Here is a 288,358-nt window from a genome sequence, read left to right as displayed (position 1 = left end):
ATAGCCGCGCTGGCCCCTGGGAGCTGTGCTATTAATTACAATGGGATTAGGAGTCTGTTAGCCATTAGCATGAGCAGGTAGCACAGCTGCTCGTTGGAGGACACTTGATCATCGTATGCCAGGATACATTATATTAGGTTTGTGTAACATGTTGTATGTTGAGTTCAAAAAGATGAACTCTCAACACAATGATGAGGATTACATTTCTGAATTCCAAATGGTCGACATCCTGAAAAATATAGCTCATGGTACCTGTAGGCGAATAATGCAGTAGTTTTATTTTAAATGAAAAAAACAAACAGTCGGTGCTGGTAAGATTCTTCTTCTGTGGAAACGGCTGCCCAGGGGAAAACAGAAGAGTGGCTGCTGCCAATCTGTGCCGACAGCCCTTCTGGTTTCCACCATCTCCACAGCCGCTCTGACACATGGTGGTTGAGCGGCTGCATCGTCCCTTGCCACAAGCAGATCCTGGGTTCTTTGGGCATTGTTGTGTGGAGGTTGCGTGCTTGCTGCAAACGTGACCAAAAGATAAGTAGATTTGTCGTATTTGCCCTCGGGTAGGCATTGGCACTAAAAGAGAGTCAAATCTACCCAGAACCCAGAATTTCTCCAATTAAAGTCAAATGTTTTTAAATCTCGAATTTCGCCTCTCATCCAAAAGGCTTCGTCAGCAACACTAAAGTTTAAGCTCAGCTCTCAGACTACTTATGTTACCGTTTATTTGTTTAATTTTTTTTTATTTGACCAGTATTTAACCTGGAAAGTCCCTCTGAGATCTCTTTTTCAGGGGAGTCCTGGCCCCAGAGGGAAACCTACTGTACATATTTTTTAGCGGTGGGGAAACTGGAGTATTGGAGGAAACCAACGTAGACACGGGGAGAACACGGAGGGCCAGATCTTGTGGATCCAAACGCAGGCTGTATCCGAGGCGAACGCGCAGACGAGTTGCGCTGTGTGAAATCTTCTGCACAGACATGGCGCAAAATGTGGGTTGGGTGTGGGCCGTACGTGGGTTGTGGCAATGCCTCGATTGGCTAAGTAATAAAACAATCTGAGAAAGGCATCTGTCTACAAAAATGGAGTCCACTCTGACTCAAATGACGCAAGATGTTACCAGGAAGGAGCAGAAACACACGTTTCTCCGAGCAGGAGACCATGGTGCTGGTCACAGAGGTGACCTGGAGAAAATCCAATATACATGGACAGCCAAAACAATGCCCAAAGCCCTCTGAGGTAATGCGCATAGCTTCCAATGTAAGTTTCTAAGGCCACTGAAAATTCCACCTCTTGGGTTTAAATTGAGACCATTAGGCCTGATAATAATAATAATAATAATAATAATAATAATAATAATAATAATAATAATAATAATAATAATAATAATAATAATAATAATAATAATAATAATAATAATAATAATTTTATACAAATAATTTTGATTCGTAGGTAAAGCAGGCGTGGGAGGAGGTAGCGACCGCTGTGTCCTCGTCTTCGGGCAGAAGTCTAACACCACTGCAATGCCGAAAAAGATACAATGATGTCCGAAGACGGGGAAAACAAAAGGTCGCTGCCTCCCGAAAAGAGCTCAGGGCCACGGGAGGAGGACCAAGTCCAGCCCAGGATCCTCTGACCCCAGCGGAGGACATAGCCGCCTCCACTCTCTGCCCAGACAGCGTGGTGGGGTTCTGAGGGTTGGAGGTTGGACATGAAGGTTTGGAACAATATTTCATGCGAGTATTGATAATTAGCCTAATTCTCTAAAAAGTCAAAACTGTTTCAGCTCCGCTGGAAGATCCTGTGGCTGGACCAAGCACGCAGAGGCCGGAGACCCGACAGAGCAGTGATGGGCAGCAGCGGCATCGCCCAACACCGCAACAGGCCGCGGCAGGTGGGGAGGACCAGTTCCTGCTGCAGCAGAAAAGGGGCTTCGACATGCTGCAGCGGGAACTGCGGGCAATCAGGCGCTGTAATGCCCAGCTCCTGGAGCCTTTAAATCGCTTAGCCGCAGCAGTGGAGCGCCTCGCCGAGCAGAGCTCCCCGCCGCCACCAGCAACTCCATCCACACTGCCTGCTGCTGCCCCGATCCCCAGTCCATCGTGGTCACCACCTGCGAGTCGGACTTGGAGCTCGCTGGCCTCTGCTACCCCACGCCTGCGGACCCGAGGAGGGCGAAAATTGTAATAAACAAAATCTTCACTGATTTGCCTTCGTGTGGTGATGAGTAGCCCACTGATTGGATTTGAGTCTGGTATAATTTATAGCCTATTGAGGCAAAAAATACTGCAAAACTATGCCTAAATACGAAATAATTTCTGGTTCCAAGTGAAATGTTTTCCACACTCAATACCGTGCTATGCCCTTACATTTTATTTGTGTGTGGTTAAATGTGTTTAATGCCACGAGTTTGTGTAAAAGCGTTTTTGTTGTTTTAAATCATCCAAGGACACAGTGCAGTGGAAAAATGTAACAACAATTCATGGGAGGCCGTTGCGGTTTCCAACCGTTTAGCCACAGGGATACGCGATCCAATGATGAGGCTTGGTAGGTTATTATTAGCAATAGTCCACAAAATAAAAACAGAGGACCAAACATGAATGAATGAACGGGTGCAAGCCTTTACGCATACACTTCTGCACGTGCACACGCCCACACCGCATGTGCCGCCTCAGCATCACAAACACTTGAGCGCACACTCAGTGCACCATATTTCCAACAGTTGTCTCTTCTGGTTAATGCATAATATAGCAAATGCACAAAATGATTTTTGTCATACTTGTATAGGCTATGTGTAACAAATTTGACCATAAACATTGGACATTTTGTTATAGAAGCACCTAAAAAGGAGATCATCATCTGGACAAAGTAAACCAGGCTTATTTCGTTTGAAATAATTTATTAAAAAATAAAGTCCATAACATATAAACGAAATAAAATAAATACAGATCAATAAGCTGAAGTGCCAAGTGAGAGCCAAGTGAGAAATAAAATGTCCATGGAGGACATTCTCCTGGATCTCAAGTTCTGAAAACAAAACAAAATAATGTTTAAATGATAAATTGATTAATACAAGAACAATTAAATATTACAAAACATACCTGGCTAGCGGCGGCCGAATTCCTGGACCAACTCCTCCCTCCTCGCCCGTGCTGCCTGTGGTGCATTTGGGTGAATGGGCATCAGCACATGCAGTTCTGCATCATGTCGCACATAGTCCTGCACTCTCTCCTCGTTTATGTCGGGCAGACACCCATGGCGAATGGCCATGTTATGCAGAACACAACACGCCACAAAGAACGCTGCGACTTTTTGAGGACTATATAGCAATGTCCCACCAGACTTATCATTTTTAGCAACCCAAATGTTCTCTCGATCACACTACGCGTATGCGAGTGTTTTCGATTATAGGCCAACTCACTCCGAGTTCCCGGCGTGATGAATTCTGGGTTTCTACGGGTTTCTACGGGGATGAAAACTCATTGTGCCCAAATTCAGGCCTTGAAAGTCATTTAAAAGGATTGAATTAAACTAAACTAAACAAAACATTTTGGGGGGGAAATAATGGCATTGCTCTGTTTGCATAAGTTTGTTGAAAATCCCTCATTCCTCTGTTTGATGGGAGGTATGCAAATCTTAAGTTATGAAATATGCACAGATTTCTCTTTTTTTATGATTGTGGCATTCAAATATAGTATTTGGGCATTAAACAGCATCACATTTGACTTGCTGCTGCCTGTAGAAACCCAGTTATTTCCAGTCATTTGAACTCCTCCAGATATCACATTATGCAGCGTTGTCCCCATTGTCTGTCTGAGTTTCCTCTGACAGTTCAACCTAAAATATGCACAGTTGCTAATCCTCCCCGCCTTCTGTCCCGCCGGTGTGAAAGCAGTGTGTGAGTGTCTGGTAGGGCCGGAGCAGCCGAGTGCAAAGATGATTTTTTATCTATTTATCAAGTCGCATTCATCCTCGCCTATTGTACATGGTTTTAGTGGTAGTAGAAATCCGAGTCCCTGGAAGAAACCTAATCATGCATCCAGCCCGGGGAGTGAACCTGGAAACCTGGATAGTGTCCAGTATATCACCACCGAGTATGGAGTGAATGAAAGTGGAAACTTGTCAACAGTCTAATAAAGCAGAAGTTCCCAAAAAAAATTTGCCTCGCGGACCCCTTTAGTCTGTATTTTTGTTATATATTTTCAATATTTTCACAATGTGGTCAATTAATCGAGAATTTAGACGAGGTTTGTTTTCAAAATGAACCCCTCAACCCCCACTTTAACCGAGCACGTTTTCCCCAAAGGGTTTCCAGCCTATAGGCCAGAGAAATGCGTCATTTCAAAGCTAATACCTGCAAAACTCATGTAAGTCTTCCTTGTTTATTGCTTTTGTGTCACGTTTTTGCCACATTATTGTCTCGTTTTCGTTGCTTTTTTGCAGCGTCTTGGCCACATTTGTTTATTTTGGTGTGTAATGTAACTGTAATCAAGCCATAATTAAATTACACTGGCCTGTAGTCTGTAAGCTCCAGTTGAGAAGCTTTTAGATTTACCGTATTTTCCCGACTACAAGTCACTTTTTTTTTCATAGTTTAGCAGGTCTTATACTGTGGAGCAACTAATAATTTCACATGCCAAGTGAGCGAGAAGCGGAGGTTATCGAGAGTTTGGTACGTCCTTTATGCTATAGTTATCTGAACTGTTTATGTGACATTAAGATACCACAAACTTATTTAGTTCGTTGTTTATGCTTCATGTAGCTAGCCAACAATGTGCTACGTTAGCATACCGTACACCTAGAGGAAGCCACTACCGCACACACCACTGAACATCCAGGGGGAGGACATTGAGGAGGTGGACAGTTTCAAGTACCTGGGTGTTCACCTCAACAATAGACTGGACTGGTCCCACAACACCAACGCCCTGTACAAGAAGAGCCAAAGTCGCCTCCACCTTCTGAGGAGACTGAGGTCCTTCAGAGTGAGCAGGCCTCTGCTCAGGGCTCTTTATGACTCTGTGGTCGCCTCTGCTCTCCACTACGCTGCCGTGTGCTGGAGCGAGACAAGAACAGACTGAACAAGCGGGTCAGGAGGGCCAGCTACGTCCTGGGTTGCCCCCTGGACTCTGGACAACACCTCCCACCCACTGCACTGTAGAGGAGCTGAGCAGCTCTCTCAGTGACAGACTGAGACACCCTCAGTGCAAGAAGGAGCAGGTCCTTCATCCCCACTGCTGTCAGACTGTACAATAAGACTGTAAAGAAACATGTGCAATAACCCCCCTTGCAAAACCATGTGCAATAATCTCTGTATCAGCTGCACTTTATTCTCTGCACTAGCATCACTTATTGACAACCTGGACTAGGACTGTAACTTTACACCCCGATATTCTACTTATATAACCTGTCCTAATTTTTATCCCATTTTTATTTATTATTTCCTTATTCTGCCCCCTTAGTTTTTGCTTTGCTTATTGTACATAAGATACCTTGTTTTCTACTATATAACTGTGTGCACATTTCCTGTCTGTTTTTGCGCACTCAGAGTGATCTTATTGAATGCCGATTGTAACAAGTGAATTTCTCCAATGTGAGATCAATAAAGGGTTAGGCATGTTTTGGCTAGGGTGTCTATAGTCTGGAAAAAAAACGAACTGGAGAAAATGCACTAGCTTAAGGTTACATTTATTTCAAAATTTGACTCTGTTTTACCATATTTTTTTAGAAATCATTTCAAGTACCCCGTGCTAAGTGCTCATGCACCCCCAGGGCGCCCCTGTACCCCTGGCTGGGAAAGCACAATACGAGTGAAAGCGGGTGGGTGACTCTGACTTCCACCCGAAGAATCCTCACGACATGTCGGTCATGCGACACCTCAAACCTATGGGAGCATACCAGACCAAACAGAGTTCCGGACCGCTGTAAAGTATATCCCTCGGTTTACAGTTCTGCGGCTATTATTGAACCTACAATCAATTCGCTACGAGGACTGTAGAGCCAAGCATCTCCGGCTTCTCCCCCGAGTCTTTACTAAAGCATCTGGGCCAATATATACAGTCCTTCGATGGATTATTAAGAAATGAAACTCAAGCAAAACACTCGGGCGATCAATGGGCATAATGGTCCTCGGGAAGAGTGTATCTGTTGTCGCAGATGAAGGTTTTACAGTTGTTTGAATGAGGAGCGAGAGAGTGCAGTTTGTGTGGGCGATTTGGAGGGAAAAAATGGTAAGAAATAACAATGAACATCTCCAAACGAGTTATGTCCTGTTCTCAAGAAGCTTAGGTCGGAGGAGAGGTCACTCGGTCTACAGCGCAGAAATATTAGAAGGTATGGCTCCAGAAAACAAAGAATTATGGCTTTTACAAATATGTTTCATGAGATAGCTGAGCGAAAGTGACCTCGGCTCACAATTCCAATTCAGAACCCTTTCACACAATATACTTTCCATTTTGTGCCGTCCTTTTTCGCCACGCTGCAACAAAATGCGTTTCAGCCGCAAGTGCTAAAAGTTTGGGATCAAATGTAATAAATTGATTGTTACCGTGGAAATCCATCATTCGGTGAGAACCCGTAAAAAACGATCCCTTATCTGCCTGGTTACTACAGTGGAAATGCTTTTATGTGAACAATAACCTTTTTACATTTTAACATCTCCATCGGTTCACTCATATGGAAATGCACCTTTACACCTATACGTAATGGTTTTGACGACACAATCCTGAGCTTTTCACGACTTTAGATACAGGAGACGGTGAAAACATCTGCTAAAACAGAACTTGAGAGCGGGGATCTTTTCAAAGACCTTGCTGTCACCCATGCATTATTCATCTCAGGCCCGTTTTTAGAGCCTGTCCGTCATTGTCGGCTGGTCCTTGGCTCAATTTAGGCGGCAGACATCAGCTGTTAGCTCTGAGCGGAGCACCTGATCATCTGCGAACATAAACGAGACCCGAGGCCAGTGGAATAATTATCAAGACAAGAATCTCATCGACCCTCATGCGGATGAGCTGATGCCTCTTACAAGGGGGAGAATTACCTTTTTGACATTGTTGTATCCATCATAAAGCCTCATAAACATACAATACCTAATAGCAGGGGCTGTGTTCTGCAGCGCTTTAGTGCTATTTGTTTGGGAACAATGACAAAGCCTTGTGTTTGTTTAAGTTCACCCATCTTCACCAGACTCGTTCATTTCAGTAAATTTCTATCTAGGCCATCATTTTAATATTTATCTCATTAAACTATTGGGGGGTCGCCAAACGAGAAGCAAAAAGTGGATCAGTAACAGCGCACGATTTTTTTCCACTCGCAGTGTTTTTCCACATCCAAGATTTGGGGCTCTAATAGTGGATAGTAGGGCTACTCAACAATAGAAAATATAATGATCACGATTGCTTTAGTAATAATTGAAATCAGGATTATGCAAACGATTGCCTCTAAAAAAAAAAAATCTTTTATTTATTCATTTTTGCAAAACATTTCTTTGGACAATAATAATAAAAATATATATATATATGCTAATCCGCTATTATAGATACCTGCCCCCTGCTGGCCAGCCCTCACACCTGTCCAAGCAAACAGAGCCGAGCGGCCTGATGCTAATGTTTCTATGTCAGACCAAAGGGTGAGCCTTTAGCATCACAGCAGCATGAAAGAACAAGAGTTTGCTTTAAGCTCCTTTGAGATCTTCTCATGAAGAAGAGTTTTAACCCTCATTTATACCAAGTACATTACGTCCACGGCCCGTTTTACGTACGTCTGCCATAACAATAGGAATAAAATAAACTTAATTTTTTTAATTGAGATGAGCATTTTAAAGGGGCTATATCATGCTATTTTAGCCATTCCAAAGTTAAGTATAGGCATTTATATGATATATTATACCTCTACCATGATGGAGCACTCCTTTTTGTGATAAATATAAGTGTTTTCTGGAGGTATTTTTCAAACCCGGAAGACACAACGCTTCGATTCAGTTAACTCCGCCCCCGCTCTCTCCGCACATTCAACTTTACCGTAATATAAATAAACAGCAATAAGTGAAGTCACTTCACGATGCAGTTATACGGAGTTGACATCTGCAACACAGCTTCAGAAATGGCTAACACACATGCTAATATGCTAACACACAAGCTAATATGCTAACCCGCGTTTGGATTGACTCACCACTCTGGTCCATCGCTGTTTACATTATGGGACTCGCGTTGGTTATAAAAGTTAATCCACTTTGGTTCTGGCGAAGGTTCACCAAACATCCATCAGTGACAATCACAGAAAAACACCATTTTGGCTGATAGTCGCTGAATCCCGGAGAAAAAAACAGCTGAGTGGCCTCTTCCTGAAAAGGGTTGAATATAAACTCCTCGTCCTCGTAGCCAAACGCGCTTCTTTTTCTCCGTCCGTGACATTATCGTTAGTTAAGAATAAAAAAACAGGTGTGTCCAGAGTAGGTAACGAGCTCCATCTTCACAGCTGCAGCGCAAACATGACTGATCTGTTCAGACGCTCAGGGGATGTGTTTGTTTTGGCCTCAGCTGACCTGGAAGCACCTCGGGCACATCCTTTTTTTTATTTTATTTTTTTATTTCATTTTTTACTCTTTGTTTCTCTCTTACGACAGAAATAATGAAAAAGCTGTTTTACAAATTAAAATCAGGCTGTAAGCATAGAATTAAGACATTACATTACAGACGTCGAGCACTTCCGTTCCGCTGTGACGACACAACTGAACACTCAGTCGTTCACCAGGAGAGGGAGGAGCAGCTGCTCAGAGAGCAGGATTCAGGAGGATTGTGGAGAGCTGCGTGAATGAAGCCACAAACCACTCTGGAGGTGTTTTTGATAAGGAAATAGCATAACAACATGGCTAAAAGCTCCAAAAAGTCGATTTTGCATGATATAGGACCTTTAAGCAATAATTAATATACAAGGGTACAGCTTTTTTTTAGTACAAACTAATGTATTAGTGGGAAATCCTGATGCTTTTTAATTGAACATGCTTAGAGTAAAAAGATAGAGAGAGATAGTAGAGTAAAAAATAATAATATATATATTTTTTAACTATATTTTTAGAATTTGCCGCAAGCCAATTAAAACGCGGGCCGTACCTTGGACACCCCTGCCTTAGACGGTTCTACTATACACAAGCAGTGCCCGGACAAAGGATATTGAGCCTTCTAGACAGCTGTTCTCCTTTCAGCACTTAACAGTGGCGTTATCTCAAGAGCGAGGTACAAAAAATATAAGATGATGATTATTATTAGCATTATGATTATGAACAGTTCTGTCGCGCTGCGCTGGTATTTACGCTGATCAGTCGCGCTCACACAAACCGCACAGGACGAACTTTTTGCGCTTTGGATGCAAGCAGGAGGACATCCTGAATGATCGTTTTAGCTCGATCATGCTATTTTTGTGATCGTGTAGTGTAATAATCAAAATCGTAATTGAATTCTTATTAATTGCACAGCCCTAATGGAGAGCGTGTAACTTCAAATGGTAAATCAGGTGCAACACGACCTCAAAGTCACAACATTTCATACCGCCTTTGCGATGCCCAATCCCGTCAGACCTTGGAAGCTAAGCAGGGAAGGGCCTGGTCGGTACTTGGATGGGAGACCGTTTAGTAACACCAGGAAGCCTAGCGAATGTAGCGTGTGAGTGAGTGGTTGGTGGTGGTCGGAGGGGCCGATGGCGCAGACTGGTTGCCTCGCCTCCGTCAGTCTACCCCAGGGCAGCTGTGGCTACAATAGTAGCTTACCACCACCGGGTATGGAGTGAACGAATAATGCAATGTAAAGCGTCTTTGAGTGTCCAGAAAAGCGCTATATAAAACCAATGCATTATTATTATTTATTTTTTCATTTTATTTTAATATTTAGCACAATTTTTTATGTTTATATTCATATTTTATATTTAGCACCTGTCTTGCTCATGGCCAGCCCTGGGTTTTGCCAAACCAGGTGGCTTCCGAGGTGCCCATCTGCTGGGGAAATAAAACGTTTTATAGGCTCGTGCGATCTACAACATCACTGAAACGGAAAGTCAGTCTTTTTTGGCTGGATCAGTGTAACATTTCAGTGAAAATTTGAACATATTCACGTATGAAGTGGACGCTCCGTGCTCGAATAAACTGTTTTTCACACCTTTCATAACTGTAATTCAACTCATTCAACAACTCATTATAATAAAATGAAACTAGAAGGTTCCATAGCCAAGTGGTGGAATAGTGAATAACAGCCCACAGCAAAACAGAAAAATAATGAATGGCCATTTGTGTCAGAAAAAACAGAAACACGAAGAACAAATGCTGCCAGTGCTACAGATGACTGGTCAGATACAAAATTGATTAAAAGGACAATTATATGATTGACTGACTTTGAATTAAATCCCAAACTCTCCTTATAGGCACCAAAGTGGTTTGATCCGGCCGTGGTCTTGATAAATGATCCCCTCAGTAGCTTCAGACAGTCTTAAAGAACAAACTAAAACTGTCCTCTTCTGAGAGTTTGCCGTTTGGGTTGACAGTCCATTGGGGAATCACAAAATTAAAATCACTCATTATCTTTTTATTTGAAATAGACAGTGCACATTAAGCAACAGGTCAGCAGAAAGCCCCAATGCAAATGTACCAGAATTAGCATAATAAATTGCATCCGTTGTCCTAAGGCAGGTGAAGAAACATTAACCTCTTACCTCCCGCCTGAACCGAGTGCATTGCACCGAGAGCTATTTGAAAGCTAAGATCTATATTTATATCCATTTCCCAAATTTATTGCATGTGCTACTAGATGTTTTAGTGTATATATGTACATATGTATATTTTTTACTGTTTAATTGATTATAACCTGGCTTTGTTTTTTGTGTTTGGATGTATGTTGTTTACAAATGCTGCCTACGTTTTGCCATTGGCCGTTGTGACAGCATCCTGTGATGCAGCAGGCCACACCCTATGTAAGGATGGCTTCTCATTCATAAAAAGGGGCTGAATGAAAGTTCGCCATTTTATACTCACTACTGCCACCCCAGGCCATATTTGTAACTGCAGCTTCTATATTAAGCTCGTACATGACGGCACTTCGGACCCGAAGTAACAACTTTTTGAGTGACAGTGCAGGATTTTAGAGGCAGTTGTGGTGAACAGGTCTGAGCTCATTCTACACATTAGGACAAGGCTGGAACATGTAGGTGGAGGAAAATACTTAATTCTAACATTTTTAAACTCCCTGTAGTCCCTTTAAATAAAGGAAAACTGGTGTTGCAAGTATACAGCGTGCGAGAGATTTTTCCTGTTCTAAAGACCTACAAAAGTGATCCTAACTTTGTTGTCACTGCGTTTTTAGTCACATTTTTGAAGCATTTTTGTCACTTTTTTGTCATGTTTTTGTCAGTTCTTTGTTCTTTTTTTCGTAGCTTTTTTTGTCATGTTTTCGTCACTTTTTTTGTCACTTTTTTGTCACTTTTTGGATGCTTTTCCGGCACATTTTTGTCATGTTTTTTTTAAAAGGTTTTTTGTTGAATTTTCATCCTCGTTTTCAACGCTATTTTGATGCTTTTTATTGTTGTTGAAGCTTTTTAGATTTGGGCAAAACTGAACTGGAGAAAATACACTTGGTTAAGAGGTTAAACGACAGATGAGAAATGCAGACATAGGACAAGAGGACATAGACAAGAGGCTACATGGATAAATCTACCTGTGAGGGCACGATTGTTTTTTAGGACCTTTTTAAAGGTGTGGTAATTGTTACATTACCTGACATGTACAGGGAAGATTATTGATGTACAGGCTGAACAGGATTGGTCCCAATATTGAACCTTGTGGGACACCAGCGGAACAATTAAGAAACTGAACATTATCTATTTGTCCTTGGGGGTGACAATTCAATACAACCTTATGGATGCGACGACAAATCTCAAGGTGTGGTGTGGCTGCAAATGAATTCCTTTAACCATTTCACACAATACACCAAATAGCAATTCTGAGATGTGTGAAAATATTCTAAAAAGCCTGACTGACGCACAAGAAACTCACAAATGGATGACAAAACACCCAATATGTCCCTGCGCATCTTTTGTTTTCTACACTTTCCTCAATCTCACAAAAGCAAAATCACAGAAAGAAACTCTGCACAACCACAATAAACAATAACCATACTTGTTTGTGACAAGCCCCGTAGCCACAATACGGGATTATCCGCTTTCCTTATTACAAATAAAACTTTGTTATTCTCCTTTATGCAATAACAGGCTTCAAACTTGAAACCTTTCTACCACAGTAACATCTTGCGTAAGTCTTAATGCGCATATCCTTTTGTTTGTTGCTTCCTGCTCGCAAACAAACAAACGTCTGTTCGGCGGCGTACCAAAAAAACTGGGTCGTGTGAGATTTAAGTCAAATTTAATGATCTTTTATGCTTAGCCCCGTGGTCCAAGCGCAGCCAGAGGAAATTTCTCCTTGAGTAAACTCAAGCAGGGAGAGGAAGAGATGCAGGAAGGAAATAGTGGGGGACACAGGGATGCATTGTTATAGGGATTGGAGTGTTAGTTAATGTTTTGTTGTATAATATGGTGATCCTCTTAATAATGGGCAGGATCACGGGACGGGGTCGCGCGCAAAACCTGCTCAGAGGAAGCTTTCTTTTGTATGTGGGCAATTCGGGACACACGGGGGGAGGATTGCGGTGCTGTAACAAAAAACATGACATAGAAATCAACATGAAGACGATACATATTTTTGAATGCGTGATAAAATAGGCAATTGGTAAAGAGGAGAGGTGGATCAGTCTAAATATATACAACAGATACAGTGGTTAAATGAGCTTTTCCTAAATTATCCAGTTTCCCTAAATTTTCACATTGAAATGTTCCAACTTCAATGTTTTTTCTTTACACACAGCTATATTCATGAGGATGTGAGACAAGCCTCCACTCTGACAATGTTCAAATCCAGGCTGAAAACAGTTCTTTTTACCCGTGAGTATGACATTATTTTATTTGCACTCTGCACTCACTTTGCTTTTTACTTTAATAAATACATTTTCATGTTGATGTATCCTGGATTGATTTGATCTGTGAAGCACTTTGAATTGCCTTGCGTATGAATTGTGCTCTACAAATAAACTTGTCTTGCCTGTATTATATTGTCCGCCTCTCAGGGTGATGCACCTTCAGTATATCTTACTCTAACCAAGGAGTCTATAAAAACTGCTCGTCGGGGCCGTTAAACACATATGTGATCATGAAAGACAAAGCTTAATGTTAGGTCGATGGGACATCATAAATTTGAGGTTATGGGGTGCTGTGGAGCTCAGAGCACACAAACAAATCTTTTGGAACCGAGGCGATTTTGTGCTGATCACAAATTATTCAGCCACGTGTTATTGGATGGGGCAAGCCACACTCGAATCATCAAAATCCATGCAAATGTCCTCAAATTTCATGCAAACCGAGACCAAACTACCACGAACCGCTACCAATTCATTCTCGTCCACTTGTGGTGGGGTAAATGCGGCAGTACATGTTCAGGATTAGGTTTTGATTTGGCTGCAGTAAATGGGTTTGTCACTCGCTGTTGTTAAAGGAACAGGCCACCGTTTTTCCATACTGAGATATGTTCTTACCTGAGCTTAGACAATGTATTCCTATGGCTCCAATTGGGGGTGAAGTTGGAAGTTACCACGTTCTTCCACTGGCACAAAGACCAGACAGGTACGTATCAACTCGTCTAATCTCAGGTAAGAACATATCTCAGTATTGAAAAACGGTGGCCTTTAAGATTAGTTGATAGTAATTTCACACTGCTGTTGCTGATGTTTAGGACTATAAATCATATATGAGAGAAACCTTTTAAGAGTTTAAGGGAATGTTGTGGTAGTAAATGGAGTCAATATATTTAGGTTCGGGAGCAGGACTACGCCTCAACCTATCACACTTTGCACACCAACCACTCTCGCTTTCACCAAACCACGCCTCTAATTACTCACAAGCCATTATACACCAAGCCAAGCCTCGTCATCTCAGTTTGTTTGAAGCTGTCCACCCCACCCTCCCTTCGTGTCTCTTCCAGTTCAGCAATGATTCTACTGATTAGAGGGGGGGGTCCCAAAGAGCTGGGTTCAACCTCCACCCACAGTCTCGCCCAGTTTCACTCCACATTATAGGACAGTTTAAACTGTGAAACATTGGTGGCACTTGGGCTTCTTCTCGTGGTTTTAACATTTTAGATTTCATTCATTTAAAGTGACAGTCTGTAAGTTTGCAAAGTGAGGAAACATGGAGTGAAATTTGAAAGTTACCAATCAAATTCCTCCCCTCTTTAACCAGAAAGCCCTTCTTTGTTTGTAAATGAGGAAAGCAGGAGCAGAATTTTCAAATGTAAAGCTCCGCCCCCACCTCTCCTGATTGGACGTGAACCAGCCAGATCACAGGAAGAGCTCGTTTCATTGGTCAACGTGGGAGGATGACTCTGATTAGTTGCTGAGGTCAGGGAAGGAGGGACTTTACAAAAAATAGCATATATATATATATTATTACTTACTTAACATCAAAAAGCAAGTCCAGGTGATCAATTTTGCACATTTTAAACAATTTGTAATACATTTAGGGCCCAATCTTGTGCATCAAAACGGAGACGATAGCGTGACATTTTGCGCTCAGTCGGAGCGCACTTTGTGATCTTGCCACTCCAGACTTAGCGCATTTAAGTGGGTGGAGACGCACACACTTTCCTCCAACCAGATCGACTCCGCGTCCAGTAGAGTGGTTGTGTGGGAGTGGGGGGTGAACATGTGCTTTTGTTTTGCTTCGCGTTCACGCCAAGCGCGGGCCGATCCGTGCCACAGCGGACGCTGTAGCTCTTTTTCTCTCGAGACGTGAACATCGTTTAGCTCACGGTGGGTTAAATAAAGTTTTTAGTTTGACCTGTGAGAGCCTAAGGCTTAAGAAAGAACGCAAGACAGCGCAATGTAAACGAGGAAGTGAATGTCAGCCGTGTTTCCATCAGTGCAGTCACCTCCTCTTGTGACGCCCCCTCACAGGTGGCGGAGGCAAATGGCACATATAGCGCCGCCACTCGGAAAATAATTTGCCAAGAGCCTGCGCCGCCCCGTGCGCCGCCACAAGATCTGGCCCTTAGACTTCCAGACAATCACTTTAAATTGAGATATACAGTGGGGCAAAAAAGTATTTAGTCAGCCACCAATTGTGCAAGTTCTCCCACTTAAAATAAGGACAGAGGTCTGTAATTTTCATCATAGGTACACTTCAACTGTGAGAGACAGAATGTGAAAAAAAAATCCAGGAATTCACATTGTAGGATTTTTAAAGAATTTATTTGTAAATTATGGTGGAAAATAAGTATTTGGTCATAAACAAAAATTCAACTCAATACTTTGTAATATAACCTTTGTTGGCAATAACAGTGGTCAAACGATTACTATAGGTCTTTACCAAGTTTGCACACACAGTAGCTGGTATTTTGGCCCATTCCTCCATGCAGATCGTCTCGAGAGCAGTGATGTTTTGGGGCTGTCGCCGAGCAACACGGACTTTCAACTACCTCCACAGATTTTCTTTCCTTCGTTGCCCAGGCGGTGTGTTTGGGATCATTGTCATGCTAGAAGACCCAGCCACGTTTCATCTTCAAAGCTCTCACTGATGGAAGGAGGTTTTGGCTCAAAATCTCACGATACATGGCCCCATTCATTCTTTCCTTAACACGGATCAGTCGTCCTGCCCCCTTAGCAGATAAACAGCCCCAAAGCATGATGTTTCCACCCCCATGCTTCACAGTAGGTATGGTGTTCTTGGGATGCAACTCAGTATTCTTCTTCCTCCAAACACGACGAGTTGAGTTTATACCAAAAAGTTCTACTTTGGTTTCATCTGACCACATGACATTCTCACAAACCTCTGCTGTATCATCCATGTGCTCTCTGGCAAACTTCAGACAGGCCTGGACATGCACTGGCTTAAGCAGGGGGACACGTCTGGCACTGCAGGATTTGATTCCCTGTCGTTGTAGTGTGTTACTGATGGTACCCTTTGTTACTTTGGTCCCAGCTCTCTGCAGGTCATTCACCAGGTCCCCCTGTGTGGTTCTGGGATTGTTGCTCACCGTTCTCATGATCATTTTGACCCCACGGGATGAGATCTTGCGTGGAGCCCCAGATCGAGGGAGATTATCAGTGGTCTTGTATGTCTTTCATTTTCTGATAATTGCTCCCACAGTTGATTTTTTCACACCAAGCTGCTTGCCTATTGTAGATTCACTCTTCCCAGTCTGGTGCAGGTCTACAATTCTTTTCCTGGTGTCCTTCGACAGCTCTTTGGTCTTGGCCATAGTGGAGTTTGGAGTCTGACTGTTTGAGGCTGTGGACAGGTGTCATGATGAAAATTACAGACCTCTGACATTATTTTAAGTGGGAGAACTTGCACAATTGGTGGCTGACTAAATACTTTTTTGCCCCACTGTATTTTCATTTATGCTTTAATCGTGTATTTACTGTATGTTTTCACCCAGTTTAGACAAAATTCAAAAGAGATTGTAAGTAATGATAGCAGTGAGTGCATATTTGAGTGATTTTGTGTCAAGGGAGCAGAGACCTTTGGCGCCTTAGGGTCAAATCTGTAAAAACAGTAGACACAAACGTATGTCTGTTCCTGCTGCTGTGTGACGAATATGAACCAAAAATGAGTGAGCGTGGTTGGACCGTCCACTGGGAGCCGTGAATGGGGGCCTTATTGACACAGAGAAATCCCCATGAGGAGCGGGGCGCAGAGGAGTTCAAAGTGATGCAGGAGACAGGCGTGACGGATGAGGACGCATTAGCGAAGGCATTCAGAGGATTCGGGAAAGTGGAGGTGATAAATCCTATAGTGAAAACACTCCTAGAAACAGCAGAGAAACCTTATTTTCTTCTGAGGTTTCAGCAATAATAATAATAATACTGTTGTTCTGTACCTGGAGATGTATTTTGTCACATTCATGCAGTATATCTAAAAATGATCGCCTCCCACCTGCTGATGCCACCAGGTGGGGCTCCTCTTCAAGTCAACACATCTTCGAACAACGCAATCTGATCATTTCAGAGCTTAAAGGTACACTGCGTAACATTTTGAACTATACTGTGTGAACTATGCTCCTAATGACCAGCTCAACACAGAAAACGCTGTTGCTGCAGTGTGTTATAAAAGAATGGATTTGGATGAGAAACTAACCTGTTAGATCTAATATTCTGCTGCCTTTCGTCACATCTCCATGGAGACGAGCTGGAGACGTACCCACTCCCGGTTAAGTTTGCAGTCAAATCTTAGGAGGGGTGAGTCTCATAAATGTTTGTTTGTACATTTATGAGGTGTTTTTCAATGATGAAAATATCTGTCATAAAATAAATGCATGTATTTCAATTTATTTATTGGGTAAAATTCTACGCAGTGTGGCTTTAAATATCCCCCAATAAAATTATTTGTCACTTTCAGTGTTAATTTCGTCGACTAAAATATTTAGTCTAAATTTTAGTCAAAGTGTTATTTTTGACGACTAAAATTGGACTAAAACTAAATTAAAAGTTGTTCATGAGACTAAAACTATGACTAAAATGTCCAGATATTTTAGTCGACTAAAATAAGACTAAATAAAAATGACTGAATGAGACTAAAATCATCCAAACTTCTATTGACAGTCTGAAAGAGCCTCAGATCATTTACAATTACTGCTAAAGGAGCAGCTCTGAGCTCCTTGAAGCAGAGGAACAAGATTAAATATGATTATAATGAACTAAATCGACTAAATTTACTTGCAATTTTAGTCGACTAAAACTCGACTAAAATTTAAATGATTTTTTTGACTAAATCTCGACTAAAATTAATTTACATTATAGTCAAAACACTAAGACTAAAACTAAATGAAAATATGTTGTCAAAATTAACACTGGTCGCTTTTACCAGAACATCAGAAAAAAGTTGAATATAGGTCGGTGGTTTCCAAACTTTTTAAACAGTGGGTTTCATAAAGTGTGCACAGGGCGGAGGGCCACAGACGGTGGTGGTCAGTGCAGGGAAAAAATCAACAGTGCATTTGTTTAGCTGGTTTTGCCCGTGCGTCCGCCTTTATTTTGGCTTAGAACCATAATGCCGGCGATGTCTCATACATCATCCTCTCTGGCATCATGTGCGCCAAGTCAAGCCTGAGAGCAAACAAAATGGGTACGAGGGCCGCCTTTGGCTCCCAGATCACATTTTGAAAATCCCTGATAAATGGTAAATGAGCCTTTAAGGGCCTTTCAAACAATACAACCAAAAACGTGTGTGCCAGAGACAGAATAACAGGACTTTGTCTTTTCTTATACAGGCACTGTTTGATTATAGCCAAAAGCTTTGAGCCATTGAGAACTAGTGAGAAAATCTTTGGGAACGAACACATAAAATGAGCCCTGTTTACTTGACAGAGCTGGAACAGAGAGAGAGGAAGCTACACTGGCATCACAAGACCAGCTCTCGTCACTCGGTCTCCTGATGAACAGCGAGCATCATACACAAATTCCTCCAAAACTCATGTCTTTCTCCTAGCCGTGTCCTACTTTCACTCAAAGAGCAAAGTCTTTGAGCGAATGAGTCTGTCTTCTTTGAATGTTGTGGTCTCTACCACAAAACTACAAACATCTACTGTAGGTGAAACAAGATTTTCAAGTCAAATTTAAATGTATTTTCTTATTGTGCAGCAAATGATTAAGGTATGAACACACTTAAAGGGACTGTACTGAATCTAAAAATGTTAAAATTAAGTATTTTCCTCCCCCTACATGTTCCAACAATGTCCTAATGTGTAGAGTCCAGACCTATTCCCCACAACTGCCTCTAAAATCCTCCACTGTCACTAGAAACGGTGTTACTTCGGGTCCGAATTGCCGCCATGCATGAGCTTGATATAGAAGGTGCAGTTACACATATGACCTGAGGTGGCAGTAGCGAGTGTAAAATGGCTAACTTGCATCTAGCCTCTTTAACTCAAATTCTGAATATATTTAGATCCCGCCTTGATTCATCAAACGCTCACATAATACACAATACGACTTCAGGTAAGTTTTGGATGATTATTACATGTGTCAATGCTGAAGTAAATAAATAATACGATTAGACGATTACGCGATTCCCATCTCTTGCCCAAAGCTTTGTAAATCCCCTTTGAGCGCGTAACCTCCCACCACGCTCTCTGTCTGACCTCTCCTAATTCTCTGCAGCTTCGGATGCCACTGACCTACTGGAGCTTTATCCCTCCATTTCTGGCCATTTCTCGGCTAAAACCTCGGCTTGCGCATGTCACGGCGGTTTGCGCTCGCAGCCGCTAAGCCCGATGTACAACGCATCAAACAAGTTTACCAGGAGCTTATACGTCATGTGGAGAGGAAGTTGAATGACTCGTGGATACAAAACCAGCTGCCGTCTATGGAAGAAACTTGTCCATCTTGGAGGGGACAAGCTTGAGATCGATTTTAGTTTGAGTAATCATGTCTACTGAGGCTGCTTCTTCTTCATCAGCAGAAAGTCTTCGCTGAGTTGGACTGCATTTTATGTGTAATAGAATAGAGTAGAGAATAGAATGGCCTGAGTTGGGTTGATAAGGGTTCTCTTGTTTCCCCCATTGACCAATGTCTTATAATAATATAATACTCCACAGATTTACTGTAAGTACATTGCTGCTGGTTTGCTCTGCCGCTACAGTCTCTACTTGACCTAAAACAAGAAGAATGAACATATTTCTGCTTTTTGTCAATTCATAAACGGAGCGGTCAACAAAGCAGAGGACATTCTCTCTCTTTTATCACCCAGGAGAATACCGTGTAAGCTCAATTTAATAGCTCTAATTCAAAAGAAGTGCCCAATTATGTCAACCTCCAACTACCCTATTACCCATGAACATGATACATTTCCAAACATTAGCAACCACTCTTAATAATTGGACAAACATCGTGCAATTTTGGGAAACCTGAATGATGAGTGCCCTTTGTCAAACCCGTAGCTAAGGCAATGGCTCATGGAACAGGCGGCCTTTGGCTTCATAATCAAATGCTCTCCCAGCCAAGCTATGTGTCCTCAGCAGCAAATGTATCCACGGTTTCTTAAAAGACAAAACAAAAAAGCGTGTGTATAGCTGTCTGTCAGCGAAACTGACACTGTGCAAGAGCCACCTCAGACCCAAATCTGCTGGGACAGGCTCCACTGACCTCACACAAGAGTAAGTGACCAGTTTATGTTTACTCTTCCTAAATTTTGATTCCACAATATCCATTCAACCACAAAATCTACATATCATACAGGACCAATTTTTCTTTCAGCCACGTTACAACGGTTTATCCTCATCCAAACTTTACCTGGAGTGTTGAACTGTTAAATATGAGCATGTTTCAGCATCCCTGCATATTTAGTTTGCCTCCCACACGAAAGCCCACACTCTGATATTTGTTGCACGGCGGTTTCATTGAACAGAGCCGTTGAAAGCGAAAATGGTTTAATTGTTTCGCTCATTACCCAGATCTCATGACCATAGGGGTGAGGGTAGGAACATAGAGCGACCCATCGAGAGCCTTAGCTCCTAAGCTCCCCTTCACTCCCTCTTCACCACCAATAAAAGTCTCTCAATCTCACACCCCACCCGTCCCCCACTCGTAAACAAGAACCTCCTCCACTTGAGGCAAGGACTCTTCACCGACTTGGAGAGGGCAAGAAGAAAAGGACAAGATTGCGGATATAGGCGGAGCTTCCTTCGCATGGTTAGATATGGTTAAGGGCTCAGTCACCCAGGAGGAGCTCAGAGTAGAGCCTCTGCTCCTTCACATCGAGAGGAGCCAGCTGAGGTGGCTCGGGTGTCTGCTTCGGATGCCTCCTGGTCGCTTCCCTCGGGAAGTGTTCAGGGCATGTCCTGTTGGGACACACTGGAGGGACCGTCTCTGTCGCCCCGGGGTCCCCTCTGAACAGCTGGAGGAGGCGTGTGTGAATAGGGATGTCTGGGCATCTCTGCTCTGACTGCTGCCTCCGCGACAGGAATAAGCTCAAGAAAATGGATGGGTTTAATTGTTTGTGCCCCCAGAACCCATGTTTCTGAGCTCCGCCCCTGCTGCCGAACCATGCTCCAGCTCAGACAGTGGCACAGATGGTAGAGCGGGTTTGTCTCATGAGGTCAGGGGTTCCAATCCCGGCTCCTGCAGGTACAGACTGTTGTTGTGTCCTGCCTTTGTGTGAATGGTTGGTGGTGGTCAGAGGGACCGTTGGCGCAGATGTGAGCAGTCTCGCTTCTGTCAGTCTACCCCAGGGGCAGCACCATCAGCATGGAGTGAATAAACCCCCCTCCCTTTCATGTGTGAAGCGCTTTGGGTGTGACTTGTGTAAGCGTTATACAAATAATATTCCCTTCCCTTCCTCTTTCCCTTCGTTTGGATTTGACGCCCTTTTTGGTCAACTGCATCAATGGCACAATGCTTGAAAGTCCCCTGAGTTTGACACACCTTCACCAAACTTGTTTTGATCCTGTCCGAGGTCAAACTGTCTTCCACACGTTCCTTTTTTGTGAATTTAGTTTTGCACTTCTTTCCTGGTCAAGAGGGAAATTGCATCATCTGCTGGCCTTTAGTGTAACTCTCAGTATCCTCGCACCAGGCAGTATTTTCAAGGCACATTATGAAGTCAAAAAGTCAAAAAGTTTGTTGTAAAAGCCTGAAAAAAAAAAAAAAGTGATATACCGTCAACAAACAGCATTAAATCTGAACTGAAAGCCGAGCAGCACCACAGGGGGGTTATGATGTCATCTGAAAGCGCAGCAGTTGTTTCCTCTCTCTACCTCGGACATATGAATCGACACAGTTTCACCCCACTGACACACTGTGCAGCCTCCGGTCACCGATTGGCCCGGGAGGTGAGGAGTGGGCGGGGGCTCGGCGTGGAGGGAAGGAAGGAGGAAGGGTGGGGGGGGCTGGTGGAGGGAGAGAAAGTAAGAGCGTTCCCGTGCACCGGCTCAGAGCTTAGTGGGACATTGACAGAGGAGCAGTGAACATGAATGGACCCTGGGACTAAACTCACAGACCGCTTCGGTGCATCTTTGTTAGGTTGAATTGAGATTTAGGAGGAAAGAGAGAGAGAGAGAGAGAGAGAGAGAGGACCATGGATTCCAGGCTGCTCATCGGACCCGGGATCCCCACCACGAGGACACCCCCGTGGGTCAACATCAGCCTCTTGGACCCCCACCGCCTCCAGGATTTAGCCCCGATCTCGACAACTGTACGTTACATTTCATCCATCCAATTATGCCATTTGACGGAGTTTTCAAAAATATAGACATAGCATGATGGCAACAGGTGTCATAGGGATGTATAGATTTTATTTTGCAATCATTTTAAGAGTCCACATTTGTTGCTTTTTCTTTAAAATATTGGAGACAGGGTTGATTTTGTATTGTAATGGCTCTATTTTTGCCAATATAATCAATGTAATTTCCTTCTTATCCATTCATTTGTACCTGTGAGTAACTTATATATATCTTTATATCTCTCCAATCCTGCACATGATTTCGATTGCATACGTGTGGTTGAACAAAATGAATACGCTTTTTTTATTCATGAGGGAAGATTATACATGTTTGCGAACTTGACAGCACCTTGATGGCTCCACTTCTCTGACATATAGTATTGCTTTTCTTGTCTTACCTATTCATTTTCTGCAGTCCTTATCTGTTGCTTTTCATTGAGTTGTGATTTTCTGCTCACATAGGAGCATCATAAAGAAGGCACTTTGGAGAAATCCCTCGGCATTGTCACGGCTGTGGCTTTACTGATTGCTTTTCCATTCATTTTAAACAGAGCTGCCTTTTCGAAACCTCTTTGCAAATGCACAAGAGTTCCCAGTCACGCTAAATGCTTTTGTTAAATATTCATAAACGTGTTGTATTGTAGGAATGTAATGCATAAACTTGGGAGATTGAGAAGGCTCCTTCATTCTTGCACATTCATGAGACAAAAAGGGAAAGTTCTGTCGTTCTGCATCTTGAACTGTGCCTTTGGTTGGCGTTCGCTGAAGTTGTAGAAAATTGCGAAATGTTGGCGGTTTCCTAATGAAGCTGTCCAATTACGAAGACAGCAGGGAACTGGTTTGGAGATAAGAAGGAGAAGAAAATGGCCACGATGTTGTGAGAAAAAAATCCTATGCTTGAGTGACACTGTAAAGGGGCGAAGAGTTTGGCGCGACAGACGGCGAAACACAAAAGGTAATGTGTCGAGAGGGACGGTTTGGCGAGTGAGCGAGGAGGGATCGAAGGAAGTGAGCGAGGAGGGAGTGGCCAGTCTGCAAAAAAAGGGTCCGTCGGAATGTCCTGAAAATGCTGCAAGGACTAGGTAGTAAATTGGGATAGACGGTAGAGTAAAAGAGAAGGGAAAGGTAAGCTAGAGAGTGGAGTACAGTATAATGAATGCAAGGGAGCAAGTATAATAAGAGGATAGGACAGTGGGTCTCAGATGCTGTGAGGAAATTTCATTTATGCTTTAGCTCCGCTTCTAAATTGGGGTTTAGACATGGTTCACACCCAGTTCGGACTTCATTTAGTCCAGGTTAGGTCTTTCATGAACTCTTTTAAGCCCCAGTTTACTCCCGGAGTCGATCTCGAAGGCGCAAATATTTTATGAGGCATACTTGAGGGATCTTTGAAATATGTTGGGATGAAAGGGTGTTGGGATGATGGAAAAAAAACGAAACAAAGAAAAGCTATAGCGTGGAAGGAAGGTATTGAGAATGGAGAGGGCCAGTTAAGGGTTAATAAAGCTTTAAGTATGATATGAAGCAGAGCAGATCAGGGTTCAATCGATACGAATAGTTAGGGAGGCAGGAGAGGGGTCCAGGAACTAAGTGGGAACGGTGAGGAAATGAAAAAATCAATGCGGCGAACGGGTGGGGAAGAAAGCGGAGACGAGAGAGCGCGATGGGAAAGCAGGAGGAAGGACACGAGGCTGAAGAGATCAAGACAGCTCAAAGTGAGGCACAGTGGAGAGATATTGGTAAAAGTGGAGGGGTAAAGAAGGAAGGGTTGAGGAGGAATTTAAGGAGGCTGCAGTCTGGAAAAAAGTCATAGTTTAACACAAAGAGTTAAGACGCGAGGATGAAGTGCATCGACGAGTGGGCGTTTAGATGATTGCGAGGATTGTGTGGGGAGGAGAAAGGGCAAGGCAGGCAGGAGCTGGAGGAACCGATGTGAATGCAGACACCTGGGGTCCCCCAACAAAGATGCAATTACGAAAGTGAAGGGGAAAGTTACTAAGGGAACAAGGAGTCCAGGAGGCATGGAAAGACAGATGCTGTTACAAATTAGCGGACGAAAAAAGTGGTTACGAGCGAGACGAGGGAAAGTCAGATGATGGAAACAATTTAAGACTAATAAGGATGTTGCAAAGTGGAACAAAGTAACAACAAGGAGAAGGCAATGAAGTAGTGGCGTTATGATGGTCTCTCTGCACGCCATCAGGCACAGAAATAGACGTTTACCACAAATGGACTTCAGCAGAGAGGGAGGTGAAAAGCTGCAACAATTAGTGGATACAGTAAAGCGAGAAATCCAGTTTGAAGTCTCAAAGAAAGAAAGAGAGAGAGAGACATATGAAGAAAAGGTGGCAAGGAGGGAGCGACGAGTGGCTTGGGAGCAATAAAGGAAGGAAAAAGTAGAAGGAGAAAATAGAAAATAGACTGCTGTAGTCTCAATGCGGACAGATTGTGGCTTTATCGACCTTCTTTTTGGGCACCTCAGCGTTGATTTAAAGCAAAACTAAGTGACTCATGCCCCTAGAAGCCATAAGCACCACAGCAGGTGTTGCATTTTTTCCCCCCTCATTAATTGTCCGTTTGAGTAAATACTCTGACAGAAAAGACAAAGGGAGAGATATTCTACATTGTGCCACCACTCAATGACACAATGGATATATTTTTTTTTTTCACTCAAACTTGGCTGTAAACACTGCTAAAGTGGCGCTGATTCTATTAGTGTGTATTGCGCCTCCGACCCGGAGGCAGCGAAGTTGCCAGGGTGGTTTTCTGGGCAGAGACCCCCCGATCATCCCATTAACACTTGTATTACCCCCAGAGGAACCACAAAAAGGATTTATTAAGGTAAACAAGTTACTTTGTTAAAAATAATCTGCGTGAAAGGAAAAGACACTTGATGGGTAAAGGTTACTCCTCTAAGCATCTTGTGTGTTGCGCCCTCTGCTGGCATCAAGGGGAATTAACCGCGGCACAACATTATGCCAACAAATAAATGGTCCTGTGATAAATGAGGTTTGAGCTGTTTTGAAAATGTAGACTCTGCCCTTTTCGACATGGATTGGAGTGCTTTCTGCAGTAGCAATGATCGAAGTCAAGAGGATTACTCAAACCCTTGTGTACAGCCCTGGGACCCATTAGCAAGAAGACGGAAGTGCCAATGCTCTCCCTCATAGGAACGTACTCCCAAATGGGGTTGCGACTTTAAATGGACGGATAAAAAAGAGGCAGCGAGTAGTTCTGACTAGGATGTAAGGACATATGAGTATAGCCAGGAAAACATAATTAAAGAAGAAATAATAAGAACTGGGAAGGAAAGAAGGGACAGTCAGATCAGGAAAGAGCTATTGGCAAAACACAAGGACGAGGGGAACAGCGTGCGCTTGAAGCAGGCAGTGGTAGACAAGGAAACAAGTGGTTAGGAGGCAAGGGAGGAAGGACAGGAAGTAAGGATGCTTTAGCCTGTGAGGTGTGCGTCTCCCGCCGCGCTCAGGGTGTTTCTCATTCACTCGCGGTTCGCTGTAGGAAATGCCAGGGAGCGCACGTGTATGTGGCTGTGGCTCTCAGGCGTCAAACGGACAGACAGACGAGAGAGAGAGGGAGGGAGAGAGAGAGAGGAAATGAAAGAGAAGCTCCTGCTCACTATGAGAGATTCTGAATGCGTCATTCAGTTAAAAGCATGAATGAGCATAAGGATTTTTAATCTAAAGGAGTGATTGATACGGTATATTGCGGAGGGGAAATTGTAAATCAGTGCGACAAAAATGTCCAGTGACAGGTCGAAAGAGCCTCGTGTCACCAGACTTCACTGTCAAAAGAGCAGGTCTGTGCTTTGTTCATGTCGGTGAAGCTGCATAAGGCTGTTAATTAATATCAATGCAAATGAGAGGTTTTCGTTGACTGAAACAGAAAAGAATAGCTTGACTAAATCTTCAAATGAAATTACATTTTTTGTCAGATCACATACTGTAGTTTCAAAGACTTGAGCGGCGATAAAGCAAAGTCAATATAGCATCAAAGTGTTGCTTTGACACTTTATCGCCAGTAGTGGGCAGTGAGTGGCACATTGTCCTTACTACTAATGCTTTGGATGCATGGATGATCACATAGTACAAGATAACAATAACTGCAGCACGTTTCGAACATGTTTAAGTCTTTCTTACCTTCTCCACGTTGACTTGCAGTTAGTAGCTGGAAGATAATAATGAAAACGTTCGTGCTCCTGTAGGTCACAAAATAAGACTTGACATTTCCTCGGGTTACCCTTTTACTGTTTTCAATAAACTAAGAAAAACACTGTCGAGATTTTGGCACAAGTTCTATTGAAACTACGGAGGGTTTTCAGATTTTTACGACATGTTTAAGGCCACTGATGTCAGGCTAAATACTTTCCCAAGCGCAGCGCAACTCGTTTAGAAATTCCCCAGACATGTTCAAAAGACAAAACATGTGGATATGCGGCGCCCCCGTCCTTCAAATAAAGAATAGTATGACTTTCATGGCTCTTAAAAATTGGCTGAATCTTTTGGATTAGATCATTTCAAAAGGCTGTTTTTTCATTTTTTTTTGAGAAGCAAACTCGATGGAATATGAAATTTAAGGACGAGATGCACGTTTCTATACCACAATCATTTAAACTTATAGCAAGACGAGAGGACAAATGGTGAAAGATTTACTACTTTACTTCAGAATGTGTTGTCATTTTTTTAAATTTAAAATCTGAACAAACTTAAAGAGACTATACAGAGTTTAAAAATGTAAAAAAATATCTATTTTCCTCCCTCTACATGTTATGTTCAAACAATGTCCTAATGTGTAGAATGAGCTCAGACCTGTTCACCACAACTGCCTCTAAAACCCTGCGCTGTCACTCAAAAAGGTGTTACTTTGGGTCCGAAGTGCCGTCATGCACGAGCTTAATATAGAAGGTGCAGTTACGCGTAAGACCTGAAGTGGCAGTAGTGAGTACATACAAATGACCAACTTGCATCTTGTCCCTTTAATTCAAAATCTGATAATTATATGGCAAATATGTATTATGATTTTAGAGCTTTCTTGACACCTTTTTTCAAATTTGTTATAAAAAAATTACTAGTATTGTTAGACAAACAAATAAAGAAAAATTATATGCATACACTGTCCACTGTGACCAGATTTTGTAGAACAGACAAAAGTTTCTTTTTTGAGTAACGTTGATCAACTCTTCGATAGTTGAAGGGTCCAACTGAATGTGTCTTTATGCAAAGTATCATAGTTAGGTAAAGGTATGTTTGGTCACAGTTGTTCCATCCCAAAGCAGGACAATACTAGATGTTTAGTCTTTAGTGCAATGGTTTTCACATACGCTGCTTGACTCGTGATTCGTTCCGTTACATAAATGCGTAAAGTTGCCGTTGAGTTGCCGTAAAGTTGAGTGTTTGGACTTCAGAAGCCCAGTGGACCTGCAGGCTTTGAGCTGTGGACTGGGCTTTATGAAGGGAAACTGATACTCAGCCTAAGCCTAAGGGGGGCTCAGAGACGTGGGTCTGCTGGGACTGGTGCACATTAGGAAGTCATCTCGGGAGTTATTCACTTCTGCCCACTTGTTTATTTGTCTTTCCAGCCGGGCTGCACAATATATCGCCAACTTATCGTTACTGAGATATTTATTTATTTACTTTTGGGTATGTGTATAGGTGCATGTAAGTGTACATGTATATGTATATTTTTGGGTTCTTCTATGTAGTTAGGTGAATGTATAGGTTTACCATTGTTTTGCTATAGGTGTGTATAGGCAAAACGTTTCTTTATTTTTCCTGCAAACAAAAAATGCAGTGTGAAGAAATGTATCCTTGGAATCACTATGAAGAGTGATGCAATAAAGACTGCAATAAAGTAAAGTTCAGTTTTAGTCATTTTCCAAGTTTAGTTCCATTTTAACCTTGTTTTGGCCCTGAATTATCATTATTTAGACACGTTGACATTATTTGATAAAGAAAAGAATAACATATTGACAAAAAAACGAAGAAAAATGACTTTAATAATAATGACTTACACTTCAATTGCGCCTGTGTTACCATGTTTCTCATTATTACTCACTCCATTCTTGGTGGTGAAAAGCTACTATAGTTGCTACAGCTGCCCTGGGGTAGACTGACAGAAGCGAGGCTACCAGTCTGCGCCATCGGCCCCTTCGACCACCACCAACCACTCACATACGCACTAAATTACAGTCTTTCTGGCCTATGTTTTTAGTGGTAGGGGAAACCGGAGTACCCGGAGGAAAACTACACAGGGAGAACTTCCAAACTCCACACAGAAAGGCCCCGCCCAGGTGGGAATCGAACCTGGGACCATCTAGCTGTGAAGCACGAGCGCTAACTGCTGTGCCACCGTGCTGCCCTATGTACTTCACGGTTGTTTCCTCTTCTGCGGCTGAAGCGTGTCACAGAGGAAACTGTCCTTCACGTTTTTTCGAACCCATAAGTCATCACTGAACCTGTTCTGAGCCATTCTGCTGTTAGCAGATAGTGAAAGCTTGTTTTCACTGTCTTATAATGTGTCATTCCCATGGCTGCTGCAGAGGGCGCTCAAGGCCAATTAAAATCATGACCAGCCCTGTCTCTCACTCCTTACTGTCTTTTCTTTACATTTCAAAATGCTTCAAAATGTTTCAAAACTCAAAGAAGAGAACCGTTTTGTCTCTTTACCAACGCCGATAGAAGCTGATATATAATTGTATAATAGACAGACATATTTGCTGCATATCCATCTGAAAATAACTTAAAAGCACTTTCCAATAAAAATTTGATACCATTTGGCTCACCGCTGGATTGGCCATAAACCTGAGCAATAATAAAATGCGGAGTGAGCCACTAATAAAAAACAGCACTTTATTCAATAGCCCTCTTCCCTTCAAACACACCAATAGTCATATCAGTCATATGAGGTGGACATTTTAACAACATACCTGGTTTCGACTCAGCAGTAATCTCCAAAACTGCAGAGTTGTGCAGTAATAAAGTAATTCTCAAAGCTTTAATAGACTTGGATTACGGCGCTATTTTGGCTTTTTACGATCTCTTGCTTCTTTACTCAGTCAGTTTCAATTTAAACACTTTATGTCTTTTTGTTCAGTTGTAAAAAGTTGGTCGATCTACAATGGATTTACGATATTTGAATATTTTCTTTTCTGCTTGTTGATTTTCTTATTTCTTATTTATTTCAAGGATAGCCCCGTTGAGATGAACCATCTCTTTTTCAAGGGGGTCCTGAACACAAAATAAACAAAACATAGCAAGTATTGTCACATACATACAACAGTCACATACACATAACAACAGTCACATACACATAACAACAGTCACATACACATAACAACAGTTACATACACATAACAACAGTCACATACACATAACAACAGTCACATACACGTAACAACAGTCACATACACGTAACAGTCACATACACATAACAGTCACATACACATAACAGTCACATACACATAACAGTCACATACACATAACAGTCACATACACATAACAGTCTCATAACAGTCACATAACATAACATAACATCACAAGGTCTCATGTCTTGCTCCCCATCCCCGCCCACCCCACCAACATCCCCCACTTTCAATACAAAACAATATTAACAATAGGTATAAAGAGGAAATAAAATAAAATCACATAAGAAGAGAGAAAATAGTAAAAAAAGAAAAAAGGAATAATAATAATAAAAGGTTACAACATTGTTGGACATTAGGAAAAATGCTAGTAACATTGACATTGACATTGACATTTTAGATTATTGTACAAGGATGTTTTGAATATATGTAAAGATGCCGTTGATCTAAGTTCTATTGATAAATTATTCCAGTCATATGGGGCTTTATAACGAAAGGCTTTCCTGCCTACCTCCTTTTTTTATTTTTTATGTGGGTTATCCATCAGAATTCACAGCCTAAGTTCACCCCTTAGAATTGTATTACATAAATTCACCATTTCCTTCCATCGTCTCTATTGAAGCCCTGTCACTGCATCTTTCAAACTTAAAAAATTTAATTAACCCGCAAAATCGTCCGAAGGCTAATTGGCTGTGCCTTGACAAATTTGCATAGAGCGATTACTTCTGTAAATGGAGCGCTGAAGCTTGATTTTGTCCATGATGCCGTTATCTGTGTGTTTTGACTTGTCCTGAAAGAGCATCGAAGTGTGCGAGCGCGAGTGCAGGCATGCATACACAAAAAGCCTGTCCGACCAAATCCAAGTTCGAATTTATCCATATTAGGCGCTCGGAGATAAAGGATGCCGTTTGGGGATGGGCTCTAAAGGCCGAAAGATAAAGGGGATATTAAATTCAACCGCTGGATATGAAATGTTCCAGTCGATTATCAGTTCTCAAGGATATCTTTGTTTATCTAATTATGGCTTGATTGCATGTATTAGGACAAACATCTCCAATGATACGGTTTGGCAGCTGCGCAGCTCTTGAGCCCTGCTGCAGTAGGGTACTCATTTAGGTCCAATTTACTGCTGGTTTAGTAATGATTTAGTCCTGGCTCTCACCGGTTGCAATCACTTAGCTGTGATGCCGCTTATAGCTTGTGAGAATATGTTTGTGAGTGGTTGTCTACCTCTTTATAATGCCATAGTCTGTTAGAAACATGTGTCCATTAATTTACACACTGTTCCTGAGAGCACTTGGGCAATACCCTTCACATCCCTCGCCTGTGCTTGATGGTTGGATGGTTGCCAGATCAGCCAGAGACAAGTTGCCACAAAAAAAGGTGACACTAATATTTCATTGGACCTCCTTTAGCTTTGATCACAACACGCCTTCGATGTTCATATTTCGCCAAGATCACATGTTGATGATGGGAGCGTGACCACTTCGCAAAGCGTTCTCCAGCACATCCCAACGCTTCTCAATGGGGATTTTTCAGGATTTTTGACATAGGGCCTCATTTCCTAGTCATCCAGAGTGTTGTTGATTTTGAAGATTTTTTTGTTTTTTTAATTCATGCAGTTCTTATATTTGAAGAGTTTCGTGGCGCTAGGCTTGTGCGAGGCTAGCGCATTTCTATGGTGTCAGCTAGCCTGCATTAAAAACAGTCTGACCCGCTCCACAGTGCACCTGAGGCAAATCACTTATAACGCCAGACTAACCGTATAAATGTCTGTGTTGATAGAATAATTTTTGGAATATAACTGACCTTGCATCACATGAATGATCGCATTTTGAGGGACTATTTTCTAGCAGATCACTCCGCCGCTGCGTAGCTTATACATCCACGAAGCTGATGCTGCTCAGATATAAGTTATTTTAAATGCAAAATGGTTAAAATTATTGTATCGACACTTATATGGTTATTCTGGTGTTATAAGTGATTTGCCTCAGGTGCACTGTGGAGCGTGTCAGACTATTTTTACTGCAGGCTAGCTGATATCGTATAAATGCGCTAGCCTTGCACTAGCCGAGCACCACGTAACTCTTCAAATATAAGAACAGCATGAATTACAAAAAATATATATCTCCAGAAATCAGCAACACTCTGGATAGCTAGGAAATGTGGCCCTATGTCAAAAATCCTGAAAAATCCCTTTAATATCTGGAGTCTGTGGCCACTGATTCATGTGTGAAAACAAGGTCTTGCGCTTCCTGAAACGCTCTTTCACAATGTGAGCCCTGATCAATCCTGGCATTGTCATCTTGAAGTATGCCTGTACCATCAGAGAAGAAGAAATCCATTGAACTTGGTCATTCAGGATGTTCCTGCACCAACCCCAGATCAGAACAGTTCGGCGGTGAACCATAGTGTGACTGAGGGGTGGCAGAATTGTGCGTCAAATTGCAAACCAACTTTCACAGATTTAACACTGAACCCAGTGACTCTGCTATAGAGTTACGAGTCAAGCTCTCTATCTGAAGGCTAAACTAGGAATGTTTGTCTTCTATCAACGAATGGGACACTTGAAACGATGCAATAACAATGTTGATGCAGCCTGGAAGTCACCGAGCCTATTGCACAACTCTCACAAGACTCGGAGTCTGAGAACGAGGACTTGAGGAGGTCAGAATGACTCCTTTCTCTTGAATAGAAATGAAATTACTTCTGCTGCGCTTCCGAGTGTATTGTCATAGTTGGAAGAGGTCATGGTCACTGCTACATCACCAAAATTGTTGTCCATGTTATTTGGAATATCAATAAAACATGGAAATAGTATCATGGTAGCTTGTGTTTTTGCTTAGAGTCTTGAAACTTCATTATTGCTAACAGCTATTTCCATGTAGCTAACACCACTCCCCCTAACCTCTTTATGTTCATTACTCCTGGTTTACATTCCACTGAAAAAACCCCATAGGCTTTTTTTCCCCCTCCCCGTTCCCTTCTGACCTTGCAGTGAGTTACGTAAGACTCCATCAGGTCTCAGCGTTGTGCACCACTGCCCCGCTTCTGGTGAACGGAGCTTGTGACTGACTGACTGACTGCGGGGAAAGTAGGTCTTTGGCCAAACAGATGTGAGGAGGAGGAAACCCGTGGAATCGCAGTTACTCAGGAAAGGCGGGATTATCCGTGTGCGCTGTCTGGTTTGGAGCGGAGAGGGTCTGCCGAGTGGAAAAAGACAAGTCCATCTGGCAACAAGGGCGACGGTGTGAAAGAGCAGCAGTTACAAAGACATGGGTGAAGAACAAGGAGAGACGCTCGGCAAACTGTCGGAGCTGGGAATCAATCTTACTCTGGCTCTAAAGCAAGTACTGAGCCTATAGGAGCAAAGTAGCCAAATCTTTACTCCTTATTTTACATTAGAGCAACGTAAGCAGAAGTAAAAAGTAGTGACCCATATAACTACTTTAAAGCAGAATTAAGTAACTCATGCCCCTAGAAGTCGTAAGTGTCGTAGCACGTTGCGTTTTTTTACTCATTAATTGTCCGTGAGACTAAATACTGCGCTGACAGAAAAGACAAAGGAAGAGAAGGATATTGTACATCCAATTACACAATGGAGATATTCCTTTTCACTTAAACTTGGCTGTAAATATTGTTAAAGTGGCGCTAGCCCGCAGTTAGCTTTGCCCGTTAGCCTGTTTGCTTCTTCTTCGTGATTCCATTAGTGTGTATTGGTGGCCCTGACCCGGAGGCAGGAGAGTTGCAATTGTGGTTTTCTGGCCAGAGACACCTTAACCGAGCACATTTTCTCCAGTTCGGCTTTACCCAAATCTGAAAAAGTATCAACTGGAGCTCACAGCCTTTTGGTCAGTGAAACACCTCATTTGAAGGCTAAGACCTACAAAACTGATTTGAGAAAATATGCTTGGTTAAGGCGGGGGTTAAGAGGTAAAACAAAAAAAAAACGACTTGATGGAGTACGGAGTAGCTGATTGAGCATAAAAGCCTGAGTTATATTTTAGCAGTGTCACACATTATGAGAAACAAAACATGAAATGATGTAAAAATCTGAATATTTAACAATCATGTATGTATAAAACTGCTCTAAGTACAGTCACTTTTCCATCCTGCAGGTGATTTTTAAGCAACGGTTTTCACTCCCTTAAGATGTAGATGCTCTGTTGAGTTGAAACGGTCCAGATGATGCGACACAGCCATTAAAGTCTATTCGATTACCCAATCTAGCTAATGATCTCCCTTGTTGACTTTTAGCTGTCGGTTGTAAAAGAACTGCATCCAAATGAAAGAGTGCACAGCAAACAGCACAGAAAACGCAGTTGTTTGCTCAGATTTTGTACAATGAAACCTCAAGTGTGCCCAGAAGCAGCGAGGTGCGGCAAACCACAACTATCAGAGTCCAGCAGAGCCAGAGTTAAGTGAAAAGGAACCGTCGTAAACGAAATTCACACTTGGTTACGTTCGACTCCGAAAAGCAAAGAACAACAGTAAAGGCAATGACTACAAATGAGATCATGAAGTACCTCAACGCGGCCAAAGAAAACCACTGATATCACTAAGAATTATCACATGAGTCTGGCCTGTAGGTGTAATAAGCAGGTCACACCACAAAAAATGTCAACGTAATAGTTTCTCAAGGTTGGAAGAGTTGAAACAAAGCACAAGGTAACTCTCTAGAAACTCTGGAGTTGGTAATAATGACATTGCAGACAATCCATCCATCCATTTTCTTCCACTTGTCCGTTTCCGGGTCGTGGGGGCAGCTGTTGGTTCTGCCCAAATCACATTGCACCAGCCCCTTATGGCTCCTCCTGCAGGTGGTGGGTCCACAGAAGGACGGCCTCATGATTCTAACCAGGCCTGTTGGTCTCTCATAAGGGGCTTATTCTGAACCGCTCTTTGTCTGACCCGTCACCTATAGGACCTGTTTGCCCTGGGAGACCCTTCCAAGGGCATGAAGCCCCTGACAACAGAGCTCTCAGGATCATTCGGGCGCTCAAACCCCTCCACCATGTTAAGGTGGCGGTTCCAGGAGGGGACATTGCAGACAAGCTACACTTTGCGGTAATGTCCCCATAGAGATCTGGTTTCTATGGCTTCCTCTGCACTTCTGTCTCATACAAAAACGTGTTATGTCTTATTATCTAATGTTACATAACTCACGTATGCGCCTAAGTGGCCTGTGACCGGAGTGCGCCTGGATGTTGTTAAAGCTGCCACTTCAGACGCAGCTTCAAACAACACAGTAATTGAGCAAATTGACAAGATACAGCTCCTCGACGTTCACATTGTGTAGCTTCAAGAGCTACTGGGCCGCTGCATACTGGGCCTAGAAAAACTGTTTCATGTTGTGTCCACTCGCACTCTCAAACTCGCACTCTTGTGTCATGGCGATGCGTAAACAAGCAGCAACATCCCTCTCTCTCGGTACAGCTGCGAACTGCATTTGTGGTTTCTGAAGATGGTGAAAGACTGTTGTGGTTCGGAGCGAGCTGCGCAGGAGGAAGAGGAAGGAGGAGGTTGAGGAGCTGACCAGTGTGGGACACCACTCTCTGAAACAGGGACAGACCCATGGGGCGGTGCACCGTTTCAGAGGTGTACTGAAGGCAGGAAGCCAGGTTTCCTCTGGGTACTATACGGTTTCCACAACCTCCAAAAATATGCTTGTCACGTTGGCCCACAATGGTGGCGCGGCTCAGTTGCAGCGGCCCAGGATTAACACCTGAACACAATTTTTTTGTACGGTTGTACAATGACAAATAAAGCACTAACTTACCCGTTTTTAGTGATAGAGGAAACCAGAGTACTTGGAGGAAACCTATAAAAGGGATAGAGAACAGGCAAAGTCCACACAGAAAAGCCCCGTCCTGTGATCGAACCCAAAATTCCATCATATCTTAGAAAAATAACTTGATTTGTACTTGAAATAAGACTTTTAATGCTGATTTTGACTAGGTTTCGACTCATCTTGAAATAAAATTGCCAATGGAACAAGCATTCATTTGCTTAAAATAAGACAAAAAAAAACCTTGAAATGAGACAAAATGGTCAAAGACAAGAAATATCTGTCTAGTTCCATATCAAAAGCAGCATTAAAAGTCTTATTTCAAGCACTTTTAAGTCATTTTTGTCTAAGATAAGATTTAATTTTTTCCAGTCTAGCTGAAGCCCGAGTGCTAACCGCACACACATAAAACTATAGTGTATAGTATACTTTGTGGGCGCTGTTCCCGGTTAGAATGCTTGAATTAGGCGTCTGTCGTTTTTGCTAGCTCCTTTATGCTAGCAATAACGGGGTGCGTACCTATGTTCCCCAGGTGCAAATTTGTTTTGTCTTAGGCGAGTTGGTACATCAACCGAACAGAAGTCATGAGAGTGAAATGTCAGCCGCTAACCTAAAGGATAGTGGGCTGGTGCCTAATCTTAATATCACTTTATATCACCTTATCACTTTATATACCTACACATCTTTATATACATACAATCCCGCTGTTGTTCTATGTCAATTGTTGTGGTCTTACCATATTTTACCTCTTATTTATTTAATATTCTTATGCATGACTCCTATAGCATTATAGTTATACTTTAATAGCTTATTTTGATCTAAGATTTGGTGTTATATGTTTTATGTGGCAAAAACAGCACCGAGAAAAAAATCCCAGTTTGTGAACCTGTTCTCAAATCATGGCAATACAAACTACTCTGATTCTGATGTTCCCCCACTTGTATTGATGGGGGAACATAGGTACGCTGGGTTTTGGAGCCAGAATAGTGCGGCGAAAACAAGGAAAGGGCAATGCTGTGTGTGTAAAGACAAAGTCGAGGAGGTCAGAACGACAAGCCTGGCTGGTTCAATAAAGTTTCAAATAAGTTTTAATAAGTCCATTACCCAAACTTCCGGAGCGTTTCCTATTCCATTTCCTATTAGGCTTCCCACAGTTAATAGCGAGACTACTTCCATATTTTTGTGGTCTATGTTAAGAAAGTAGTATTTGCAAGTAGAATTGGTTGCTTCTCGAATCCGAAAGGTTTCAGAGACATGTTTTGATGAACTGAAAACATGTCCTAAAATACTAAAAGCTTGTTTTTCCACAGCCCATGAGTTTTGGTGCACTTTTAAGAACGTTCCCTTATAAACTCTGCAACTGTGAGCCGTCTGAAGAAAGTGTTATCAGTCTCCTTTTAGGTAAGCTATCAGTGCGAAGATTGAATTGAGCTGTGAAAGTCGGAATAAAATGTCCCCACAATTCATGTCATTCTTGCGAAATAGCTGTACGCAGGAAAGTGACTAAACTGCTGCACAAGTGAGATGCTATTTTATTGAAAAATGCATAGAGGCAGCCGAAAACTCTGGGACATTTCTCTCTCGAAACCACTAAACCCAAATATGTTCAATGTCAACAATTCTTGATATATTAAGATTACAGTGTTGAAACCAAAGGGAGATTATGTCCATAACAGTATAACAAGTAGTTACTATAAAGGAAAGAACAGGCCCTGAAGCGTATATGGTTTGGTATAGAGAACATTAGGCTCAGAGCAATGTGTGAAAACAAGTGATTCCCAAACTATGGTGTGGCTCCCATTGGTGGTACACTTTTCCAGTAGTAATTAGGAGTATTTTGCAGTTTATTTTGATTTGTTTTTAGTTTAGACTGGTTTAATTCTGGTTACAGTTTTTGTTCAGTCCTAGTTTTTGGCTATATCGCCTTGAGAATGCCCGATTTTGTCAGGTCTTGTAGATGCTAAAGCACAATGGGAGACAGTGTGGGGATGCATGTTACAGAATTTTCCATACTATTAGTCGCTCCAGAGTATAAGTCGAACCAGCCAAAAAATGCATAATGAAGAAGAAAAAACATACAGTTTATAAATTGCTCTGGAGTATAAGTCGCACCAGCCAAAAAATGCAAAATGAAGGAGAAAAAAACATAGAGGTCGCTCTGGAGTATAAGTCGCACCAGCCAAAAAATGCATGTTGAAGAAGAAAAAACATACAGTATATAAGTTGCTCAGGAGTATAAGTTGCACCAGCCACCCCGGTGCTCCATTGACAAGCCTCTCCTGGCAGCACGTCATTCAAGCACTTATTTGCGAAATCGATCCTCTAGCTGTGGTCATCTATCTTTTAGCCCGCAATTATAGTAACCTCCGCTTTCGCCAGTCCCTCACAAGTTTCTCACGCACTCCAAGCTTTCTTTCTACTGCTCAATGACCGTTTCGGCTGCCCAGTTCACTACTTGCAGAATATGACTTTTTATTTGGGAGCATTTGTGTTTGGTCTTTGGAGATACTGGAACACAAGCCTAAAGTGCATTTGGCTGTCAGTGTGAAAATAAAGAAAATGTGAAATGATATATTTTGATATATAAGTCACACCTGAGTATAAGTCACACCCCCAGCCAAACTATGAAAAAATTGTGACTTATAGTCCGGAAAATATGGTAACCTATAGTGGATTGTTACATGAGTGGGTCTATCAACATGCACTGTCCTGCCCCGATAACAAAACCCTAAAAGCAGATAGTATTCCGTTTTCAATCCTGCCCTAAAATCCACTTCACCAATGTTTAATCATTGCTTGGATACGTTCAGGTTAAGCCGAGTTTGACCCAGGTTTATTCCTGGTTTAACCCTGGTTCAGTAAAGTTATTTTCCAGTCGGATCTCGGAAGCTAACACAAGGTTGCTTCTTGTGTGTGTCCGTCCACCTCAAGGCAACTGCTGTTACATAGAGAGTTTACCCCCACCAAGCAAAATCGCCCCATGGGAAGCACTTGTTTCATGTGAAAAGCACTGATGCCCTTCCGTATTTTGATTCAGATATGATTGATGTCTTAATTTAGTTTTGGCTCTGTCCTTGTTTAGCTAAGAAGTCATTCAGGTCTTCTATTCACTCATTCAGCTTGAGTTATTATTTGATTTTGGTCACAGCCAGGTTTCTCCATTAAGTAACTGTTATTTTTGGCCACAGAATATGTCATTTTTGAAAATATAACATTTTCTAAAGTGTTGCTTGATGTCAAGAATATCAACTTAAATTTCACATTGAGCCGCCCAAACAAAAACACTGGTTGTTTTAGGTTTAAATGTCACAGTGGTGTGCCAACACAATCTAACAAAAAAAGTCCACTTTTCCCCAAACAGTTATCTTGACCTAATCTTTTCCATTTCCAATTGAAGCAGGAACTCAAGCGATGACAAAATCCATCACCAGCAGATTTCTGATATGAAATAAGTCAGAAACAACCTTTTATAGGCACAGTACGGCCAGAGAGCTATTTCTTTGGACACATTTAGCGAGAGTTGAAAGACACTCCTAAGTGTCTGTCAGTATAATGGTCCAGACATATTCAGACTAAAACTCAGACTCTGAATTACTTCTTTATTTCTACTTGGGTGAAAAAATAATCTTTGGTCTTGGGGACAAAATGTTAAAAAAGGGACAATAATGAATGAACATGTAATTCCATATTGACGGCTAAACTGATTTGCCTCATTTTGCAGGTGTCCCCAGTTCCCAGGCACCCCTTCCCCACGGCCAACGTCCCGGACCACGCCCATTACATCATCGGGGTCGTCATTCTCTTTGTGGGCATTACGGGCGTGCTGGGAAACTTCCTGGTCATATACGTATACTGCAGGTACAATTTCAACTTTTTCTGTGTAGTACATTCTTCTTCTTCTGAGTAAGACATGCTTTAGTCCTATTTCAGTATACAGTACGTATGTGAGACCCTATTTATGCCTCATTTCTTCCTGATCTCAGCCTGGGGACACATGGAAGGTCAAATATTGTATGACATGGCTTTGTGAAAACTTTGAGAATCTCTGAACCACTGACTCAGGTCACTCCGTGGAGCGGATTAAACTTGATAACCCTGTTGAGACCTCTACATACCTGTTCTGAAATACATGTGACTCTTGCACCAGTTTCGCAGTCCACATTTTAGTGTTCTCTTAAATGTTAATGTGCCTGGACGTGCAATAAAAATGACACTAATAAAAAACATAATAAAAAACATATTTTGTAATAAAGGCTCAAAATGTAATACAATGTCCACTTGTGCAATAAAACCATATATTGTAATAAACTTACATTTTCTACTAAATTTAAAGCCATTTGTTGCATTAATAAGTACTTTTTTCACATTTACAAGTATTTACATCCACTGTTTACCATTCATAAGCAAACAGATCCCATAGTCTGCACCATCTGTGTGTGTCTCAGTGAGATTTTACGTTAGGAAAAGGGTTCGGAGATTGTTTTATAGGTTCTGAACATATTCGTGGTCTGAGCAATAAAGGTACTTATAAAGGATTAACAAATACTGGAAGGTTTTCCCCTGAAAAACAGATTCTTGATCTCAGTGGGACTTTCCTGGTTAGATCTTGGTTTTATCGCTTTATTATTACAAAAGGCAGCACATTATTGCAAAATGCTGTTTTATATGGCACAAAGAGGAGTACAGACCTACCCATAATCCCCGCGATCACCCCTCTGTTCATCTCAATGTACAAATAAGCATAAAAAGTTCCTCTGCTTTCCTCACTTCAAATCCTACACCTATCTTATATTCTTTGTTCTGATTCCGTGTTATAAAAATGAATCCATTGTCTCTCTCTCTAGGAGCCGAAGTTTGCGAACTCCTTCCAACATTTTCATCATCAACCTGGCCATCGCTGACCTCCTCATGTGTCTCACGCAGACGCCCACTTTCTTTGTCAACAGCATGCACCGGCGCTGGATCTTTGGAAGGAAAGGTGAGACGTGGATTAAAATTGTCATTGTGGACCAATTATATCTGAAGACAATGAATAAAAATGAATGCAGCAGCTGATTGTAGCAAGGAATCTAAAAAGAAATATGTGGAAAAACCTGGATGTCAGTGATGCAATAAAGGGAGAGTACAATGAGAGCATTATTTGTTCAGATGCTGGTGTTGAAAAAGAGGAAGTGTTTGAGAAGACTGGTGGTTTTGCTGCTGCGGTGGAGATGAGGCAGAGGGAGGCTTGTGCCACAGAGCTGATAGAGCAGAATCATGGAGAGGAGAGAAAGTATCTTCAAAGCTTGTGAAGTTACTGGTTGAGGAGCGAATGTGCAAAGCTGTGATTGGCCCAAAGTGGCAGACAGGTGTTGGGTGAAATAACAAGACATCAAAAGTATATAATATTTACTTGAATTTACTTTAACACTAAGGGTTTTGCTTTTATTGGCTTTCAAGGACAACATGAGCCTCTGCTTTGTTGAATCAGATGAATCATCAACCCATGAACCACTTCAAAAAGTTATGAAACAACTTATGGCCAAAAAAGCATAAATTATCCAAGGCAAATGCAACACCAGTGAATCTGGAGGATATTGCACTGGTAATGCACCAAAAAGTGTCACTGAAAGGGACTATACAGAGTTTAAAAATGCCAAAATTATGTATTTTCCTCCCCCTACATGTTCCAGCCATGTCTTAATGTTCACCACAACTGCCTCTAAAATCCTGCCCTGTCGCTCAAAAAGGTGTTAATTCAACACGTATGACTTGAGGTGGCAGTAGCGAGTATAAAATGGCAAACTCGCATCTAGCCCCTTTAAGGCTACCTCAGCGTCAAACTCTTGCTGAGTAACAGTAACTAAGGGGACGCGGCTTTTGCGAAAGGAAAATTACATGGACGCTACTAGAAAATCTCAAATGGGATGCAATTTACCTCAGTGGTTCTCAATCATTTTCCATCTAAGATAAAAGTTGGCGCTGAGAGAACTCCCAGAACTAAACGAGGTCTACACCAGGACAAAACAAGTACTAAAATGGGATTAAAGTAGATCTAAAGAAGGATTGATGGAACCAAGGACAAAAAGGAGAGCAAAATAGTCTCTAAATGTAATGTATAGGTTATAACTGATCTGAAGTAGCCCAAACACCTTGCAATATCTTGAATTTAGTATGCCAGCAAACCCACACAACATCTGGACATTCTCTCCGTCTCCTGGGCCTCCTTAGTGCCGTCATCTCCACACACTCCCTTCTCCCCTGCTATGTCCCATTGATACAAAACACCGTGGCCTTTAATTAATATTCCCCGCAACGTGCTAACCCCTCCGCGCTCTATCACGACTTAAAACTAGCCTACACAGCTCTGTACGACATGTATTGATCTAAACTGAGGGAACAAGGCAAGCGTAGGTGAAATGAGGTGCGCCGCGATACATAATAAACGCGGAGGCACAGCGCCCGTGGGGAGCAGAGATAGCGTGACGCCGTGTAAAGAAGATGCCTCACTCGGTTGATCAAACGCGGATAATAGGGGCAGCGCCGGGGAGTTGCCTCTTGTTGTGACCTTGATGGAGACAGCTATAGGCTTTTGTTAGATCCATGGCGCTCTATAGGCTCGGTGGCGTGGCTTTTTATTCAATTCCTTCACACGCGCTATGAGCCGACTGAGTCCAGTGTGGCGGCGCCTGGAGGGAAGCTTCAAAGAGAGGAGTGGGGTGGCGGAGGAGGTCAAGATGAGTGTTTTGCTATCGCTTATCGGTGTGTGAGATGTTATAGCAGATGGTTTATGAAGTGGTGAGGCAGAGTCACGTTGGTATATTTAGTGATGGGATTCATGGGACTGATATTTACGCTTTGAAAAACGTGTTTGTGGATAAAATCTTGCACCGCAACTAATAAAAAGAGGCCGCAACTGTCTGACAAATCATTTTTTAGTGCGTTTAGCTTTGACTTGTGTTGCCTACGCCATTGTTGGGCTGATTCTTGTGTTCGTTCAGGGGAGATCCGGCTGTTTTTCACAATTGAGATCCGGTTTTAGCCGTTCGAAAGAGCCGGTTGGTCATGAATGTCAAATGACTACAAGCAATGCATTTGTGATATCCAGGAGCATAACCTTTTGAGAAACAACAGAAATATGAACTGCTAAACCAATGCAAGAATCACACAACATCTTTTGTAGAGTCATATTAGAGAACAGACTTTTAGGGCCTGATCTTGTGTTCCTAAACGCAGACTGTAAACTAGACGTTCACACTGACGAGCAGGGGCGCAGCACCAAAATCTGGGCCCTTGGTACAAACACACCCCTTCCCAGTCAATTCACATTTCATATTCATCTCAACATATTCTGGGGTTTAGTTTGACAGTGTAGTTAATTTCTTCACACAAAACCTATATATTTAGTGTGTGGTTTGTCTGTTTAAACCTTAAGATTATTATTATTATTATTATTATATTAAGATGATTAGTTTTACATGCAAACAGGGGGCTGCACTGGGGACACAGAATTTTTTAGTTAATAGGCATTGAAATAGGCATTAATAATACGTTAAAATGCTAGTTTATGTATGTATACAATTCATTAAGTTGTTCTGAAAAAGCTTGAATAGTCTGGCCCGAGACGTCCCACACATTTTACTAGAACCAAGTCAAAGGAGTCTCTAAAGGTGCGCATTTAAAATCAACGGGGGGGCAATGGCACGTGCTGGTGTTCTGATCAGCACCACAGCGAGACCGCCGATATATTCTCTCTCTTTTGGGCAGTGTTTAACTCACAGTGGGTTAAATATAATGCATAGCTTGTCCTGTGAGAGCTGAAAAGGGTTGGAGCCTAAATGCTGAAGGAAGTGCATAAGGCAGCAAGGGGAAAGCAGCAAACCACGCCTCAGTCTTATTTTTTACTTCACAAGGCACAGCAGTTGCGCACATGCAAGATGACAGTTTCATTTGGACCAACACTGTTCTAGCGCCAGGCAAAAAATGCGGGCCCTTAGTGCCATGCATTTGCACGGGACATAGTAACACTTTGTAAATGCTTGTCCTGCACCTCTTTTCTCTTCGTGAGCACTTGTTCCACCACAACATGGTGGGTATAGCTATGCAAACATAGAAATCAATATACAATATAAGAGCCTGAACTCTACAAAAGAAAACAACACAAACTTGTTGTTGGTTGGTCAAAATATTTGTTCATTTTCAGATATCATTATCTCATAAGACAGGTTTACGTTTGGGGGCAGAACATAGGAACTGGATAAGGATATTTGTTTTTGTTCTGCGTTGAAAACGGGACTAATTAAGTATTAGTGTTAAATATTCCAGGTTCACAGGAGAGGCCTTGATCTATAAAAGCAAATCAAACAAATGCAAATCCATGTAAATTAACATAATTGCCTATATAACCTGAGGCACTTTCCTTGTTCCCGACATTCTTGTGCGTGCACTTTTTGTCTTTGGCTGCAAAGTACAAGCTGTGCAGCGAAACATTTCACTCAAAGATTTATTTTTGCTTTTATTTCTTGTCCAACATCCTCACTGTAGTTTTAGGCTTAATTAGTTCATTTCATTTTGTTAATATTCCTAGTTGACAAGCCTTTTAGACCAGGGGTTCCCTGTAGGGGGAGGAAAATACATACTTTTTAAACTCTGTTTAGTCCCTTTAAAATCAAGTTAATGTTTATTTATGTAAAAAAAAGGTAATGGATTTCATAAATTACAGGCTGTTTTACTGCCTGAGGACTTGAATGTTTCTCCTCCCTCAAACACACGTAACTCCCTGCTTTAGTCTGGACCTTGTTAGCCTCCTTGACCTAAATATGGGCCATCGTTCAAACATTATAGACATCGACAGGCGTTATTATAAATATATAATGATGTGTTACGAGCTTGTTCAAATAAACTATCCATATTGTGATGACAGCTGAGTGATTCAGCCTTGGTTTAGCGGGTTAGTGGTTAGCGCTCTCGAGAGCCCGAGGGGAAAAGGGAAAAACTCCACAATTAATACAATGTGTTTTCCGACGCATAATACCTGGAAGTATATGGTCCATCTCATACATTATTGATATATGACATAATAGTATAGCATAAGACAAATCGATGCATGATGGGAGAATGAGTTTCTTGGTTCAACACATGCAAACAGTCCGTGAGGAGCGTGCAAACAATGGAATAAATGGATGATTACGAGGTCAATGATGTTGCATGTTTGTCATGGGAATTGCAATTATGCCTCGCCTAACAATGCTATTGTGTTATGCATAGATCCAGGACCTCTTAATATCAGTAATGGACTTCATATCTACACCTAAAAGGGAAGTGATTATATATATGTTTTAATTCTCCAAGGCAGTATTTCCCGATTAATAACAAGGTGAACTTCAGTGCTATCCGAACATAATGTAATTGTGAAAGGAAAAACTATTCAAATAACATTCAGCAATAAAGTGTATGAATTAGAGACTATTTTAGCTTTGAACACTAAACCTTGCCCTGCACCAATAAATAGTAGTTTTAGTTGTCTATTTTATGAATAATCATCACCACCTTGAGGTAGGGGGTACACGGAGAACGAATAGAAGGTCCAAGGGGTACACAAGACAAAAAGCTTGGGAAACACTGCTCTAGGAGACCAGAGGATATGCTACAGGAAATGTATCACGCCCAAGTTGTGGAGTACTTTAACACTGCTGCACCAGCGACTGAGCCTGGTGACCGTGGCATCAACTGGATTTCCACAGCAGTAGATACGCAAGGAAACATGGGGCGGGGGAAACCAATCAGTGAAGGCCGGGGTCTGCCGTTGATGCGGTGTTATTAGCGGTTCTGCGTAAATATTAGCACAGGATTATGAATCGTGGGTCCCAGACTGATATCTAGGACCCATGATCCCTCTGTATGAAAAATATAGAGGGGGCTCATTCTGGTCTCCCCAGGCTAGATCAGGGTAGGGCTAGGTTGAGGGTCCGGGTTATCATTAGCTTTCACACTGGCATATGGGCTGTACACTCTCAACACACTTTGAGATTTGGATACGCATGATTGCTTACCCTCATTCTAACCTTACCCGAAGCTGGCAGACAACAGGTTAACTTCATCAGTCAGAGAGATGCGAGAGCCCCGGCTGCTCCGTCATTGCGCTGCCTCATCGTGGCCATACCACCGCGTGAAAGCTGCTTCCGTCAGGTCGAGCAGGTCTTTGCAGCCCAAGCTTGTTAATGTTTGATAATATAATAATAATGATCAATATTGACAAAGTTGAATTAGCCTTGAAACTAAGTTAAAGCCCTTCGAGACTCTCCAGTGTTAAGCAGAAAATGACGATCTCGAAAGCCTTCGTGCGGTTTTGTTTTTCAAAGAACAAATTTGCAAATGACCTCCAAAGTGTTTCCTACAGCAAGTGGCGGGATTTAGCAAACACCATGAAAGCAAAAACATTTACAAGATGGCATTAAGGCTGCAAGGTTGTTTGCTGACGCGCTAGTCACCGTAATAGACCAAAGACGTGTTTTAGTTCATTTTCCTTCAGAAAAGCTATTCAGTGTTAATTGGACAATTTGTAAAAGCCAAACCAACCAACGCAAAATATATGGACTTGGATAACGTGAATGTATTTGAGGAGATATAAGCATCTCAAATGAAGGAAGGGAGGAGCTCGCAGTAGCCGTGCTGCTCCTCCATGTAAGTAAGTAAGTAAGTAAGTAAGTAAGTAAGTAAGTAAGTAAGTAAGTAAGTAAGTAAGTAAGTAAGTAAATAAGTAAGTGAGTAAACTTCATTTGTATAGCGCCTTTCACAGACACAGAGTCACAAAGCGCTTCACAGTGTTAAAAACATAATTATAAAACAGCATATTCATTGCAATAATTCAAGATTCAAAATTCAGCATTCATTATACAAGTGGTGTCAGTATTGCATCAGCCGGACTCTAAGGCTTTCTCAAACAGATGGGTTTTTAGGTGCTTTTTAAAGGTAGCTGCTGATTCCAATGAAGTCAAGAGGAGGAAGTTTATTCCAAAGTCGGGGCGCTACGGCTTTGAAGGAGCGGTCTTCCCGAGTTTTAAAGTGCGTTCGTGGAACCATCAACAGGTTATGCCCAGAGGACCTCAGGTTCCGAGACGTGTTGTAGGGTTTAAGTAGATCAGCAATGTAAGTGGGAGCCTGACCGTGTAGAGCTCGAAAGGTTTAGCACCAAGATTTTAAACTGAACCCGATGTTCAATAGGGAGCCAGTGCAAGGACTTCAACACAGGTGTGATGTGGGCTCTCCTGTTTGTCCTGGTCAGAAGTCTTGCAGCTGAATTTTGAACTGACTGCAGACGAGCAAGCTCTTTCTCGCTCAGGCACGTAAAGGGACTGTTGCAGTAATCCAATCGCGAGGACACAAACGCATGGATGATCATTTCCAGTTCTTCTCTGGACACCATGGGTCTGAGTCTGGCAATGTTACGAAGGTGGAAGTTGCAGTTTTTGACCAACTGCCTGACATGATGTTCAAGAGACATATTTTTATCAAGGATGACACCAAGATCTCTCAGATTTGTCTAATGTCAAGCAAATCCAACTGAAGCGTGTGGAAGTCTAGTCTCACACTTCCGTTTCAAATTTGAATGTTTTGGATGCACTTTTTGTCTCAGACAGGTGCGTCTTACATGGAATCAGCTGCTGTGCCTGCTCTGTTCATGAGTGAAATTACTGGAGCGGGAGGGAGGGATTTCATTTTCAAACCGGGCATGATTGTAATCGCCCAATTTGTCTCTTCTGATTGAACTTCTGGGACTCGTCGTCGTGCACATGAGGGCAACCTAATCTGAACTCAAGCAACCGTCAAGCTAAAGACAAGACATGAAAGATGAGCTTATAAGACACCTATCTGCCAGACAGTAAAAAGTTTAATTTAAAGGTTCCGTCGATGAAGGCTTCATCACATACTTACCAATGTACCAGTAAACAGCTTTGTGCAGGGCAACTTTTCTTTTTGACAACTAGGTCATATTATGAGCTGATATTTATTGTGCAGCAGCGTCTCTACTCTCCTCTCCTCTCCTCTCTCCTGTGCACTCTCACTCTCGGAGACAAAATAATCTAACGTGAATCGACTACTCTAAATAAAGGGTTTGAGAAGAAGTGATAAATCAAAGAAAACTAACTAAAGGCCCACAGAAGCCTCTTAACGGTGTGCTCTTGGGCGCAAACTCCATCTTTTATTTGGCGTTAATCACCCTCGTATTAGTGAAGAGGTGTTCATTAAAATCCCTGTGCTGTATCAGCGATGTCGCTCCCTCTCATAATAAGCCGGATGCCCATCTCGGGTCGCCTGTTGCAATATCGATAGCTAGCGTAAAGCAACGAAGAAAGCTCTGATTTGGACCGTTTTAACTGCTGGAAAGTTGATGATTTAAAGCCTTTTTGTCGTCGCCGTGGAGCTTGTTACGATATTAGCACAAAGTCTATTTTTACAATCAGGGCTGCGCACGGAGATAGACAGAAACGGAAAGAAGTGAATGACCGTTCATATGTAGAGATGCTTCAAAAGTGTCCAGGGTCTGAAAATGTGGCCTCATGTCGCCGACATTCAGAACATTTAAACTGAATGAGAAATAAAAACATAGAATCCTTGTTTTGTTTTGTCAGTACCGAGGTGGACAGTAAACAAAATCTTAGTTTTAATTGTGACAGAGGTACACATATAGGCTTTGCCAAATTTACTTTATTTGTATATTATTTTACGAGTGATCTGATGGTACAACATGGCTAATCGATCGCTAATTTGACAGACGGAAATGTACTCACGATATTGAACATCAACACCGTTTTGAAACTTTCCCCTGTGATTTCAAGACAAATTTAAATGATTTAAAAAGTGTCGGGCTGATCCCAGGTCCTGTCCACTATGGTCCCCTCCTGCCTACGGAGCCGCCGTCCTGACTTTTCTCTCGCTTTCAAGATATTGACAACACAAATATTTGCAAGAAATGTCACTTGAGACTTATAGGGCCAGATCTTGTGACTGGCGCAGTCCGTGCGCAACTCTAAACGCAACATAATACACGCGCGATCTTGCATGTGGCGCAGGTTTTGCTGCGTCACTAGGGAGAGGGCGTTTTTTAAGAAAAAGAGGCTCGCTCCAAGAATCCTGCAGCTGGAGCGCAAATGTTCCAATAGGCTATAGTTTTCTTGCAACTGCTGCATGACTCTGCAACTCCGCAGCCAATGTGACAGTTTCTGATCAATTAAATCCTGTACATTTCGTAACTTTGCGCATTCGAACGGTGTCCAGCGCGAGGCTGCTGCCTCTCTGTCCCGCCCGCTCATCTTGGATCTGCAGCGAGTGGCTGCAGCAGCGGAGGGACAGTTTTATTTCTTTAATCTTTACTAAACATTGCGCGCTGCATCGCGCATGTTACGCGTTTACGAGAGAACCCCTCCCTGCAAACCACCGCCTTCCTCAGGTCTGGGGAAAGCATGGGGAGGGGGCGGCACCACAACATCATAATGCGAGTCTGTCCCCCCCTCCTGTCCTGCCCACTTTTTACGCCAGGTATGACACTGAAGATTGCAAGGAGCGCCACCCGTCTGCGTACTCGTCTTCTCTACAGCCTGCGCTATGAACCACAAGATCTGGCACACAGTCTTCAAAACAAATGCCCATAAGCCTTATGGGTCACGGTTATGGCTCAATACACTTCAGTGTTCACGCTCCGCTACCTGGACTCGCTCACACATTTCAATGGTGAGGTGGTTTGTTTGGGCCGAAATTAGGAGCCTGATTGACCCACACATGCACAGTCGAGATGGGCATTCAGCTTATAGATGCATTATAAAAACATCCCGTTCAAACATCCTGATCAAAGTTTGTCGTAGTTGTAGCGTTGAGAAACTGCCCACACAGACTGAGGGCTTGTGGACAAACATTGGAGCAGAGCCAGGTACAAATCTATGCTCAGCGAGACTGTTAAATAATGAAATTCCCTTGCTGAAAGCTGAGTAGAAGATGGTCATGTGGGAGTACAATCCACCAGAATGCAGCGAATGCTTGAGTACTTATGCAACAAAGATACTTGTGTAACTATGCGACATCCTTGAGAGTCAGTAAACAAGATAATTCAACAAAATTGAAGGAAATTAGTTGAGTTTGCTCTTTATATTTACTATATTTACCGAAATGATTGAGGATTGTGTTGACATGTTCAGAACAGAAAGCTCTTGAGGAACATTGGGGTGACTGAAACATTCGCCACCATATGGAAAAACGGACCTTCTCACAGTTTCTCTCCTCTCCCTCTGCAGCGTGTGAGTTGTACGCCTTCTGTGGAGCCTTGTTTGGGATCTGCAGTATGATGACGCTGATGGTGATCGCCGTGGACCGGTACGTGGTGATCACCCGACCCCTGGCCTCTCTGGGGGTCATGTCCCGGAAGAAGGCCCTCATCGTCTGCGCTGTGGCCTGGGTTTACTCCATGGGCTGGAGCCTGCCCCCTTTCTTCGGATGGAGTGAGTATGGAGATAAGTGGCTTGTTTATTGGGTCCAATTCCCAGACCTTGTTAAAGTTTGTATATTCTTTCTGGGTTTAGGCAAGTTTCCGTCGAATATTCCAGTTTTCCCACGATGCAAATATGTTAATCATTCAGCTACTGACCAAAGTACATTGGTTGGTCTAAAATACCAGCTCAAAATCTGGATGGGTCATATCCAGGGGACTAGGGCTGGGTACTGTTAAACGTATTGGATTTTTTAAATATAACCACTGGTAATCAAAAAATAAAAGTACTGAAAAAATATATATCTTTAGAGACCAAGTTTTGATGCCTGTTGGCTCCAGGGACAGCATTAAAGGAAGTTACTTGGTTTTTCACCTTAAAGCTGCCCTAAGTCATCATTTCATTCATTTCGTCAGTAGGTGGAGTAGTGAACTCTGCTCTGCTCCACCACCAACTCCCTCCTGCACATTTATCCATATAAACAAGATATCTAGCAAAGTAAACATTTTGAGCTGCAACCTTCATGAAAGTCTCTTTTATGCCATTTAGACCATAATACTTCTATTTAATAATAATAATGCATCGGTTTTATATAGCGCTTTTCTGGACACTCAAAGACGCTTTACATTGCATTATTCATTCACTCCATACTCGGTGGTGGTAAGCTACTATTGTAGCCACAGCTGCCCTGGGGTAGAGACTATATTTAACAACTCAACACTGTTTTGAAACGTTCCCCTGTGATTTCATGATTTCACTCATGTAATCATGAGGAGAAGAAAGACCTGACAGCTCCCTGTAGATATTGGATTATTAAACAAGTGGATATTTTATAAGGATTTCATCAGAGCAGGTTTATCAGTTCACAATCTTTTTGTAAACTTCTATGATAATGCTAAACTGCTGACTACACATGTTTGTGTTTACATGGTGTGTGGGGCATGTGGGGGTGAGCACCCCCCGGTGCTGCGAGGTGAGTCTGGTCTCATTCTGCGGCACAAAATCCACTGCTGCTTGTGCGTGTGGCGCAAATTTAAAACAAATATTCTTTTATGGACATAATTGTTTTGTTTTATGGTATATAGGTCAAATATTTTAGTATAGGTATCGGAAAAAGTGTCGTTCAGGTATCGATCAAAAACCAAATATCGTTCTGGGATTGAGAAAAATGTAATGGTGTACCCAGCCCTACAGAGACACGTGTATAAATACAAGGACACATGCATCTTTATCTGCTTACTTAACGCTTTTATGCAGCTTCAGGGTTGTCGTCCAAAATACACAATTTCCAGACTTCCATGTAAAAAGTTGGAGATGTTGCTCAGACCTTCACCCTACATTTTCAGACTCTGGTGCGGGTCTTCCTTCGAGGCAAAGCAGTTTTTGACAGTTCCCTTGGGTGTTTTAAAGTCTGACTGCAACAACAACTTCAGCACAACAAGTGATAAAACTAACTTACAGCTTCCTTCCTCCTCGTCTGCAAAGCGGAAAGATGCACTGGTGGAAAAGTTTCCTGGGCACCGACTTCACGAAGTTGGAAATCCTTAAATGTATGATGTTTGTTCTTGCAAATGGCTTTGGCGGAAAGTGCTGCACAAAGCCTTCTATTATAAAAGTCAATAGCGCAGTGTCAATAGGGACTTAGCATCCCGCACAGCAGTTTAGGAAATGTGTGTTTGTCTAGACATCAGAGACTGACATGACAATACAATCCTGGAGTTTTTGTTAAAATGATCTTATCTTATCTTATCTTAAGAAAAAAGGGGAATATGTGCATTTGCAAGTGTTTTACAGGCATTTTGTTTTAAAAAGCAGGATGTGCATGTGTGGTTGACACCGAGAGATGACTTTGCACACTGCAGTGGTGAAAGAATGATTAAAATTACTAAAGTAACCATATCAGAAAATGTTAAATGTTTGTTACATTAATGAAGAATTGCTGAATGTGCTACTGTCTTTTTAATGTGGACTTTATTCTACCGAAGCTTCTAAACGGAATGGCTTTACAGCTGCTTTAGCTAAATTTTGTCTACAAGAGGTCAACAATATTCAAAATACTTTTAGATGTAATCCAGTAAAAAACAAAAAAGGTTACTTTCCACCATTAGCATATCACAAACTTTACAATAACTACACCTTATTGATGAGCAAATAACCCTTCATTCATGAATAAGTCATCAGTTAAGTGTGATTAACACTTAATAATGACTTAACTACTACAGTTAATGCTTAACTAATAATGAATAGTTCTTCACTTATTCATTGTTAAAGGGACTATACAGAGTTTAAAAATGTTAAAATGAAGTATTTTCCTCCCCCTACATGTTTCAACAATGTCCTAATGTGTTGAATGAGCCCAGACCTGTTCACCACAACTGCCTCTAAAATCTTGCACTGTCTCTCAAAAAGGTGTTACTTCGGGTCAGAAGTGCCGTCATGCACGAGCTTAACATTGAAGGTGCAGTTACACGTATGACCAGAGGGGGCAGTAGTGAGTATAAAATGGCTAACTTACATCTAGTCTCTTTAAGTAGTTAAGTGTTGGTCACACTTAACTCGTGAATTTTCCATGATGAATTAAACGTTAACTCATAATTTATTAAGGCTAAATGAGGTGTAGCACAGTGGTTAGCGCTTGTGCTACAAGGTCCCAGGTTCGATTCCCACCAGGACGGGGCCTTTCTGTGTGGAGTTTGCATGTTCTCCCCGTGTCTGCGTAGGGTTTCCTCCGGGTACTCCGGTTTCCCCTACCACTAAAAACATGTACAATAGGCCAGGATGAATGAGAGTGTGTTTGAGAGGGTGACTGCAGATGCATATTCGCCCGAGGCTACAATCCGGTGTGGCGTGTTTACATGCACGAGTCCCATGTGTGTTCATTAACATGCACTGTCCCCACTAAATAACAAAATAAATAAAGTGTTACCGATGGTTCTTTTTACCGCTCTAGACATGTTCTTGGACAATTTTTCAATTACATTCGGGGATAAATGTAAATAAAAGGCAAAATAAATAAAAGAGGATGATTTGCAGCTGTAGAAACTTCACAAGAGCTGTTTTTGTGTCCTTGGGCAAGGCACTTAACTGATCTGAACTGAATGATAGAGTGTGTCACAGAATGGCAGTCACATCTCTGTCATTTTAAGCACACATGGAATCCTAACCCTTTTATATAGATGGACTTATTTTTTTCTGAAGCACTTTGAACGTGCCAAGAAACAGTCCTCAAATAATTTCAGAAAAGACCAAAATATTACAGAAATTGTTTGTAGAGCTACTATAAATTAGGGTTAGTCTGTTTTGTAGACCATAAGAACCCAGTGTGATCATTTGCTTTCACACGATCAGAGCAACAGTAACTACTGTTTTCTAGTTACGCCTCAAACACACTTTCCTGGCAGAAAGCAAACAGACAGACACCAGTGGTTACAGAGTGCGTCTTGTTCTCTCCGCAGGCGCGTACGTCCCGGAGGGGCTGATGACGTCCTGTTCATGGGACTACATGACGTTCACCCCCTCGGTGCGCTCCTACACCATGCTCCTGTTCACCTTCGTCTTCTTCATCCCACTGGGCATCATCATCTTCTGCTACTTCTGCATCTTCAGGGCCATACGCCACACCACCAGGTCAGTGTGTATGTCAGGTAGACGAGGTGGACGTAGATAACACTGTCCAGTATCAAAGCAATGAATACTATAATATGCATCAGCCTGAATGGCAAAAATATAAGTAAGTTGTATCAAAACAAGACAAAGTTATCCACATCATAGGAACTGTATGTGCGCCATAAGGGGAACATATAACATAGTGACAGTGAAGCGTGAACTGACAGAATGGAAGCTGCTGTCCTTTTGATAAATGGTATGTCTGGGTTTCCATTGATTTTCACTCATGTCTGGCACAAAGTGGACACTAAAAGAGACTTTGTGGGTGACATGCTGAAGACTAAAGAGACAGCAAAGTTTGCCATCTTGCTCTCCATCCAGTGCATCCGGAAAGTATTCGCAGCCCTTCACATACTTATTAAAAAATAAAACTAAAATGTAAGTATTCACACTCTTTATTCAGTACTTTGTTGAGGCACCTTTGGCAGTGATCTGGGCATGATGCTACAAACTTGGCAAACGCGGTATTTTCCCCATTCTTGTCTGCCGATGATGAATCTGAGTTCAGTCTTGAGTGTGTGATTACTTATGTATGTGAAGGGGATTGTGTGGAAAAAGTGAAGGCGGCTGAAAAGAGGAGACCGGGGCTATTTGTCACATTTTTCTTTCTAGAGTTCGCTGCTCATCAACTGAAAATCCCATGAGAGTCAGACCTGCCTTAAATGAAAGCTCAAACCCTTGACTTGAAGAAGACCTCGCTCTCTTTTTTCTATCATATTGCAATAAATAGTCATTAACCGTCAAACACAACAACATTGACACTGACAATGTGCCCCATGTGCGGGGCAAGTTGTCACAATGTGTGGGGTTGTCTGTCAATATTGTGTTATTATTTATTTTTTTTCAAACTTGAAATTTGATCAACTTTTTTGCTTTTCAAGATAAAAGGACATTTGAATTGACTGATTTTTTGTGTGTGCAAAATGCTGAGGTGTTAAATGTACAAATTCACTAAAATGCCCCATACATAAGGCTTCTAAAGGTCATGTTAAAATAAAGTGATCAGAAAAACATATTAAACACAAAAGAAAACAAAAAAAGTCCCACCATGTTATACCCCATGTGACAAATAACCCCTCAGTTTTTGTGACAAATAGCCCCGAGTGTCCACTTTACCAACAATGTAAGCTAGCAAACAATCGGCTTTAACATGTTAGCTTTAAAACGGCTCAAATCGAAGCTAGCACCTCTGTCTTTCAGGTCAGTGTCTTTTGTTTAAGGCACTAAATAAAGGAAAGCTCTCATTACAGAAATAACCCAAATAATAAAGTTTGGGAAAAGGCATAAAAACAATTCAAATGTGTCCTGTCCTCATGTCTTCAGTCCAAATGGGAAAATTATTATTGGAAGAGAAGACATGTTATATATCAGTACCAGCGTACAGCGCCCTCTAGTGTGGCTATAAAAAGCAATGTGACAAATAACCCCGAGTGTCCACTTTACCAACAATGTAAGCTAGCTAACAAACGGCTTTAGCATGTTAGCTTCAAAACGGCTCAAATCGAAGCTAGCACCCCTGTCTTTCAGATCAGTGTCTTTTGTTTAAGGCACTAAATAAAGGAAAGCTCTCATTACAGAAAGTTTGGGAAAAGGCATCAAAACAATTCCAATGTGTCCTGTCCTCATGTCTTCAGTCCAAATGGGAAAATGATTATTGGAAGAGAAGAGGAATACCAATACACATATTATATATCAGTACCAGCGTACAGTGCCCTCTAGTGCGGCTATAAAAAGCAATATGACAAATTACCCCGCTTGATAAATAGCCCCAGTCTCCCTATATCTTGAGTGAACTTGTGTTTATCTCATTTTTATCATCCAAATGACAGAAATAGCACGTGAACACGCATGTGGATGGCCAATGCTTCCATAATACAGTACCTCACCCTCACAGATTACAGAAAAGTACTAATTTTGCCTCTTGCCTCTTTTAGATCATTGTAATGAAAAAAATCTTTCATTACTTTCCAATCATGCAGACCAGCAAAGGTGTTCAACAACTGTATTAGATACATTCATGAAAACGCAATAGGCCGAGTGTAATGTAAATAAAATTGAGGAAACTTCTCAACGGTGATTGGAGTCTGTTCCCCGAGTTAAAAATAAGTTCCAACGGACAAACTCTCGCCTCTGTGAAGATCATTTATCACAGACGTGTCAGCGGTCAAAGATAAATCACCCAATGCCCTTTTTCTAACTCTAATTAAGAGACCCGAGTCAGGTTTAGCCCAAGCTTTGCTCCAAATGAAGATAATTCATGAGCACATTCGAAGCTATTAACAAGCTGCATTCACATTATACGATTTGGGATTCCATAATGTCAGACGGATTTTAGTTGACATGGTTTCTGCTGAATTGTGACAAAATCAAGGCCTTAAATGTCCTTGGATTCAAAACTGGCATTGAATCTAAATTTCTTGGAAAGTTAAGACATTGCTCAACCATAACATTAATTAAACTGAAACATTTGTTGCTGTTTTGACTGAAATTGACTGCTTTTTTTTTGCTCAAAAGTTGCTCATTTTGCCAAACTTCCTTTCCTCTGCTTGATGAAATTCTTTTCTGCATTTGTGGCCTTTAAGTAAGGATTAAACAACGAGGAGCCGTGCATTCGACGGTTATAATGCACGACGCGGAGTCAAGAACACCACGACGCGCAGCGGAGTGGTGTTACTCCGCGAAGTGCATTATAACCGTCGAATGCACGGCTCCGAGTTGTTTAATCCGCTTATACCATGGTCCCACAAACGTAACATTTATAATAAATATTTGTTTCATTTACTAAACTCACTAAATATGCCAGACCACCGGGACTATTTTATGTTGGTTATTAGCCGGTCACCGAAGGCTCGTCTCAGGGCGAGTCATTCTCCGCAGCTACGAGGATCTCAGTCAGGCGCAACCAAACAACATAAGCACACGCTGCATCGCCAGAATCACAACACAACAGGACTAACCCGGCACTTTTCCGTGGAAGTAAACACCGATGTGCGGCACTCGTGGGCAGGAGTTGTTTCACTTTTACGCTGTTTAATAGATCCATGTGTTTAACCTGAAGCTAGCTAGCTAGTTCAACGAGCTCAACTGTTTATGGAAACAGCTGCGGTGGAGTCCGCTTACACCTGGCCCCCACGAACTGAAACTTTTATGATTGACTTTACTAATCCAGACAAATATGTTTAAATGCAGGATCATTTTATGTACGCCTGAAAATCATGAATAGTGCCTTAACCGTTTTCAATAGAAATGTAAAGCTCATATGTTATTAACAGTAGCTAACCTAGCTGCTCACTCTCCTCTACTTCCCATTTATCAAACATTTTGTTTTGGCCCAAAACGTTGAAATTAAACAAAATCCATCTTATACGTTCCTGTCAGTCACTAATTACGTGTTTATCTGATTCAGCTGTGTCATGCGTTGCTATGGCGACGCCCACAGCGGAGTGATATCCCAGTGATTTAACTACCGGACTACGTGTGCGGTTATACGAAAATAATGCACGCTTGTTAGCACCCACCAGCCAATCAGAATCGAGTATTCACCCAGACCATGGTATAAAATGGCATTAAATTCTGCCTGTATGAACCCTGGTAGTTCTAGTCATTCAACCTCATAACAAGCGTCTTTATTCAATTTTCGTCAAAACAAATCACAGAACTGGGAATCCAATCTAATTTTACCAGGAAACAGGACAATTACATGTTCACAAATACTCTACATACATGTAAATTAGCCTGTTATCTCTTGTGTAAGAGCGAGCTGTGTGTCTGTCTACCCGCAGGGCCATAACCAAGATAAACTGCCAAGGAAGCCGAGACTCAGCCAAGAGGTTCCACAAAATGAGGAGTGAGTGGAAGATGGCCAAGATCGCGCTGATAGTCATTCTGCTGTTCGTCATCTCCTGGGCTCCGTACTCCTGCACGGCGCTCACTGCTTTTGCTGGGTATGGCTTTTTTATGACGGGGGGATATAAACATCAATTTGACAAGGACTTACTGTGCATTGAGACAAATTAGCTTATTAAAGTTTGTCAATATTGTGTCCTTAAGTACATTAGTTGCAACGATATAGACACCAACCCATATTATCTTTGGCGTATAGGATTTTCTTTTTTCATCAATAAGACATCCTTTCAAGTGGTTGAATTTAAGCCGTTTATACTCACTAAACCAGTCATTTTCAATAGTTGTGGCATCGAGAACATAACGACGACAAACCACGACCCAAAAATACTGAAATCATGATCTCGACCAGTGGTTCCCAACCCAGAGCTTAGCCTGGTCAGAGGGTCAGGTCATAAATGATATTATTTGAGCAAAATAAATGGTCTAAAATCATCAAATATGCCTGAGTAAGGACTACCGGTATATGAAACACTCCAATTTCAGTTTATTTGTTTTAAAGCAGTACTAAGCAACTCATGCCCCTAGAGGCCATGAGCGCAACTGCAGATGTCGTAGCATGTTGCGTTTTTTCACTTATTAATTGTCCGTGAGAGTAAATACTACGGTGACAGAAAACACAAAGGGAGAGAGGGTTATTCTACATCCAATTACACAATGGAAATATTTTTTTTCACTCAAACTTGGCTGTAAATACTGTTTAAAGTGGCGCTAGCACGCAGCTAGCTTTACCCATTAGCCTGTTAGCTTCTTCTTCGTGATTCCATTAGTGTGTATGGGTGAGTTGCAAGCATGTTTTTTTGGCCAGAGACACCAGGGGGAGATGAGAGACCCTCCAATCCTCCCATAAACACACACGAAAAGGATTTATTAAGGTAAACAAGTTACTTAGTATTGCTTTAAATAAACACTTATTAGCAATTACTTTCACGTTTTGATACATTTGTGGGGGCTTCAAGGGAAAAAGGTTGGGAATCACTGATCTAGACCAGTGTTTCACAACCAGGGGTACGGGTGAGAGTATTTGAGCTTCATTTTGAGCATAACCTAATCTATGTATTGTTGCTCACTCTGTTAATATTTTGGCAGATCCTCGAGTTAGGGGGTACTCGGAGCATAAATGAATACCTCAAGGGGTACGTGGGACAAAAAAGGTTGGGACCCACTGATCTATACAAATAATCATCAGCCACTTTATCACACTCAGGGGTTTCTCCTAATTTTTAGTAAATAAATATTGAAAGAAAATGTTCCGGAAAATTAAAGCCCACTTTTGATCCGCCAGTTGAGAATCACTGCTCTAAGGTACAGCATTTTTAAAGGAACAGGCCACTGTTTTTGGATACTGAGATATGTTCTTACCTGAGCTTAGAAAAGTTGATGCGCACCTGTCTAGTCTTTACGCGTGTGCTCAGTCACGCAAAAACACTGAACATGTTGTTAGCAATAAGCCCCTCCTCCTCTCCTCCTGGAACCAAACAGGGGTAAAGTTAGAAGCAACCAAGCTCTTCCACATTCTCCCTATTTATATACAGTTACATGAGTAGTTACACGATCCAAGTATAGTTACACACATTAAACATGTCGATTTTCTAAGCGTATAAAAAAGGGTACTAGCATGAACTCGTCTAAGCTAAGGTAAGAACATATCTCAGTATGCAAAAACAGTGGCCTTTAAAATAAAACATTGAGCCGATGGCAAGATCAACCCCTCCAAACATGAACAGTCTGTCTGCTGCAAGAGATAATTACTGTTGCTCACAAAGTCTCTTGCAGTGTTCTATAAAAGTAAACAGACAAAGTATGTTTTAATGCCTCATAATTATGTGTTCAGTGGTTCCAAATTCTTTAGTCACCTATGTCATCTGAACAGCTAGGGGAAGTAAAAAGTCTAAAATCGTAAACAACATGACTTCACCAAAACCTGTTTCAAATGCGACCTGCTGTGCGGACTAAACATCACCTAAATGGAAGTCAAGTTACATCTTTTTTTCTTCCTGTCTCGGCACGAAAACGTTCTGGTGGGACGTGAGGGACACCTCACTGTGAAGGTATTCAGGGCATGTCCCCCCCGGAGCACACCCGGGGCAGAACCAAGGGCACAAAGGGGGAGGGCTGGGCTTGTGTGGAACGGGAGCACCTTTGGATTCCACCCAGAGAAACAGCAGCTGGAAGTCTGGGCTGCTTTGTTTGTTTGGATTTTTCTTTCTTTTTATATTGACTTTTACTGAATAGATTTTAAGAGCTCATTTCCATATCAAATAAGAACCATCTTATCTGATTTGCAGTGTTTTCTGTTTTCTCTTATTTAGCATTTTCACATTTTTTTGAGCCAGAAAACGACATCATTGACAGTTACGTGAAGCTTCCCTCCTCATTGCGCCTGTGGTTCCAGGGATCCTTGTCAGATATTCTGGGAGGAGATAATCTTGTCTCGTGAATGTGTCTAATTTCCTGTGCTCATTTTTCTCCCCTCACTGATGTCTTCCTCTCTGTCCTGTCACAGGTATGCGGACCTGCTTTCCCCTTATATGAACTCAGTACCTGCTGTCATCGCCAAAGCCTCAGCCATCCACAACCCCATCATATACGCCATAACACACCCCAAATACAGGTAGGAAAACAACCATTTTTAATTCATTTACAGATAATTGCATACAAAGAAAATTTAGCAGATTTTTCCAGAAAGTACTAGTACATTTGTCAGATCTCTTGAGGTTTCCCTGAGGGGGCTGTTCCTGTTCTCACTGGGTAACTTTAGTGTATCCCTGGCAGGTGGATCCAGCAGCCAGTGGCGTCCTGGCCTGTTTGGCGCACTGGCCAAATAATTTATCTGGCACTTCTCACTTGATGTAAAATTATGGCAATTTGAAAAGGATGAGACTCCACCCACCCACACATTTTCTTACACTTTATCTAGGTCATGGAGGCAGCAGCCTGAGCAGAAATGCCCAGACTTCCCTATCCAAATATGAGACTCATCAGATTGGTTTTACCTCATCACTGTCCGCGGATTATATCTCCGTTTGAAAGATTAAAATGAGTTTGAAGTGCCTGTTTCCGAGTTAAAGCATTCCACAATAAACTCTTGGGTCAGTTTCCCCTGGGGGAGACTGACAGAAGCGCTGTCATGACTGCACACATCTGCCACAACGGTCCCTCTGATGACTACCATGCATTCACACACACACATCATTCATCCTGACCTATTGTACATGTGCTTAGTGGTAGGGGGAACCGGAGTACCCGGAGGAAACCTACGGGGAGAACATACAAACTCCACACAGAAAAGCCCCGTCGAACCGGGAATCGAACCCGGACCTTCTAGCTGTGAAGCACGAGTAGCCGTAACCGTAACTTTCCAGTACTTCTGGTCCTTGTACAAGATGAAGGAGTGGCACCTTCAAAACAAAACTATTACTCAAGTAAAAACTCTTGAACTTAAATGGAGTACTTCAGTAAATCTTCTTTCTTGTCCCTGTGCCCTGCTGTCATCCACTCCTCCTGACAGGTTTGAAGAATGGGTCCAAAAACAGGAGGAATTTCAAGCTAAACCAACCACAGCCTGAACTGGCTAAACTTTGACTTGAAAAACCCACATGACAGTACTTCCTGTAATCTCCATCAGGTCTGCGATCAGCCGCTACGTGCCATACCTCGGCGTCTTGTTGTGCATCGCCTCCAGAGACCGCTTCAGCAGCAGCAGCTTCCGGTCGACGCGCCGCTCCACTCTGGCCAGCCAATCAGAGAACTCGCACCCCAGCAAGGCCCAGTCCTCCCAGTCTGAGAGCGAATCAGTGAGTGCCCTTCATATCTAATAGGGTATGTCTCCATCTCGATGCCTCCTGTGAGAAAAAGCGCTCCCGCTGTAGACGTTAACGCCGTTTCCTGGCCGCTATTTCCAGGCGCAGTTCTCGGATACAGAAGACTTATCCGCCCCCGCCCTCAACACCCGACAGGGATCCGGGGAGGTCAGGCAGGTGCGCCATTCCTGCCGGAGGTCGAAGTTGAAAGTTCATGGAGCTGCAGACAAACAACAGAGCTACAACCTCTCGGACCAGAGCATGTGTCAACTCTCACAGATTTCGGTGAGTACAAAGGCTGGTTTAGAAGGAAACAAAACTAATTTGCTTTTTCAGTTTTACAGGCTTAAAGGGACTATACAGAGTTTGAAAATTTCAAAACAAAGTATTTTCCTCCCCCTACATTTTCCAGCCATGTCCAAATGTGTAGAATGAGCTCAGACCTGTTCACCACAACTGCCTCTAAAGTCCTGCCACTCAAAAAGGTTTTAATTCGGGTCCGAAGTGCCGTCACGCACAAGCTAAATATAGAACTGCAGTTAAGCATAAGACCTGAGGTGGCAGTAGTGAGCATAAAATGACCAACTCGCATCTAGCCCCTTTAAGGCCAGAATGTAAACTTTCACTGGGACGAAATAAACCAATCTGCACAAAAACATATTATTATTTTACAGGTAAAGATCTTTTACATATTCGTAAGGAAACTTTGCTCAATTAGCATCTTTCTTACTGTCTGCTTAAAGTACCACACATAGTCACCAACATTTCCAATCTTTTAAATGTTTTCAAGAATAATTTATGTATCAAATTCGTAACCTGTTTGCTTGGAACAATCCAGAGTTACCTCTGTATTAATATACTGTACATTTCCAGAGCGGAACATACACAAGCAAACAGGAAGCGGAGTAAACCAAACAGAAAAGGGCGAGTATGTTTTGGCGATGCGGGGTTATTAGTGTTTTTTGGGTGTAATACAAGTGTTAATGGGGTGATTGGGGGGGTCTTTCATCTCGCCCTGGTGTCTCTGGACAGAAAACCATGCTTCCAAATTTCCTGCATCCGGGTCGGAGTCACCAATACACAATAATGGAATCACGAAGAAGAAGCTAAAAGGCTAACAGGCAAAGGTAACTGCGAGCTAGCGCCACTTAAACAGTATTTACAGCCAAGTTCTCCATTGTGTAATTGGATGTTCAATATCCCTGTCCCGCTATCTTTTCTGTCAGTGTAGTATTTACTCTCACAGACAGAGTAAAAAAACGCAACATGCTACATCTGCAGTGGCGCTAATGGCCTCACGGGGCATTAGTTACATAGTTCTGCTTTAAATTAACTAAATATATTAAGAAAGAACAGTAGCTCCAGTGCCAAATTTGACATCCACTAATCTAAATCATAGCTTCTTCATGTGAAAATGCATAAACTTAAAATTCCACTTTACTTAGTTAAGTTCAGCTTTAAAAAAAAAAGTTAGTCTGTCAGGTCATGTTGAACTCCATAAGCTTTCCCTGAGTTAGAAGCAGATTTCAAACCCCTATTAAGGAAACCAGGTCAGTGTGTTTTGGTTCTTGTAAATAACTTTAGGTGAATGTGATCCCACTATTTCCACATCATTGATGCGTTAGGTAAGAGCTTTAATGCCTGTGGATTTCACTAGGCTACAAAATGTCTTTACGCATAATGACAGCTTTCACTGGGAAAAAATCACATGGCCATAAATGAATTTGCATGGGATCAATGTGTTTAATGTGTCTGGTACAAGGCTACTTTGATTATGGTTCAATAAGCGGATATGAGCAGTGATATAATGGGGTCAAAGCTGGGACTATATTCAAAAGTTACACAATTTAGCCTAAATAGCTGTGGCTTGACAGACGTAGCAAGAGTCAGTCAGTTATGATGGCTGTGCAAACCGTGGAAATAAAAAGGGAAGGGAATCTTATTTGCATCGTTATTTTAACAGACCCAAGTCACCCAAAGCGCTTCACGATGGCCAATTTATATTCAATTCATTCTTGGTGGTGGAAAGCTGCATCAACGTAGCCACAGATTGACAGAAGCACGGCTGGACACCACCGACCACTCAGACACCAATTTAACCAAAATGACGCAATTTTAGAAACAGGAGAAAAGGAACAGTTGATTATTCTGCTTTTGCTGGGAAACGAAAACTTCAACTTTGGAAGCAACTTTGGAATCACAGATTTCATCAAAATAGCTGTGATTAAAAGTCATAGACATAATAAATAATAGACTCTGTCTCCTCACTCCTCCGCGTTTGCCATAATAACCACGTTCGAGAGGGAATCTATGTCGGATTTACAGACTCTTCCGACCCGGCTCTGATGGAGCATGTTCCTAAAAAGCCCTAAAGTGACGTGTAGTTCAGTCCTAACCGCGCTAATGCCATTAGCTCTCATGCTAATGGCCAGTCATGCAAAGTCCGGCCCTCATTAAAGTAGCCTGGAATGTTTTACCTTTTTTTTTTAAATGTGCAAAATCGACCACCTGGTTTTGCATTTAGATGTTAGGTAAGTACAAATATACCTAAATATATATTTTTTAAAGTCCCTCCTTCCCAGATTTCTACAGCTAATCTGAGTCTAGTATCCTCCCGCGTTGACCAATGAGACGAGCTTTTCTTGTGAACCAGCCTGCCATGTCCAATCAGGAGGGGAGAGGGAGGAGCTTGATCGTTTAATTCTGTTCCTGCTCTCCTCATTTTGCAAACTAAGAAGGGCTTTCTGGTCCAAGAGGGGAGGAGTTTACTTTCACATTTCAACCTCATCTCTCCTCACTTTGCAAACTTACAGACTATCACTTTAATACACAAGCTTTCTAAAACGTACCTTAGGAAAACCAGCCTGGTTTCTTTAATTGTAACTAACCCAGCTGTAGAAAGTTCCAAAAGATTAGAAACCAGGCTTTACAGTTGCTTAAAACGTGTGTAAAGTGCAATGCTTTCTGCTGGAAAACTAGCTTTAGCTGCTGCCCCTAGATGGGGGCAATGGTGAACAATGGCAACCAGCGTCGTGGTCGTAAAGTAGTGCAACCAGCGGCCATTGTTACAAGTTTTATTTTCACTTACTGAGCAGAGGTGTTTTTTAATGGGGAAGCTAACTGGGGTGACACCGCTCCACTCCTTACACCAGGGATCTCCAGTATCTCCAGATCTTTCCAAGTAGCTCCTCAAAGACTTTCTACATGTCTGCATATGTTTTATGAGGCATGTTTAAGATGTGTTCTGAACATGTTGTGTGAATACAGTAAAGTATAATGAGAAAACTCAAGTCCTTTTCCTTAATTTGAAGAAATATCAACTTGGTAACAAACTGTCCAGGTGCACTCAAATCGTCTTCCAAGCATAAGTAGCTCTGTGCCATCTTCGTTTTGTTTTGTTTGTTTGTTTAAGCAGCTTTCAAGGTAGGTAGGTGCTACAGAGAACATATAAAAGTGACTCCTTTTGAATTAAGTACTGCTTTTAATTGAGTACATTTCTGTTTGCCTCTGGTCCAGTAATGAAGACGCTCCTGTTCCTTGCACTTCCTTAAAACAGTCAAATGTTTTGTACTGTTCCATTTTTCTACATTTTCAACATGTTTTAGTGCTAGAACAGCAAAAGCGAGTCTGTAGAGTAGACCCAGTGCAGATGGCAGTCACAGCCCGGTCCGATTAGGACAGAGAATGGGTGGATTTAAAGGATTAGGTTCAGCTTTGTGTAATGGAATCCTCAAAGAGCCTGACCTCTATATGTTAATGCCAACGACTGGGCTGTGAGTCACTTTCTCTGTTTAAGATGATTATTTAGAGACGGAAGTGTCCCATTATATACTGCATCAATTTACATACATCAATATTGGAAGATCAAATAAATGGAAATTATGCTCTTTGAATTATATAAAGTATAATATATATAAACTACATTATAGCACTATAGTCATATACACTCACGTATGGATGTAAATGTCAACAGGCCATTAATCAGATCCTGAACCAAATCATATCTGACAAAACTGAAAGCTACCGATGCCAAAACCTGTATGAACAATTTAGCTACATCAAAATGCAAGTCATCTTTACTGATGTTCTTTGTCGTTCAGACTCTGACGGACACTGAGGACATCTCTATGTCAGACATGAGCCTCCAGCCGACCAGTCTCCTCCCTGTAGCGGTAAGATAAGAAAAGCTGTATCATATTAAAGCAGCCGTAGGTTTAAACTTGTACCACCAAACAACCACAATCACAGACATTTGAATACTGATGTCCTATAATAAAGTACAAACACCAATTTAGTCTACCGATTCAACCGTTTTTTAAAGCATGCTCAAATATTATGGATACATGAAATCAGGATTGGATATACTGTCAGTAATCAGCTCTGTGCACGTCTAAGCCAATGTCGTTTAAGCTCATTTGCTTAAGTGTTTCAAGGACAAAAAATGATTTTCTTTATTTAAATGGTACTGCAGAGATAAACACATTAGTTTGTTGTTTTAGCTGTGGTTTAATGTTGTTCATAATTGTATTAGAAACAGTGTTAAGAATGGGTGCTGACATATAGATTCAGAAATCATGCCACTATGGATGTTTCCCTCTTTACATAATGCAGGGGTGTCCAAAGTGCTGCCCGGGGGCCAAATGCGGCCCTCAGACCAATTTTTGGACACAACACCAGAGAGGGTCCTTTTTATTTGAATAATTATACACAATTGTAACCTAACAACTAACATCTTATTGTGAGACAGAGCTGGCATGAAGGTTTTAGGCATAAATAAAGGAATGGGGAAGAATTTAAACCTCTGCTAGTCGAAGGTTTCGAGGCCACCGATCTATTGCCCTTCACGCTGAGTATGCTTCAATATGCACCCCCCCCCCTTTGAATAAAGTGGACACCCCTGACATAATGTGTTATAGTTGAAGCTACCACTTGCAGAAAAGTGTTTCAAATAGAAATCCGAGTTCACCTGACAGCATTAGTAAACCTCACTGATCAATTACTCCAGTATTTGTGCCTCATTGATCTGAGTCAGTGGAGGAGTTCATTAACCTACATTATGTCAGTGTCTTCTGGACATGTTCAGTGGCGTTATACAAGCCTACCCTTTAACTAAGAAACTGGCCTTTCAATAATGTAGTAGAATGTTGTATAGTGATATAGTAGAAGTATAGTATTGTAGAACAGGGGTGTCAAAAATGTTTCAATCTGGAGTCGTATATCGAAGTGTATACAGCGTGCAGGGCCACAGATGGAGTTCAGTGCAGTGAGACATTTCATTTAGAGGATGTTCAAACTTCCTCACACCTCCTTTATTTAGGCTGGAACTTTATTGTCACCTTGATCTCACAATTAAAAGTTTGAGTTTGAGTTTGTAGTTGTGTTGCAGTACCATCGGTAGAAAGTGAGAATGTACTGATTATTTTCTGCAGTGATAAAAAAAAAACCATTGCGACTTGACAATAACAACTGTCATCTGTCCTTGAGAAATCCTGCCTTGACATTTGCGGACTTACTTTGTTTTCTTTTCCTCGCAGTCAATCGCAACAACCGAGTTAATGCAGAGGCCAATTCCCAACAAGACGTCTGTCATGGTGACTTCCATCTCCAGCCCGTCCATCTTGGATAGCCCCCCCGGTTTCCACGGCAACTTCAAAATGACCAAAACGTGCAGCGGCATCGCCAAGGACCCTCTGGACATCGCGCGGTTAGAAGCTACGGTGATACCGTAACACTGTAGGAAAGGAAGGAAAAAATGTGCAATTTGAAGGAGTGAATGTGTTTAAAGGTCCTATATATATCAATCAAGCTTTTTCAAACACTTTTGGACAACTTTGCTGAGTTACGGCTATTTTTTTTTTTTTGCTTGTATTGTACTGTGGATTGGGCACACTGTGAATGTGGCCAACCCCAAAGCTGAGAACGGAAATTCATAGATTGAGCCTGGCCGAATCGTTTGGACCAGCACTTCCTGGATTATCACCTGATGACATCACAAGGTGGAACTAGTAGCAGAGCAGATTAGTCCAAAAAAAAGTGTGATACAAGCTTTATGTTCCCCAGGTCCAACTCTTTCATAAAAGCCTGTCAACAAGTTCAATATAACAAAATATGACATTTGCATATATATTTTAAAGCAAAACTAAGTAACGCGTTTACCTTAATTAATCCTTTCCGTGGTCCCTCTGGGGGTAGTGTTAATAGGATGATTGGGGGGGTCTTTCATCTCCCCCTGGTGTCTCTGTCACCAAAACACAATAATAGAATCACAAAGAAGAAGCTAACAGGCTAACGGGCTGAGCTAACTGCGGGCTAGCGCCACTTAAACAGTATTTACAGCCAAGTTTGAGTGAAAAAAATCATCTCCATTGTGAAATTGGATGTACATTATCCCCCCCTAACATGCTACGACCCTTGCAGTGGCGCTTATGGCCTTTAGGGGCATGAGTTAATTAGTTCTGCTTTAATACATGTCTATTGTTTCGCTATGTAGGTTTTTTTGGAGGGCTTGGGAGTCAGCAGTGATGCGGTCGCTGTATCGGTCTGTCGTGGTGAAGAGGGAGCTGAGTCTGGGGCAAAGCTCTCGATTTACCGATCGATATATGTTCCCACCCTCACCTATGGTCATGAGATTTGGGTCATGACCGAAAGGACAAGATCGCAAATACAATCGGCCGGAATGAGTTTCCTTCGCAGGGTGGCTGGGTGCACCCTTTGAGATCGGGTGAGGAGCTCAGTTACCCGAGAGGAGCTCGGAGTAGAGTCGCTGCTCCTTCACGTCGAAAGGAGCCAGCTGAGGTGGCTCGGGCATCTGTTTCGGATGCCTCCTGGTCGCCTCCCGCGGGAGGTGTTCCAGGCATGTCCTAGTGGGACAAGGCCTCGTGGAAGGCCCAGGACACGGTGGTGGGACTATGTCTCCGAGCTGGCCTGGTGTCGCCTCGGAGTCCCCCCAGAACAGCTGGTGGAGGTGTGTGTGGATCGGGAAGTTCAGGCATCTCTGCTGAGACTGCTGCCCCCGCGACCCGGCCCCGGATAAAGCCGAAGAAAATGGATGGATGGATGGGACCAAACAAGGCCGAGTCAAGGCTAAAGAGTAAAAACAGTGGAAAAATGAAACAAAAATATTCTTATTAGGGGGGCCTATGTGGGAAACACTCTTGGAAAATGACAGGCATGTTGTTTTTTCACAAAATCCTAGGCATCTTAATCTGCTCTGCTATAAGCCTTTCGAGCTCCTAAGAAGTAAGAAGAATACCTCACTAATGAATGAACTAAAACAACTGCAGGGATATTTTTGATGAGCACTCTGGTTAAAAGCTCGAAACAGGCAGTTTGGTTTACAACGGGACCATTAAGAGTATTTTATTTGGTAACACAAGCCGAAGCATGCTTTCCGTGAGGACGCGAGCGAGGGTGGTCAAACATTTCTGACATATCACAAATCACAACGGTTGAAGCTAAAACCACAGTTGTCTCTATAGCCTTAAAAAAAACAACGCAATGTGAAAAGTTTATGTGGAGTTATTATCGTTTTAATGTTTACGCTTGGTTTGATTGACCCAACGATTACATGTGTTTAACAGTAATTGCAAAAAGTAAGAAAGAACATTTGAGTTATTTATATCTACTTTTATACATGGCAGTACAGGTTTCTGCAATGGGCGCATGAGTGAAGATTTTTGCCATTTCCAGTTATTTCTTAAAAGATATTATCCGTTTTTTTGGTAAAGTTTATGAAGAACACTGGTTCAAAAACAATTTACAAGTAAAATTATTATTATTAATTATATCAACTGTGATTTTAACGTAATATTTGGGCTTAAAAAGAAAGATGTGTTTCGTAATTTGAGTTCTTAAGCATGTCGATCCTGTTTTCACTAGTGTTCAAATATTTTACCAGATTTTGTAAAGTTTACAAGTACATTACAATGACATAAACTATGTATACTACATTCAATTCAAACCCATGATTCCTGATGTTAATGAGGCCGGGGAATTTGCAATATGAAAGAAAATTATATTTGATGAAGGTCTTGAATCTTGCATACTGAACCATATCGACGCGAAAATGTGTAAGTAATTTGTATTTTTTGTCGTATTGTGTCAAAACAAGACCTTGAAAATACTAAATCAGGACTTAAACAAGGCTAATATGGAACTGAAGTAAACGTTTTTTACTCAGGCAGCGTGAGAAAAAAATGTTAATCTCTGTCAGATGGAAACCTCAGCGACTTTCCAATATATTGTAGCTTCTTGCAATATGGATATTTTATTACCCGATGAGACTTTCCCGCTTAAAATACTGTGTTCAATCCAGGCTTTTGCCAACTTTTATACTATAATGTTGAAGGTTGCAGATAACGGTGCTCCTATACAGAGGAGAGTGTCCCAGGACAGTGGCAGCGCGTTCACTAAACACCAAATCAGGGCTTTTGTTTTCACACATCAGACTACTTTAAATTGCTCGATGAAAAACACTTCTGTACACTGAAAGCTCCAGAGTAAATGAGTGTTGTTTTTTGTTCATGTACAGAATATAGGCTACAGAGATGTTATTTGTTGTCACTTTGACCCGGTTTCAAGTCCCTTCTTTCGGGTGTTTTTGAGACTGCTGCACTGTTGACTATGATTGTATCTACTTTCTGCAAATGAAAAAGAAAATAAATGTTGTTTTGTATAGGTTATAGACATGGGCAGTAGAAGAAAAGACCCAATTTAGTGTCATTTCAAATGACACAATGTAATAATTATGAGTTTCCCTTTAGAGTTCTGGTGGACTATTATACATTCACTATTACCATGGAAACCCACCGTGTTTCTGATGCACGACAACATTGTCTATAGGCAAACTTTGGCTGAAAACAGTATTAATATTCGAAAAACATCTGCTGCAACATCTCTGAAAGATCACACCTCTAACGCATTCTTCTTCTTCTTCTTCTTCTTCTTCTTCTTCTTCTTCTTCTTCTTCTTCTTCTTCTTCTTCTTCTTCTTCTTCTTCTTCTTCTTCTTCTTCTTCTTCTTCTTCTTCTTCTTCTTCTTCTTCTTCTTCTTCTTCTTCTTCTTCTTCTTCTTCTTCTTCTTCTTCTTCTTCTTCACGGATGCGGACTAACTTAGTGCAACACCGCCACCTCCAGATAAATTGTGCCTGATCATCATTAGGGCTGCAACTAACTATCATTTGGTAATCGATTAACCTACTGATTATTTTCACGATTAATCGACTGGCTGTGAATGGTGTGTGAAAACTGTATTAAAAAAAAAAAAAATTATCACATAAAGCTGCTTGAGGACATGTCGATGGAGTAAGGAGCTAATGCTGCTTCTGATCAGATGAGACACAGATGGGTATTCATGAAATTTTCAATGTACAAAACTACAGACCCTAACTTTAAAAACAAAGTAGGTTTTCATAAAAAAATACCACAATTTTCATTTAGTAATTCTTGCTCTATTTGAGTCTGTGTTTGCTAGAAAACGATAAATCGATTACTAAAATTCGACTATTTCAATAATCGATTAGTTGTCGATGAATTGATGAGTTGTTTCAGCCCTAATCATCATTATGGCTTACATCTTTAGGGATAATGTAGTCGCCCCTATACTGTACGCGATACTCTATCAGTGCTTTAAAAATTCAAACATATATTTTATTCCTCTATGATCCGAAGCCATAGATAAAATACTGTATCTCTAAAGATAAAACTTTCCCCACTGCCCTCTATTTTCCTTTTAATTAAAATCCTTTCTCTATTAAATTTCCCACACATCCTTTCTGGCACATTACACATCTCACACTTTCCTGAGTTATGTTTTCCCATTAGATGTAATGTTTTGTTTAGTCCGGTGTGTCCTGTTCTCATTGTGGTAAAAAATTGCCTCTAACACATCGTGTCGTCCAAAGGCTAATAGTAACGCTCGTATTACGCATTTTCCATTTTCCATTTTCCATATAGAGACTTTAAAATGTAAAGCATTTGAGTTATTTTTCACATTATAGGCCGTATACCTTTTTTATTGCAAACAATGAAAGAGGAAGCCACTAAATTGAAATGTTAGTTGTGTTTATAACTCATTCTTAACTTTCCTGACATTTTTGTAGCATCCTTATTCTTACACATTTCACAACTTAACTTTCACAGAAATGCTCGAAAACTTTAATGCAAGGTCATGAAATTGATACAAATGCTTTAGAAGTACACACACAAGAACAGTGCGTTACAAGCATTTACCCACAGAACAAAGTGCTCCTTTCTCCACTTTTTATACTGTTTTTAGCTGATGTTAGTTCATGGACAATGCTGGAAACATGGTAACATTGAATTTATATGATCAAAATCAATGCGTCAATACATTTTTGATTATGAGGCAAACTAATATGACAATAATGAACATAATAAGTTGATTTATTCAAGTTTCTTTTGTTCGTCTGCGTTCACTAGATGATATTGAACACTAGGGCCTTGGTTCAATGGTCGGCTCTTCTTCTTCTATTGTTTCTTGTTCAAAAACATATTGGTTACATCGGTGTTTTGAAAAGTCCATTCTTTTGGCATCACTGTATATCAGATCTCTGAAAATGTAAATTATAAATGTAAATCTGAACAGTTCCTTTGATGAAGTGAGTTTTCTCCGGTGATTGTTTACGCTTGATTTGTTTGTATAAAATGTTTTGTGTTGTTTTTATTTATTTTTATAAATAAAGATGTTTATTCTGCTCAGGTCTGGTTATTTTTAGCGCATTGTGTTTGATTTGTGACGGTTCTGTTCATCCCTCGGAGCGGAGCAGAGGTCCATTTGGAGCGGGCGCAGAGCAGCCTGGACGTCCAGCTGTCATGAAGAAACAACCCCAGGGATGGGATAGTTATAACCCGCTGATGTGGTGGACTGTGGGCCGCTGAGAGTGACGCCCAGAGGAGCAAGCTGGTACTGCGGTTAGAGTGGCACTTATGAGACTGAATAAGTACATTACGCTTTTGTTTGGATTTGATGATTTACATAAGGATGAGGAATGTTGAGCAAACTTTTTCAAGTTTACAAATCATTACAAATCAGTGTATTTGAGGCCGATACTTGTATTTCCTTAACAGTGTTGGGGTAACGCATTAAAGTAGTTAGTAACAAGTAAAGTAACAAGACTATATTCCTTTTTTTCAGTAACAAAGGAATATAACATATTACTTACACAAAATACGTGAATATATTAGTCATTACATTTCAAGTAACTCGAGTTACAAGAGTATTTAATGTCCATCGAATCATTCAATTTCTTCCGCTTTATCCGGGGCCGGGTCGTGGAGAGAGCATGGACTTCCCGATCCACACACACCTCCTCCAGCTGTTCTGGAGGGACCCCGAGGCCACACCAGGCCAGCTCAGAGACATAGTCCCACCAGCGTGTCCTGGGCCTTTCACAAGGCCTTGTCCCGATTAACCACGGGACAAGGACAGACCTGGGCAAAATACGGCCGATATATTTTGGACCCAGGGAAATGTACTTGGAGACCTGCTATAGAGCATTGCTTCATTTCCAACAAACTCCGTTTGAAGGAAGTACAGAGGTGCTGTCAGTGCGATGGTTGAAGTTAACAAGTATAAAAAGTTGAATAACCTAAGTAATGATGCTCACTTATGCGCGTCCTTGGCTTGACAAGGCTAAATATTTACAGAAAATAATGGTCCTACTAAATAACGGTAAGTGTCAGCTATTCAAAATACACAAAATTGAGCAGAATAAGTTTGAGTTATTGTTGGTGCGGCTCTGAATCAATTCAGGCTTCTCATGTGGCCCCTCATGAAAATGAATTGCCCACCCCTGCAATAGGACATGCCTGGAACACCTCCCGCGGGAGGCGACCAGGAAGCATCCGAAACAGATGCCCGAGCCGCCTCAGCTGCTCCTTTCGACGTGAAGGTCTACTCCGAGCTCCTCCTGGGTAACTGAGCTCCTCATCCGAGTGCCCAGCCAATCTGCGAAGGAAGCTCATTTCGGCCACTTGTATGATAATGTATGAATACAAAAATGCTGGACTCCCCCCAAATAAAATGCAGCACCAAATCAAGTTTGAAGTTGGTGTAAAAGATCTGCAGTTGTGTGGAGCGAACGCCGTCAAAACAAAACACGAGAGAATGGGGAAAGAAAAGGAAATCTTCGACTGCACTTTTTGCTGGGTGGCATTATTACTGAAAAACAGGTTATATTTTGCAAAAAGTAACTCAAAAGTAACTCAAAGTAGTGTAACTCAGCAACATTTTTGAAACAGTAACATCTAATACAAACATATTACATTTTTAAAGCTGTAACCTGAAAGGCTGCAAGATTCATCTGAAGAGTTTAAATTTGTTAATCACAAAGTCTGTGACAGCACTGGCAAGTTTGTGTCCCAGTCGGGTTTTGAGGTTTCATTATAAACTCTGTTAGACCGGTGATTCGTAAGTAGACATCGGTTAGACATTAACAAGCACGTTTTGAAATGTATCTCTTATAAACATACATTGTAAATCTAATGAATTATTCAGCCACACATTAACACACACACAGGCACTATGGTTCCACAAGACTGTATTGAAATGAGCTTTATGCCACTCACTCACCCTCCTCTCCATCTCTGCCTGTGTCCAGCAGCCGACAGAGGACTTATTTAGTAAAAGCTGCCGGCGATCCTTCAGCCACTTGTCGATGTGCCATGTGTGTGATTGTGCATAAGTGTGCAGATAAGAGCGAAGGGCAGCGGTGACATTTCCCCATTTAATCAGACCTCACACCCGCCACGGCAGTTTCACAGGTGTCCTTGGATACACAGGCCTCGACTTCATACATGACTCGGTTATTTCAGCCAAATATTGATCGGCAAAGATGTTTTGAGGTTGTGGCAGCTTGATATAAAGGATATAAGATGGTCAAAGCAACACCTGCTATGACAACTAGACCTTTGTGTTAGAAAAGGGTAGAATTCACTACTACAAAGTTCAAAAAGCAAAATTTCAACAACTATTCAGAGGTAGCAAAGGTTTTCAAAGCCATCTGGGTGTCTTCAACTCTAAAAACCCAAATTGAAAGAAAGTATTAGTCTGAGATAAAAAGGAGAATCTTCAGATAATGTAAGAAATGACTAAGAAACAATGGGAATAATTTACTGCAGGATTAATGGAGGAGAGATCTTCATTTGTCAAAGTGAAATGTAGCAAAAACATGATACATATTTCAATTTGCACAATTGAATAGATTAGATAATTTACCTTTGGTTTCAAACTGAAGACGCCTTTGAAGTTCAGGGTAAATGTTGTAGCAGATCCATGGGTAAAGAATAACCCATTGCATAAGCGTAGCAAATATAGTATGTCAACATACCATTATAGGATGATGTTAAATGTTGTGGAGAGCTATTATATAGGGACAGTTTTGAATTAGACTGAATTATCACATTAGACATGCCCAGCTACTCAGTCCTCCAAATAGAAAGCAAAACTAACTATAGATACAGATTGAATTGTGTATATTTATACTACAAATGACCTCATGTTTATCTAGTAGCATATTTTAGGACCAGACTTCTGGAGAAGTACTGCTTCCATAACTGTATAGTTGTGAATTATGAATTGAAAAAGAATTATGAATGTAAACTGCTCAAATAAAGTACCGTAAACTAAAACCATATCATGTGGGGGCAGATGATGCCTTTCAGTGTGGAGTTGTATGTTATCCCTGTGCCTTTGTAGGTTTTCTCTGGGTGCTACTGTTTTTCTCTGCTACTAAAACATGTACAATAGGGTTCATTTTCCACAAAATCATCACGCAAATAATCCAGGACCGACACTGTTAACAAATAATTGGCCTGGACAAGCTGTAAAACATTTAAAATCTACTTGAATAAGGTGTTGTTGTTGTTTTTGTTTTGTTTTGTTTTTACCTGGATTTTTAATATAGTATGTTTTAAATTAATCAATGCAAACATTTAAGTGTAGTGTAGTGTCTTTTTTGTACCTTAATATTTTACTGGGACCCCTAAGTCAATGCCTAATGCCTATGGATTGTATATATATATATATATATATTTTTTTTTTAAAGATATGTATCTAATTTTATACATATTTGTACTTTTAATATATTTTTTTATGATTTGTTTTATTGTGTTTTTATTGCGTTTGTGTGTTTTCGTTGTTGTGCCTTGTGCATGAAATGTGCTGTATAACTAAATATGCCTTGCCGTGTGACCCCCTGAGGCCTCCCGACCCTACTTTGAGAACCGCTATAGGCAGAGGACTTGAAAATGCACTCGAGCCCTCTGAGCTGGGGCTCAGAGCTCTGAGCTGGGGAAAACAAGTGGGTAACTCGGGTTTAAACCGCCTTTCCGACTTCTGCACCTGATGCTGATAATAATTCTGATTTTGCTGAATTGTTCATGTATCGTCTAATATGAGCCTTCTGGTTAAAAGCTGCTCTTAGGTTTACTTTGAGCTAAAAGCATAGCTGCAAGAGAAGCTTATATCAATAAGAAAACGTGTTATTTTATGAAATCAACAAACCAAAGTGAAAAAAAAAGAGAAAAAAAAAGTGAAATTGTTAGCTCTATCAAACTCTAATATAAAAAGCACATGAATACAAACCAACAGGGAGGAAGGACATCACATCTCGGGACAACAGCATATGAATCTCAGAGGGGCATTCATTTGTGGTTACATAGAAGTAAAAAAAAAATCAATAAAAACATCATAAAAACAAATAACAGCTATTGAAATTCCAAACTTTCCTCAAGGACTAAACCCAGCTTAAAGCACATTAACCACGTCCAGACATTTACAGTAACTCTTTCTCGAGTCCCTCAGGTGTTAATTCCGGTCGATGTCCCTCTATAGTGACATAATGCAGTCTCTAGTCTCTATGATAACAGGATGAAGTTTTTAGTATTGGCCACTGTTGTGAGTGAGAGAGCAGAGTGAGGGAGAATGTGTCGCAGTCAGAGTGGTCTATATTGGCAAAGTGAATCGGGCCCTCAAGCATTTTGGAGCCTCAAGTTACAAGCCTTATAAGGACCAGGGGCCTATGTGTCTATGCGCCCACTGCTATTCTTAGTGCCTGTCGGTGCCTAACCTTCGACCAAACTGCAGGCAAGACTCCCTTTCAACCAAATCGCAAAAATTACGTAAATGTACTTTGGCCGATAGCGCTTGACATTTTTCGATTGCTTGAACCTTTCGATGTTTTTTTCTGTGCGGCTTTCATTTGTTTGTTTTTGTGTCTTGTCTCTTGCAGTGGCACAGCCGGTCCATCGCTACCCCCACCCACACCCAGGCAAACCCACCACCACCACCACCACCCAACACCACCGCCGCCCCCCGAAACCCGAGGCTCGTTTGACCTGAGCAGACGGGACGGAGAGACTATCCCAGGGAGAAGGAGAAGGCTGCACACACGGGGATAAGGCGGTAAAAAAAAAAGAGACAAGGCGGCCGATTCGAAAGCCGGGAACGTCCGAAAGGCAGGGTATACCCATCCCCGAGAGAACGAGGAGGCAGAAGAGTGGATTTTTGTTGGAAAGCGAAATGAGCTCAACGTACACGGTCGCCCTCAATGGCCCTGCTCCTTGGGGCTTCAGACTACAAGGAGGCAAGGACTTCAACATGCCACTCACAATCTCCAGGGTAAGAACACGAAACCCTTACAGCAGGTCGCATTTGTGTTCCCTTTGTGTGAAAGTACTGAAAAGATATCCCTGACATCAATCATTTCAGCGGATGACAATGGAAACCTGTAGGCGCAAAACAACAACAAGGCTTTGCATGGATGCAGTTTCCATTTTTTGCTTTCATGACTTTTATAGAAATGTAATGACACTAAAAGAGTTATAGAGTGATGCAAGTCAAGCCATCAAACCTTCCAATCAGATATGACAAGTTCTGGACATGGAAAAGCACCTTTTATGATTCCTTTAGATAGTCTGCCAACAGGAAACAACATCTTCATTTCTTTTAGAGTTTTTTCAAGGTACAAGCAATCACTGTATTGAAATAAAAAAAATGGTTTTGTGGGTCACATGAGGAAAACCAATTTTAAAACTATCTCCAGTTTTTCCTCAACACATAAGTCATTCTACAGGGTCCATCCATACATGTCCAAAATGGCATTGGTCCCAACTGTATGTGGATTACAGACTGGAGGAGGCAGGTGCCATTTAAAAGGCTGTGCGGGGAAGCAGAGGTTATGTAATATTGCTGTATGCGATGATGACATGGGGCTCACATGAAATCTCCACTGAGAACTCCAGAATAGACCCGCACTGATGGGCATAGTTTGGAGACGGGAGGAGAAGTTCATGCACTCTCAATTGTGTTCCTTTTGGATAGAAATTTCGTTCATTTCCAGACCAGATGCAAGATTAGCACAAAACTGACTTCGGCTTGTAAAGAAATCCTTCAAGTTCTAACATAAAACATGCCGTGTTTCCATTTGATCTGTGGCTACAAATAAGAAAAACATGCAAAACTTTACATGGTGTCTTATATTGACAATTTCTCTTAAAAGTCATTAAAGACTTAAAAGTTCATCAAGGCTAACTCGACACCAAACTCATTACAGTATAGTATAGTTGTAATACTTGGTAACTATATTCACTTGGCTCCTGTTCACTGAAAGTGGAAGCAAAAGTCTGTCACTTTTCTGAGATTCGACTTGTGAAGCGAACTTGGTTTAGTCTGGCAGAGCTGTCGGAGTATTTACAGCAATCCCCTTAAATAGCTTCAGAGGAGCTGGGGATGACTGTGTGGGGTGGAAGAAAGCTTGTGTTACCTTGAGTAAGCTGTATACTTACGGCTTAAGGTGGCTTTTGGGGTTGGTTGGATGAAATAAAGCGCAAATATTATGACCTTTAGTCTGAGCCATTCACATAGCTGCTATACAACCCCATTTGTGCAACTTTATGATAGTTCGATCCTGGTCTTACAAGTTCAAGGATAACTCCACTTGTTTTAACGTCTGTGGATTTGTGTGAGGCTTTAAGGTCTGAAGCTCTGTAGACCGGCTTCAACATAAAACACAGGGATTTGACATGACCAGTGAGTCTGCTGTTACACTTTGACGTAACAGGCGTGGTTTGGATTTCAGCCGACTTTTGCCAAGAACTAAGAAAAGACAGAGGAATGAAGACAGAGAATTCCTTGAATGTTGTGAGCCCAAAGATCCATCCGTCTCTATGCCTTTAACTTCAGGAAAACAAGCCAAGATATTAAATGAAAATCTGTTGAAGAAAGTTTTGATGTTATGAACTGTATTCTACCCATTGGATTGTATGTTTGATCTTTTCTCTCCAGAAGTCCATAAATATCGCTAAAATTAAATTTGTCCCCTGCATTTGAGCCATCCTTAGCTGCCGCAAGGGAGCAGTCGGGGCATGCAGTGGGACACGCAGAGTCCAGAGCCATCTCCAGCCTGGCTTATGTTCAGAGTCACTGGACTAGAGGATTAACCTATTGTGCCCGAATGGTCCGTGATTTGGACCCGCGACCCTCTTGCTGTGAGGCAGGAGCGGCAACAACACAACCACCGTGCGGCCATTCATGGCAACAACCAATACCACAGTTCACCTGATCAGAGCTTTATGTTTATAGGAGGTGGAATCAGTTTATTCCCCTGTGGGCTGTGGCCGTCGGGAGATAGCACTGCAGTCCACAGCCTGATATGGGCGTCTTTATGATATTTGAGCGATGGAAAACTCTGTCGATTGGCTCAATGTGGTAAATCCACCACTGTTTATAAGAGAATAATATGATGATGTTGATGTCCCCAGTTTTCTAACTGGTTGCAGATCATTTATGTTTATGTTTCACGGCAGTTGAATCAATTCAATACACAGAAGCAAAAACAGTTAGTTTTTCTGCAGTTTATATGCTACACGACTTAACAGGCTTTTCATTCTTTACATTGAACTGTGGCCTGTTTTGCGTCATTGTAGCAGCAATATTTGTTAACAATGTTTATGTCTGTGGAAAAGTGTTTCAATCAAAGTTCGGTCCCCTTTTGTCAAAATGCATGTGAAAGCACTCAGAGTGCTTCTACAACGCATTCAGCACAGGCGTACACAGACTGAGGCCAGGCAGGTCAAGTGCCTTGTTTTCCAAATACACAACAACAGTAAGCCCTGGAACCACAGGTTAGTGAGCAAACTCTACCAACTCAGCTACTGCCTCTCTGTTGTTGATGGCCACCGTTTATATCTCAAATGACGGACAAAAAAACTGTTTTCTGAAGCTGCCAAAATGGAGCAGTGTCCATTGGAATAGAAAGTGGTGAAGACACAGGAGGTACCTGGTGGTATCATGCTGAGTGTCAGCAGCAGGTTTGGTCCTGTGTACTTGTACTTCTGTATGTACTGTGTGTTAGCGGAGCTGGAGAGGGGAGCGCACGGGGGTCAATAAGAGTGAAGCCCCAGGCATCAACAGAGAGGCTTATTTTTAACTGTTTAACGAGTCGACTGTAAGGTTACACCTTACTTCTGTGTAATTTTACTTAGATAGCAGATTGGAGAATACAGAAAGAGTGCATTTCCCCCAAGCTATAGGACAAGCATCATCTACCACACTGTGTGTAATAGTACTGTATGTCCTGTCTGTCAGACTTAATAATATGGGCCTCTACTTCAGCTTATAAATCCTGATTACCCACATGTTTTATGTTTAGGTACATCTAGAACAGAGTGCATTGCCCGTATTAAAGGTGAATCTAACGCAGTGCATATCAGCCTTAATATTATTACAATAATTCAATTTGGAAAGACTTGAATTGCACAGGAGCCAATGCTGACGTAAAAAAATAAATAATAATTTGAGTAATCTATCGGATATGCTTGTTTCATATAAATGATCAATGTTCACTCACTGTAAAACTTCTCTCAGTGCTGAGAAAGTGAATGTTTTTGAGTGTCCTGTGTTGTTGAAACTGTACCCATGTCCTGGTGAATGCATGCCAGTGGCCCAGAGCTGACCTGTCCCATTGACCTGTCCATAGATAACTCCGGGGAGCAAGGCGGCGGGAGGAAGCCTAGCTCAGGGTGACATCATCCAATCCATCGACGGAGCCAGCACTGACGGCATGACCCACCTGGAGGCACAGAACAAGATCAAGGCTGCAATTCACAAACTCACGCTCACAATGGTCAAGTACGTCCCGGCAGAACCCAGGCTCACAGAGAAGTCACACCACACGTACAGTAGATCCAGAACAACCAGCAACTATAGATTCAATGACAGTCTGACCAGATACAAATATAAAGAGTCCAAAATGCTGTTAATCTAAAAACAACAGGCATTTCTATCCTTCCACGCACAGATAAAAAGGCATTTCCTAAAAAACAAAAGCTGGTGATTGGTGCCATCTGCTGGAACAACATGCATTGTGCAATTTTGAGACACAATGTATCTGACAATAATAACATTTATTACATTTTTAAATGTTTTGTAGGGCTGTCACAATAACTAAATTTGAAGTTTGAGTTGTTGAGGGAGGAAAACATCTCGATCTAGAACCATTTTATGCCGACAAAACAGTAAATCTAAAGCAATGACAATAAGCTTTAGTTTTAAATGTTCATATCCTAGCCACATGTTGAAACCAACTTTTCTATACAATCTACTTCAGTGAAAATTACAGTATTGCAAAAAAAATCACTGCTGCACTTTCATCTACTGAACGATAAGTTGATATAGTAATTATCGTGACAGGCCTACTTTGTTTTTTGCTCAGATCACGGCGCTCTGCACCACTTTCCACAGCGATATCCCGAATGGACTCTCCCATGCCCGTCATCCCCCACCAGAAGGTAACATTTTAGTTGGAATATTGCTCCTCTATTATTGTTCTACATGTGTGTTTATGTAAACTGGTTACGGCGACTATGCAACGGTCAGTTTTGTCATAATGACTGTATTATTCATCCCTTTAAGGAGTATCCATCTGGGAAAGTAAATGCCGTCCAATGTAAGAGAGAATTAGAACCGGAATCTGCAGTGTCCCCTTCTGGCCAGCAGGGGGTGTACAATTCCCCGATCGGTCTGTACTCTCCAGAAACTCTGGCAGAGATGAAGCTGATGCAGGGCAGGGTGGGCGGAGTTTCAGCTCTGGGGTATGTCGAAAAGCACCCGTTAAACTAAGATAAAAGGACACTTTAAAGGAGAAATAAGTTTTAAAAAGAACACGCTTTTTTATGTATGTCTAAAGACTGGGAGAGATGGACAGAATCCACTGTAAGAAGTCAAATTTACCAGGGGACACCAAGTACAGCTTTTCATCTTGCCAAGTCTTTTTCGTCCTGCACAAAATCCTTACCGCCCATTTTCACCCCAGAGGCCCTTACCTTCCAAATTCCTCTATTCCTCTAGTGTTGGTATATTCACAAAGTGTAAGGAAAAAGATTCAATCATGTTAAACGTAACTTATTTCTCCTTTAAATCAGTGTTTCTCCTCAAGTGAAAAGCACTTCACTTGTTCCTATTTAACCTTCACTTGATATTAATGAACGCTGTGATAAACTGGGAACATTCTGATGCTGTCCCGGGACGTGTGATGCACGTGGGGATATTTGCGGGAACATACCCGGCAGCGAAAGACTGATCTGTGCAGGTAACACAAGAGGGACAGATCACGTTTGGGCATAAAAGGGGAGACTAAAGGTCAACATTAAGGCAAAACTAGGATAAGTTAGTGCTTGTCTGACAGCAGAGGAGCCAGAACTGAACCACCAAACACCCTGGTTGCTGGGCGAAGTTGCCGAATACCCTGGTCTAAGCCCACTGCACGTTGGCCCGGGGCGATGCGAGGAAGCAAATCTGAAATAGTGACTGGAGGTTAATTGAGGCTGGAATCTGAGGCCTCTGACACACAGCTCCTGTATCTAATGCCTTCACCCTCTGGAGCAGCTACACTCACTCACACCACGGTAAGTCAGGTGTCCCCAAACGTGCTCCGGGACCACCCCCTCACTACCCTCTCCTGCACCCCTGAGCCTCCCTCACACTCCCCACTCACTCGGGACACAGCTGCTCTCTGCTCTGGTTACACCTCCCTCGCATACCGCCCAAACCGGACCGGGACCTCCTGTCTCTGCGCTGTCCCGTGTGGATCAGGGCAGGCACGTTTCACTCTCCGCACCACTTAACCTTAAACTGAAGTCCAATGGCAAAAGTTCATTTCTCACTCTTACGACGTAGGCATTAACTACAGGGAAATGTATAATAATAATTTAGGGCCATTGTAGGATAATTGAAGGTAATATGTTGCTACGTCATGAGCATAGCACTTCCAAGTACACACGTCTTATGTGGCTTATAAGATTTAGATTAATCATATAGTGTAATATGATTGAAACTCACAATAAAAAAATCAATCCACAAAAAACTTCACTCAAAATCAACCAAACATGCCGGCAATACTGAACATGTTACTATTGCTCTCTAATACCTATTTAAACCCAATAGGTACAAAATAGGTACAGAGATGCTACTATGACTTAAAATAATGCAGCTTTGACACATGTAATTGAGTATTTAGACACATTATGAGAAAGTGTATTCTCTGACATGACGGCATATTACAATATGACATCAAATCGCTAAATTTAAGGCGTCTGTGTAAATGCCCACCCAGGCATCAGGTGATCCACAGCTATTACTGTCCCCACTGGTCACGTGATCACCTCTGCCGTTGTCAGTCACTCCACGCTGCTCCAAGCTAATGAGAGTGTCGATCGAAAATACACCCGGATGACGACGAACGGCAGCTATTCCGCCCCGGTCCCGCGGATTACTGTCCCGCATTGTACTTGGATAGTTTCCTACAAACACGGCGCTATTGTTGTGTCCAAAATACCCCGGTGATTTAGCGGCGCTTGTCTGTCTTCTGGTGTGTTCCAGGTCATCGCAAACACAGCCGCAAAGTCAGTACCCGCAGTGCACTGGTGCTTGATCTGCATGACCTCTGTGCAGTGTGGAAAGCATTTATGAATGGCGTGTCTATGGAGGGGGTATTTTAAAGTTTATGAATGGGGTGTGGAATTGTTGTAGTGGATGGTTTAAAGCTAAGATCAACTGCTTTGTTTGTAGGGGATAACAGAGATAGAAAGAAAGCTTCATTCTGTGTTAATAATCTCGCAGAACCTCTTTTAAAATATCAATATCCCAAGTGTCTGTGTCTTTTGTGTTTTACTAAGTGCATTCATTCCGCTAAAGGACATGAATGAGCAGCAGTGCATGAGGGAATGCTCTGTCATTCTTCTGTCTTGTCCTTATTTGATGTCTTGTGTTGCTATGGTTGAAATGTGTCAGCCATAACTTTATACTGTAAGTGTGATATTGTTTGATCTGGTTTGACAGCAGCGCATCCTGATGATTTGCCTGGGCTGCAGTGGCCTGGCCATGTAGTCTTAAATCATATTGAGGCGTTTTTGTGAGTTGAATGGATTTGCCAAAGCAAGTAAAGAAATTGCATGCTCATAAATGTTACGTATGTGTAGAGATGTTGTCCTGTTATTTTTGCCGAAGCTACAAAGGTTTCTCTCTCTAACATTCAACTCTCTACCCTCACCTACCGCCCTTTATTCAACCAACTTCTTCACTCCTGTCTGACGTCTCTCCCCTGCCACACCTTCACTGGTCCTCTGCTGCCCCCTGTCTGCCACAGTGTGGAGTACACCCCCAGCTTCAACCCCATCGCCCTGAAAGACTCGGCCCTGTCCACCCACAAGCCCATCGAGGTGCGGGGTCCCGGGGGTAAAGCCACCATCGTTCACGCTCAGTACAACACGCCCATCAGCATGTACTCACAGGACGCCATCATGGACGCCATCGCCGGACAGTCACAGGCCAAAGGACACGAAGGGTGAGAACCTTTTATATAGACTTGGCCACAGATAAGTTGAACGGATTGTGACTCCACACCTTAAAAGCGATGCCTCATGGGGCAATAACATTATTTTCCATATTGCAAATCCGTGGCATCCATGGCACTATTTTGCCTGGCTAAGTCACATTTTTTACAGAACCACTTTTGGGAAGTGGCCGGTTATTTGAGAACCAAACGTATTCATAAGAAATTCATTACCATAATTTCTCACGTAGATTTAAACAACATACAAATATAGACATTTTGATCATATTCCAGCATTTTAAGTCCATTTTAAAAGCAGCAGCAGATATATCATAACTCTCACAGTGACACGGTGTTATTCACAAATTGTATTATTTGCCTAACTCTCATCACACAGCAGAAGCACATGGCTACTTAATATGGATAAACAAAAGGACATTGTTTAGCTCCTGACTAGTTAGTTCTGACTCTATTCTAAAGGCTAAACGAACGCACTGCCAAGGAATTTTCTGTACTAACTGTGCCTTAAGTGGGGCAGAGCCTCCTTAGTGAGAGTACACGCTGCTGTATTTGGGGGGGTGTCACATAAAGTCTAATATTATTTACTCATTGAATAGGTTGGCTACATTGTTTTCAAAAACGATCCTATACAAACATCAATATCAATTTGTTTTGTTCACGATAGGCTTGTCACAATAAGTAAGTATCGTGATAAACGATATTATTGACTCTAACGACACCGTCTCTCAGGCATAAAAATGACTGTAAACCTTTGTTCTAAAAGTGCATAATCACACCCTAAAACACCACACAAGCTGCAATAAACTTGAAATATGATGCAACCCGATTTGCTTCAGTTAGAAATCAAAGTTTTCCAAGAAAAAAACAGGGTAGGAATAAATGTACAGACGATAAACATCGAGCCCAAAAATGTATCTTTCATCTGTTATTTATTGAACTATAAGTCGATATTGTATTAATCGTGGCAGCCCTTGGAAACCACCAACATGTCAGCAGACCTCAGCGTCTACAGTGATCATAATCTTACAAACCCTTTATCATTCAGTTCTCGGCTTAAAGGGACTTTACAGAGTTTAAAAATGTTAAAATTAAGTATTTTCCTCCCCTACATGTTTCAACAATGTCCTAAGGTGTAGAATGAGCCCAGACCTGTTCACCACAACTGTCTCTAAAATCCTGCACTGTCACTCAAAAAGGTGTTAATTCGGGTCCGAAGTGCCGTCATGCACGAGCTTAATATAGAAGGTGCAGTTACACATATGGCCTGAGGTGGCAGTAATGAGTATAAAATGGCCAACTTGCATCTAGCCCTTTCAGAGTTCTGGTTAAATCCTCAGCTGTGTAGCGTAGGCGCCGGGCTTTTCCTTGTCGTCTCTGTCTGTGCCTCCTCTTTGTGCCTTTCACCCACTCTCCCTTTGCTCATTTCATTCACAACAAACCAACCACCACCACCACCCGACCACTGCTGCCCCACCTTCCCCCTACCCCAACCAACCCCTCCTGGGTGTGACTGCAGAGAGGAGGTTGGCTCCCCATTGGCGTAAGTACCACCACCCTGTACCGCCCCGACTCTCCTAAACATCTGCCCATTTTGTCTTCTCACTCTCCTAACAGCTTGTGCATCGCGACGGATCTCTCGTACTAAAAATGTGTCTAAAAATGATTCATGTACATTGATGATGATGATGATGATGTATTGTTCAGGTTTGGAGTTTGTGGACAAACGCAATAATCATGAAGTTGGTTCTGCGTTTGGAAGTACTTTGAAGTACTTAGAGAGAGTGTGAATTGTTGTGTCATTAATTATCGGGGCAGGTTGACCAGGGGACAAGCATGGGAATGTTCTCGAATACAGTTTATTTAAAGCCATTGGAAGATCAACACTGACTTTGCTAACTTTTACTGAGGAATGCTACACCTACTACACAATACATCACAATGGAAACTCCATAGACAGCAGAAGCAATGGGCTAAGCTCAGTGGAAAAACTATTGCAGTGAAGAACATGGCTGCTTTAGTTCTCACCACTTCATTCGGTTTCTGATTCATAGCAATTCAATCTTACAATAGTCATCATGATTGAACAAGATTGTCTTTTAGGAGAGAGTCAGAGTCAATAAGTGTTTGTCAATCATTCAGCACTTTAGTCCATTAATTTCTACTGTCTATGGTAAATCATAATCCTATTAGAAGAATCACACAGTTTATTTTTATAGGAAAGACTTACACAAAATATAACATATTGACCATAATGCAATGATTTTTCATCTTTGGGAGAGCAATGTTGCAGTAGTATCTTACACAGTATAGTAATAGTCATAGTCCAAGTTTAGGATCTTCTGTCTAGTACATATCCAAAGATGGCACAATGATTGCACTATGATCAGAGTTAACTGTTTTTTTCCCAGTTCACCCTCATAAAACTGTTCTTACCTCTTCCGCGGCGCAGTAGTGCGTTGCCCATCAAAGACCCGGTGGTGGACTGTGCCTCTCCGGTGTACCAGGCAGTGATCCGACCGGAAGAGGCCCTTATGGACATGAGCGAATGGGCCCGCCGCTCCGCCAACCTGCAGAGCAAGAGCTTCAGAATCCTGGCACACATCACCGGCACCGAATACCGTTAGTACAAAGGAGGATTACTGTATTTTCTGGACTATAAGTCGCACTTTTTTCATAGTTTGGCTGGGTGTGCGATTTATAATCAGGTGCGACTTATATATCAATTATCAAATTTCACATGTTCGTTATTTCCACGCCACGAGAGGGCACTCTAGGCTTGTGTACCAGTATCTGCTACTCTGAACCCAAATGCCCCCCAAAAGAAAATCATATTCTGCAGATTACAAGGTGCAACTAGTGAAATATGCAGCTAAAAATCGAGCAGTGAGCGAGAAAATTGTGAGGGTCTGGCGAAAAGCAGAGGTTACTATTACTGCAATGACGAAAACAAAAAAAAGTTAATCGCAGGCTAAAAGCTAGATGGCCTAGAGCAGACCTGGGCAAAATACGGCTCGTAAGATGATTCAGTCCGGCCCACAACTTGTAGGGCATGAATTTAATAGGTATGTCAAAAAAAAAGTAAGTCTCTAGCCCATTCCTGTGTGGAGTTATGATTTTTTTTTTTATTACCAGAATGCTCACTCCAGCCACTAGGGGTTAGATTAAACAAGGATAAAAGGAAAGAATTCCACAGGTGTCCAGCAGAGGCCACTGATGAGGATACAAACAACACATTGTAGTCAAGTGGGAAATGGACAGTCTGCCCCTGGGCGGCTGTGGCTCAATGTATTTTCCCAATCAAAATATTTTTTTATTTTGGAGCTTTTGTTTATGGACCCCGGCGATACACTCCCGATATATTATACTTATATCCCGATATAAGTTTGAGTTTTTGTTGGTGCGGCCCTCCGACTCAATTCAGGCTTCTCATGTGGCCCCTTATGACAATGAATTGCCCACTCCTGGCCTAGAGGAACGAGTTCGCCAATTGGTGCTTGAACAACGTGCTGCCGGGAGAGGCTTGTCAATAGTGCACCAGGGTGGCTGGTGCGAACTCCGGAGTGACTTGGATATGTTTTTCTTCCTCATTATACATTTTTTGGCTGCTGCGACTTATACTTTGGAGCGACTTATAGTCCAGAAAATACGGTACAAGTTTTTACCAGTGACAATAGATTTTAACCTCATTGGTTTCTTTGTTACAGTGCAAGATCCAGATGAGGAAGCTCTTGCGAAGTCGAGGTAAGAAATAAGAAATCTGCTGAATTATTTCCACCAAGTATCCATGAAAAGGGTCTAATGTAAAGCAAATTAACTTTAAACTTGATTCAGGTGATTTGGGAAAGACATTTTAGACAGTTTGTTGGTTAAATAATAACTCAAATATTGTATTTTGCATTGAGTTTAGAGCTGTTGGCTTCTTTGAGACTACTATAGAAAAATTGATAGAGAAATAGTTACAGCTATGAACAGGATATTGTATTTTTTTCGGAAAGCCACCTTACCTTTACTGGTACTACTGATATCTTAAAAAAAAATACCCACTCAGCCCTATCCATGAGGCACGGCAATACAACTGCACCTCTTTATTCATGAATTACTTACACATTTCTGACTTGTTTCGACAGAGAGAGGTTTGAGTCCGAAGTGAAGGGGCCACGCTTTGCCAAACTGAAGAACTGGCACCAGGGTCTGTCATCACAGATCCTCAATGTCACGGAGTAGAACCCGCAAGCACCAACACCCACAATATCACCAACAAAATTACATAATCACACGAGATACAAGAAGCAGAAGACAAAATGGCCGCCATGTTGATGAAGGACATGGACAAAACCGGAGTTAAATGTTTAAAAACATTTAAATTATGGAGAAAAAGGAGAAGGAGGAAGACTTGTGAATGTGAGGTAGTTTGCAGTTTAGTAGGATGTGAGGTTTTAGCCGTTAGCGTGAGAATGCTAAGTGTTCATAAGCTCCATATTAATTGTACTGTCTGCTGCTAAAAATCATTTTGCATTTGGGTTTTATTCTGTTGTTTGTTTGTTTGTTTGTTTGTTTGTTTGTTAGTGTCCATCTCTCTCGAATAGAAGAGAACTTGTACAAAAAATAATTATTCAAGTGAAAATAAAGTGGCAATAAGTGGTTCTTTTATGCCCCCAGTAACTGAAACATAATAACTGTATGTAAACTGCTGGCATGCTTTGACAAGGCACAAAAGGACAAACATGTAAAAAGGCACACAGAATGTACTAATATCAATGTGAATAAATGTAAATTATTAAAAACTTTAAAAATGGATACGTGCGATGTGAATTCATTGCAATGATATGAGCAAGAAGCACAAGAGCCGCCATCACGGTGTAAAAATAAAACTAACTTGAACATGTAGTAGGCTAAGAGATTTAAATAAGAACTAAGTCACTTGTTTAGCTTAATAAATCCTTTCCGTAGTCCCTCTGGGAGTAATACAAGTGTTAATGGGATGATTGTCTCTGGCCAGAAAACCACAATTGCAACTTTCCGTGCCACCGAAGCGGAATACACACAAATGGTAGCACGAAGAAGAAGCTAACAGGCTCACGGGGGAAAGCTACCTGCGGGCTAGCACCACTTAAACAATACTTACAGCCAAGTTTGAGTGAAAAAAATGATCTCCATTGTGTAATTGGATGTACAATATCCCTCTCTCCCTTTGACTTTTCTGTCAGCGTAGTATTTACTCTCACGGACAATTAATGAGTAAAAAAACATGCTACCTGCAGTGGTGCTTATGGTCTAGGCAGGGCCATGACTTGCTTAGTTCTGCTTTATGTACAAAAATAGGAATGTAGGGATTTTTACTTTTCTCAAAATTGTAACATTTTACTGCAAGCCTGTATTTAGGTATAGATAACGCAATTAAAAGGTCTATTTTTAATTTATTTATTTAGATATATTCTCAAAATGATCTGGCATGACAGCTGTGTTTTACCATCATGGGTTAGCTTAATTCTAGCTAGGCATCCAGTGACATTTCCTAAAATACAAGTAAAACTATAGAAACCAATACTTAAATCCTATATCAAACAATGAGTCAGAAAATGCAAATGCAACCTTGTCAGAATCTTCAGCTGTAGATCAAAGCTGCTGCTGCAACTTTCAATGAAGAGTTTTCCAAGTTCCACATCCACATGTCTGGTCCAGTACTGCCCCCTGCTGGCATGGTGGCAGATAGCCTCTGGGCAGGTGTGTCCAAACATGTTCTCATCAAGTGAAGCACTCGTATTGTGGAAGGCCACAGCTCAGTTGTAAATGAAGTGAAAACGAACTGGGTGACTTTTTCCGTTTCCTGTTGCCCAAAGTTAGGCTTGGAACAATAATGGTAGCTCTTTCTGGCATATTTTCAGGTTATAATCATGTAAAATGGTGAAACTCTTTGCGAGTATTGTGGTATTAGCATCCTTAATCAGATAGGTAAATGAGAGAATGCTCAGTGAGTAAATTTGCATAAGCTACTCGTTTTACACATGAGCAAATACTTGGTAAATGACTCAGAAATCTGGTACACAAAACACAACTAAGCTTCTGTAGTCAATGGGCTTCAGCCTTTACGTCCTATATAATCATAATCGCAGACTTATATAACACCTCCATAACTGAATAAAATCAACATGTCAGTCATAGGTTTGCTTGTTTGTTTTTATACTAATACAACATTTTTTTCCAAAATAATGACAGACATTTGAAATATTGTAACAAAAAACGAAAAGAAAAAACATACAATAAACATTGTACGCAAATGTGTTCACCTTTAACAAAAGACAGAACAATCATTCATTCATTTGATGGCATTTGTAAATGAAAATGGAAAAGTCAATACCAAAAGCTGTAATGGTATTCAATTAAATAAGACAAAGCGTAGTGCATTATTTAAGATAGAAAGAAAAAAAAACATATTACATTGAGTAACTGAACTGTAGACCATTTTAGCAGATAGGGGAAGCAACACAGAAACTGTAAAAAAAAAGGCCCATTGGATTCAGAACGCTGTATATACGGTGTTTTATTGACCTGGCCCAACAAGGAACCTCATTGTTCACGTTTTTAGTGATGGGAGCAGTTCATTTAGTTGTAAAAACCTGTTGATATGTGTGTCACGTTTGCCGATAACACATTTGTCTATAAACTGAAATGTCAAGTGAATCCGTCCATGGTGGATTGGATAATTAGCTTCCCATTTTAGCCCCAAACCATTTTGCTTTCCTTGCCTGGCGTCAGACGTAAAACCGCCTTGATCGTTTCACGTTGAGCCACAGCATTCTGCAATTCCATCAAAACACCCCTGACCTTTAGTTCAGTCAGATTCCTCAGTCTCTACGCAATAATTCCACCAGAGATCGTCCGCAACGCTGGTTATGAGAGCAGGAAATCAGTGATATTTGGAACTCTGCGATTACATTTTTAATATGAGCAGAAATACAACTCACACTCGAGCTGCTCCGAACAAACAAGAACCAATTGTAGTCGGTAACATTTGTGATCAATTCCTGATCATCAGACTATAGTTCAGACTCCCACCAGCTCTTTACAAGCGGCTCTCCGAAGACTTCCTTCATTTCAGCACAAGCTCGATGAGTCGGAATCAGCCGCTGTCCTGGAGGAACAACTCAACAGGTCACATGTTTAGATCGCTTTATGTTTGTGCAGCCAATTATTTTGTTTTTATTTCCTAGTTATCCAGAGTGTTGCTGATTTCTGGATTTCTTCCTGGTAATTCATGCAGTTCTTGTCTTTGAAGAGTTTCGTGGCGCTAGGCTAGTGCAAGGCTAGTGCATGTCTATGGTATCAGCTAGCCTGCATTAAAAACAGTCTGATCCGCTCCACAGAGCACCTCAGGCAAATCACTTATAACACCAGACTAACCTTATAAATGTCTGTGTCGATAGAGTGATTTTAACCATTTTGCATTTGAAATACCTTATATTTGAGCAGCATCAGCTTCGTGGTTGTATAAGCTACGCAGCGCCGGAGTGATCTGCTAGCAAATAGTCCCTCAAAATGCGATCATTCATGTGATGCAAGGTCAGTTATATTCCAAAAATTATTCTATCGACACAGACATTTATATGCTCTGTGGAGCGGGTCAGACTGTTTTAATGCAGGCTAGCTGATACCATAGGAATGCGCTAGCCTTGCATTAGCCTAGCACCATGAAACTCTTCAAATATAAGAACTGCATGAATTACAAAAAAAAAACATCTCCATAAATCAGCAACACTCTGGATAACTAGGAAATGAGGCCCTATGTCAAAAATCCTGAAATATCCCTTTAACACAATCTGCAAACACTTTGGTTGATAAATTATTTTCAGAGGGAATCTTGTGTGTTGGGGTGTCTCCCATGAGCAGAGGTGGGTAGAGTCCAAAATATTTTCTCTGTTTGAAACTGAAGTAAAAAGTTGTGAGCCAAATAAATACTCAAGCAAAAGTGAAGTAGACTAGTACTACTAGTTCTACATTCTACTAGTAGTAGAAAAAAAATGTCAAGACAGCAACAAAAATGCAACAAAAAAAGTGATGAAAAATTTGACTAAAAAGTAACAAAAGAGCAACAAAAAACGGACAAAAAACTCTGAAAATGTGGCAAAATTGTGATGAAAACCCTAAAAAAAGCAAAGGTAAAAAAAAAAAATCAATTTAGATGAGTATTGTAGGTCTTTCAAATAGGCTGTGACCTCATGGATTTGGGTAAAGCTGAACTGGACAAAATGCACTCAATTAATGTTTCAGTTGTGACACAAATTATGAGAAATAAAAGATGCAATAAAGTGAAAATCCTAACATTTTTATTTCAAATATACTGTGTATTCCTGAGGAAAAGGGGAACGAAATAAAAACTACATATATTTTTGACGAGAAGCTTTTCTTACTTAAAAATTCACACTTCCTTTGTAAATACTAAGAGTAAATACTTCATTCCAATGTTATATATATCACTCAAGTAGACGTAGTGAGTACGGTAGTACAGCGGTTGGTGCTCGTGCCTCACAACTTGAAGGTCTGGGTTTGATTCCCACCAGGGACGGGGCCTTTCTGTGTGGAGTTTGCATGTTCTCCCCGTGTCTGCATAGGTTTCCTCCGGGTACTCCGGTTTCCCGTACCACTAAAAACATGTAAAATAGGTGAATCCTCCAGCCAGGTGTCTCTGACCACCAGCCTGGCTGCACATCATGGAGATGGGTCCCTGAGCGCCGGCCCATGCTGGCAGCTCACTGCTCCTACAGGTCGCCCCAGCGGCATTGAGGATGGGTCGAATGAAGAGAATGAATTTCCCTACGGGGATTAATAAAGTATAACTTAACCTTAACCTTACTCTTATAAGTGCAGTTTGCTCTCAGGGTTCTTCTGAAAGTGCCAGTCTGCTGTTTGTGCAGAATAATGTGACCACATTAAATGCTATAATAAGAAATGTGGTTTATACATTTATAATAAGGCTCATGGACTCACATAATGAAACTATAATTGTTCTTATACGGACTGACCACAGCAGAATCAGGTACAGCTCGGAGCTTTGGAGGCACTGGAGAAAGTGCTTACTGTAAATTCTCTAATACTGGCCTGTATTCTCTTACCGGCCGGGTCTCTAACAGTGGCCGGGTTTGCAGCTGGCGGAGACAAATAAAAGCCGGTCTCTAAAAGTCCGCGGTGAAAACGAAAGTAGAGAAATCTGACATTGATGTGAAAATTCCGCTAATAGCAGCGAAACGCTTCCTGTTGTCCCTACAAAATAAAATGTGTCAATGTTCCAGCCGCTGGGAGAGTGTTTGAAATGGTAATTAATAAATGAACCTAATATTATAGCTTCAAATGGACACAAATCTCGTTTTTCTTTTTTTTCCTGATAGTCCGTTTTGCGCAAATAGAAATAAAGGCCTGTCTCTAATTTTGGCCTGGTTCCAATAAAGGCCTGGTCCTCGATGCGCTTGAGTAAATAAAGGCCTATATTAGAGCATTTACGGTATATGGACTGTAACAGTGATATTCTCTGTTATGCCTGTCTGTCTCTTATACATGTTTTTATGGAGCTTTGTGAGTCTGAAATAAAGATTGATTGATATTCAAGAAGTTACAAGTAGATGTAACCGAGTACTACCCGCCTCTGCCCGTGGGCAAGACACTTCACCCAAGTTACCCACTCATGTGACTTGTGGTTGTCGGAGGCACAGTTTGGCAGCCTCATTTCCTGCAGATTCGGGGCAGGTGTGGCTCCCGAAGCAGCTTTCCATCCCTCAAGTGTTCAGTTTAAACCTTTGAACCTTTCACTTCTTTCTCTCGTTCATTCACTATTCACTCTCTTTCGCGTTAATCCAGCCGTTTCCTCTCCCGGATTGGGCGGCGTTGAAAACACACTGCAAAACATACTGTATTATGAGTGGCGCTGCACGCTGGAACTCAACACATCTATCTGGTTACAGGCTTTCAGGTAAAGGGATCCCTTCATACAAAAAGCACAATTTCACAGATTTCCTTATAAAAAAAACACACACTAAAAAGACGAAATAGTGATCGTTTGCTGCTACGGCGCATGTCAAAAGTGTCTGGCACAGTGCACTGCGTGGTAATAAATAGTGACATTATAAATAAAGTACCTGAGCTCAGACTTGTAGCACCGTTCAGAGACAAAAAAAATAAAATAAGAGCACCAAAAACGAAGCACAATGCGGCCCCACAGTCCGAAGGAGACCAAAGAAGGGTTTTTTTTAGTTTTCTTTTTTTAGAGTTTGATAGTTTTTAGTGCAAAAAGAGGGTCTCTGTAAAACAACATTGTCCCTTTAGTCCAGTTTTTACGCAGTGGCTCAGGTCTCAGCTGTACTTAATGTTGACCAGACAAGGCTTTGGTAAAGTGGGGGGGTGTTTCGGGCTCTGCCTAAAAGAGAGAAAGAAAAAAAAAGGTATCACATTATTGAACTGGTTATCGCACAAAGAGATCAATCACACTGAGAGGGCTCGCCTGTTCGGGTGCGGCGAGGGTCTGGTGGGCCTGGGTGCTTCGGTTTTGGCCCCAAAGACGGCAGAGTGGCCCGGGACTGAGACGGACGTGTTCACCGCGGGGCCCCGGACCAGGCGCACACCTCTGGGGTCAGCAGGGAGCGGCTTCTGTGGAGGACTGGGCTTCTCCAACTCCTACAGTCACACACAGGGAGGGGAAAAAAGTAGTAACATCAGAACACCACCAGGGGGCAGTATACACCAGTGAATAGCAGTTCTTATGGCGTTAACCTCTTAATCCCTGCCTCAACCGAGCATATTTTCTTTAGTTTGGTTATACTAAAATCTAGAGGCTTCTTGACAGGAGTTTACAGCCTCATTTGAAAGCTAAGAACAACAAAATCTAAAAAAAATCCAGATTTTTTCCCTAGCATTGTTCCGGTGTTGTCTTTTCATCTGATTTTTACACGTTCCTTTTTGCTCTTTTGTCACTTTTTTGTGGCGTTCTTGTCACATTTTGTTGTCACTTGCTCTTTAGTGGCTTTTTGTTGTGCTTCCATCGCCTTTTTGGGGAGCATTTATTGTTACTTTTCTTTGCTCATTTTCTTCTTGTTTTTGTTGCTTTTTCCAAGAAGCTTTTAGATGTGGATAAAGCCAAACTGGAGAAAATGTGCTCGGTTAAGGCGGGGGTTAAGAGGTTAAGCTTCAAGTACTACTTAAAACTACCACTTGACATTTCAGTGGGTTGCACATGATTTATTGATAGAAATTGTTCTTTTTTTTATTTTCTTGCGCAAATCTGATATATATCTGATGTATATCAATGAGTTTGTGCTGTGGCCTTTTAGCGTTAATGAGAATTTCAATTGCTCCTGCTTTTTGTGGTGTTTAAGCCCACACTGTCCCAGTAAGTAGTGCCTTGAATAGCAGGGGGGGGGGCCCAGAGCTTTGGACAGAGGGTCAGATCATGAGTGTCATCAAATGTGACTGACAGGGAAGTACAGGTGCAGAACAAACTCCAATTTCAGTTCATTGGTTTGAAATAATGTGAAATAAATGCTTATTAACCAGCATTTTTACATTTATGGGAGCCACAGTTTTGGACTGGACTGCAGGGGGGGCTTCAAGGACAAACCGTTGGGAACCGCTGTAGAAGAGTAAAATAAAGTACGTAGTCATAGCTGAAAGGGGAACAGTATTTTACCCCTCTTTCCCACCGTCTTCACGTATAACTGCTTTTCAGTCATGTGACTTTTGTAGTTATAGCGGCCATTCTGAATACCGAAGTAGAATTATGCAGTACTACATGCAACAATATCTCTACTCAGGATGAAAATGAAAGACAATTGATTGGCAGAAATATTTTTATGTACTCGTAATCATTGCTCAAGGAGATTAAAAACACGGCCCCAGAGAGCGCACGTTTATGTGAAGAAACCAGTGAGTCAGTGTTTAAGCTGCTCAAAATGTTAGCATGTTAGCTAGCCTCAGCTCTGACCACTCCAAGAGAAAGCCCTGAACCACACTCCAAACATCTAGCCTTGGATACAACATGCTGTTACTGTAGTATTTCCTCAGTGTTCATAGATGTGAGCTACACGTGTGTATATCGTGTTGAAGCCATTGACAGTTGATTGATGATAGTTGCTAACCGGTAGCATGCTAACGTCTTGAGCAGCTTAAACACAGAGAAAGGTTTTCTGTTTCCTCTTTGGTGAGTTAATTTAGTCTGAGGAGTGAAGCATATCTTTAGTAAATCCTGCTGTAGCTGTAGCTGGTTGCTGGTTATATGTATGTTATATTGTCATCACCCCCACTCAGACAGTTTATTCACACTGGAACAATAGAACTCAGGAGAACCAGAGCAGCAGCAAGAGGCGACTGCATCATCCCTCTGAGAAAAAGCCTCTTTGGTCAAACCACCTTTTCTGTCCGAGCTGCCCATGAATGGAACCTCACCCCCACAACAATTAGAAATATCAATATATATAACTCATTTAAAATATAGTTTAAAAAAATTGAGAATCAGAGCTGTCAGCACTGACAGGATCATCTCTCGCTGCCCCCTGCTGGCCTCTTGTCCTCATCCGTTGTCTCTGTCTGTAATTATTGAGTTTGTAACAGGCTTGTTGTAATGTCTGTCATGATTGGTTTGCGATATTGAGAGTGCTGCTTTCTTTTTAAATATTTTATTGTATTGCATTTTAATGTGTATAATTGTACTTTTATTCCCTTTAGGGAATAGCAACTGTCCATGGACTACAGATGAAAAATAGCCCTTTGGCTAATTCTGGCATATTTACATGTATAATGTATATTAATATGCACTGTCCCTATAATAAACAAATAAATGAAAAATATCACATATATGTGCGTATCTTCTTGAGCAATGATTGCCACTGCCACTGTCAATCAGTTGTCTTTCATTTTCATCCTGAGTAGAGATATTGTTGCATGTTGTAGTACTGCATAATTCTACTTCGATATTCAAAATGCCCGCCAGAACTACATGTGACGTCATTGGAAACGCATGTATTAGTATTATCCTCTGCCTCTCCTAACTGAACTCTGCCACTTACGTGTATCACTTTTTACATGGTTACTGGCTTTTTGTTTGGCCATGAAACTTCCATATTTTACCCCATCTTGGAGCTTAGTTGTGATGATGGGACAGCTCACAATAATGACATAGAATGCATGAGTATGAAGAATCAGTAGCTCAGTTCTGCAAAAAGAAATGACAAATCACCTTATGCAGATCTTGGAAAACTATGAGTTTGAAGTGAACGAACAACTGTCCCATGTAAAGTGCTTTGGGTGACTTGTGCCATGTTAAAAGCGGTGCGTAAATAAGATTATCTTTCCGTCATGGTTCGGAAACACATCACACATATTCGGTTATATTAGGTTATTAGAAATCAAATCACCCCAAGGCCGAAACATACACAATAAAACTCGGACTTTCCTCATGAGATAGAAATGCATTGCTTCATACATAAATCAACGGTCTCAGATTGAGTCCAAAACGATCTGTCATATTGTTTTAAGGTTTCTCGCTGAGCGCGCGTCACGCACAGATACAACAAAGTCATGTGTTTTTAATCTGCGCGAGGGGTCATCTCCTGAGATCCTCCTCCTCCTTCCATCTGGACCTTATTGACCGGAATGAACTCATCCCGAAGCCTCACACAAAGAAGTCGCACGGATGAAACACAGGGACAGGTCAAAACGCATTGGGCCCATTAAAGAGCTGCCCGTTTATTGACTTAAGACACTGAGGCTCTGTCTGGAGTCATGTTATGGATCTAAGGGTTCAATGAAGACAAATGACCAATCCATAGTCTGTGAATCACGTGTGTGTATCAATGCAGAAAGGAAGTAGCTGCACAAAAGTTTCCTCAGTTTACGTGAGTAAGGACTGCCCTATTGTGTTTATTCTTTGAGTTGATGTGGGAAACATAAAAAAAAAATTCAAACTCAAACACAGAGATCCAACCCGGGACTTTCACATTTGTGTCACCACCACACTTACATTACTATTACTGCCACCACTTTATCTCTAGCGTCATATTTTCCACTAAGGTTTTACTCATTATGCTTAGAACGGGAGGAAAAGTAAATAAGGTCTATGCTCGGTCGATAAGACACAAAATGCCATTGACTGGACCAAGCCACTGACTGACTCAGCTCGTTTCTCACTAAACATGGCTCTTGAGCAGAAAATCTCGAACAGATTTGATGGTTTGCACACAGTTCCCAAAACACTTCTCTTTCTTCATGTCAGCACAAATGTTCACTGTTTTGACCACATTGGGAGGCCGGTCGCGATAACAAAACTTGCAGTCAATTGAGGCAAAAAAATATTATTGAGGACCACTTGATGAGGGAAAAAGGGAAATCTCAGTATTCTCTTGTTCTAAAAGTCCTTCCCGACATATCTTTAATAAGAGACGAGTTGCAATAAACATGAAACTGAACATTTATAGAACGATAAGTCGATATAGTCAATTTTGGGTTAGGCCTACGCATAGTTATTATAACAGATGTGTTATTTTAATTTGCAATTGCAGTTTTATGGAAGAACACAAGGATGGAACAGTGTTTAGTGCTTTGCAGTGGTGCATTTATCTCATCTGTATCAAAATTAACATTAATGCTTTGTGAATTGGGTCTTATCAAAGAAAATGTGTGTGGTATGTAGGGCTGGGTACCGTTAAACAATACCAGTATAGTATCTGGAATAAGATTTAGGTTATACTGGTACCTAACTACATTTAGTACAATGTAATGTGCTCTGTAACAATGTGTAATAAGTTGTATCTATGGGTTACATACACAATGGAATAATATGTATTTGTAGTTTTTAGGTACATAATGTAATAAGACATAATTCTAACCCCAACCTTAAGCCCTAACCCTAAGGGTCTCATGTCCTGTCATGTACTTACAAAGTACTAATACAAGTTATTCTATTGTGTACAAGTTATTTCACATTGTTACAGAGCACATTACATTATAGTAAATTTAGTCAGGTACAATGTATCAAGGTAGTGTAAAATAAAGTGATACCCTAAGGGTAGATGCTGTTGGTCCAGGGACAGCATTGAAGGAAGTGACTTGGTTGGTTGAGCTCAAATAAATATGTTCTATTTCCCATTTTTCCCACCCATTTTTTTTTTCTTATCTTTGTCCCAATTTTTTCTTATTTGTTTACATTATTTTCTTTATTATAATTTTTTTTATTACTAATAATATTTTCCCTATTTCCCCCATTTTTCACACATTTATTCCCTTTTTTTTTAAATTTTTAAATTTTTATTTTTTTACATAATTTCCTTATTTTTGCTAAAAAAAATTCCCCCATTTTTCCCCAGATTATCCAGACTTGTGTCTTGCCCAAAGACAGAATGACAGTGTGCACCTTCAGGAGGCGGGATTCAAACCCCGGGTCTTATGAACATGAGACGACCCGCTCTACCATATTCTAAGCATTATTGTTCTGTTTTCTGGTTCTACATGACAAATATTTCAGTATTGGTAAAAAGTATTGCTCAGGCTTTGGTATGGGAAAACCAAGTATGGTTAAAGTACTGGTATGGGGTAGTGGCATGTGTCAGGAGCAGCGTCTAATCAATTGAGAAAAGCAGCAAACGTTCCAGCACACATTCTTAATTCTGTATCAATATGTTCCACATCTGCTTTGTGTCCAGTAAAACCTGGCGACCAGTATTTAAAAAAAAAAACATTAAACTAATCCAGGTGCAAATTATTAGGGCACTTTGAAGTATTTTATATCTCCATGACACAATTTTCCCATTTGCTAATGTCTGACCTTGTTCCCTCGCTTCACAAATTGCTGTGGTAATCTTCCTGTCATCTTCCCACTCCTAAAAACCATTGTGACATTGTGGTTAGGAACACCAGACCAGAGTTTCCAAAGTGTCCCAAAACACTGGAGATCATCGGGGGAAAACCTCACATGTGCTCACGGAGCACTGGTTGTGGGGAGAATTAGTCAAAATGTCCTGGAGCAAAAACAACCAGCTGTTCCGGGCAGAGACATTAACCATTAAACCAAACCCATATTGGTAAACAGAGGCAGTAAAAGGGCCGGCTCGCCTGGTCTGCAAGAGGGAAATTGCAACTAAGGTACTTCTTGAATACTTCTCACATTAGCTTATTACTTTAGTGAACAGATGTTGTCATTACTGTTACATTAGGAGAAAGGAGGTGTAGGATTTGAGAAGCCTAAACGGAAAAAAAATAAATAATTGCTCAACAAATGACCTAAATTTGTTGAGCTTTTGTGAATAAAAAATAAACTTTTTGGAAAGTGCAATCATAGAGCTCCAAAGATGTTCTTTGAAACTTGCAAACCTCTGAACCCCCCTCTTTAACCAAGTGCATTTTCTCCAGTTCAGCTTTACCCAAATCTAAAGGCCAGTGTAAGACCCCATTTGAAAGCCGAGACCTACAAAACTCATTTAAACTGATCTTTTTCATTGCTTTTTTGTCTCTTTGTTGCCACTTTTCTGTTGCGCTTTTGTCATGTTTTTGTCCCTTTTTCATCGCTGTTATTCTGTTTAATGTTATTCTTTCGTTGCTTTTTTCCACACGTTTTTGTCTCATTTTTGTCGTTATCATATTTTTGAGCTTTTTCAAGAAACTTTCTAGATTTGGGTAATTCCAAACTGGAGAAAATGTGCTCTGTTCAGGTGGGGGTCAAGAGTTTAATACTCCACAATAATCATAAAAACCCACATTTAGAATGAAAAGTTCAATCAATTCTACAATGGCACTGACTTTGAGTTAGGCTGTGTTATTTTAGGACCCTGTGCTTATAATTGTCTTAAAGGGACTATACAGAGTTTAAAAATGTTAAAACTAAGCATCTTCATCCCCCTACATGTTCCAGCCATGTTCTAATGTGTAAAATCCTGCACTGTCACTCAAAAAGGTGTTACTCCGGGTCCGAAGTGCCGTCATGCACGAGCTTAATATAGAAGCTGCAGCTACGTATAAGACCTGAGGTGGCAGTAGTGAGCATAAAATGACTAACTTGTATCTAGCCCCTTTAAAGAAGCACATTTGTTGCTGTTCTGCATTACTCAAATCTAAAAGCTTCTCGGCCGGAGAGCTTACAGCCTATAGGCCAGTGTAATGCCTCATTTGAAAGCTAAGTCCTACAAAACTGATCTAAACCTTTTTGTTGCACTGTCGCTGCAGTTATGCCATATCTTTGTCACATACAGTATTTTCGTCGCTTATTTGTTTTCATTGCTTTTTTCCCCACCCTGTTTTGTCTCTTTTTGTCATTTTTTTCATCACTTTTCCGTTGCTTTTTTGTCTCTTTTCTCATCACGTTTTTGTTTCCAGCCTGTTCACTGCCAGTGCAATGCCTTATTTGAAAGCTAGGACCTTGAAGTTTCTGAAAATACGTGTAAGATCTGTGTGGTGGATGGCAGGCAACTGGTTAAACACTGCACTTGAAGTTGCAATTGGACCAAATGGTTTCATCAATGCAATAGTGCTATATTTAATCTGCATAAGAGGTGATAATAAAGAAAAAGTAAATAGAATTGCTACTTTAAAATAATATAGGCCCTCACACGCTCCTGCATTTGAAAATAACCTAAAGGTTGCAACCAAAAACCTCAGACTCAGTGGAAAAAGTATTCAAGCATCGACCAATAAACCTCTCAATGAAAAGGGTGCGTTAAACTCACTCACCATGACCATCCTGCAGGAGTTAAGGCGGGGCGCGCTCCTGACCGGCCCCCCTCGGTACGGCACGTGGAGATGTGGGGGTGGGGCTCGGTGGGGCGGGGGCAGAGGCGGCCTGGGCTGGACCGGAGCAGGGGACAGGGCGAGGGTGAGGGACAGCGGGACAGGGGGGCGGCTGAGGTGCACAGGGGGCCACTGGGGAAGTCTCCGTAAACTGTGGGACGGGTACGGAGCAGGTGGGGGCAATGCTTCAGGCTGAAAAGAGACGGAAAGAGAGAGGCGATTTCGTTTATCATATTAGGACAGCTTCAGTTAAAGTGTTGGTACAGAAAGAAGTGGCAAAATTAAGACAACAAGTGGTACAATAATGAGATTGCTATTGTCTTAGGTGAGCATTTCCTACATTCACACACACAAGTTCCTCGGATGTATATATTTCAATGAATAGCTGCATGGTAAAGAAAGTAAAAGTACTGTGTTTTCCAGACTTTAGATCACACTTTTTTTCATAGTTTGGCTTGAGGTGCGACTTATACTCAGGTGTGACTTATATATCAACATATGTAATCCCACTATGTTTGTTATTTTCACACTGACAGCCACTAGAGGGCGTGCTAGGCTTGTGTACCAGTATCTGCTACTCCTGTAGCACTGAAGATCCTAAAAAACGGTAATCAGCAGCAGCAAAAAGAATGTTAGGCGTGAGTGAGACACTTGTGAAGGACTGGCGAAAAGCGGAGGTTACTTTTACTGCGATGAAGAAAACAAAAAACGCCAATCGCGAGTTAAAAGCTATAGAAGGCAAAAGCTAGAGGAATGAATTCGCAAATGGGTGCTTGCACAACGTGCTGTCGGGAGAGGCTTGTCAATGAGGCAGTTACGCCTCCATGCCCAGGAAGTTGCCAAGGCTGGTGCGACTTATATTATACTCCGGAGAGACATATATGTTTATTTCTTCTTCATTTTGCCTTTTTTGGCTGGTGCGACTTATACTCCAGAGTGACTTATATATGCTTATATCTTCTTCATTTTTTGGCTGGTGCGACTTATACTCCGGAGCGACTTATATATGTTTATTTCTTCTTCATTTTGCCTTTTTTGGCTGGTGCGACTTATATATGTTTATTTGTTCTTCATTTTGCTTTTTTTTTTTGCTGCTGCGACTTATACTCCAGAGCAACTTAAACATGTTTATTTCTTCTTCATTTTGCCTTTTTTGGCTGGTGCGACTTATATATGTTTATTTGTTCTTCATTTTGCTTTTTTTTTTTGCTGCTGCGACTTATACTCCAGAGCAACTTAAATATGTTTATTTCTTCTTCATTTCGCATTTTCTGGCTGGTGCGACTTATGCTCCGGAGCGACTTAAAGTCTGTAAAATAATTAATAATATATATAATATAATTAATTGTCCCCATAGACAAACGGTCCCCATTTTCCTCATCCACGGTGGAAACCTGCTGTGTGAGTCAGGGGACCTACTTGACCACCTAGCTAAACGATAACCTTATTGTGCATGTTTTAGGTCGATAGGGGAAGCCAGAGCTCACCCAGACACAGGGAGAACATGCAAAGACAAACATTCCCCGAAATATCGATCAATTGAGCCCAGAACCTGCTTGCTTTGGGGTGAGAGTGACGCCAAGCCAGTGTCACCATATATTTTAAAGAACTTTGAATAGTGAGGTTTTAAAAGCACTTGATATTTTTTGAGTTCATAATCAGTATCCTATGATTTTGATAGTGTTTTTTTTTAATGGCTTTTTAATAACAAAACAAGCCTTCACTATGTGGTATAGGATGTCCATTTTGCAAACCTAATCTTGATAGTCGAGCATTTTCACTTGTATAATTTACTTTTAGTCAATCACTCTTAACACAAGCCTCCATAGCGTCAACATACCGGCTGCAGAAGAAGAAAAGCGTTCTTCGAAGACACAAAGTTGTAAAGGCTAAATATAACTGTTCAGAATACACCTTTTTTCCCTTTAACAGCACCCACGAGAGCCAGACGAGACTGACTGAAGTTCTCGCTGTCTGTTCAGTATCAGTAACATGTCAGTCTGCTCGTCTTCCCTCTGTTCTCCTCCTGAGGTCGTCGTAGGTGCATAAATCAAGCGCCCTCCGAACCCCCTTTGGTGACCTTTAAAGTGAGAACGATTGGGTGCCCTGGGCTCCTGTCTGCTCTGCGTCAAAGCTGGACAGATAAAGACCCCCCACGCCACCGCACATAAACCATCTGAGGGCCAAACACATTTATAATAACAAAAGAGACCGGCTTTGTTTATGCTGACGGCTTCTCATTCAATTTCAGGAACAAAATGAAGCAATGTTTGGTCTTTCTGTTTCTCCGGTGGTTATAATAATACAGCCTCGCTCCCAGTAACGAACTTTCTGAAGGAAAACACAACCTTATAAATGACTACAGCTATTCCATTTGTGGAATTTATGGAAGTTAAATTGCTGCAAGGTCTCCTGTAAGCAACACATTGTCACCTTATTAAAATAATAGCTTTATTTATTACAAAAATTCTTCTTTAGGTGACATTGGCTCTGTCCTTGGTCTTGCCTGTTTCAAAACATCTAGGTTGATCTATTTTCACACAGACCTTAACGCCTGAACCCCCATCTTAACTGAGGACTATTTCTACAGTTTGGCATTACCCAAATCTAAAAGTTTCTGAAAGCGTCAAAACATGGAACAAAAATGAGAAGGAAAATACAACAAAAAAGTAAAAAAAAAAGCAAGGAAAAAATCTACGAGGACAAAGAAAACTAAGAAAACCAGACAAGAGAGAGACGAAAATACAACAAACACTTTAAAAATATGACATAATAGTCACGATCAGTTTTGTAGGTCTTAGCTTTCAAATGAGACGTTCCTCTAGCCCATAGAGACTGTAAGCTACAGTCGAGAAGCTTTGAGATTTGGGTCATACTGGAGAGAATGAGTGAAGGCGGGGGTTAAGAGGTTAAAACATAACAAGCCAATGAGAAATTGTATATGCCTCTAAAAAAAAAGGTTTGTATATTAATGCCATAAGCCACATGTTAGCAACAAAAACATGACAAAATAATGATGAATAAGTTGCAAAAAAGTGACCAAAAAAAAGACACAAATACGCAACAAAAAGTGACGAAAAGCGATGAAAATATTGCGAAAAAGTGAGGAAAACCCAACAAAAAAGCGATGGTAAAAAAAGCTTTTAAAAAGTGATGACAACGCGGCAACAACACGAGGAAAAAGATCCCTCTAGATGAATTATGTGGGCCTTAGCTTTCAAATGAGGCGCAACACTAGCCTCTAGGCTGTGGTGACTTTTTGGGTAAAGCTGAACTGGAGAAAAATGCACCTGGTTAAAGGGATATTTCAGGATTTTTGACATAGGGCCTTCATTTCCTAGTTATCCAGAGTGTTGCTGATTTCTGGAGATATGGTGGTTGTATAAGCTACGCGGCGGTGGAGTGATCTGCTAGAAAATAGTCCCTCAAAATGCGATCATTCATGTGATGCAAGGTCAGTTATATTCTAAAAATTACTCTCTCGACACAGACATTTTTATGGTTAGTCTGGCGTTATAAGTGATTTGCAGCAGGTGCACTGTGGAGCGGGTCAGACTGTTTTTAATGCAGGCTAGCTGATACCATAGACATGCGCTAGCCTAGCACTAGCTTGGCGCCACAAAACTCTTCAAATATAAGAACTGCATGAATTACAAAAAAAAACATCTCCAGAAATCAGCAACACTCTGGATAACAAGGAAATGAGGCCCTATGCCAAAAATCCTGAAATATCCCATTAAGGCGGGGGGTTAAGAGGTTAAAGAACACCTTCGAGGTCGGGGGTACGCGGAGAAAAATTAAAGGTGCAAGGTGTACACAAGACAGAAAAAGCTGGGAACGGCTGCTCTAGATTCCACAAATCAAACCAGGGACCTTTTTTGAGGGGAGAATGCTTTTACCCACATATAGTAATGTTGAAGGCTTCTCAAATTTGCATTTCGTTATTAAATTTACAGTGGGGTTTTGCCTGAGTTATGCACTACTGGCATATACAACGTACTCACTTTTTTCCCTGTATCTGGGGTTTCCTATGCGCGCTCTTATTCCTCCCCTCAGCCTAAACCTAAAAAAAAAAAGCATGTGCCACGGCAAATCCTTCATCTCGGTATTCCTGACCTGGATCCTGGCTCAAGATCTAGAGAGGGCTAATCCAGTCTGCCCTTATTCCTCCACCAGGCCCGCGTTGCAGCATGAGGTGATGCGCGGCGCGTTGAGCCAAAAGTCTGCTTGGCATTTAGACCGATCCAGATGTGCTCCCCCCCCCCCGCCTCCATTACAACCCCACATTCGCTCATATACCATAGCGCAACTCCCTACAGCTGTACAATGACCTCACCTGCCCCCCCCCCCCCCCCCCCTTTCATCAGCCTTCCTCAAGCTTCCCGACAAATTAAAACCACATGCCCCGCAGAAGTGGAAATCGTTGCTAGCTCGACCCGATCCGCACACCGTGCCCGCCACCCTCCTCGAAAACGTCAAGCTCAAGACACTGTCCCGTGTTGGGCCGATCCATCATGGGTCACCTCCCATTATACGAAGCGCGTCAGGGAGGTAATGGACTAGTTAGGATGCAGCGTAGGGCTTGTTACAGCGGAATTTACGACGCACGCATTTAAGCACTCTTCATTCTGAAATTAGACTTCGCGTGTGGTGGATAAATCAATTTCTGTTCCTGACTGGCAGCGGCACAATGATGAAAAGCTTATTGGAGTGCCGAGGACACGCCGGAGACCACAGTGGAGCGCGTTATCGGGACACATATGGATGAGTTAATTGGATCGGGAAGGGGGCTGACATTTTGCGTGCAAGTGAACGCGTCAGTTCGGCTGAGGAGGATTTGGACGTTGAAAACAGCTGGGACCTCACTCATGAGTCGAGGTGTGTCCAAGAACCACTCCTCTGCTCCTAACCCCTCGATCTCTGTGCAGGGTTGCATAATATACTGTACTGGACACAGATACAGCTTTGAAATATGTGCATTTTATTGAAGGGCCATAAAAGGGGAAAACTAATAATCAGTTCAGTTCAGACAATTGAACTCAATATAGAATTTCTTTTTTTTACATATACAGTTGCCATATGTCCATTCTGGAAGAGCACAGAAGGGCCACTGGCTCTAGGGCCACAGGTTTGGCCTCTCAATTTTCTCCTTAACCTCTTACCCCCCGCCTTGACCAAGCTTTAACTAAATCTAAAAGTTCAAAAGAAAAGCATCGAAACGGCGTCAAAAACGAGGATGAAAACGGGGACAAAAAATGTGCTGGAGCAATAAAAAAATCAACAAAAAAGCCGCAAAAACGTAACAAAAACACGACGACAAAGCCACAAAAGTAATGAAAAACTAAACAAGAACATGACAAAAAGTTACAATCACTTTTGTAGGAGGCGTTACAGTGTTGATCTCCAGTCGAGGAGCTTTTAGATTTGGATAAAGCCGAACGAGAGAAAATACGCTTAGGGTAGTAAGAGGTTAAAGGAACAGGCCACTGTTTTTACATACTGAGATATGTTCTTACCTGAGCTTAGACGAGTTGATGCGTACCTGTCTGGTTTTTGTGTGTGCCCTCAGTCACGCAAAGCGACCAAAGATGTTGTTAGTATTTGGCCTCTCCTAATATATTCCTTTGGCTCCAAACGCGGTTGGAAGCTATCAAGCTCTTCCACGGGCACAAAGACCAGACAGGTACGTATCAACTTGTCTAAGCTCAGGTAAAAACATATCTGAGTATGTAAAAATGGTGGCCTGTTCCTTTAACATATGTCTTTGTGGAAGTGAGCATTAAGCTAATTTGGGCCAGACTGGTCAGAGTCCAGGGCCATTTTTAAGTCCCAGTCCGCCCCTGTACAGTTGTCCTTCACTATAACGCGGCCTCACAGTTTCGCGGAAATAATTTTTAGTACAATATTGCATGCATTTTTACAGCGTGTGAATGCCATACGCGCATTGTGTTCTGCGTCCTGATTGGCTAGTCGCAGAGTGAGCCTCTTTTCACTGCTGAGAGGATCTCTGTGTGTGCTGTCAACGTATCAGCACACACGCTGTAGGCCTACACCGCAGACAGTCACAGCAACCCAGGCTGGGCATGAGCGGGTCCGACTCCACATTTGAGGACTTTCTCTGCCCTTTTCAGCGAAAATAAACACCGCTAGCATGTGGCGCTCGCCTCCGCTAAACACTCGCCTTCTGAAGTCTGAAACCGCTACGATAAAACTTTGGCCGTAGCTACGATTGTCTCTTAGTTTGAATAATCCCAACGTTGTGCAATGTGACATCGAAAAAATCTTATGAGACAAAAAAAAAATCGCACAGTGACAACAGGCATAAGGGGGAAGCCGTGTGGACTAGTGAGAAAAGTGTATAAAGTGTGTGGTGAGGGGTTTTACTGCCTTAAAACAAATATAATAATGAGGTTTGTTAGATCCCCTCCTGGAACCGCCACCTTAACGTGGTGGAGGGGTTTGAGCGCCCGAATGATCCTGGGGGTTCTGTTGTCGGGGGCTTCGTGCCCCTGGTAGGGTCTCCCATGGCAAACAGGTCCTAGGTGATGGGCCAGACAAAGAGCGGTTCAGAAGCCCCTTATGAGAGACCAACAGGCCCGGTCAGAACCATGAGGCCATCCTTCCGTGGGCCCACTAGGAGGAGCCATAAGGGGCTGGTGCTATGTGATTTGGGCAGCTCCAACAGCTGCCCCCACGACCCGGCAACAGACAAGTGGAAGAAAATGGATGGATGGTCTGTTAGATGCATAGAACTGTCTGTGCTGTGGTATACTGTATGCATCCATTTTTTGTATGTAATGTTGTCTAATTCAGCAAGCAGCTGTGAGCCCAAGACAAATTTCCCACAAGGGACAATGAAGTTCAATCTAATCTAATCGTAAAAAATAAAGCTGACAACGTTGCGGATTTCGCCTATTGCGGGTTATTTTCACTACATAAAGCCTGCGATAAACGAGGGACCACTGTGCAGTATGTAGAGGCCGAACTATAAGCTGCAGGTGTCCACGATGTTACAAATCGCAGCTAAATGTGCCATCAGCCCACTGGAAATACAGGACTTTTCTCTCTATGTGCATATTTACTTTTATAAAAGCGAAATTAAATGTTGATAAAGTTGATTATCTTATTCTTTAAACCCGTGTGGCTCCTCTTGCGAGTGCAGCCGCATCTAGACCCGCCCTCCTCCGCATATCTGCGCAGACTGACCCGGGAGTTTCCTGGTGTTTGAAGAATGTGGTGAATTGACTTTTGATTAATTCATCCTGCTCTTCACTTTGTCCCTACATAATATTTCAGCCGTGAGATATTGTGGAGGGATATATTTTGCGCCCAAAGTGTGTTAAAAAGTAGCGGCTTATAGTCCGGAAATTGCGATAGAGTGAATTCCTGTTTATTTCCATTAAACGAATACAGGAGCCATTCCTATTTTATTTGGCAGAACTTAATACTTATGCGTGATGTAAATTACCTTAAAGATGGCGGCGGTCTGGGTCTGAGGCTGAGGTGGGGCAGATCGTGAGGGGGACGCTGGGGCCGGAGGAGGAGGAGGGTTAGGGGCCGAGGAGCCACCGCTCACAGACCTGCCATAGAAAAAACAGAAATGCATCAATGATCAGAAATAAAATAACATAATTTGAACCCTTTTCAGGAAAAAATGGAGCTCACTTATATTAAAATTACTACAAGATCAAATATAAACTTATTTTATTAAAGTGACAGTCTGTAAGTTAGCAAAGTGAGGAGAGGTAGATACAAATTTGAAAGGAAACAATCGGATTCCTCCCCTCTTTAACCAGAAAGCCCTTCTTAGTTTGCAAAATGAGGAGAGCAGGAACAGAATATTAAAAAGTAAAGGATCAGCTCCTCCCCCTCCTCCTGATTGGACCTGACAGGCTGATTCACAGGGAAAGCTCCTCTCATTGGTCGACGCGGGAGGACACTGGATCCGGGAAGTTGGGACTTTATAAAAAAATATATTTATATATTATAACAGTCAAAATTCTGGACCTGGTCAATATTGCACAATTCATAACATTTGTAAAACGTTTAGACTTCCAGACTATCACTTTAAAGGAACTAGTGACAAGGACAAGTGACTCTGCAACTGGTGAAATGTGCCTATAAAATTGTGAAGATTACAGATGCAGCAAATCTGTTGGGAAATCTAGGAATGAGTTTAGACCACAACTAACATTTTATAGTGGGTAATGCCTCTTTCATAGTTTGAAATGAAAACATCAGGCCTTTAATTGCTGTGGAATCAAACTCACTGTTTGACTGGATGCAATTATTAAGCACCAAAGGCTACAATTATTCCTGTAAAGTCATCTGCAAACAATATCTTGTCTCCATGGGGTCTCATTACGTGTAATAAACCTCTGCACGTCCTGAAGTGCATTAGCAAAGCTGTATGTCCAAGGTTAAAACACTTATAGACGTAAAATGTGCCCGGTGATCTGAATTTGGATTCGCAACAAATTGCAATTAGGCATTTTCCCCAGTCGGTCAACAGTTCAGGATTTCACCTATAGATTAATGCAACGTGGATAAAATGCCGTGCCCAAGGACAATACGAGTCCCGAACGGTTGGTGAGTAAATACAATTTTTAAAAGGTTGTGCCGAGCTAAAAACCTTGAAGCATAAACACAATATGAAAGCTGCGATGTGGGACTTTTCAGAGTTTGTTTTCCAGCTAAAGCCATCCCTCTCCCACCAAGGCTCCCCCACATAAATGTAAATCTGTATTTCGTTGCAATGGGAATATAAATTAATGCCGCTCATTGGTCGGCGAAGATAAATATAACTGTAATTACACTCGTTCATTACGGCACTTAAGACTGTAATGCGTATTCTAATAGAGAAATGACAGCGATTACAGTGAGTAAAAGGAGCCGAGCGCGTGACCGAGTGAGTAAATGAACCCACTCAGCACCTGCCAGCTCCACATGATGCATTCATACAGTAAACACCTGCGCTTCCACGGAGGGATCTCAGGGATTGGAGAATGTCAGGCCCGTGAGAGAATGTGCTGAGCTAAATGTCCTGTCATGGTGAGAGAAATAAAAAGAAATGTCACGCTGTGCTTCCGCCATACCGGTTTATGACAATATCTCATGAAGAACTGACAGAGGGGATTGTAAACTCGTCTCTCCTCGTCCTGTATGTTACATTGTCTACTTGTGATTCAAATTTTTCTATCATGGAGAAAAACGTGGTTAAAGAAGTGGATAAAGCTGTAGAACTTGTAGTACAGTCACAGTTTAGGCCTCGCTGTCATGAAATCTCCGACAATTTGCTGAATATCTCCTCTCTCTTCATTCCTTGTCACACTTTACAGACAATAAAACAAGAAAATGTCTTCGAAATGGCTGTTGGAGTTCTTATAAAAGTGCACAAGATGTATTTACAGGTATACAGTGGAAAAAAATGCCATTTTGTCTGAGATAAAAATGACTCAAAAGTGCTTGAAATATTGGGATTTGTGCTGATTTTGAGCGCTCTTATTGCCAATGGAAAAAGCATGTTTTTATTGTTTTTGTCTTATTAAAAGTGTACAATTTGTTCCATTGGCGATCTTATGAGCATAAATTGTCTTAAAGCAGAACTAAGTAACTTGTTTACCTTAATAAATCCTTTCCGTAGTCCCTCAGCGGATTGCAACTTCGCTGCCTACGGGTCGGAGGCCCCAATACACATTAATGGAATCACGAAGAAGAAGCTAACAGGCTAACGGGCAAAGCAAACTGCGGGCTAGCGCCACTTAAACAGTATTTACAGCCAAGTTAGAGTGAGAAAGATTATCTCCATTGTGTAATTGGATGTACAATATCCTTCTCTCCCTTTGTCTTTTCTGTCAGTGTCGTATTTACTCTCACGGACAATTAGTAAGTAAAAAAACGCAACATGCTACGACACCTGCAGTGGCGCTTATGGCCTCTAGGGGCATGAGTTACTTAGTTCTGCTTTAATCCAAGACGTTATAAAGCAATTCCTCTAAGATAAGATTGTTTTCATTCACAGACATAAATACATTTCCTTTCCTTTCTTCTCAGGCAAGCGCTATTACTTTTTCTCCACAACTCGTCATTCAAATGTGATAAAATACAGTGGAATATTTCAATTTGTAGCAGTGCCATGTTTGATTAAATTACATAAAGGGGTTTGTCTCCACAGTGATTAATGCACGGTGATTACTTTCCATCACGGTGGTCTCGACGATGCTCCAGGATCAATTGTTTTTAAGAAGCAGGTGTTCAGCAGGCAAGGTTAGCGATAGTAGCCTAGCTTAGCAATAGCATGAAGTCCGGGAATTTGCAGTTCTGGATCTGCAGCGGCTCCAGTCTGCAGGTTTACGACTGTGCCTTGATAAACCTCGAAGCACTGCGGTGCGGTAAACCTGCAGATCCAGGACTGCAGATTCACGGACGTCTTTTGTATTGGACCCGATCCAGTCATTAAATCCAATCCGGATCGGCACATCCCTACTAGAGACCACCGTGATGGAAAGTAAAGGCGCCATGCTAGCTTTGCTTAACCTCTTAACCCCGACCATAACCAAGCACATTTTCTCCTGTTCGGCTTAACCCAAATCTAAACGCTTTAGGCCAGTGTAAAGCTAAGACCTACAAAACTGATCTAAACTTTGTTGCTGCATTGTTATTGCTTTATTATTGTGTCATTTTGTCACTTTTTTGTTACGTGTTGCCCTTTTGTCCCTATATTGTAGTGTTTTCATCGCCTTTTTGCTGTGTATTTATCCCTCTATTAATCATGTTTTTGTTGAGTTTTTGTTTTACAGCTTACAGGCCAGTGCAATGCCTCATTTGATAGCTAAGACCTTGTAGTTCCTAAAAACTGACAAAAACACTTGAAGCCACTGCACCTGAGCTTCTCCAGAGGGCTCTTGTTGCGGGTGAACATCAGCCCCAGCAGAGACTTCCTCTTCAGGCAGAACAGCACACCGGCGCCCAGGACGGAGAGCAGGGCGACCAGCATCCCCGCCATCACACTGCTGTGGTCTGGAACACAAACAAAGGGAGATGACGCACTGATGCAGATTGCTACTTAACACTTGAGGAGGCGGGTTTTCCTTTTGCCGTAAATTCAGCCCGTAAGACACATCACCTGCTGCTAAACACTTCCCAACGTCTGCCCACTAGGGAAAACCTACGTAAACAAGAGATACCTAAATAAGACAATCTGTAACGTAGACATCATAAAAATTAAAAAGAACAGTAGTAGCGTCTGCTTTGCTGCTGCTCCGTGACACTGTTTTTAGCACGGCTCATTTTTGTTCATGATTTATGCATAAGCTGCGTTAAGTGGAAGTGAGGTACGGTGTAATTGACTGCGTGGGCGCTCTGTGCGGGAATTAACTCACGTAATGTTTTACTACAAAATAAAGGGCCTACGCTTTTTCACATCTGACTGAAAGCTTTGGAGAAAAATGCAACTTCTTTGACATTACTCTCGAAGGAAAAGACCCGAGCAGAGCTGAAAATGCAAATGTTCTGTTTGGAGGGATTCCTAACACGTCTGAGGAGCAGCTTGTGTGAGATGTTCTGGAGATAAAGGTGTCATGTTAAGATGATTTAGACACGCTGAGGGAAGAGCAGGTGCTTTTCATGTTCATGACAAAGACATGTCGTTTGGGATCAGGCGGGATTTCTTTCAAATACAATGTGATTGACAAGTGCATTAATCCATCAGAGAAGAAAAGTGACAAAAGTGGGATATTAACGCAACAAAAACGCAACCAAAAAGTGACAATAATGCAAAAAAAAAGTCTGGATTTTTTTTTTTTTTTAAATGCAAAAAAAAGTGACAAAAATGTGACAAAAATGTGACAAAAAAGCAACAAAAAACATGATGAAAAAGTGACAAAAATATGATGAAAACATGACAAAAAAGGCAACAAAAACTGACAATAAAAAGTGACAATAATGCAAAAGAAACGTGACAAAAATCCAGATTTTTTTTTTACAAAAAATGCGAAAAAAGTGACAAAAAAGCAAAAAAAAGTGACACAAGTGCGACAAAAAAGTGACATAAAAGTGACAAAAACGCAACAAAAAACGTGATGAAAAAGTGATAAAAATATGACGAAAACATGACAAAAAAGGCAACAAAAACTGACAATAAAAAGTGACAACGCAAAAAAAACGTGAAAAAAATCCAGAAAAAATGCCCCCCAAAAATGCAAAAAAAAAAACGGACAAAAATGCGACAAAAAAGTGATAAAAAAGTAACAAAAATGCAACAAAAAAGCGACAAAAATGCAACAAAATCGCTGAAAAAAAACTCAATGAAAAAGTGACAACAACATGACGAAAAGGTCATGTTTTCGTCATGACCTTTTCGTCATCGAGTTGCCTTGTGTACGAAATGGTATAAATAAAGTTGCCTTTTTGCCACAAAAACATGAGGATAAAAGGAGTCATTAGCAGCTCAACACAAATCAACACAAATACTGTTTCAATATACTTTCAATAAATGGCAACAAGACGAAGCATCAACATCTACTTTACACCGGCACATTCTTTTTAAGTACATTACAAGAAATTATTGGTTGATTAAGTCTTCCCGTCTGTGATTGGATCGACCAAACTTTTAGAGACTTGATTGGATATTAGCTAAGTTCCAGACGGTCCTGCTTCTGAACAGATACAAAAAGCAGGAGTGGATCAAAATTAGAGCTATCAGGAAACAGGAGGCCTGAAGGAAGAACAAGGAGGAGTTTTATGGGAGTTGTTAAACGTTGAGTGTGAGATTAGCGGATGTGGAAGGTACACACTGTAGCTGCAGTCGTATTAGCACTGTTTTGTTACCTGCCAGTCTGATGGGGCCGCTGTCCACACTGCCTCCAAATCCAGACTTGTCACAGAACGGAGGAGACCAGTGGGCTTCGCAGTGGCAGTTCTTGTTGTTGTTGCACACCTTAAAAGAAAAATCACCACAACAATATTAACTACTACTATTATTACGAACGGAATCTGAAATGCAGGCACAATACAAGAACTCGCACTAGCTTAAAGTATCCCACGATTGCCTGTAGTAGCCAGAATAAACATCAACACTCTTAATAGCGTCTCTTTATTCAGTCAACAGCCCCAGACATGTTCATAATCACTCGAGCCTGGCAAATACGGCCGAATGGGAAGCTGGGGCTAACAAATGAGCTTGCACTTTGGCTTAATAAATGCATAGGAAAACAATTGATGACCAAATTGCTGAGCTAATTTTCTTGCCGCATTAAGTCAACAGACCAAGCCGCTACCAGATGTTGCACTTTAGGAAGCAATCCACCAGAGAGCAACGCCACATGGCGGGGAAGCATTGTTCGAATTACAAAGCACTGTGCGAGGTCCTTGCGCTCGGAGCCATTTTGAAACTTTTTATTGTCTTCATGTCTTGCCGAGAAGAGGAAGAATGAAATAAGAGGATATTCCTGTAGTGTAATAAGATACAGGTGAGGGACTATTTGGAAAGCAAGCATCTGGGGCTGATTGTTGTGCAAAGGGGTTACCTGTTGGAGAAAAGCTTTAAAGGAAGCTTGTGCGTGATTAGCAGCAACACGGCAGCCCCGTTAACAAGACAGATAAGGCTGGAGCTTATCGGTCTGGGTGGACCGGCAAACGTGGACCCGGGGCTGTTATGATACTACCTACTCCTGAGAGGATTGGTCAGGACTGCCATAACCACATCTCCTTCTACTTTACGTTAAACAGATTCACTAATTTCAAAAGTATTTGCTCTGGACCAGATGAAAATGTATTCAGACCAGCACTGTTTGGTCCACTTTAAACGGACAAGGGTTCGTTTTGAACCCTGGTCCGGATTTTTTATTCAGGTGTGAACACAACAAACAAATCCTGTTGCTGATCAAAGAACCAGACCGAGACCCACTTTTTCAGGTGGTCTCGGTCCAGCTTCCAATTGGACTCTGGTCCGGTTCGCTCCAGGTGTGAATATAAACCACTGTTGATCCGAAACAACTGCGGGATACATGCGCCTCTTTGGGCTTAACAAGCCACCGTAGCAAGGCACCGTGAGAAAAGTTATCCCTTCGCGGCTGCTAACGCTAATACAGGATGGAAGCTACAAACAATGAGCCGTGGACAGACCCGGAGCCTCCTGGATGTTTGGGCAGATGCACGAACACAACTGCTAGAAAAGACACACAAAAATGCGTTCGTGTTTAGCGAGAAAATGAAGGAGACGGGCTTCGAGCGTCTCCTGAACAGCCACAGCGTTAAAGTGGAAAAAACGTCGCCAAACTTAATGAAAGTACGAGACGCATTAAAGAAGAGGAGGATCAAAACCAACAGTTTGTCCCATGGACATTATAGAAACAAACAGCTCAGCAGACGACCCTTCATCCGCACAAAACACCTCTTACTCCAGCTGCTCCGGTGAAGCTGAGGTTAAAGGTCAGTGGTTTAGCCTCTCACGTTTCTTTTATTATCATAGTAAGCGTCAAATTTTGAATGGGAGCCTCGACCGTCACCCACGTGTATGTGTTTACAAAATATACTTCTCTTGCAAAAAGTGCAGTCTGAATACGAACTGCACCAAACGGAAAAAAAAGTCTGCTTCTGATCCGGAACAAACAAGTGGAGCAAAGGACTTTTCTGGTCTGACTACACGGTCCCATTTGATTTAACAAAGCCCTGCTGCTCCTGTCATCTGAGGGGCCTACCATCATTCTGTAACAAAAACAGCCTTTACTCCTTTCTCAGACCGTCTTTTCTCCATATGGACCTCCATGTTGTCAAAGGTATAGGTTAGTGGCTTTAAGATGGAGATGTACTGCTGACTGTGGGTCACTGCTGCTCTCCCTGCAGTGCTGATATAACCTCTTGTGATGCGGCTATGTTCCCCCGATATTTAAATCCCTACAACAATAAAATGGTAAGAGACTAAACCAGGTGCTGCAATGTAGGAGGAGATCCAATATCAACTGTAGATTTGAGAAGATGACGATAATTCCTCTATGGATTCATGGAAAAGGCGTGTGATTCATGTCCCGCCTGCCTCAGACTTTTGACGCGTGACATTTAAGAGAAAATGCAATCTTCCACTTCAGCACTCAAAGTCAAACGCGGCGCCCTGCGCATCCCCGCTCGTCTCTGTCGCGGCCTTTAGATCTCCAGCGCTGGATTTGGGGACAAGGACGAGAGCTGTAGAGTATGATGAATGGTGTTTAAGGCGGGACACAAATGAAGCCATTACAGCTAATTGATTGAGGCCTTCAGAGTCCAGGATGATGGATTACACGCAGGACCCGATGGCATCTTACCAGGCGTATGTGCGTTTGGACATATTACCACGAAATACGGGCCTTGTGGTGGTAGAAATGTGAGGATTTCGATCATAGGTAAACAATAATAGATCTTTCTGCTAGACTCGGAAATGTTTTACCACTGTTTTGGCTTGAAATGTTGTCACTTCCATGTTCCGTACAAGAAAAAGAACTGCTGAATCTAAAAGTACCTCGGTGGAACAGAACTCACCCCTCGTCCGCTGCACTTGGACGCGCACTCATGAACGCCGAACACACTCACGTTCTGGCACTGCCGGTTCAAGCACATCTATGGGAAAAAACAAAAGAAAAGCTTACAGGGTTTTCATATCAATACAATAAAACTTTATCATGAAAATGTCTGCTGCAAGATCACTCTTCTAAAGCTTTTTTAACCTCCTAACCCCCACCTTAACCAAGTGCATTTTCTCCAGTTCAGCATTACCTAAATCTAACAGCTTTCTGACTGGAGCTTACAGACTATGGCTCTCATTTGAAAGCTAAGACCTGCAAAGCTGATGTAAATGGATCTTCTTCTTTGCGTTGTTGCTGTGTTGTCGTCACTTTTTTGACACTCTTTTTCATCACATTTTTTCACTTTTTGTTGCTCTTTTATGGCTTTTCTGTTGCATTTTAATCACAATTTAGATTCTTTTTTGTGCCATTTTTGTCCCTTTTTCATCACATTTTTGTCTCTTTTTCATCACATTTTTGTCTCTTTTTCGTGACATTTTTTGTCCCTTTTTTGTGCCATTTTTGTCTTTTTCCCCCCACATTTTTGTCTCTTTTTCGTCCGATTTTTGTCTCTTTTTTGTCACATTTTTGACGTTTTTTTTTCATCACATTTTTGTCTTCTTTTGTCAAATTTCTTTCTCTTTTTCATGACATTTTTGTCTCTTTTTTTATCACATTTTTGTCTCATTTTCATCACATTTCTGGCTCTTTTTCATCACATTTTCATTGCGTTTTTTGTTGTGTTTTCATCCTCATTTTCTTCTTGATTTGTCGCTACTTTTATGCTTTTTTCCAAGATGCTTTTAGATTTAAGTTATGCCAAACTGCAGAAAATGTGCTCAGTGGGTTAACCCATTAAAAATGATATCATGCAGAAAACGATGTATGACTAGAAAACTCCTTGGATGTGGGTTCACACCAGCTACTCTGCAAATTGAACGATAGAGACTTGACCATGAACAGGATCAGAACAAGTTTGGTGAAGGTAAATTAGTCTCAAATTCATGCATGTCTATTTCAGAATATGTGGGATTTTCTCTTAGTCTGGAGGCACGCTTTGAAATATATGTAATTAATACAAAAAAACATACAATTAACGTGACTGATTGCCTTACACGGCCACTACAACATGTCAGACAGACTAAAAAAAGGCATTTTCAGCTCAGATTGTGAGAGAAAGATTATGATGAAATAATAGCAGGATACACCCAAAAAAACTGTGCTTCCAAAAGTGTCAAGACTCATCACGTTCTCCATTTATCTTCAGCATCTGTGGCTGTTTATTTTATCCTCGCATGGTTTAAACTGTTTTACTGAAGTGAGGAGCTGTTTGCAGAGAAACACAAACAGTCCAATAAATCTTAGGCATTTCGCGTGGAGACAGGAAGTGGAAAACCAGGACAGTTTTATGCAAGATATTCAGATGTATTCGCAAAGACTCGGGACCCATCAATCACTGTGGAGCGAAGATGCGAGAAATATTGTAGGCAAAATGGCAGCGATGTGAACAGTACCTTCTGTGCGCCAGTCAACTAAGAACTAATGATGATGTAGTTTCAAACATAGCTCTCACCAGGCCATTTCCACACTTGGTTCCCGTCAGGACCAGACCCGGATCGGGCATGTCGTCTCCCAGATAAACGTGCGTCCCTCTGCACAAAATCCTGCCCCCTTCCTTAAGAGGGATGTTGGTTTCTATGGAGACAGCATTCGTGCCGATGACGGGACGGTTCGCACCGCCCTGACACTGGATCTTACCACATTTGGCGTCACTGTGAACAAAAAAAACATGGAATAAATTCATATTTACTAAGGGGTGAAGTCAGTATCAACAATCCCAGTGCCTGTGAGTAAAATGTGGACTCTGAGTGGGTGTTAAATATATTCAGGCCAGGATGTATCATTCACATAGCAACAAATGCATTTTCATGAAAATTACCAACATGACATAGAAGTTATGTAAATCTCTAGAGACTGGCGCCTGTCAATATCGCTGTGCAAAGCTTTATACACAATTCATTATTTGTGAAAGTCAGCTTGGTCCACTTCCTTGTTTCTGTCCAACATTGACATACTGCCCCCTTTGGCTCGTGATGTTACTACGCCCTGTGAACACAAACCAGACTGAGGTGGATTAACCAAGTGGACAGATTGAATTTTCAACCCCCAAACTTTGTAGTTCTTTTAAATGGACTATACAAAGTTTAAAAATGTTAAAATTATGTATTTTCCTCCCCCTACATGTTCCAACAATATCCTAAGATGTAGAATGAGCCCAGACCTGTTCACCACAACTGCCTCTAAAATCCTGCACTGTCACTCAAAAAGGTGTTAATTCGGGTCCGAAGTGCCGTCGTGCACGAGCTTAACCCCTTAACTCCCACCTGAACCGAGCACATTTTCTCCAGTTTGGCTTTACCCCAGTCCAAAAGCTTCTGGTAAAAAGCTGTGAAAATAGCAACCAAACTGAGACAAAAACAAGGATGGAAATGTGACAAAAAAGTGAGAAAACATTGACAAAAAAGGGATGAAAAATGGATGAAAAAGTGGCAAAAATGTCACAAAAATGCCACAAGAAATTGATGAAAAATTGATGAAAAACTGACAAGAATGTGACAAAAAAATTACAAAAATGTGACCAAAAAAATGAGAAAAATGTGACAAAAAAATGACAAAAATTTGATTTAAAAAATGACAAAAAAAATAGAAAAATGTGACAAAAAATGACAAAATGTGACAAAAATGTGATAAAAAATTGACAAAAAGTGAAAAAAATGTGAAAAAAATTGACGAAAAAAATGACAAAAAAATGATTAAAAATTTCACAAAAAAATGACAAAAATGTGAAAAAAAATGACAAAAAAGTTACAAAAATGAGTTGAATACCCAACAAAAAAATGATGGAAAAAAAAAAATCTGATGACGTGAGGAAAAAGATCCTCTCGGTTCAGGCGGGAGTTAAGAGGTTAATATAGAAGGTGTAGTTACACGCATGACCTGAGGTGGCAGTACTGAGTATAAAATGGCTAACTTGCATCTAGCCCCTTTAAGTACTGTAGTGGTATCAATTTATTTCTTGTAGTAGAGCTAGGAATGTGTTTGGGCAGCAGCTCGGAGATTCTTCTCAACTACCTCTGACTTTCACGGCTTAAAAACGGGATAATTCAGGCATTGCACCTTTAAGTGACATGGATTCCTGTCAGTGAATCCAAGTCTCCCCCCCTCCAAGTCTTGTTTTTCTTTGTGCTCTTACCGCGGCTCACATTTGGCGAACAGCCCCTTGTTGTCTTTGCCACAGTTGCCGTAAGGGTCTCCTGCAGAGTTGACCCGCTCAAAGCAGATCCCCGGTGCTGGCTTGGCTCCTGTTATAAAGATTCGGAGCACAACTTAACAAAGGATTATTATAACTAACCTAAACGCTACAGTATTCATCTTAGTCCTAGTAAACGTTGTGTTTTGTTGGTTTCAATCCTGACCTTGTCCCCACAGAGTGATGCACTGCTGCTCGTGCGTCTGGCAGATGCCGTTGTAGCAGTACCCGTCCACACTGAGGCAGGCGTGGCCATCGTGGAGGTAAACGTTGGCGGGACAGTGAGGGCTCGTTCCGGTGCAAAACTCAGGCAGGTCACACGAGTTACTGGACTCACGGCACGGCGTCCCGGCAGGCTTCAACTGTCAAGAAAAGGGTTATCAACTCAACAACCAATACGTGATAGGGAGGACATTGCACACTTCACATAGAAAAGTTACACATGGTCCAGGAATTCAAACATTTTGCACATCAAGCATTAGTTCTGGCAATAATCAGCACAAACATTGTACCTGACAGTCGTGGCAGCACTGTCCATGTGCGCACACGGCCTCTCCCTTCAGAGTGCAGGTGGTGGCATTACAACATGGATTCATACACTCCTGAAACACAGGGAAGAGAGAGTAAATAAAACATTTGCGAGGGAGACAGCAGGGGGAGGTAACGACAAATACACTCAATGCCGAGGGGAAAAAAAGGCACGTTATCGCACAGAAAACAGGGCTGCACTCAATATGAACAGACAACATGAGGAGCAAACATTGTAGAGTGTATATAGGCCTGGAGCAGAAGACATACGATTCAATATTAGATGATCAATGTTACAAAAAAATGGAATATGGAATCCCGTTATGTGCGAGATTGGTGCAGATGGTTCAGGGTGTCATCTTATAAGCAGAAGGTTGTGGTTTGAATCTTGACTACCGCAGGGCAGACTGTCTTTGTGACACTTCACCCATCGTTCCTGTATGAATGTGTTGGTGGTGTTTGGGAAGGCAGATGGTGCAGATTGGCAGCCTCATTTCTGTCAGTCTACCTCAGGGATGCCAAAAGTGCGGCCCGGGGACAAATCTGGCCCTCAGTTACATGGACTTCTTATTGAATTGGCACGCGTCGCCAGGGATTTTACATTTTTTTGTTGTACTGAAAGTTTGATCATTGTACACTAATGGTAAAGGATAAATAGACTGAACTTATATAGCGCTTCCCCTCCTGGAAAGCGGTGGAGGGGTTTGAGCGCCCGAATGATTCTGGGGGCTCTGTTGTCAGGGGTTTCGTGCCCCTGGTAGGGTTTCTCATGACAAACAGGTCCTAGGTGATGGGTCAGACAAAGAGCGGTTCAGAAGCCCCTAATGAGAGACCAACAGGCCCGGTGAGAACCATGAGGCCGTCCTTCTGTGGACCCGCCACCTGCAGGAGGAGCCATAATGGGCTGGTGCAATATGATTTGGGCAGCTCCAACAGTTGCCCCCACGACCCAAGAACGGACAAGTGGAAGATGGATGGATGGATGGATGGATGGATGGATGGATATATAGCGCTTTTCTGTCTTTATCAAGCCCAAAGCGCTTTACAGTAAGGAACCAGTCACCCATTCACGCTCTCATTCATACACAAATGTACGCAGACACTGGAGGCAAGTAGGATGAAGTGTCTTACCCATGGACACAACGACAGTGTGCATTTGCGGGAGCTGGGATTCGAACCCACGACCTTCCGATCACGAGACGACTCGTTCTACCTTAGTAAGAGCCTAATGCAGGTATGGGGCACTGTATTCCACACTGTATACACGTAAACCTCAAGGCACCTGTGACTTCAATTCACGAACAAGGATCCCCTTTGGAGCATTAAAAGATATAAAAGACATATAGCGAAGCGAGGAATGGATCGACAGTTTGAGACAAACACTGTTGAATGGGCATGGCTGGTACAAATAGTGCATCAGGGTAATTAGAGGCGTGGTTAGGCAGAGGCAGGAGAGGTTGGTTGTGAGAAAAATGGGTTGGTTGATGGGTTGTCCTACTCCTGAACCTACAGTATGCATCCATCCATCCATCCATCCATCCCTCCATCCATCCCTCCATCCATCCCTCCATCCATCCATCCATCCATCCATCCATCCATCCATCCATCCATCCATCCGTATTGGGTAACTTATACCTGTGTAAAAATTGACTACAAAGATTGTCTGACGGGTTATTTCATCAGGCCACAACCATGCAGTGACGGAAGATGGCTAACAACTGCTGCAGAGATTACCTGACCATTTTCCATGTCCTTCCACCGAGTAAACCCAGTTGGCTACATCCACCTACATATATTGTCTTAGCCATGATCTCCTATAAAGTCAGTGGCTCGAAGCTTCCCTCGAGGTCCCCTCCCACTGTTATAGCTCCATTATTTCAGACCACACCGGAGCAGATGGACGGAGCAAAAGAAGGTACAGGCCCGACACCATTAGGAGGACGTTTCCCATGATCCCGCGGGGAAAGAGAAGACGTCCGAGCACTGAGGCGACAGAGCTAAGAGGCGTAACCGGTGACTTTGATAGGGAACAGTTTTTAATGAGGGTGCAGCGGTGCCTGTGTGACTTGGCAGTGTTTTGTATAAGGCTTTGTAGTCGGTGCTGGCTCTTCCCTGTGTGGATTACTACAGTATTGTGTGGGAAAAACAAGGGCAGCTTCAGTCCCGTCTCTGGCTCAAACTTCAGTACAAAATACAGACGAGCATGCTTTTACTTTATTTGAAATGAAATGAGGTTTGCCTGGACTCTGACTATTGCGTGGCAAGATAATCGATCCTAAATGTACGTTTTAATGGTAGCAACAGTGTAAGAAGTAAGAAGAAATAGTAAGAAATAGTAATCAGAATCGGTGCAAACGTACGTAGCAGTAAAACCTTTACCACCAATTGCAAAGGGAATTGTCAAAAAAAGAACAGCCTGAAAAATTCCTTCATGAAACACTCTGCCCTGGAGCTACTTACCCCTTTGATTACCCTCTCTTGGCATATTGATTGAGCTCCAGTGAGTTTTTTTAAACTTGTGGGGCCACTACAAAAACTCATGTTGTGCAGTAAAATGCAATATTGATCTAAAACAGGAGAAACAAACTATCCAGTAGTTTCACTTCCTGACTTTCGCCGCAAGCCCCTCCCCTCTGGCCACCGTTTGCTGAGCAGCTGCTTCAATAAAAGGGGGAAAAAATGTGCGGCTCGGGTGGCTGTAGTGAAGTTTTGGCGAGTGATTTTACCTTGCGATGAGTGGACTGAACTTAGCAAGAGATCGAGAGGTGTGGAAAGCATTCAAAGATTACTCAAAGCTGTGCGAGTGGGTCTAAACACAACTCCAGGTATGTTTTGGATGAGAGAACATTGTAACATGGCAAAAATCTCTAAAAAAAAAAAGTAGGCATAATAGCCATTCTTTAAGGGTCAATTAAGTATTATAACTCTAAAATGTGTAATTGGAAATACTGTACAACTTTGGAAAACCAACGCTTACAAAAACACACCTCGACTATAGGATTGTCGCACATTTTCTCACATACTGCCTTTGCATAATTTAACTTCAAACTCTCCCATAAAGCAATGTTTTCATATTTCATGGCCATGTGTTGTCCCTAAGCTGTTTCTCCTTCCACCGTCGGCTGTGACTAACCAGTCTGAAAGCGATGAGCGCAGATGCAGGTTGATTTGAATAATTCACCGGTCGACATTGTGAAACTGTCAGCTGTGGGAGAACTGCATTACACAGAGCACAATGCCAAGAATATATTTACATTTACTCCTATCGCTAAGCTCGTTTTTGCGGAAGAAAGGAAAAGCGTTTGGATTATGGGAACATGGTGGTCTAAGCTTTCCAATGAGAGACGAAGCGCTTGTGTTTACGGAGGGCTCTGTTTGCTTGCGCTCCTGTCAGGAAATGAACAAGAGACAAGCAACTCGGTGAAACTGTGAAACAAATGCATCCATCTGACCTCCTCCTCTGCAAACTCATCTTCTCTGACACTAACTTTGCATCTTCCTTCCCGAATAAATCTACTCTTTGGTCTAACTCTGCTCAGAGTACTAGAGGATATTTTTGAGGATCTGTAGTATTTGCGTTGAGAACGTTTCTAAAAAGGTTCCATGGGAAAAATTAAATGTGGCTGTCAAATGCCACTGACGGATAATGAAAAAGAAGCTTTGTCCCTGGTTTGTTACCGTACATGGGGTGAATTCGGGCACAATTTTCGTCTTTTAGAAGTTGCTTTCCCAATCTCAATAAACTGATTTATATGGTTTTCTCGAGCCAATACTTCAGTCATCCACTTAAAGGGATATTTCAGGATTTTTGACATAGGGCCTCATTTCCTAGTTATCCAGAGTGTTGTTGATTTGTGGAGATTTTTTTCTTTTTTAAATTCTTGCAGTCCTTATATTTGAACAGTTTAGTGGGGCTAGGCTAGTACTAGGCTAGTACTAGGCTAGCGCATGTCTATGGTAACTAGTAGCCTGCATTAATAACCTCTTCAAATATATCGGGGAGTCCTCCAAACGTTACCATATCTGATTTGTAGTAACGCCGGCCACAGGTAAACAAACTACTGTAGATCCGGTAACCTAGCAGATCACTCCGCCGCTGCGTAGCTTACAACCAGGAAGCTGAAGGTCTTTAAAATGCAAAATGAATATATTTCAATAATTATTCAGTCAACACAGACATTTATATGGTTAGTCTGGTGTTATAAGTGATTTGCCTCAGGTGCACTGTGCTTGGGTCAGACTGTTTTTAATGCAGGCTACTAGTTACCATAGACATGCACTAGCCTAGCACTAGCCTAGCACCACTAAACTCTTCAAATATAAAAACTGCATGAATTTAAAAAAAAAAAAAAAATATATATATATATATATATATATATATATATATATATATATCTCCAGAAATCAATAACACTCTGGATAACTAGGAAATGAGACCCTATGTCAAAAATTCTGAAATATCCCTTTAAGGTACAATATGGCACTTTTTATGTGAAAAGAAAAGGTCTTGATATGAATGAAATCAGGTACTTTGACCACCACTGCCAGTGCCTAAAGTTTACAGTACTTAAAGGAATAGGCCACCGTTTTTGCATACTGAGATATGTTGCGAGATATGTCTTACCTTAGCTTTGACGAGTTCTAGGACTTGTCTGGTCTTCACCCGTGCCTTCAATCACGTAAACACATGAGCGCAGTCGGCGTTAGCATTTAGCCTCTCCCCCTCTCCACTATAGCTCCAAAACAGGTCAAGATAGAAGCTTCCAAGCTCTTCTTCGAACTACTCCTGGTATTATTACGCCTTACAATATAGTTCCCCCTTTTTTCCGCTTAGAAAATCCACATTGTTTAATTTTGTGTAATTATACTTTGTAGTGTAACACTTCACGTAACCATATTTAAATAGGGAAAGAGCTTGGTAGCTTCTATCTTGACCAGTTTTGGAGCTATACTGGAGAGCAGGAGAGGCTAAATGCTAACGCCGTCTGTGCTGTGTTTACGTGATTGAAGGCACGGGGGAAGATCAGACAGGTCCTAAAAAACTCGTCAAAGCTAAGGTAAGAACATATCTCAGTATGTAAAAACGGCGGCCTATTCCTTTAAGCAGTACACCAAAGCTGAGCCATGGAATTGTAAGTTTTATCTAAAGTTTTATGCCCGTCATTTTTAACCAGTTGTGAGAGACTTTTCCAGGATATGTATTCTTTCCCAAACCCTTTCATTTGATTCTACGATTGCTTCCTGCTTAACTACAACACAAAAAAGCTGAAAGTACTGCATGCTACTGTAATGCACAGTCAGATGTAGGGACACCGGCAGACTGGCCCCCATGCCCTCAATCTCCCTTGGTTAACCCTGCATATTGCTTCACACTGCAGCCGCACAGGTTGGGCTCACGTGAATTTGATGATGTCAAGATCGCAGATGGGGAGCAGGGGCCGGAATTACGCTTTATGGAAGTGGGACTATCTTTTTCTAATAAGCAACCAAACAGAAAGTACCTCATCAATTTTGTCAGTGATTTTCATGTACAAATATTGTAATTGAATTGCGTGCTGAACTCTGACCTCTGGCTCTCCGCAGTCGCACTCCTCGCCCTCCTCCACGTAGCCGTTGCCGCATTTCTGCCCGCCGTAAAGCACCTTGATTTCGGGCATGTTGAACAGACACATGCCCACGCCCTTCTCAAAACTGGCCGACAAGTCCTTCTTGCTGCAGCTGCTGAAGACGGTGGGGAACGGGTACCTGCCAAAAATGTACACAGACATCCAGTTAGTCAAGACACAGTGGTACTTGTAGCCGCACAGAAAAGACTGACACAATATACAGTATTATATGCCAATAAAGATACTAAAGAGGGAGTATCATGCTTTTTGCAGGTATTTGGTAAAAAACACAAATGCATCCTTATCACTATCTTAGACTTCGTTGGTGATCAGAAACAGATAAAACAAAATATACATCGGTTTCACTTCCCGATCCTCCAAGTGAGGTTCCATAAGCCCCTCCCACCCCCCTCCTCATGCTCCCCTTCACTGTGCAGCTTCAATAAAGAGAGAAAAAAGAAGAAATATACAGTGGGGGAAAAAAAGTATTTGGTCAGTTCCCCATAGACTTTCTATTGGATTTCAGCTAAATACTTTACGCTGTGGCTCATGTGGCTATAGTGAAGTTATGATGAATGTTTTTACTTCGCAATGAGATGATTGGGAAGATTAGGTTAAAGGAACAGGCCACCATTTTTACATAATGAGGTATGTTCTTACCTGAGCTTAGACGAGATGATACGTACCTGTCTGGTCTTTCTGAGTGCCCTCAGTCACGCAAAACGACCAAACATGTTATATTCCTGTAGCTCCAAATGGGGTGACGTTAGAAGCGACCATGCTCTTCCACGCGCACAAAGACCAGACAGGTACGCATCAACTCGTCTAAGCTCAGGTAAGAACATATCTCAGCATGGAAAAACGGTGGCCTATTCCTTTAAGGTATAGATTAAGGTATACTTTATTGATCCCCGGAGGGAAATTCCTTCTCTGCATTTGACCCGTCCTTTCACTGGAACAACCTGTAAGGAGCGGCGGGCAGCTGCATTAGGTGGGCATATGGGGACCCGGCTCCAGATGTGGAGCCAACAAGAGATCAAGAGGTGAAGAAAGCCTATCCTGGATAATTAAGACCTCAGGAGGAGCTTTGTGTAGCCACTGGGGAATATGCAAAGATTTCTCAAAGATGACCTAAAGATTAATCAAAGATGAGGGAGTGGCTCGAAACACAGCTGGTACATTTTTGATGACATCTATAAAGTTGAATTAAATATGAATATAGTCTTTTTGTTATCTTCTTTTTTGTTTTAACTTGAGACCCCAGGATAATCAATCAGACAATCAAACAAACAAACATATAGGGTTTGCAGGTGAAACGTCTCGCCCAAGGAAAAAACTACATAGAATGTATTGCTCAACGATGGCTATCATCTATATCAGGGGTGTCCAAACTTTTTTCATGGGGGGCCGCATACTGAAGCGTACACAGGGTGAAGGGCCATAGATCGATGGTTAGTGCCACAAAACTTTTGACTAGCAGAGGTTTAAATTGCACCTCACGCCTTTATTTATGCTCAAAACCTTCATGCCAGCTCTGTCTCACAGTAAAAGGTTAGTTGTTTGGTTAGAATTGTGTAGAATTATTACATTTCAAATAAAAAGGACTATCTCTGATGATGTGTCCCGATTCAGCAAGAAGGTTGAGGGCCACCAAAAATTGGTCTGAGGGCCGCATTTGGCCCCCGGGCCGCATTTTGGACAACCCTGATCTATATCAACAGGTTGTACAACCCAGAACAAAGTCACATGTTCAATTCCTGGGCATTTACTAGAGTAGTTTGCATATTCTCCCTGCATTTGGGTGGATTTCCTCCTGGAACTCCGGTTTCCTCCATCAACCCAAAACATGCTCAATATGATACCCTTTCAGACCAAATGTAGCTCAAAAACTGTAGATGGGCCGCTGAAGCCTACAGAGTCCAAAAAGGAGACAACTCAATGGTCCCTCTATCCAGGCCCCAACATAAAAGACGTAGGAGATGAGCACGAACACAACCGCGCCGGCGTCACGTCCCCTCTTCTCTGCGATGCAATCAGCCCTAATTGCCGCTAATCACAAAGGCAATTAACCGCGAGAGCTCAGCGACCTCTTCAAACGCGCCCCATCAGCTTCACGGCTGTCACACAACCCCTCTGACTCCCCCTAAGAGGAGAAACACAACTGATAACAGGCATTTCATGGTACAGACTCCAGCTGAGAGAAAATGTGTCTCAAAACGAGCATAAATGTTGATAGATGGTTGTTTTGTTTGGTGTTTTTGTACAGTGGAGAGGTCGGCACAGCTGGGGGGGGCGACCCGGGGCGCTCTGCAGTCTAGACCTCATGTGGCTTTAAATGGATTTATTGCAGCGTTTTGTGATAACTGTTGTGCTCAGAAATCGCCAGTGGCCAATCGTGTCGGGCACTATTTTGAAGAGCGATGAAACCACACTTTAAAACAGCAATGGTTTCGTATTTCTTCAGTATTTTGTCGTAAAATGTATTAGTGGGATTTATGAGTTATGAGCAAAGATAGCACAGCAACACAACAGAAAACAAGAAATCCTTGTTCATTTTAGTTACTGTACATATTCTATTTTATTTGATGTCTTAGTCTTTAGCTTTAGTCACAACTCTTTCTATTTTTGTCAGCAAAAATTTAATGTAAATTTTGTTAACGTAATCTTTAAGAGGAACTAAGTAACTTGTTTACCTTAATAAATCCTTTTTGTAGTCCCTCTGGGGATAATATAAGTGTTAGTGGGATGATTGGGGGTCTTTTATCTCCCCCTTGTGTCTCGAAAACCACAATTGCAACTGTCCTGCCTCGGGGTCGAAGCCACCAATACACACTAATGGAATCACGAAGAAGAAGCTAATAGGCTAACGGGCAAAGCTAACTGCGGGCTAGCGCCGCTTAAACAGTATTTACAGCCAAGTTTGAGAGAAAAAAATGATCTCCATTGTGTAAGTGGATGTACAATATCTCTCTTTCCCTTTGTCTTTTCTGTCAGAGTAGTATTTACTCTCACGGACAATTAATGAGTAAAAAATGCAACATGCTACGACATCGGCAGTGACCTCTAGGGGCATGAGTTACATAGTTCTGCTTTAAACTTCCCAACCAAAAAATGTCACCACTTTCACCATGGTGTTGTTTCAATAAGCTTCTGCAATGTCAAGTTCTTGTATTGATGATGGGAGAGTGTGAGCACTGCGAAAAGCCTTCTCCAGCACATCCCAAAGATCTGGACTCATCAGTGGCCAATCCATGTGTGAAAATGATCCCAGAACAACTCTTTCACAATGTGAGCCCGATGAATCGTGGCATTGCCATCTTGGGATATGCCTGTGCCATTTGGAGAGAAGAAAATGGAATAACCTGGTCATTCAGGATGTTCAGGTCGTCAACTGATCTCATTCTCTGGACACATCGTTGCACAGATCACAGTGCATCTATTCAATACTGTTTCACAAACATAAACAAAGCACATTAGATTTGAATAATATGAGGCTCTTTCAAACTGTCCCTGAAAGTTCGGATAATTTCGTCCATTGTTGCATTTTTTAAATAAGATTTAAAAAAAAATCTGGATATTTTAGTCATGGTTTCAGTCTAATTAAGTGTAGTTAGTGTCATTTAGTAGAAATATATAGACAAAATTAACACTGTATCTTGCAATTGTACAGAGCCCATGTCAGGCACTGAAAATAAACCATATCTTCTAAAGAATATTGTAGCTTTAGGGCCTTGGAGCTGTTCCATACAAGCCACGGTGTCCCATTCAACGCACAAGTTTGGAGTTTATATTTTTGGGAACTAATAGACCTCTAAATGAATAGCAGTTTCAGCTCTCACATACTACAGCGTGTGTCGTGTGACCTAATTTTCTTCTTTCATTAATTTCCTTCGCATGTCACTGCCAACCCCCAAACTCCCTATGTACGCAGGGGTTGTGCGAGGTGACAGCTGTGGAGATCAGAGTGAAATCATACTGAAATGAAACAGAGAAAGAAACGTAGGAAAGTGGGAAAAGCCGTAATGCATCTTATAATTGCTCTCTCCAGTTTCGCCTTGTGCAGCCCCAGAGGGATAAGGGGTTGCTACACAGGCGGGCCACATACTTAGCTCGCACTGTTGTAAATGTCCTCGTCGCCCTCGAAGCCCTGAGCTGAAATTGACTAACCTGCTTGTTTTTGCCACATCCATTATTCTGCCACGAAGTCCCAAACTGCTGACATACTGTACATGACACACTCCCGGAGGTGGAAGTAATCAGCTACATGCTACAAATGCTAACTCCTCATTTTACCATTATTTTGTTATTCTTTTCGGTAAACTGCTGTGGTCTTCTTTGTGCTGTTGTAAAGTGCTATATAAACAAAAACTGACTGACTGTTGATTGATGCATGAACCGAACTTTAAAGGAATTGCTCCAGGGTGTGTGATGTGGTTAAAGTTTTCCCACAATGCCATTCTGAGCTCCTAAAGCGCACTATACATTTTCTTTCAAAATACAATATTTACCCAATGCATTAAACTGTTCCGAACAAACTCAGAACAGACATATTTTTATAGATAATTTGACACCTCCACTGTAACTGCAAACATCGCTCTTCAACGTGACTCGGTGAAGTGTTTTAAAATGGACATATTATGCATAATTGTGGCTTACAGACTTATTTTGGAGAGCCTCAGCATTGATTTTTCACATTTTCAAACTTGAATCAATGTCTGTGCATGGAAATGAAGACACTTTATAACTATTTACAAGTGTATACAAGCAGTACTGTATTTTCCGGACAATAAGTGGCTCCGGCACCAGCCAAACAATGCTTAACGAAGAAGAAAAAAACATATATAAGTCACTCCGAAGTCGCACCAGCCTTGGCAACTATTTGGGCATGGGGGCGTAACTGCACCACTGACAAGCCTCTCCTGGCAGCACGTTGTTCAAACACCCATTTGCGAACTCATTCCTCTTCACCCTCGCAAGTTGTTACGTTTTTGTCTGCTGCTTGATTATTTATTTTTGGGTGGTACAGGAGCAGCAGATACTGGTACACAAGCCTAGAGCGCCCTCTAGTGGCTATCAGTATAAAAAATAACAAACATGTGAAATAATATATTTTGATATATAAGTCGCACCTGAGTATAAGTCACACCCCAAGCCAAACTATGAAAAAACGTGCGAATTATAGTCCGGATAATACGGTAATTCTTTTTGGTGAAGGCATACAACAACATGCAGGAAATATAAATATATGATGCACAGGAAGCATCTAAAGTAAATAGGGCGACCTGCCTGCAACCAATATTCGATATACTGTATGATCCAGTGTATTTCAGAGCAAAACCACTATTGCTTCATCTCTATCCTAAAACAGAGAAGGCTCCACAGAAGAGCACATCTTACAGGATCAGTACAGGATTCTACAGTATAGTCCTCACCTCAATGTTCTATTCTTTTCTCGACACCGTCACGGCTCTGTCTCCAGCTGTTTCTCATGAGATCTGAGCAGAAATAATGAGTCTCCCGTGCAAAAGCGCGTGGGTCTGGAGGAGCGGGAACGCTGATGGCGGGGCGAGGGTGAAGTACAGCGGATGGCATTCGGCAGCTGAGGTCCCCGCGGCGACGGCATCTGCGCCAGCCAGGCCCGCTTTTGGTTTAGGCTGGGGGGGGGGTTACTAATAGGAACATCTGGGTCTGATCGGGACGTCCCATCCAGACAAGTGCTGACCTCATGGGAGTCTAACCCGCAACCACAACACAAGACCGAGGGTGACTTTCTGACCTCTGAGTTCAGGCTCATTTACTGGTTTTGCGGGGTATTAACTGCGAATGGAGAGACACAGATGCATTTTTTTCAAAAAACGCTTTCATGTGGTCCTTACCATGGGTGCTGGTTTACGAAAAGGGTTCTGTCTGTCTGTCTGTCTGTCTGTCTGTCTGTATCTCTCTATCTCTCTCTCTCTCTCTCTCTCTCTATCTATCTGTCTAGCAATCTGTCTAGCAATCTATCTGTCTAACACTCTATCTATCTATCTATCTATCTATCTATCTATCTATCTATCTATCTATCTATATATATATATATATATATATATATATATATATATATATATATATATATCTCTGTCAAGCAATCTATCTATCAATCTATCTATCTGTCTCTCTATCTGTCTATCTATCTATCTATCTATCATCTATCTCTATCTCTCTATCTCTCTCTGTCTAGCAATCTATCTATCTATCTATCTATCTATCTATCTATCTATCTATCTATCTATCTATCTATCTATCTATCTATCTCTCTCTGTCTAGCAATCTATCTGTCTATCTGTCTATCTATCTATCTATCTATCTATCTATCTATCTATCTATCTATCTATCTATCTATCTATCTATCTATCTATCTATCTCTCTCTGTCTAGCAATCTATCTGTCTATCTGTCTATCTATCTATCTATCTATCTATCTATCTATCTATCTATCTATCTATCTATCTATCTATCTATCTATCTATCTATCTATCTATCTATCTATCTATCTATCTGTCTCTCTATCTATCTATCTATCTGTCTCTCTATCTATCTATCTATCTATCTATCTATCTATCTATCTATCTATCTATCTATCTATCTATCTGTCTCTCTGTCTCTCTATCTATCTCTCTGTCTCTCTATCAATCTATCTATCTATCCATCCATCTCTCGACAGTGCTACAGGAAGACTACAATGCGTTGAAAGTTGACTGCAGCGCTGAATAAAGTGCGCGTGTGGAGGTCAGTGGGAGGTCTCCTGATAAAAGCCGAGTCTCCAGTCTATTACAGTGGTCTGTGATCTGCACTAACACAATGATAAGGCTCTGAAATCCGGCGGTCTTTGAACTTCACACGGGGCCCCACTGCACTGACAGGCAACAGGCAGAAGGGAGCAGCGGGAGGGGAGCGTACAGAGGTTGAAACAAACCAATCTAAATATGGATACATTATTAATTGGTTACTGTACAACATCAGATGTATTAAATTGGTTTTATTTCAGTGCTTACTGGTTAAGAGGACTCAGAGCGCTTCAGGAAGGACATTGAGCAAACGGTACAGAACCAGCAACATCAAAGGTTCCATAGTGTATCAGTAGTATAAAAGTAGTAGCTAATAATAGTATTTCAAAGGTTTCTGCATTAAACTGAAAAATCTAGACCACACAAAACAAGGCATTCAAATACAATTAATCTTGCCGCCATTTTTTCCAGCATTACTTTAAAACTAATATGCTTTATAGAGGCTTTTACAACAACTTTAATCACCTTCGCATTGGCATTTTTTGTAATACAGTACAACTTACCCCCCGCCTTAAACGAGGGCATTTTCTCCAGTTCGGCTTTACCCAAATCTAAAAAGTTCTTGACTGGAGGTGACAGTCTATAGGTCAGGGTAACACCTCACTTGAAAGCTAAGACCTACAAAACTCATTTAAGTCACTTTTCTTACATTACTATTCATGACTTTGTTGCCACTTTTCTTTTGGGGCATTTTTGTCACTTTCTTTTTAATTACTTTTCCATCACATTTTTGTCAATTTTGTCAATTTTTTGTAAATTTTTTGTCACGTTTTTGTCAAATTTTCGTCAATTTTTTTTATTTTTTTTGGTCACATTTTCGTCACATTTTCATCATATTTGTGCGATATTTTCATCACATTTTCATCAATTTTTCCGCGTTTCCATCCTCGTTCCCGTCTCATTTTTGTCGCAAGCCTTTTCAAGAAGCTTTTAGATTTGGGTAAAGCCAAACTGGAGAAAATGTGCTCGGTTCAGGGGGGGCTAAGAAGTTAGGCTTCTTAACTATAGGCCAGAGTAACTCCACATTTGAAAGCTGAAGACCTACAAAACTGATCGTGACTTTTTTGTCGTGTTTTCGTAGTTTTTTTCATTGCATTTTTGTCACCTCTTTGTCGCCCTTTTGCTGTGTTTTGTCACACTTTATCAGGTTTTTGTTGACATCTTTTCTAATCGCTTTTTTGTGGTGTTTTTATTGGTTTTTGTGCTGCTTTTTTATAGCTTTTCTGATGTGTTTTCGGCACTTTTTCACCTCCTTTTTGCCACTTTATGTTGCGTTTTCATCTCTCTATAGTCATGTTTTTGTCGCTTTTTCATTGAGTTATTGTTCCTTTTGCAGCACGTTTTTGTCGCTCATTTGACTCTTTCTTGCTTTTTTTTTAGATTTGGGTAAAGCTAAACTGGAGAAAAGGAGGGTTAAGAGTGTGTGTTAATGTATGTGTCCAGAAAATACCCCTAGGTTCTTGGACGTTATAAAATGCAATTATGCAACAGTGTTTTGTCTTTAGCTACATTTTCAACAAAACACTCCACTCAATACTGATTAATCCATGTTTAGTTGATCACTTTGTTATTGTTGTTATTGATTTGCTTTCTTGTAATTCCATGCAACTGTGAACCACACTGAATCGCCTTGTGTATGAATCGCGCTCTACAAATAAACTTACCTCGCCTTGCCTCTAATAATCAACTCCAGATTAACTCGGTTTTCCCATTGCGGTCCGACTGTCTGGCCTTGTGTTTCTGATCAGAGAGAGCTGAATGGAGCGGATCCAAAACATCCTGCACTGAACGTTTATGTCAAATAATTTCAGCCATAAAACCATGAATCAGGGCAGGCTTTCCTTTCCAATGACGCATCTGCCAAAACATTTTCTCCTCAAAAGTTACCAAGAAACACTTTGTACATGTGCGGGAACTTATTGGTTTCTGTTGGAAGAGGGACGAAGACTCAAAAAAGAAATTGGTTCAAGTATCTGACGTTTTTATCTGCGACACAATTTTATTATAGGGGGCAGTAATTCACATTTTATTAACAGTTTTATAGGGAGGATGATATGAGTTGATATATGGTCAATCTTTGGGTAATTGTTGAGAAAGGAGTAAAAGGCTTTTGTTTCATGAGGATACTTTGGGCTCGGATTCTGAAATAAGTAGCAGCAGTTGTATAGTCAGTTAATGATGAATATATTTAAGTTTTTAGGTGAACAAACTGGTCCAAACCACTTGACAATGACGATTATTTTAAATTAAGCTGAGATTCGTGAGCTGCGACTGTGCAGTGGAGCTGAAAGACACTGTTGGTGACTTGAAAACATGATGAAATCCAAACAACGCCATGTTTTTGACAAAAATCGGATGTTATCGGCAAAACATTATGCATGGTTCGTTGTTAGCGCATTGTCAAAGTTGTTGCATCATCTCCGGTTAGCAAAATATTGTACATGCACTGCAGTTTTTCAAGGCGACACCCTGGATGACCTCGTGGGCAGAAATGAGGCTTGAAAACTTTCCTTTTTGCCACCTCATCATTGATATTTCACGTTTTAAAGTGGATATATGTAAAACTGACTTTAAATCATTGACAATTTAGAAGCTTCTTCTTCTATAGTCTTCATTCTGTACCTCCTGATTACAATTACATCATTGTACAAACCCAAAAACCGTCCTCCACATTTTTAAAGCTCATAATTCAACATTATCGCTGCTGGAGCTACTAACCACACCAGATGCAACCTAGAAGCTATTGTTTTAGTAAGTTCACTATTTGCCATTGTACAACCGTGCAAAACAATAGTGTTCAGGTGTTAGTCCTGAGCCGCTACGACTGAGCCGCGCCGCCTCTGTGGGCCAACATGTTTTTGGAGGCAGAGGACGTAGCACCTGGAGGAAACCTGGCAGGCTGCCTTCAATGCTCTTCTGAACCTCTGAAACGTTGCACCGCCTCCTGGGTTTGTCCCTGTTTCAGAGCGTGGTGTCCTGCACTGGTCAGCTCCTCTACCTCATCCTTCCTCTTCCTCCTGCGCAGCTCCCTCCGCTCCACAACAGTCTTTCATCATCTTCTGGGAAGAAGAGAGTAGGCTTTCATCTGTTGTATTCTCCAGTGAACGTCCATTAGCCAGAACAATAGAAGGCATGTGTGGCTATGCTGCGAGTCTTGCCCGGATACCTCCTCGTTTGTCCCTGTTTTTGCTTCCTGTAGCGCCTCTTGTGCCGCCTCCACAGTGCTGCAGGTGTGGGGGCTCTTGGTGCCTCTTTAGTGTTTGAGAAGAAGACATTTGTAGGTCTAAAATGTCTTTAGCTCATACGCTACAAGCTTCTTTCTTCTAGGCCATTATGGAAAATAAAAGAATTCAACACACCCCACAAAAGCTCGACAAAGACAAACAAAAGCATCCAGTAAAACAATGTGGAACACAGAAACCAGAAAGGCAAAAAACACAGCTGTACCAAGAGAGATGGAGGTTGCTGCTTTTTTACTTGCAGCCAGGACTTTCTATATTTTAAGAAAATTATTCCTATATATAGGAATAATTTTAGCTTCCAGCAGGAGGAGCCCCAGTCAAGATTTTCACCAGCTCTTTTGACTGCATTTCATTGACAATCATTGACACAAAATAAGGTCAATTTCTAGATTCCATAGGCATGACATGTCCACTAGTTTTGAAATAATGTCTATGTAAAGAAAAGACAGTACGGAGTGAGGAAAGGATTTCAAATTAGGCCTGGACTCCAATCCCACAAGGGTCAACTGTACCTAACAACTCCCACTGCTTACACTTGCACTACCATCACCATATCTCACTGCTAAGTTGGACCTGGATCACCTGTCTCCGAGCTAAGCGATATAGCCATCTCCTATTTCAGTTCCTAGAAGGCATTTTCCAAGCGCACACCATTTGAACACTTAGATCTGTTTCCTTTTTTCTCTCGAGATACAATCTTGAAAGATGAGAGACTGCAGCCTGTTCTCGTTTAGTTGAATTGTGAGGAGGGAGGGGCGAGCAGTGTGTGTGTGTGTGTGTGTGTGTGTGTGTGTGTGTGTGACGATTGTCCGTGACCGATTTGAGCAGGAAGCCATAGTTTCCTCTGCACACATGTGAGCAGCTGGCAACAGGACGCGGCGCAATCTTTACCTTGGGCCCCCCACCACGAATCTGTAATCATCCACTGGTTTTCATTATCTTTGAGTGTGTGTTCCTGAAGTGAGCGAGGTCAACAGTGCTCGAAGAGGAAGAGCTATAGATTGTATGGGGTAGCAATCTGGATGATTACTTTTACCAAAAGAAAAAAAAACACATGTTTCAGGAAATGTTACATTAAAAAAGTGTTGTTTGCTGTTCTCTAAACGTGGTTCTCAACAGGACCCACATTCACCCTGGGACCCATGTTTGTTTACATCCCGGTTTGTTCTATGAAACCAACTCATTATGGTACAAGATATAGATACATAGGAAACATTGGAAATCAGTTTACATAGTCTTCTGCTGTTTAGAATCAAAGTTTACAAGAATGGTGTCTTGTATATTCTTAAAGGAATAGGCCACCGTTTTTACATACTGAGATATGCTCTTACCTAAAGGTTACTTTTACTCCTAAAGGTTATTGACGGAAGTGAGCGGGGGAAGTCTTTAGGAGTTACTGCGCGGACGTTTTACTCCTCGTATCATTACGCCTCACAATATAGTCCCCCTTTTTATTTGCTTATAAAATCGACATGCTACATTTCTGTGTAAATATACTTTGCATGAAAACACTTCACGTAACTTTATTTAAATAGGGAACACGTGGAAGAGCTTGGTAGCTTCTATCGTGAGCTTTTTTGGAGCTATATGACATGTGGGAGAGGCTGCGTATGTGCTCCGTTTGCCTGGCAGAGCGCATGGACAAAGACCAGACGGGGATATATTAACTCGGCTAAAGTGAGGTAAGAGCATATCTCAGTATGTAAAAACGGTGGCCTATTCCTTTAAGCATCCAATAGTATTAGGTTATCTAGGTTATAGGCCATCTGATACTGCCTCATATAGTACTATCATTACCATATTTATATATGCATATACAGTGGTCCCTCGCTATAACGCGGTTCACCTTTCGCGGCTTCGCTGTTTCATGGATTTATTTTTAGTACAATTTTGCAGCTTTTTTACAGCGTATGAACACCATACACACATTGTGTTCTGCGTCCTGATTGGCTAGTCGTTGAGTGAGCCTCTTCTCGTGCAGAGAGGATCTTTGTCAGTGTCCCATCAACACATCAGTGCACACACTATGTCGCAGACAGAGTCATACAGGCCGGGCATGAGCGGGTCTGACTCCGGAGAATACAGGGGGGTTTTACAGCCTTAAAACATTTATAATAATTGTAAAAGATACAGCAGACTACTTGGCGGATTTCGTTTATTGGGGGATTATTTTTAGAACGTAACCCCTGCTATAAACGAGGGACCACTGTACACGGACGGACAGTATATGTATATAAAAACATTTGTGAGTACATTTCAATGTGTCACATGTGTAATATAACGTAAACCATTTTCCTCAAAGATTGTTGTTGAATACACATTTAATAAGACAACAAACCTGAAATCATGATAAAAACGGAATCAAGTAGTGATTCTATACTTTTTTTTACACATAAATATTAAAAGAAATGCTCTAGACCCCCCTTGGGTCCCGACCCATCAGTTGAGAACCACTGCTCTATTTTTCACATCCACAGTTTATGTGCAGTAATAAAGTATTTGTATGCGCTGTGTCGGACAGTTATGCATTTCCGTTCATTTGCATTCTAGTCAGAACCCTCGATGTTCTGGACTGACTGTCAAAACAAATCACAGCAAATTTCATAATTTGACATCGAGCCATCATCTGCATGCCCTCTACACGCTTTTCTCTCAGGAGGTTGGTCTGAATGGAGTTTACATGTTCTCTTTGTGTCTGGATGGGTTTTCTCAAGGTTCTCCCCCACCTAAAACATGCTCAAAATCAGTGAAAAATCACCTCAAGATTGTGCTGTTCTAACTTGATTACAGGGAGTTTAAAACCATGTGCAAAATGAGTAGCACGTGCAAAAATGGATAAGCAGCAGAGTCATTTGCCCATTTTCTACTTCTCACGCAGCACTCTCATTTACATATCAGATTTGAGTCAAACATTTTTTTCTCTGGGGGCCACATTATCGATCCTGACTGTGCTGGGGGGCCGGGCCAGGTTGGCTATAACATAGAATTGTATGACCCAGAGAAAAATGCAGCAGGCCTCATTGTGAAGTAGAGATTACTAGCCTGGCACAGTCATCCCCACTACTACTATTTCCAAATAAAACATCATTACGTAATTGCTTAATGGGACCCAAGTAATAACTGCTTACACTTGTATTGTGCTTTACAAGCCTGTGTCACAAGTTTCTCAAAGATCACTGTAGTCATTATTCATTCAATCCACACTCTGTGCTGGTAAGCTTCATTTACTACATGGCTATAATGTGTTGTTTATATCCTGATCTCTTATGTCAGTGGCCCTGCTGGACACGTTATTTAAGTTGACCCTTAGTGGCTGGAAGGAGTATACTAGTTCCATCCATCATCCATCCATTTTCTTCCGCTTTATCCGGGGCCGGGTCGCGGGGGCAGCATTCTCAGCAGAGATGCCCATGACTTCCCGATCCACCTCCTCCAGCTGTTCTGGGGGGACCCCGAGGCGACACCAGGCCAGCTCGGAGACCCACCAGCGTGTCCTGGGCCTTCCACGAGGCCTTATCCCACTAGGACAGGCGAGGAACACTTCCCGCAGGAGGCGACCAGGAGGCATCCGAAACAGATGGCCTAGCCACCTCAGCTGCTCCGCTCGACGTGAAGGAGCAACGACTCTACTCCGAGATCCTCCCGGGTAACTAGTTATTTAGTTAAAAAAAAAAAAATCATAACTCCGCACAGGAATAGAGACTTCCTTCTTTTTTTTTTTTTTGACATACTCAGGGATTTGTGCTCTACAAGTCAGGGGCCGGGTTAAATCATCTCCGTAGTTTGAGGACCCCTACCCTAGATCATGCCTACAAATAGCTACATGCTATTTCCCAGCTTACCCTCACAATTTAGCACCTGTCTTGAAAAATGTTTGCTGTTCCCCAGTGTTTCTTTAAAGTCGGTGACAGTAACACTAAACTCTACACTGCATTGTTAACATAAAAAAAAATAAGTGGATGTGAAGTCACTCAAATCAGCAGAATACTGTTCCAAATCTCTGTTTTGAAACACTGGCAACCAAAACGTGGCACAAGTACAGATAGAGAGACATGTAGCGAGCAAATGACACAGTGCAGTCATATCTATATAAAGAGATGATCATATTGTTGGCCCGGGTTGCTTGAAGCTCACTCGTTCAGGCTCCGGGTACTGCTCATTGTTTTTTTGCGGCAAACTCAATTGAAGCGAGTTTAATGACATTGCTCCTTGAACGAGAGCCTAGCAAAACACGCCGGTGCTCCTCGTAAACAAATCACTGTAGCTGGGGGCTGACGAACTGCATGCAGGTTCAAGAGTCTGTGTGTGGTCACATGGCTCTTTCTAACCCAGCGCGGCCTACTGGGAAACGCGGCCCTTCTGCCTGGAGCCAATTCTGCATCGCGCATTAGAACCAGCACAAAAGACTTTCTCTAAACAGGCCAATTTTGAACATTTCCTAATCCCGAAATGAACCGAATGGACCCAATATGTAGTCAGTAATTGTACAAGGGATTATTGGAAAGCCACGGATTGGATTAGCTAGTCTTTTGTTGGCAAATATTAAAAAAGCGGTCTCCAAACTGCAGTGTATAAGAAAGAAGGCGGTTTTGTCTGCGAATTCAAAAGGAGGAACATTTTTTACAGTTTTTTCTTCCTCACAATGACGTCAGTTTCTTGATATTTGAAGGTAGAGGTGATAAGGTCTATATAAAGGTGTATTATAGACCATTTTAAGAGGTGGTTAAGTATTTATTCGAAGCAGCACGGAGATTTTCCAATATTAAAAATGCATGCGTGTCAAAGCGCTAAAGCTAACCGGCTGTGAGTGAGTCAAGAGATAGCACACCAAAGCAGACAGCGACAGAAAAAGCGTTTTATTTCCAATGATTTCAGACCATTTTCCCATAAAAGTTATGGTTCTTGGACCTGGATTTGACAAGGGATGCCCTTAGTAAGTCTAGAAACCAAAGAAAATCTGGATAAAGCAGGATGACTTTTGCAGTCTGCGGCCAACGCAAACACAGAAGGATATTTTCAGCGAAAGAAATAGTGGTATAAATCTCCCACAAACCACAGCAGCCTGGGCCAAACCAAACCAATAAGTTCTAAACAGGACATCCCTGTCAGCGCCGCTCAATTTACTGTAACTGTTATGACACGGCCGGTCCTAAATGCAAAATCTCATAAAAGATGGTTCACCCATATTAAATATTTCTGAAACAGCTTGATGCAGTTGCTGGACAGATCGCTTCATCGCAGGGCAGATGAGCAACAGAGAAAAGAGGATCTCGGAGTATAAAGAAAAACATATCGAGATGTATGAGTAGGAAGAGTCGCTTACCCGGTGGAGGGGGTCATGATGCAACCGCCCCGGTCCACTGTCACCCTGCAGCCGCAGCCGCGCTCCGGCGTGTCGTGGTTCATCCCAAAGTTATGGCCGAGCTCGTGGGCCAAAGTGACGGCTGCACCGAGAGGGTTATCCGAATGGTCCTGGAACAACAGCATGAACGTGCACTTTAATAACAGTGATAGTTCATTACCATTAGAGATGCACCAATTCTGCTGTTTTACTACTGATACTTGGTTTTGAGCATCTGCTGAAATCCGATATTTACCCATACCACTTTCTTAAAAGCGTCTTTCTCTGAGTGAAAAATGTAATTGACTCTTTTCAAGTCATATTTTGTTGCCATGATATTATGGATCAATTATCAATTCAACCTGAAGAGACTCATAAAGACAGATTGCGTTAGAGAGGAAGATTGTATTATTGATATGGAATACATGGCATCGAATCTTCCCCGGAGCCCGGACACTGGTGGTGGTAGGACGAGACCCGGGGCGGCCTGTCGACCCGTTGAGCAGGCCTGAAGAGAGGCCAGGCGGGAGAGGGGCGGGGGAGGGGCGGTGGAGGGTCGCAGCACGGCTGGGAAATGGTCGAGTGATTGACCGGCAGGCTTAAGAAGGGGACCCTGGCTGATGAATGGCTGAAGCAGGGAGAAGCAGCTGCTTCTCCCTGGCTGACGTGAAGGTGCGGCTTGAGCTGGGGCCGTGATTGGATGATTAGTGAAGGCTGCCGTTGATGAGGCGATGAATGAAGGCTGCAGGTACGTCTCCCAGGTTGAATTTGCACTGAAGCTTCATTTATATCTATTGATAAACCCTTGGATCACCGGACTTTTCTACACTGAATATCCTTGGGTATATGACTGGCTTCAGGCTACATTCATATAGAGTTCGGGTCTGTGACGTCATGGGATTAGCAGCAATTGTAAACTAATGGAGATTTCAAAAGTTGAAATACTGGAGTTACTGTTCACATTAAAACACTACATCTAACACCACAGTGTGTTGGATGTATTAAACAGCAGCAACTGAGCAGCTAACAGAGCTCTTCCACGGCTTTTTTTTCCACTTTTTCTCCTGCAGCAGATTTCTTAAACTAAAATACAAACGCTTGGCTTCAGCAGTGGTCGATTCTATTTTAATAGGCTACTTCAGGTATTCCTATCAGAGATTCTGACCCAGCCTTGATTAGCTTTGATGCTAACCACGATCAAAGTGCGTTTGCTAAAACTAACTCAGCAATTTTCCTGGTTCTTAGTTTCAAAATGATACGCAGCATGCCCATATTCACTTACATTTAGGTGGAAAAAGTTGTGTTTTTAAGGCGTTGAGAGCCAAAACTGGTATCGGTTCAGTATCGGATATTTGTCGCCACTACCCGATACCGATACCAGTATTGGTTCAGTGCATCCGTAATTAAAATAGACAAGCTTTTCTCCCTCTTCCTACAGGGACAAGTAAATGCTGAACCCACTTTGCAACTTTTCATCCTTAGTGTACAAAAAAACCCATATTGGGACAACATGTTTTTTCATCTTTCCTCTCCAAAGTTCTCTGTTTTGTTTTGTGTTTTCATTTGATTGCTTCAACCTGTCACAAAAGAAAGAAAAAAAAGATCGCCTTTGCTACACCTCTCTGGCAAAGTAATTAAAAATAGACATTTCTATTACTGACGACATTCTCTGAGGACGCTAAGAAATTGAAATAACTAATTCCGGCCAACTTGTTTCCGACAGGCCCCCGGAGGAGACTCGCGTAAATACGATTGCCGAACACTGACATTAACCAAACACCGCGTTTGGATCCGCGCTTATCGGACCGTTCCTCGTGTTTGATGAACTCGATGAGGAGCCGGGGCCAGATGTGCCTTGTCATCCTCGCAAATGAAGATGTAAACCTGCTCGGAGCAGTGCAGGGGCGCAAATGCGAAGTGTTGGCAGCTTGGCAACGCAAAGGGGGCGAAGAACGGATCACGCCGAGCCAAGTGAAAGTGATAAACATGCAGCATTAGCATATAAGGATGGCCTCGCGTGGATGAGGCACGGGAAGCCCATATGGTGGTGACATGTGAAGGGATTATGATTCACGGAAATGAGTATGAGCGTCTTTAACCAGAGTAAAGGTGTGTAAGACAGTGGGGAGATGTTTGGATCAGAGACAGACAAAGTGGGGCCTAATTTGGCCTGGGAGTTTTATTATTTAGTGTGCCCCTTTTGCAATTGGATTCAAAGTCCATTCAGAAAGTCGCTAAAGGATTCAATAATATTGGCATTCACCCAGGGACGAGGTATATGAGTGAAATATGTGCATGTACTCGTTACACATGGGTCGCTAGTGCCTTATTTTACCAAAGCATTCCTTTATCTATATTACTTTTCCTAAAGTGGCCTCTTCTTTTTTGTGTGAAGCCGCTTGGGTGTTCACCGTCAAAAATCACCAAAAAATGCCAACTTATCTCAGATTAATTTCTTAAAAAGTGATTGAATTTAAGACAATTTAAAGATGCAGATTTTGAGTAGGTTTGGGCTGTCTAAAGATTGCCCATGGAACGAGCATTAACTCACTTAAAATTTGAAAAATGAACTTTTACACTTATAATACGACAAAAACACTTGAAATTGGAAAAGAAAATACAAACTTGTTCCATTGGCCATAAGACCAAATCTGCTCAAAATCAGCACAAATCCCAATATTTCAAGTAATTTTTATCTACAACAAGATCGCATTTTTCCAGTGTATTTGATACAGTGCAGGTTTCTACATGACAAAAACAAGTGCTCAACTGTAAGAGAAAAAAACTGTCCCAAAAGTACCCCGGCCCACTGGGAAACATTCCCTTTCTTCCGATTACCCAGCACACTTGGAAGGATGCTGAGGTTGGAGCTGTTTTTCAATAGGAGGCCTAGAGGAAGCCAAAGGAGGAGATTGAGAGAGAGATGAGGCAGAGAGTGTGAGGATAGATTCAAGAAGGCAGCAATTAAAAGAACAACAACAACTTAGAGGGACAATACGGAGTTTAAAAATGTTAAAACTAAGTATTTTCCTCCCCCTACATATTCCAACAATGTCCTAATGTGTAGAATGAGCCCAGACCTGTTCACCACAACTGCCTCTAAAATCCTGCACTGTCACTCAAAAAGGTGTTAATTCGGGTCCGAAGTGCCGTCCTGCACGAGCTTAATATAGAAGGTGCAGTTACACATATGACCTGGGGTGGCAGTAGTGAATATAAAATGGCAAACTTGCATCTAGCCCCTTTAAGTCATGCATTGAGCATGCAGTCTTAAGGCCGAACTTGTGTTTCTAAATGCAGTAAATCATTCAGTTGTGTGGTCAAAACCTTTTCTTCCTACAGACCTATGTTCTCCTCGGAGTGGAGGTTGCGGTGGGTATAGGGGGTGCCCTTGCTGTTTTTTTTTCTGTGGCGTGGAGTGCCCTTCAACACAAGCGCCAGCGGTGTGGTCTCTATCACTCAGGACACGACCAGTGTTTAACTCACAGTGGAATAAAGTTTGTAGTTTGTCTTTTGAGGGCTTGAAAATGCTGAATTGTGTATATGAGGTCAGGCACAGAGAAAGAAGGGGAAGAAGCCATAGATGACAATGGTGTGGACCATTGTCTATCAGCTAATCTCAGTGACATGGTCTTCTTGTTCTATAGCGTGTAAGCAAAGCATGAGTTAGAGGCTTGTTCAGATTTCGTTATAATCCTTACAAATCGGTTCATCAAAGGTATTGCGATCACAACCAAACCTGGGTTGCCTGCGTAGCTACACAAGTAGAAGTTTGTGGACTGACCATTAAGCTCAGACTCTCTTATTTCAAGCTCAGAACCTCCAGAAATCAGTCACAAACATTAAAACTAATGAACAGCTGTTCGGATTTTGGGAGTGAGCGAGTGAGACAGAGCCTTTAGGTTTATTGAAAAGTGTGTTTCAACAACAACCAAAGCAGTAGTTTTACATCATGTAAAATAATGAATATATGATGACAGGGTGAGTTCCTTTATCTACCTCATGAACCATTTTAGTATATGATTCAATATGAGGTAATTATTATTTTTTCCATGCAGCCCATGCTAAAACACAGTCTTCACATGATTCCTTTAGATACTTTTCTTGTCATCTTTAATGAATACTGATATAAATTGCTTCCGTGTATAAATAAAATAGCAGGTGCAGCTCTGGATCGTCATGTCACGCGGAGGTAAAGGCCTACGGTGTGAAAGCTGCTCCCGTCTCTTTCTCATTTATTCAGCAGCAGCAGCAGCAGCACCGACTGATGAATCGCTCTGCTGGGGGCTTTTCAAAGGAACTGTCAGCACTTACCGCCGTCCAACTGAGATTTATACAAAAAACTACTGCCACTTTTCCAGTAAGACCTCTCGCACCTTAATAAGCTGATGAATCCCCACAAACGCATGGAGCTGGAGTCGGCAAGAAATCGGTGAATAAGGAAAAAATAATGTCTACAATTTAAAATATCATACGCTATATCTTTCCATTGAACCCGCCTTTTGTCCCGGGAACGAAGAGCGATGGCGTGACCTTTCCTATCGAAGAATGAGCTGACAGGACAGGATTGGGAGAGACGGGAGACGGGGCTATTATCGAAATCATTGAGGAGTCGGATTATGTGATGGTTTCAAGTCAAAATGTCATATGCTGTAGATTTTTGGGAGATATGCAGAAAAGGGGCTGGAAATCTGCAAAAGTGTGATGTAATAAGTAAAGTATCTCAAACTTTTGAGGCATAATGTTGCATCAAGGACGTTACAGTGACAATTATAGGAGGGGTTCTCAAGGTCAACAAGTTACTGGACCGGGTTGTTTGAAGGTACGAGTGGTAGTGTCTTTTGAGACCAAGTTGTGATGCCAGTTGGGTCGTGGGGCAGCATTAATGGAACTCACTTGGTGGTTTCACCTGGAATAATTGAAACAAAGGTAAAATATATATTATTTAATGGAATAAATTAACATTACAGTTCTGTTTTCTGGTTCTAGACAAATATTTCAGTATAGGCAGGTGTCGTAGCATGTTGCAGGTTTTTATTAATCATTAATTGCCTGAGTAAATACTACGCTGACAGAAAAGACAAAGAGAGAGAGGGAAATATTGTGCCATCTGGACTCAATGACACAATGGAGATATTTTTTTTCACTCAAACTTGGCTGTTAACACTGCTAGTGATGCTAGCCCGCAGTTAGCTTTGACCACTTGCCTGTTAACTTCTTCTTCGTGATTCTATTAGTGTGTATTACGCCTCCGACCCGGAGGCAGGGAAGTTGTAAGGGGGGTTTTCTGGCCAGAGACAGCAGGGGGAGATGAAAGACCCCCCCAGTCATCCCACTAACACTTGTACTACCCCCAGAGGGACTACGGAAAGGATTTATTAAGGTAAACCCTTACTTAGTTCTTTAAAGGAGAACTAAGTAACTTTTGCTCCTAGAGCCCAACGATCGCCACTGCAGGTGTCGTAGCATGTTTCCTTTTTCTTTTACACATTAAAGCTGTACTAAGTAACGTGTTTACCTTTATAAATCCTTTTCGTAGTCCCTGTGGGGGTAATACAAGTGTTTATGGGATGATTGGAGGGTCTTTCATCTCCCCCGGTGTCTCTGGCCAGAAAATCATGTTTGCAACTTGACTGCTACCGGACCGGAGCCACCAATACACACTAATGGAATCACGAAGAAGAAGCTAACAGGCTAACGGGCAAAGCTAACGTCACTTTAAACAGTATTTACAGCCAAGTTTGAGTGAAAAAAAAAAAATCCATTGTATAATTGGATGAATAATATCCCTCTCTCCCTTCGCCTTTCCTTTACTCTCCAAGACAATTAATAAGTTAAAAAATCGTAACTTGCTACGACACCTGCAGTTGCACTTATGGCCTCTAGGGGCAAGAGTTACTTAGTACTGCTTTAATTGAGTAAATTCTAAAAAAAAAGACAAAGGGAGAGAGGGATATTGTACATCCAATTACACATTTTCTTCACTCAAACTTTGCTGTAAATACTGCTAAACTGGCACTAGCCGACAGTTAGCCTTGCCCATTAGCTTCTAGTCAAGTTGCAAATGTGGTTTTCTGGCCGGAGACACCAGGGGGAGATAAGAGACCTCCCTATTAACCCATTAACACTTGTATTACCCCCAGAGGGACTACGGAAAGGATTTATTCAGGTAAAAAGTTACTTGGTTCTGATTTAAAGTGCCGGTATCTGTACTTTAAAACAGCTTGATTATGAAGTTTGATCTGATAAGGCTCATGAGAGTGGAGGTAAAACACCCTCAACTCAAGCCACACAGTCCAGCTGACAACTTTGAAACCCTCTGATAGTTATGCGTAAAACGAAGTCAAGAAGTCTGCATTTCCTCTTTCAAGATGCTATGTTATAGGCAAAGCTAATTGTCATAGGGAAAGTGTTTTTGAGATTGTTTACTTGATTACTGACATCTTAAACTTATAGTGTATAAAAAACAAGACAAACACAGAAAGTAAAATGACTCTCCAGATCGCTTGGAGAAGAAAAGCTGCCTGCAGAAATAACAAAGAGTCCCATTGAGAGGCGACACAGTGAGTTCAAAGGTGCTCTGTAAAAATGAAGACGCAATGATTCGCCCAGAGCCAAACTGAAGGCCACGAACAGACAAATGTCCTGTGTCTGAATGCGCTGAATGATGTGGCAAAGCGTGCAATGGCAGTAGCTTTACCATCTGGGAGGAGGCTCTTGGGAACCATCGGGGGACTCGTCATAAAGATTTACAAGGTGAAGGATTTACAGGCCCCGAGTCAAAACAGTCAATCCGAGATAGAGACATAAAAGTGGTAAAATATCTTCTTGATATCAGACATAAGATGAAGCTGCAACACTCAATGCTCCTGGCACTTGGCCCCTGTGGCTTTGAATGATGGGTCAAATGCTGATGATAATTAGCCTACACTTGGGGGATGATTTACTGAGCCAGGCACTAAATTGCATATTTCCTTTTTAAGATTTTCAGGAAAAAGAAAACAAAAAAAACAATTCATAACTCTCAAAAAATATGGTTAATTTCAACCAAAACTGCAACTGAATATGTTTTAGATCATAATTTTGGTATTTTGGTCACTTAAGTAAAAATTGTTGAGCAATGTCATAATTTATTTACATTTAGAGCCAGTTTGAATCAAATCTAATGCATTTTAATTACTTTTAAAGCAATACTAAGTAACTCATGCCCCTAGAGGCCATAAGTGCCACTGCAGGTGTCGTAGCATGTTGCGTTTTTTTACTCATTAATTGACCATGAGAGTAAATCCTGCGCTGACAGAAAAGACAGAGGGAGAGAGGGATATTGTACATCCAATTACGCAATGGAGATTGTTTTTTTCACTTAAACTTGGCTGTGAATACTGTTTAAGCTGCGTTAACCCGCAGTCAGCTTTGCCCGTTAGCCTGTTAACTTCTTCTTCGTGATTCTATAAGTGTGTATTGGGGCCTCCGACCCGGTGCATTAAAGTTGCAATTGTGGTTTTCTGGCCAGAGACACCCATTAACACTTTTATTACCCCAGAGGGACTACAAAAAGGATTTATTAAGGTAAACAAGTTACTTAGTACTGCTTTAAGGCCTTTAAAGCCTCATGATTGGTTGAGGATATATCCAGATATCTATTGGATGCAGCAACATTAGAGAAGGAAAAAAATGAAACAAAAAATCTGCATTTGGCAGAGAAATAACCAAATAAGCTCATGGAGGCTGATGAAGTAGACTCGAGTGATGGGATTTACGGCTCTTTACTGGAAGCAAAATTTTTGACATCTGTTCATTTCAAAGAGCCGTTCAAAAGGCTCATAACTCCAGCCAGATAACTCACAATATCTAAGAACTATTCAATAAACTGAATGCTTTTTTAAAATCTAAATCATCTAGAATTACAATGGGACTGATTTTTACGCTTAAAACGTGTTTGTGAATAAAATCTTGTGCCACAATTAATAAAAAAGCGTCTGCAACTGTCAAATCATTTTTTTTGTGGATTAAGCTTTGACTTTACTGCAAAAACAGTAAAGTCAAGTGTGTTGACTGATTCTTATGTTCGCTCGGGGGAAGTTCTGGGTAAAATAAGATCCGATTCGAACCGTTCACCATAAAGAGCCAATCAAAACGTCACATAGTAGACAGGGGCTTACCATGACGATGCCTCCGGACTGCTCGGCCGTGCACATGCTCATGATGGGGGCCATGCCGATGGTGGTGCCCTGGAAGTACACCCCACTGAGGGGCAGCACGGGTCAGTAACAGCCCCTCAGCCACAACTGTTTACAGCTGTCAGTGAAAATAAACCCAAGAGTCTGTAGCAAGGACAGTGATTTCTGCCAAATGAGGTCTACTTGTCAAATCATCCACTTTGGTGGGAAATCAGTCTGACATTTAGAGTTACAGCTAGAACCTAAACCCCAAAAGTGATAAATATTAACAGAAAAGTGATAAATATTAAAAATAATGGAGATGACTGACGGTAAAAGTTCTCTCGACTAATGATAGTAATAAAAAACAAATCACTGGTTGTCTGTATTTGTCTGCGTAAACAAGAAATCATGATTGAACCTTATTACCTGATGAGCTGTGCGTTGTCGTGCTGTTTCTGGGGCAGCAGCTTGACCTTTCTCCAGTCTAAAAACTCGTGCAGCGTCGTGAAGGGGTCCTGGGTGACCGGGCACTTATCGATGTCACTCCACACCTCCAGCCCGACCAGAGCCACGCGGATGTTCAGGGATCGATAGAACTGAACAGAAAGTCAACAGAGGAGAGAGGGAGTGGTCGATGAGAGGAGAAGTTACACAATTTACTGGACGTCATCGTTACGTCCAACCTCTACAACAGCCGTGTTTACGAGGAGAATATTAATGTCATCTTAGAAATATAGATTTTTTTGTCTCATTGGCCTTTGTTTGAAAGGACAGTTATGTGTGAAAGGGGGAGAAGAGTGGGAGAGACATATTGTCAGAGCCAGGCTGGCAAAGTGTGGTGTCGTTTTAACCAGTGTTTGTAAAAAGGATTGTCGTTTTTCATAGTCAGTAATTAGACTCATGATGCAATGCTTGATGAAATTGAACTGTTGTAATACAGTGTGTGTGTGGGTTGTTGTCTTTGTTTTTATTGCTATAATCAAACTGCTAAATGTCTCTTCATAATATGTTTTGTTATGTTGTTACGTTAGGCTGGCATCCAGAATGATCCAAGACTACAGATATTGGATATTAGCTTGAAAAAGCTACAGTCTGGTACAAGCATCTTTGCTCACGAGCATAATGTAACTGTACATTGTCCTGATAAATAAATAAATGAAATGATACCTCTCTGTAAGGCTGCACGATATATCGCAGAAAATATCATATCGCGATATTAGGTGATGCGTATCACAAGAAGCCACAATATATCACAACATCACTTAAGCCTTCATCTGACTGAGATCGACACATTTTTCACTCACTTACAACCAACAATAGCTCTGCCATCTTTGTTTGTCTGTCTCACTTGTAAAGCGTCTTTGTGTCTCCTGAAAAGCGCTATATAAGACCTATGTATTATTATTATTTTTTCTTTTTTGCAAACTCAGCCAAAAAAAAAAACAATGCATTGAACTTATACATGTGCAAAAGTTCAGTTTAAGTTTTAAACATTCACAAACTTAGTCCAATTTGACTGAACTGATGTCGTCTTTATTGACCCAATTTCCTGAATAACTACTTACTTACAGGCCCCTCCTGGAACCGCCACCTTAACGTGGTGGAGGGGTTTGAGCACCCGAATGATCCTGGGGACCCTGTTGTCGGGGGCTTCGTGCCCCTGGTAGGGTCTCCCATGGGAAACGGGTCCTAGGTGACGGGTCAGACAAAGAGCGGTTCAGAAGCCCCTTATGAGAGACCAACAGGCCCGGTTTGAACCGTGAGGCCGTCCTTCTGTGGACCCACCACCTGCAGGAGGAGCCATAAGGGGCTGGTGCAATGTGATATGGGCAGCTCCAACAGCTGCCCCCACGACCCGGGAAGTGGAAGAAAAAGGATGGATGGATGGAACTACTTACTTACCATTTTTGTTTCATTAGAATGGACCACATCGTGTTGAAAGGGCTTAGTGAGAAATTCATCTTTGGCCTGTTTGAATATTAACCACATTACCACTAACAACACCGAAACAATGACACAAGCCAACCCTTCATTGATTGGTTTACTCCGCTTCCTGTTTGCAAACAAACTAGCTGTTCACAAGAAATGTAGAAATGTAGGTGATGTCAACTCTAAGATTTTTCCAGGCAAGATACTTTGGTCCACCCAGTAGTAGCAATGTTCCCCCTTTTCTAGGGACAAGGGAACAGTTGTCCCTCCGCCAAAGTTTTTCCCACATACTATCTGAAGACTCCAATCTCGGCCCCTAAATCCAAACTCTAGCCTAACAAAGCCGACAGGTCCACAGACAGGTCCAACATCAAACCTCTGATCCCAATCCTAATCCAAATCCTACAACCCGTAATTCCAGCTCTGACTCTAATTTTGAGCAAAAACGGCAATGGTGCATCTGGGAAACATACTGCAGGTAAATCTAACCTAAATGTAATTATATTCTGTGCCCAAGAACTGCTTTGAAGTTGATTTCTATAGTCTTCCAGTCCACATTAAGAGCAGACAAGGCAGAAAATCCTCTTCTAAAGGTGACAGGGACTTTGAACCGATCTTCAAACATTAATCAGGCCTCCTCACATGAATAAATAAATCTGCTCCTTCCACTCATTCCACTTGAACGGGACTCTTTTCAGCAGTTACAGCACTGATAATCTATTCATAATCCAATCAGAAGGGGTTGAATTCGACTGGGCTTGGCGTGACCCCTGATAAATCACATCGTTACGCCGCGTTCTCGGTTGATTCGATTGTTACCTTGTCGACGTAATTGGCGATTTCAGCCAGCCTCTGCTTGACCTTCTCCACGTCCTTGCCTTGTTTCTGAAACTGAGAGATAAAAAGGTAAAGATAAGAAGGATTGTACGAGAGGCTTTATGGCTAAACAAAGACGGGGCGGGGAATGCAACTTCGAGCAATGTCAGTGAAAATGGGCACCAGAATCTTGTATTGTAATCAGGATAATACCAGAACACTGTAGGAGCTTAAATAAGATGTAGATAACTAAAGACCTGCTTTTATTATGGCACAGGTCTCAGTGAAAAACGCTTTTATAATATTGATATTACGATGATGCATTTTCTTTCACCAGAACACGCCTTCACAATGACATAACTCATTCAGTACGTGGCTTTTGACAGAGCCGTGGTCTTATGAGGAAAGTTATAAGACCATGGCTCCATTCTCCCTCCTGCATACTCTCCTTGTCCTTGAGCAAGGCACTTTTATCACCTCACCTATGTATAGAAGGTGCGTCCGTGTGTTAGTGAGTGGGTGGCAAAGGTCGGATTGGCGGCCTCACTTTCGTCACTGACAACATCAAAGAGACTAGATGCAGGTTGGTCATTTTATGCTCACTACTGCCACCTCTGGTCTTACATGTAACTGCAGTCTCTATATTAAGCTTGTGCGTGAGGCAATTCGGACCCGAAGTGACACCTTTTTGAGTGACAGTGCAGGATTTTAGAGGCAGTTGTGTTGAACAGGTCTGGGCTCTTTATAAACACTAGGACATGGTTGGAACATGTAGGGGTATGAAAATACTTTAGCATAGTTTTAGCATTTTTAAACTCCGTATACATGTAGTCCCTTTAAGGTTGTCCCAGTAGAGAAATTTCACCCATCCTTCGATGCTGCTGGGGAAACACGTAAGAAGCAGTGGCCGAACGCAGTGAAGCACCCGGGGACCCATCTCCAGATGTGGAGCAGACTGATGTCAGAATCACCTGCCTGATGGATACCTATTGTACATGTTTTTAGTGGTAGGGGAAACCAGAGTACAGCACAGATGCAGGGAGAACACGCCACCTCCGCACAGAAAGGCCCAGTCCGGTCCGGGGATTGAACCTGGGACCTTGTCGCTGTGAAGCATGAGTGTTAACCGTGCTGCACATGTAGCACATCATGCAAAACTGAGTTTCATTTTCTTTGTTTTAGAATGAATGATAAAGAGTTCTGGAGAGTGTGATAAAAGATTGTCTTATCTTATCTTATGAGCTTGCCAAGCAATACAAATACAAATATAGCCCATTACTTTCTTTATTACAACTCCCCAGTGTAACTTAAAGTAAAGCCACAGCTACCCTGTCAAAAAAGATGGCATCCTCCTTTCTTTCCTCCCTGTCTGGTATATAATCACTCCATATTGCATTATATTGCAAATTTGGGACCACCAGTCTCAAAAAGTACTAAAAAGAGTATTACGTCCAGGAGTTCTTTGCTGTACTCAGCAGTTACTGCACCTCTGGACGCTCAGATAGAGCAGGAGAAAATAACGATGTAAAAGATGCTTTATGGTCAGCACATATCACTGTCTTAAGGCTCTGTATCTTCAAAAGGCTTTTTTATTGGGGCGTATGGGGCGGCAGAGATAACCCCGACCAGGAGGCATGTTTCCTTTGAGGGGGGCTTAAGGCTGGGACACTGACCCACTGTGTGTCAGCCAGTTTGGGATCTCCAGGCTGGAATTTCAGATAGGAGCCACATCAAAAGGCTAATTTAAAAATCTAATGGGCAGCAGCATGTATCTATAGGAATACAAATTAACCTGGCATTTAAGACAGGAATGAAAGGAATGGTAATTTGGTATTTGGTATTTACCGGTTGCATATTAATCCTGTTCTTCAAATGAAACTCTATTGATGTTTGTTTACAAATTATTTATTAACTTTTTCAGATAACCAAACATCTGCAGATGGGCGTCAATCAAAAAGAGCAAACACTGTCACAATGAAAGGTAATAGATTGAGGGGCTGTTTATGTTTGTTTAAACTTCTTCTAAAGAACTCCAGCAACCCAGTTCAGTCGATGATATTTGAAATGCTGCAATGGATGACTGAGAGCCGACACCAACATACTCTGCACAGCAACTGCAGAGACCCACTCCACCCATTCCAGTGCTGCTTTTAAAACATTTATTATTGATAAGGCCTGTAGTAAATTCAGTTTAGTGTTCAGAAGGTACAGTCGATGTATAAGCTCATGGGAAGATATTTTTAAGAATACAAATATAAAAACACAATTATATACTGGAAAAAGGGATAATCATCTCATAAAAGAAATGACATAAATCTACTTGAATTAGGAGATTAGATCTGAATCTCCATTACTAGCATGGTGCTTTTAACACATTGAGTGCCGTGCTGGTTTTGGCATTAAGCTGTGCCAACAATACAGAAAATTTGTCACAGCGTATTCTAAGTTATAGCTATGGACACATGCTGTGGCTCATTTGAAAGGTGAGACTCTCAGCTCTCCGTAGGTGAAAACAGTTTAATTCTACGTCGGCTTCTGAGAAATCCTAAGCTAAACAGAGGCTAGTTTTGATCAAAATCACAGATTTTTTTCTAGAAACTGAGATATTGCCCTTTTATGAAACAGTCTCCTTTAACTCCTCTCTCCTCCTCTCTCCTCTCTGGACAGGCACAGACGTTATGGGAAGAGGCAAATGCCTAAATATCTCCATTTCAAGTCAATTTTCAACAACAAGACTTTAACAGGATGTTTCTCAGCCGCTCTTGGACCGAAGAAAAACTCGAAGAAATGTTCAAATCTCATCGAGAAAAGGCCGCTATAGTCATGCTAATTTATGCTTATTAGACGTGGCTAAGCTAGCATGCTTTGTTGTGTAAATTTTTCATTATTTTTGCTGTTTATATAATTGCTGCTAATGTTGCTGCTACAAACATTTGCAATACACGTTTGTGACATACTGACTGTATTTGTTATGTCTGTTGCAGTTTTATACAAGTTTATTGAATGAAGCAATAAACATGGCTCAAAGTCATTCAACATTGTCTTCACCGTCTATTATTCCGACAACCCTCCATTTAGACAGCCCTCCCGCCAACCCGACACTTTCTGATACCCCCATCCCGATAACAGCCCGTTCAGTTTGTAAACTCCACTATCCTTAAAGGAATAGGCCACCGTTTTTACATACTAAGATATGTTCTTAGCTCACTTTAGTCGAGTTAATATATCCCCGTCTGGTCTTTGTCCGCGCGCTCTGTCACGCAAACGGAGCACATACGCAGCCTCTCCCACATGTCACATAGCTCCGAAAAAGCTCACGATAGAAGCTACCAAGCTCTTCCACGTGTTCCCTATTTAAATAAAGTTACGTGAAGTGTTTTCATGCGAAGTATATTTACACAGAAATGTAGCATGTCGATTTTATAAGCAAATAAAAAGGGGGACTATATTGTGAGGCGTAATGATACGAGGAGCACAGCGTCCGCGTAGTAACTCCTAAAGACTTCCCCCGCTCACTTCCGTCAATAACCTTTAGGAGTTACTGCGCGGACGTTTTACTCCTCGTATCATTACGCCTCACAATATAGTCCTTTTTATTTGCTTATAAAATCGACATGCTACATTTCTGTGTAAATATACTTTGCATGAAAACACTTCACGTAACTTTATTTAAATAGGGAACACGTGGAAGAGCTTGGTAGCTTCTATCGTGAGCTTTTTCGGAGCTATATGACATGTGGGAGAGGCTGCGTATGTGCTCCGTTTGCGTGACAGGGCGCACGGACAAAGACCAGACGGGGATATATTAACACATCTAAAGTGAGGTAAGAACATATCTTAGTATGTAAAAACGGTGGCCTATTCCTTTAAGGTTAGTGCTTAGGTAAAGGTTAGTTCTCACTCAACAAGAAAAGAAAAGAAACGCAATAATATATATGAAATGTGCAGACCATGATTTTTCACGACTTTTTGATCGTCATCTATTTCACTTCTGTTCATCACAGAGCTACCAAAATCACACATAAGGTGCATTAGAGTGTCTAGTTTCTAGTTTTTGGCACTCAACGCATGGAAACGAAAAACTAATTTTTACGGTTCTATTGGCACTCAATGCGTTAATTGGCAGGTCTATATCTATTGCTAGGACTGTGAACTTACTTTTGCAATGCTACTGCAGTGGAAAGCATTCATTCTTTCTTTCAGCTAAGGTTATATTTTGAAATTGTCCCTCGTCAAATTGGAGTGTTTTACCCTTCACCATAGAAGCGCTGCGTACCTCTCTGTTGTCGGCCACGATGATGAGCTCCACGTACTTGGTGGTTGTCTGGGCATGGCGCTTGTTCTGCGGAAAGAGACAGACACGACTCGAGTGAGAGGCTGAGGTGATGAAGGTGAGACAACGAGAGCCCACGAGGACACACTTTCTCGTCTTCACATCGGCGGAAAAAACACAACTAAATTTAGCCGCGTCTAGCCTCTCGGTGCAGCCGACTTTGAGGCTCAGACAGAGAGAAATCAGTGATAAACAATCAACGATGCAGAGGATAAGAGCAGACACGGCGAGGTTTGACAACGCTGCTGTTAGACGAAGTCGGATAAAGTACGCTGAACTTTATTCACTGTCTAGTTGAGTCAAATTCGTGCAATCTCCATCTTACTGGTACTTTATCGAGCGGATACACTTGCAGATGAACAGAAGCACCAAAACACAAAAGTGAGTGTCAAAACAGATAATTAAAATGTATTTGTTGTCTCTTTTACAGTTCTTTTACAGTATTGCACTGACTTCTTGTGGCGAGTCTGTTCTGTTCACGACAAGTCTTAGCTAAAGGAACAGGCCACCGTTTTTACATACTACTACATCACCACAGTTTGGAGCTATAGGAATATGCTGGGAGGGGCTAAATGCTAACAACATCTTTGGTCTTTTGGCATGACTGACTGCACGCACAAAGACCAGACAGGTACCCATCAACTCGTCTAAACTCAGGTAAGAACAAACCGGTATCTCAGTATGTAAGGACAGTTGGGCCGCCATCTTTGTTTTGTGTAAAGTCATGAACACAAGCAGGAGTTGCCGTGGCTCTGCTTAAAGTGCATAAATTATCATCCCCAGAGCTTTCGGGAGCATATGCTTGTAGTTTTTGTTGTTTGAAGGTGTTCTGTACCAACAGGTGTAACGTTAGAGTGTATTATTATGCCAAACGGCTGCTATAGTCATGCTAATATATGCTAAATAGCCACGGATATGCTAGCAGACTTTTTAGTGTAAATTTTTCATTATTTTTGCTGTTTATATAATTGCTGCTGATGTTACTGCTACACATATTTGCGATACACGTTTGTGACATACTGACTGTATCTGTTGTGTCTGTTTATACAAGTTTATTGAATGAAGCAATAAACATGGCTCAAAGTCATTCAACATTGTCTTCACCGTCTATTATTCCGACAACCCTCCATTTAGACAGCCCTCCCGCCAACCCAACACTTTCTGATACCCCCATCCCGATAACAGCCCGTTCAGTTTGTAAACTCCACTATCCTTAAGGTCAGTGCTAAGGTAAAGGTTAGTTCTCACACAATTGTCTTGTGTGTCGGAACGGCAGGACGTTGCACAAAAGGGAAAGTGTCACCACTCCGACAAAGAGGGGGGAAAAATGTCGGCAATTAGACCTCAGTGTCGGAGTAGGTGTAACCACTGTCTTCATGTCAGGTCTGTGTGTTATCTGCCAAACTACACACTACTTGTTATGCTTTGACATCACCTGCACTACATCTGAGTAAATTTCTATTTTTTTAGTATGCATTTTATTTATTTGATTAGGGACAATGCCCAAAAGACATCAGTCTAAAAAGAAGAGATGCTATGTGCCAGGTTATAGCAAAAATGCAAATGTCCGCCCGCAGTCCCTGGACAGGTTGGTGTTATACTGCACACAGAATAATACATGGAGAAGCATCATTAGATCACTCACATTATAAAAACACCCCCCACCTCAGGAAACAGTAACAATAGTCAGCGCAGACAGGTTTGCTTTGACTGTTTGGTCCGTCGTGTAAATGTACTACGGTTTGTGCTTGAAATCGTTTGTTTTGAGGAGTCTGAGAAAGCGATTGTTGACTAAATGCGGTTCTGCGTCTTGGAAACGCTGCACTCTCCTTTAACGTCGGCCAATTTCAGTGCGACCAATTTTCTCAAAGGGGGCGCAGCAATGTTATGGATTATCTTAAACAGAACAGAAATTTGATTACATTTAATAAGGTTTTCGAAACTCAGAGTGTTATATTTGTGATGGCACAAACAGGGATTTTTCTCATGAATTATTAACGGGGAACAGGCCACCGTTTTTACATACTGGGATATGTTCTTACCTGAGCATTTGGCCTCTCCCAATGTATTCCTATAGCTCCAAACAGGGGTGAAGTTAGAAGCAGCCAAGCTCTTCTACGGGCACAAAGACCAGACAGCTACGCATCAACTCGTCTAAGCTCAGGTAAGAACATATCTCAGTATGGAAAAAACGTGGCCTGTTTCTTTAAGGCTCTGGGACAAGCCGGACATGCAATACGAAAGATGTGGAGAAATCATACTGTTGAGATAAGTATTTGAAGCTTCTGTAGTAAATGAATGTCTAATATAGCTTGTTACCAAGTTTTATTTCTCTTTCTGTCACTCTCTCGCTCTCTTTTTTCAATTGTTTTCATCTCTATTGATCCCGATACTTTTTTACTGTTGAAAAATCATTAAAAAAATGACAAAACAAGCATGTGTGTTTGCTGTGAGCAGACCTGACTCTAGGAGATGTTGACTAAAGGCAGCCAAATATGAGATTTAAATTGGTTAGGTCCTCATCCAAATCGATGCTTTAATTCCCTGGTCATTAGAAGCACATCGTGTTTTGCAACAGTATGATCCAAAAACAGTTCTAATCTCCCGTGCTTATTTGGAAACACAAACGCTAAAGCACAAAAGCTATTTCAATTTACAATTATAGTTGTGCCATCGAGTCTATGTCTCCCATTTCACAAACTAAGCCACGGCACCGGGGTAACAGATACACTCTACAGAAACCACATTACAAACTTATAAAACCCAAGCACTGACATCATTGTGAGAAATAACATTATGTTTATTATCTAAAAACAGGGTGTATCACATCTCGCTCGGATTTGTGTCACAGCCGCACAACATCATTTACAGCCCACTTACACACAGTGCAGGAGTTCAACAAAACTACTCCTGTTTTTACAAGTAAGAAATATTGGGCAGTAGGAACTTCACCACAGCCTTATTCCAAATATTTTAGAAGGAAGAGTCAAAGGTTGTTGCTGAACTATAATTCCCCCCCTGTATACTGTGGCAATGTCAAAAATGCTACACTCCAGCGTGTTTATCTTTGCCTTTAGTCTGTGAATAAGGATGTATTCTGGGAGCCCACAATTGTACAAATAAGTAGAAATACTGTAAAGGCAAAAAAGTTCCCTTTTAACCTTGTCCCAGATTTAGACAAGACTGATGCAGTTTGGAAACAATTCCTGATGAGGTTAAAATAGACATTTTTGGCTGGAATGAGCCAAGGTTTGTTTGCAGAATAAAGGCCACAGAATTATATATTGAAAACCTCTGTCCATGGGGGTGGGTCAGTGGTGCAGTCTTCAATTTTATAGTGGATATACTGTTTTTTTTTTAGCAGGCACGGGGGATGGACAATTATATACACTGAAAAAATGATGAAAACCCTTCAATTTGTCCGTCCTATATTAATAATATCACAGACAATTAAATAGATTATAAAACAAACTGTGTCTGTTAAGCAATAGGCCATTTTTCCTGTAATTCACAGCCTATTACTAAATGAGGCTTTGGGACAGAAACCAAAATGAAAAGTTAGTGCTGTTAAATGAGTAAAGACCAGTTTGACCAGACATGTACGTATCAACTCGTCTAAGCTCAGGTAAGAACATATCTCAGTATGGAAAAACGGTGGCCTGTTCCTTTAACCAAAGCCGCTTTCACGAGCCGCTGCAGGGGGAGGGAGAAATCCTGCAGGCTTTCTAGTGGTTATACGGCGTATACCCGAGTATCACGTAGACCAGGGGTAGGCAAGTTTTGTTGGCGGAGGGCCGATTTTCTTTATTGTAAATAGACCGAGGGCCGAAGCCGCTGAGTATTAGCCCAAAGTAAAGCACAAAACTGGAAAAATGGCCATCATAAATTAGATAAATGACATAAAATAGCTTGAATTAAAGTTCTTCCATGTTGAATTTGAGTCGGTTTGAACTAATCCAAGATACAAATGCTATAGCGCCAATGGAACAAGAATAAAACCCACTTGAAATCAGACAATTGTTTTTCACTTGAAATGACACAACATTATCTGAATTAAGAGAATAACTACTAGAGGTTTTATCTAATCTAAGTCCAGACCAAATCTGCTCAAACCTTAGATTTAATCTCTTAATTCAAGTTATGTTATTTCTTCCTTAAAACGATTATTGTTTGTCCAGTGCGCTTCTTTCAAATGCCAGTGTTGTACATAGTATATGACCTAATTGGGCGCATTGACAGTATTTCTTACCTTTTTTTCTCCCATTTAACTCTAATAATGTTAAAGGTCCTATATCATGCAAAATCGACTTTTTGGAGCTTTTAGCCATGTTGTTATGCTATTTCCTTATCAAAAACACCCCCAGAGTGGTTTGTGGCTTCATTCCCGCAGCTCTCAGTAATCCTCCTGAATCCTGCTCTCTGAGCAGCTGCTCCGCCCTCTCCTGGTGAACGACTGAGTGTTCAGTTGTGTCGTAACAGCGGAACGGAAGTGCTCGACGTCTGTAATGCAATGTCTTAATTCTATGCTTACGGCCTGATTTTAATTTGTAAAACAGCTTTTTCATTATTTCTGTCGTAAGAGAGAAACAAAGAGTAAAAAATGAAAAAAAAAAAAAAGATGTGCCCGAAGTGCTTCCAGGTCAGCTGTGGCCAAAACAAACACATCGCGTCTGAACAGATCAGTCATGTTTGCGCTGCAGCTGTGAAGATGGAGCTCGTTACCTACTCTGGACACCTGTTTTTTATTCTTAACTAACGATAATGTCACGGACGGAGAAAAAGAAGCGCGTTTTGCTACGAGGACGAGGAGTTTATATTCAACCCTTTTCAGGAAGAGGCCACTCAGCTGTTTTTTTCTCCGGGATTCAGCGACTATCACCAAAATATTGTTTTTCTGTGACTGTCTCTGATGGATGTTTGGGGAACCTTCGCCAGAATCAAAGTGGATTAACTTTTATAACCAACGCGAGTCCCATAATGTAAACAGCGATGGACCAGAGGGTGAGTCAGTCCAAACGCGGGTTAGCTTGTGTGTTAGCATATTAGCATGTGTGTTAGCCATTTATGAAGCTGTGTGGCAGATCACAACTCCGCATAACTGCATCGTGAAGTGACTTCACTTATTGCTGTTTATTTATATTACGGTAAAGTTGTATGCGCGGAGAGAGGGGGCGGAGTTAACTGAATCGAAGCGTTGTGTCTTCCGGGTTTGAAAAATACCTCCAGAAAACACTTATATTTATCACAAAAATGAGTGCTCCATAATGGTAGAGGTACAATATATCATATAAATGCCTATACTTAACTTTAGAATGGCTAAAATAGCATGATATAGCCCCTTTAAAAGTACTCTCTGATTTGTGTAATAATGTTTTTCAAAATCCTCATGAGGGCCAGAGTTTCTGTGCCGAAGGGCTGGATTTGGCCCCTGGGCCTGACGTTGCCTACCCAACACTGGGTTGGATCGATCAGGCTTTACAGTTGTATTGTTCCCTGTGCCACTGTGTTGCAGGCAGGCACGGGGAACATTTCATGGGTGTTACGTCTGGAACCAAACGTATCACCATCTGTGGAAAATGGACAAACGGATCTACAAATGGATAATGATCCGAGTCGCCAAGAGAACATACAGAACCCATTCAAAAAGGCCATACTGTATGTGCAGTAATAGCACGATGGCAGCAGCTTTGTTACTAAATGCAAAATGCTCATTCAATAATTAATTTGCTGTCACTGGAGTCAGGTTATTGTCAAGGCATGACTTGTAATTAGCTTTTATGTGAACAATGGCCTTCAGTAACTTGCTTTTCATTTCATTGTGTCAAAAATAATGGTTGATTTCTCGCGGAGAGAGGACGTGGGAGTGTTTTTTTATTCCCTTTCTTCGAGAATTTGTATTGCTTTGTATTATATTAACAAAAACATAAAATCATGTTTGATACCAGAACACTGTAATAAGAGCTGTATTTTGGCGGCAAAGTCGTACAGTGGATAAAAAATATGTTGAAAAAAAAAAACATGATCAAAATGGAGTTGGACAGATCCAAGAAGCCACAGCGCCCCTGACTGTGCGGCACCTGCTTGTCCGCTGTGTGTGGCACCAACCCCAGGTCTGAACACTCTCCATCACGCCGTCCCTCCTCCCTGAGTCCATACTGTCCCGCTGGCACCGAGTTCCCCCCTCACACCACCCTCTGTCAGACCTGAGCCTCTTTATCCACTCTGCTGGCTCTGCACCTCTTATCTGCTGCTACAAAGATAAGCCCGGACTGCCCCATAATGTGTGCGAGGGCCCCGCACCCGGAGGCCAGCGCTGAAAGACAGACGCGGGGAAGGTAACGCATATGATGTCAAATGTGTGTCTCGCACTGAAACAATATTGTTGCACAGGACAAGATGTGGGGGAAAAGAGAGCTAATGCTGTTCTTAAATATGGAAGTAGATGAACATTTAACAAGGTGAAATTGAATACAACGTGAGATGATTGCCAAAACCAACGAGCAAAGATTAACATTTTCATGCCGTGGTCCAAACTTTCTAATCTCCACTTTAACCTCTTCACCCCCACCTTAACCAAGTGCTTTTTCTCCAGTTCAGCTTCACCCAAATCTAAAAGCTTCTCGACCAGAGAACTTACAGCCTATAGGCCAGTGGAACCCCTCATTTGAAAGCTAAGGCCTCAGCTCTTTTTCATCATTTTTGTCACGTTTTCATCACGTTTTCGGTCATGTTTTTTTAGATGTTTTCATTGTTTTTTGTTGTTTCTTTGTCAGGTTTTTTCTCATATTTTGGTCACATTTTTGTGGCTTCATGACTGTTACATTACACTCCATCCATCCATCCATCCATCCATCCATCCATCCATTTTCTTCCGCTTATCCCGGGGGGAGGCAGCAGGCTCAGCAGAGACACCCAAACTTCCCGGCCCACACACACCTCCTCCAGCTGTGACCCCGAGGCGACACCAGGCCAGCTCAGAGACATAGTCCCACCAGCGTGCCCTGGGCCTTCCAAGAGGTCTTGTCCCACTAGGACATGCCTGGAACACCTCCCGCAGCAGGCGACCAGGAGGCATCCGGAACAGATGCCCGAGCCACCTCAGCTGCTCCTTTCAACGTGAAGGAGCCGCGACTCTACTCCGAGCTCCTCCCGGGTAACTGAGTTCCTCACTCAATCTCGAAGGGTGCGCCCAGGAAACTCATTTCAGCCGCTTGTATCCACGATCTTGTCTTTTCGGTCATTACCCAAATCTCATGACCATAGATGAGGGTGGGAACGTAGATCGGTCGGTAAATCGAGAGCTTTGCCCCCCGACTCAGCTCCGTCTTCACCACAGTCCGATACAGCGACCGCACCACACAGTTACATTACAATACAGAACACAGAATATGACAAAATGACAAAAATAACTTTTGTAATGCTTTCAAATGAGGCGTTACCCTGGCCTCTAGGCTGTAAGGGCAAGCGTTGAGAAGCTTTTAGATTTGGGTAAAGCTGAACTAGGGAAAATGTGCTCAGCTACGGTGGGGGTTAAGTGAAAACATACACTGTACATATCAAACATCTCCACAGACATCCTTGCTGTTTTGTCACTTTCTAGAGAGAGAGAGAGAGAGAGTGGATGGGAAGGGGCACAATATCTGCACCTGATCAGATAAAACAGTGAAAAGACAAAACATATAGAGCAAAATCAAATTATATTGTCATATATTTGCGCCACAGGGATATTGTCTCTTTTGAGATCCTGTTCCCTCTTTATTTGATCGGCCATTGCTTTTTATGCCTATGTTGTTGATAGCCCTGTGTATTGGACTTTTATTAGTTTGTACTGAGACACAAACACCTAAAAAAGTAAGGCTGCCATTAAAGCCTGCATCATAAACACAAAGAAAATGGCATCTCATATATACAGCAATTATAATGGACTTTGATACCAGCGTCAACAGCCATTGTTTCGAGGTAAATTCACAAATCCTCGCCTTCAGTTTTATAGTTGCCTCTATGATATTAATGTAACAGGCGAAGCAGCTTGGTAAGTGAAGGGCTTTCATGTTTTGTGCGTTGATGTCGGATTCAACAGCAAAATCGCTCCCTCCTGCAAGGATTTGAAAAGTGAATTAGCATGCTAATACAGGCAGATACAGAGATCACACTGGTTTGTTGAACCACAAACTATTCACAACTTGTAGGAAAAGCTATAAACATATCTGGGTCACCCACTCGACCAAGAGACAAGGCAACATAGCTACTCAAGTTATGAGTAGCTTTGCGTCAGGGTCAGTGATATTTACAACAAGAAATACTATATACCATGGGTGCCCAAACGATTTGTCTCTGAGGGCCAAAATGAAAAAGTGCCTGTGAGTCGAGATGTCAAGCACGAAACACATATAACTGCAAATAATAATAGTTACTTTATTTGATTAACTTTTTATTTTTTCGATAGCCAACATTTGCATTTAATTCTATCCATGCAAATAACTAGCTTTATTAAAACAAATGGTAACTGTGGCAAAAGCCTAGCCATTGATAATACCAAGACACCACAACAGTGTTTCCTTAACTTTGTGAAAGGAGTGAAACAGCGCCCCCAATTTGACGGTGGTGGTCAAAAGTGTACTGCACCCATATTTACCATTGAGAATGAATGGAAGAGAGTTAGCATTAACCACATGCAGCGCAAAAGTAGGTCACTCTCTGGCGGGCCAACAGAATTGTTTCAGCGGGCCAAATTTGGGCACCCCTGCTATACACCCTTTTTTTTTTATTTCCACAAACCAGACTAAAGTCCCACACATGTCAATAGTCTCTTCACGGACAAAGACCACTCATGCTGTTTCTATCATCCTCATAACTCTGGGTGGTAAAAGACGAAGGGCACCGGCAGCTTGTGGAGTGCCCTGAAAGCTGTTTTATGTCTCCTGACCTATTCCCCTTTCAGACGACCCGGGCCCATCTTCAGAGATAATGTTGACAGTTAAGAGGCGCCGCACCTCCCACGGGGCTTTGCACAGACCCCACTTCACACGGCTAATGGACGGCGCGAACACTGAATAATGCAACAACTAGTATCTTGTAAAAGAGATAGCAGTCCACTTAGCGCCATCTGCATTGCTAAACCATGCACTCAAAAGGTTGAACGAATTACCAGCTTATAGAGTAACGTGAGTAAGAAATCAGATCGCCATGGACACGGGCTCAGTTTGAGATACAACTACCAGCCAATATTACCATAAGAAACACACATGTGATCATTACTCAAAATAGTAATGACAATACAGAAATATTGCCACTTTTTGATGGTGGCTCATACCCTTGTGCTGAAGGCTCTGAATACATTGCTCTCCCCCGCGGTCCGCTCACTGTGGCTGGGGTCAGAGGAGGAGGAGAATGGGGGAGAGAGGGAGGACAGGTTGAAGCCATCGTGTCCACAGGAGCCCGGGGAGAGCTGCAGGTGCTCGGCTGCGTACACCCAGTGAGTCCCATCGTCGTGGTCTGAGGACGGCTCCAGAACATAAGAACGGTCTTCGAATGACAGGAATCCTCTGGAGAAGGAACAAAAGAAAGAAGAAACACTTCAGGCTATGCTGCATACAGAGGAAGCTACATAAATAAATTATTTTTGCAGGATGAAAGTGTATATGTTTGGGCCAACACAGAGAGACACTGCATATTGAGTTTATAAGCCACAACAATGGGCTATAAATGAACCATGTACATATCAGCCAAACTTGTACTTTCTCACATATTTTATTTATTGACCTTTACTAAACGAGCATTATCCCACTGAGATTAAGAATCTCGTTTCCAGGGGAGTCCTGGCCCCGTCTTCCAACCACGGTTACAGAGACGGGGCCAAGCCATTTTGGTGCCCTGAGCAGAACCGTCTGGGGAAACACGGAGGACCCGGAGGAAACCTATGCAGCATTTAGAATTCAATATATTAGGTTTAGATACAACAGGTTAATAGTTGATACCCCCCAGAACCTGAGTTTCTCTGCTCCCTGGATTTCACTTCCTACTGTGAGCACAGGGACCAAAGAACACCGCATGATGCAAAAGTTTGGTCAGAACATCTGAAATCAGCACAGTGATTCCTTCGTGCGTTATATTATCGGTCACATTGGCCATATTTCCATAACTTTTCTTTCTCATCATTCTCATTGACTATGGGCTGTTTTTTATTGCTGCATTGATAAAACAGTGGCGCGAATACTGAACAACACCACCATTCAATAACAATGGCCTTAATGAGCTTCCTTCACAGGGTGGCTGGGCGCACCCTTCGAGATCGGGTGAGGAGCTCAGTTACCCTGGAGGAGCTCAGAGTAGAGTTGCTCCTCCTTCAAATCGAAAGGAGCCAGCTGAGTTGGCTCGGGCAGGTGTTCCGGGCATGTCCTATTGGTAGCAGGCCTCGTAGAAGACCCAGGACACGCTGGTGGGGCTATGTCTCTGAGCTGGCCTGGTGTCACCTCAGGGTCCACCCAGAACAGCTGGAGGAGCTGTGCGTGGATCAGGAAGTCTGGGCATCTCTGTTGAGACTGCTGCCTCTGCGATATGGCCCCGGATAAAGAAAATGGATGGATGGATGGATGGATGGATGGATGGATGGATGGATGGATGGATGGATGGATGGAGAGATGGAGGGAGGGATGGATGGATGGATGGAGGGATGGATGGAGGGATGGATGGATGGATGGATGGATGGATGGATGGATGGATGGATGGATGGATGGATGGATGGATGGATGGATGGATGGATGGATGGATGGATGGATGGATGGATGGATGGCCTTAATGTGGTGCCCTTCAGAGCACTTGATGCCCAATGCACAGCACATTATAGAGAGCTGTACAGAGAGGCCCCAAGAAGAGCGCCCAGAAAAAAAAACCTTCCAGACATGGGGGGAGAAACATACTACCTCCACATATAAGAATTGGACCTGCTCTGGTAATCAAACCCTGAACCTTATTGTTATGTTAAATTACCAACTCTCGACTTAGGGGGTAGAAAGTATTTAGTCTGTAGGTGTGGGAAAAGAGGTTCTGCTTAAGATAACACCCCCATTCATCACCAACATGTTCACAAAGAGTCAAAGAGCTGTAGCTGAGGATTACATGGGATTTGTAGCGCTGCCATAGAGCACATTATAACCCCCTGATATGATTTGCCGTTGATTTAACGCAGGGTCCGAATGCACACATTCTGGCAGATTCCTCATATTCTCTGTAACGTTGTGCAAGATCCACTCTCATGAACTCGTAATGCATTTTTCTCCCTCCGTTGCCTTTCTGCTGCCAACCCAAACCAACTGCTCATTCTCCCCACAGTGTGCGAGACAGGTTGAGGAAAGAAAAAGTGAAATAAATAAATAAATTATCAAAGTCGACAGAGAAACAAAGGGTGTAGACTTCTTGGCCGCTCTGTGAAAACATTCCCAGTGGTGTCCGGGGGAATTACGACCGTCATTACTCTCGTCTGCAAGAACAAGCAGGAAAGGGCGAGTTGTAAGGCTAGACACACACAATAATGTGTTGTGAGTCAACAGAGGCTTGCCAGTTCTAATCTTCCATCGTTCCCCGAATTTTACACTGTCCTGGGAAAAGCCTGAGGCGACATGGAGCAAAAATCATTGGTGTAATTCAGGGGTCTCCAACCTTTTTCACTTGGCGAGTTACTTTAACAAAAATGTCAGAGAGCTACTTAAGACGCAAGAAAATTGTTTGAGTTTTGTCCTTATACTTATATTTGTCCTTTTGTCTTCATCCAGCGTAAAGAGCCACGGCAGCTCATGACGACCCCTAACATCTGATCAACGCAATTTCGTGACAATTAAAGCTGTACAAAGTAACTTGTTTACCTTAATAAAGCCTTTCCGTGGTCCCTCTGGGGGTAATAGAAGTGTTAATGGTTTGATTGGGGGGTCTTTCATCTCCCCCTGGTGTTTCTGGCAAGAAAACCACACTTGCAGCTTTACATGCTCCGACCCGGAGGCCCCATGGTATCACGACAAAGAAGCTAACAGGCTATCGGCGCAAAGATAACTGCAGGCTAGCGCCACTTAAACAGTATTTACAGCCAATTTTGAGAAAAAAAAGATCTCCATTGTGTAATTGGATGTACAAAATCCCTCTCTCCCTTTGTCTTTTTTGTATAATAATAATAATAATAATAATAATAATAATAATAATAATAATAATAATAATAATAATAATAATAATAATAATAATAATAATAATAATAATAATAATGCATCGGTTTTATATAGCGCTTTTCTGGACACTCAAAGACGCTTTACATTGCATTATTCATTCATTCCATACTTGGTGGTGGCAAGCTACTATTGTAGCCACAGCTGCCCTGGGGTAGACTGACAGAAGCGAGGCAACCAGTCTGCGCCATCGGCCCTTCCGACCACCACCACTCACTCACTCACTACATTCGCTAGGCTTCCTGGTGTTACCAAACGGTCTCCCATCCAAGTACAGACCAGGCGCTTCCCTGCTTAGCTTCCAAGGTCTGACGGGATCGGGCAGAGCAAAGGCGGTTTGACCAGCGTAGTATTTACTCTGAGGGACAATTAATGAGTAAAAAATTGTATCATGCAACAACACCTGCAGTAGCGCTTATGGTCTCTAGGGGCAAGAGTTACTTAGTACTGCTTTAAAGCACTTAAAACCTTACTAACTTAATTACTTACGGGTTGTAGATCCCTGGTGTGATAAATGCCAATGAAAGGTGATCAGGTTCTATTCCCAGTGTGAACCCTCTCTATGTTCTCCCTGTGTCTAGGTAGGTTTCAATTGGCCACTCCTGACCAAGATCCAGGCTAATGATCTAGAAAGGGGCCCCTAAATGCTTCCCACTTCCCCTATGCTGCTCCAGTGTTGGTTTTAAAGCATGGGTCAAATGCCACAGAAGACAAAGGTTAAGTTAGGTTAGGTTACTTTGTTTGTACCCGTAGGTAAATTCGTCTTGCAATTCTGAGAAAAACACATTATACAAAGATAAACATCACATACATGTTTAAAGAAAAAAAGCCTGTAAGTGCTCCAGATACTAACAGGAAGTGCCTTTGCTAAAGATACAACAGAAATTTAAGCCACTGGACAGTAACCAAGCTAAAAAGCCGTATTAGGAGCGACTAGATCCCTACTTGTTCATCAAGGAAATGGCTGCAGGAACAAAGCTTTTCTTAAATTACCCAAAATTGGTGGTGGTGGCACAGACTGGTTGCCTCGCTTCTGTCAGTCTACCCCAGGGCGGCTGTGCGAATGAATAATGACTATAGTGTAGCGCTTTGAGAAACTTGGTTCTACACGTACAAGGCATTATTATTATTATTATTTCAATCAAGTATACCTGATCTGATCGTGCGTCTATTCACAATATTTTGGGACCTTGAGGGAGGCATATGCAAGAGTTCATTTGCAATAAAAGATGCTGGATCTCCGCGGATGACTTTCGAAGTGCACTAAAACAAATCCTAGGCCGTTAAAAAGGCTGCAATCCAAAGAGAAAATTACAAGCATACGTTGATCCTTTTTCCCCACCGGCTCTTATCTGATTCAAATGAACACTAATTGCTTCTCATTATATGTTTAGGAGCAGCGTTGTGCATTAGCTCCACTGAAACATTTCCAAATAGTTCTACCAGCGAATAGCCAGAATCAAGGCCATTATAAATAAACCCTCGTTAGCACCTAAACACCACACTGCTATTAGAACAAACTGTTGTTTCTTCACAATGGGTCTTTCTTCCCCCCCCCCCCCCCTCTTTTTTGTTGTTTTTTTTTTACTAAACTTCTCTTCAACGGAGTCAGAATCTAATTTCATGACTATAATGGATTTATTTTGTGCTTATTCAGTGTGTATCCCATTACAAACGGCATTATAATTGAGTTTCCACCTGCACTTTAAGACCAGGCTAATGTTTCAGCGCACTTTGCAGGGACAGCGGCAGGAAATTGGGCTTTAATTGGAATTTGGGTGGTAAATTTTTCACTTGTTTTCAGTGAAATGTTTTCAGCGTTCAGGACTTCAGCTGCACGGGCTCCACATATGAGGTATTTCTACTATCAAGGCAAATGAGCTAAAAGAGGTTATTATACAAATGTGCCCCATGCAATCATTGCTCATTTTCTATTTTATGATCCAGGTTTCCACATCCGGCCTTGAACTGATTTTGAAATGTAGAATTTAGGAATAATTCTCTCAAAAACATTGGATGCTGACAATGAATTCCTATTCCATCCTCAGTGATTTGTTTTTTAGCAGGAACAGCCACTTTAAGATTTTTGGGCCAAGGCCTGCAATATCCGGACAAATTTGAGTCACCCTTTCTTCCTTTATGGAGAAAAAGGAGGAAGGAACTTCTGCTTAGAAATTTGTGCCTGTGGGATTCTCTGGCAAACAACAGCCTGCCGGAATCAACTGTGAGGCATGAGCCCTTTTCTTTTTCACACTGTGGTTCTCTAAGCTAGGTTTCTTAAAGGGAAAAAAGTAATAATAGTTGTAAAGGCAGAAAGTATCATTATTTATCTTTTTTTCCAGGAGTGTCCTGGCCCCAGAGCGGAACCTAGAAAGGCCCCGTCCAGCTGGGAATCGAACCCAGAACCCTCGTGCTGTGCCACTGTGCCGCCCATGGTAAATTGTCCTTTTTTTAACCTCCAATAAGCACTCAAAGCACTTTTCCATCGGTCCCAATCACCTACTGGCAAACATATTCATACTATTGCGTACCCCAACACTGGAAGCAAGGTTTAAAGAAGAACTAAGTAACTTGTTTACCTAAATAAATCACTTTCGTAGTCCCTCTGAGGGTAATGCAAATGTTAATGGCTTTCATCTCCAGAAAACCACCCTTACAACTTCCCTGCCTCCGGGTTGGAGGCGCAATACACACTAATAGAATCACGAAGAAGAAGCTAACAGGCTAAAAGGCACAGCACACTGCGGGCTAGCGCCACTTTAGCAGTATTTACTTTACACTATCTCTCCCTTTGTCTTTTCTGTCTATGACACCTGTCTAGGACACCTGCAGTGGCACTAGGGGCATGAGTTACTTAGTTCTGCTTTAAGTGTCTTGCTCAAGGAAACAGTATTATTTGTATAGGCAGAAAGCAACATTATTGTCTTTTTTTCAGGGGAGTCCCGGTCCCAGAGGGGAACCTACTGTACATGTTTGAAGTGGTATCCAGAGGAAACCTACGCAAACAGGGTGAGAGCATGCAAACTCCACACAGAAAGGCCTCGTCCAGGTGAGAATTGAACCCGGAACCTTCTTTCTGTGAAGCACGAGCTCCATCTGCTGACCCACCGTGCCGCCCATGGTACATTGTCCTTTTTTGCAACCTCCAGTAAGCACTCAAAGTACTTTTCCATCGGTCCCAATTACCTACTGGCATACACATTCGTGCTATAGTGCACCTCAACACTGCAAGATGCTTTAAGTGCCTTGCTCAAGGACACAACAACAGTATAAAACGGCATGAAATGGAACTGACCCCACTCAATGTTTAGATGAACCCTAAAGAACCCTAATCAGTCTTAACTTTTTATTTAGCAAATATTAGTTTTGCTCACCGTTTATAATCATTTAAATCATTGCATTCACGGCACAATATGACATCATGTTATAAAGAAAACTTTATAGCCATCGTTTTATATTATAAAGTTATTTTGCTTTCAGGCTTGCACGTATTTGCACTTACTTCACGCCGCCACATGTGCTCAGGGTCACGTCTGAACGGCCTCGTCCGTCCACTTCTCCGTGATAGTAGCAGTTCACCTGAGGAGACAGAGAGACAAACTGAAAGTCAGCACAGATACATCAGAGTTATGGCTGGAACATATGTTTAAGTTCAGCTGAAGGGACGTGATATATGAGCGCATTACAGTCACAACATGTTTTTGTACAAGAGACAGACTCAGTCATTAGCACAGGTAATGGGATGAGACGTCTGGAACACAGAGATTGTACTTAGACCACCTTAACCTAGGTTTACCTTTTTATTTTATCCAGTTTCTGTTGTTTTATTGAAGTATTAAATTTACATTAACCTTAACATTGAAGTCCATAACTATTGACTATTGACTATTGTTCTCAGCCTCTCTTGCCAACCCCACTGGCTCTAAAGCAGTGGCGGGCCAACTAAGGCCCAGGGGCCCCATGCAGCCTAGTTACCCAAAAAGAAATTAAGCATGACCAGTTTTAGATCAGTTCAAAGATTATTAACCTCTAAACTGACTCCAAACGTTGCTGCACTGGTAAATAAAAAATGGCTGCCAACTCCACCGTTCTCAGTGATTTTATTTTTTTTAATGTCGTGTGTAGGCTTTAACCTCTTACCCCCCGTCAGAACTGAGCACATTTTCTCCAGTTCAGCTTTACCCAAATCTAAAGGCTTCCCGACTGGAGCTTACAGCTTGTAGGCCAGAGTAACGCCTCATTTGAAAGCTAAGACCTACCAAACTGATCGTGACTTTTTTTTGTGTGTGTCTCCATCTCTTTTTTGTCACATTTTTGGTGCTTTCTTCATTACTTTTTTTTAGGGCTGCAACTAACGATTATTTTGGTAATCGATTAATCTACCGATTATTTTCACGATTAATCGATTAATCGCTTAGCTGTGAACAGTGTATGAAAATGGTATTTTTTCATTTTTGTTAATCACATAAAGCTAAAGTGGCATCACTTGAGGACATGTTGATGGAGTAAACTTAAAGTAAGTGTTTTTGTAGGCTCTTAGTGCCAATTCTGCTTTATGATTGGATGAGACACATAGACAGATATTTATGAAATTTTTATTGTACAAAACACTAAAGACCCTTAGAACTTGAAAAACAAAGTAGGTTTCCATCAAAAAAAAAAAAAAATGAATGTAATTTTTGCTCTTTTTAAGTCTGTGTTTACTAGAAAACGATTAATTGATTACTAAAATTGTTGACAACTATTTCAATAATTGATTAGTTGTCGATTAATCGATTAGTTGTTTCAGCCCTACTTTTTTTCCTTGCTCTTTTGTCACTTTTTAATTGTGTTATTGTTGCTTTTCTGGCATGTTTTTGTCGCTCCTTTGTTGATTTTTTTTGTTGCATTTCAACCTTGTTTTCATCGCTATTTTGACGCTTTGTTCAAGAAGCTTTTAGATTTGGGTAAGGCCAAACTGCAGAAAAAGTGCTTGGTTCAGGTGGGGGTTAAGAGGTTAAAGGAGGTTTTATGCACAATCGACTTTTTGAAGCTGTTTACCAGATTACAATGACATTAAAAACATACCTAAAGCTGTGTTTCGGCCCACTCGCACATCTTTGAGTAATCGTTTAATGCCAAGAGGCTTTTCCTCAGCTCCCCAAAAAAAAATACTCCTGAGCTCCTATGTTCCTAAGAAAAGCTTCCTCACCTCTCTGAGTAAAATCACTCACCATAGCTTCAACTGCAACCACACGGCAGCACTGTTTATTTACAGTACCCCACTTTTTATTCTTAATTGAAACAGCTATGAAGCCAAGGGGATCAAGAGGAAGGGGGTGGGAGGGGCTTAGAGTGAGATCGCTTGAAATTGAGGAAGTGACTACTGGATAAAGTTAATTTGCGAGGTGATTTGGCTCTTGGATCAAAAGGTTTAAACATATGCCCGCACTAATATGTACATGTGGTCTTCTCACTCCATCTTCTCCAGCCAGCGAAGCCACAGAGCAGCTGGGATGAGGACGTCTGAATATGCACTTCCTCACTGGACTCACTTCAGTGCATCAGCCCTGCTCCGCTCCGCATCTGTTTGTCACATTAAACTGCTGGACATTTTCCTTCCACAGACTCGAACAAAAGTGGAACTGACAGGCAAATCCCAAATGCCACAAGAGTTCTACTTGTTCTGAATGTTCTTAAGGTAATTTTTATGTCGTTTTACAGACTTCCTCCAACCATAGATAAATATAGCGATGAATAGTAAGTTATTCTCAACTCACTGTGTACTCTGCTGTGGTCTGTATATTAAGGCACCCTGGAATCCTGACTAGTTGCAGTAGAAGTATCCTTTTTGTTAGGAATAGGGACAGACATTGAGTCAGCCTATTGTACACAATTTGCATTTTTCTCTGACTAGTTTCCATTTCCCAAAGCAACACATTTGTTATCATTCTTTCTCCACCCTGAAGGTTGTTGTGTTCCTCGTGGCACATGGCAATAATTTAGAATGATTTTAATAAAAAGTGGTTGTTTCAGAAAGCAGCCAAGGAGTGAGTCAGACTGAACATCCTCCCTGCACCACCTGGCTTTGGCTTCGACACACACAACATTATCAACTTTTACAATCCACCCCACGTCACTGTATCCTCCCTACGACTGAACCTATGTCAACCTCAAAAGACGCTCCCAAGAAAGGCCTGAGTCAAAGTCATGGGAAGGTTGCATAATAGCTGTAGCCTCGTAGTTGAGGTTATAGTATTTGTGGCATTTTTATGGCTTTATTTTAATTAAGGCACTCCATATTAATCAACATATCAGCAGTAGGAATCAGTGACTAAGTTTACATTGGAAGACTCATTTTCAGCATTGCTCGCGGTCCTATGTTTCAGCTCCAGTGTTCATTGGCTCATCTGCTTCCCAGCTGTGCTGCGACCCACCTCCGTCCCTTCACCACCTGTTCTGTGCGTGGCTCCACCCTGCTACATCCTTAGCCAGTCTCTCCTACCACCACCAGGGCCCAGGCTCCAGGGGAAGACATCTGAGACAAACCCTACCTACCAATCCATACAAACTATAATCTATACATCGATGTCTACCGCCGGGGTCTGATCGCCAAAATATGTACGTCAATAAATCTTTCTAATCGCTGCTTTTATCTCTGAGTCTATCCACGTTGAAATTTAAGCGTATAGGAATATCGCCATCGAAAGGAGCATTGATTTGTGTTCTGTGCATGTTCTATCCGCAAGAAATCTTTTGAGTACAGGAAGTGCTTCTATGCACCATCTGTATGTCTGGCACGCATCCTACTGGAAATTCTCAAGAAGTAGAGATGAACATGTCAAAACCCAGGCATAGCGCAGCACCACACTTTTGGAGCGAGGAGGAAACCAATTACTTTATTAGTGGGGTGAAAGATATGAATCTAATGTCCTTTGCTGACGGTAGAAAGCACAGAGATAGAGTCTACTGCTGGTGTTGGCTTTGGATACAGGGAGAAGAAGCGTGTAATATTGACCATAACCAGAATATTGACAGCATGTAAATGTAGTCAATAAGCCATAATGAGAACAAAAGCCAATTTACCTCATGGAACTGGAAAACACACTGAACAAAGTTATAATAAAGTCACAGGTTAGGAGACCACGAGAAAAGTCAAAAGAAGAACATTCAACATATATTCTTCAGTACTGGCTTTTGGGAGCGTCGTGGTTTATCAATTATAGACTACACTGGAGACTACAGAACAGGCAGCATGTAATGTTCCCACCTCACCTTTTTAAAGCTATTAAAAATGAATCTACTGAAACGCAGGAAGCCATGTTCCAAAATGGCCCTACACTCATCGGCCCCGTGTCTTTGAAATGGCATTTAACAAGTCCATTACCTTGACTAATCGCACCCAAACGGTGCTAATAGCAGCTGAATGACGCAAATTGTGAGCAGAAAACTCAACATTCTTTTAAGAGGTTGAAATTATAAAAGAAAAAGTAGCAACAAAAAGAGTTCGGAACGTACTGTGGAGTCTTGAGAGCCGGATATCGCGCTGCCGTCCTCCAGGTAATGGATCTCCGTGTAGTTACTTGCAAACAGGCCACTGGAAAAGACAAAGGAGCAACACTTTCAATGAAAATAGGCTGAAACGGCTTAACAATCCAAATCCACCCACAACGTCATTATTTGAGTGGTATAACATTTTGGACATCTTAAAGGGACTATACGGAGTTTAAAAATGTTAAAATTAAGTATTTTCCTCCCCCTACATGTTCCAGCCATGTCCTAATGCCTCTAAAATCCCGCACTGTCACTCAAAAGGGTGTTAATTCCGGTCTGAAGTGCCGTCATGCATGAGCTTAATATAGAAGGTGCAGTTACACGTATGGCCTGAGGTAGCAGTATTGAGTATAAAATGGCTAACTTTAATCTAGCCCCATTAACATTGGTGTTCCATGTTAAAGGCTTACGAAACCCATAAAACAGTACTGGCCGAGTGATGTATTGGAAATAATGAGGGCAATTTGAGGGCTGAAATAGGGTGAAAGACTTTTGTAGGGAAGTAGGGCACCATCTCATGGCATCAGCTGGTGAAACAAACACAGTTTTAAGATGTTTTTTTTTTTCAACTTTATGAAACCACTGGTCTTATTTTGGAGAATCCAAATGTAATATCTTTCACAGAAAACATTTGAGTAAAGTGATGTCTCAAAGTTCATGTCTGTCGTAAAAAAATGAAACATGCAAAATTACTTAAAACATCTGAGCCCAGGCAAAACAGGTCATGCACTTTAGCATTTTCCTTTTTGTTTGAAAATTCCCTACTTCCCAGTGGGTGCCCAGTCCAAAATTAGAAAAAAAAAAGTCGGGGTTGGGATTGATCTCGAGTCTCGTGGTTGGGAGCCCGATGCTCTACCTACAGAGCTAAACAAGTGGAAAGAAGTGGCTTTACATAGATACATAGATTAATGTTATGAACCACCCTGCACTCGTGTATTTGCGGAAAACGGAATAGCGGCTTTACAGGTTAGGCAATATTTATTGAATCATTTTGTCATTAGGGCAAATTCGCCTGGGTGCCCAAAGATTTGAGTGGGTGCTCCAGCCCCGCAGCACCCATGGGATCGGCACCTATGCCTTTAGGCTATGGCAGGACAGCAAGAGGGGAGAGACTTTCATCAAACAGTCGGGAACGAGACTCGAACTTGAACCAATAAGCCAATTGGCAATTTTATAACTCAACATTATCATTTTTAATTGCACCTCCACTGCTCATTTGCCGAATCGCCCAAACAACTGGAACAATTGTCCTTCGAACGTCTGGCTGTGTTGATTTATGCGCCTTTCTCCAATATGAGAGCGGCGTCAGGTATATACGACTTCATCGATCCACTAAAATGATTTCTATACAATCCTCCGGTCAACACGTCCCTGCCCCCTTATGCACATGCAGTATTTTATCCTTCCATCTATTTATTAGCGGCCTTTGTATGAGCTGATTACCTTTGAGCGCATTGTGGGGAATGAACTATGGATTGATATTGAGTGGATTTTCATGGTGCGTTCATGGTTCTGTGAAAGATGTTTGATTAAAAAGATTGGGGCTGAACATACTGTATTATACAAGCTCTCTTAAACTAGTGAATGCTTTTGGGATTGAAACACATAATTGCACCCATTCATGATCTTACGTAAACACATCTTTAAAGTCGGGGGTATTATGCTTTTTGAAGGTATTTGGTAAAAAATCTCAAACACAGCTTCATCACTATCTTACACTTTGTTGGCTAGAAATGCCATATTGATGTAAAACAGCTCAAACAAGGTTTCCAGTTCCACTTTCTGATATTCACACAAAATCCCAAATCATAACCACCCCAAACCCTCCCTTTAAGAATGAAATGACTGCTGGCAAAATATTGAGACATATTGGGTCATTTGATTCAATTCTGACACTTAAAATTGCAACTTTGTATCCCCTTTATATAAATACAGGCATATTTTTCTGACACTGTGCTTAGGGTGTTGAAATATGCCATCGCTAGGTTTGCTTTAAGTGCCTCTTTTCTCATTTCTGCGGCTTTCGTGAGATCCCAAAGTCAAAACATTGCATGAGAACAATTTCTATACTGGCAGCATAGGTGGTCTGTACATGCAGCCCATATATTAAAATGAATTGTTTATTCTATACAGACGACAGATCCAGAGTGCAAAGCAGATTCTGGAGGAGTCGGCTGTTTAAGAAACTGCATATTTAAACTCAAAGTATACTCGGTCAATACGGTAAGAAGCGAAACAAGACACGTTTCTTTGCTTTACTTGTTGATATAGTATATGCAATATGAAACGTGGCCACCTGGATTTAACTAACTGTCATGATCTGGGGTTGCTGAAGTCGGTCAGTTCTCGGTTCTTCCCTGATGGTACAGGCATATTCCAAGATGTGTATATCAATTTGTATAAGAGTAGTTCAGGGAGCATGGAACATCATTTTCAGAGTCCAGAATCTTTGGGATGTGCTGGAGAAGGCTTTGTGCAGTGGTCACACCCTCCCATCATCAATACAAGGTCTTGGTATATTAAATAGTAGAGCTTGGGACCTCAGAGTTTCCTCTGGGCATTAAAAAGCATTAAAAGTCAATAAATGGTTTGTGCTCAAATCAATGAATGTCATGAAAAAGCATTAATGGGACTATACAGAGTTTAAAAATGTTAAAATTATGTATTTTCCTCCCCCTACATGTTCCAGCATTTTCTTGATGTGTAGAATGAGCCAAGATCTGTTCTCCACAACTGCCTCTAAAATCCTGCACTTTCACTCAAAAGTTGTTACTTTGGGTCCGAAGTGCCGTCATGCACAAGTTTAATATAGAAGGTGCAGTTACACGTATGAGCTGAGGTGGCAGTAGTGAGTATAAAATGGCCAACTTGCATCTAGCTGGCATTCAATCTAACTTTCTTGAAAGATTATGGCACTGGTCAACATATTTTACCGTATAAGTAAATGATGGTCTAAAACGTAGCTATTTTGGCTGCACTTTGAGCTTAAAAGTAGTCAATTTTGTCCAATTATTGATGAAATATTGCCATTGAGACACAGTGTTGGCCTTTAAAACGCATTACATTTGACTTGCTTCACGGTAATCCCTGGACCTTTTCTTGTGGCAAATCTTTGGAGGTAAGTCAGGCGGTGTGTTTTCCTTACTGTTTCAAAACACACACAAAAATCATGATTATTGTAAGTTAAAACATGAAATGAACTTGCGACCTCCTCTTTGGTGACCTTTGCTATACAACTCAATTATTATTATAGGTTAAGATATGATGAATGGGATTATCCAGCACTCGATTCATCTGTTTTATACCTCTACTTAATCAAAATCCCATGCAGGCTGCTGTTAGGCGTGAGAACTGACCTCAACCCAGTGTTCTGTGTTGAGATCACAGTCTACATCCACCTCTGCAGTGACCCAAAAGTCTGGCAATAATCCCCGGATCAAAGTGAAACATGAGAGGGATATCCAAATATCCAAATAAAATGATGTGTTTCTTGAGTCTCAATTACTTCACTGCTTTTGGCCGGACACGCGACTTCAACATCTGCCACAACAAGCCCTTCAGTGTGACGGCTGCTGCAACATTGTGGGGAGGAGCAGCATGTGCCCTCCATATGCTGGGTTTGAGGAGGTTTTGGACTTTTGTGAGGGGGATCTTGTACAATCTTGATCAAGGAGAAAACAGAACTCTGCGACCACCAAGCTGTAAATCCCATTATTTCAAACAGCTTGCACCCAAATTAACAGCAGCCACGTACTTGTGACCAAGCTGTGCAAAGCCAAATTCCTCTGTGGTTCGGTACAGAAAACTCTACAGTTTTGGCCAATTCAAGAGAGACACAGCTAGGACTACAGCTAGCAGATATATAATAATACATACATAGAATTACAGTACCCTTGCTGTAAATCTTTTTACAATAAACCCTTGGTCAATTTTACAGCATTTTCTTTTACAGTGTGGCTCATTCCAGCAAATATGGGCATTTAGTGGATACACACTCAACAATATTGCATTATGCTGCACGGTAGTATGGGTGTGTTGGCAATATGTGGGCAAGCCCACCTCAGCATCATGAGATGTCCCCTGATTCTTTGCTGAATGTCTCTCCCTGCACTCCCACCCATTTTACATTGCTCTCTGTCATGTCTAATAATGTCTACGGGCCAAACACCAGTGGCACAAAGGAGCTTGCATATTCTCCTCATGCCAATGAAGGCTTCCCCAGCCCTACCTGGTGGCATGGTGGTTGAGCGGTTAGTACTCTTGCCTCACACCAAGAAGGTCCTGGGTTCGATTCCTGGACTATGTTTTTGCATATTTCTCTTCTGCTCCTGACGGGTCGCCCCAGCGGCATAGAAGGATGGGTCAAATGCAGAGGACAAATTTCTCTAAAGGGACAATAAAGTATAGTTTAAAGGAACTAGATGCAAGTTGGCCATTTTTATACTCACTACTGCCACCTCAGGTCTTACGCATAACTGCAGGTTCAATATTAAGCTCGTGCATGACGGCACTTCAGACCCAAAGTAACAACTTTTTGAGTAACTGTGCAGGATTTTAGAGGCAGTTGTGGTGAACAGGTCTGAGCTCATTCTACACATTAGGACATGGAACATGTAGGGGGAGGAAAATACATAACTTAAACATTTTTAAACTCCGTGTAGTCCCTTTAGCCTTAAAAACAAACTCCAGCCACACTGCAAAAAGTGTGGCTGCTGGGATATTTTCTTGAAACGTTTGTCCATGATTTGAGTAACTTATATCAAGAAAACGCTCAATGAGTAAGAAGTAAAAAAGAAAAGAAAACACATCTTAACCTAATTTGAGAGCAATAAGATTTTTTATTTTACTTATCTATCTACGGGTAGAACACTTGCCCCATGGACTTGAAATGAGTTACTTCCGTGTGGACCAATTCACCTTATTCTTTAAGTTTTCATGGGCGTCGCCATGAATTGTGCCCGCCCCTTCACTGGTACATATTAGTTTACCTAGGAGAAGTCAAAAAAGAGGAACAGTGCTTGTTGTTGCAAATGAGCATCGGACAAACGTTTTCCCTCAATCTCCGTTAATGAACTACCGGAAGAGTAAGGAAGTGCCGATCCGTGGCAAACAGAGGCAAAAGTGGGCGGGGCAGACAGACCTTACCCTTACCCCCGGGAAAAAAACGAAACCGAACTTTACCCAAATCTAAAAGCTTAAAAGAAAAGCATCCAAAAACAAAAATGTGCTGGATAAGCAACAAAAAAGTGACGAAAAAAGTGACAAAAACACAACAAAATGTGACGAAAACGTGACGACAAAGCAATGAAAAAAGCGATGAAAAAACAACAATAACATGAAAAAACACCCCCGAAAAACAAGAGACGAAAACACAACGAAAAAATGAGACAAAAAAGTGACGAAAACACGACAAAAAGCCACAAAAAAAGTCATGAAAAAGCAACAAAAACACGACAAAAATGCACCAACAACGTGACAAAAAGTTACCATCACTTTTCTAGATTTGAGCTTTCAAATGAGACGTTACAGTGTTGCTCTCCAGTCAAGAAGCTTTTAGATTTGGGCAAAGCCGAACTGGAGAAAATGCTCTCGAGTCCAGGGCTGTTTTTCAGTCCCAGTCCGGGCAGATACACAGACCAACACCAATGCTTTACATACTATATGTGGCTCACTGTAAGTTTGTAATGGCGAAGCAAAAGCTGATTACTATTATCACTAACCGCTGCTTTACAAAACCACAAGAAGATTCAAGTAAACACATTTCAACATAAAGTTATTCATTTGAGAAGGTAAACATATTGGGAAGGCTTTGCCCAAAAGAGCTTGTAATTAAAGTTGTTGAGCTATAAGTAAGGGCAAAAACAATAACGAGGATGAGGAAAGCCTATTATCCTTTTAAGATGTTTATGTATCACAGAGCTTTACACTGCCGCCTCATATTATACGAAGTGTTTCTCGGCAACTAATCACCCTGTTTAGAGAGAGCACAATAGACGTAAAATAAACAACAATTAATGAATGCAAAGTACTTAACGGACTTTTAATTAAATTGAACAAACGGAGGGAGGAATTAGCGTGAACGGCTAATACCTTTGGAGGGAGTTCAAATGGTTCAGCGGCGAAACAAAAGGATGTAGCATATTTTTTTCTGTGAGTGCGGCTCGAAGTACCGTATTTCAGCGAGTGCAATTTTGGCTTTCGCGCGTTGTAAACTTTTGCCTGGCTTAAACCCTGTTCGGTCTTGGTGTCCCAGTTAACGGTTTGGGTAGAATGCGCTCTTGCACTGAGATGGAGCAGTGCAGTATCCCACTTAGCACTTGATTGAAGACACATGCTGGGATTTTGGTAGCAAATATTCAGATCGGAGCGGAGGCCTATTGTGTTTTATGTGCGTGTGATTGAGTGAGTGAGCGGGCGGCGGTGGACGGAGGGTCAGTGGCCGCAGATGTGGGCAGTTGTGATTCTGTCAGTCTACCTCAGCGGGTCAGAAGCCAGTCCCGGGGAACACTTCTATCGATATTTATCTTCAAACAGACTACAAAAACATGACCTGAGTCTGTCTCTGGCACTGCTGAGATGTTTTTATGCCATGATTTTCAGCTTTATATTCATTACCCCCAGCCAGAGCCTTTCTGTGTGGAGGTTGCAAGTTCTCCTAGTGTCTGTGTAGGTTTCCTCCAGGTACTCCCAAAACATGCTGGTCAGGTTGGCCCACAATGGCGGCGCGCAGAGTCACAGCGGCTCAAGGCGAACCCGACATCTGATTGACGCCATTCCGTTGTACAATAATGACAATACTGCGACCACACCACCTTTGCTCTGCCTGATCCCATCAGACCGTGGAAGCTAAGCAGGGAAGGGCCTGGTCGATACTTGGATGGGAGACCGTTTGGTTACACCAGGAAGCTTGATGTCTGTGTCGGTCATTTTCTGTACTTCCGTTGAAGTGTCGATCGTTTCGGGAAGCTTGGCGAATGTAGTGTGTGAGTGAGTGGTTGGTGGTGGTCAGTGGGGCCGATGGCACAGCCTGGTTGCCTCACTTCCGTCAGTCTACCTCAGGGCAGCTGTGGCTACAATAGTAGCTTGCCATAACCAAGTATGGAGTGAATGAATAATGCAGTGTAAAGCATCATTGAGTGTCTAAAAAAGCTCTATATAAAACCGATGCATTATCATTATTATTATTAATAAAGTTCTTTATTCATTCATGATTAGGGTTAGGTGTACTATGAGGCTCGAGCATCCACTCAAATCTTTGGGCACCCTGGCATCCTAAAGTTATTCAATAATGGGGTTACTCAGGTGTCCTAAAGTTATTCAATAATAATAATAACATCTTTTTCGTCTTTTTTTTTAAGGGCACTGGGAAAAACATAAATTGGCACCTAAGTGTGATGCAAGTTGTGTTTGCCTCACACTTATGTTTTAGAAACGAGAAGGTCTCAGCTTTCAAAAGAGGTATCACACTGGCCTATTGGTTACAAGCTCTCCTGTCAATATGCTTTGAGATATAAAACCCTAAGGTGGCAGATAACAGGTTAATACTTATTTAACAACAATTGTGGTTTGGAAAGTTTTTAGCCTGCATAATGAAGTCTAAATGAGGTCAACATCGATTCATGTATTTTGGATTGTATATTTATGTCCGCATTTATGCTATAGTAATAACATCATGCATCAAAGCACTACTCCAACCCAAATGCTGTTTTTCATCCGTTTAAAATGCAGAAAAAAGAAAAAAAACAACAACGTTACACAGATGTGATCCGGATGCACAGCCCGTTGTCGTGGCAACGTTAGACAGACCAACATGGAGGCTCTGAGGGAAAGTTTGGATGCGATTGGTGCAAGGTTTAGACAAAGGAGGCCGTTTCAGAGCGACCGGATTAAAGGGGAAAGAAAAATCCCACAGACACGACGCTGATGACGTTCGAGGTCGCGTGCGTGCAACACGGATGAATAAAAGGCTTGTCATCGTTCAGTGCCATTAGCTATCCATCATTTCTGGAAAATAAGTTCGGAAAGATAAGTGAATTACTGATATTGCTTGTCCCGTGGGAATGCCCATAAAAAATTACAAATGTCCTGGGGTGAATTCAGTTTTACCCCGAGCTCATTCTAATCCTGTGTGAATAGATTGCAATTGTGAATAAATGAACAAAACAAAAGTTATCAGTAAAATCAACGATTCATTTTAATGCCTCACATCAGGGAACACTGAGCGGTTTGACAAATTTCTGAAACATCCCTACATGGGCTTAGTCGTGTTTGGTTCAGCCTAAGCCTTTATCTGTCACTGTTTGTCCTTTTCCTGAAATTGAGAATCACAAATTTGTCACTAATTCGAGTAGAAAAAACTGTTTACGAGCCCCAATAAACACAGTTCAGATCATCGCGCCCGCATCACACCGACTTAAGAAGCGTGATCTTTTGGCAGTGATCTGTTATGGCTATATTTACTGTAAACACCATCCTACATTTGTGAGTTCAGTTATGCAAAGCGTGCCCTCCGCAGTTCAACCAGTCCGCGGCGCATAAGCTACATCCATCACGGCGTGAACTGCGAGCCAAGTACATTATGTGTCTAATCCAGCGAGAGGCGGCCACTGTTTATCAATCAGCGGGGAGTTAATGAGGCGCGTGGGACTGGAGCGAGGCAGGAGTCGCGCCCCTGCTATTTCAAATGCATTACCCCAGGGACAGTTATGCGCAGCGGGGCTCTGGCTGAGTGGAGATACGCTACTGTAGTCAACAAAAGGACGGGTAAATAATATAGGCTGAGTTTTGGCAACTTGACAATATTAATCACTTTGTAAACGAATGGTGGGGATGTGATAAACAGAGAGATCAGGCAGGCCAATACAGCATGGATGCGGTTGACCCTTTTTGTTTTACAGCTTGACAAATAGAGCAATTTAGTCCATATAGATTTACATGTTGAGTATTCTGTAATAATAAGCATTGTGAATGTCTCCTTTGTGTGAGATCAATAAAGTCTAATCTTATCTCGATTCCCCAAAAATGCCACAGTGGTTTATAATCTTTCAGTTCCTTCATCCAGGCCGACAAAATTAATAAACTCCTTTCTGCTTTCAGCTCCAGAACTTTACATTAAATCATTGTACAATTACAGTATTCACACTCTGTGGTAGCAACCAACTTCTGTCACCACAGCTCTTAAGGGGCTGACTGATCCCATTATGACTGCCATTTTGGGCCGACGCTTCCTCTGGGCATCACCATCCATCCATCCATCCATCCATCCATCCATCCATCCATCCATCCATCCATCCATCCATCTTCTTCCACAGCTGTTGGAGCTGCCCAAATCACATTGCACCAGCCCCTTATGGCTCCTCATGGTCCACAGAAGGACGGCCTCATGGTTCTAACCGGGCCTGGTGGTCTCTCATAAGGGGCTTCTGAACCGCTCTTTGTCTGACCCATCACCTAGGACCTGTTTGACATGGGAGACCCTACCAGGGGCACGAAGCCCCCGACAACATAGCACCCAGGATCATTCGGGTGCTCAAACCCCTCCACCACGTTAAGGTGGCGGTTCCAGGAGGGGCAATAACGTATTGAATTAATCATAAAAGACATACAGAAGGATCCGAGGCACTCTAGCTGTTTAGCTTAAAAATCCTTTATTGTATATGAGACATTGCCAACATATTTTGACCAGTGAGATCTTCTTCAGGTCATATTGGGCATAAAGGATATGCAGCTAGAGTCCTTCTGTATGTTTGTTTTGCTCAGTGTTGATACCCCTGATTCTTGAAGATCACCTGCTAGACACTTTTTTGGACTCAATTGGATTAGAACAATTGTTCTACAAAGTATTGAATATCAGTACTGTAACCAACAAATCCTTATTCTTCTCTTATTCCCATATTCATCATTTTACTAAATTGAGAGTCACGGAGCTGCAACTTTTCTACCACCAAAATACCTACAGACATTAAACCAAATCAAATGTAAGTGGTTTTGCACATATGGAGGCCTATACTCTGATATCAAAAGAGTTCAGAATCAAAGTTTATATTGAGCATGTTCATAGCAATCCAACAGTTTATGCGGAACTAGCAAACACCATCCATGTCACTAATGGCACATAAAGTGTCCAAATAATTTTATGTAAACAATAATAAATGACAGAAGTGTTTTATATTTCAAAACATCCAATGCATGTAGCATTCAATTTTGGGATCAAACCATCTCAGGAAGCCACACAACAAGCTTTCCCCTTACCCTTCATCCTCCCATCCCAGCTCAACAACTCTAACTAATAAAAGCAGCCATATTAAATACAGTGGATATGATAGTTAGATAATTAATGTCCATTTATTTTCAAGTTGAATTAAAATATCTGCCAGAGCAAGACACAGGAAAAGCGCACGGCAAAAGCGATACGAGATCTCAGGTGCTGCGCCGCGTGAACTTCTGAACTTGTTTTGACACAAACAACAAAATATGCCGTCTTTTTTTAGCCCGCCTTTGACAAGTACACACGCAGTAATTGCTTTGGTTGTTTACATCTTGTCAATGTGCCTTCATGCTAAAAAGAACAAACCGGGTTTCTGAAAGCGAGAGCATGAGGTGAGCGAGCGGCTGTCACGGGAGCTGACGGAGCAGACACGGAGACTATGAGAGACGTCAAACTCAACTGAAATGTCACGCGATAAATGCCACCGCTTCATTTGGGGACGTTCGGTTATCGCAGTACAATATTATATTGGCCTTTCTGTCTTTGCATAGAGTAATAGTGCAAATAAATGTAAATGTCAATGCATACACTGGATCATTTTATCCAGTAATTTGCTAGTAATGTTTAGTACGGCTGCACTAAATTGGAGAAAAGACAATGTATGAATATTGCGATAACAAATTACTGTAAGGCTTAAGCATCCCATTAAAGAGGGAGTATTGTGTTTTTTGTAGGTGTGTAGTAATGATGACAAAAACATTAAAGCAACGAAACAAAAGACTAAACGAGACAATGTAAAGGTCAGGCAAAAGAAGTATCCAGGCAAAAATAATGTCCAAATAAACATTGGCACAGGTTGTGACGAGCCATGTGGGCGTCCCCCTGTCCTTAGACTCTCCGACACTGTGAGGAAAGACTCAAAAACCCTGTGGGACAAAAAAGAAACCTCGGGGAGAACCACAGAAGGAGAGATCCACGCCCATGGACGGGCAGGCTAAATATCAGAAGGTGAGTCCTGGATACGCAGGAACTCATGAGGAGCTTTTCGGGAGCTGTCACCATGCTAAGAATAGCCATAGGTGAAGAGTCGGAGATCACTCAAAGATGCGCAGGTGGCCTGAAACAGCCCCAGGTATGTTTATGATGGAAAAACAACATTGCAACATGGTAGAAAGCTCTAAGAAGTCGATTTAGCATAATACCATCCATCCATCTTCTTCGACTTGTCCGTTGCTGGTAAATCACATTGCACCAGCCCCTTATGGCTCCTCCTGCAGGTGGTGAGTGCACGGAAGGACGGCCTCATGGTTCGAACCGGGCCTGTTGGTCTCTCATAAGGGGCTTCAGAACTGCTCTGTGTGCTACGGGAGACCCTACAGGGGCACGAAGCCCCCCACAACAGAGCTCCCAGGATCATTCGGGTGCTCAAACCCACATTAAGGTGGTGGTTCCAGGAGAGGTAGCATAATACCCCACACTTAAATGTACACAAAAATAATCAGCAATTTGTTTGTTTTTTCTTCATCAAATGGAGTTAAAACAAAGTCTAAAAAGATACAAAATCACAACCAAGACAAGACTAAAATGGAACGTAATTGGGAAAACGTAATATTCAATGGGGGCGACAGTGGCGCAGTTAGTAGAGGGGGGTCATCTCGTGATCGGAAGGTTGTGGGTTCGAATCCCAGCTCACACATTGTCGTTGTGTCCTTGGGCAAGACACTTCACCCTACTTGTCTCCAGTGTCTGCGTACATCTGTGTATAAATGAGAGTGTGAATGGGTGACGAGTTCCTTGCTGTAAAGCGCTTTGGGCCTGATAAAGGTAGAAAAGCGCTATATAAGTTGAGTCCGTTTACCATTCAGTATTGGAAATTTAACGGTTGCTCATTTCTAAGTTACCTTGAGATTTTGTTTAAGGGCGTGGTGGCAAAAATGTGTACATCTTGCATATTATGGGTCCTTGTGGCATAGATATTGTGTCACCTAATAGTTTTGCTGCATAGTGTGATACCATGTAGTGACAGTAGTAGTGGCACTGATACTTATAGCAATAGCAATACTAGAGTAGCACCGTCATTGTAGAAGTAATTGTAACACCAAACACAGTATACCGTCAATAGCAGTGCTATTACAGTATACAGCACTTATTTGGGAAGAGATTTTCAGAGCCTTTTCCAACAATCCGATCCTGCACACACTTCCCATAATGCAGTTGTCAAAACACAGCCGTGTGCTGATTCACTCGCGGATTTGTCTTCACACATGGTCCTCATTGTCTTTGTTTGCTCGGCCTGTCCAGTCGGAAGGAGGAGACACATTTTCGAGTGTGTGGTATTCACCGTTACGGCTTTGATAAATCTGAGTCCGACCCCATTCCATCAGCAGCTACAGGGAGGAGGTGAGAGCGGCGGGTGACCCCAGGAAAGGTGAAACTTTTGGACAGGAATTATTACAGTACAAGAGAGTACGGGGGGGGGGTTATGATTTACACGCTGAAGTACAACATGTTTGAGATCAGACAGCCAGATATTACCAGGCCTGATGCACTTTGAGACTGTCAACTCTGAGGCACGCTACAGAAGAGGTGAAGCAAGGTTAGAACTAATGCATTAAACATATTTGGACCAAATGTTTAAAGATTTGAACGGTTCCCGTGAGGTTCGATGTTGGCGCGATGCATGTTGTGAGATTGAGATCGTCGGAGCGATGGGGCAATAGTGAAGTTAGCAGCAAACATTTATTGCACACATTCCTTACAGCTGAGACACAAAACTATCTCAGAGCATAAGAGCTACAGCAGGGCTATTGCACTAACGCCCGTGAGGGAGATACTGACCACTGTAGGCTGGGAACACCCCACAGGAACAAAGCCATTTCTAACCCGGGACTGAGCCATGTCTCATACCAGATACAGAGGCCAAGAGAGGTCATCAGTTTTACTTACAGTCAACAAAAAGAAGACAACTCAATTATTTATCTGTCCCCACACCCCTTCCCGTTAGCGGACACAGTTGACTGGATCATTTCCCAGCCACCACCGAGCCCCGGGACAACAGCCAGTTACTCAGAGCCAGGTTTGACTTGGGCAAACAGACAAGCACAGACAACAATTCTCCATCATTTTCATGCATTTGCTTATTTTTTGTGTACACTTCATTGTCCTTGGAGAAACTTTTATAGGTGAATCCTCTGTCCAGGTGATTCTGACCATGAGTCAAATGCCTAGGATCTATTTAATCAGTACAGTTATTGTCTGCACCATTTGAACCATATTTCGACCGAGCCTTCTGGGCCACCCATGAGAAGCAATGGGCCTGAAGAAGCTGAAGACACCCATTGTAACACTGGGAAGACATGGTCAAGCTCAGCCAGCCAAGGAAACAAATCAACCAACAAAAAAAGAAAATACGAAGTGGACATTCATTATTTTAAAACTCATTTCACATCCATCCACATTTTCAAATAGATTTCTCGGATGATTACACCCGAAACAGCAAGGTGCGGAGGCATATATAAAAAGAATTGACAGCTGAATCCCTTCATTAGGCATCCAACCAGGCTGCAAGCCTGTTCAAGAACCGCTTCGGTGACAACTTGCACTTGAGAACAACCCATTTTGCCGTACATATAGTGAATAACTATAATTACCATGCCATTAGCGGTACTCTATGTGGGCTTCCCTACCAGCAACGCAATGCGAGTGGAACCAATGCGCAGTCAGAGGCTCGGATATGTCCCATTTAACTTGGACAAGCTAATCAGGGAGCTGTGGGCAGATCCTTGGGTTAACAATGATGAATACGACAGTGTGGTGTAGCTCTCGGGAACTGTTTTTTTTAATGGAAAACCGATGTAAATACCAACAGTAGATGAAATCACCATTAAATACATGTTGCTTTTGCATAAAGGCTAATCTAGACACTTCGATTATTACGTTGGAGTGGAAGGAGGGATCGCCCCGGGAGGAGGAAATGTGTGAGCAATGCTGTGCAGCGTGGGCCTGGTTTGTGGCATGCACGGGGCAAGACGCCAGATTTGTAGCATGGAAAAAAGATCTCGAAAGCTACAAGAGCGCAATCCCCAATAGATTGCCTTTATAAAGAACACGTTTTTTTTTTTTTTTTTTTTCCAAGAACACAGGGAACAGGGCCGAGGCGTTTTGTGAATGTCTGACATAAGAAAGAGAGGAAATCCAAACCAAGTGGAGCAAAAACAGTAAAGAAATTCCCCTTTGGGTCCTCCACACAGCCAGTGGAGTAGTGTTGCGGCGTTCGTGACCGGGCCAGATCTTTTGAACATCACTTTATTATCTTTGTGTATATTGTTTAATGCACACATAGCCTGAACAAATAATTAATATAGTCTTACGCTGGTCCAACACAGCACACTATCAGCCCAAAAATCCCAATGTGGCTCTTGATGTGGTGTTGGCGCTTGGGTCAGACTCAAAAGCGTACTTTCTTATATGGACGTCGTTGTAAAATCCAGCACACACATAGTAAATCTATACGTCTTCATCTTTATTTTTATGTCGTGAGAACAGCCTTTTTATGAACCATTGGAAAATTGCTGCATTACTTTATTACCACTCGACAGAGGAGTCTGGGAAAGTGTGACAAACTTAGCTTACTGCTACTGCTACACAACAACCGACTTTCATTCTAAATGATTGAAATCACTGCAAAAAGGTAAGTCATTTGCCGTCCATAAATCGTCATATTTTGACGTAAATTTCAAAATAAATGTCCAGATCCAAATAATAAAGGTTGTAGTAAGTTGCTAGTATAATATTTGATAACTTGTGCCAATTTAGTGTCACTATAGTGAAAACTGTAGAAGCTATGAAAGAGTAATGTCCATTAATTTTCAAATAGATGTCCAGATCCAAAAAATAAAGGTTGTAGTAAATTGCTGTTGTTGAAGATTATCCAAAAAATGTCATATTTGTGCATATATTTCAAAATAAAGGTCCAAACCTGAGAAATAAAGGTTGTACAAAGTTGCTAATTTAATAATTGATATCTGGTGCCAATTTAGTGTCACTGCAATTATAAATACAGTGAAAGCTGTCTAAGCTGTTAGTACTATAGTACTATCCATAAATCATCATATTTTGACGTAAATTTCAAAATCAATGTCCAGAATATTTGATAACTGGTGCCAATTTAGTGTCACTATAGTGAAAAACGTAGAAACAATTAAAGAGTAATGTCCATGCATTTTTAAATAAATGTCCAGATCCAAAAAATAAAGGTTGTTGTAAATTGCTAGTATAATAATTGGTAACTAGTGTAAATTTGGTGCCACTACAGTAAAAAAATATAGACGCTATTGAAGAGTAATATTAATAAATTGGTATTTTGACATACATTTCAAAATAAATGTCCAGATCCAAAAAATAAAGGTTGTAAGAAGTTGCTAGTATGATATTTGGTAACTGGTGCCAAAACTGTAGAAGGTATTGAAGATTATCCATAAATTTGTGCATGCATTTTAAAATGAAATAAAAGTAAAGGGTGTAGAAATTTGCTAGTATAATAATTGGTAACTGTTGTAAATCACTATACCTACTATATACTGTACCTACACACTATAACGTACGTATTCCCTTGGTATTAGCAAAGTAACTGTATTCTAAATACCCTCTGAGTAAAAAGTAACTGTACCGGAATACAGTTACTCAAAATTCAAAGGTTTTTGAGAATGGTATTTACTGTCTCATCACTTGACAAAACTGGATTATTATATTAAGGGGAAGACACAGTCCCACAATAAGATCTATGTGTGTCTATCAGTAATCGATTCTTCCAGTGATAAATGAATGAGCCGCTCTCTTTGAAAGGAATAGATCCCAAAAACCCGTCGTAAATTCCAGTCCTCATCGGAGCCAAGTGGAGCACAGGAGGAAAAGTGGATAAAAAAATTCCCTTTGCTTATTCTACACAGTCAGAGGAACTCCCAGCGTCGACTAAGCATGTCCTGAGCATGGTTAGCGGCGGAGCGTGCCAGCCAAAAGATTTCCGAGGGAAGAAATGCAGAGCAGGAAAAGTCGGAGCAGATGGTTTTTAGTTCATTTGTTGAAGGTTGACATGGAACATCGAGCAAAGCAGGGTTCCAACCGTAGACTGCATAAAATGTACAAGTGGGTGAACGCAGCCAAGAGCTCAATGAAATTTTGCCGGAGTCATTTCACGGTAAATAAAAGACGCAGAGGCTGATTTATCGTCGACTACATCGGATCTTCAACGGAGCACTTTCTGCGTTAGGTCTTTTGAATGGGATGGGTGAATATGTGAACGCCATTAATACTGAGCCCATGCAGCTCCTAACTTATGTGATTGATTCAACAAAGAAAATAAAGAGTAAATACTGGCCGAGCATTAAGGTTAACCTCTTACCTTCTAGACTGGAGCTTTAGCAGCCAGTGCAACACCTCATTTGAAAGCTAAGACCTATTAAACAGATATTTTTCCTCACTTTGTTACTGTGTTATTACATTTCATTTTTGTCACTTTTTTTGTGGTGTTTTGTCAACAAAATATACATATTTTTGTCACATTTGCGTTGTGTTTTTAATATAAATATAATAATAATAATAATGCATTGGTTTTATATAGCGCTTTTCTGGACACTCAAAGACACTTTACACGGCACTATTCGTTCACCCCATGCTCTGTGGTGGTAAGCTACTATTGTAGCCACAGCTGCCCTGGGGTAGACAGACGGAAGCGAGGCAACCAGACTACACCAACCGCCCCTCCGACCACCACCAACAACTCACTCCCTCACTACATTCGCTAGGCTTCCTGGTCTCCCATCCAAGAACCGACCGGGCCCTTCCCTGCTTAGCTTCCAAGGTCTGACGCGATTGGGCAGAGCAAAGGCGGTTTTGTCACATTTGTGTTTTTGTTTTTGCCACATTTGTGTTTTTGTTTTATTTATTGGTTTATTTGGTCGGGACAGTGTTAGTGTTAGTGAACATACATGGGTCTTATGTAAACAAGCCACACTGGAGTGTTGCCATGGGCTAATTTCCATCCGTCGTTCCCCATGCGCACTCTCAAACATACCCTCTTTCATCCTGGCCTATTGTACATGTTTTTAGTGGTAGGGTAAACCGGAGTACCCGGAGGAAACCTACGCAGACACGGGGAGAACATGCAAACTCCACACAGAAAGGCCCTGTCCCTGAACCCGGACCTTCTAGCTGTGAAGCACGAGCGCTAACCGCTGCGCTACCGTGCCGCATTTGTGCTGTGTTTTTGTCGCATTTTTATTACGTTTTTGCCCCATTTGTTTTGTGTTTTTGTGGCTTTTTTTGTTGCATTTACATCCTTGGATCCATTACATTGAGAAAATGTGCTTGGTAAAGTGGGAACTAAGAGGTTAATGACAACAAACACTGAACAGAATTACAATCCACCAAAAATATAGGCCAAATTACGCAACACAAGAATCAGCTGCTTTTTTTTGGAAGACCTGTGGGCACAACTGCTCCTACAACACTTAACAGCAGCCCCGGCTCCGGAACAGGCTGACTGAGAGTGCTTGAGAGTTTCAAAAGGGCGCGAATAGAGATCCTCGTCATTAAAACACAAACACAAGTGATGAGGAAGAGAGGGAGCCGAGGCCCTCTGGATTAAGCAAAACAGCGTCAAACACAAGTGATGCAACTACAACTCGAGGTCCAAGCATTTTCAAATGAGGCTACAATGCCAGCAGTAATGAGCTTCAACATATTCTTTTTTTCCCAAGCATAAAACAAGTCTGGTGAAAGCGTTTGTCCATTGTCATTGTCTCCTTGGGCCCCTTGCTTTATGAATGTGCCCTGTTAGTGAGTGTTTGGTGATGCTGTCGAAGGCTGATAGCGCGGTTTGGCAGTCACAAAGTAGCTTTAGCTATAAACGGTAGATAAACAACATCAACTCTGCAGACTGTGAGTGAACAAATGGAACGTAAAGCGCTTTAGGTGTCTTGAAAGGTGCCATGTGCAGGGCGTTATTAGCCTGAAATACAACAAAAGCACAGCCCATGATGAGCACAACAGAAGATTAGCTCACGGGGAAACTAGCTCTTAGCCGGAATAATCCAAACAAACGTTTATTTACACACCACCTCCCAACGCAGCGAAAAGGCCCATCTGCCGCAGCTCTCCCCGCCGCCCGCTCCATAATCACCTCGTTAGGATTCCCTGCACCGGCGCGGCGTCCCAGCGCTTTAATTGGTCAGTGCTGCGGTCAAAACACGGGGACATTAGCCGCTTTGGCGCGCGATTACAGCGGAGACTGTCAGGGAAAAGATTTATGCGTTAAAGCTATGGGCTCACCCCATCAGATCAATACGGTGTCATCTTCAGCGAACGTCTAAATGATGGATGGCTGGGGCAAGTCACAATCGCAATGAGAGGTCCCAGAACACTCAAAGGTCTAGAAACAAACAGAGTAAAATCCTGAGAGCCAAATACGAAAGCAGATTTTTGTGAAAGGACAACCAAAAAAATAATGCGTCGAATTTTAACCGCATGAGCTGCACACCGTTTCATTCTCTTCTAACAACATTCAGAGCAAAAATGAATAATAGAAAAGCTTTTTTTGCTTTCAGATGCTGAAGGACTAAGCGAAAAAAAAAAGAAAACCAGCCACAGAAGAATGATTTTTACATGAATACAAATGCTCGCAGTTTCAGTACAAGAAGTCATCTTTCCTAGTTTTGATAGTGTTCGGTGAATCCGCCGCCCGAACCCGCGAAGAGAGTCCATGTTTATTGTTCATTGGAGCGAAAAATAAAGGAAGCAGGCAGTGAGACCGGAGATATGCTGCTGGTGACACTTTCATTTTCATTTTTTTTTTCAATGTGGTAGAGTTCGGATCAAGACCTTAAAGGGATATTTCAGGATTTTTGACATAGGGCCTCATTTCCTAGTTATTGTCGTTGATTTCTGGAGATATACTTTTTTAAATTCATGCAGTTCGTATATTTGAAGAGTTTCGTGGCGCTAGGCTAGTGCATGTCTATGGTATCAGCTAGCCTGCATTAAAAACAGTCTGACCCGCTCCACAGTGCACCTGAGGCAAATCACTTATAACACCAGATTAACCATATACATGTCTGTGTCCATAGAATCATTTTTGGAATATAACTGACCTTGCATCACATGAATGATCGCATTTTGAGGGACTATTTTCTAGCAGATCACTCCGCCGCAACGTAGCTTATACAACCACGAAGCAGATGCTGCTCAAATATAAGTTACTTTAAATGCAAAATGGTTCAAATTATTCTATCGACACAGACATTTATATGGTTAGTCTGGTGATATAAGTTATTTGCCTCAGGTGCTCTGTGGAGAAGGTCAGACTGTTTTAATGCAGGCTAGCTGATACCATAAAAATGTGCTAGCCTTGCATTAGCCTAACGCCATGTAACTCTTCAAATATAAGAACTGCATGAATTTAAAAAACATAGCTCCAGAAATCAGCAACAATCTGGATAACTAGGAAGTGAGGCCCTATGTCAAAAATCCTGAAACATCCCTTAAACATCAAAAAGTGTTGGAAAAGCTTTTGATGACCTTTCTAGAAAAATTATGCACATAAAATAAGATCACGGACCAAAAAATGCGTCATTAATTCACGTGAACAATCGGTATTGTGGGAGCTACAAATCAGCCAGTTTGTTCTCCTTTCACAGTTTGAAAACAGGAAAAAATATCATAATCATTAATACATGTTGCTTTGCTCCATGCAGCTCAGCGCCTGTCAGTGCCCGTCTCCCCTGCAGTAGATTAGACACCGGTTTGTTTGCAGAGCGCTGACCCGTGGCATTAGTTTACGGGGGCGCGCTGACCGCCGCCTGCTAATCTCTCTCTGCCTCTCATCAACGCAATGTCTCCTGTTGTTGGGCTCCGAAATTAGCATTCTCCACCACGTCTTATGTTGACTCGAACGGCTGTCGCCCCCGCTAACAAGCTGGGAGTAAAAAAAGATTTAAAAGGTAATGTGGGGCGGATCTCGAATAAACAATGCGCTCACAATAAATAGTACTGTGCTCTCACTTCACAGCGGGAAGGTCTCAAACCAGGTGGGAAACTTCCTGTGTGAAGTTTGCATGTGCTCCTTTCCCACTATAAACATGCTACAGGTTACTCTATTAGTCCAGGGATTCTTAATGTGGACATATCATACACATGGGGCTTAAAAGGGATTTTGTGTTAAGGATTGGACAGCTGTACTAAAAACAGAAAGGTGAAGGCTGGTGAGGATTTTGCTCGGAGCACCCCCCGCTGGCAACAGTGAGAACGACTTGGTAAACAGAAACTTTCACTTGGTTAGAAAAATTCCGTGGCATCGCACAAACGCACTTTCAGCGCAGAACGACTCAGAACAGACTCAATATTGGATGTAATGTGTGATGTGAAGAATGGTTTTGTGTTTTTCCTATGATAATGATAATGATTGCATTATACTATGTCTCATTTAAAGTGATAGTCTGTAAGTGTAAATGTTTTACAAATTTAATAGATTGAGCGAATGGGGCTGAAATTTGCAACGGAAGTAATATTAAAGCAGACATAAGTGACTTGTTTACCTTAATAAATCCTTTTCGTAGTCCCTCTGGGGGTAATACAAGTGTTAATGGGATCATTGGGGGGTCTTTCATCTCCCCAGCTGTCTTTGGCCAGAAAACCACAATTGCATCTTTTCCTGCTCTGACCCGGAGCACCAATACACACTAATAGAATCACGAAGAATAGGCTAACAGGATAGCAGGCAAAGCTAACTGCGGGCTAGCAACACTTAAAGCAAGACTAAGAAACGTGTTTACCTTAAGAAATCCTTTTCGTTGTCCATCTGGGGGTAATACAAGTGTTAATGGGATGGTTTCATCTCCTCATGGTGTCTCTGGCCAGAAAACCATGCTTGCAACTTAACTGCCACCGGGTCGGCACACCAATACACACTAATGGAACAACGAAGAAGAAGCTAACAGGCTAACGGGCAAAGCTAACTCCGGGCTAGCACAACTTAAACAGTATTTACAGCCAAGTTTGAGTGAATAAAATGATCTCCATTGTGTAATTGGATGTACAATATCCCTCTCTCCCTTTGTCTTTTCTGTCAGTGTAGTATTTACTCTCACGGACAATTAGTGAGTAAAAAAAACGCAACATGCAATGACACCTGGAGTGGCGCTTATGGCCTCTAGGGGCATGAGTTACATAGTTCTGCTTTAAAAACTTTTTTTTTTTCTAAAGTCCGCCCTTTGCCGATTTCAGCAACTAATCAGAATCCCCGGGCCATCACTTTGACCAATAAGACGAGCTTTCCTGTGAACCTGTCCTTGTGGTCCAATCAGGAGGGAGCTTGATCATTTACTTTTGAAACTTCTGTTCTCGTGCTCCTCATTTTGCAAACTGGGAGTGGCTTTCCGGTCCAATCTGGAGGATAGGGGGGACTTGATTGTTTACTTTTTAATTTCATTCTCACTCTCTCCTCCCTTTGCAATCTTTCAGACTATCACTTAAACTTGCTTTAGTCCCATTAGTGCTTAGAGACACTTCGAACCAAAAGTTGTAGCTTCTTGTTTCTGTTTTTTGTTCCTGTTTAGTTCTGAGAGAAAAAATGTGTTTAGTTTACATCTCATTTGGCTCGAGAACCACTAACCCAGGAAAGAGTTGAGGTTCAAACCCCTGCACTGTGACCGAATGGGTGCCTATATTGATGGCATAGAGGGACTGCAATACCTCAGTCTGACTCAGGGCAACAAAAGTTCAGCGTTATACACGAATGCATTGAGTTAACACCCTTTCTAAAACACACAGAACTGTATGTCTGCAGCCAGTGCGTGTTTAGTCTTCTTAGCCTCGTTTCTTTGTCTTGAACCACTTTCTGCGATGCCACATCTGGCCGTCATATGCTCATGTTTACACTGTGTTTGTCACCCAGAGCTTTCTTTTGCACACGGAACAAAATGAGATAATTGTGTCTATGGCAACGGCGCAAATGACATCCAAGCGCCTCCATATGAGTTGCAGCGGGCCCATTTTCCCGTCACCCTATAAATAAAAGCCCTTAATAAAAGCCCTTAATTAATAGCTCATTATATCACTCATCTAATATGCCGGGGATAATACAAATGTCGCTGTTAATCAAAGGCAGTGCTAGACCCGCACATGGATGGGAGTTTAAAATTATAGCTTGGAGGACGAGAGAAAATACATAGAAAATACAAAATCAGACCACATAAATCTAGAAACTCCATTCAGAAAGTTGCACAAATATCTGCCGTAGCATTTGTGCAGCAGTGAGTCATACTGAAGTTTTATGAAGCCTTCTTCGTTCATATTTCATCGGTAAAAATATTGGTTTTACTGATAACAGTCATAATGATGATTTATTCAGAATTACAACAATATTTATATATGTTACATGATGTTTAAGGGGTTCCAGGAACTATGGCTAAAACCAGTTTGAAAATGAATATCAAGTTTCTCTCCAACCTCCACAAGCTCAGCAACAGTTCAAGTCCGAACCAGTGAAAACGCTGTGAGTAAAGGTTCTTAGCTTTCAAATGAGGAATGGCATGACCACATGTGGTGAAACGCGTGCTTGTGTCCTCAGTTCAGTAGTAGTGCCTTTTTCAAACAGCTAAGTCACAAACTTTGTGGTTCAAACTTTATCTACTACAGCCTTTACTTTCGATCACGGTGACGCTCAAGGATCAATTGTTTTGCAGGTTTTCTGGTTAGAGGGTTCGTCAGCAGTGAAAACCTTCCAAACAATTGATCCTGGAGCGTTGTTGAGACCATGGAAAGTAGTTTAGTTTAGTCTGGTTAGTTTATTTGAGCAGCAAACAAGGCACAGACAACAGATGTTTTCACAGGAAAAGGAGAGCATTTGCGCACTCAAAGGGAGTAGGTTGAAGTTCTCAGAACTTGTGTAAAAACCTACCCCTGACTTATCATACATGAAGCTGCAGTTTGTGACATACATTTCCTCTTTACAAAAGTTGTTTACAGTTTAACTTTTGATAGGCACCGGTAAACTCTTGATGGACACCAGGTACGACAGATTTGATGGAAAGTAAAGGTGCTATGCTGGCCACTGATACATCTGCTGGGTCACTACAAGGTCAAATATGCACAAATTTAAAATATTTTTAAAAGTTCCTAATGCACCTTTAAGATGACACAATATTACACTTTTACACATTTTCAATAGCCATGTATGATACCCCGACAGTAACGGTTCAGTTCAGTGTATTAGCCATTTGCAATCTGAAAACCACATTGTGCAAAAGTGCACTGTCAACATTTCTTCCATGACATAAAAACAAACAAATCCCACATACAATACTTGAGAGTGAAATACTGTCCAATAAAATGTTAATACACAAATGAAAGCCCATTGTTCGGAGTCACGACAGCTTGTGGAAATAAAGGCGAACAATAGAACATCTGATGAAGCGATATCTTTTCCCTGAAGCAAGCATCTCAAAAGTGTCCCTGTCAGGGTGGCCTGAGGCGTCATTCAGCATGAACATTTGAGCAAAGACTCACTTTCGAACCGCTAAACTAACACTGGAATCACAGGCATTTCAGGACATGTACGATAGCTGTAGGGCCTGTCTGTTTTTTCTGTTACATGATAAATCCCAATGTAGACAGATTTGTTTTGTTTTCAGAGTGCATTACATTACCTATAAATCATTGCAGCCATTGTCATTTGCAAACAGAAACATGTGAGGCTGCTCTTCGTACCTCTCAATGGGAGAACTTTACATTTTCCTTTAAAAACTTTACATGGGCCAACTTAGCAAACCTTACCCTATAGACTCCACGATACTCTCGAAGAATGCCTTTAGTGCATTTCTCTCTGTGCCCGGTGATTATATCCTGCCTCTCCAGTCGCGCAGCAGGCTTGTGTTTCGTGTCACATTGTTATCTCCAACTAATTATGCCGACTGCCAAAGCCGCCGCTGTGGCTTCAATCGCCTTTGTTGTCGTGGATCACTAGAGGGTAGATCCTTCATTCGTCTTTGCTCCGTACTATCTTGCCCACGAGGCTTGAGGCTTGTGCCGCTGTGTTGTGTGCGCCCTCCTTTCCCTCAGGACAGGCGTGGGCTGCCACTGTGACATGTGGGTGGCCAGAATGCATAGTTTGTTTGAAGAGACGGCTTTATGGTGAGGTTTGTAGCTGGGAGCGAGTTTTTATTTGTCAATGTTCAAGTTGTGAGTACGCTTTTGGAGTTGCATAATTTGGGGGTTTACAGATATACAGAAACAATCAATCACAACCCACCATCCATCCATCCATCCATCCTTTTTTCCCCACTTTATCCGGGGCCGGGTCGTGGGGGCAGCAGTCGATTTTGCGATATATCACGATATGTTGCAGGACGATACTAATATCAAAGCTACTAAATAACTTGTTTACCTTAATAAGTCCTTTCCGTAGTCCCCCTGGGAGTAATGCAAGTGATAATGTGATGATCGGGGGGTATTTCATCTCCCTTTAGTGTTTCTGGCCAGAAAACCACCATTGCAACTTGGCTGGCACCGGGTCGGAGCCACCTATACACACTAATGGAATTATGAAGAAGAAGCTAACATACTAAAGGGCAAAGCTAACTGCGGGCTAGCGCCATTTAAACAGTATTTACAGCCAAGTTTGAGTGAAAAAAATTACTGATACTCTTTATTATAATATTGATACTTTATCTACACTTGTTTTATACTTTATTGATTGCGTTTGATGACGTCATGCATATGAATTCCCGACAACATGTATATTAATGAGGTAGCAGTGCTTTCCTGCTTTTACAGCCAAGAGAGGCCAACAGTAGAGGGCAGCACTAAAATTCTAAGCACTTGGGCCACAAATAAACTACCTTTCATGATCGTTTTTGTAATTATAAATAAGATTAATTTGTGGTTAATGTATTCATTTTGAAATAGAACTGAGCTTTATTTTGTTTATTTAAATGTAAATGACTGACAGATCAAAAGACCCATTTTCAGTGTGTCAGGGATTATTCATTCACTTGTTTATTTAAGAAAGAGAAAATCATGAATAATATGTAATGTCAACAACAACAAAAAAGGTTATGGTCTCATCGTGATGTATCGATTATCGCAGTATCGGCGTATCGCAAGGCTATCGCGAGCCATGTATCGTATCGAATCGTGAGGTACCCAGAGGTTCACACCCCTAGTCGGCACCTATAGAACCTAGATTCGAACCGTTAACCTCTCAGTTATTGGACAACCCACTGTAGCATCTGACCTCTGACCTTACGACCAATGCTTGCTATCCAGTAGTGCTGGGCGAGTGAAGCCTTGTACCTTTTCAAGGCTTTCCTGGCAAAAAAGTATCGTAAGGTTCAAAGTTTCAGAGCTGTTTCATTCTGTTTGAACACTGACCTCTTGTGGACAAACTGCATCATTGAGACTTCTCATAAATACGACTAATGCACCTATCAAGTTTCATACAGGCGCGTGGTCGTTTTTTTATTTGTTGCCTCAAGGTTTGAATGAATCAATGATAGGTCGATAAATAAGAGTCATTTTTGTTGTCATGTGGTTCTGTGCTTCACGGAGCTCCAGTGGGCGGGGCCTACTCCGTCTCCTCTGCTGATCTGAGGCAGGACATCAATGCGCAATGTTTTTATTTCATTCAGTAAATGTTGCCACTATCTGCTGCCGATGGCGCTTCTAATGTTTCCCTCGCTTGGTCAGCCATCCACGCCTGCTTTTGTATCTCCCAAAAAGCAGGACTTTCTAAAGAATATAGGAAACGTCTTTATTTCTGGCAGGCCCACAGCAACTTTCCCCACATGAAAGTTAAATGGGGAATGGGGGAAATACAGCACATTTATTTATCTTTAATGATTTACATGTGCTATATGGACCAGAAAACATCGGTGGTTTAGCGCCTCGCCGCTCAAGGCAACACAGTGAAACGCTCTGAGCCGATGACCCGCTTTGAGACACTGAAACGCAACTCAAGGACAATGGAGACAGGTTCAGACACAGTGTTTCGAAACAATCTGCTTCAGGAAGAGCGATGTAACCTCCAGGTGTCGAGTTTTTTGCCTATCACTATTATTCAGTATAGTGTGTGCAGCCCATTCCATTGTTGACATTGGGGGGCGGCCAGATTTTGCCACCCCACATCTCTTATTATTATGACCATTTTCTTAGCTTCTTCTTCAGGATTCTAACATTGTACTTCATGCTGTCCGTAAAAATAATAAGCCTCCACAGTTTTAAATTACATTTCTTTCAAGAAAGTTCTGTGAGTGGCACAAATGACCAATACAAATTCTGCTTGTAGTGCCATTTCTATCACCTTCTAGCTCTTTCTTTGTAGCAGCTCATTCTATTACAGAGAGTGGATGCATTCTAAAATAAAAATAACTGCATGTGTTGGGAACTTACTGAATCAGCACCAGTGCAGGAAAACACAACGGCCAGGCTTCAGTTTATGAGGAAATCCTTGAGTTTCCCGAAAGAGTGACCTCTTCCCATTACAGATAAGGACTGGATATAAAATACAGACGAGAGAAGTGTGGGAGATTCACTGTTACAGAACGAAGAAGAAAAAAACAACTCAGTAACTCCATAAATATCGCATGTCACCCCTGTCCGCACTGCTATAAAACTCGAATATTCCTCTATGGGGCTGAAAAGCATTTTTTTTCCCAGAAAAAAGACACAAAAGTCTGGGAACCAATTCAGAAATTATGTTTGCTTTGTCAAGTCAGACTGATCCAAACGTAGAGTTGCCAAAATTGAGTTGCTTTGCTTTGAATGATACAATTGTGACATTTTCTATTAATATACACCACTCATATATGAATTATGTTCAAAGGTAATGTGATAAAAACATTATAACTTTATTCAATGGCTGCACAAAGCTTTGGTCACATGTTCTTCCTCATAGCGGGGAAAGGGAAATGAATTACTCAAGCATAACTAGTTACTTACAAAAGTGTGAGTAAAAAGTATGAAAAAGAAGTGCTATTTCTCTCAAAAGATATTCAACAGATTCAAAAAACTTTATCAATCCCAAAGAGGAACAAACACATCGCAAACAGTCAATGTGCGTCAACAATTCAGACAAGGATAGATGGGTAGATAGATAGATGAGTAGATGGATAGATGAATAGATAGATAGATAGATAGATAGATAGATAGATAGATAGATAGATAGATAGATAGATAGATAGATAGATAGATAGATAGATAGATAGATAGATAGATAGATAGATAGATAGATAGATAGATAGATAGATAGATAGATAGATAGTGGTGCTAGCCCGCAGCTAGCTCGTTAGCCTGTTAGCTTCTTCTTCGTGATTCCATTAGTGTGTATTGGGGCCTCCGACCCGGTGGCAGCCAAATTGCAATGGTGGTTTTCTGGCCAGAGACACCAGGGGGAGATGAAAGACCCCCCAATCATCCCATTAACACTTGTATACCCCCAGAGGGACTACAAAAAGGATTTACTAAGGTAAACAAGTTACTTAGTACTGCTTTGATAAACACACTCCCTTTAAAAACCAACAGTTCAGTGACAGATTTAGCCTTCTTTAGCGCCTTTTCCACACATAGAGGCATCTCTTTGTTAAACTCCAATGTTTTTAGAGCAGGTTTTTACAATGTTTTGCTCTTTGTTCTCATCTTTCACAGGCAAACCCTTGTAACAGCAAACAAATGAAAAAGTGAAGAGGCTCTCTGTGAATCAGCAGTAAAAGTTTCGGAGAATCCTTTTGTTTACATTAAAAGAGTTCAGTTTCCTATTCTCTGCTGACCGCTTTGAAAATGGAGTCTGTATTTGTGTCAACCCGAGAACCGAGATATTTGCACTTCTCCGACACTTCAACAACTCCAAATAACAAATTTCTCTTCACATACTCATTGCTAGTGGGCTAAATATTACAAAATATTGCCTCAAAATTGACAACCTTCTGATGAGTACGGCTCTGCCACTCACATTCTGGTCAAACAGTTCTCCCCCACTCAGTACGTGATTTTTCAAGGGCCGCAAAATCAGGACCGTTGCCATAGAAATAAACAATTAAACACCTTGTTCTTTCAAATGGTGTCTATAGCAGAAAAAGAAAAGACTGCAATCCATGAATAAAGGCACATATTTGCATTCCCATCCCTGTTACAATAAACCTGAAACATCTAATTGCATCTCTTTGTTTTCTTGTTATCTGTCTTTGCTCATTACATGGAAAAATAAAAATCGGTGTGAATGTTGGCAGTATCGAGCTTGACGTGAATGCAAAGTCATTTTTCAGGACTTGTAATGCAAAATACAAGGAGCGCTTCAAGCATAAAATGAAACAGAGAAACTATAGCCCTAGGACCAACGCTTTAGCATCTATATTCAACTCAGTGATGCTGCTGTACAAGATAATGAGCAACTGGGGGCCGTCCTTCATCTCAGAAAACAGCAAAATGTACATCTGACAAAGCAGTTAATTAAGCTGGAACAATTCTTTGCATTTTACTAAACATTTCCCGTCCGATGGGAAATCCTTAAACAACATGAATACAAATTCCCTTTTTTTTACACGTCTCTCGCATTGTCCTTTTAATGATTATTGTGCAAAAGGCTCATGTTGCCTACGTCTGACTCGCTGGGCTTGCAATCAATTACAGGAAAAAACACTTGCATAATTTCAACTTCAATATCGACAGTCTCTGCTTTCTAACTTTTTTTTGTGTGTGTGTATGGAAAGTAGACTTTATCACCCAGTTCTGTGTTGGTTTGAAGCGTAATTGGAGCGCCCTCCGCTTGCGTCAAGGGGAATTAAACACATTAAAGACATGTTCGCACAATGGCATGCTAACAAATCCATGGCACCTTGAAACAAAGAGAAGCGCAGGACAGCTAGGATAGATTCCGGCTTCTGCAGAAAAAGAAGAAATGAGCAAACTGAGTGAGAATTATTCAAAACAGCATGAATGAAACGATAAGGCCTGGCCGGTCATCCACTCCTGCTTTCTAACTGCTCAAAAGCAGGACCATCTGGAACCTTGCTAACAGCCAATCAAATCGTGAAAAGCTATACATTAATCCAATCACAGACCACCTTGTCATAACAGGAACCGAATTAACCACAAGCAGAATATTAGGAGGGGTAGGGCCTTATAAGTTATAACTAACGTCTTCCTATTCCCTTTGAGCAGCACTAATACCTCTTATGTTGTGAAAAATTCTGTATGTTATATGTATACTATACCTGTATGCATCTGTTGCTCAAATAAACTAAACTAAACTAACATTTCATCAAATGTAGGCATAGATGTTGATGCTTCATGTTCTCTGAGAGTACTTTCATTCTTATTTCCATATCCGTCTCTTTTCATCCCGTTCCAAAAAGGCATTGATCGAAAAAGCTGTTGCGCAGATCGTTTACATTTGTCTCCGCTCTTCTGACCGATGCCTTCTCCAAACTATTAATGTCCTTGTTTACAGAATACCGCCTTCATACCACCGTCCCATTCCACTTTTCTGATTGGTTAATATGTTTGTCAATCATGCCCATCGGGAATTCAGAGAAATCACATTTGATCACAGACTACGTGTCTTTGTACAGAATAGGAACAGTTTGTATTCTGGCCAGGCTAGCGATATTTCTACTGCAGGTATGTTTATGATCAGGGACCGACTTTATCAAATGGTGACATGCTCCAAAAAGAGTAGAATTCTGTGCATCCTCTTTAATATACAGCAGGGGTAAAGCATAACTTACTGAGGACAAATTATTTTGGTGAAGCATGAGCTGTCAGAGACCTTCTACTTTTCAAAGCATGAGCTGTCATTGTTAAGGAAACCAATTTGAGGGTCGTACAGTACACTGTATTTCGACGCACAACATCCAGTGACAAGGCAATGTACTCTCAGGTCTAAACGGAGAAGGAAGCATCAGGAAATACGTCTAAGCTGAACTGAAAGGTAATGCAGGAAGTTAAATTGGTTTGAGGAAACGTGGATATAAAATCCTCAGCTTGAAAGAAAAGAAAAAACAAGTCCACAATGTATAATGTGATTCTGCCGACAGAAGCAAGAAATTCGACAGACATGCAGGAAAAAAAATCTTGTTCAGGATTACGTAGCTTTCTAATCTTGAACAAGAACTTTTAATCTGCTTGTCTTTGAACACACAAAAGTCCTGGCTTTGGAAGAACATATTACAAAGAATGGAGACGCAACAGAACTAGCAGTTAACGTGTTGAGAGTCGATTATTGTTGAAGCGTCTCTGGTCATAAACCTCCTCCGTTTGCAACAGGTGTGAGCGATGGTCTCTGCGATGGATTAAGCTCCTAATTCATTCAGCATCACCTCATATTTCACAGTCCCTCCTCATTGTGCGCACAGGGGAGAACAAACAACCTCTCAACATCCATCTATAAAGTTTCATAACCATGTGACAGGTTCTGCAATAATCCGCTGCCTTCTAATGGATCATCCCTGCTCCAGTGAGCTCAATAGGAAGACCTCTATTCTCTCAGGGGAGAGGAACGCTTTTTGAACTTCGCGTTATACGTCAAAGTACAAATGGAGCACACACCTATGGGAAAACTTCATGTCATCGAACCAGCATAGGAGGAATGTTGAAGCTAGGACGGACGGTTAAGCTCATGTAATTGTAGGGTTATGCATACTCCTCTATATGTGTTTTTGCAACCAATTCACCCAAAATGTAGGGAACTCAGTTTGTGAATAAACACCAAAGCCAACTCGTAACCTCAATCCATCCATTTTGTAACACTTACAGATGTCGTTCACGCGGCAGGATAATCAGGACGATTTTAGCCTCGATTCTCCCCTTTCGACAATCTTAAAGGGGCTAGACGCAAGTTTGTGATTTTATACTCACTACTGCCATCTCAGGCCTGATGCGTAACTGCAGCTTCTATATTAAGCTCGTGCATGACGGCACTTCGGACCCGAATTAACACGTTTTTGAGTGACAGTGCAGGATTATAGAGGCAGTTGTGGTGAACAGGTCTGAGCTCATTTTACACATTAGGACATGGCTGGAACATGTAGGGGGAGGAACATACATAATTTTAACATTTTGAAACTGTATAGTCCCTTTAAGGATGCTCCGATTATTGTAGTGGCACTAAAGATCATCTCATCAGATAGTCCTGCCATGTGTTTAGTTTATTGGTTTATTTGGTAGGGACAGTGCAAGTTAATGAACAAGCCACACCGGATTATAGGCTTAGGCTAATTTCACTCACTCACACTCTCATTCATCCTGGCCTATTGTACATGTTTTTAGTGGTAGGGGAAACCGGAGTACCCGAAGGAAACCTACGCAGACACGGGGAGAACATGCAAACTCCACACAGAAAGGCCCCGTCCCTGGTGGGAATAGAACCCGGACCTTCTAGATGTGAAGCACAAGCGCTAACCTCTGTGCCACCGTGGCGCCATGTGTGGTGTGCTAAGACAGCTCTGGTCTGTTTGGAAGGACACTAGGACTGCTCTGATGTGAAATCGGGGATATCCGACATGCTGGATTGTTTTGGCCTGACTTCTCATGGAGTGTGGTGTGCCCCGAGGACAATCGAGCATGCGTAGTAACGTGTAGCCAATCAGAAAGCGAGGCGGCGAGGAAACACTGGGAAGAACGGAGGGGAATCCAAAACCAAAACAGCTGTCATGGCACACCAGAAACAGAAAGTCCGTTAGATGTCTCTTCTCCATCCGCCATGTTTGTTTGCTCTGAAGTCACGTTTGATCTCGAAAGGTTTTGTGCAAATTTCCCGTCTGACCTGGGAATCTTCGTGTGTGAAATGAATGTGTTGATTTTGCCAATGTGGCTGCACACCATACACTGCACAACCAAAACTGTCAGGCCTGTGTTTTTTTATGTGTGGGATCTCAGGTTTGGAGAATCTGCCGACAATTTTAAAATCTTCCCATGTGAACCGGGCCTCAGAAGCGATGCCCAGATTTCCCTCCATACACGTCAAGCATTTAGCCTACGTAAGATCACGAATTTGGCAGGTCACTCAGAAAGACTGTGGTGTTCAAACCTCGTTCAACCTTTTGAGAATACAGGAGAAACCTTGGCACGTTGGTTTGAACAAGACTGCTTATTAGTGTCATTGTCATCTCGGCTTTGATGGTACGCAATAGGATATATAAATCACACAATAATTTCAGACTTCCATTCATCTTTGCAGCAAGAGTGGGGGATTTCACAGCCCAAAAATAACTTCTATTATGTTTCATTCTTTGAGGCACCCTAAATTGCGCTGCTATTGCTGTCACATCCTCCTCACCTGCACTTTTACTTATACTGCATGACTTTTGGCTTGTCATTGCAGTTTTTCCTCTCCGTCTGAGCCGAGCCCCCCCATCGCCAAGACACCCACTGAGCTGCCGACTCAAGCCTGATGTATGGATTACCGGATTGGGCTGTTTCTGCTTTGTCAGACCAAGTACCTGACTTGGCTGCCGTCTTTTTTCTCCCCGGAGGGAGCTATGAGAGAGACAGGGAATGCATCCTTTCCTTGCAACTTTGAACAACTCTGGAGTTTTTAAAAGAGATACACTTCTGGCGTTTCCGATACTTTTGAAAACTTGATATTATTATATATTGTTTGATGACTTGCAAGAGTGTCTGTAGTGAAAAATTAAAGGGTTATAATAAAAGGGTTTAGTGATAGCGCCCTCTGGTGGCAACAGTGGAATACCCTTTTCATCTCTCCTCCGGGTTCTCTTCGACAGAAAGAGGGCGGAGGTGACTTGCCGGCAACAGAAGCGACTGCATGGTTTTGATAAAGAGGCAGAGGACGGCTGCGGGGCGTTTGGGCCTCGGGGAACACACCGGGTTTCCTCAAAGTCATGAGTTTCCCAGTGCACGGGGTCAACGGCGGGTCGTGAATTCACTCAGGGGTTAAAGAGGAAACGGCGCTCAGATTCACATGAGCTGACGGAAATGCATGTATGGGCCTTCGCGGGACAGTAATGAAGGTGTTTGCTGAACATTTGGGACTGAATTTCTTTATTCATTTCCCAAAACAGTCCAACAATATTATTTTTTTGTTCTAAAATGTGAAATAATATTCCGTAAGATGCCCCGAAAAAGCTATGCTAACTTTGTATAATGATTTGTCTTTACACTCACACAATCATTAAAAAAAACTACCTTGATATCTTTATAACTCAAATGACTAAAGCAGTACTAAGTAACTCATGCCCCTAGAGGCCATAAGCCAGTGTTAATTTCGTTGACTAAAATATTTTGTTTTAATTTTAGTCAAAGTGATATTTTTGTGACTAAAATTGGACTAAAACTAAATTAAACGTTTCTCATGAGACTAAAACTATGACTAAATTGTCCAGATATTTTAGTCGACTAAAATAAGAAAAGGAAAGGAGAGACTAAAACCCTTCCAAACTTCTATTGACAGTCTGAAAGAGCCTCAGATCATTTAAATTCACTGCCACATGAACAGGTTTGTGCTTTATTCATGTGGAAGCAGCTCCATTAAGTCGAGGACCTGGATTATAATGAATATTATAAATGCAAAGTCGACTAAATTAGTCTTAATTTTAGTCAACTAAATTGACATGCAATTTTAGTCGACTAAAACTAGACTAAAATTGAAAAGCTTTTTTTGACTAAATCTCGACTAAAATTAAATTACATTTTAGTCAAAAGACTAAAACTAAAATAAAATATGTTATCAAAATTAACACTGCCATAAGCGCCACTGCAGGTATCGTAGCATGTTAGGTTTTTTATATACTACGCTGACAGAAAAGACAAAGGGAGAGAGGGATATTTTTACATCCAATTACACAATGGAGATCATTGTTTTCACTCAAACCTGGCTGTAAATACTCCTAGCTTCTTCTTTATGATTCCATTAGTGTGTATTGGGGCCTCTGACACGGAGGCAGGGAAGTTGCAAGGGTGGTTTTCTGGCCAGAGACACCAGGGGGAGATGAAACACCCACCAATCATCCCATTAACACTTGTATTACCTCCAGAGGGACTACGAAAAGGATTTATTAGGGGAAAAAACAAGTTACTTAGTTCTTCTTTAAGATTCCAAGGACCCCAATCACAATTAGGTATAGTCCCTTTAATGCCTTTCTCATACTGAATAGTTCTTCACATACTTGACATATTCATTGTTAAGTAGTTATTTTGTATTAGTCACACTTAACTAATATATTTTTCATGATTAATTAAGTGTGACGTCGACTTTTACAGAACACAACCGGGATATTTCTCTGCAGCTTTTCTTACACAATCTTTCCCATTGAGCTTCAAACGAGCGCTTGCACACAGACACCGGGAATGAGGTATCTGCCGGGATGATTTCTTGCTATTAAGCGCAAAAGAACAAGAAAATGTACGGCTTGAGTTTTTTTTTTTTCTTTTCTGCTGCGTTAGTCAAACCCGCACAGATGCTGCTGCGCTCTCCATCCAGCGCTCATTTGTCACAAGGACAAGGTAACCAGGCAAAACACAAATCTCCTGCATCAGCAAACAAGCAGAGAGGAAGGCGCTGGATACTTTTACTTGTGAAAAAGAAATGCTACACGTGATTTAAGCTTTTAGTGAAACGTTGTAAATGAGAAACGATTGTCGCTGTGAGTAGCCAACGGTAACAATAGCACAGGGAGCTGCACAGTAATTTTGTAAATGCCTAATTGAGATTTTTCTGACGAGTTTAGATACATTTTGCAGCACTCACTTGGAGATAATAACCGTGGCGGCCCACTGTAAACAGAACAGCCACATAACTACTTGTAAATACGATTTTAGACACTTAACAACTCCAGAAAATACACAACATGGGATGAATTACAGATTTTGTGAGAGCTGTTGAACAAACAAAAGAACAGGCTCTGTTGTCACGTCCCTTTGTTTTTTTTCGACATGAAAGATGAGTGTGGAAAAATGACAGATGCTAACTTGGAAATTTGAAGTTTTTTCAAAGAGAATCAACTCGTCAACTTACTTGGGTAAACAGTTCTGCAGAGAGTGATGTATAATTAACCGCCTAGCCTTCAAGTTAGTATATTCACTGACCCCCAAAAATGTTGCATTAAAACAGTTTACAAGTTTGCAGCTATCCAACAAGAGCCACCTGGATTTAACTTCTGATCTGGGGTTGCCACAGTTGGTCAGGTCTAGGTTCAGCAACGCTATGTGCCCAAAGAATGAGATCAGATGATGGCCTGAACATCCTGAATGACCAGGTTCAGTGGATTTCTTCTTCCCTGATGGCACGGGCATATTCCAGGATGACAATGCTGGGATTCATCAGGCTCACATTGTGAAAGAGTGGCTGATGAGACGTTATTTTCACATATGAATAGTCTGCCACAGAGTTCAGATCTTAACCCCAATGAGAATCTTGGCGAAAAAAAATAGCTTTTGACTTTCCAGAAGCTTATTGACACAGCTAATGTGTGGTAGAATCAAAGCTAAAGCTGGTCCAATAAAATACATTAAAGTGTATGACCTTCTTTTATTTTTGTATAATCAGGTTAACTTCAAAAAGGGTCTTGGGTCTTGATAGATTTTTGAGATAACATTGTGTGTAGCATCAGGAGGATTCTAAAAAAAAAGTTTCTTAAAGTTTCTCAGCCACACTCAATGGCGTGATGCTACTTCTTTTCTGCAGCTGCCCCAGGGTTGTCTAACGCAGTTTTCAATGGGTCGCGAGCATTTCCCCCCCCAAAAAAAATTTCTTACAATATTTATGGAATGGAACTTTATTTGTATAGAGCTTTTTTACATGACACAAGCCACCCAAAGCACGGAGTTCACTCCACACAGCGTGGTGGTGAGCTAAGCATGTCGCTTTAGTTTAATCTGGGGTAGACAGACAGAAGCGCTGTCACGACTGCACACATCTGCGCCAACTCTGACCACCACCATTCATTCACGCACACACATCATTCATCACTTTTGGATATGTTTTTCGTGGTAAGGGAAACCGGAGCACCCGGAGGAAACCTACAGACACGGGAGAACATGCAAACTCCACACAGAAAGGCCACGCCTGGAGATCGAAACCAGGACCTTCTAGCTGTGAAGCACCAGCGCTAACTGTTACGCTACCAAATGGAACCACAGAGTCTTAAAATGACTGTTATTGTGTTGTTTTCATCATAATTTCAGCTGTTTTGGCTTATTTAATGCTTTTTCAACAATAATCTGTGCGGAAAAAACAAGATCAAGTCTTATTTGGGTTGCGGTTGTTATTCCAGGGTATTGGTGAGTCCCGTTGCCAAACCAGTTGAGAGCCACTGGTCAAACGGATAAGTGCTCCTCGCTAATCTGACCACCACCAATCACTCGCTGACACAAAATGACATGTTGGAAACTAGGGTGAAGTGTCTTGCCAAGGGACACAACAATCAGAGCTGGAGCTGCACTTCTACTCGAGTATTTGACATGGTCTGACCCACACATTCATCACGGGGACATCTCTCTGCCTGTAAGGTAATCAGGGGGGAGGGAGAGGAACACAAACGTCCTGGCTCAGCAAACGGGACAGGCTTCCCTTTCCCCTTAGCCAAAATGTGTCTGAGCGATGACCGGGGGAGCGGCGAGCGGCGACCCCTGGGAGAGAGGAGGGGAGAGCTGAGGCAGGAAGGGCACTGGACTGTGAGAGCAAACAGAGAGGAGGCAGAGAGGCAAGGACGAGGGGGAACTCACGAGGTCGGAAACTCCAGTTTAAAACACGCACAGACCAAGGAAAGACAAACGAGAGCCGACATCTGTTCAACTGTCAGTCGTAAGATGGAAAACGGGACTCAAATGCTGAACGTCTACAAGCAAACAAGACATGGCAACTAAGAGAATTCCCGAAGGGCGACAAAGTTGATGATGTGAAACCAAACCGGACCAAAGAAAGACCTGCAACCTGGGCAAGACAGTGACAAAAATTGGCCGTGGAAACTTATAGCAAACTGTAATCTGTACATGTCAGGATCAAGATGTAGCAGGACAAAAACAAGAGTAAGCCAAGTCTTAAAGGTCTCGAGACAATTGACTAAATCCGATAAACTAATAGGGAAAAAACAAGGAGGATAACAAGAATAGTTACCAATCTGTCTGTGGTTGGGGGTGGAAAAGCGGTGGTTTTCTCAACTCAGACAATAGACAATAGAGTGAGCAAGTTCTAAATTAGGACTAAAGCCTAAATTGGGTCCAAATTAGGGGTGAAAAAGGGCTTCACCAAGACAAAAAGAACACAAAGAGGAAAGAAGAATCTATCTGTCCAAGTGTCAAGAAGAGCAAGATGGAAAAGGGGACTCGAAATATCTCTCGGCACTTGATTGACTTCAAACGTCTCACACTAATAAGTAACTTTGAACATAAACTGACTTCGCAAAACATTTGAGAGTGAAAGTGGTGCAGTGAGTGAAGGTTTTCCCTCAAGACAGCGCTTGACTCTTTCACTTTGGCGACCCCGAAGACAATGGAAAGTCTAAAATGACATTCATCTGGGTGAAAGTGTTCAACGCAAAAGTTAGAGGAACACATAAAGTCTGTTTCAGTTCTAAGCCAAGTCTTTCCTCGCCAAAGAGTCCCGAGTTCCAGTCAAAAGCGGGTGGACTGTTTTTGTGCATTCCCCTCGGCGCCCAGCATCCTTCACAAAACTGCGATTTCACTTGAATTTACGCCGCTAAAATGGCTGAGAAGAACAACTAATAAAACACAAACTGCATTGTGGGGGCCATTTCTCTTTGGCAAAGCTACGCTGACGACTGAGAGAGGACAGAGCCGTGTTTTTGTTTTGATTTCGACACTGAAGCGTTCCGCCGAGTCTTTAGTTTCATTTTGTTTGCTTATTTCCCTCATGTACACACGCTGAGGCACGGTGACATTATCACACCGATTTAGGAGCATATTGGGACTCTGCTGCCAGAATATATGAGCAGAGAAAGCTGTGTTTTCAGACTGGGCTGTAACACTGCAGGTAATTTACAGCACAGATAAAGTTGGGGCTGTAAAATGTTGTTTCAGATAATATTTGTTATCTGAGACAAGGGAAGAGCGGTGGGTGAAATGTATTTTAAAAGTCAACACACAAAAGAGCATAGAGCAAAACTTTGTAGTATGATCCGTGATTTAATTAAACAAACAAATACACCAATATTGAATGTGTTTAGGCAGGTTTAGACTCCCCTCCGTTAAGGACATGTGCGCCACCGGTCTCACCCACCAAGGTGACCCTATACGTACCCATCACACAGTCTCTTCAAGGTAATGCCTTCAGGGAGGAGATTGCGGAATCCACAGGCCAGCTCCAGTCGACTGAAGAACAGTTTTATCCACCAGGGCATGCAATCAAGAAGCTGAACTCCCTCCCTTCCCTCCCTCCCTTTGCTTCCACCCCCTGCTCCACAACAAGGACGAGAGAATGATGAACAATTTCGATTAATTGTGAAATGAATCGACAAATAAAATCTTTCAATCTTAAAGGAACAGGCCACCATTTTTCCATACTGAGATATGTTCTTACCTGAGCTTAGACGAGTTGATGCGTACCCGTCTGGTCTTTGTGTGTGCCCTCAGTCACGCACAACGACCAAAGATGTTGCTAGCATTTCGTCTCTCCCAGTATATTCCTATAGCTCCAAACGGGGGTGACGTTCGAAGCGACCACGCTCTTTCACGGCACGCACAAAGTCAAGACAGGTACACATCAACTCGTCTAATCTCAGGGAAGAACACATCACAGTATGGAAAAACGGTGGCTTGTTCCTTTAATCCCCGTAAATTTGTTCTCTCCGCTGGGGCGACCTGAAGGACGAGTGAGCAGCCAGAGTGGGCCAGCACACGTGGACCCTCTCCAGATATGGAGCCAGGCCAAGATGGAGGATTACCCTATTGCACATGTTTTTAGTCAAGGTGAACTTTATTTCTATAGCACATTTGCAACAACCACGGCTGCCCAAAGCGATTCACATAAAGCAGAAAATAACATCTAGAAATACAAACCTGTACATACCTGGAGGAAACCTACTCAGAGACAGGGAGAACATGCAAACTCCACACAGAAAGGCCCCGTCCAGGTGTGAATCGAAGCTGGGACCTTCTAGCTGTGAAGCACAACCACCTTGCTGCCTGTCTCAGCAATGAAAGCATAACGAACAAAAGCAAAGTGCTCAAACAAAAGCACAGTCTCCTTTACTGTTGCTATGAAACTGTTGACCTGCTAACAACACCTACCTCCGCACATCACACTTCATCCAGCCTCAGTAACTACAAAGGTGTTTCTATTATTTATTGAGCACTTAACCATAATTGACTATGCACAATGCAGTCCAAAACTTCTCAGAGCGAAAAATGTTAGTCGAGATATCAACGGCAATCTGAAATCTGAAAGTCTCAATGTAACTGTAACAATAAAGCATGAAAAAACGCATTTCTTGTTCTGAATGTACTAAATAAACATGAAGCACAATAAAAACACAATTTACTTCCCTGAAAATGATTAAATATTTCATGAAAAGAAGAAAAAATACAAATACATTCACTGACGATATACAGAGAAATGCATAAACACTGGAGCACTTCTCTGTGGGTTAAATAAGGCTGCAGTCCAGGTTATTACAGACTCGTGTATTATGTTGTAATGACAAAAAATGAGGTCATGGACAAATTTGCCAGAGCTTTGTTCGACTAAATGCATTTACAAGATGGATGAAAGGAACCGGAGATGGCAAATAAAAAAAGAAGGACCAACTTTATCTGCATTTGAAAATGAATGTTCTCGTTGATAAAGGGTAACATTTTTAAAGCATTACATCGTGCATGAAAAGTGGGAAAATATTAGGTCCCTTAACCCCACTTCAGGTTTCCATGAGGTTATTTATGAGAATTCAGCCTAAAAAACGCTAAATTATATAAAATGATAAATGGCTTTCTCGGGTTGCATGAAGATGGATTTTGTTCAACCTTTTATAATGTTTAATGCAGGCAGTTCATACCACACGGATATGCTCTTAAAGATGACTCATGACTATATAAAAGAACTGATGTGAGTGAGTGGGGCAGTGAGCGGGAACTACGGCCACCTATTGTCAAGGTTCTTATGAAAAAAGATGTCGATATCACACCACATAACATGCAATATGCCATTTTAGCATGCAAGGCCTGCACTTGGCGATTCTAAAACCACTCTGAGGAACATTCATGGTTCCACTTTGCTACTTCAAAAGAGCAGGGATAAAACTCTGAGTCTGGAGTATGGCCCAGGGGGGTACACTTCCCTTTATCCTGGTGGGGCAAAGGGACTTATCTCCATATCTTTGGGCAAGATTTGAGAATTTGCTCTACTGGGCATGTTTTGGTTAGTAGTGCTCGCTATTCAGGTACAGTGTGGGTTCAAGTTCAGTTGCAAATTGCATTTAAATGATTTCCCCTTGAAAGACAATTGATTAGTTCACTATTTCATTGTTTTTTTTGTCTTTGTAAACTTACCACTCAAGAAGAATGTTCTTTTAAATCCAAGGACATTTTGTATGATATAAGCTCTACCAAGTTTTATGTTTTATCTTTCATGTTGCTAAAATTCCTAGTTTGTGATCCTGTTTTCACTGACAATGGCAACCAATTCTGATTCTACACTGCAAAAAGTAATTAACTAGATCAGTATAAACATCTCAATTTGAGCACAATAATCCAAATTTTAGATGTTTTGACTAGCTAAGAAGTTGTTGGGCATTTGTCCTAGATTACTGTATATCACTTGTTCTGAGATGTTTCTGACTCGTTTCAATACATTTCGTCCTTATTTCAGGTAATTTTCTTTGCCAATGGGGTAAGAAAATTGGTCTTATCTGATTGGCAATTTTACTTTCTTATTTCAAGCGAGATTTACCTTAGAACTGGTCTGAAATGTCCTCAAATAAGCAAAGTAAACTGGGTCCGATCAGAAAAAGTGTCTAAATGAGTGAAAACTGACAAAAACAGGATACATTTCCTCAATTCAAGTCATTTAAGCCAATGCTTGATATTTACTTTTTGCAGTGTATGGGCCCAATCTTTTGTTTCCAGACTGCAGACTAGACCATTGGACAGACGGGGGTCGCTCTGTGAGATCTTCAGCTTCATATCTGGCGCAGTAAGTGGCTGGACAGATTCTCATGGCGATGTTATACAGAAGGGGTCCCTTTCTTCCAAGAAACCATACTATAATAATAATAATAATGTATTGTTTTTTTATAGCGCTTTTCTGGACACACAAGACGCTTTACACTGCATTATTCATTCACTCCATACTTAGTGATGGTAAGCTACCATTGTAGCCACAGCTGCCCTGGGGTAGACTGACGGAAGCGAGGCAACCAGTCTGCGCCATCGGCCCCTCCAACCACCACCAACCACTCACACGGTCACTACATTCACTAGGATTTCTGGTGTTACCAAACAGTCTCCCATCCATGTACCGACCAGGCCCTTCCCTGCTTAGCTTCTGAGGTCTGACGGGATCGGGCAGAGCAAAGATGGTATGGCCTAGACTGGAATATTTTTAGCTACTGTGGGTGGCGGTGGTGCTGGTGTTTTGATCACGTTTCTGTGGCATGTAGTTTGCCCCACACTCCTTAATACTAGTGCTATGAGAGCAGGATCTTTGGTATGTTCGGGAGCTGGACAGTGTTTAACTCACAGTGAGAGAAATAGTTAATAGTTAACCTAATATGATACGCAAGGCTGTATGCGATGTTAATGTAAAGAAGCGAGCACACCATGACTCAGCCAACCCCCTGTCTGTTCCCATGTGAAAGCACTGGGGAACTGTTGTTTGGAGGAAAGATACCAACTTCGTCTTAAGCAAACCTATTTTCATTTAAATTCTAGGACATTTTGTATGTATGCACAATGAAATCAAAGAAAGAAAGGAGAAACTCATTTCTCAGGGTAACTGACAGAGTGGTGTCCCTCACGCGTTGTAACCCTGTGCTTTAAGCTTCATAATAATTGTATGTGAATACAGAACACATCCTGTACTGTAGGCTACAGGGCAAACAGGGAAAGACGTCAATTGAAAAGCCATTTGGATATAGAGAGAGAGAGAGTGAGGAGTCGAGTCTGGTTTCCAAGACATTGAAATTAATGGGAGAATATCATAGCAGTGCAGCCACAGGGGAAAGTATATGGAGGTACAAAGGCTGGGAGGGGGTTTGTTTGGCGCATCCTTCTGTAGTGAGACAAGAAAAATGTGAATGAATTTCTAAGCAGTCTTTGTTTGTGTGCATTATGCTGATGAAAGCCAGTTTAATGCATGTGTGTAGTGGTAAATAATCGAGTGCAGGTGGTTACTGTGGCCCAATGGATACACTTATGCTAATGCCGAGAGAATTGGGGAAAGGAATGTCTTTTTCTTGTGTTTCGGAGCTTCCGGGGTGCAATTGTTGCTCCTCGTCCGATTGGTTGCATTGATTTTGTCCTGGTTTAACCCTCCGTTCTTCCACAATTTTGACCTGCTTTAGTCTTAGTATAGTTTAGCTGTGGTCCAGATGTAGATTTGACTTGGTTGAAAGCTAGTTCTGTCCTGTTTGAAACCTCATTTAGCCTAAATTGACACATTATTTAACACAAAATACTTCAAACCACAAAATATTGAATTTATTATGGGCAATATTAATATTTTTTCCCCTTTGGTTTCAAAAGTTGGCGATAAAATGCAGTATAGAGTAGAAGATCTGCAGTTTTTGTAACATCTTGTAGAGTATGTACATATAAAAGTAGTATTTGTGGACCAACTCCTGAAAATCCCAGGCCAACGTCGCCCATTATTAAAGATACATTACAAAGATTAGAATATGTACTGCACTGGGACTGGGGCTGGTGTGCCTTAAGGCTATGAAAATTCATGTCCAAAACAAAACAACGGAGAAGCAGAAGCAGCGGGAGGACCCGAGCCAATAATTGCTCTGTACCCAGTGGTCCTTGCTCATCCTCCACTTAAGTCACTGCATTTAAGATATAACTCTCATTATTCAAACAAGCCGAAGGGGGAAAGAGACACATGAGTTACGCCCAACATGCTACAGACTAATTACAAAGCTACAGACAGATTTTCGGCCATTTTGACCAGCAAAAAGATAGAAGATTGTAAAGATCAAGCACACGAGTGAAATGAAAATGTCCTTTAATGTAATATGCATTTTCTGTCCGACGTCTTTCAAGGTCGAGACATCCATTATTTTATTTTTTTCCAAGTGTGCAGTTTTCCACGGATCCTATGGAGACGTTTGAGTGCTGCGTGTGCAATCTGAGGCGTTTTCCATCAGTGAGAAAGTGAACCTTCACTAATCAATGCGTTCTGGGTCAAGTGCACGGATCCGAGCCCGAAGCAGTCGCCAGGTACAATGCAATCAGACGGTTCCACGCGCCGCATTGTCACGGCCGGGTTCGGGATGACGTCTTTGCAATCACGTATGTACAGTGATTCAACATTGAAAAGCACAACTGATTTATGAAGTTGTACTTGCCATTTTTTTCTAGGTGTGGCCATCATAGGGATTTTCATCATAGGGTTAATATTGAAGTCGGTGCAGCTCACGAACAGCAGCTTTGGTGTTACGGAGCTCAATAACACTTAGTAGAAAGTCTCCAATGAAATAGGTTTCAACTAGGGCTGGAAAAATAAATATCTACTTGTTGTAAAAAGTATTGTGATTAGATTTGCAATTATATGTAATAAAATGAAGGCTAGATTCCCGGTCCACATATGAAAGAGAAGAAATTAACTTAAAACTGCTAAACTAATCACATGAGGGAGTAAGAGCAGGGTTTCAGGTGGCAGCAAGTTAAATGAAATCCTTTTTAGTGCCTAAATATTATATCTTTTAAAGCCACAAATGCAAAACATCTCGGCTCATTTCATTTTGTGAGATTCAATCAAACAGAGGAATGAGGAAAAATGTTGTTATTCAAAACACAATGGACAAGCTTTGAGCAAAAGATTGTGTATAATTTCAGTACAAACTGCAACAGCAATTGTTTCTTTCTATGTTTTGACAAATGTAAGCAGTAAAATAGTTGAACAATGTCTTTGAGTGGGTTCTGTCTCTATGGAAAAAGTAAAATAAAAAATAAATACATTTAATTACAAAAATGATGATAATAATAATAATTTTTATATAGCGCTTTTCTGGACATTCAATGACGCTTTACATGGCATTTTTCATTCACTCCATACTCAGTGGTGGTAAGCTACTATTGTAGCCACAGCTGCCCTGGGGTAGACTGACGTAAGCGAGGCAACCAGTCAGCGCCATCGGCCCCTCCGACCACCACCAACCACTCACAAGGTCACTACATTCACTAGGCTTCCTGGTGTTTCCCAAACGATCTCCCATCCAAGTACCGACCAGGCCCTTCCCTGCTTAGCTTACAAGGTCTGACGGGATCGGGCAGAGCAAAGGCGGTATAATTCGGCATAATTCATTTAATGGCTTTTAAGCCCTCGAGGAAGCCCTGAAGACACTGGGCTGTCAGGGTTTCGATTTGGCCTGGAATATAGTGGCAGTATTGAAAATGACATGAAAACAGTGAAAACAGTGAAAACAGGCGGCGCAGTCAGAGCGCTTCAGCAATAGAAGAAGAAACAACCAAGGTTAACAAGATTATTTAAAAAAATGCAAAAATACTGTTCCAGGTGAAGAAACAACATCATAATATGTATGACAGCTCCAAAAAGTGATTTCTTTTGAAGATACCGACAAAAGCTATTGTTTATCTCGCATGCAGCTCATCAATGCATGAAAAAGACAAAGAAAATAAAGAGAATAACACTTTGTAACCTTGAAGACTTGCTGTGATTTGAGCACACCGACTCACATTACTATGAAGTGCTTTGCCAAGTGTGTTTTAGTCATTTTTCGTTTAACGGCTCTCTATAGTTTTGGCTTTAATTCCCTGCTCTAAATGGCTCGCAACAACTCGACAGTCTGCAAGTCAGCTTCCCTCAAATCCCACTCCCTGCCTCAGCACAATAAAACGTGTGTTATTTGACAGCAAAGAAACCACGAATATGACTTCCTATAAAAATATTGCTGATGGAACCTTTTGCACATTGTAGTTACCGGTTCGGGGTGGCTGAAGACTGTGAGATTGCCCCGGACAGTTGTCATTTTGTTGATGCAGGGCTGATGTATAAAACATGTCCACATAGGCAAACTCCAATTCGCTCTCAACAATAGATCATTTGCAGTCAAATTTTCAGTGTAGGACATTTAGCTGGACCGGGCTGTGTGGAGTCTTTACGCTTCCCTTGTGTGTCCCTTTGAGTTTCCTCTTCCTTTGTTTTGACTGACTATAAGATCCACACTCAAGATCTAACATTGAAGAGCTGCAGGTTGGACAAAAGGATGCTTCAAATTTACCTTTGATGTCGTTTTCAACTTGAATTTTCATGGGATTTCAGATGAGATTATGTACAGCCAGTAGTCAACATAATGAGGAACAATAATTCAGTGAGAGTTTTGTGTCACGTACAAAGGGATTCATTCCTTTCCAACACAGCAAATACGGCACGGTGAATTACCATATGGGGACAATCAAGTATACCTTCATTTTAATTCAAATGTACTAAGTAGAGTAAGATTTTCGCTAACACTTTATTTTACACTACCTTGATACATTGTACCAAACTAAATTTAGTAACAATGTGTAATAACTTGTACCTATACAGTACATACACAATGGAATTATGTGTCTTAGTACTTTGGAGGTGCTACATAATGTAGTAAGACATAAGGCCCTGAGGGTTAGGGCTTAAGGTTAGGGCTAGAGTTTGGGTCTTATGTCTTACATTCTTCCCTTTACGTTGCACATTACATTGTACTTAATGTGGCAGGTATAACGTATCAAGGGTAGTGTAAAACCAGTGCGTTATCACTTTATTTTACACTACCCTTGATACATTGTACCAAACTTAATTTAGCAATCTGTAGTAACTTGTACCTATGGGTTAGATACACAATGGAATAACTTGTATTAGCACTTTGTAGGTACATAATGTAATAGTAGAAAAAAGTAAGGAGACTTCGCACATCGATTAGCAATGGACAGGGTCTTCCTCAGGCAAAGAATTGTTCTATTTGCCTGAGGAAGACCCTGTCAGGTCGAAACGTTGCAATTTAAAGACATAATGTAATAGGGCACGAGACCCTTAGGGTTTGGGCTTAAGGTTAGTGTTAGAGTTATGTCTTATTACGTTATGTACCTACAAACTACAAATACATATTTTTCCATCGTGTATCTAACCCATAGGTACAAGTTATTGCAGATTGTTACAGAGCACATTACATTGTACAAAATTTTGTTAGGTACAATGTATCAAGGGTAGTGTAAAATAAAGTGTAACCCCAGAATGTAACCCACAACCTCTTTGCTCAAAGACAGTACACTGTAAAAAAAACAAAAAAACACTGTCCCGTTTTAGATAAAATTACTGAATAATGCTTGAAATATTTGGATTTGTCCCGATTTTGAGTAGATAGGGACTATCATCTTATCAATGGAACAAGATAGATTTTTCATTTATTTCAAGCAAAAATAATGCTTGTTCTATTGGCATCTTACTTCAAGACAGTCCAAACATACTTAAAATCAGCATAAATTGTTGTAATTCAAGCTCTTTTCAAGCAATTTATCCCAGATAAGATGGCTTTTTACCAGTGCAAGGCTCACCCTGCACTGTTATAAGTCAAAATCAGGACTTTTTATGACTCTCTGGTCGCCTCTGCTCTCCACTACGCTGCCGTGTGCTGGGCCCCGGGCAGCACAGAGCGGGACAAGAACAGACTGAACAAGCTGGTCAGGAGGGCCAGCTCCGTCCTGGGCTGCCCCCTGGACTCTGTGGAGGAGGTGAGGGACGGGAGGGTGTTAGCCAAGCTCACCTCCATCATGGACAACACCTCCCACCCACTGCACGGGACTGTAGAAGAGCTGAGCAGCTCTCTCAGTGGCAGACTGAGACACCCTCAGTGCAGGACGGAGCGCTACCGCAAAGCCTTCATCCCCACTGCTGTCAGACTGTACAATAAGACTGTAAAGTAACATGTGCAATAATCTCTGTATCAGCTGCACTTTATTCCCTGTACCGGCATCACTTATTGACATCCTGCACTAGGACTGTGACTTTACACCCCGATATTTTACTTATATGACCTGTTCTAGTTTTTATCCTATTTTTATTGTTGTTGCTCACCTACTGTTGTATTTCTGCTGCTTGTTGTACATGGGATACCTCGTTTTTTTTCTATTTTACTGGTTGCACATTTTCCTGTCTGTTTTTGCACAACTCTGAGTGATCTTCTTGAACGCCGACTGCAACAAGTGAATTTCTCCATTGTGAGATCAATAAAGGATTATCTTATCTTATCTTATCTTATCTTATCTTATCTTATCTTATCTTATCTTATCTTATCTTATCTTATCTTATCTTATCTTATCTTATCTTATCTTATCTTATCTTATCTTATCTTATCTTATCTTATCTTATCTTAGGTTTAATCAGTCTGTGTCTTATCTACATGGTTGAACTCGGTGTCTAAATGTAGCTGCTATAAGAAACTTCTGGGGTCAAGGAGGTTAATTTATTTTTCTTACTTATTTTTCTCCTTAAAAGAAAACTCTTGGAATCCGAGCCAGTTTCAAACTAAGCGTGGTAAGCGCTTCACATCGTCAAAGCTACAACTGTTGAAAGCTCTACGCAATCCTGCTTTATTCTTCAGGTAGAATTTTTCCTAAGACTTTCCTCTTGTCTGTCCCTCTCCTCTTTGCTCCTGCCTGCTCAAGTGTGGCGCTCGAAACAAATTGGAAGCGTATTAGTTCATCAATCACCTCTCATTCCCCGCGAAACACAAGCCAGCCACTCTCGGGCAATTCAGACATTCTTCTTCTTCTTCCCCAAAACAATGCCACACGCTTTTTTCCAAGATGGCTCCTTCCTCCTTCTTCATCCTCCTCTGCATCCCCCTCATGACTGACACCGTGTTGACAGTATCTATTACGCTCTCTGCCGTGTGGGTTCTTTGTTCAAACACACGCCGCCCCTTCTCCCCAGTGCTATGCCAATAGATGAGATGAAAAGATATGGGGCAGAGGCATGTCGCTTTTAATCAATGTCTGTCTGATGTTTCCAAGATAGTTTTTTCACCCCCTTCCCGGCTTTTAAGTCTTTGTTTCTGGAGACAAAAAGAGAGGAGAGCAGAGCAAACCTGGATGCTTTAGTGGCATGTAGAGAGAGCTCTGATAGGACTTTCTCTCTTCTTCCTCCTCTCCTCTCTGGATGCTTTGAGTGGCACATAAGAAAGAAAAAGCAGGGCCCAAGATGTTCTAGTAAGAGCGGCATGTGTCTGACATTCGTACACAACTCAAACATGAGGGGGAAATGGAAAGTGTGATGGGTTTTTGGGCTGAGGAAACTAATTGGACTGATTTTAGCTTTTAATTTAACACTGGAAGAATTGGTTTTCGCGGGTTAGACTTATGCAAATACGTCAGGATCCAAAAGTAAATTAAAAGGAAAAGGGGATGTTGTGCTTTTTGCTGTCTTTGCTTGTTAGTAGGGCTGGGTACCGTTACACAATACCAGTTTATATCGATGTATATTCAGGTACTACTGGTATAAAAAAAAAAATACATCAAGTATCAAAAGCAGGTACCGAAAAGAATGATGAAATCTATATATTCAAGTTCTGATGCTGTTGGTCATCAACATTTAAAAGAAATAAAAGTGACACACAAGTTGGGGAAAAAAATAATAATAATAAAAGGGGGGAAATTGAGAAATAAGTAGGGGGAAAATTGGAGTAAATTTGGGACAAAAAAAAAAAAGATGTAGAAAAAGTTGGAAAAAATATGAAAAAAGTGGAAAAAATTTAGGAAACCAAGTGGAAAAATGGGGGAAAAATTGGGGGGAAAAAAACAAAAATGTGGGGGGGAAAATGTGAAAAATTTGGAGCAAAAAAAAAAAAATGGGGGGAAATTGGGGGAAAAACAAATGAAAAATTGGGGGAAATTTAGGGGGGAAAAATGTTGGAAGAAAACGTGAAAAACTTGGAAAGTGTTTTCTCTGCCCTTTGCAGTTAAAGGAAGTTTATTGGTTGTTTCATCTCGAACAAATGATACAAATTTAAAAGAAATTAAATGGAAGGAAATTAAATGAACATCATTTTCATCTGTTTTATGGTTCTATATGACAAATCTTTTAGTATATGTATCAGAAAAAGTATTGTTCAGGTATCGGTATCAAAACCCAAGACATCGTACCGGTTTCAAAAACAAATAACGGTGCCCAGCCCTACTTCATAGTCTAGTAGCCAAGCCTACACTTAAAGCTTTACAGCAATGGTTTCAAACCTTTTTCTCCCTGTGACCTCTCTGTGGTCAGTGTGTGGCTTCACAGTGTGGCTTCACTTACACATGAAACAGTTTTGCTCACTCAGGCAGTGATTCACAACATAGGGCTCCCCAAAATTCCACGCAGATTCCCCAGGGCTTTTGGAAAAAGAAGCCCAAGCTAGTTTTACAATATCTATAACCATTAAGATGAATATATACAGTATGACTTTACTTCAAAATACTACAGCTTTCCAGGTTTGAAAAGGCCGCTGGGGTCGCTCATATGGCTCATAGGAAAGATTCTTTTGTGCCTCACCTGGCCTGCTCCCATCGCTCTGAAGAAACCAAAGCAAACACTACAGTCCATTTGAAGTGTTGGCCAGGGGAGAACAGAGTCAGGGTGCACTTACTGGTTTTTGTCCAGAGCCAAGAGCAGCCGTTCACCTTCCACTTCAATCTGCAGCTTCAGAGACGATGGGTGGCTCTGAGGAAAGAGGGAGAAAGAGAGAGAACCATAAGGAAAGACTACAGGGTTGCACTCAAAGACTTTACATTCGTTTTCGAGTGAATTTTCAAGAGGATGGCATTCTTCAGTGAAAATCTTCCTTTCATTTGAGTAGTGGTGACAAGCACACTTAAAAACAATGCGACCACAAACAAAAAACTTTCATCTGAAGGAGGAGAAGCAGTGGGAGAAGGTGGATTATGGTCGTTGAAGTTCTGCCTGAGCAACGTCAATGACTCCCTCCAGTTTCGAAGAGAGATGTGTCCCTAAATATATGTCGAATGACGTTGCCGACTTGCCACGGTAAACCCGAGCCATTCCTCCGATCAAATATTTTGCCACCCAGAAACCGGATCCGGCGACAGATCCACCGCAGTCGGCTGAGAAATCCTCATGAAACTATTTGGTCTGTTAGAACAAGAGCTGAAGGGATTAGCTTTATGTCGCTATTCCGTTTGACATCAATCCCGCGGAGAACGCTCGCAGCAGCCTCCTCGGTTCTCTGTACAGATTTACGAGGCAGGGCTGGGGGAGTGCGTCTGTGTTAGCGTCACGTCTAGTGGCACATAGTCGTACATCATACAGAGACTACTACTCACAATTTGTGTTTATTACGAAAAAAAAACTGGAAAGCATCGCTCCCTCATGGGTCGTCCTCTAGAGCGCTGGTTCTCAAGCATTTGTTGTCTGATACATAGAGTTTACATCCAGCTTAGACATAATTTAGTCTTATGTGGCACTTGGAAGGTCGAATATTGTATTAGGCGGTAGTCAGAGCGGTATGTTTGTGGACCACTGATGTGATTATGGCTCTTAAAGGGATATTTCAGGATTTTTGACATAGGGCCTCATTTCCTTGTTATCCAGAGTGTTGCTGATTTCTGAAGATATTTTTTATTGTAATTCATGCAGTTCTTATGTTTGAAGAGCTTAGTGGCGCTAGGTTTGTGCTAGGCTAGCGTATTTCTATGGTATCAGCTAGCCTGCCTTAAAAACAGTCTGACCCGCTCCACAGAGCACCTGAGGCAAATCACTTATAACACCAGACTAACCATATACATCTCTCTGTCCATAGAATCATGTTTGGAATTTTACTGACCTTGCATCACATGAATGATCGCATTTTGAGGGACTATTTTCTAGCAGATCACTCCGCCGCTGCGTAGCTTATACAACCACGAAGCTGATGCTGCTCAAACATAAGTTATTTTAAATGCAAAATGGTTAAAATTACTCTATGGACACAGACATGTATATGGTTAGTCTGGCGTTATAAGTGATTTGCCTCAGGTGCACTGTGGAGCGGGTCACACTGTTTTTAATGCAGGCTAGCTGATACCATAGACATGCACTAGCCTTGCACTAGCCTAGCACCACAAAACTCTTCAAACATGAGAACTGCATGACGCTCTACTGTATTCATGCATGCACTACAAACAAGACTCGTGGCCCCAAACTAAGCCAGTTGTGGAAATTGATTTTGTTGGCCACACACTGGAAAGAGGTTTGTTGAAGAGATGGTCAAATGCAATTCAACCTGAAAAGACTCACAGAGACAGAAAAGGCATTAAAGGGGCTAGACGCAAGTTAGCCATTTTATACTCACTACTGCCACCTCAGGCCATATATGTAACTGCACCTTCTATATTAAGCTTGTGCATGACGGCACTTCGGACCCGAAGTAACACCGTTTTTAGTGACAGTGCAGGATTTTAGAGGCAGTTGTGGTGAACAGGACTGAGCTCATTCTACACATTAGGACATTGCTGGAACATGTAGGGGGAGAAAAATACTTAGTTTTAACATTTTTAAACTCTGTATAATCCCTTTAAGAAAGTTATATTGAATGAATGCGAATCATGAGGCGCTGCACGGCGTTGATGAACGATTTTCCCCGCAGCCTGGACACTGGTTGTGGTAGAAGGAGACCTGGGATGACCAGTCGAGGACGAGCAGAGTTGGGGAGAGGCCAGATGGAGAAAGAGGTGGAGGAGGGTCGTAGCACGGCTGGGAAACTCTGAGTGATTGACCAGGGGGCTTAAGAAGGGGAACCTGTGCGAAGAGTGGATGGAGGAGGAACGAGCGCTGCGGTGATTGGCTGACGTGAACGTGCGGCAGGGTCTGTGATTGGATGATTGAAGAGAGCAGCCGTTGATGAGGGGATGAATTAATGCAGCTGGTGTGACTTCCAGGTTGAATTTGCGCAGAAACTTTATCACATTTTTTCATTTTCATTGCAAGACCTTTATAAATACCCCGCCCGTACCCCATTGTCCACACAAACAGCTCTACCTCAGTTTAAAGACTCTTTGGCCCGTATGCTTTATTTGACAGGACTGCTTAGAGTGATGGGGATGAAAATATGGGGGAGACATTTGGCAAATTGTCAGAGTTGGGGCCCGAAACCACAACGGTGAAGTTTGGAACAGCGCCTCAACCACTCGACGACCAGCCGCGTCACAATGTTGCCCGCTTCGAGGATAAATAGCAGGAGGTTGATTTCAATTGCCTTGCACAAAAATAATGACTAAAATATTACTTGTAGCTTTCATTTCTCACCGATCCATCAGACAAAATGGCTTGGAGAACTGGATGTGGGGCAGCGCAGAATATTAAAAAAAAAGAAAAAAAAAGAAGCTAAATTTGGTAATGCTTTGATCCTGTAATTAAAACCCTAACAAAAAGGATGCACGCTGTTTTGAAATGTGTCTAAACTCAGCCTTCACAGAGAGCACCATTCCATTTAATTTGAAGTTTTTTTTATTTGGTGTTTGGCTAATCACATTCCAAAACACAGCGAGTGTGGCACCCAGCGTGGTTGGTTGGAGCAGAACAAATGAAATCTCACATGAATTGAATCAATAATAAAAAAAGTAATTTAAAAGCTTTATTTGTTGAGCCTGTTGAAGCCAATCATATCATTTTATCCGGGATTACACATTAGCGAAGGATTGTAGTTCTCAACCATTTCATTAATATTGTAGATTGGACTTTCCTGTTACGGTGACTAGGACTTGTACAACCTCAAGCAATTTCATGTACTCTGCCACTGTGTCTCTATCCGGGCATGGCGAGGTTCTGGCTGGAGACTCCGGCTCTGTGACCTCCTCTGTCTGTAGATGTACAGACCTTAAAAGTAAAGGTTGTAGAAAGTTGCTAGTATAATAATTGGTAACTGGTGTAAATTTTTCACTATATTGAAAAATGTAGAAGCTATTTAAAGGGACCAGACGGAGTTTAAAAATGTTAAACTTATGTATTTTTCTCCCCCTACATGTTCCAGCCATGTCCTAATGTGTAGAAAGAGCCCAGACCTTTTCACCACAACTGCCTCTAAAATCCTGCACTGTCACTCAAAAACGTGTTACTTCGGGTCCGAATTGCCGTCATGCACGAGCTTAATATAGAAACTGCAGTTACGCATAAGACCTGAGGTGGCAGTAGTGAGTATAAAATGGCGAACTTGCATCTAGCCCCTTTAAGAGCAATATCCATAAATTTGTATTTTGACATACATTTCAAAATAAATGTTCAGATCCAAAAAATAAAGGTTGCAGTAAGTTGCTAGTTTAATAATTGATATCTGGTGCCAATTTAGTGTCACTACAGTTATAAATACAGTGAAAGCTGTTTATATTAAATAGTACTATTCATAAATTGGCATATTTTGACATAAATTTCCAAATAAATATTCAGATCCAAAAAATAAAGGTTGTAGTAAGTTGCTAGTATGATCATTGGTAACTAGTGTAAATTTGGTGCCACTACAGTAAAAAATGTAGAAGCTTATCCATACATTGTCATGTGTGTGCATACATTACAAAATAAAGGTCCAGACCATAGAGTAAAGGTTGTAGAAGGTTACTAGTATGATAATTGGTAACTGGTGTAAATTTAGTGTCACTACATTGAAAGCTGTAGACGCTATTAAAGAGTAATATCCATAAATTCTTATATTTTGGTAAGGATTTCAAAATAAAGGTCCAGACATGAAATATAAGCATTGTAGTAAGTTGTAATAATTGATAACTGATGCCAATTTAGTGTCACTACAGTGAAAACTGTAGAATCTATTAAATAGTCATATCTAGGCCTGGGCGATCTTGGGAAAAAAATTACCACAATTATTTTCCCCATATTGATCGATCTCGATTTTTTTTTTCGATTTAAATTTTTAATAATAAATGAAATACATCTTGCTGATTCATAAAATTAGATACATTTTTTATTCAAACCTCAGCTTTAACAAATACAAAGGCTTTCCTCCAGTTTCATTTAACACACAAAAATCTTCCATTGTCTTGTCCAAACCTGTCGATTATAAAGTCCTATGACGATTATTGAGATTTACCAAAGTAGAGATTGCGATTTCAATTAAATTTCGATTAATTGCCCAGCTCTAGTGATATCCATAAATCATCATATTTTTACATACATTTCAAAATAAATGTTCAGATCGATTGTAGTAAGTTGCTAGTGTGATAATTGGCAACGAGTGTAAATGTTGTGCCACTACAATGAAAACTGTAGAAGCTATTGAAGAGTATCCAGAAATTGTCATATTTCTGCATACATTTCAAAATAAAGGTCCAGACCTTAAAAGTAAAAGGTGTAGAAAGTTGCTAGTATGATATATTGGTAACTGTTGGTAACTGTGTCACTACATTGAAAACTGTAGAAGCTATTGAAGAGTAATATCCATAAATTGGTATTTTGACATAAATTTCAAAATAAATGTCCGGATCAAAAAAATAAAGGTTGCAGTAAGTTGCTAGTATGATAATTGGTAACTAGTGTAAATTTGGTGCCACCACAGTAAAAACTGCAGAGGGTATTGAAGATTATCCATAAATTGTCATATTTGTGCATACATTTCAAAATAAAGGTCCAGACCTGAAAAATAAAGGTTGTAGGACGTCAGCTGATCTCATTCTTTAGGCACATAGTTTTGCTGAACAGAGACCTGACCAACTGCAGCAAACTCAGACCAGTTTGCTAAAATCCAGGAGGCTGTGTATGTTTGGTTGCCTTCATGTTTTTACAAAAGGACAAAAAAATACTTGCTGATTGTTGTGCTGTGTCCTTTGAACCAGTCACACCAGAATATTAATTACTGCCTGAGTCATAGCTGAAGTTGTCCACTTGCTTTTGACAACAGAAACAAATTAAAGTTAAAATATACTTCTTTTTTGTGTTTTTTTTTTGTATCTGGACAGCACATTACACACTCACACAAGTTGAATTGCAAATGAGCTTGACCGTGCTCTGCAGCCTAAAATCATTCGTCCAGATACTTTGTTATGTTTTGAGCTTTATTTGGTTTATTTAATTATTCATATCATGGCATTATCCTAAAGAATGGATCCATGCGTTTACCTTGTATCCTAGTTCATGTAGTGGCCTCCATTCATCTCCGACCAGCTGAAGAGGTATCGTTGTCCCGTAGTGTTTCTGCTTTGACGTGGGTTTCCTCTCCACTACATTCCCTGGAGAAAAAAAAGGCATTGGGATGAAAATCCATATAAAGCTTCTCCAGACATCTGCAAAGTCTTAGCCGCTTTTTCTCCACAAACCAGGCAAAATTCTATCGCAGAGAACATAAACAATTTAAATGTTTGCAAGTGTGTGTACTGAGTATGGAATAATGGCTATTGTTTGAGTTCGGGGCTTATTACAGCAACGAAAACACCAGCTCATTGATTGAAGGCAACTTTGAAAAAGCTATGGTAACCCAAAATGGTGTCCAGAAAGCAATAATACTCCATTCCAAAATAGAATACATTTTAATAATAGGCAGTGAACATGGTCTTAAAAATGAGCACATACCCACAATTGGCTGCTCTCGAGTGACTTTCAAAACGCTCTTCCTGGCACAACACTACAAAAAGTAAATATCAAGCATTGGCTTAAATGACTTGAATTGAGGAAATGTATCTTGTTTTGAGTGGTTTTCACTCATTTGGACACTTTTCCTGATCGGACCAAGTTTGCTTTGCTTGTTTGAGGACATTTCAGACCAGTTCTAGGGTAAATCTCGCTTGAAATAAGAAAGTAAAATTGCCAATGAGATAAGACCAATTTTCTTATCCCATTGGCAAAGAAAATTACCTGAAATAAGGACGAAATGTATCAAAACGAGTCAGAAACATCTCAGAACAAGTGAAATAATCTAGGACAAATGCCCAAGAACGTCAAAACAACAAAAATGTGGATTATTGTGCTCAAATTGAGATGTTTATACTGATCTAGCTAAATACTTTTTGCAGTGAACTGTTTCACTTCAGGATCAGAGTGACACCGATTGATTTTTGTCAGTGAAACCTGAAATACTTTCTTTCCTCTTCGCAAGTGTTGAACAAATAAACACTACAGGAGACAGTGAAATGATTCGATTTAGCGCTGAGCGGCCTGTCCCCAGCGAGCTTTTATCTAACGCTCCTATTGACAGCTGTAAACTACGCCAATACGCTCTCGCAGTCAGCCTCCTAAGCACATAGAAATGCCCTAATCCAATATGGGCGCTCTCAAAGCGTGACGGAAACAAGCAGCAGCAGAACACAGTCATGAAAGAACACTATTTGTTTCTGCTACAGCATGTTATGAAATTGAACTTGGGCAATGCAATCTGCAATAAAGAACATATAGTAAACCTTTGAGAATTACCTAAAGCCTTTACACTCCCCGACCACTCACTCATACACCATTCACCATGTTCATGATCATTCAGAAGTTGTGTGTAGACTCTTCGTTAAAGGCACGCTGAGTAACATTTTGCATTCTGCTGCCAGAAATACAAAATATGCTCCTAATGACCAGCTCAACACAGAAAATGCAGCGGGTAGTCAAAGAATGGATTTTGGATGAGGACCTAACCTATTTAAATCTCCTATTTGGCTGCCTATAGTGCACGTCGCCATGGAGACGAGCTGGATACTCCCCACACAACCCCAATTAGCTTCATTAAGTCTTCTAAAGTCTTCTGAAAGGTGTCACTTGATGTTGCTGTGACGTGTCTGGTCAACTGACGAAAACAGTTTTTTGCAAATATGTAGGAGTTCACTGGCAGAGCATTGAACACATAGAAAAAGATAGAAGAGATAACCGGTGTTCCATTCAGGCCAATTCAAAGTTATGATCCCGAGTGGTCTGTAAAATTGACATGGCTGCTCAATCTCCTCCTAGGAAGCCCGTTCCTTAATCTGTTCCTTGCCGTCCCTCCGATCAGGGGGATAGGGTTATGATTAAGGTTAGGAACAGCAAATGTGATGTAAGCTGTGTTTCATTCACACAGATCATACACATAGTTTTAGAAACTAGAAGGTCTTGGCTTTCAATTGAGGTATAACACTGGCATATAGGCTGCAAGCTCTCAAGTCAATATGCTTTGAGATTTGAATATGCATAATTGCTAACCTTACCTCTAGCCCTAAACCTAACCCTAAGAGGGCAGGAAACAGGTTAAAAGGCAGTAAGCCCCACGTGGACCGGCTACGAGCCTCCACAGTTCCAGAGTCAATCGTAGATTTAGGCTTCCACTTCTTATTTCTGCAGCGGTCTGTAAAATCAACATGGCTGCACAATCTCCTCCTATGAAGCCTGTTCCTTAAAGGTGCACTATGTAACTTCTTATGTGAAAACAAAAACCCTTGATATTTGTGCATATTACCTTTTAGTGACTCAGTGGGGTGCAGCATGGCACCTTTGCTTTCCCTCACAGTTTCCTCTATGATGCTCCAGAATCAATTGTTTTGAGGTTTTCTGGCCAGTTTCTGGTATGAACCCCAAAAAACAATTGATCCTAGAGCTTCATGAAGGCCACTGTGAGGGAAAGCAAAGGTGCCATGCTGCACCCATAATGCCACTGAGTCACTAAAAGGTAAAATTTACTCAAATATCAAGGTTTTTTTTTTTCCACATAAGAAGCTGCATAGTGTTTTATTTCTGCTGCACAAAAACCAGAGAAAAGATATGATACCTAGCCCAGCGTTGTCACATGGGTCACAGCATTTTTTAGAAAAAGAAAAACTTTTCGGAGCCGGGCTTTCAAGCAGTACAAACAAGGCACGAAGCTACATAAGAACACTGTTTACCAAGTGCCTTTTGAAGTCGCCCCTGACCATCAGGGCGGTGGTATCCCAGCAATGTCACCTCTCCGCCATGAGGACCAAAGAGAAGCACTTTCCTCGCCCACAAGTTTAACATCAGAAACACAGACGGAATGTGAAAAGTAAACATCAAAAGCTTGCACACGATGCAAAATATGTTCATGTCACTGGCACAGAGAGCAACAAATACCACCTTGGATCAGAGAAGGCAAGGAGATTCGAGGGGGCGTATCGGCCTTCCCACACCTGGGTTTTTGAAGAAGTCTGCAGATGAAGACTGCAGATGGTACTGTGATTATTTTCCTTACCATTCGCAGTACAATTGAAAGCTCACTTAATTCTAATTTCTTCCAAAAACCAGGAACAAGTCCAGTATGATCAGTACGACTGTCGAAAACAGAATACTGAAATTGGTAAGCGCCAGGCGAATCATTTGGCTCCGAGTTGAAAGTACGTGAAAGAACAATAGGCATTCTTGATCTACACCCTGTTCCAATAATCAGAGCGCTGTTTCCACTTGAAGCGCTCATAAAAGTTGCACTATATCTTTTAAAGCAAATTGCAGGGGACTCAAACCTAATAGCACTCTGCTGTAGGACCTGGCTAACGTTGTTTTTTACGGTAATCGGCTCGCACAGCGGGGAGGCCATTTTCAGCCTGGGTCTCTATAGCCGAACCAGCGGGGGTTGTTAGTGCCGTTAGTTTTGGTGCACAAGTTCTAAATCACAGAGTTGCATTTTCCATTGGCAGGAAGAGAAAGGCACTTCATGGGAGTGTGAGGTCTGGGTCATAAATGATTTCACAACCGAAAGCTTTGTTCCGCTGTCAATTCCAAATCAGATTCAAATCGAGATAAAACATCTGCAATTACTCACAATATTGTTGCCATCTGACATGAAGAGATGGATCGTGACTAAAGACACAATAACTCAAGTTTATTACCAAGAAAAAGTACTTATTCAAGGATGTGTGAAGCTCATTTTAGAGTCTGAAAGAGCAAGAATTCTATTTATCTATTTCTTATAATCATATTAAATCAAGGTCCTCTGCTTCATGGAGCTTCTCCAACATGAACAAAGCACAGAGCTGTTCCTTTGGCTGTGAGTTGAAATGATAGGAGCCTCTTACGAACTTTCATTGGACGTTTTGATGATCGACGAAAATATTTGGACGTTTTTAGTCACAGTTTTAGTCTCGTGAACACCTGTTAAATTAGTTTTAGTCTAATTTTGTGGTGCTGTTTTTCGGAAGGTCAGGGGTTTGAATCCCAGCTCCGGAAGATGCACACTGTTGTTGTGTCCTTGGGCAAGACACTTCACCCACCGTGCCTCCAGTGTCTGTGTACGTTGGTGTATGAATGAGAGAGTGAATGGGTGAGTGGTTCCTTGCTGTAAAGCGCTTTGGGCCTAATGATAGTAGAAAAGGCCTAGTCAGCACAAAAAAAAATACATCAACTAAAATTAAGACATTTTTCAATTAACACTGCCTAATATAATGTGCTTGTGTGTCCACCATCAAATCTAGCAGTGAGCATGGAAACAGTAAAATTCATAGAATGGCTATGATCGCATACATTAATGAGTCAGCTGAACGCGTAGTGGAGCCATCTCGGGTTAGAGTGAGTGGGTGGGTGGGTGGGGGGCTCTATTTCATGGTTAGCCCAGGGGCCTATGGGTAGGTTAAGTCGGCCCTGACTAAAGGTACAGTGGTAGCAGTATTGGGCGGCACCGTAGCCTTTCTGTGTGTAGTTTGTATGTTCTCCCTGTGTCTGCGTAGGCTTCCTCCAGGTACTCCCCTACCACTTAAAACATGTACAGTAGGCAGGGAAGAATGAGAGTAGTGTTTGAGAATGCGCATGGGGTACGACGGGTGGAAATTTGTCCAATGGCGTGGCGTGTTTACATGCATGTGTCCCATGTATATTCATTAAATGCACTGTCCTAACCAAATAACCTGGGACAACATATTGGATCAGATCGCAATACTTTGTGCTGCAATATTAAGTATCGCTACCTTATCAAGTATCGCAATTCGCTTTCACTACTTGTGTTTGGAGGCATTTTGATCCTGCACTCCTTTATTTTCCAGCAACAGTTACACAGCACTTTGTTACATTTTCTGTTAAAGCACTTTCCAATCTTAAAACCCTGAGTATCGTGATACATATCGGATTGTGATTGAAGTGGATCATCCCAGCCCTAGTATTTAGCCTGTACCGTTCACTTTACTACTTTGGTCATGTGCTAGTGCCGTTTCATCTTCGCATCCTGTTCCTCGGCCCCATCTTTTCTGCAGCAGTACATCCATCAGCCACTTCAGATTGTCCATCTCCCAGTCCTCTAGGCCACAATCACCTGTTCTTTGATCCAACAAAGCCGTCGTAGCATTGCACAGAACAGAATTTTTTTGCAACGATAATAAACCACAGTTCAGTGAAGTGATGTTACTTGTTATGGCAAACTAAGCTGTCCGTAGTTGTACTGGAGCCACCTTTGTCTTCCCAGGACGTCAATTTAATGAAACGACCTTCAAAAGCTTCCTTAATCTCTTCAGGGGATCATCCATGCCCCCCTCTAGTCTAGTAAATTCACACATCTCGCTGGTTAAACCTCTGTTTCTGCCTTTACTCAGCACGCACTCCTCCCCCAGATTCCGTTTTTTTACTGCTTTAATGAGGCTAGGCTGACCCCCTGTTGCTGTTTGCCATGCCGGCGTCCTGTCCTTGCCAACGCATGCTTCTTATCTCCAGTGGGTTTTACGTTTTCTAAACTGCTGAGCTCGCTGATAGAAAGAGCTCACGTCTATAGACACTGGGTTCTGGGCATTTTGTCCAAGTGAGGATGGTTTGGACAGTGGTTTGTCAGGGATGGTTTGGTCATTTTTATCATCTTTCTGACAATAAATTATCATAATGACAACAGATGGGAGGTTTCATTATGGTTAAGGTTAGGAACTACATGACAAGATGTATATAAGGAATTGTAGCAAGGTTTTGCTTAGTTCCTGTTAATTTTTCATTCATTTTTTGCTTATGCTCGAAATCTTATTTAAAGATTGTTACATGAAAACAATTATAAAAGTATCAAATTGAATCAAAACCTGATCAAGACAAGAGTATTTCTTCCCCTCATCACTGCATGCTAAGTACTGCCATCTCTGCTCGGTTCTACTTCTTACAACTACTATAACTTACAGTACTATATGCCTTACTTTTACACCCCACTGTAGGTTTTTTGCCAACGCCTGCTTCTTATCATCTCTGGGAGTATTTTTTTGCTGAGCTGGTCACCCCAGGCTCTGTGCTATCAGCTGTTCCACTGACCCACTGTGATAGACTCCAGAGAGTGACGAGAAACAGAACTAACCGGGGTTATTAACGCCACGAGAGATAATAAGCAGACGCCGCAGTTAAGACCAATGAGTCATGCGTAAGAGAGAGAGAGAGAGAGGGAGGAGGGGGAAAAAGAGGGTTTTCTCAAACGTTTCACACCATTTACCACGTCATAAAATATCTTAGCCTTTATGTACCACCAGGCCAAAATCACCAGGTTTGAAAGTCTAAAATGGACTTAAACTGGATTAAATGATGTCTGAATTAAGGTTAAACCATAATAGTTTTCAAGGTTCATTTAGTCAGACACTAGGATTAGAGATGTTGAATATTTTACCTTTACATGTTTCACCCAATGTTCTGTGACAACAACACAGGGGGCTGCCAGGACGAGCTAGTTTTCCATTAGAAAGCATTGCTCTTTAAACCCGTTTAAAACAACTGTAAAGCCTGGTTTCTAGTTTTGTTAAACATTCAACAGCTACATATTCCTCCTGTGATAACCCTGGGTGAGGTACAATTAAATAAACCAGGCAGTTAAATTTTTTAAATTTCGTATCTTAATGAGTGCCGGACTTTGATTGACAGGCCATTAGCATCAGAGCTAATGGTGCAGGCGCGGTAACGACCGAACTACATACCCCACAAGGGCCGAGTCTACAGTGAAGATCCCGCCCCAATGCCCTTTTGGAACATGCCCGGTTGGAACAGGGTAGGAGGAGTCTGTAAATCCAGCATGGACTCCATTTCAAACGTAGTTATTAACGCAAACGGGGAGGAGTCTTTACAGTCCCCATCCTAACAGGTCCATCACACTGGCCACGCCCTCTGGCTGCCCGAAAGTCTCAGGGCGACAGAGGTTGTGATAGAGAAGGTGATAGAGAAGGGTGTCCCAGGTGTGGGACAAGAAAAATGCTCCTTGATGATGTTGGCGCTTCATTTCCTGATCTGATGGCTTCAATTTGATCCGATGACCCCTTCCTCATCCCAGTCCATAATGGGGCGTGGCCAGTCTGATGGACCGGACAGGACCGTCTGACAGCTGATTAGCCCCACTTCACCGCACGCAGGTGATACTTCTGAGGACGGCTTGAAGATTGCAGCCGAAACATGTAAAGAAAACATAATTCAACATCTCAAATCCTAGTGTCTGACTAAATGAACCTTGTAAGTTATACTAGTGACACAAGTATGAACATTATCAAGCTCAGGAGTTAACCATGTCTAAACTAATCGGCACAGTGGTGTAGTTCAAACTCCTAACACAATGTCAAGAAGGTTCAAGTTCAATTCACTGACAGAGGTCTTACTTAAGTACAGTAAAGTCTGATGTAACCCTAATTTCTGATCAGTATTAGTTTTATTTGTTGGTTTATTTAGTTTGAGTGATTAGCCATTAGATTTGATCTCCCTGAATGGCTGTTTTATGTGTTTCTCTCCGTCCATTTAACATTATGTGTATAATTTCAGCGCTGAGTTGAGTTGAGGCCATCGCGGCGTTCGTCGCAGATGGGATCTCCATTGCACTTCTGTGGTTAGCTCCCGTCAGCTTTGAAGAGAAACACTGCACACCGCTTCAAAGCACGGCCATTTCAGCAAGAATCTGGTGATGTGGTTTGCCATAAGGTGGAGAGGGATTGTTTTTATTGAACTAAGTTTTCTTGAGCAAACAAAACCTTGCCTTTTGAATGGTCACAAATGGAAAAATCACAAACAGCTGCTATAATTTAGAAGCTATACTGAATATGAACGTCATATCTGAATATCTTATGCCTTAAAAATTCTGCTTTTAATAATACCAAATCACTTTGTTAGTGGTTTGCTATGAATACCTTGTAAATCAGACATTCGTTGGTCTGAAGACGTCACAAATGTAGGAAATACTTTCTCATTACACCATGTGGTTTATTTATTTCACCTAAAGTTTTAAAATATCGTGACTCTTTCCATGCTACTCTATCTCTGCAATAATTATTTTATGCCTACCTATAAATGGCATTATTAGTGGAAACACATAATTCTTTTCCAAGTGCCCACAGACCTGGGTGCTTTCTGTTGCTCAAATGAAACTAAAGTGGTATTTGGGGAGTGATAAAAGAGGCACTGGGACCCGAGAAGTCTTATTTATACGTTCAATAAAGCCAAATGTAAACAGAGGACTTAATAAAAGCTTAGTCTTGGCCGTGTGTTGTTCCCTCTGAGCCCTGGTGTAGACAAGCAAGGGCTGTGTCACTTATGGCCTTAATAAAAAAGCGCAGGGGAGATTGTATATGTGGAACTTACGCTGCAAGTACTGCAATGGGCGGATGGGACATAGAGCAGAGCAAGGACTATAGCAAAAGCCTTATTAGAATGCTAAATCTATTATAGTTTGAGGAAAGATTGTGTTTGCGTTCTTACGTGATCATTTATTTAATCTCTTAACCCCACCTTTCACCGAGCGCAGTTTCTCCAGTTCGCCTATACCCAAAATCTAAATGCTTCTTGAAAAAAAGAATAAATATAGCAATGACAACAAGGATGAAAACACAGCAAAGAAGTTGCAAAGAAGCAACAAAGAGGTGATAAACACGTGACAAAAACTCAACAGAAAAGTGACAAAAATGTGTCAAAACCACGAAAGAAAGCCGTACAAGAAAAACAATGAAAAAGCAACAAAAACACACACAAAAAAACTACGAAAACACACAAAAAATAGACAAAAAGATGAATAAAAGAGATGGAAACGAAACAAAAAGACACGATTATGCTTCAAAAATGTGACAAAAACACGACAAATGGGTTACTATATTGTGAGGAGTAATAACACCCGGAGTATATCGACGTCCGTGCAGTAATGTCAACAAAAGTCAATTGGTCAGGTCTAGGTTCAGCAACACTGTGAGCCCAAAGAGTGAGATCAGCTGACTGCCTGCACATCCAGAATGACCAGGTTGTTCCATCAATGGATTTCTTCTTTCTTCTTCCCTGATGGCATGCGCATATTCCAACATGGCGATGCCAGGATTCATCGGGCTCACATGGTGAAAGAGTGGTTCAGGGAGCAGGAGACATCACATTCACACCACAGAGTCCAGACCTTAACCCCATGGACAATCTTTGGGATGTACTGGAGAAGGTTTTGCACAGGGGTCACACTCTCCCATCATCAATACAAGATCTTGGTGAAAAATGAACACCGGATCTTGCAGAAGCTTATTCAAACAACGCCACAGCAGATGTGTGCTGTCATCAAAGCTAAAGGCGCTACAACAAAATATTAGAGTTATGGTTAGAGTTTGGTTATGGATAAGACTTCAGAACATCAAAACAATACTTACATCATCACCAATTTGTTTAGCAATCATTTTCAACATGAGCACACAGAGAAGACTGTAATTTACTGAAATATTTGCGGTCATTTGATCATGTTTATTGTGGTTTCACTAATTGGCAGCGTGTGGGAGTTAATGAATAATGTTAAACTGCACAGTCCATTGTTACTTTGCTGGGTGAGGTGTCTTGCAAGATGGCAGTATGAACGGGCAAAAACGGGACTTAAACTGCCAACCACTGAGCCACTGTCGCTCGGAGATTATGAGCAAAACCACACTCTGAGATATTCTTATTTGGGTTAGTTTAGCAGTCCAAATGATTGTATTATTCATTTACAAATCCTCAAAACCACGCTTTTACTTGGGAAACCAGTGACCTTCAGCTAATTGATTTATACTTCAAAACGCCCCGTTTCAAATTTTTTACAAGTCCACTGTTTCAAATTTTCCCTTTGGCAAAAACAAATCAACAACTGTTCCCTGACATTGGTCTCTCAAGAAGCTACTCCAATGTTCTTTTTGTACTTTTTTGATGAGAGCAGAGCCGCAGTAATACAGGCTCTGTCATCAGCAAAGACGGGAAGCAGGCTGCAAATACAAGCAGCAATCGAGGGCTCACAATCACCAACTTGTTTCTAAGCACTGGCATCACATAGACATGAGGCGAGGAAGGCAATGCTCTGCTGAGCTGAGCTGAGCTGAGCTGAGGAAGGAAGACTGGGTTTGTCTAAAAAAGAAAAGTACCGTATTTTCCGGGCTATAAGTTGCGCCAGCCAAAATATGCATAATGAAGAAGAAAAAAACATATATAAGTCGTTCCGGAGTATCCACCTTATTCGGCCCCGCCCACTTTTGCCACTTTTTGCGTTGTCTCAGCACTTCCGTTGTACAGACACTTCCGGTCGAGCGCAAAGCCCGTTCATTTAAAACGGGGAACGAGGGAAAATATTCTCCGCTCAAATCTGATGTTTAGTTGATTGATTTGTGTAAACTATCCAATGTTCACTTGCACCAACATGTCGACACTGCACCGTTTCTCTGTGCAGCCAAAAAACGGCTTTGTTTTCGTGTAGTAACTGATTTTATGTGGACTTCTCCAGTCCCATATTAACAGATAGGAGAAAAGGGGCGGGCATAATTAATGGCGGCGTCCACACGAGCTTCCGGAATAAGGTGAATAAAACGCACTAGCCAAAAAATCTAATTAATTAAAAAAAACAACAGGCTGAATAGGCGTACGGTTTGCTAATGTAACACATTGATGGTTAGCTACATGAAGCATATACAACCAACAAAAAAATTAATTAATAAAAAATACATTAAAAAAAATAAACAACCAACTACGTAGGTGTCTGGTATGTTAACGTCACATACGTGTGACGTCTCGACTTCTGCTTCCGGGTCATAGCAGAATGGCAAATGTGCGACAAAAATAAAACATTAACAAAACTCTTAAAAACAACAATCAATATTTCTGAAACTCAACGGAGAGCCACTGGACCTACTTATTTCTCAGACTCATTAGCCAAAAATTCCGCACCTATTGCTAAAAAAAAGTAATATTTACTAAAGTCCCTACTTCCGGGGTTAGCGTAGCCGCTGAGCACTGTAAATCGCTCCGGAGTATAAGACGCGCCAGCCAAAATATGCCTAATGAAGAAGAAAGCAACAGGCTGAATGGGCGTACGGTATGCTAACTTAACACACTGATGGTTAGCTACATGAAGCATAAACAGCGACGTCACATACACAGTTCAGATAACCAGATCATAAAGAACATACCAAACTCTCATCTCACTCCAAATCACTAAATCCACTGAAATCTTCATCCTCGGTGTCGCTTCTGAACAATCGCCTTGGCAAGTACCTGGGCATGGAGGCTTGTCAGCTGGCACTGTGGACACGCCTCTCGCAAAAGCACGTTTTTCAAGCTCTCATTTGCGAAGTCGTTCCTCTAGCTGGGGCCATCTAGCTTTTAGCCTGCGATTAGCTTTGTTTTGTTTACTTCTCCATGAGTAGCCTCCGCTTCTCGCGCACTCTAAACTTTCTTTCTGCTGGTCGAGTAGCCTGCAGTGCCCTCTAGTGCCTTGTGAAATTTTATATTTGAATTAAAAATAATAAGAAAAATAATAACATAAAAATACGGTATAATTTATGCCAACTGCAGACCAAATTTCTAAATGCAGTTATCATGAGAGGTATTGCGATGTAGCCTTTTTTTAATCTTATTTTTTTTTTTAAATCAAGGTCACTCTGCATATTTCGTCATGTACGATGTGTGAGAAAAGACTGATCACATTTCAGATCATGTTTGCAGACTTCTAAGCTACAGTGATAAGAAGAGCCCATGCACCGGTTATTTTGTCATTTTATAGCTAATGGCAGCCTTTGTGACTTGCTAAGTGTTGATGCGACTGTAAGTAATTATGCCACCCAATGAGGCAGATATTGGATAATGTGGGTTGATCATTTAGAGCAATTTCCAAGTTCATCTAAATAATTAATCTGTGCCATATGATTTGGTGAAACATACTCTATGTTTGTGAATACTGAATACTCTAAATGAGCAGTAGCAGAGTTTGAGCATTTCAATGTGACAACGTTTTTTTTTTGTTTTTATCACCTTTTCATCGTGTTTTTTGTCACGTTTTTGTCGCTCTTTTGTTGCATTTTCAGTGAGGCCAAACTGGAGAAAATGTGCTCGGTTCACATGGCCATGGGGGTTAAGTGGTTAAAGGTCCTATATTTAGCGTTACGACTACTACTATAAGCTTAATTTTCATTTATTTAGTTACGATGTGTGCAAAAGAAGAAAAAAAGACTGAAGGTGCTATGAAATGTACTGACACCAAATGCCAATAGAGGGCGCAATCCTGTTCAAAATGAAAGCAATAACAATCGGCAAACTAATCTAATCTTCTAATCGGGACCAGAAGAAGTTTCGTGAAGGTGTCTGGACTCGAAAACCCAGAGAAACTTCATGGATTTCTCCGTGTGACGTAGTTACAGCGGTGTCGGCTGGTGTTTTGCGTGCAGAAGGGAGAGACAGACAAAATATGGAGGATCACAGAAACATGTGCGATTTAAACAAAACACCACCATCTGGTCGAAAAGTCTAAAAAAGTCCATTTTGCACGAGATGTCCCCCCTTCGAGCATCTGCAAAGACCTCTTTTTGATTACGCGCACAAGATGCTCTCATCCAAAACCACGTCACATAGCACTTCAAATGAGATTTCTGTTTTGACAACACCCACTAAAATGAAACAAATTCCACACAAAGAAACTCCAGTGATCAAAAACGTCTTGGAGGACAAAAGGATCACACACTTCTCCCGCTCTGCGATGTTTGGCAGCTCGTGTCCGCTCTATAAGAACCACAACTGGAGCGCGTTTTCTCCATGAGTGCATGTGGACCGTATTAAACCGTGATGATGAGGCAACGTTGGATCGACTTAAACGGGGAAAGAAGTATAATAATAATAACTTTGGTCATATCAAATGGAAGTGGGTCTGGACGAATGGTGTAATACGATGATTAAAAGACAATAGTGGATGTTTTCGATCAAGATTTTGTTTTGTCTGGCGCAAATTGTACCCAAACGGGAAACTTTATGCCCATTGTGCCTTAACCTCGTAACCCCCGCCTAAGCCGAGCACATTTCCTCCAGTTCGGCTTTACCCAAATTTGAAGGCTTCTTGAAAAAAGTTTCAAAAAAGCAAAAAGAAAGAGCCAAGAAAAAGGATGAAAACGCAATGAAAGAGCGACAAAAACGTGATGGAAAGAAACCAAAGATAACGCAAGATCAGTTTTGTAAGTCTTAGCTTTTGAGGCGTTGCACTGGCCTACATGGCTGAAAGCATTTAGATTTAGGTAAAGCTGAATTGGAGAAAGATATCTTCTTACCTGAGCTTAGACGAGTTGATGCGTACCTGTCTGGTCTTTGTGCCTGTGGAAGAGCGTGGTAGCTTCTAATCCGCCCCCCCCCCCCATCAACTCGTCTAAACTCAGGCAAGAACATATTTCAGTATGTAAAAACGGTGACCTGTTCCTTTAAAGGGACTATAGGGAGTTTAAAAATGTTACAACTAAGTATTTTCCTCCCCCTACATGTTCCAGCCATGTGTAGAATGAGCTCAGACCTGTTCACCACAACTGCCTCTATAATCCTGCACTGTCACTAAATAAGGTGTCACTTTGGGTCCAAAGTGCCGTCATGCACGAGCTTAATATAGAAGGTGCAGTTACAAATATGGCCTGAGGTGGCAGCAGTGAGTATAAAATGGCAAACTTGCATCTAGCCCCTTTAAAGCGGGGGTTAAGATGCTAATATACCGTATATTTTTCGGACGATAAATTAATTAATAATTATCATTGCAAACATCATTTGTAGGGATAATGGGAAGCGTTTTGCTGCCATTGACATCGATGTCAGTGCAGATTCATGTAGATTTGTTGTTACTTGGATTATTTGTTGTTTTCTCCTGTAAAAGGCGAGTTTAGACGGAGTTTTTGTGACGTTATTTTGAGGCGTGGGACTTACCTGCACACGGAGAACAGCTGGATGTTGTTCCAGGACACAATGGTGACTTTATTAAAACCCTGGAGGGTCACACAACATTTGTTGCTTGCCCCGTTTCCAAAAATACTCAGAGGAGGTTTGAAAAGTGGCTAAATCTAAAAATAGGTTCGGCACTTATCGCGGGTTGGAAAAGAACGGCATCTTGTACCTACATTGTAACAAGGAAATATAGCAGTTTGGCCTGAAACGTTGATGGAGCAGAAAATAGATTCAGTGCACAGCATTCTTTTTATTTTTATGGCGTTTATCGCATTTTGGAAAAGAGCTCTTCATGTGTTTTTTTCTTCTTCATTATCGATTTTTTTGGCTGGTGCAACTTATACTCTGGAGTAGGGCTGTACAATTTCAATTATTACGCTAAACAATTACAAAATTAGCATAATAATTAGCAAAAATAGTATTATTATTATTCTTGTTTTGTTTTTTGCAAAGCAGACTTGCATTATTTCATGGCGCTGGGATTATTTTCCCTTCGCATTTCACGTGCCATGGCTCATGCTTTTGCCTGACATAAAACAAACAGCGCTGCTCAGTTTACTTGTGCAGGTGTGAGGGCTGGCCAGCAGGGGGCAGGTGTGAAACAGACCTCTCCTTAATCGTTTTTTTTTTTCGTTTTTTTTAATTAATAAATACATAAATAAAATAAAGACTTTTTTTTAAAGGCACCAAATATCGTTCATTGTGATTTCAATTATGACTAAAATAATTGTGATAATTATTTTTTCAATAATCAACTCTGGAGCGACTTGTAGTCCAGAAAATACGATAATATCTCTCTCATAAACACATCACACTTCATGGCTCAGGGATAAAGGGGAGTCTGTTGTTTGAAGAGTTCATTATGATTTTTTTTTTTTTGTCACAGATGAATATACTGTACTACTGGATTGAAATATTGAGGCCACGGAAATGCAAAATTCACGAGTATCCTTCTATAACTTTGCCTCCTCTCTGCCCCTGGACTCTGCTAAGGAGCGCAGTCAGGGTCACCATCACTACGGACTCCTGCTAAGCTCAAGGCCCACTGCCCTCGATGCCAAACATTGGTCGGGTAATCAGCTCTTGGTTGCTTCTTGTTTATTCCAATGGGAATTAAATGCTCTCACAGAGGGGCCGTAACCCTCCAAATCAGGCCCAATCAGTGTAATTTAGCACAGCTCAAACCATGATTTACAGAAATGGGAAGAATCTGCAGGAATAAAACCATTCTGAAATGATTTAATTCTAAGTGAACCTACACATAGTTTCTGCCCCATTCAGGCATAATAAATTACGCAAAGAGTTTAAAAATTAGCTGCAATAACAACACCCCCGATTCAGGTTACTCATTCTGTATCAAATTTGCTAATTAATTCTGAAATGTATCCGGAGGTAAAACAATTGCTCAATTTGAATCCATTAATCCTATAATCTGCCCTGTGTTTGCTGTTACTCTAGACTTGACTGTATGAATAGCTCCGTGGCGAGTGAAAAGAGGCTGCTAATCTTGGCCGGGGTCCATTGTAAACATGTGACTAAGGGGAGGCTCTGTCAACACTCCCGAGGGCTGGTCTCAGGAGGGCGAACCATACACGGTGAAATCATAACTACATACGTGCAGCATGCAGGTGACATCATAATTTAGAGACCACACAGGGTTGTTTTTTTTTTTTTTTTCACTGTATGGATTAAAGGAGGTTTAAGCTTACGAGGTGTGATATCATGGAGGGATTTGTGAAGGGATGGCAGATCGTGCAGAGCTGATCGTCTTATAACATTGGTTCTCAGACCACGTTTCATGAAATATTTGACCTTCCCAGTAGCGCTACGCCTAGATCAAGGTCAAACCAGGGCTTTAATGTTCCAGTAATTGGCCGAAGAGCAATCAAAGTTAAAGCCCCTTCTCATTGGAATAAGCTCAATTAGATCCATCACATCCCTCAATCATTTTAAGATTCATCATTTCTTTACAAACCAACAGATTTTAAAGCAGAACTAAGTAAGTCATGCCCCTAGAGGCCATAAGCGCCACTGCAGGTGTCGTAGCATGTTACGGTTTTTTACTCATTAATTTTCCGTGAGAGTAAATACAACGCTGACAGAAAAGACAAAGGGAGAGAGGGATATTATTCATCCAAATACACAATGGAGAACATTTTTTTTAAATCAAACTTGGCTGTAAATACTGTTTAAGTGGTGCTAGTCCACAGTTAGCTTTGCCCATTAGCCTGTTTGTTTCTTCTTCGTGATTCCATTGGTTTGTTTTAATTAATGTTGTTTTCTGGCCATAGACACCAGGGGGAGATAAAAGACCCCCCCCATTCATCCCATTAACACTTGTATTACCCCCAGAGGGACTATACGAAAAAGATTTTTATCGGTAATCAAGTTACTTAGTCCTTCTTTAAGTTGTTGTTGATGTATTGTGTTGCTATTTTCCAATGTTCTGTGATTTTTGTCTTGTAGGACTCCCTCACAAACAAGATGCCACATTTCAAAGGGCTATCCATCTAATAAAAAAAGTGAAATAAAAAAAGCTAAAGACACATTTCTTCTTCTGAAACACTGAAGTGGCACTAAGAGCCCCCCCACACCTAAAGCACAGTGGAGGCGTCACAAGAGGCGCAACACGGAGAGAAAAAAAGGGACCATCGAGGAGGTATCCAGGCAAGCCTCACAGCTAAGCCACACATGCCTTCTATTGTTCTGTCTAATGGAAGTAAACTGGAGAATAAATCAGATTAACTGCTACGCTCTTCCCAGAAGATGGTGAAAGACTGTTGTGGAGCAGAGGGAGCTGCGCAGGAGGGAGAGGAAGGAGGAGGTGGAGGAGCTGACCAGTGCAGGACACCACGCTCTGAAACAGAGACAGGGTGCGCCGTTTCAGAGGAGCACTGAAGGCAGCCGGCCAGGTTTCCTCCAGGTGCTACGGTTTCCCCTACTTCCAAAAACATACTTACTTAAATATAGCCTATTTTACGTGGAAAACAACATGGCCAAAACCCGCGGAAAAGCTTCAAAATCCACCCAATTGGACGTACTGGAGGTTAAAGCTGATCAAGATTAAAATAAATTGATAACGATTTCATGTATAAATACATAACCTTTTATCTTGCATGGTTTGGGGTAAAATTAATTGAACCTGCCGAGCTCAACCCCCCACCGGTAATCGCAGCACATAATTACCTTATGGGAAATGGATCTTACAACAGCAGTGTTTCTCTATAGGCTCGGCTGGCAGGTAGTCCTAAGAAATAAAGTCACGAGAATCTGTCCAGTTACACCCCCTGTGGGCATCAGAGTAAGGGTACCATTAAGCATGAGACCCCCTATCTGTGTTCCGAGGAAATTATAAAGTCAAAGGCAGCGTGAAAGCTATTCATTTGGCCTCATTGATGCTTTAATTATGAACTGATTGTGATTTTACGCTGTCTTTCCTGACTTGACTTTCACAGTATAGACTATTGACGGGCTGAAAGTTTCCCTTAAATCTAAATCTGACTGTGCGGTTTGTCAACATTTTCACATTTCATATTAGGATTTTTTGGACTTTTACTTGAGTATGTCTTTCCCCTCTGCTGCCCAACACTCGAAATCCCATGGAACTGCGTCTATGAGCATTGGCATTTTACCCATATCTTCGGAAAGGTCATGCAGTATCTAGCCTTTATTAAAACTAGCAGGAAGATGGATGTCTAGGATTACATAATATTACAGGGTAGGAACAGGTTTGGTTTTGGACCGTCTTTACTGATCTAGCTCATGGTACAATAACAATAGAAGCCATATTAACCTAAGGCCCCCAGCTCAAAATCGATACCAAAAAAATCAATATTTGCACTACATTACCTTCTCATCATACGGCGCCTTCCACCATTTGCAGCTATGTGATTCTATGCAGAACCACCAGAGGAAACAAGGAAGAGAAACTACAGGGAATATAACCCATCAAGCGTGGCATAAAGATGAATTACAGTGCTGTGGTGAATAACAGAGATCGTCATTTCAGGGTGACACATTAGCTGATGTGTCGGATGGCAAGTGCGAATGTTGTCCTCCGAGTTGACGGGTTAAAAGCAAGATAAATATATGGAAATGCACCTGATTTGAGGGAAATTGCCAGCTAAAGACCAATCCAGCGCACACTCACACTGCACACCCTGTGAATTGCAAAATGTGCAAGTAGACAAGAGAAAGGAAAACGAGATAAGTAAATTTAATTGGCCAACCTTTTATTTGTTTGCTCCTTGGCTTTATTCTATAGGAAAGCTGGTCAATTATTTTCAAGACGTACAAATGCCTAGTTCCACAAGCTTCCATGAGGTGGTGGTCTCTTTTTCCTTTGTGTATTTAGTGCACACACTTTCCTGTAATTATTTCAGTGCTCAAATTGCCTGCTCTCTCAATACATATGTCATCCTTTAGGGTCCTTAAGAAGCCTGTATCATTCTTGAGGGAGACAATCATCCAAAATAGACTATAGATACAGATGGCATACAAGGGGGCGTGGCCTAGCCGATTTGTCACACACAAATGAAGCCAAATTCTGGTCCATGTCTGTGTTTTTTCAAAGCAAAATTGTTCAGCAGAAGCGAAAAATAAATAAATAAACGACACTTGTAGCTAAAGTTAGTATATGTAGCATGCAGCTAGCGTAGCTCCCTGGTTAGCATTGTCTATGCTTTAAGTATTTATGGGCTTTGAAGCTCTTCCCTCCGTGTCTTGTTTATTTAGTAGAAAAATATATAATATATTCATAATTTAACATTTGCTCTTAACTCCTCCCTGAACCGAGCACATTTGAAAGCTATGACCTACAAAACTGAGCAAAGAAATTCCCTTGCATTGTCGTCACTTTTTCGTCGTATTTTTGGTGGCTTTTTTGTTGCTTTTTTTGTCGCCTGTTTTGATGCGTTTTCATCCTCATTTACCTTTCGTTTTGGTCACTATTTTTACACTTTTGTTCAAGAAGCTTTAAGGTTTGGGTTATGCCAAGCTGGAGAAAGTGTGCTCAGTTCAGGTGTGGGTTAAGAGATTAAAGTAATGGTGGGGAAATGGGAGAAAGTTCAGTTTTTTAACTTATTTGTTTTCCCCCTGTGGCTGCTTTGAATCGAGTTCAACATTCGTGTATATGGGCAATTCCAAAGATGCCATCTGTGTCTTTTTTGAGCATTTGAGTAGTATTTTCCAGGTCTGTTCTATCACATGTCCTTCCCACTGTGGCCTGCAGAGGGCGCACCAGGCCAATCCAAAATCCTGACCAGCGCAGTCTACTGTCTGTCTCATACATTTAACGTTTCAAAACACAAGATTTCAACGCTGCGGGACCTGAATAGTGATCCACTTTGAAATACGTATAAGTACTTTTGTCATCGTGACTGAAATCCAATAAAACGCACATAGTAGTCGCCTTGTCCGTCTCGCTAAGCTCTCCATTACAAAGCACTGACCCTGGGTGGATGTTTTATGCCATAGAGAAGATGGATTATCTGAAGCCGGCACATTACTCCGCTTTAAACCCCTCTTCATATGGAAGTCATTCACACTGGAAAATATTTGCATTAGTTGGACTTGGGACAGGGTTTGGTTACGATTCCCCTGAAATGCTCCCTGCCTTTTCGTAAACCCCCCTCTCCACTGTGAGGGCCCAGATACAGTGTGTGATCACGCAAGCCGCAGAATGAGTGCTTAGGCGTGGGTTAATGCTATGTTACAATGTGACAACTGAGAAATGAATTAACAATGACAAGATAATGATTTGGAAAAGTGAAGAAAATACCTAATTGTTTTTGTAATGAAATGTGGCGGAGTTAATTAATGTATGTTTGAGTGACATGAGCCTCGGGGGGACGCCTTGACATTTAATTTAATCAGGTTATGACTACAGGTGATTTTCTCGAAATTAAGCTCTCTTTGACATTACACTCTTGCGCTTAAAACAATCACTCAAAGGTAAGAAAATAAACAAAGAATACGAAATACAATGTATTTTTAAATACTTAATGGAAGATAATATTTTCTACTCAGTGTCATGACATTAAAACGTCAAATGTCAAGTTGTTTTCACAATTTTAAGACGTAAAATTAGTCTAAATTCACATTTCAAGGGAGTGCACCGACTTTGTTCAGACTTTTTTTTCAGATTCATACCAAATAACAAAGCTGTCAATTATCCCGTTTTGGCCGGCAAACTATTGGATTTTGACCTGCCTTGGAGCTAGATTGGGCTGGTGAGACAGCTCGCAGCGGGCGGTGGAAAATTCCCCGTATTATCAAATCCAAAACAGGTATGTCTTATAGTTAGGGATGCATCCATCCGATACTGGTATCAGATATCGGAGCCGATACTGGGGAAAAATACGATATCGAGTATCGGCTACAAATACTTAACCGATACCTGTTTTGGCCGTGCAGATTGTCGCTGTTAGCAACAATATGCTATAGATAGCGGGAACAGGCTAATGCTTGTGGCAACTAATCAAAGCTGGGTCAGAAATTATGAATGAAATACCTAATAGAATAAAATCAGCCACTGCTGGAGTGGCCAAGTGTTTGTATTTTAGTTTATGAAATGCTGTTAAAGAACTAAGTCACTCATGCCCCTAGAGGCCATAAGCGCCACTGCAGATGTCGTAGCATGTTGCAGTTTTTTTACACATTAATTGTCCGTGAGAGTAAATACTACGCTGACAGAAAAAACAAAGGAAGAGAGGGATATTGTACATCCAATTACACAATGGAGATATTTTTTTTCACCCAAACTTGGCTGTAAATACTATTTAAGTGGCGCTAGCCCACAGTTAGCATTGCCCGTTAGCCTGTTAGCTTCTTCTTCGTGATTCCATTAATGTGTATTGGTGCTCCAGGTCGGTGCAAGAAAAGCTGCAAGTGTGGTTTTCTGGCCAGAGACACCAGGAGGAGATGAAAGACCCGCCCAATCATCCCATTAACACTTGTATTACCCCCAGAGGGACTACGAAAAGGATTTACTAAGGTAAACAAATGACTTAGTACTGCTTTAAACACTAGCTAATATAAGATATTTGTAATGCATAAGTTGTAATGATTAGATTACTTAATGTGAGTTGTTGAGATTAATATAAAATAGCCTGTCCCAACTAAGCATTGTGTTGAAAATGCAGTGATCCTTGTTAAATGTTCAAACCCCCAGTATCGGTATCAGAAGCAAAAAGGCTGGATCGGTTCATCTCTACTTATAACGTATTATGTTTGCAGACATTTGAGGAGAAAAAGAGGAGACCGCAAGCCGCTGTCTGCAGTGTATTTTTAGCCATCATAAATCCTGAAGTAGCACCGGCGCTGAAAACAATTAACTTGGTGGAAACTAATTGTAAACTTTACCGTGACAGCGTTGCTCACTGCAAGCTGTGAAACGTGCTCATAAAATCCCAGCGGAGAAGCGGGATGCGAGGAATGCCTTAGAAAAGTTACGGATGAGCATGGAGCACGTTTTGGGTTGAAAAAACAAGGAAGTAGCTCTGGGGCTTTTACAAACTGGCCAACGAGTGGATATGCGAACATTTCCTTGTCTTAACATACCACAGCAAACACAGTAATGGCTCTTATTTTGCAATTTTTATTCAAAATGTCATTCCTGCATTCATTCACACCCACATTCAGTGCTATTTTCGTAGCCAAGGCTTCCCTGGGGCTGACTGACTGAGATGTGGTTGCCGATCGTTGCCATCACTCAATCGCTCACACACATGGACAACCAGTGTGACGTGTTTTGCCCAAGGACGCAATCAGTATTCTCTGGTATTGTCCTCAAACCAAAGCTTAAAACATACAGTGAATCATTATATCAATTCTTGCGATGTGGAAAGTTTTAAAACAATACAAGGTCCGTCTTTCCTTGCCAGATCTTTTGTGCAACACCAGGGGGGGGAACCACGGGCGTGAGGGGGAGCGTTGTGAACAAAGCCAGATATACTTGACGTTGATATCTGATACGAGTGAAACAGGAGAGAAGGGAAGACACGATGGGAATTCGGTGCTGAGGTGAACTCTGCCCTTTCTGGGTGTGAAAATGTACAGACAAAGTCCAGAGCACGATTTAGGTTACAGTTTTGGGGCGGGCGACGATGAGTTTTGAAGGATTTGGTTTTGGGTCAAATGAGTCCAGTGCAGGAGAGGGAGAGAGATTAATGCAGCACATGTGAGGTCAGGACAGACGCAGGCCACAGGGGGATTCCCAATGAAGGAGCAAAATAAATCTGATAGGATGGAAAACATACAGGGATACAGTATGCACCATCAAAATGCATTACTAAGAAAGTATCACACTATTGCAACCACAGATCCTGTTATAGCTGCTATACCTCCAAATTTCCACCTACATTTGCAAGCAAGGAACCGCTCACCCATCCACACTCTCGTTCATACACCAATGTACGGAGACACTGAGGCGAGACAGGTGAAGTGTTTTGCCCAAGAAACAAATTGGCAGTGTGCACCTGCAGGAGCTGGGATTTGAACCCCTGTCATTTAGAAGTGCAAAATCTGGAGAATTCAATCGCTGAGTTAGTTTTAAAGCAGTACTAAGTAATTTGTGTCCCTAGAGGCCATAAGTGCAACTGCAGGGGTCGTAGCAAGTTGCGATTTTTTTTTTACTTTTTAATTGTCTGTGAGAGTAAAACCTACGCTGACAGAAAAGGCAAAGGGAGAGAGGGATATTGTTCATCCAATTACACAATGGAAATAATTTTTTTCACTCAAACTTGGCTGTAAATACTGTTTAAAGTGGCGCTAGCCCACATTTAGCTTTGCCCGTTAGCCTATTAGCTTCTTCTTCGTGACTGTGGTTGTGGTTTTCTGGCCAGAGACACCAGGGAGAGATGAAGGATCCCCCAATCATCCCATTAACACTTGTATTACCCTCAGAGGGACTACAGAAAGTATTTAAGGTAAACAAGTGACTTAGTATTGCTTTAACCTCCACTATTGCAGTTTTGATTGCAGCGCAAAATGCCACGGCTAGTAACAACATGCTAATGCTAACCACAACTAATCAAAGCTAGGACAGAAACTATGATTGGATCACGTTAAGTAATGAAATAAAGTGGCTGCAACAGTGGCTTACCATCCCATGGCATGGAATGAATGAATAACGACTACAGGGTAGTGCTTTGAGAAGCTTGTCAAGACTGTCAGGCGTAAGTGTCATCTCAAATAGGGCTGCTGCTGCTCAATTACGAAAAAAAAAAAAAAAAAATCAGTGAATGTTACATTGTTATATTATTCAATGACTGTAAATATAAGTATATTTTTACATTGCAGAACAAAAGATGAAACAACAACAATGTATAAAACAGAGTATTGCAGAAAACATGATTTCTCATTTAAGTAATAAAATCTAGATTGAATTATTTTGATCACAGCCCTGTCCAATATTACAGTTACAATCACTATTTCTGCTTTTGCTAAAACATTCACTACTGAAACTGTTTACTACGATACTTCCAATTTAGTTCAAGTTAAAACATTCAAATGAGTTAATAATGTTTAAGTATGTATGCTGTGTACAAATACTTTTAGCAAAATGACCTCATAATGTATTAGGTCTTATGATTTGTTTTGTACAATCCTCTCATGTGAACTGAAAACACCCTAAATGATTTTGACTTCAAGGCATTCGCAGCAGTGCAACGTCTTTCTCTCTCACTCTCTTTTTGGGGGTGGACACTGTTTGCAGAAGGAATCTATTACTTCAGTCCCAAAATATACCCTTAGATCGGCTTGCATTTGTGGCAAGTAGCACACAGCGCCGCGGGCAAATCCAACCGGCTGCAGAAACGAATGCAGAAGTGTGTCAGACATCCTCTTGAATCACTTACAAATGACACGGGGCTAAGAAACTAGACACAAGAAAAAAGGAGCCAGACTATAGAGGAGAAGACAAGAAACGGTGACAACTGTTGACAAAATTGAAATGAACGTCAGTGTGCATTTCAACAATAAAATCATTTGCTCATTGTGGTCCATTTGGTTTATTATTCTACCGTATGAGCACAAATGCAAAAGGGCTCGGCTGAATCATCTCTGGCTGTGGTCGGCTAATATGAAACACGCTCAGGCAGAATATTTTGTTTTTTATTCATCTCCATGGGATATTTGGACTTCGCTCGAGGTCTCGTCATTGCGAACGTGTGATTAAGCTGTTTCTGTCAGCCCAGCCCGATGACGAATCCTCATGTGATTTAATCAAGCGGAGAATGGATGAAATATGGTGCTTTGCTTCATCCTGGGTTCGGTTCAGATGTCAACTTTTCTCCAAACTTGCAGAAGTACAATGACAATTAAATTAAAATAATCAAATCAAGCTAATCCAGGTCCTCCTGACCAAAATCTGGGTTAAAAATGGCTTCAGCACAGATGGAAAAGTTCAATTTAATTTCAATTTTCACTTTTGTGTGACAACGCTTTCACAAGTTTATCAAGATATTTTGCAGAAAAAACCTGAGACGTTCACAACAGAGTGGAATAAGTAAGTGATCCCTTGTATTAAATAGCTGGCTGACCCTTCTTTTGTAGTATTAACTGCTTTCTTGTAGTTGCAGATTAGACGCTCACAAAGATCAGGATGAATCTTGGACAATTCCTCTTTACAAAACTGTTGCAGTTCAGCGAGATTCCTGGGTTCACTTACTTCTTCCTTACTGTCCTGTGAATGTCTACATATGTTAGCATGTAATTGTTTGGGTGGTATTCGTTTAGGCAGACACTGTTTATTCATTCTTATGATTTTAATGAAGATCAGACCACATTGTATGACCAATTTAGGCAGAAATGTAAGAAATTCCATTTACATCCACATATTCACTTAGAAGTAACTCATTCTCTTACTTTTACTGTCCCATGTATTAATAAAGAAATAGGACGCAGAGCTTTTCGGCTCTGATTGGAATAGTTTACCTTTATCCATTCGTTCTTTAACATTGTTTGGTTTATTTAGAGCCTTCTTATTTTCTCACCTAAAAACACCTTGTTTATGTCTTTAAGTGTACTTGTAATTTTGTACTTTTGCCTCATCTCTTGGAATTGTTTCCTTTTGACTATATTTATGTTGTTGTTGTTTTTTTGTTTTTTTTTATTTTGTATATTTTGTCTATGTATCTTGGACGGGTTTGGGAGGACTATGGAGCAAGTTTGTTTTGTCTGTGCGACTGTCCTAATGTGTGTTTTGTCCTGTCTGTATCCTGTCTTTTACCGTGTTTTGTTAACCGTATCTAGTGTTTTGTGTTAATGGACCCCCTCGAAAACGAGATGGCACATCTCAAGGGGCATTCCATCAATAAACTTTATCAAGTTCCAAAGCGTTCACATCCATTTTCCTCCCACTGTATGTACACCATTTTTTTAGAATGTAAAAAATGTTGCTTCTCTTCCAAGATACTGCCTCAATCCAATGCTTCCTCTCGTGTAAAGGCCTTTATGCCGCTCCTGTAGGGAGGAGTTACTCTTGCCATAAGCTGTTAACTTTATTTCACCCTACGGTCCAGTTTGTAACCTGAAGAATAGTCAAACCAAACCCCAAAACAGCCCTGTGCAATAGACTACTTTCGGAAAATCTGTTCAGTGATGGGCAGCTCGTGCATGACTGAGAGCTTACCCAAACATATCATTCATGATCATTAAGAACAATCAGCATTTAGTATCATTTTGACTACCTCATCACTAGAAAACCGTCCAAATATTGGCCTCGTGCAATTAGATACATATTGCTGAACAATCAGAACGCTGGAGAACGCTGCGGGTGTGGTGTTAGCGGCTGAGAGCATCACATCTGGTAATATTAATATAACAGCGTATGGTCAATGGCCAATCTCCCCAGTGGAGCTGCAAACACAATGTCCATTGTAATCCTCCATGTGTTACTGATAGAATTCAAATGAGATTCAGAGAGATACTTTATACATATTGACAGCGATTTATTGAGCTTGGTCGGCAACATGGAGGAGCGAGTGAAATTTCAATATGATGTTTCCATTGCTGTATAGCTGAATTTACATAATCTAATGACTTCTACCTGAGAGGTCGTGACTATGGGGCTTAGGTGGGGAACCACAGAGGGAGGCGGTAGTAAGGTCCTGGGTTGCATTCCCCGGCTGGGCGGGGCCTCTCTGTGTTGACTTTGAACGTTCTCCCGAGGCAGTGCACAGTTTTATTCCAGGTATTAAAAACCTGTAGGGGACAAAAGGGGGACGAAGACTCCAACTGTAAACTGAACTGACTCAGCAGCAAATCAAGTAAAGCTAAAGGCACACTGTGTAACATTTTGGATTATACTGTTGCCAGCAATACACAACTTGCTCCTAATGTCCAACAAGATACAGAAAATGTAATGTGTGCAGTGGATAATGGAAGAACGGATTTGGATGAGGACCTAACTTATTTAAATCTCATATTTGGCTGCCTTTAGCAAACATCCCACGGTCAAGGTCAAATTTATTTATAAAGCACATTTACAACCACAATTCACACTAGAGAAAAGAGAGCATTCACTTTTTTCATTCACAATCTCTTGTTATTATCGGGAGATACTCAAACCTCCAGTAACGGAAGCAAAAGAGCTGGATCTGGGGTCTGAGGAAAGGGTGAGCCGCTCTCAGCAAAGACACATGTTTGTTTCTTCATTATTAAAAAGATTTTTAATTTCAAATTATACAATAAATGGAAATGGAATAAATAGATATTCTAAGGGACAACTTATTTAATGAGGCGACAGCAGCTCAGGCAGAGCTGATAGCTGGAGATATGGAGGTTCGCTTCAGTTATAGCCCCAGGGCAACTGCGGCTCTAGGTGTCAATCATCACCAAAGTGTAACTGAGGAGTGAATAAATACGCTGTAATATAAAAATCACTTTGGGTGCAATACGTTCAAGAGCATATATAAATGAAAGGCATGATATTTATCAATTCATCTGCAAAATTTAGGACCCGAAGAGCGGGTTTCTTCACAACAATAGGGGCGAATAACACAAGATTGCTCTTCATTCTGCTTCTTTTCATTCAAGCTGCATCGACTTGGCAGTTTTGTGGTGTCACTTTGGAATGGAAACAAAAGTGAAAATACTAATCTCCGTGTCTTAGCCCGCGTCTAAACCATGATTTTACTAGACCATCTTTCGCCAACCAGTAAAAACCAAACGGTTAAAATGCCTGACCTGAATCATGTAGGACAAACTCCGTAATTGCTCTGGGAAAATCTATCCGATCTATCCAGCCAAATTGCAGACTCCACCTGAGATTGAAGCCTCAATTTCAATCCAAAAAACCCCCCAAAGAAACCAGAATGCTAACCACACTGCCGACAAGCACCCTCAATACATAGCAATTATCCTCTCCTTTGCCCATTCCTATAACTGTATCCCGTTTGAGACCCTAAAAAACACTTACATTGCCATTCTCCAGTGATTGATTACGCTGCTTGTCCACTCTCCTCTCTCTCACCATTCATCTCTCTCGGTCCACAGACCCTGACCAGGTAAATGCTTCCTGGCCTAGTTTTTTTCCCCCCCAACGTATCTCTCACTGGTTTTGATGGTTTTAACGAGAGCCCCGGGGAAAACACAGAATCAAGGTCTTGAAAACCAATGATAGCACATGTTGAAAAATGAATAGTGGCACATATCGAATGCTAGAGGTGCAACACGTTTTGCGATAGGGAGATGGTTAATTAATTCCCAAGGTTTTGTAAGTAAAATCTCAGTATTCATGAATAGAGGGGTAATGAAGGTGAAATAGCATCATGGTGGAGATGGAGAGCTTGAAGAAAATATGAAAAGACTATAGAATATATCGACAAATTATCATTATCCTTCCCGGTCTCCCATCCAAGTGGCTCTTCCTTTAGCTTCTGAGATCTGACGGAATCAAGCTGAGTTTGCCTACAGAGCCAACAGGTCTGTGGACAATGCAGTCAATCTGGCCCTGCACTTCATCCTGGAGCACCTGAACTCCTCAGGAACCTACGCCAGGATCCTGTTCATAGACTTCAACCCCATCCTCCCTGGACTGCTACAAGACAAGCTCTACCAGCTCAGCGTGCCCGACTCCCCCTGCAGATGGATCACTGACTTCCTGACGGACCGGAGACAGCACGTGCAGCTGGGGAAGATCGTCTCGGATACTCGGGCTATAAACACTGGAACTCCTCAGGGCTGTGTACTTTCCCCCTGGCCCTTCTCCCAGTACACAAGCTGCTGCACCTCCAGTAAACAGTCCGGAAAACTGATCAGGTTTGCGGACGACACCACCCTCATCAGGCCCGTCTCGGACTATGATGAGTCTGCCTACAAAAGAGAGGTGGACCGGCTGGCGTCCTCGTGCAGCCACAACAACCTGGAGCTAGACGCCCAGAAGACAGTGGAGATGATCGTGGACTTCAGGAAAGACACAGCCCCACCATCCCCCCTCGCCCTGACAGACTCTCCCGCCCCCATCTCCATCGTGGACTGCTTCGGTTTCCTGGGCACCACCATCACCCAGGACCTCAAATGGGAGCCAACCATCAGCTCCCTCATCAAGGAGGCCCAGCAGAGGATGTTCTTCCTTTGGCAGCTGAGGAAACTTAAGCTGCCGACCAGGATGCTGGTGCAGTTCTACATGGCCATCATCAAGTCCATCCTCACCTCCTCCATCACCGTGTGGTACCCCGGCGACAAGCATCGACTGAAGGTGATTGGCTGTAGGCTCCCACCTCTCATGGACCTGTTCACCTCCAGGACCCGGAGGCATGTGGGTCGGATCAGAGCTGACCCTTTTCACCCTAGACACAGACAATTCACCCCTGTCCCCTCAGGCAGGAGGCTACGGTCCACTCAGACCCGAACCTCACGACAAGAGCAGTTATTCCCCCTCCGCCATCAGACTCTTGAACAAAAGCAAGACCCAGTAACTCATGAGTATAATCTGCTGCACTATGTGGTATGTCCACACTCATATCTACTGCTAACACTCAATGCACCTGTACATCTGTAACTACACTCTCGCTGTTCTATGTCAGATTGTTGTTGTCTTTATCAAAGTTTAAATTTAATCTTCTGACGCATGCCCTTATAGTCTTACAGTTTAAAGTTTTTACAGTTTATTATCTATCTAAGTTATTTGTTATATGATTTATGTTTCATGTTGCACAATTGACAATTCTGATTCTGTTTTTTTAGATCCACTTATATGCTAAAATACTGCTTGTATCAGGAATGGTGCGCCTTATCTTTCTTTCTTGAAAAGTTACTGAATTGCACTGAATAGCACAGAATTAGAAAACACTCTGTTTGAACTTCTCTGCAAAGTTATTTACAACCTCTGACACAAATAAGCTTTTTCTATACTTGCCGCAGGGTTGACCCCAAAGGACCCCATAAGTTATTAAAAAAAAGTGTCTATTTTTGAAGCAAGTACAAAAAAAAAAATCCACTTCAAGGTCCAAAATGCCTGCAGCGCTGCCACAGTTTACCAAAGAGACTCAGCATCATCAATTATGCACGATCTCCACTGCTTAGGTTCATCGCTGAGGGGCTATGAACTTTCATGTTGGGGAATACTGCACATGGACGGAAAATATGAGGCAAAGGACCGCGTTTTGGTACGAGTTTACAAGATGTGTAGTGATATGGTATGGATGTGCAAAACAATTACTCATAGGCTTAATAAATGGAGAACAACGAGGACTATAAGACAAGTATTGTATTGCTGCTTTCTTTACACCTAGAGAAATGCAAATTCAGCTCCATATACAGTACATGACATGAATGTGATAGGATGTATAATAAAGCTAACTGTAACTGCAGCATGTTGTTCTCGCCACAAAAAGACAGGTTTTGTCTGTTGCACTTTGTTCAAAGCCGGGTCATTACCGCGCGTAAAATCCAAATGCTATAATAACATGGAAATGATCACACTCTAAGATTAATTTGCAGAAAGGAAAAGCTACAGAGGATCCTTGCCTTGCTTTGCTTTACTGACAAAGACATAACAATATACACACGCGCGTAAACCCACATGTTTTGCCGGTTTACGCATGTGTCAGTCCTTGTGGCTTATGTCCTACCTGTGGCACGCTTGGATCCCGCGCTGTCCCTCGCAGTAGTCGGCGCACACACAGCGTGGAGAAGTGCCAGAAGAGCCAACTTCACGCTGGCACTCGCGGGCTTCATGATGCCCGGCTGATGCGCTCACAAAACCCCGGGCGAAGCGCTGTCTTTCCTCCTTCAGCTCCTGCCTCAGCGCTGCGTAACCATCATACGGTCACGGTCCCGACCAACAGCTGATGCGTAAAACCCCCCCTTGTAAGGGAGGGAAAAAAATAAAAAGACGACTTCCTGAAATACGATCTTGGGGGGTGGGGGGGAGTGAAGGAAATCCCGGGTTCGACAGCTGTGTGGGGTTCATTCATAGGAGAGCAGAATATACCAAGGCTGGTGGGAGAAAGCTCCGAGCGTAAAAGTGAGAGCGACGGCCGGGGGGGAAAGCGTGGTGTAAAACAAAAAAAAGAAAAAGAAAGAAGCGCAAAGGCACGGTTCGCTCGCCCGCACGGAATGACACCAATTCCAGGGCAATTACTGGAGAGAGAGAAGTGTTGTCTTCTGAGAGGGGACCATGTGCTTCGTGGAAACGGCTCCGCGAGGTCCTAACGCGCCGCCGACAGCTCAAAACGAGGGGAGCGGGGAAACGTAAAGGCGGCGGAAAAGGCGCTCTTCTTCCTTAATATTAATATTGATCATGTTTCCCTGCCTGAGTAACATGTATTGTATAGCCTACTTCATTCAAGCTGTTAAGACATGGCATGAAATATGGTGGTATGAAAAGACAGTCAGCGTATTCACCAAGGACTACCTTCTTATTTACGTTTGCATTGGTTGTCAATTGTATAAACAAACTCTTACGCCTGTTGTGAAATATTCCAGAGGGCTTTTATTTTGGAAGACAAGGGTTTGATTTTCGGAAATGCGCTCCCAAACTTGACTCACGCTCAAAACAACGCTTGATACAGCCCTTTATTTTTTTTGTTTTCATAAAGTACCTATCAGGGGCGGACTGGGACTGAAAAACAGCCCTGGACTCTGACTAGCCTGGCCCAAATTAGCGTAATTGTGCACTTCCACAAATACATATTTTAACTTCTTGCCACCCGCCTTAACATTAACGACTGCATTTTCCCCAGCTCGGCTTTATATTATTATTTTTTTTGATTGGTATCATCAGCAAAAAGAACTGGAAAGGTGGATGTAGAAACAGAAGCGAAATCATTAATATAAATAATAAATAATAGTGGTCCCAAAATTGAACCTTGTGGCACACCATACTCCCCGGAATTCCTTTTAGATTCATGTTTTTTTATACTGGGCTTTACCCAAATCTAAAAGCTTCTCAACTGGAGATCAACAATGTAACGCCTCATTTGAAAGCTAAGACCTACAAGAGTGATGGAAACTTTTCGTCGCGTCGCCACATTTTTGTCATATTTTGGTTGTTTTTTTAATTATTTTTTCTACCATTTTTTGTTTTGTTTTTCTCATGTTTTTGTAGGTTTTTTTTTCCGTGTTTTTCTCATTTTTTTCCGCTATTTTAATGCTTTTCTTTTTAGCTTTTAGATTTGGGTAAAGCTCGGTTGAGGCGGCCCTAGAGCCAGTGGCCCTTCTGTGCTCTTCCAGAATGGACACATGGCCAGTCCGACCCTGGTACCTATACATAATTGCAGTGGCATACGTTGAAGCGACATGTTTTTATAGAATTTGCGTTGGTTTGTGTGGGAATTTTGCATTTTGTATGACCTGATAATTATTTGTGAATAGCTTGCACTACCCATTACAAAAGGAGGGGGGGGAAAGCCACTTTAATTTCTAGTGTCACTGACCTCTGGCTATTTTTAACCACACAATGAGCTGCAGCAGTTGACATCTGACTCAAACACTATGGCCATTATGTTGCACTGGGTCACGTGTCTGTGCACTCTGCGGAGAGTGAAGGAGCGGCGGTCACTAGCAGCAGACCTTTTGAGCCCGCAGGGGTGACACAGCCTGCACCTACTGTAGTGTTAAGTGTGAGGATGAAGTGGAAAACTGTCATGTATTTTATCTTTCTGAAGGCATGCAAGTCTGATAACTCATGAGCCTGTGAGCATAAGGCACACACTTTGAACAAAACTATTTCACTTTGGAGTATATGATTATGTCAATATGATAAAACCTACCTCTTGTAACCATAAAAAGAATGCAAAGTATTTTAAATGTTCAATGGTTAAAGGCCACCGTTTTAGCCAGGTCACTCTTGCAAAAGAGATTATTAATCTCAATGAGTTTTTTTTACCTGGTTAAATAAAGGTTAAATTAAAAAAAAATTACATACTGAGATATGTTCTTACCTAACCTTAGCCGAGTTAACATATACCCGTCTGGTCTTTGTCCGTGCGCTCTGTCACGCAAACGGAGCACATACGCAGCCTCTCCCACATGTCATATAGCTCCAAAAAAGCTCACGATCGAAGCTACCAAGCTCTTCCACGTGTTCCCTATTTAAATAAAGTTACGTGAAGTGTTTTCCTGCGAAGTATATTTACACAGAAATGTAACGTGTTGATTTGATAAGCAGATAAAAAGGGGTACTATATTGTGAGGCGTAATGATACAGGAGCACAACGTCCGCCCAGTAACTCCTAAAGGTTATTGACGGAAGTGAGCGGGGGGAAGTCTTTAGGAGTTACTGCGCGGACATTGTGCTCCTCGTTTCATTACGCCTCACAATATAGTGCCCCTTTTTATTGCAATCAAATAAAAATTGCAGCTTTAAAGCAGTACTAAGTAACTCATGCCCCTAGAGGCCACTGCAGGCACCACTGCAGGTGTCGTAGCATGTTGCAGTTTTTTACTCATTAATTGTCCGTGAGATTAAATACTACGCTGACAGAAAAGACAAAGGGAGACAGGGATATTGTACATCCATTTACACAAGGGAGATCATTTTTTTCACTCAAACTTGGCTGTAAACACAGTTTAAGTGGCGCTAGCCAGCAGTTAGCTTTGCCCGCTAGCCTGTTAGCTTCTTCTTCGTGATTCTATTAGTGTGTAGAGCAAACGAAAGGCAAATTCCTGCCATAATTGTGCATGGTAGACAATCACGTTTTTCTATTCTATTCTATTTAGGCATTATAATGAAGGATAAACCTTTCCAAACATCAAGCGTTAATGCTTCTGACATTAAAGATATTTTTCCCCCCAATATCACGCAGATTCATAATACATTTTCACTCTTATTGCCTGCATGAGGAGAATCACATTAGGAGACACTGAACGATTTACCCTCAATGACTGGTGAGTATCCAAGTCTGCAAGGATGTGCAGGAATAGACTCAACTTATAATTGCACTTTTCATTACATTTTTAAGGTCTATCAAATTTCAGATTAGAGAGGAAATAAACCGCTAATAGTCTGTTACAGTCAAATGTAGAATTAAATGGTTTCTGTGAATTGCAGCCAGTGAAGATGGGGGACAAAGCCTCCATTGAGATCAGCACTGTCCATTAACAGTTATGAGAGGTCACATTCCTCCATATTGGTCCTAATGGTCTCCAGTGAGCGATGCCAGGGCCCACATGAACCGTCCTGTCTGCTGCTGAGGTTGCACAATAAGCGGGGTGGCTGCTTAGTCACTGTCCCGGGACAAAAGAGAGTGTTTTGTTTGCACAACTGTGGATTCATAGGTTTAATTGGGATACAGCCACAGAATTTTGGAAATTGAATACAATTGACAACATCTTTAAAATTAATTTAAATAGTGGCTCCTTAACCTCTTAACCACCACCTGAACTGGAGCACATTTTCTCCAGTTCGGCTTTACCCAAATCTAAAAGCATTGCGAAATGAGCAACAGACGAGCAGCTAAAGAAAAACAGAAAAGATACAGAAAAGTGATGACAGTGACAAAAAAGGGACAAAAAAAGTGTGTGAAAGAGTGATGAAAAAGTGACAAAAAATAACAGTTTTTTGGACCTTAGCTTTCAAATGAGGTGTTACATTGGCTTAAAGGCTGTGACCTTTTAGATATGGGTAAGGCTGAATTGGAGAAAATGCACTCGGGTTAAGGCGGGGGTTAAGAGGTTAATTATATCATTGTGCCCTTGGGCACGACATTTCACCAGCCTTGCCTCAATTTGATGCATGAGAGAGTAATTTGTGGTAAATTGGGCGGCACAACTTATTGTTTCCACAATAGGTGACAGATTATCCATTTCACAAGAAGACACAAACAAAATCCAGCAAAATCACTGAGATCTTCCATCTGAGTTATCCTAAAAACAAAAACAAATAAATAAAAATGGAACATTTTATTTTTGTCATATTGAGCAGCTAGACTCAGTACTCGGTTACATTTACTCATGTATATGTTTTTGAGTAACTTTTTGAAGTCACTATGCTTCTTAGAGTAGCTTTATCTTGTGGTACTTTTACTTGTAGTAATATTATATTGAAGGATCTTTACTATGACTAACCAAGATAATGGTTAATCGTTCCACTGTTTAAATCAGTGAATGGAAAGAGCTTCATGCTGACATGAAAAATAGATGTAGTTTTATTCATATATGTGTGTGTGTGTGCGTGCGTGTGTATATATGTTCATTTGTTTTATTCTTTAAATATCCGGATTTTCAGGTCATTTCACGTTTACTTTTCTATAATTTGTCACTACTAAAACATAAATCAGACTTTTACACCCAACAGTGACTCAGTACTCACAGTACAAGTAACTTTATCCACTTTTCTACTTTACTCTTACTTAAGCAATCATTTGTGTCACTGCACTGTTACTCTTGAGTTAAAAAACAGAAGTAACGTTACTCATACTTTGGCTTTTCTACCCAACTCTGAGCGTCCTTGTCAAGCTGTTGGCTCATTATGGCAGCCACGTTCCCCTCAGTCTGTCCCAAGTACCACTCTGCAAATGTTGAGATAGTCAACGACAAACAATCAAATAAATATAATAATGACTTCCAGTTTGACTCACGGTACAGATATTGAGTCGTCGCCATTACCTCGTTTTCCTGAACTCTGCTGACTCAGCTCTTTGGTTCTTTATCTGTGAGAATAATAGCAGCTTATCTCTTGAGTTCTAAAGCACAGGTGATAAATGAGCAGCAGAGGAGGTCTAGACTCCCGAGGACACTGTAAAGTCAACTCTGTCCAGCCTTTATTTCATCCATGGCTGAGCCTTAAACTTTGCCAGGACTTTGTGAATCATGTAGAAGATCGTTGGCCATGGTGTTCGGTGTGTGCTGCTCAGTCTTTGCTCCTTTGGAGAACCTGGTCCAACAGTTTCTGCAAAGAGGACATTGTTAGGTTGATAAATTAGATAAATTACATGAAATTGCCCTGAATAAAGAGAATTTGTGTTTGGACAATCTTGAAATGTGACTGCCAGTAGAATGAGTGTTGTACCGAGAGAAATGACATTTACACTTTGGCAGTCTCACAGGAGAGATCGTCACGTCTGAGCCTGAATGTATTAAATAACTAATAATAGTTCTTTGGCGGGTCACAGCAATGTTCACAAGCAGAGCATTGCTTTCTCTGCGCTGTAACAAAATATGTGATTTAAAGCACAAAATAATGAGTAAATTGGAATAAATCAGCTGTGTGCATTCACCAAAACGGAAATAAACAACAACGATCCTCTCTATTTCAGGACTGGCCTCAACCTTAAAAAAAAACAAATTGTCTTAATCCGAGCAGGTTTGAGTCACTTCTCTGATTTAACCTCTTAACGCCATCTGAAACCACAGTGCCAAACATAAACCCCAGGGCATGTGTCCCCTCGTTCCACTGTTGTCATCCCCGTCAGCGGCGGCGGTGGTGAGCGGCAGCTGCCTGGAGGAACCCCCGGCCTGTGGCTGTGGTGCTGGGCTTATCACTGAAGAGTCCTTTGTTCCCCTCAGAACACTGGGTTCATAGACCTCGCTGCACAACGGGTTCACAGTTTAAACTCCGATGAGAGCGACGGACATGGTAGGAATGTCTTATTCGGAATATGTGAGTTCATTAAAAATGTGAAGGAAACACAGGTACCAGATTCTAAGTTGTTTGAGACAGCTTCAATGGAAACTGGAAAGAACAGAGTGCAATCATTGACCTATAGTGACATCTAGTGGTTTTAAAGTTAAACTACCATAGAGAAAATGGGGAATTCATAGTACAGATAATAAGTTGGAGATTATTTTCTTGCAAGGATCATGTAGTCATTTATATATATATTATAGTTATATATATATAGCTTGAGGGTTCTGCGCAGTATCTTTGCTGTTCCTAGAACTGCACTTTTCTGAATCGAGATGTCTGATGTATTTCCTGGGATCTGCTGGAGCTACTCCTCCAGTTTTGGGGGTCACTGCCCCGAGTGACCCAACGACCACGGGCACCACTGATGCCTTCACCCTCCAGGTTTTCTCCAGCTCTTCTCTGAGCCCCTGGTATTTCTCTAGTTTCTCATGTTCCTTTTTCCTGATGTTGAAGTCGCTTGGTATTGCTATGTCGACCACAACGGCTTTCCTCTGCTCTTTGTCCACCACCACAATGTCCGGTTGGTTCGCCATTACCATTCTGTCCGTCTGTATCTGGAAGTCCCACAGGATCTTGGCTCGGTCATTCTCGAGCACCTTTCGAGGTGTTTCCCACTTTGACCTTTGGGTTTCCAGCCCATACTCTGCACAGATGTTCCTGTACACTATACCAGCCACTTGGTTATGGCGTTCCATGTAAGCTTTCCCTGCAGCATCTTACACCCTGCAGTTATGTAAAGCTGGATTGTCTCATTGGCCTCTTTGCACAGTCTACACCTGGGGTCTTGTCTGGTGTGATAGATCTGGGCCTCTACTGCTCCTGTGCAGCCATGATGAGCCTCTGTGCTGTCCTTTTGTCCGGCTCTGTCTAGCCATAGGTAGGATTTCTTATATATATATATATATATATATATATATATATAGCGCTGTGTCGTGTCGTGTGTATATGTATACAGTATGTGGGAGACTTTCAGGGGCGCTGTCGCGACTGCACACATCTGCGTCAACGTCATTCATCCTGGCCTATTGTGCATGTTTTTGGTGGTTGGGTAGTAGGTTAATCGCTTTTATCTCACTGGGATACTCAAGCATCCTTTAAAAGTGAACTATATCGTCAAACACAGTGGGCCAACATACAGTATTGAACCCTGCAGCTTGTTTCTCATTTGAAGCAGTAGTACAAGTAGATGTAGATAGATTCAAATAACTCATACAGAGCATATTTTTGATTTGGGTAATTGACGTTGTGCATAGCTTCAAATCATGGTAACGCAGCCCAGGAGGCCAAGAACTGACTTCCTGTTTCGATCCAGCACACCAAAATAAAAGCACCATCTTAATCATTAGTGCAGCAGTTCATTGGTTCAACTTTCTACTTGAGACAACTTGAGTTCAACTTTCAACTTGAGACAAATCATAACAACGCCACCCAGGAAGTCACTTCTTGGGCGGCGTATGATGACTGCCCGGTCGATCATACACAATATCAGCCCGCCGGAGGGCGCCAAGAGCGTTACAACAAATATCATGTCCCTGTAAAAGAGCAGAGTGTAATGTAGAGCTGCATTTATGTTTCCTACATCAAACACATCAGTATATGACAAACCTGTCCATTGCTGAACACCCAACTCTTCACAATGAGAAGATCCTCGACTCTCCATCCAGACGCTTTCCTCACACCGTCTGCCCGGCAGCAGCAGGAAGTGTCCCGTGCAATAACATTAACATTAGACACAAATCAAAAAGTGTTTTGTGATACAGACCAATGAACAATTCTAAGTTCAAGGGGCACGTTGTTGATGGAGCAGTCTTCCTGCCTACGGCACAGTTTCTATTTAAAATATATAAAGAATAAACATTAATTGTAGTAATGAACCAAGTACTTTCAGCACGACGTCTCAGGTAACTGTGACCTTTTAACCTACACCTGAACAGAGCACATTTTCTCCAGTTTGGCTTTACCCAAATCTAAAACTTTCTTGAAAAAAGCATCAAAATAGCAACAAAAACAAGCATGAAAACACAACAAAAAGTGATCAAATAAAGTCACAAAAGAGCCACAAAAGCGTAACAAAAAAGCGTAGGCGGTGCAACAAAAAAGTCAAACGCAACAAGGTGATGAAAGTGCAGAAAAAAAGGGTGAAACCTCAACACAAAAGGGGACGAAAACACAATAAAAAAGCCACAGTTTTGTAAGTCTTCAACGAGGCGCTACTCTGGCCTATAGGCTGTGGGCTCAAGTCCAGAAGCTTTTAGATTTGGGTAACTGCAAAAAATGCGCTTGTTAAGGTGGTAAGAGGTTAAAAACACATTAATAGAATGTTCATCTAATGTTATGTTAATAAGAGCCTCGTGGAAACGTTTTAACGTTACATTTTGATCATATAAAGTTCCTTGAACCTGAAAACATTTATCTACATGTCTAATAGCAGCTTATCTCTTGAGTTCTAAAGCACAGGTGATAAATGAGCAGCAGAGGAGGTCTAGACTCCCAAGGACACTGTAAAGTCAACTCTGTCCAGCCTTTTTTTCATCCATGGCTGAGCCTTAAACTTTGCCAGGACTTTGTGAATCATGTAGAAGATCGTTGGCCATGTGGTTCGGTGTGTGCTGCTCAGTCTTTGCTCCTTTGGAGAACCTGGTCCAACAGTTTCTGCAAAGAGGACAGCCAAATGCACATTGTTAGGTTGATAAATAATAAATTACATGAAATTGCCCTGAATAAAGAGAATTTGTGTTTGGACAATCTTGAAATGTGACTGCAAGTAGAATGAGTATTGTACCGAGAGAAATGACATTTACACTTTGGCAGTCTCTCAGGAGAGATCGTCACGTCTGAGTCTGAATGTATTAAATAACTAATAATAGTTTACCCAAATCTCCTGGTAAAAAAGAGTCAAAATAGGAGGAAAACACAACAAAACAAGCGTCCATTTTGAATACTGAAGTAGAATTATGCAGTACTACAACCAGACTGCAACATGTAACAATATCTCTACTCATGATATAAAAGAAAGACAACTGATGGACAGTGGCATTTTTATGTACTCATAATCATTGCACAAGAAGATTATAGTAAAAACACGGCCCCAGAGGCTCACATTTATGTGAAGAAACCAGTCAGTGTTCAAGATGCTAGCATGCTACTGGCTAGCATTTAGCTTCAACAGCTCAGCTCCAACCTCTCCAAGAGAAAGTCCTGAACCACACTCCAAACCTTGGCTACAACATGTGACAGAAGTCAGAGCTGATCTGTTACTGTAGTATTTCCTCAGTGTTCATGCTTCAGGTTGAAGCCATTGACAGTTGGTTGACAGTTGCTAACCGGTAGCATGCTAACATGCTAGGGACAACCAACCCCACGCATAGTGACAACATGGAGCACCTTGTCACATTTGATTTTCCTGTCTTTGTCCGTCAGTAACTAGTAAATGCCATAAGATATAACAAAGGAAGCAAGACTTACTTCAAGCCAAGGGTTTAAGCTTTCATTTAATGTAAGTGAGGCTCTAGTGGAATGTTGTGTTGATGAGCGATGGACCCTACAAAAAAAAGTGTGACAACCAGCCCCGGTCTCTCCTATATTAGGATTTCCGATGTTGAATATAGACTATAACCTTTAAGCTACAAGTTAGCTACGCCTGCATTTCTTCATGGGTGTATCCATTGTGGAAATATCTGTGTTAAAACCACAAACCTTCTTAAACAGCTCCGCCCGTTGCCTGTTGTCCAAACTGATGTCTCTCCTGGCCTCTTCTTCCTGTCTCCTCTTCACCTCTGTGGGCCTGTCGGGGCAAGCAGCAAAATCAACAAACTTTACACAACTGAGATTTCTAGGAACATTCTGCCTCACATTCATTTTTCTTGAAACAGCTACTAACTCTGACTGTACAAAGAGTCACAGAGCTTGTCTTATATAGTGGACACGAAAAGGCATCTACATAACTTTTCTTAATAGTGATCTGTGAATGAACTCACTGTTTGGAGGTGACCTGCCTGTCTTTTCTCATGGGTGTGGAGAGTTTATCTGGAAAATATATACAGAAGGACGGCCTCACGATTCTAGCCGGGCCTGTTGGTCTCTCATAAGGGGCTTCTGAACCGCTCTTTGTGTGACCCGTCACCTAGGACCTGTTTGCCATGGGAGACCCTACCAGGGGCACGAAGCCCTCGACAACAGAGCTCCCAGGATCATTCAGGTGCTCAAACCCCTCCACCACGTCGAGGTGGGGCTTCTAGGAGAGGTGTAGCCTTTATATTTGGAAAATATTTGCTGAAAGTCTGAGGTTGATCTCTTCAAACCAGTGGTTCCACAAGCTACTGAGGAGACCATGTACTGTATCTAAAACCAGATTTACAATGGAACATCTGCTTAAGGTCATGAACTTTATTCATATTACAAAATTATAAATATCTATATCAAATCATATCGCTGACTATGCATAATTTAAGTTTCAAACACGTTAGCATTTATCACATTGTAGTACATAATGACCAAGTCAGTCTGTTATAAAAATGAGCTGTGCATATTTAAGCAGCAGAATATGTTATAAAATGATGTCAATGAATGGTGTTTTTAACATGGTTTATTAAAAGTCAACGCAGTAGGCTACCTGTCCTCGAGTTTCAATTTTTAGTTCGTATCCACTTCTGACTTAGTATCTTAGGGATATTGACTTTGTATGCTTTCCTCCCACACGAGGAGGCATAGGAAGTTCGGAACGCCAATATTCGTTAATAAGTTTTGTTTTCTTCAAGGCGTCCTCACTTCTCTCCCAGTGCCACCGCCTGCTTTATGCATGTGGCATAATCAGTTTTATGCATTTTAATCAAATAAAACTTAATGTATTTTAAAATAACTAATGAACAGCAGATGGCGCCAGCGCGTAAAAAGTATAAAAGCCCACCCTGGTTCACACGCACTTCCTCTGTCTTCCTCCCTGGCGTCCTCCGGCCTGGTTGGGCTGGCCCAGAGGCTGTGCGCGATGTTCTACGGGTGCAGGTAGCTATGGTTCGTTCGTCCTCTTTTCAGTATTGGTTTAGCCGCTAACGCAAGTTGTATTTTAGCGTCGCGGGTGGCTGTTTGTTTAAGGCGCACCACTCCATGGCGTCCGCATGGCTCTCCCGACGTGTTTTGGTCCGGGGTCTGCTGGGGCCCTCGCGTAACCGGGAGGCTATCGAAGCACCGCACCGGCCGGGTGGAGTTCGATGTGGGCGTGCGACGGTAGGCTTGCCTTGCCTCGTGGTTAGCCTTTTGTAGGAGGACTGTTCCGCAGCTAACTTTCTTTGTATTTACGTTTAGGTGGACCCAATGCTGCTGTCTTGCTTTGCCTTGTTCTTGTCCTGTTGTGGTTTGTTTGTACTACTGAAAGCTACTGTGACCAAACGAAAATACTGTGAACCGACAGACTTAAAGTGAAACTGTTCAACTGAATGTAACATTGTGAAATGTCTAGCCTGAACGAAAAGTATGAAGCGAACAGAATGATAAAGTACAACATAGAAAAATAAACTAAACTGTGAAAAAGGAACATGCCGCCTCTGTCCTTATGGGTCGAACCTGTGTGCCTTAAAGCACATTTTTTCCAGTTCTACTGGATGGCGTTGTCTGGCAATTTCATTTAAAAATACCTATACCACTCGTCATGTCACATGCACATTACGCACATGCTTTGGCCATCAAACTCCGACCGAGGCCACTGTGAATGGCACTGATTAGTATTTGCGTCGCTGTTTTATTCGTGCAGTTGACAAAAATACAGTCTGCATTTAATGAGAACGATGAGGAAGTTGAGTAGCCTAAAGAAACATGTGCCAACGCGGCCAGCAGCGCAGACTTTACGCACAGACATGAACTCTCTGTTCATGAGGCAAAACATAAAACAAACATCAGCAAATATAGATTCAGATGGCTCGATAGGCTAATTAGCAGAGGTGGGAGACTCGAGTCACATGACTTGTGTAGCGACTCTAAGCCTATGTCGCTAATATAGAAAGGGAAAGGGTCCTGTACCTTAGATGACGCGCTGCGTTTGTTGTAAGAGGCACGTATGAATCGCGTCTTGCTTTTGCTGATATAACGTTAAAACAGCGGCTTCGTGGTTTAGATGGATTACCAGTTAAATAGAATCGTGTACACGGTTCAGAATGCGTGGTCACAAACTAACAAAACGGTCAACGAAAAATACGGCTACCCAGGTTCCCTCTCTAGCCATTACCTGGGCGCTGTTGAGGTGCCCTATTTGAAAACTACGGCATTCACCGCCTACGTCCACGTGACTGACGCCCCCCAAGCGTTGCCGAGCAACCAGCCATGTGACATGATGGCTGTGGTACTGTGTGGCTCCTACACACCAGCCCCTTAATTATTACCCAATAATTATCTTTTATATAAGTAGGAGACATAAGACTTGTAATATCTCCAAGTGAGGACAGACTGACTAATAGCGACTTTAAACTACTCTTTATCTTTAGAATTAGGCATTGAGGATTACTTTTGAACGTCTTTTGGACTTTTGAATGGCACTTTGAACTCTGGGCTATGGCCATTTAACTAGCCTCTGACTCCTGCAAGAGACAGATCTTCGTTATAGGTCGATCCAAACAACTGGTCCGAGTCTTTATCCGCACCTGACGGACAAATCCTTTTTGATCTGGGAAGGTTTGCATCACTCGTCCCATTGGCCACGAGTTTCGAGGTGCTGTGTTGTCCACGATGAGGACAAGATCTCCGACCACAAGGTTTCTACTTGTTCCTGTCCATCGCTGGCGCTCCTGAAGTTGAGGCAAGTATTCCTTCACCCACCTCTTCCAAAACAAGTCAGACATATATTGTATCTGCTTCCATCTCCTAGTAGCGTACTTATCTGTGGTCTCAAACACTCCAGGTGGTAATGATGGAGAGGTTTTCAACAACAGGATGTGATTTGGAGTCAATGCTTCAAGATCGTTCAAATCCAAGGAGGCCTTTGTGATTGGTCGACTGTTTATTGTGGCCTCGGCCTCGCAAAGCATAGTATACAGGCCTTCTTCATCTAGGCTTTGCACTCGCAAGGTAGAATTGAGGACTTTTCGGACAGATCTTATAAGTCTTTCCCACGGCCCCCCATGGTGTGAGCCAGTTGGAGGATTAAAACTCCATTTTATTTCCTTTTGCAGCATGACATCACTGATTTGCTTCAGGTTCCAGTTCTCAATGGCAGCTCTTAGTTCTCTCTCTGCTCCTACGAAGTTAGTGCCATTATCCGAACGGATCTCTCTGACTTGGCCTCTCCTGGCAATAAAGCGTCGGAGCGAATTGATGAATGAGTCAGTGTCCAATGATTGTGCCACTTCTATATGGACTGCTCTAATGGCCAAACAGGTGAAGATTACGCCGTATCGCTTTACCATGCTTCTCCTACTCTTAACTTCAAACGGCCCAAAGCAGTCCACTCCAACGCGAGTAAAAGGTGGCTCATCAGGCACAATTCGATCGCAAGGCAAGTCTGCCATCTTCTGGTGAACAGGTGGAGCGTTTAAGCGACGACAGATGATACACTTGGACAACACCTTCCTTATTGCTGTGCTCACATTAGTTATCCAGTACCGCTCTCTCAATTTAGACAACATATGATTACGACCACCGTGTCCCACCTCCTGGTGTACATGCCAAAGGAGGAGCTCTGAAACATGGAGATGTTTTGCCATTATTATGGGATGTTTCATTTCCACAGGCATAGAGGACCTACTGAGTCTTCCACCAACTCTCAAGATTCCATCTTGCAGCTGTGGGCTGAGCTTGCGGAGATGACTAGACGTTTTCACAGACTGTCCTTTCTCAAGACTAGCCAATTCGTCCGGAAATGTCTTCTGCTGGCAATACTTTACAATAGCCAATTCAGCGTTCTCCAGTTCTCCAACTGTAAGACTGGATACCACAGCAGTCCTCTTAATCTTTCTTATTTCATTTTCCGGAGTATCTTCGTTTCTCAAGTCAGACTGACGTGTACCTTGCTTTCTCTTCTTTGCCCTGGAAAGAAGCGAGTCTTTAACCCTCAGGATCCATGCCACAGCTTTCTTTAAGCGCATCCAAGTGGAAAAATACTGAATCAGTTTAGACACTGGCTCTTCCTCTGCCTGTATAACATTCACTACAGCTGCTCTTTTCACTTCAGGATCTTCAGGGGAAAGCCTTCCAATTATTTGTGGACTGACCGGCCACTGACTCTCAGGCTGTAAGAGAAAGCAAGGCCCCGACAGCCACGTGAGGTGTTTAATAAAAACCTCAACTTTCACCCCTCTGGAGGCCATGTCTGCAGGATTACTGGTGGTGTCCACATGTTTCCACTGAGCAGCACGGGAAGCCTTGAGGATCTGTGACACTCTGTTTGCCACAAACACTTTGTATCGTGAGGTCTCATTATTAATGTATTTGAGCACAGATTCGCTATCTGTCCAAAAGACTGAATCCAGAAGGTCTAACTGCAGCTCCTTTCTCCAGAGAACATCCATACGACTGGCCATAGTTGCAGCTATGAGCTCCATTCTTGGGATAGTTACACACTTGAGAGGTGCAACACGAGATTTTCCCATTACAAATGCACTGTGCAGTTCAGAGTTCTTGTTTTTAGACACCAGGTAGGTCACTGTTCCATATCCATTCTCGCTGGCGTCACAGAAATGATGTAGTTGGGCTGTGCACACTTCTCCAAACTGTGGTGGCTTCAAACACCTGCTAACCTCAAATTTGTCCAGCAGGTGGAGCTGTTGGATAAACTTTAACCATTCCAGGGAGACAGATTCGGGGACAGGGTCATCCCAACCCACTTCTCTACTACACAGGTCTCTCAAAATCTTCTTGGCTGTCAATATTACAGGGCTCAACATTCCTAGAGGATCATATATGGAAGCGACAGTTGAGAGTATCCCTCTTCTGGTGAGAGGTCGGTCTTTCAAATTGACCTTGAATTTGAATGAGTCAGATTTAATAGACCACTCCACTCCCAACACTCTTTCCACAGCCATGGGATCGAACTCCATGTTCAGCTGCTCCATACATTTTGCCCTGCGACTTACAGGGATGACATCAAGCACGGCAGGTCTGTTACAAATCCATTTGGTAAGAGAAAATCCTCCTTCTGAGCATAGAGAGACCAGTTCATGATGTAGGGACACTGCCTTTTCCTCCGTTGTCACTGAGAGTAGGCAATCATCAACATAAAAACAATGGCGCAGGCAGTTTATAGCTTCATTGCTGTAGAGATGTCCATAATCCTCAGCACACCTTCTGAGAGCGTAGTTTGCACAGCTCGGTGATGATGTGGCCCCAAACAAATGCACCCTCATCCTGTACACAGTGGGCGGTTGTTCCAGATCTCCATCATGCCACCAGAGGAACCGGAGCAGGTCCGTATCGTCAGGTGTGACCTGTACCTGATGAAACATGGACTCAATGTCAGCCATCATCACCACTGGCTCTTTTCTAAAGCGAGTTACCACACCAATTAAAGAGCTGGTCAAATCGGGGCCCTGCAGGAGTTGAGCATTCAGCGATGTTCCCTGATAAGTAACTCCACAATCAAATACAACTCTTATCTTATTTTTTATGGGATGGTAAACTCCATGGTGCGGGATATACCACACTTTTCCATCATCACGGTACAGCTCCTCTTCCGGCACCTTTTCAGCATAACCTTTGACAAACAGCTCATTCATAAAGTTGTAGTACTCCTGGAAAAATACTGAATCTTTCTGCAGACGCCGCTTAAGATGCTGCAAACGCTGCTCAACGATCTTTCGGTTATTTGGCATGCATACTGCGCTGTGCCGTAGAGGTAAACTGATTTGATAATGGTCATTCAAATGCCTCACTGTATTCATGACAGAGTCCATAAATTTCAAATCTTCTCTGGACATTGCAGGTTGCTCATCCAAACTGGTTTCCGGGAAGTCATTTTTATACTGTTGCTGCCACAGATCCTCGAGGTTAACCACAGAAACCCGGTTGACAGTTACATGCGGCTGTTTACAATCATCTGTCTCTCCACTGCCTCCTCCCAAAGGTCCATTCACGGTCCATCCCAACATTGTTCTTGTGGCAAACGGACCTCCATCCACACTACAAACCACTTCTAGTGGCTCCAAAGCCTTCGGTACGTTGGTTCCTATTAGGAGTTCAATTCCTTCGTTGACTTGTGGTAGGTGAATGTGTCGCAGATGAGGCCATTTATTGATGTCACTCTTTGTTGGAATATTCCCTTTATAAACCGGCATGGACTCTTGCGTGTACACTTTTGGCAGCTCGAGAAAATCACCTCCGCCTAATGCTGCAACCTCCAGTCCAGAAACAATATTGCTACTTACAACCTTCTCCTGGCCCATTGTCCGTAGCAGGATGTGGCTCTTTTTTCCCATTACGTTGAGCTTATGCATAAGGCTCTCTGTACAAAATACAGCAGTGCTTCCTTGATCCAGGAAAGCATAGGTGGTAACTATTTTGCTTCCCTTTTTTGACTTCACCTGCACAGGAACAATTGGTAGTTTACAGTCTTGGTCTCCAGCCCCTGTAAGGCCACTTGACACCAGCATATCGCACACTTCTGTGCTTGTTTCTTGTGACTCAGCATCAGGCACAGTTTCTTTGTGGAGGACAGTGGGGTGCTTCCGACTGCACTTTGAACAGGAAAGTCTTTTACGACAATGCTTACTCATGTGTCCTGTGCATAGACAGCCAAAGCAAATGCCATGTTCCTTCAACAGATTTATCTTCTGGTCATGTGTCATTCTTCCCAACTGTGCACAATTAATCAACGTGTGTCCTGCTCCACAGCAAATGCATGCTCTCCTGGCTGGTGCATTCACTTCATCTTCCCTTGTAGCAGACCAAGATCTATTCCCCACTGTACCAACGGTGGTGGCAAAGCTGGCTCCTTTAGCTCTGGGCTGTAGTTTAGGTTTGTTCATATTAGGAGAGTCCTGAATATTTCCGAAAACTGGGTCTGTAAGTATATTCACCTGCTTCTCAATGAAGTCAGCGATATCATAGAATCGAGCTCTTCGTTGCTGTCGTTCTTGTAGCTCACATGCTTGGCTCCTCCATCTATCTCGAAACTTATATGGCAGCTTTTTTATGATGTTTAACATATTGGAAGGCATGTCTAAGTCTTGGAGATATTGAACATCCTCCATCGCGTTACAACATCCCCTGAGGAAAAGACTATAGTCTTGCAATGCCTTCACATCTTCAGTCCGAATTGGTGGCCAAGACAGGGCCTTTTCTATATAACAAGAGGCAACCTTTTGTTCATTACCGAACTTCTGTCTTAATAAAGTCTTTGCTCTCAAATAACCATGCTCTGGGTTTATATATTGACAACTTTTAACCAGCTCTTTGGCAGAACCCAGGGTATGCTGCTCCAGGAAATACAAACGATCAGAATTATTTGATGTATTCCTCTCAACTGTGTTCTCAAAGGCTTTTATGAATGCATGGTATTTTAACGGATCACCATCAAACATTGGGATTTCCCTCTTTGGTAAAGCTGTCAGACATTGCTGCTGTACCAACAAGGTTGTTATCTCATTTTGCTTCTTCATAATGCCAAGAACATTATTTTCGTTATTCACATCCAGTTTATTTGCATCACAGTCTAAAGCAAATTGTTTGTGCCGCGTAATGACTGGCTCTGCGTCAAAGATTACATCTTGTTCTGTATCCTTGAAAGATGTCTTTACAATGTGTTTATCACTTTGTTTAGTCGATGCAAGGATAAATTCAGCCGCATTCACATTTAAAGATTTGGGGGATTTTTTCAAATGAGATTTTCTTCCATCTGAAATCTTTGACCTTCCACTTAATGTGCTTTGAGAGCTTTTAAGGATTTCAAGTTTTGCTGTTTTTTCTGCTATTTCAGTTTCCAGTTTTAAGTTCTCTTTTCTTTTTCGCAGCCGCTCTTCCTCTTCTTCCAACGCATGCCTTTCTTTCAGTAGTTGTTGTCTTGTGGCTAATGCAGCAAGCTCAGCCTCTGTTTTTAAGCATGCAGAGGACGCTGTAGAGCTCTGAGATGACGTAGATTTTTGAGTCCCAGCATTGGAAGCGCTATCACATGGATTTATGTCTTCAGCCCGGTTCAAAGTGTTCGATAGATGCTTATTTGTTTCAGTTGGTTCCAAAGGGCATATGATTTCATTAATTTCAACTGGGCCTTCTTGTTCACATGCGTTTTGTTCAGTTGGTATATCGTTGACCCATTTTATAATGTCTTGTTCATGTGAAGTTTGTTGTTCAATTTCATCCACCCACTGGTAAACATCATTTTGAAATGCTTCTGTATATTTCATTACACTGGAAAACCAATCTTCTTGCTTTAGAGTTTCGTCGTGTGGCAATAAAGGCAACAGATTGTCATGAGCGGCATTAGCGCTTTCGCATAATTTGTTCAACTTTCCCATAGAATCTTTGATTTGAGACACATTATCCTTCCGTTTCATAAGCCCTTTCATTTCTGGTATCAGTGCCTTCATTCTATTGACAAACCCTTTGCGATCCTTTTGGAGTGTTTCAATCTTATGTCATAAGAACTTTTCCGTGGGTTTACGTGGTCTTTTCCCAGACTCCATTTCAGGCCGCGCGGCCGCACCATTAGCGTCACTCATCCTTTTTTTTTTTTTTTTATTATAAAACAGTAGATTATGAAATCGATTCACTTTATCGAATGCACAGTGGGTGACTAATACAGCATTCAGTTCAACAAAGTGACATAATACTTTCCAGTGAAACTCCAAAGCTTCGCATTATTTAATCCACACTCAATAGACATCAATCAAAGCGCGCAGCGCAGCATCCATCAGAGCGCACTGGACAATCTTTAACATCTGAGCACCATTTCTTCATCTAAATGTCCCAAACACAGGCACTTCAGGAACAATGCACAGATTCCGTATCCAAAAGCAAACTGCAACAGGTTAGCTTACCTGTGCTCCAGGAAATGGCGTGTGGATGTGGCTTTGTCCAGCGAAACTGTGGCGCAGCCTTACTCACTTGATGTCGTCCGCTTATGTTGTAGTTAATATTGCGAGCGATGGCTTTCATTGAATGGCCTTTTTCGTTGACAAATGTAGCGACTCTAAGCCTATGTCGCTAATATAGAAAGGGAAAGGGTCCTGTACCTTAGATGACGCGCTGCGTTTGTTGTAAGAGGCACGTATGAATCGCGTCTTGCTTTTGCTGATATAACGTTAAAACAGCGGCTTCGTGGTTTAGATGGATTACCAGTTAAATAGAATCGTGTACACGGTTCAGAATGCGTGGTCACAAACTAACAAAACGGTCAACGAAAAATACGGCTACCCAGGTTCCCTCTCTAGCCATTACCTGGGCGCTGTTGAGGTGCCCTATTTGAAAACTACGGCATTCACCGCCTACGTCCACGTGACTGACGCCCCCCAAGCGTTGCCGAGCAACCAGCCATGTGACATGATGGCTGTGGTACTGTGTGGCTCCTACAACTTGACTCGAGTCAGACTCGAGACTCAAGTCCCGCAATTTTCGGGACTTGAGACTTACTTGACCAAAGCTGCAAAAAGACTTGACTTGGGACTTGCTGTTTGTGACTCGAGACTTAACTTGGACTTGAGGCCAATGACTCTCAATGACTTGCTGTGAATTTATAATTATTTACTTGAGGGAAACTGTCGAAAGATCAGGATTCATTGCGTAAAAACGGCGCATCTATGTTTACATTATGGTAATTAGCCACATGCGTGTTCGGTTTCCCGACACAGCGCTTCTAATCAATACAGCGCGTAAAGGCAGGAGGAAATACGACGTCGAAATACATGCATTAAAAGTTTTCTAAACAGAGTGAAGAGGAGGAGATTTACGGACAGGAAAATGTTTGAAACAATGGGCTGGACCTACAGCGCAGACGGAGCCTCCAGAACGACGATGCGTAAGAGCTGATTAATCAACAGAAATCTTGGGGCTTTTCGATGTTTTAAGGCGTTCACACAAAGTTTACAGCATTTAGAGGCTAGTTTACGCATCCGCACACAGCCCAGTGACAGCAGGACTGAAGGCTACACAGAATCTATTTTGAGCAGGGGCGAATCCGAGTATACAGGGGCTGGGCATTGCAGGGGAACCACTGACAGAAAAACTGCCAGAAACTAACAAAAATAAAAATATTCTTTTATATTTATCTTTCAGACTGCAGGGAAAAGCAGGTCATATTTAAAATACTATATTTCATATTTTTTAAGTCAGTCATTTTTCTTTCCGTCTTGGTAAAAAATAACTTTAAAACTATTGATAAATGATCCACCAACTCATTCTGCTCGCACTGGTCACGAACATCGCTGTGGGGATGACAGGCCACGGGTTGGGGACACGAGCGCACAATTAATTTGATTCGGGGCTAGAGTGGAGGAAAACTGACTGGCTGCCTTCTGTCTCCTCTGATCTTCTGAAATGGTGCACCACCTCCTGGGTTTGTCCCTGTTTCAGAGCGTGGTGTCCTGCACTGGTCTCGTTTGTTTGCAAAATAAGGAGAGAGAAAGACGTTTCAAAAGTAAACCATTAAGTTTCCTCCCCCTTCCCTCCTGGCTGGACCTGACAGGCCAGTTTACAGGAAAAGCTCATCTCATTGGTCTAAGCTACGCCACCGGGGATTCTGGTTGGTTGTTGATGATATAATAGATAAACTATTTACTAATACTTACCGTATTTTTCAGACTATAAGTCGCACAAGCCTAAAAATGCATAATGAAGAAGAAAAAAACATATATGCTGTAAGTAGTCCTGGAGTATAAGTCGCCCTGGTGCATCGCTGACAAGCCTCTCCCGGCAGCACGTCAAACACCAGTTTGTGAACTCGTTCCTCTAGCTGTGGCTCTAGTTTTTAGCCTGCGATTAGCTTTTTTTGTTTTCTTCATTGCTGTAAGAGCAACCTCCGCTTTTCGCCAGTCCCTCACAAGTGTCTCGCTCACTCTAAACTTTCTTTCTGGTGCTCGATAACCATTTTCCCAATGCATATTTCACTACATGCAGCTTGTAATCTTTCTTTCTGGGGGCATTCGTGTTTAGTAGCAGATACTGGTGCACAAGCCAAGAGCGCCCTCTAGCGGTTATCAGTGTGAAAAATAATGAACATGTGAACCTATATATTTTGACGTATGAGTGTAAGCCCAGGTGGTCTATTATACACAATCTACTACATTCGTAAAACATATAAACTCCCTTACCATCACTTTAATATTGGATTTTTAAAAATAATCTGACGTAATCTGGTGTTTTTTTTTAAGTGCAAATACTACTAAAATAGACTCTGTACATGACTTCAAATCATATCAACGCCGCCCAAGAAGTGACTTCCTGTTTCGATCCAGCACGCCAAAATAAAAGCACACAGCTCGTCTCATTGATAAGTTCAGCAGGTACCCGTGTCTACATAGGTTTCCTCCGGGTACTCCGGTTTCCCCTACCACTAAAGCCGTGTACAATAGGTTCCCCTCTAGGGCCAGGACTCCTCTGAAAAAGAGATTCTTAATCTCAGTGGGACTATCCTGCTTAAATAAAGGTCAATATAAAAAAAAATATAATATATAGGTACTTGCAACATTATAAGAATATCATTAAATACACACATTTTAAGTGCTTTGTCTGTTAATAGCTAGGCAGAAAGAAAGTTAAACTAATGAACTGCTGAACTAATAAGAAAGTGCTTTTATTTTGATGTGCTGGATCGAAACAGGACGTTTTTGGGCTGCGTTGTTATGATTTGAAGTTATGCACAGAGTCAATTACTCAGATTAAAAATATGCTGAGTATGAGTAATTTGAATTTCTCCACATCTACTTGTACTACTGTTGCAGGGTTCAATACTGTATGTTGGCCCACTGTGTTTGACAATGATATAGTTCATTTTTAAAGGATTCTTGAGTATCCCAGTGAGATAAAAGCGATTAACCTACTACTTTACCCGCAAGAATGAGGCGACACAGCGGAGCCTGATGATGACAGTGTTTTATTGGATCCAGAGCAGACAGGACTAGCCCGGCTGTTGCACTACATTTTGGCACAGATTATTCTTAAATAGTGTGACCACCCTGTATACGCCCTGGGTGCACAAAGCATCACTAACACACACCAATAAAATAAAAAAAAGAACTCTGACCTACACCGCCTTTCGGATCATCATTTTACAGCACACTCAACGTCAGTCCGCGTGTTTCCGAGTTTGTTTTTCGTAAAAGAGGAAGAAATAAGCTTTTTACGGATGTTTTCGTCGCAATGAGAGGTAATATATTCACACAATCCATGTCACCTGCTGTAACAGAGAGTAGTTATAGTATAGTACACAAAGATGTCCCCCAGATACACTTTACAATAATATAATAAGAAGAATATTTAAAAAAAAAAAAAAAGGAAGAAAGAAAGAAAGAAAGGAAAAAAGTCGTATAAGAAATAAAAGCATTTAAAGTTCTTGGATGATGAAAAAAAAGAAAAAAAAAAAGCGCAAGAAGTGGTTTTGGCTGAAGGGAAATGGGGAGACTGCAGTTAAACACTGGCGGTAACTATAGCGAGAAATGCACAAAGACGCAAAGGCTGTGTCCAAACCGCAACAAAATGAATAAATATAAACACATTTTAATACATACAAATGCTTCACTGTGAAGAAAACAAACGAGAATAAAAAATGTATTGGCTCCTAAAGATTTTTTACAGCAAAAATGGGGCTCTTCTTCCCTTAATGTTGTAATAATAATGTTATTAGTGATGATGTTTTACACCTTTACAAGGTATATATATGTTGTGCAGGCTCTCAGTCGTCCAGGGATTTTGGTAATAGTCAATAGTAGTGGAGATTATCAAAAATGATCGATGCAGGGTTGTTTACTTGTTTCCTTAAACTCAGAAACATCAGCCCCATCCAGTCGACAATAATTGATGTTCTCTACTACCATTGCCTGGTATATGCAGTTTATGGCAGTGTTTCTTAACCAACGGTATGGGGACCCCTGGGGGTTCACAAGCACTGAGCAGGGGGTACATGGTATAATCCCATATTTCAAAAGAAGATGAAAAGTTGTAGGATTTGAACATTTAAAAGAAATTAAATGTGATTCAAACACATTATTATTCTTCCACATGCCACTCAATTTGAAATCCTCTACCGAGATTTAAAATGTGCAAACCCTCAAGAGGTTATTACAGTGTTTATGTAATTGATTTGAACCATTTGAAGCAATAATCAAAGATAAAAAAAAAAAAGAGCCAAACAAATCCAAATATGGCATTAAAATTGCAGTTGGAACACAGCCCGAAAGTGACACGATTATTACACACAGTATCATGCATTCACCCACGAAAATTTTACATTCACGTCAATAAAATAAACCTTTTTTTTGTTGTATATAAAAACAAAACAAAAATATTCAGACTTTTGTAAGCAGATGATTGAGCGAGCTAGGCTTTTTGTCGTTGCAACCCAGGCTTCGTGTAACACTCTGCTCCGTGTAATTAGTTCCATAGCCTGTAACTTGTAAAAAGCTGGACATTCACTTTGTACACACACGTTTAAAACATGAACCCGGGGGCGCCGCTGGATTAAAGCAACGCCGCCACGCGGAGGACAAACGCAGGAACTACACCAGACTCAAGGAGGGGGGGGGGGGGGTTTGAGCAGAATGGAGTCTATTCTTACATCTTTATATTCCTATGTTGCGTTGAAGAGTGAGAGAGGGACAATAGTGAAATATTAACAGCGAAAGCTAATTCCCCCAAGGACGACGATTATCTGGACATCATGTTTCCTGTTTGGTGCCGTCGTGATATTGGTATACACAAAACAACTGATTGATTGATTGAATAACAGCGATTGTGCAGCTCAGGTGGGACATTAACACAATTTACAGCAGAAAACTCACTACCTTTGACAAGAGCAGTGAAATGGATCTGATACTATGAATTTTAACAGTATTTTGTTATGCAGATTTTAAAGGGGAGGTATTATGCAAAATCGACTTTTTCAAGCTTTACATCATGTTATTATGTCATTCCCTCATTAAAAAACATGCCTGAAGTGTTGCCTTGGCACATTCACGTATTTTTGAGTAATCTGTAAAATCTCTGATGGCGGCCATTTTAGGGATAGGTTTGCCTGAGTCCTCCTAGGAACGCCCCCACCTCCTGGAGACGCCTCCGAGCTTTCGTCACCAGCCGAGTAACCAACCACTGTTCCTCAGCAGAACCCCCCTCCCCACTGATGCCACAGGGGCGTGTCCGAAAGGGTCAGAGGTTCTTAAAGAGACAGGGGCCTATTTCAAGACATTCGCTACAGCCATTTTACAAGGCAGTTATTTTAATTTACTGCAGTTACAGACCAACAGAAGGTTTCGTCATCATTATAGTGTGATATAGACTGGTGCTATGTGATTGAAAAAAGCATAATACCCCCTCTTTAAGAATTAGAGAGTATAATTTTAAGCTGCAGAAGTGAAATTTACTTTTGTATCAGACTGCTGCATAATTAATGTATTAATGTATTAAAAGCCATTGTTATTGATAGTGGAAAAATGCAAAAATGAAATATAAAGAACACAACTGTTTCCCTTTAAAGGAGAAGAAGTTAGTTATTACGAAAGAGTGAAAAGTGAACCCCAAGTCTCGGTAACTCCTGCCTTTGACCTTTCCGGTGGCGGCGCAGAGGACCACGATTTATCCGCCCCAAAGACAAAACAAAAAAAACACATTTTGAGAAAAATAAAAAGCAAAATAACAAAAAAAAAAAAAAAAAAAGTGTCATATAGATATCGAACGTCAGGTATTGCACAAAGAAGGGTGGGTTTGGCCCCCGAAACGGTCAACACAAGGAGGGTGCTGCTTGTCCATGCGCCTCAGCTCTCCGGAAAAAATAGCGGACGATATCAACACAAACACTCAAATACAGGCTATTTACAGGACCGTCCCGCGTCGGGATGGGGCCGGGGAGGAGAAGCTTGAGTGTGGATGCTTTTAAATGGGGATTTTTTTCTGTCAGCAATAAAAGTGCACTGTGGAAATGTCTGCGAGTTGTAGAGCCCAGTCTCACAGGCATCGGGTTTAATAATATCGAATACTGGAAAATCACAGAAAAAGAGCTGAATTATATATAATACTACCTCTGAGTCTGTTATTTAGACTAATTATTGAAATGGCTTATGTAAAGTCAAAATAAGCTGTACAGTAAGAAACATAGCTTGGATTGTACGCTTTTGTAGGTCCCATTTGTTGCTCTATATACATATAAATTAACATAGAAATAAATCAATCTATAAAGTTTTTCTCTTCTTTACAATAATGGCTCATGCACACTCAATATCTTCAAATTGTGCGATTGTTTTCCATAAGTAACAACTGTTGTTGTTTGCGTCTTCAATAACAAATCGCTTCTACCACTGGACACTAGGGGGCAGAGGTTTGTGCAAATTGTTAAAATACTGTTTTTTAGTTTGTATCTGTGAGACTGGGCTGCTTATGCAGGGCTTGACATTAACACGAGACAATCGTATAAATGCGGAAAAAAATGTTGAAATGGTTTTGGTTTTCGCCATAATAAAGGTGAAATCAT

At 41.7% G+C, this 288,358-nt stretch overlaps 3 protein-coding genes across 5 annotated transcripts; 2 read left to right on the top strand and 1 right to left on the bottom strand.

The window, feature by feature from the left end:
• The first annotated feature begins 22,021 nt into the window (after positions 1-22,021).
• On the top strand, positions 22,022-67,317 carry LOC306978566 (melanopsin-like). Its single transcript, XM_079577195.1, has 11 exons — positions 22,022-22,266; positions 39,181-39,317; positions 40,304-40,437; positions 49,727-49,930; positions 53,374-53,545; positions 57,367-57,528; positions 59,994-60,101; positions 61,116-61,284; positions 61,393-61,575; positions 65,391-65,462; positions 66,825-67,317. The coding sequence occupies exons 1-11, from the start codon at positions 22,150-22,152 to the stop codon at positions 67,017-67,019; spliced, it is 1,653 nt and encodes a 550-aa protein (XP_079433321.1). The 5' UTR covers positions 22,022-22,149; the 3' UTR covers positions 67,020-67,317.
• Positions 67,318-76,400: 9,083 nt separating this feature from the next.
• On the top strand, positions 76,401-88,928 carry ldb3b (LIM domain binding 3b). Of its 3 annotated transcripts, XM_079577271.1 has the most exons (10): positions 76,401-76,430; positions 76,541-76,929; positions 80,288-80,439; positions 81,023-81,098; positions 83,188-83,210; positions 83,954-84,151; positions 85,677-85,700; positions 86,610-86,779; positions 87,865-87,901; positions 88,288-88,928. In XM_079577271.1, the coding sequence occupies exons 2-10, from the start codon at positions 76,831-76,833 to the stop codon at positions 88,382-88,384; spliced, it is 876 nt and encodes a 291-aa protein (XP_079433397.1). In that variant the 5' UTR covers positions 76,401-76,430; positions 76,541-76,830; the 3' UTR covers positions 88,385-88,928. The 3 variants fall into 3 exon arrangements, with proteins under 3 accessions (XP_079433397.1, XP_079433399.1, XP_079433398.1); XM_079577273.1 differs by lacking the exon at positions 85,677-85,700 and having other exon boundaries at positions 76,402-76,430; positions 86,613-86,779; XM_079577272.1 differs by lacking the exon at positions 85,677-85,700 and having other exon boundaries at positions 76,407-76,430; positions 88,288-88,925.
• Positions 88,929-94,501: 5,573 nt separating this feature from the next.
• On the bottom strand, positions 94,502-263,253 carry LOC306978365 (disintegrin and metalloproteinase domain-containing protein 12-like; the record flags this gene model as incomplete). The annotated part of the gene is made up of 23 exons (XM_079576888.1): positions 262,772-263,253; positions 232,761-232,870; positions 227,290-227,363; positions 177,253-177,331; positions 173,258-173,334; positions 166,857-167,088; positions 157,487-157,552; positions 153,214-153,285; positions 150,892-151,061; positions 150,466-150,550; positions 142,286-142,434; positions 126,856-127,033; positions 121,273-121,362; positions 120,927-121,122; positions 120,704-120,812; positions 119,024-119,222; positions 117,428-117,505; positions 114,743-114,851; positions 112,798-112,933; positions 109,383-109,494; positions 101,858-102,106; positions 94,650-94,822; positions 94,502-94,565 (listed from the first exon to the last, which is right to left on the bottom strand). Exons 1-23 carry the CDS (start codon positions 262,875-262,877, stop codon positions 94,502-94,504), a joined length of 2,913 nt encoding a protein of 970 aa, XP_079433014.1. The 5' UTR covers positions 262,878-263,253.
• Between the last annotated feature and the right edge of the window lie 25,105 nt (positions 263,254-288,358).

Source organism: Gobius niger (assembly GCF_951799975.1).
Source record: "Gobius niger genome assembly, chromosome: 19".
NCBI classification, from domain to species: domain Eukaryota; kingdom Metazoa; phylum Chordata; class Actinopteri; order Gobiiformes; family Gobiidae; genus Gobius; species Gobius niger.
This window is presented reverse-complemented; position numbering and strand designations above follow the sequence as displayed.

Bases quoted from the DNA above. Each gene is read 5' to 3' on its own strand.
- ldb3b (XM_079577271.1), top strand. From the start codon at position 76,831: ATGAGCTCAACGTACACGGTCGCCCTCAATGGCCCTGCTCCTTGGGGC. The intron at 81,099-83,187 runs GTAACATTTTAG...GGTGTGTTCCAG, and splicing joins CCGTCATCCCCCACCAGAAG to GTCATCGCAAACACAGCCGC. The intron at 84,152-85,676 runs GTGAGAACCTTT...GTGTGACTGCAG, and splicing joins CAGGCCAAAGGACACGAAGG to AGAGGAGGTTGGCTCCCCAT.
- LOC306978566 (XM_079577195.1), top strand. From the start codon at position 22,150: ATGGATTCCAGGCTGCTCATCGGACCCGGGATCCCCACCACGAGGACA. The intron at 61,285-61,392 runs GTGAGTGCCCTT...CGCTATTTCCAG, and splicing joins CCCAGTCTGAGAGCGAATCA to GCGCAGTTCTCGGATACAGA. The intron at 65,463-66,824 runs GTAAGATAAGAA...TTTTCCTCGCAG, and splicing joins CCAGTCTCCTCCCTGTAGCG to TCAATCGCAACAACCGAGTT.